Source organism: Mus musculus, chromosome 13 (assembly GCF_000001635.26).
Source record: "Mus musculus strain C57BL/6J chromosome 13, GRCm38.p6 C57BL/6J".
NCBI lineage: Eukaryota > Metazoa > Chordata > Mammalia > Rodentia > Muridae > Mus > Mus musculus.
The window spans coordinates 3,067,618-3,333,426 of NC_000079.6; the positions used below are offsets into that span (position 1 = coordinate 3,067,618).

At 42.2% G+C, this 265,809-nt stretch overlaps 4 long non-coding RNA genes and 6 pseudogenes across 5 annotated transcripts; 4 read left to right on the forward strand and 6 right to left on the reverse strand.

Annotated features, from left to right (window-relative positions):
- Positions 18,817–55,702, forward strand: Gm17177 (predicted gene 17177; annotated as a pseudogene).
- On the reverse strand, positions 49,329–52,686 carry Gm46400. The gene is made up of 3 exons (XR_001780854.1): positions 51,799–52,686; positions 50,959–51,292; positions 49,329–49,684 (listed from the first exon to the last, which is right to left on the reverse strand). It is a non-coding gene; the product is annotated as a predicted gene, 46400 (long non-coding RNA).
- On the reverse strand, positions 56,691–57,841 carry Gm18783 (predicted gene, 18783; annotated as a pseudogene).
- Positions 66,981–69,064, reverse strand: Gm48519 (annotated as a pseudogene).
- Positions 69,065–70,664: 1,600 nt separating this feature from the next.
- Gm4900 (predicted gene 4900) lies at positions 70,665–72,546 on the reverse strand (annotated as a pseudogene).
- Speer6-ps1 (spermatogenesis associated glutamate (E)-rich protein 6, pseudogene 1) lies at positions 81,858–122,061 on the forward strand (annotated as a pseudogene). The gene is made up of 5 exons (NR_001581.3): positions 81,858–82,005; positions 88,301–88,374; positions 102,511–102,586; positions 118,586–118,745; positions 121,541–122,061. The product of NR_001581.3 is annotated as a spermatogenesis associated glutamate (E)-rich protein 6, pseudogene 1 (transcript).
- Positions 81,983–102,092, reverse strand: Gm40644. The gene is made up of 3 exons (XR_873095.3): positions 102,011–102,092; positions 87,343–87,555; positions 81,983–82,445 (listed from the first exon to the last, which is right to left on the reverse strand). It is a non-coding gene; the product is annotated as a predicted gene, 40644 (long non-coding RNA).
- A 12,965-nt stretch (positions 122,062–135,026) lies between the features above and the next one.
- On the reverse strand, positions 135,027–149,071 carry Gm40648. The gene is made up of 3 exons (XR_873096.1): positions 147,813–149,071; positions 146,811–146,931; positions 135,027–135,055 (listed from the first exon to the last, which is right to left on the reverse strand). It is a non-coding gene; the product is annotated as a predicted gene, 40648 (long non-coding RNA).
- Positions 149,072–209,273: 60,202 nt separating this feature from the next.
- Positions 209,274–214,759, forward strand: Gm40653. Its single transcript, XR_873100.2, has 3 exons — positions 209,274–209,408; positions 213,159–213,218; positions 214,455–214,759. It is a non-coding gene; the product is annotated as a predicted gene, 40653 (long non-coding RNA).
- Gm9616 (predicted gene 9616) lies at positions 231,252–232,141 on the forward strand (annotated as a pseudogene).

Below are 265,809 nucleotides of genomic sequence, written 5' to 3' on the forward strand. Positions count from 1 at the left end.
AACAGCTTTCTAATAGCTTTATGCTTGCATCGATGCTCTGCACGCACCCCTGCGTGTGCATGTGTGCTTGCAAAGTCTAGGGGCAAACTTCCAATAGCTTTGTGCTTGCATCGATGCTCTGCACGCGCCCCTGCGTGTGCATGTGTGCTTGCGAAGTCACTTTTCTCCTTCCACTGTGGGTTCCAGAGGTTGAACTGAGGTCATCAGACTTGTACAGCAAGGGCTTCTACCCAGTAGCCTTTCTTCCAATCCAATAAATTGTAATTTAACACACAAAATAACATACATACAGTTCTTCTTTAAACTTACGGTTGTTTATAACTACTAGTTTTATATAATGCTCCATATTGAAACACAGAGGCAATGCATACTCTTTCACTCTACAGTTCAGGCATTTTATAGGTTCACGTGGGCTCTATTAATTAATAAGTTAGTCCAAGTTTTTAGCTTTTATACTGCGAATTGTCTCCTTACGTTTGAACAGTGTAGCGTGAAACAAGCAGATTTCTCTCCCTTTGCTTCTTTTTTATATATATTTTTTATTACATATTTTCCTAAATTACATTTCCAATGCTATCCCAAAAGTCCCCCATACCCTCCACCCCACTTCCCTACCCACCCATTCCCATTTTTTTGGCCCTGGCGTCCCTCTGTACTGGGGCATATACAGTTTGCAATTCCAATGGGCCTCTCTTTCCAGTGATGGCCGACTAGGCCATCTATTGATACATATGCAGCTAGAGTCAAGAGCTCCGGGATACTGGTTAGTTCATAATATTGTTCCACCTATAGGGTTGCAGATCCCTTTAGCTCCTTGGGTACTTTCTCTAGCTCCTCCATTGGGAGCCCTGTGATCCATCCAATAGTTGACTGTGAGAATCCACTTCTGTGTTTGCTAGGCCCCGGGATAGTCTCACAAGAGACAGCTATATCTGGTTCCTTTCGATAAAATCTTGCTAGTGTATGCAATGGTGTCAGCATTTGGAAGCTGATTATGGGGTGGATCCCTGGATATGGCAGTCTCTAGATGGTCCATACTTTCGTCTCAGCTCCAAACTTTGTCTCTGAAACTCCTTCCATGGGTGTTTTGTTCCCAATTCTAAGGAGGGGCATAGTGTCCACACGTCAGTCTTCATTCTTCTTGAGTTTCATGTGTTTAGCAAATTGTATCTTATATCTTGGGTATCCTAGGTTTTGGGCTAATATCCACTTATCAGTGAGTACATATTGTGTGAGGTCCTTTGAGAATGTGTTACCTCACTCAGGATGATGCCCTCCAGATCCATCCATTTGCCTAGGAATTTCATAAATTCATTCTTTTTAATAGCTGAGTAGTACTCCATTGTGTAAATGTACCACATTTTCTGTATCCATGCCTCTGTTGAGGGGCATCTGGGTTCTTTCCAGCTTCTGGCTATTATAAATAAGGCTTCTATGAACATAGTGGAGCATGTGTCCTTCTTACCGGTTGGGGCATCTTCTGGATATATGCCCAGGAGAGGTATTGCTGGATCTTCAGGTAGTACTATGTCCAATTTTCTGAGGAACTGCCAAACTGATTTCCAGAGTGGTTATACAAGCCTGCAATCCCACCAACAATGGAGGAGTGTTCCTCTTTCTCCACATCCTTGCCAGCATCTGCTGTCACCTGAATTTTTGATCTTAGCCATTCTGACTGGTGTGAGGTGGAATCTCAGGGTTGTTTTGATTTGCATTTCCCTGATGATTAAGGATGTTGAACATTTTTTCAGGTGCTTCTCTGCCATTCAGTATTCCTCAGGTGAGAATTCTTTGTTCAGTTCTGAGCCCCATTTTTAAATGGGGTTATTTGAATTTCTGAAGTCCACCTTCTTGAGTTCTTTATATATGTTGGATATTAGTCCCCTATCTGATTTAGGATAGGTAAAGATCCTTTCCCAATCTGTTGGTGGTCTTTTTGTCTTATTGACGGTGTCTTTTGCCTTGCAGAAGCTTTGGAGTTTCATGAGGTCCCATTTGTCAATTCTCGATCTTAAAGCACAAGCCATTGCTGTTCTATTCAGGAATTTTTCCCCTGTGCCCATATCTTCAAGGCTTTTCCCCATTCTCTCCTCTATAATTTTCAGTGTCTCTGGTTTTATGTTAAGTTCTTTGATCCACTTAGATTTGACCTTAGTACAAGGAGATAGGTATGGATCGATTCGCATTCTTCTACATGATAACAACCAGTTGTGCCAGCACCATTTGTTGAAAATGCTGTCTTTCTTCCACTGGATGGTTTTAGCTCCCTTTTCTAAGATCAAGTGACCATAGGTGTGTGGGTTCATTTCTGGGTCTTCAATTCTATTCCATTGGTCTACTTGTCTGTCAGTATACCAGTACCATGCAGTTTTTATCACAATTGCTCTGTAGTACAGCTTTAGGTCAGGCATGGTGATTCCACCAGAAGTTCTTTTATCCTTGAGAAGAGCTTTTGCTATCCTAGGTTTTTGTTATTCCAGATGAATTTGCAGATTGCTCTTTCTAATTCGTTGAAGAATTGAGTTAGTTTTGATGGGGATTGCATTGAATCTGTAGAGTGCTTTTGGCAAGATAGCCATTTTTACAATGTTGATCCTGCCAATCCATGAGCATGGGAGATCTTTCCATCTTCTTTAATTTCTTTCTTCAGAGACTTGAAGTTTATCAAACAGATCTTTCACTTCCTTAGTTAGAGTCACACCAAGATATTTTATATTATTTGTTACTATCGAGAAGGGTGTTGTTTCCCTAATTTCTTTCTCAGCCTTTTTATTCTTTGTATAGAGAAAGGCCATTGACTTGTTTGAGTTAATTTTATATCCAGCTACTTCACCGAAGCTGTTTATCAGGTTTAGGAGTTCTCTGGTGGAATTTTTAGGGTTACTTATATATACTATCATATCATCTGCAAAAAGAGATATTTTGACTTCCTCTTTTCCAAATTGTATCCCCTTGATCTCCTTTTGTTTTCGAATTGCTCTGGCTAATACTTCAAGTACTATGTTGAAGAGGTAGGGAGAAAGTGGGCATCCTTGTCTAGTCCCTGATTTTAGTGGGATTGCTTCCAGCTTCTCTCCATTTACTTTGATGTTGCCTACTGGTTTGCTGTAGATTGCTTTTATCATGTTTAGGTATGGGCCTTGAATTCCTGATCTTTCCAAGACTTTTATCATGTTGGATTTTGTCAAATGCTTTCTCAGCATCTAAGGAGATGATCATGTGGTTTTTGTCTTTGAGTTTGTTTATATAGTGGATTACATTGATGGATTTTCGTATATTAAACCATTCCTGCATCCCTGGAATAAAACCTACTTGGTCAGGATGGATGATTGCTTTAATATGTTCTTGGATTCGGTTAGCGAGAATTTTATTGAGTATTTTTGAATCGATATTCATAAGAGAAATTGGTCTGAAGTTCTCTATCTTTGTTGGATCTTTCTGTGGTTTAGGTATCAGAGTAATTGTGGCTTCATAAAATGAGTTGGGTAGAGTACCTTCTACTTCTGTTTTGTGAAATAGTTTGTGCAGAACGTGAATTAGATCTTCTTTGAAGGTCTGAGAGAACTCTGCAGTAAACCCTTCTGGTCCTGGGCTTTTTTTGGTGGGAGACTATTAATAACTGCTTCTATATATTTAGGGGATATGGGACTGTTTAGATGGTTAACTTGATCCTGATTTAACTTTGGTACCTGGTATCTGTCCAGAAATTTGTCCATTTCGTCCAGGTTTTCCAGTTTTGTTGAGTATAGTCTTTTGTAGAAGGATATGATGGTGTTTTGGATTTCTTCAGAATCTGTTGTTATGTCACCCTTTTCATTTCTGATTTTGTTAATTAGGATTTTGTCCCTGTGCCCTCTAGTGAGTCTAGCTAAGGGTTTATCCATCTTGTTGATTTTCTCAAAGAACCAACTGCTCGTTTGGTTAATTCTTTGAATAGTTCTTCTTGTTTCCACTTGGATGATTTCACCCCTGAGTTTGATTATTTCCTGCCGTCTACTCCTCTTGGGTGAATTTTCTTCCTTTTTTTCTAGAGCTTTTAGATGTGTTGTCAAGCTGCTAGTGTGTGCTCTCTCCAGTTTCGTCTTGGAGGCACTCAGAGCTATGAGTTTCCCTCTTAGAAATGCTTTCATTGTGTCCCATAGGTTTGGGTATGTTATGGCTTCATTTTCATTAAACTCTAAAAAGTCTTTAATTTCTTTCTTTATTCCATCCTTGACCAAGGTATCATTGAGAAGAGTGTTACTCAGTTTCCACGTGAAAGTTGGCTTTCCATTATTTATGTTGTTATTGAAGATCAGCCTTAGTCCATGGTGGTCTGATAGGATGCATGGGACAATTTCAATATTTTTGTATCTGTTGAGGCCTGTTTTATGACCAATTATATGGTCAATTTTGGAGAAGGTCCTGTGAGGTGCTGAGAAGAAGGTATATCCTTTTGTTTTAGGATAAAATGTTCTGTAGATATCTGTTAAGTCCATTTGTTTCATAACTTCTGTTAGTTTCACTGTGTCCCTGTTTAGTTTCTGTATCCACGATCTGTCTATTGATGAAAGTGGTGTTTTGAATTCTCCCACTATTATTGTGTGAGGTGCAATGTGTGCTTTGAGCTTTACTAAGGTGTCTTTAATGAATGTGGCTCCCCTTACATTTGGGGCATAGATATTCAGCATTGAGAGTTCCTCTTGGAGGATTTTACCTTTGATGAGTATGAAGTGTCCCTCCTTGTCTTTTTTGATAACTTTGGTTTGGAAGTCGATTTTATTCGATATCAGAATGGCTACTCCAGCTTGTTTCTTCAAACCATTTGCTTGGAAAATTGTTTTCCAGCCTTTCACTCTGAGGTAGTGTATGTCATTTTCCCTGAGATGGGTTTCCTGTAAGCAGCAGAATGTTGGGTCCTGTTTGTGTAGGCATTCTGTTAGTCTATGTCTTTTTATTGGGGAATTGAGTCCATTGATATTAAGAGATATTAAGGAAAAGTAATTGTTGCTTCCTTTTATTTTTGTTGTTAGAGCTGGCATTCTTTTCTTGTGGCAGTCTTCTTTTTGGTTCGTTGAGGGATTACTTTCTTGCTTTTTCTAGGGTGTGTTTTCTGTCCTTGTATTGTTTTTTTTTTTCTGTTATTATCCTTTGAAGGGCTGCATCCTTGGAAAGATAATGTGTGAATTTGGTTTTGTCATGGAATACTTTGGTTTCTCCATCTATGGTAATTGAGAGTCTGGCCGGGTATAGTAGCCTAGGCTGGCATTTGTGTTCTCTTAGTGTCTGTATAACATCTGTCCAGGCTCTTCTGGCTTTCATAGTCTCTGGTGAAAAGTCTTATGTAATTCTGATAGGCCTGCCTTTATATGTTACTTGACCTTTCTCCCTTACTGCTTTTAATATTCTATCTTTATTTAGTGCATTTGTTGTTCTGATTGTTATGTGTCTGGAGTAATTTCTTTTCTGGTCCAGTCTATTTGGAGTTCTGTAGGCTTCTTCTTTGATCATGGGCATCTCTTTCTTTATGTTTGGGAAGTTTTCTTCTATTATTTTGTTGAAGATATTTGCTGGCCCTTTAAGTTGAAAATCTTCATTCTCATCAACTCCTATTATCCGTAGGTTTGGTCTTCTCATTGTGTCCTGAATTTCCTGGATGTTTTGAGTTAGGATCCTTTTGCATTTTGTATTTTCTTTGATTGTTGTGCCGATGTTCTCTATGGAATCTTCTGCACCTGAGATTCTCTCTTCCATTTCTTGTATTCTGTTGCTGATGCTCGCATCTATAGTTCCAGATCTCTTTCCTAGGGTTTCTATCTCCAGCATTGCCTCGCTTTGGGTTTTCTTTATTGTGTCTACTTCCCTTTTTAGTTCTAGTATGGTTTTGTTCATTTCCATCACCTGTTTGGATGTGTTTTCCTGTTTTTCTTTAAGGACTTCTAACTGTTTGGTTGTGTTTTCTGTTTTTCTTTAAGGACCTGTAACTCTTTAGCAGTGCTCTCCTGTATTTCTTTAAGTGAGTTATGAAAGTCCTTCTTGATGTCCTCTACCATCATCATGAGAAATGTTTTTAAATCTGGGTCTAGATTTTCAGTTGTATTGGGGTGCCCAGGACTAGGTGGGGTGGGAGTGCTGCGTTCTGATGATGGTGAGTCATCTTGATTTCTGTTAGTAGGATTCTTACGTTTGCCTTTCGCCATCTGGTAATCTCTGAAGCTAGATGTTATAGTTGTCTCTGGTTAGAGCTTGTTCCTCGGGTGAGTCTGTTAGCCTCTATAAGCAGACCTGGGAGGCTAGCTCTCTCCTTAGTTTCAGTGGTCAGAGTATTCTCTGCAGGCAAGCTCTCTTCTTGCAGGGAAGGTGCTCAAATATCTGGTGTTCGAACCTGCCTCCTGGCAGAAGTTGTGTTCCACTCACCAGAGGTCTTAGGATCCCATGGGGAATCCTGTGTGGGCCCTTGCGGGAGTCGGGAGACTCCGCTGGCAAGGCACTCCGGTGCTTGAGTGGAGCAGAAGGGACTTGTGCCCCAGGTCTGGCCCGGATCATCTGCTTCCCTAGTTAATGCAGTCTCAGGTTCCTCGCGATTGGCTCTCCCTGTGCTTCTTTAAGAGAATGATGCTAAGTAGTACTCCATTGTGTAAATGTACCACATTTTCTGTATCCATTCCTCTGTTGAGGGGCATCTGGGTTTTTTCCAGCTTCTGGCTATTATAAATAAGGCTGCTATGAACATAGTGGAGCATGTATCCTTCTTACCGGTTGGGGCATCTTCTGGATATATGCCCAGGAGAGGTATTGCTGGATCCTCCGGTAGTACTATGTCCAATTTTCTGAGGAACCGCCAAACTGATTTCCAGAGTGGTTATACAAGCCTGCAATCCCACCAACAATGGAGGAGTGTTCCTGTTTCTCCACATCCTCGCCAGCATCTGCTGTCACCTGAATTTTTGATCTTAGCCATTCTGACTGGTGTGAGGTGGAATCTCAGGGTTGTTTTGATTTGCATTTCCCTGGTGATTAAGGATGTTGAACATTTTTTCAGGTGCTTCTCTGCCATTCAGTATTCCTCGGGTGAGAAATCTTTGTTCAGTTCTGAGCCCCATTTTTAATGGGGTTATTTGATTTTATGGAGTCTACCTTCTTGAATTCTTAATATATATTGGATATTAGTCCCCTATCTGATTTAGGATAGGTAAAGATCCTTTCCCAATCTGTTGGTGGTCTTTTTGTCTTATTGACGTTGTCTTTTGCCTTGCAGAAGCTTTGCAATTTTATGAGGTCCCATTTATCGATTCTCGATCTTACAGCACAAGCCATTGCTGTTCTATTCAGGAAATTTTCCCCTGTACCCATATCTTCGAGGCTTTTCCCTACTTACTCCTCTATAAGTTTCAGTGTCTCTGGTTTTATGTGGAGTTCCTTAATCCACTTAGATTTGACCTTAGTACAAGGAGATAGGAATGGATCAATTCGCAATCTTCTACATGATAACAGCCAAGAGAACAAAGACCAAAGTGTGGACACTTTGCCCCTTCTTAGAATAGGAAACAAAACACCCATGGAAGGAGTTACAGAGACAAAATTTGGAAGTGTGACGAAAGGATGGACCATCTAGTGATTGCCAAATCCAGAGATCCATCCCATGATCAGCTTCCAAACGCTGACACCATTGCATACACTAGCAAGATTTTGCTGAAAGGACCCAGATATAGCTGTCTCTTGTGAGACTATGCCAGGTCCTAGCAAACACAGAAGTGGATGCTCACAGTCAGCTATTGAATGGACCACAGGGCCCCCAATGGAGGAACTAGAGAAAGCACCCAAGGAACTAAAGGGAACTGCAACCCTATAGGTGGAACAACAATATGAACTAAGCAATACCCCGGAGCTCTTGTCTCTAGCTGCATATGTATCAAAAGATGGCCTAGTCGGCCATCACTGCAAAGAGAGGCCCATTGGACTTGCAAACTTTATATGCCCCAGTTCAGGGGAACGCCAGGGCCAAAAAGGGGGAGTGGGTGGGTAGGGGAGTGGGGGGGTGGGTATGGGGGACTTTTGGTATAGCATTGGAAATGTAAATGAGCTGAATACCTAATAAAAAATGGAAAAAAAAGAGAGAGAATGATGCTAGCCGGGCGTGGTGGCACAAACCTTTAATCCCAGCACTTGGGAGGCAGAGGCAGGTGGATTTCTGAGTTAGAGGCCAGACTGGTCTACAGAGTGAGTTCCAGGTCAGCCAGGACTATACAGAGAAACCCTGTCTCGAAAAATCAAAAAAAAAAAAAAAAAAAAAAAAAAAAGAGAGAGAGAGAGAATGATGCTTAGTGGACAGGAAGTTACCATGATGAGCCAGCATGACATTACTTGAAGTTAGTCATGCTTTTTAAAAATCTAGTGCTTACAAGCTGTGTGCATGTGTTTCCAATAAAGATGAATTTGCCTCCACAGGAGACAACTCGGTTTGGTACCCTGTGCTTTGCTTTTGCACAGTTGTTGACTAATATTAGACCCCAAGTATTGCAAGGCCACCCCTCACCAGAGCAGGTCCAACATACATTTGGAAGCTTAGGAGGTAGCTCCTGCCAGCTCAGAATGCCCATTAGGAGCCTCAGAATTCATGTCCACACTCCCGTATCATTGCCTGGCCCCTCTTTGCACCTGTGGACACTGACCTTACAGTGTTGGCTGCCTGCGTGTTCCTTTAGTTTGTGAATCTGGCGCTCTCAGGAAACAGGAGGCAAACAGCCATTCTCCCCTCCCCCTTAATAATTTCCATCTGCTAAATGCTTCCTGTGTGCCTGAAACTCTCCTCAAATGTTGCATTATGTTGGTTGATTTGAACCTCTTATTAGGAAAAGTAAATGCTGTTTTCTCCATGTGACAGGTGGAAGAGCAAAGTATTTGATTTTCAGAAGACAGAATTCTAAACTCTAGTAAGTGACCCCCAAACCAGATGTTGTTCTCAGTGAACTGATTTAGCAGTGCTCTTAGTTAGGTTTCTGCTGTCCTAATCAAATAGTGAACAAAAGCAACTCAGTTGGAGAGAGATTAGTTTGGGCTCACGGTTTAGAATAGCCTGTCATAGGCAGGCACAGTGGTGACAGCAGGTCACAGCTATAGCAGCTAAAGTATGAAACGGCCAAGAAACAGAGGAGTTGTGAGGAGTATTAGCACTCCATTCCTGGTCCTCATAGGCTCATGACCACTTCATAATTAATACAAACTTTATTCAGTCTAGCTTCAAGAATCTTCAGTGTTAATAAGTGGAACCATTAAAAAATTCAGGGCAAACTCTTAGCTGTGAGCCCCTGTAAAGATGGAAAACAAGCTACATTCTTACAATGTATATAGTAACATGGAATAAGCACTCCCATTGATTGCAAAAGGGAAGATCAGGAAGATAGCAATGAAAGCACGACTGAAACTCATTGCTATCATCTCCAATAGTGTGTAGTCTCCATTGAAATATAGGCTTCTTCCCTTCCACAGCTGTACACATCAGCTTCTTACATCTTCTTCCCAATTTCTCTCTCTCTACTACACAGTTTATTTTCTTCTGGAACCTTGAGGTGAGCATCTATTACCTTGTAACTGCTACATTCTGCTTGCCTGGCAACAGCACCATAAGTGATAAGTTCTGATGCCAGCTTGAGATGGCTGCAGTGGCGTCCAAGCACCTACAAGCAAACCAGGGGAAATGCCTCCCTGTGTAGCCCATTGAAATAGGTGATCTATGTGGTGCTATTCTTTGTTCGGGCTTATTGCTTTTAAATCTGGGATTCTCTTTTCAGATGTCAGATTTTAAAATGAGCTTCAAGTTTTATACTCTGACCTGTTCTATGAGTGGGACCACAGAGGCACCTTTTCTTCATGGAGAGTGTGGCTTCTCTTTCTTGTCACTCATTAATCTCCTTTACAGCTGAAATTGCTTTCGCCTCACATCCTCAGCCCTGTCCGTGGCTCTAGGGCACTCTGTGCTCTCAAATTGCAGATTTTTCTTTTTTCTCTTCACTATCTTGTTCCATTTTTGGTTTTGAAATCCTACCATAAACTTGTCTAATGCAACGAACAGTGACCACACCAGAGCCTGGACACTCTGTTATCTTAAAGTATCCTCTGCCTAACAATCCCATTAGGTTTAAATTTAGCCTCACTCAGCCATTCAGAGTACAGCAGAACTCAGTCACATTTACTTATCTTGTCAGTTATCTGCACTCCGATCACTGGTTGAGTCCTTGTTTTGTCTGAAAGTTTATGATGGCAGTCTGTTGTCCACATTTGGCACTCTGGCCTTGCACACTCTCAATGGAATGTTCCTGTAAGTTCGTTCTGCTTACAGCATCCTAGGACTCCTCCTGCATGCTTCCTGCAGACCACTTCTAACCATTTGTGAGCCATGTGGCCAGATTTATCATAGCAACAATCTGTCACCCCATACCAAGTTTGTATTAGTAACTGTTATGTTGCTGTTACGGGCTATCTGACTGGAAGCTACTTGAGAGAGAAGAGCTTTATTTTGGCTCACAGCTCAGGCATTTACCATCTATCAAGGGAAGCAGTCATCTCAAGTTCAGGGTAGAGATGGCAGGAGAAACAGCCATAGTGAAAACACCAAGTCGGGGACTTTAAATAGTTTGCCTTGCTTTCCTGTTTTACTAATAAAAAACTATGTTAAGAGATTTAAATTGTTTTGTATTTTTTGTTTTGGTTTTACATTCTTCACTAAATCAGTACGCTGGTGTTGTGACCTTGACCCAATATCTAGCTTACTTTGGTATGTTAGTTTCTTGACCTATGAAAGTAGGATGACTTATCTCAGAGTTGTGGTTTAGGCTAAATAAGTTGCTAAACAGAAAACTTTTTTTTTATTCTCATTTTTTTTAATTAGGTATTTTCCTCATTTACATTTCCAATGCTATCCCAAAAGTCCCCCATACTCTCCCACCCACCCACCCACCCACCCCCACTTTTTGGCCCTGGCGTTCCCCTGTACTGGGGCATATAAAGTTTGCAATTCCAATGGGCCTCTCTTTCCAGCAATGGCCGACTAGGCCATCTTTTGATATATATGCAGCTGGAGTCAAGAGCTCTGGGGTACTGGTTAGTTGATAATGTTGTTCCACCTATAGGGTTGCAGATCCCTTTAGCTCCTTGGGTACTTTCTCTAGCTTCTCCATCGGGGGCCCTGTGATCCATCCAATAGCTGACTGTGAGCATCCACTTCTGTGTTTGCTAGGCCCGACATAGTCTCACAAGAGACAGCTATATCTGGTTCCTTTCGATAAAATCTTGCTAGTGTATGCATTGGTGTCAGCGTTTGGAAGCTGATGATGGGATGGATCCCTGGATATGGCAGTCTTTAGATGTTCCATCCTTTTGTCTCAGCTCCAAACTTTGTCTCTGTAACGCCTTCCATGGGTGTTTTGTTCCCAATTCTAAGAAGGGGCACAGTGTCCACACGTCAGTCTTCATTCTTCTTGAGTTTCATGCGTTTAGCAAATTGTATCTTATATCTTGAGTATCCTAAGTTTTGGAGCTAATATCCACTTATCAGTGAGTACATATTGTGTGAGGTCTTTTGTGAATGTGTTACCTCACTCAGGATGATGCCCTCCAGGTCCATCCATTTGCCTAGGAATTTCATAAACTCATTCTTTTTAATAGCTGAGTAGTACTCCATTGTGTAAATGTACCACATTTTCTGTATCCATTCCTCTGTTGAGGGGCATCTGGGTTTTTTTCCAGCTTCTGGCTATTATAAATAAGGCTGCTATGAACATAGTGGAGCATGTGTCCTTCTTACCGGTTGGAACATCTTCTGGATATATGCCTAGGAGAGATATTGCTGGATCCTCCGGTAGTACTATGTCCGATTTTCTGAGGAACTGCCAAACTGATTTCCAGAGTGGTTGTACAAGCTTGCAATTCCACCAACAATGGAGGAGTGTTCCTCTTTCTCCACATCCTTGCCAGCATCTGCTGTCACCTGAATTTTTGATCTTAGCCATTCTGACTGGTGTGAGGTGGAATCTCAGGGTTGTTTTGATTTGCATTTCCCTGGTGATTAAGGATGTTGAACATTTTTTCAGGTGCTTCTCTGCCATTCAGTATTCCTCAGGTGAGAATTCTTTGTTCAGTTCTGAGCCCCATTTTTAATGGGGTTATTTGATTTTCAGGAGTCCACCTTCTTGAGTTCTTTATATATATTGGATATTAGTCCCCTATCTGATTTAGGATAGGTAAAGATCCTTTCCCAGTCTGTTGGTAGTCTTTTGTCTTGACGGTGCCATTTGCCTTGCAGAAGCTTTGCAATTTTATGAGGTCCCATTTATTGATTCTCAATCTTACAGCACAAGCCATTGCTGTTCTATTCAGGAATTTTTTCCCCTGTACCCATATCTTCAAGGCTTTTCCCTACTTTCTCCTCTATAAGTTTCAGTGTCTCTGGTTTTATGTGGAATTCCTTAATCCACTTAGATTTGACCTTAGTACAAGGAGATACGAATGGATCAATTCGCATTCTTCTACATGATACCCACCAGTTGTGGGAGCACCATTCGTTGAAAATGCTGTCTTTTTTCCACTGGATGTTTTTAGCTCCCTTGTCAAAGATCAAGTGACCATAGGTGTGTGGGTTCATCTCAGGTTCTTCAGTTCTGTTCCATAGATCTACCTGTCTGTCATTATACCAGTTCCATGCAGTTTTTATCACAGTTGCTCTGTAGTACAGCTTTAGGTCAGGCATGGTGATTCCACCAGAGGTTCTTTTATCCTTGAGAAGAGTTTTTGCTATCATAGGTTTTTTGTTATTCCAGATGAATTTTCAGATTGCCCTTTCTAATTTGTTGAAGAATGGAGTTGGAATTTTGATGGGGATTGCATTGAATCTGTAGATTGCTTTTGGCAAGATAGCCATTTTTACTATATTGATCCTGCCAATCCATGAGCATGGGAGGTCTTTCCATCTTCTGAGATCTTCTTTAATTTCTTTCTTCAGAGACTTGAAGTTCTTATCATACAGATCTTTTAGTTCCTTAGTTAGAGTCACACCAAGGTATTTTATATTATTTGTGACTATTGAGAAGGGTGTTAAGAGAAGTGACAGGTATAAGCACTATAAAAATAACCATTTTGAAAATACTTAAATTATATTATTTGCTACATACTGATAGTTGAAATTACTTAATAAATAAAGGTATGTGAAGTAAAATTCATCCCCCTAAGTTCGCTCAGTCCTTATCCTGTGTGTCCCCATCCCCACCCCCTCCCCCAACACTAACCACCAGTGATTGTTTGAAATTTAGCCTTCCCTACACCAGAGAAAACTATTCTTTTTTGGGGGGTGGGGGAGGAGTGTCTTTTATTTCTTTTTTAATTTTTATTAGATATTTTCTTCATTTACATTTCAAATGCTATCCCAAAAATCACCTATACCCTCCCCCACTCCCTGCTCCCCTACACACTCACTCCCACTCCTTGACCCTGACTTTCCCCTGTATTGGGGCATATAAAGTTTGCTAGACCAAGGGGCCTCTCTTCCCAATGATAGCCAACTAGGCCATCTTCTGCTACATATGCAGCTAGAGACACGAGTTCTGGGGGTGCTGATTAGTTCATATTGTTGTTCTACCTATAGGGTTTCAGACCCCTTCAGCTCTTGGGTACTTTTTCTAGCTTCTCCATTGGGGGCCCTGTGTTCCATCCTATAGATGACTGTGAGCACCCACTTCTGTATTTTCCAGGCACTGGCGTAGACTTACAAGAGACAGCTATATCAGGGTCCTTTCAGCAAAATCTTGCTGGCATATGCAATAGTGTCTGGGTTTGGTAGCTGATTATGGGATGGATCCCTGGATAGGACTGTTCCTGGATGGTCCATCCTTTCATCTTAGCTCTAAACTTTGTCTCTGCAACTCATTCCATGGATATTTTATTCCCTATTCTAGGGAGGAATGAAGTATCCACGAGTTGGTCTTCCTTCTTGATTTTCTTGTGTTTTGGAAGTTGTATCTTGGGTATTCTAGGTTTCTGGGCTAATATCCACTTACCAGTGAGTGTATATCAAGTGACTTCTTTTGTGATTGGGTTACCTCACTCAGGATGATATCCTCCAGATGCATCCATTTGTCTAAGAATTTCATAAATTCATTGTTTTTAACAGCTGAGTAGTACTCCATTGTGTAAATGTATCACATTTTCTGTATCCATTCCTCTGTTGAATGACATCTGAGTTCTTTCCAGCTTCTGGCTATTATAAATAGGGCTGCTATGAACATAGTGGAGCATGTGTCCTTATTACCGGTTGGAACATCTTCTGGGTATATGCCCAGGAGAGGTATTGCTGGATCTACCGGTAGTACTATGTCCAGTTTTCTGAGGAACTGCCAGACTGACTATTCTTAAGCTGTCCTTTCCTAATATAATACTGGCGGGGAGTTGTGTTTGATGGTGTCCTGTGGGAGCAAGATAACGGGGGACACTGGGTGACTGCTGGGAATTCTTTGGCTTGCACACACTGTTTTGAGCATCTGCTGACTGTTGTATGTTTGTTGTTTCCTACAGGATATGATGTTTCAGCTTCTCCAAGGTCTGGACATTTTTCATTCTCACAGAGTAGTGCATTGCGATCTGAAACTGCAGAACATTCTGGTAACCAGCAGTGGACAGATAAAGCTTGCCACATCTATAGTTTTCAGATGGCCCTTACCTCGGTGGTAAGTGATATCATTGTCTTGGCATTAAATGTAGTCTTCCTGTTTTAATTGACAAACTGCCCCCTTCATGATCCTCCTGCTGTTTCTGCCCACACTTAGTCTGTGAACGGAATGTCTGTGTGCTTTTTTCCGCTAGCTTTGGCTAAAAGGAAAGCAAGGGACTTGCTTACTATGACCTCAGATGCATCTGACTGGGTTTGTTATGGATGGGAACCAATCACAGAAATAGCCTGTTGGCACCTTAGCCACTAGGGAGGAGTCCATTAGACATTTCTAAATGAGTTTTGCTATAACCTGGGTTTTTAAGTTGCATACATAATGTGGAAGGGCAGGAGGAGTGCCACCTGTGTTCTGTGGTGTAACTTGAGAAACAGCCACACCACTCGCCCAGGCAGGCCAGATAGCACACTCTTCAGAAACTGTGATGATTCAGGGACTAGAGAAATGAACTTTAATGGCCTGAGTGACTATCACTTCCCAGCCCAATGGAAGCATCATGGGCCAGATTAGAGAGGATCTGAGGCCCTGTTTTGGGAGAGAACTTAAGTCCTCCTATTCTTTGTCTCATTCAGATCCATGGCCATAATAAGCCTTACCATTAATTAACTCCAGTTTCTCTTTATAGTCCATCTGGCATCTGGCGGCAGTCTACAGAATCTAAGAGGAGCACCCTGGTAGTCAGTATCAATAATTCTTTTCTTATAACCTGCTTTGTATGTAGTAAATGTGTGAGTAGCTAGAAGTGAAGGAAATCTGCCCACAGACATAGCGAGTTAAAACTTAGGAGAAAAAAAATCCATCTTCAGCCTCAAAGAGGCTCTGAAACCAGACACTGGCCTGGATGGGGGCCCTTGTTGGGAAATGTGAGGTGGTGCTGTTGGCCATTGTAGTGAGGGAATGAGATGGCTGCTTCCGTTCTTGGCACATGTGCTGCAAGAAGGCTGACATTCTACACACACACACACAAAAAAACAACAAAACCTGCTTCCCCAGGGTCCTGCAGTGTCGGCCTGGAAGGTGAAGTCCAGGAGAAGAGTCACTTGGTCAGGAAAAACGTTCAACTTACAAAACTTACTTGTGCCTCCTCCTCTTTCCTTCTGTATGCCAAGCTCAGAAATCCCATAGCCTCCAAACCCTCCATTCCTGTCACTGGATACTTCTGGAGCATTCTCTAAAATACAGTGTGCTCTTGAAAGATAAATCTTACTTTGTTCAGTATTTGTCAGTGCCTCAGAGAAGACACAGCCCAAGTTGATATTTAAAGAACAGGCCTCAGCTTCGGGTGGAGTGAGGCAAGCCCTCAGACTTTTACATAACTACACCAGAAAGGGCTTGAGTCTGTGTGCTGCCCCAATGGGAAGGATGAGGTAGGCTTTGCGCTTCCCTAGGAAGTTACTGTGCCTGTTTTGGGAGAGGGGGCCCTGGGAAGAAGCTTGAATAGGCTTTGTGATCATCTGGGAGCAGATGAAGGAACTAATCCCTGGGCATATTAATTGGGGGGAAGAAGATGAGTCATAGTCATCCCCCTAAGTTGAACACAATAACTATAAATAAAAACGGAAAACCCAGTTGAGTTTTGTTTAATTTTTTTTCCTCGTTAAATTTAGAGGATAACCCAGCTTGTGAGTTACATCAGTTGACACCCCATTCTTGCTGAAAGTTGGCATGTATAAGCAGGAAAACACAGACTAATGATTTCATATCCCAAGAAAAGGACAAGGGCAAACATATATCTATTACTAGATATATTGATGTCTAGTTTGCATTGTCTATTTTGTATTTACTATAGTGACATAATAAAAGGGAAAGACTTAATTCCAAAGAAAGATGTTTGGAATTTAATGGTAACATTAAGAGGTATGTTTTCTTTAGGGTACTGCATTTTAAACACTCCCCACTGTTACTATATTTTCCTGCTTACAGGAAAAAATCCACCTGATAAAATAATGCTTTGATTTTTACATACATGCATAAAAACAGAATCGCTGTCTTTCAGACTGAACTGATAAATTACTTTTAGTATTCTTTTAATAGGCTGCACTCCACTACCTAGAAATACCTATTTTACACTAGGTTATGTCACACAAGGAAATGGAAAGCCACGTAATTTGCAGAATGGCAAGAGATTTGCAAGTTAACTGACCTGAGACCACCATCTTAACTGCTGTGAAAAGCGTGTACATTGCTCATTGCCAAGGCTTAATCTATAGAGTCTTTCCTGAGACCCCTTCAGAAACTGACTGTTCTTTCCTTGGTGTTATTTTCTATCTTGTTGGTAGTTATTTGGGGCTTTTATTTATAAAGCAGCGGTGAGTCATTTGAAGTGAGATACTCAGTCTTGCTCCACCTGGATGTTCTCCTGGGCATTAAAGAAATACTTTTTAATGAATAAGTTAAGACATGCCAACATGTAGACACATGCGTTTGAGTCATTAGAAAAATCAGGAAAGAATTGCTTATACATTTAATGGTTTCAGTATTCCACATCGCTCCTCGCTGGTACTAAAGCCAAACCTTCAAATGCCCAAGCTCATTCTGTATCGTTGTGTTGACTGAGCCCTTGGCTGGAATATCTGCGCAAAAATCATGACAGTTATATGCCATAGCTTGGTCTTATGTGAGAACTGAAAGATGGCTTGAACTCAGGTCTTGCATTTACGGTAATCTTCTTTGCTGAACTAGTCACCTGGCTGAATCAAACGTTTTGTCCTGAACAGAGAACTGAAGGACATATAGGAATATTGTACCTCTCCTTACTAAAGGACATTATTTCTAAGTCATTGTATTTTGATATTAGCAAGCTTTAGAAGAGGTTTTATAATCTTCTAAGATAATTAACATCTTCCAAATAAAGGAATAGGAGAATTATTAGACAGCTTTTCCTATTTTCTTCACCTGTCTCTGTGTGACTGGTTTTGTTTGTTTGTTTTGTTTTGTTTTGTTTTGTTTTAACAATAGCTTGTACTCTTAGAGCTTTGTAAAAAGCTTTACACATTTTCACATGTGACTTTCCTCCAAAGCCCTTTCTCTGAGTGCATCCATATCTAATGGTCATATAATCCTGAAAACATTTTCCCATGTAAAAATCACCAAAGACAGTTGCAAACCTTGTAAGGCTGTTGTTAGAGACATAAAATAGTACAGGAAACAATGAAGGGGATTTTTAACGGCGCTAATAAGATTCTGAAGGTTTAGTACTGCCAGTCTGACAGTTCGAACTGCTTACACTGCCCTGAGCCAGCTGAGCCAGGGCAGTAGGGGTGGGTAGGGGGTGTGCGCACAGGTGCGTGCGTGCATGTATGTGCATATGTCCCTGTCTCTGTGTTGTTAGCACTTGGTAAACAGTGAAGAAACTCTTCAATTTCAGACAACAGCTTTTATATGCTTAGGGGAGGTAAGGAAATGGAGTTCTGGCTTTCAGTCAACAATTCCCAGTCACCTCCTCTGTGCTGGGCTCTGTCCACCACCTTAGAGGAGATGCTGAACTCAAGTGGACAGGGTGTCTGCTCTCAGAGCTTAAAGCAGAATTGGGAAGTAGATCTGAGCACAACAGTCTCAGGAAGCAATGTGCCTTTAGAAACAGCAAAATACAACCGAGGAAGAATTTCCCGTTCTGTCACATGACCCATGGATCTACTGGGGCTGGAGCTAGAGAAGCCCACACTGGTCACCTGTGCCAGGATGTGGGATGTCTGCAAAGGTCACAGCATCATCCTTCCAGAACCTGTCTGCATTCAGCTCCACTGGATGTGTGTGCATCAAGCCATCTGCACTTGTTTTCTCTGTGTGTGCCTGGAATGAAGTCCTTGCATGACACCCAGTTGGCACGCTCAAGTGACAAAGTGAAGTAGGACCAGAAGTTGAAAACAATGTCATCTTTTACATGAGAAAATAAATTCTTTATGTTTGTTTTCCTCTCTGTGCATGTTGTATTTACTATGGAGACCTGGCAGGGATTGAGCCTCAGCCCGGCAGCTGAGCAGCTCCCACAGAAGCCTACGGAGGCTGCCAGTGCATACTGGATGAATCAAATCCAGCATTACCTGAGTATCACAGGAAAACCCCAAAGTCCTGTCGTCTCAGCACCTCAGCAAAAGTTCAGGACACACCTCTGAAGCAGGAAAGGCTCCTGGAACGCCCTCCGGTCTCAACATCTCGCCATGACACAAACAGGACTATTTTGTTAATACTCGCAGTTGCCAGTACATATTTCATAGCTAACAATGGGGTGTTTGTGTGGGTTTCGTTTTCACTTTGACCTGTGAGGGAAGTGGAGTACAATGGGAGCAGTGCAGAGCTGGGAAGAGAGCACGTTTTCTTTAGGACTCCCAGGGCTGTGTACATGGAACATGCCAGGGCCAAAACAAACACGAGGCCTTGTCCAGATCCCTCTGTTGCTCATTCTCAGTGGTAATAAAACACGGTTGAGTCGCTGTCTGATAGGCTGACTCTGCTCACAGTCACAGCGGCCACCAATGGCCACTGTATGAGTTTCTCCTATGTACAAAAGAGAATGAGTTCTGCGCTGTACAGAAAACCGCTGTAGGCGGCTGTGCCTGTTACACCAGCCCTGCTGGCGAGGTGGGTCCATGACTGTCTCCTTGTCCATAGAAAATAGGCGTTCATTTGCCCACCTAAGGCCAGATCCTTCATGAGTGGTGACTGTTATGAATTCGTTCAGACAAAAATAGGTGAGCTGTTAAGCTTCTGCCTGGGGAATATTTTACTCACGGGGAAGGATTGGCTTCCTTTCAAGTCCTCTGTACAAGTTTGGCCAGCATACCCCATCTAGGGATGGTGTGCATAGAGACTTCTGTTCTCCTGGCTTTTTATGTCTTGTCATAAACATTGTATATGGTGTCACTAGATCTCAGAAGCCTGAGATCAGACTCAAATGTAAAGACAGCACGTGTGAAGGTTGTGGAGACCAGGTGCTTTAGTGAGGCCTTGCAAGCCGTGGTTCCCCGGGACTCCAGAAGATGACAGAATATCCCTGTCTCTTACCTTTAGCATTCCTAAGGGAATACATTTCAGTGCCATGTTAGGCACTGAGCAATCCGAAACTTTATGTCATAGAGCAACTTCCTCTTCGAAAGCTTGCCTCACCGGAAGGTGTTGTTTCCATACTCTGACTGTGAGACATGGTCCTTAGAATATAATGTAAAACAATGTTTCTGTAACTAGGATTTTTGTGCCCTCTTTAATTCTTCCGCTATATGAACTTCTTGCTTGCAGCTGTCACAACGACTGTGTGAGGCAGGGGGAGGTAGCCGAACCTTCATTTTGTCTGCGCTTTAGTAATCTCATAGTATAAGTCAAGATATGTTAATGAAATTTTGTAGCATTTGGCTTAACTGTTCTGAGTCATTCAGTTCACATTTTACACAGAATGAGTAAATCCGTGAGATCCTGATTCACCAATAGCTAAATAGCAAGTCCCAGCTCCCAGCTTGTTTGTACGTTTGTTTACAGGGCAGCCCCTACCTACTTCTCTTTCCTAATCGCCAGCCATAGACATCAGTTTATGCGACTAATTATCTAATACCACGAAATGTTTCATTGTCCTTTGAGCTTGCTTCCCAACTCCATATTTTCACAATAAGTGGATGGGTACATTTCCAGCCCCTCCCCCCTGCACAGCCTGCTGCATCATGGCCTCAGTTTTGAGCACCTAATCAAAAATTCCGTCAAATCATCTCACTCTCCTTTGTCCCTTCTGATCATAACTTGAGCCTCTTGAGCCCCAGCAGAGGAACGTTTCTATTAGGAATGTCTGTCTGGGTGTCCTTTAACCTTCAGATTTTGTTCATGAACACAACCCCCCTCCCCCTTTGCCCACCCCCCGCAACTTGGACACTTACACTTCCTGTATGATGCGACTTTATTTAAAGATTAAGATTTCTCGAGGCCTCTGGTGAAACCATGATATCTCAAAAAAAGTTTGATGATACCTCCTTTATCGTAGGTCACGTGACTTGACCCATGAGGGCACTGGAGAAGGTCAGAGGTATTGTTTTTATCTCTACAGGTCTCGCCAAAAATCCAGGCCCATTTTCTAAATGATGATGCTATGATACGGGGTTTCCAGCTGACCTCTGACCCGACCACTATTTTCTCAAGTCCATTTCTCAGTGATGTCCTTGGCTGAGCCCACCCTCTTATTTACCCCAGGTTCTAGCTCTCCTTTCTCTAGGGTTTAACATGGTGGGTGAGTGGTACTGTAGCTGGGCCTGGTGTCTGCCAGGGTGCTGATGGTTTTTAAATCTTACGTAACTATGAAGGTTAGTTAGACTTGACAGTTGGCTGTGAAGGATTAGCCTGCCTTCTCATCTTGGGAAAATGAAAGAAGAGGAAAGTGTAGGCGAATTTACTTTAGTACTGCTCATGTGTTTATTCTAAAGGCTTGGCAGAGTCTAAAACTGGGGCTGTAAATTTAACAGCTCAACCACAAAAAAATCCCAAAACAAGGAATAAGGAGCTCTACGGCTTCTAGGTTTGGATAGCAGCATAAAATTCCAGAATTATCTTCTGTGTTTGATTCTTTTTTTCATTTTTAAAACTCCTTGTTTTTCTTTTCTTCCCCACCTCTGTTTTTGATTACTTGTATCATAAAAGTTACCCGTGCTCTGCAGTGTGAGGCCATGTCTAAGGTTACCCGCGCTCTGCAGTGTGAGGCCGTGTCTAAGGTTACCCGTGCTCTGCAGTGTGAGGCCGTGTCTAAGGTTACCCGTGCTCTGCAGTGTGAGGCCATGTCTAAGGTTACTGTGCTCTGCAGTGTGAGGCCCTGTCTAATGTTACTGTGCTCTGCAGTGTGAGGCCGTGTCTAAGGTTACCCGTGCTCTGCAGGGTGAAGACGTGTCTAAGGTTACCGTGTGCTGCAGTGTAAGACCATGTCTAAGGTTACCCGTGCTCTGCAGTGTGAGGCCATATCTGTCTTTCTCAAGTATTTGGTGGATATACTTGAGTTGGTCCAACTCATGGTGCCATTAAATACTGTCTGTACCTTGTGAAGGCTGGGTGGTTTCAGGGAGGTAGGGACCGCACATGGGTGTCTGTTCTTGTGGGAAAACATGCTTCAGTGGCTTACTGGCACTGGGTCTGGAATGTGGCATTTAAAAGTACCTTTGTGCAGTGGGAAAGAATCCTGTCAAGAATAAACAGTCTGACCTTGTTAAATGGGCCAAAGTCTGTCTGTTCCAGAAAACTAGCTTTTACTAGTTTAGAGAAAGCAGATCAGTGGGGGAACGACACAACTGGAACCTTTGTAAAGGAAAGAAACATTGCTATCAAGAATGTAAAATGGAATTCTAAACTGACAGGCTTCACTTGCACTCCTGAAAATGTCTTTACCTGGCTATAAACTCCCCAACTACTGAAGAGTGGGTGGAAGATTGGACCTCGGTTGGCCAGAAAACCAGGTTTTCTTTTTCCTGGAAAGACAGGACTGGCTTACAGAAGGGAAACTGTGGGAGTGGACATGCAGTGTGGACCATTGTGTGAAAACAGCAAGCTCAAATTGTCAGTGCCTCCGAAGTACCCACAAGTCTGTGCCCTCTGAGTTCTCCCCAAACACATTCGCACACCTTGTGATCTGCCCATCCCAACACTGTGACATTTGTGTCCCCAAGCCGTTAGACACATAACCCATCTATCTCCAGCAGATTCCCCCGCCTCAGCCTAATGAACTCCTGAAGACTGTTCCTCACCTGTCTGAAGTGGGCCTGACTCAGGACCACTGAGTGTGGCCTCTCCTACCTGCTTTTGATTTTCCTGTATGTGTGGGTCCCATCTGTTTGGCCTTTGTCCCCTGATTCGCTAGCATTGTGAAATACGTTTCAGCACTCAGCACACTGCACAAGCCCGTGGCAGTTGCTCAGTGAACATTTGTAGAACACCTGTGATGAAATAAGAGGTTTGTGTGTAGAGCAGATGGAAGAGGCTGAGGTTTGGAAAGACCTTCCAGTACATCCTCGCTTCCCTGAAAGGCACTCCTACGCCTCTTACCTGTAGCATCGGGATCCCAGCATGTTGCCTTAATGCTTGTTGCTAAAATCTAGTATTTAGATTTAAGCTGTGTCACAGAAAATTAAAATTTTCTTGATTACCCAGATACATGTCTGTTTGGATTGTCACAGACCATACTTAGATCTTGGTGAACTACTTCTAGTCATAATCACTTCTGCCACAAAATGAAAAATTATTCAGTATTGTTTTAAGTTAGGAGACTTTTTAATGGAGTTAGAGTCAAGATCAAATCTTATCTGTGCTCTAATGTAAATATAAACTTTAAAAATTGTGAGGCCATGTAAATGTGCGCGCACCTGTGCGTGCGCGCACACACACACACACACACACACACACACACACACACACTCACACCAGTGCTAGAGGTAGAACTCAGATTTCACACTTGACAAGTATTCTACCTAGCACTCACCCCCTGAAACACTTAACTTTAAATTAAGTATTTTACCAGAAGACTTCTGGAGTTTTTTTTTTTTCAAAATATCTAAAATTTAAGGGCTGGACAAATGGTTCAGCAGTTTGAGGAGCAATGGCTCCTCTTCTGGAGGATCAGACATCTGTCTGCAACTCGGGTTCCAGGGAATCTAATACTCTCTTCAGGTCTCTATGGGCAATGGGATACATGCAAGCAAAACACCCATACACATAAAATGAAAAATTAAGGGGAAAATACATTTAAAATATAATTTAACAAACTGAAACACGTTTTCTTAAGCCTCTATGATTATAAATGACATGGCACTTGTGTTGAGTCAGGACAGTCTGCATGTTGAGGGCTCAGACAGGCCCTCAGGATGGGTGGCGAGTGCCTTAGATCACTGATCAGTGGTTGGCTCAGATCCTGCTTTAAAACTCTCATGTTCCTTTAATCAGTATTTTTAACCTGCGTTCTTTTTTAATTGGTAGAGTTCTTTTGAGGGTTCAGTGTTCCAGATGGGTCATTGTCAGTGTGATGAATAAACTTCCATTCCTTTTTCTGTTTGAACAAAGCTCAAATAGGTGGGCTTGGGGCTAGGAGAGAGTTTATGATATACATACAGGCCACTTGTTTGCTCCTTTAGCATTTCTTACTTAGCTTTTTGTATTAGACTTAGCCATTTTTCCACACCTCTAATCCAGTCTATGTGCTCTTTGTCTTACCTTCACTGTGCAAATGTTTGTAATGCTGCTACCTAGTCTCTTGGGATGAGCATTTGAAGGCGAATTCTCTCTCTCTCTCTCTCTCACCAAACTCCTTTGAACTTGTTCTCTTACCTCACTAGTTTGGTGAAGTCATAAAAATAGTATTACCAAGATTGGATGAAGCTGGGGCCCATTTGAGAATTCAGTGTTCTCCAAGGGGATCGAGCTTCGCGCCCCTCCTCTCCCTTAACCGAATGCCTGTGAGCTCTCTGCTTCATCTCTTCCAGGTATCTCTGTGCACCCCCTTTGTGTCTGCCCACTCATAAAGCATCCAAAATGTTCTGATGAAAGTCAGTCTGGCATCTCCGGCCGTGGCTGTCAATTGTCTGCAGAGGCATCTGCATCTTTTTTGCCCCAGGATCCCCTGTGAGCCTCCCTGAGCGTCAGCCCTCATTCCCACTTACTCCCTCAGAGCTCTGCCAGTTGATGCTTGGCATCAGAAGCATCACCTGCTCACTACCTCACCAGCTCACTGGGTGGCCACTCTTAGTGGCTAATCCCCACGCATTCTTCCTTCTTGGACACCGTCACTGGTGATCACCAAGCCTGAGATACTCAGATTTTTAAAGATATTGTTTGCATGAGCATATGTATGGCTACAGGTACAGAATAATAAATACAATGTTTCCTAATTAGTGGGCATTAATTTCTCAACATAGCAAAGAAGTCTGGAGATAGGTAATTCTACAGCTGGTGTAACTGGGTCAGTGGTGTCACCTTGGATATTATAATCAAATACTGAAGAAAACAAAGCCTTCTTAATTGCTCAGTGTATTGATTATGTCTTCCCTCATAGCCTCACGATGGCTGCTGTATTTCAGTTATGGCCTCTCTGCACTACAACACTCTAAGCAGGATCTGAAACAGTAGGGGGCGGGGGTGGGCGTGGGCCTAAGAGAATTTTGCTACCTTTGTTCAGTAAAGATAGTCTTCCAGAAACTCACTTCAAACTTTAATTTGGGTTTCATCACCCAGAACCAACATACCTCTGTCCAGCCCAATCACACTATAGAAACTCTTATGGCTACCTGAATAAAATCAGATTATCCTAGGCAGGAAATGGGGATGGCTGCTGGTACATGCCAATGAGGAGCCCTTCACTCCCAAAGCCACAGTGCCTCTGTGTGGGCAGAAACTTTTGTTATTGCTTCCTCTCCACAGCACATGGATCATTCAGTGATATATATATATATATATATATATATATATATATATATATATATATATATATATATATATATATAACTCATCATTTACTTTATTCTGTAACTGTTTCACAGATGTTGAAAGCTTAGGAGGAAGATCAAGGCACTCTATGCCAACCAGAGCTGATTTCCTTAGATTCTTCGATAGCCATAGTAATCAGCAAACGTCTGCTGAGCTTGAAATACCCTACTCGTGTTTTACAGGTGGTGCCATCACACGGAAATTCAGCCTCATGCATACAAATGAAGGCTGGGTTTTAAAAAGGCAGGAGGTTTTTTGAAATGTGAAATGGAAGCGATCTGATCATATATCATGGTATATGTGTGTGGTGTATGGAATTCTAAAAGAATAGGGGTTTTCTTTCATTGCTGGCAGGGAGATTTTCATTAACATTGGTTTTATTTGTTTGTTTTTTCTGCTATTGCTTTTGTTCTGAGACAAGGTTTCATCTATGACTGTAGCCTTGGCCTGCCTGAAACTCATGTTGCCCTGAAATTCCCAGAGATCTGCCTGTCCCTGCCTCCCAAGTGCTGGAGTTAAAGGCATGTGCTACTATACCCCGTGTGAAAGCTGTTATAAGACACATTTTTGTTAAAGGGTGGGGTGGAGAGACAGAGAAAGAGAGAGAGACATAGGGGGGAGAGACAGACAGAGAAAGAGAGAGAGAGAGAGAGTCAGACCAACAGAGAGAGAGAGAATATAAAGAGGGGCTCGGGAGGGAAAAATGTCCCTTTAACTCAGGTAAGAATCTTTGGTCCTAACTCTCGTTAAATCATGCTGTTTCTGGAAACCAAGTAGACAAATGTGATCTTTGCTGTTTTCACTAGCAGTGTGCTAACTACACGTCATAATTTCCCCTGATAAATGCTATTTTATGGTCAAGAATCTGTATAACGTCTCCCACTAGTTGCACACTTCAGAATTGTTCTACTGGTTTAGTATTAAAGGGACTACCAAAAAATTAGTTTTGTACTTGCAAACAAAATCTTAATATTGCTTTAATAATTATTTAGTGTTGGGGTGGGACTTCCAGAGGTCAGAGGACAACTTAATGAAGTGCCGTTTTTCTTTCCACCATGTGCATCCTAGAAGTTAAAGTGAGGTCTTCAGGCATAACAGCAGGTGCTCTACCTACTGTGCCACTTCAGGGAAAGGGGCTCAAAAATCTTTTTCACAATTTTGAAAGACTTAAATAACTGTTACTTTAATTTATTGGGCCTAAAGTAACATGATTATGTTGTGCTTAATTAGATACCTTGCTGTTTCTCTTTTTTTAATCCCCATAATCCAGTTTTTGCTAAAGTTGACAAATCATATACCTCAAATGTGGTCATTATAGGACTAACCCCTAATGAGTGAGTACAATATAAACAGCCACAAAAGAGCACAATTTACTCTTCAGGAGACAACAGGCTCCTTGAGGGAAGAGCTGGGACATCCCATGCTTTAGGCTCACCAAGTAGCAAGTGGTAGTGAGGTTGTACTTCTCAGGTATTTAGAGCCGTCGTATAGGTAGCGTGTACTCACTATGGGCATGTTTATGTGGTCTTGGTTTACCACAGTCCGTGTTTGTTGGTTCAGCTCATCCATTCAGTTTTTTTTTTCTGATATGTGTTTATTAAGATGTATATGTGAGTACACTATCACTGTCATTACACACATCAGAAGAGGACATCCAGTCCTATTACAGATGGTTGTCAGCCAGCATATGGTGGTTAGGAATTGAACTCAGTACCTCTGGTAGAGCAGTTAGTGCTCTTAACTACCATCTCTATAGCCCCTTCCATTCAGTTTTTTACTAGTAACCTAGATTTGCTTTTAATGCTCAAAGTCTGGAGTTCAAAGTAGTATCTGAAAGGCTGACCAGGTAAAGAAAGGGACTGGTTCTTTTTCAGCATTTTATAAGCAGTATCTTTGCTTGAAGTTATCTTCTGCTTTTGCCTTCTTCCCTCACTGAACCTTAAAGGAACAAGTTTAAAACTCCCCATCAGGGTTTGGGAACGTGGCTCCGGGACAGAGTGCCTGCCCATCATAGACTAGGCTTCGAGTTGGGCTGTGGTACAAGGGAGGGAAGTGGGCATTGTGTACACACTGCTTATGAAAGTATGTTTGTTTGAAGTTTTTAAGAACCAGAAGGTTCTGTGAGACACCCTGCCTCAGTAACAAAAATGGAAAGCCATCTAGGAAGACACCCAAAGTCAAAAATCAGGCCTAAACACACACACACACACACACACACACACACACACACACACACAACATACCAGCAAACACACTGCACATATGTACACACATGCAGGAAAAAGGGTTCCTTTCTGCAATCCAAATGAGCACTTTAGTCTTCTGTGTGCAATCAATCGTCTTGTGTTCTGGAGATCACATTCTCTTGGGAATAAGTGGTAGTTAATACTGAGAAAAGTGTGTTTCCCAAATAGATTAGAGTCTTCTCTGGTATGTAAATGACCCACTAAACCATGGATTAGGAGTTTAATGTCACAAATAGCATAGATTTCTTAAGATGTGTCGCATAAGAACTCTCCCAGCTACTAGACCTGTAAAGAATATCATTGAAAGAAATTCCTGAGGCTCTCAACCCAGCCTTTACATAACCTGCACTGTCTTGTTGAGCTTTACTAAGTTGCTCAGGAATGCCCCATCTACAAAGAAGTTGGTACCTAAACCAACACCTCCCATTTGGTCTGCCATTCTAAAGCGGTGTGTGTGGCATTTCATACAGTTACGTGCTAGTGCTCTCATTCAGTCTTTGACAGCATTATCTCAGTGTTACTCTTACCTACCTAGTATTAAGGTCTGTATTTCTGTTAAAGCACAGTACCATCTTTGGAAACAAAGCCATGCTCTCTCGCTTTTCTTAGAATCAGGATGGAGGTGTGGTTTGGCCACATGAGCTGTGCTGTATAGAAATGTAATTCAGGAGCTTATACAATGTAACCTGACTGGGGTCCCGCTTTCTTTGGACACTTCCTACTCTGAACTCCCACTTGCCTCTTAGGGACCCTCATTCAGCCTTAGTTCTCAAGTTAAATTTCATGTAACTTTCTTTTTAATGTTGCCCAAAGTTATTTGAGATTGGGAATGCTCTGGCCTGTGTTGCTAAGCCTGTTAAACTGCTAGTTACTTGTTGTTCACAGCATCCCTTACTCTTCTTCTCTTAGTGCTACGGGATATCATAGAAGAAACATCACTGCTAGTCAGAAGGTCTAATGATTGTGTTTGTTATATGTGAATATAACAGAATATACTCATGAAATAATGAAGTTTTCATATAAAAAGAAGCCAAGAGAATTTATAGCCAAGACTTTTTAATACTGGGAATATTTCAAAAAGAAAGAAAACAATTCTAAAAGGAACACCTGAGATACAAGAAAGAGTTATGGGTACATAATTGGATAAATGTCTAAATAGGTCTTTAATCACAATAAATAAAAATGGAAAATATCACCATTTAAAAAGCAAAGAATACGAGATTAGAATTGAAAAACCTTATTGAAAACCAGATCTGTACATTTTCTTGAAACTGATCCTCTGCTGATAGGAGGTATAAAATCATGCTGTTCTTTGGGATTTTGGCATTAACCCATGCTATTTAACATATACGTACTATGGAAACCCTGCCTTTCCATGTCTGGTTACATGCTTCAGAAAAGTTACTGCAGGTGTGCACTAGGATTCATGTTAGACCAGTAACAGCAGCACTATTTGCAACAGCCCAAAAAATTACAAATAGCCCAAAGGTTCACCTATCAAATGCTGAGGTGTACTTTGGTTAACATCGTACAGAGTTAAATAAAAGTGAGAATGGAAATGAATAAGCTCTAACAATAAGCAATAATATGCACAAATCTTAGAAACAATAGAGTGAAAATGATACAAATCATGTCCTTATACTTATGAAGTGATACAAACATTGTTTGTATTTATTATATGACAAATCTAATTTATTAAAGCAGATAAATGAAACGTAAGAGTTAGGACAGTGGTCACCCATGAACACTAAGAGGTAAGGGAATCATATTACAGGTAAAAAGAAGAAAATAGGGTGGATTTGTGTGACTAGGTAGCTACACCACCATTAATTCCTTACACTAATTCCTTCACAAAGAGTCTTTGGACTTTTTTTTGAGACTAATACTTATTTTTTCTACAATTTTTGAAGGTTTTTCTATATGGTATTTGCTAGAGAGGCAAAGATGAGAGTGAAGATGCTAGTGTGATAGATAAAAATCTCTTCTTGTTCTTAGGAAGAAAATACATGATAAGCCAGTAAACAGGTACCTGTATTGTGTTCTAAGATCCGTGGGGGCTGGCCAGCTAGTCTGTTCTATCGCCTAAGCAGGTAACTTAGGGAGGGGACATCTTGTCAAGAAGGGAAGGTTCAGGAAAGAGCAGCCTGGCAGAAGGAATGGGAAATGTAGGAGTCTCAAAGCAAGGCTGAGTTTGGCCAATCCAGGAAGAGCAGGAGACTTGGATTGTGGCTGGGGCAGAGCAAACAGGAGGGAATGGTTATGACCTAGGGCAGAGGTGTGGAATGTTCAGTCTGCCGCAGGAGATTGGGGATATGAAGGTAGTCCTTCCCGTGGTCTTCATGATACATTGTGGCCCGTAATCGAAGCAGAAACTAGGAAAGAAGCTGAAGAACACAGATAGCAAAGAAAAACTGAACTGAGAGCAGAATACAATAATCAAAAATTAGGTTATGTTATTGTCAGAGTTAGAAGAGGGAAACATAATGTTGGAAAGTCAGTTATATCCAAATCTTGATCTTATCAGATAAAAGGGATGTTAGATATTACCCAAGTCTCCCCTTTCTCCCTCTCCCTCAACATCCTTTCTATACACATACTTTTAATGATGTATCTCTTGTCAAGAAATGTGACGTCTTTATCCATAGATGAGAATATTTGCTCTGTGCATTCATTACTTGATAATGATGATGGTGGTGATGATGATTTGACAAGGTTTTCACCCATCCTGAATTGTGCAGTGTGTGTAAAATGAGTTGTAGCGTTGTTGTTATTATTCAGAATAAAAGGAATCTTTTCAGTGTTTCCAATGCTTATGACTAAATGAAATCCCCACCCCCCATTATCATGCTCAGAGTGGATTTACTGTGCTTGATGACTTTAGCTTTAGAGCCCCTTACTCATAGCACCGCAGTGTACACTGACGCTTTGGGAGAGGCATTAGCGAGATGATCATTAGAAGTAAGCTGTTGCAGGTGCAGCTGGTAAAAGTCTAGACCACCATAACTCATGCCTTCTCTGGGCTGCCACAGAGCTGACCAGTGGCGTTTATGATATCGGCCAGAGGAAGATTGACCAGCTATGGGTTCATATAAACCTCAGGAAGGGGTTCATTATTACTTTATGGTTTTACAGATTGAACTGGTCTGGAGTCATTTTGGTTGTCACAGTGGGTTTGGGGGGATTGGGATCTAGTGGGTGGCAGACTATGATACTGTTAAGTATCATACAGTGCACAGAACAGACCTTAGATTGACAGATGTCTAGCTGTAAATACCCAAAGTGCCCAGATTGAGAAAACCCTTAAAAACAAGTATGACTAGTCTCTGACCCCTTCATAGGAATGGCTTGCAGGAGTTTCCTCCCACTATCCTGTGCTAGATCACCTGGGGTCAGAGATCGTCTCTCACTGTGAGTGTGGCCCATGGTATCTGGCAGCAGAAGTCTGTGGGCAGTAGAGGAGGAACAAGGTTTGAAACATACCGGGTCTCCAGCCAGTCCAAGGGAAAATCTGTGAGGTGGTAACTGTGTATATGTGAGTACAGGCAAAGGATTCTCACCAGATCCAAGCCAGCATGGAAGCTCTTTCATAATTACTAGATCATAACATCATAACATACTTAGCCATTTTTAAAGCCTTGCTTTTTGTCTATTCGTGAGACACATCCTTGTGAAAATAATCGAAGAGGGTCAGTGAGTTGGTCCAACCTGTAAAGTGCTTCCTGCACTTTCCTGACCATCTGAGTTTGATCCTAGGCTCCTCAGAAGGAGAAGAAATGATTCCCAAAAGTTGCCCTCTGACCTCCACAGACATGCAGTGGAACACATGTGTCCATACCAGCATGCACACATACACATGTGTCCACACCAGCATGCACACATACACAATTTTAAAAAATAATCCAAGAACTGGAGTGTTATCTTAGTAGTACACTTAGCGTGTTTAAAGCCCTGGATTCAACCCTCAAGGACCACACACACACAGCAAACCTGAAGCACAAATGCAAATTCACATGTGAAATGGCATGTTTGTGCATCACATTTCTCAATGCAAATACTTGTGATCATATTACCTTTTTGCACACTCTATAAAAATACTTCAGAACTTGTTATATAGAAGGTTTATAAGACATAGCTCCCCCTACCACCGCCCAAAAACAACACATTATTTCTGCATTTTGTGGTGTTTGTAGAGTTAGATAATATGCTTAAAGTATGTAACTTTAAGCTTAAGAAACCAAGTACCTGCTCCTGGTCAAGGTAGTACCAGCTCATATTTATACCAAGTCCATAAACCTATAAAGCTACCTCAGCTTATATTTCCATGACACATACTTACAGTTTAGTCTTTTTATCTGTGCACAGGCTCATGCCCCTCTGTGTCCTCAGACACAGGGATCTTCTAATCTCCCTACCTAAGAGCATGAGCCTGACTGTTCTGATTTCCTCTAAATCTTGACTATATCATCTCTCTACTGCGTCTCCTGTCTTCCTCAGAGAGCAGGTAGGAAAGATGAGTTAACACTCACTGAGGAGGATTGCTCACTCAGGATGCCGTTGACCCAGGGATTCCAGCTTGTGGCCTTTATCTAGCTCTGGGTCTTCTGATTACTGTCTATTCTTCCTTTGATTTCTTACAAATGCCCAGCATGGCTTCTGTGGTGCTGTGGTGCCCTGCTTTTCCTCCCTATTGCCTGGTTCACTCCTGTTTCATGGATGTTCTTCCTGTCTGGCCAGTCGCTTTGCTTTGTCTATGTGTGCTCTCTCGGCTAGCAGCCTCCTCCAGGAGGTGACCCTGCAGCCCTAAAGCTCCACTTACTTGCAGCTCAACCCAATCTCAGCTATTCTTCCTCTTAAGCTACAGGCCTGCTAACCTGACGTTTCCTGCTAACCATCTCATTGCCCAGACCAGAAACATGGGATTCATCCTAGATATTTTTCCCCTTCTTCCTGATCGCTAAATCTATTCCTCCTGCCTCCCCCTCCTTCCTTTTACTCACTGCCCTCCAATAGTTTCTTTAGGTTGTCTCCATTTTTCTGGGTAAGTCCAACCTTTTGATTGAGCTCCCTGCCTTCAAGACCATCTTCAGTTCTAGCCTCTGTATTTGCTGGAATCAAATGCAGAATAAATATCCTATAAGATATCTGTAATGGCTTTCTGTTTTGCAGATGTGGACAGAAACAAAGGCATAGAGAAGTTAATTTTGTGGAGGTGATTGCAGCCCATTTAGAAAAGGGAGTTGGGTTTGAACCCAGGTTCCTAGATGCTGAACCTGTACATGGTACTGAGCCTGTTGTCAGTGGTTTGATGTCTGCCTCCATTGCCCAGCTGAGCTTTGGGGAGCAGATATGGCGTCTCTGGTCATCCTCACAACACAGATGCAATGCTTGTCCTAAATGACAAACCCTGGTATACAAATGAATGGTTGGAGTTACCATCGAAAATAGTTACATGAGCAGCCATTACATGTAGAACAGGTGTGTCTGTATCTTGTCCTTCTTGTGCATTGTGTGTGAAGACACAGAGGCTATAAACGTGTCACTGTGCCCTGAGAAAAACAGAGCTGTTTGAGAATCATATCTATTTGAGAGAATTTAAGTGCTGGGCTTAAGTGCCATTCTTATTCCTGATCTAAATGGACAGTACTAATTTTTATAAAAATCAATATATCATTTTAATCAGCTTATCTTTGAATTGCATGTTATAACAACTAATGACTTCTCGGTCCAGTCATTGACTTGATCGGTGCGTAGGGTCTGACACACTCTCTTGTGCTCTGAGAACTGCCACCTGCTTTTCATGTCAGCCTGCTTTGCTGACATGGGCTCTAAAGAACAGTGAAAGTTCTGTGTCTCTGAGTGTGAGCTAGTCCAGCGTTCAGAGAGAAGTAGGTTTCCCAGCCTTGCTGAACTTGGCATGACAGCCATTCATCTCTTGTCTGTATACAAAAGAAAGATTCCAGTTGCTATTTAAATGAAAAAATGGAATGCTTCAAAAATAGGTGTAGGCATCCTGTAGTCTCTGAAGCTCTTGCAGAGCATCCATGAGACACAGTCTCTGATGTCCTTTGCAATAGGAGCATGCTTAATTTCATAAGCCAAAACCCATCTAGGAAAGAAGAAAAAAAAATTTCTCCCGCCCCATGCAAAAGCTTAGAAATGAAGAAAAAATTAATGATGTGAATATTAAGAGGTTACTTCTTGCGTGTGCCCAACTGGCCAGGAAGAACGACGCTGCAACAGGATCCTTCTGCACACGTTTATTCAGTCCTGTTTCTTCTTGTTTATATCTCCCCTGTTTATATCTCCCCTGAACCCTGGGCCTCTCACTCTTTTATACTCTCAGTTCCCATCCATGCACAGCAGGCCACGCCACCTCACCAGGCACGCAGCTTCAGCTAATCAGGGCAGCAGGGACATATCTCCATCAAAATGGATTCACCGGTATCCTGGTACACCTGCGCAGCTCTCAAGATGTTTGTGGCTTATATGAGGAAGTCAGGTGCAAGTCATAAGACTTAGCTGCAGTCCCTGGCGCCTTTGGGACTGCTGCCACACCCGCTCCTCACATCTCCCCCTTTTTTCTTTTTTGGCACAGAGAATGTTTGTAGATAGCCCCCCTGCAACCATGCCCCTTACCCATCCTTGGGAGACAAACAGCATTGGTTTGATCCCTGTCTTAGGTTGGTGACATGCCCAGGGAGTCTTATCACTGACTACCTCTCTATCATGCCAAGCCACACCTGGGGAGATTGTGTTTTGCTTGCGGCATGTGCATCAAAAGGCCAGGATATTGATTAATCTATGGCCAGATCTTAATTGCTGCAAGCAAGCCTGAAGGTAGAGGTCTGATCCCCAGTGTGCAAGCATAGGGGCCCTACACAAAACCATCCCTTGGGTTCATCACCCAGAGAGGTCTTGGCCAGCTCCCGTGTCGTTTTTCCTGGGGGAAGGGAACTAGGACACTGAACCTTCATGCAATCAGACATGCCTTCCACAGGATGCCAACAGCAAGCTATCCTCTGTGCAGTGCTTAGCCTCGCACCCCAGGGCATAACACAGCATAATTTCTTTTAGAGCAGCAAACCGAATCTGAGGAGATTGCCCCGCCTCCACTGCAGCAAAAGCCTACGCTACCATGGCAAAAGTGCGGGCCTGCACACTCTGCACCTAACACATGTGCCCAACACACACACACACACTATAACAAGCATACATCCCAGGGCTCTCATCTTCCCTGAAGCAAGGGATAGATAGCCAGAGGGGCTATCTCTTTAAGGGGAATTCAGGGATCAAAAAGGCATGGAAAAATTTGAACTTCATGTCGAGCTGGTATCGGCTTCTGGAACACCGAAAGGATCTCCCATCTCGGCTCCATCATTTGTGCTTGTGGGATCATCCACCACATCCACAGGGGCAAATGGATCAGGAGCCTCATTCTTGCAGCGTCTCACCAACCTCTCCGGCACCCGAAGAGGTTCTGTCTGGTCCTGTGGAAACACACAAACAGACCCTCTCGCCCATGTCAACACCTGATCTGGTCGATCCCCAGGGGGAATGGACACGTGTCTCCTTTCTTTTTCCTTTTTCTTTTTAAGCCCTTCTCCTTTTCCGACATACTTTCTTGTTGCTCTATAAGGATTTTCTGACCTGTCTTGACTGCCTCTACACACAGTTTCAAACAGTAACAGAGTCCATATATCAGAACAAACAAGACCAAAACTATCAGACCTACCCACAAAGGGTCAATGGGAGAAAAAAGCATAACTACACAGCGAGGATCTCTTGATCACTACACTGAGCTTATCATAGTTCCTTTAATCTATCCTGAAAGCATGAACCTTAACTTGTCCCAAAGCCAGGAACTTTAACTTGTCCCAAAGCCGGGAACCTTTCGTTACCTTGTGCCTGCTTCCTGGCAACTTTATGCTTGCCTCTATTTTATCCAAGGTCCTTCCCAAACTCCTGGGGTCATAAGTTTCACTTACTGTGAACTTACCCTGCCTGCAACCACTGACTGCTGAAAGTTCTGAACTCGGTGGGGGAGTCGGTTCCCCGTACGGGCCACCAATTGTCGCGTCCGCTCTCAACCAGCAAGAACGACATGACCACTAGTCCTTCTAACAGCAGTTCATTCAGTCTTCATCTCTCTTCTTTCTCTTCATCAGTACCGTTCCCCAGCTGAAGAGTTCTGAATCCACGCCGGATCCTTCTCAACAGTCTGTTTTACAGGAACCTTTATTAACCACTCCTTCCCCGTGATGCAGTTCTGAATCCTCCCTGTAGCAGGGGGTCTTCGCTTGTGCCTGAAGATGTTTCTTGTCCTGGGTTTCGGCACCACTTCTTGCACACGCCCAACTGGCCAGGAAGAACGACGCTGCAACAGGATCCTTCTGCACACGTTTATTCAGTCCTGTTTCTTCTTGTTTATATCTCCCTTGTTCATATCTCCCCTGTTTATATCTCCCCTGTTTATATCTCCCCCGAACCCTGGGCCTCTCACTCTTTTATACTCTCAGTTCCCATCCATGCACAGCAGGCCACGCCACCTCACCAGGCACGCAGCTTCAGCTAATCAGGACAGCAGGGGCATATCTCCATCAAAATGGATTCACCGGTATCCTGGTACACCTGCGCAGCTCTCAAGATGTTTGTGGCTTTTATGAGGAAGTCAGGTGCAAGTCATACGACTTGGTGGCAGTCCCAAAGGTGCCAGGGACTGCAGCTAAGTCGTATGACTTGCACCTGACTTCCTCATAGTTACTTATCTATTATAACACTGGGCCACAAGTTGACTAATTAAAAGGAATGTAGGCTGGAAGGCTGCCACGAATCTTTCACTTAGAGGGCCATGGCTGAAGCCAGTGATTGTATGTGACAGACTTCAGGAACAATGGTACTGCGCAGACTGTCAGATGAAGCATGCTCTTCAGAATTACACCAACGACGATGGTGTGGCCCACTGGCAAACAAAATGGTTAAACAATACATAATCAAGTTTTTATTTGGTATTTCCTGCGAGGCTATACCATTTCCCAGGGAAAGTACTGTATTTGTATATTTGTATATTTGTATTGTAATTTGGCTGTATTAATTGTTGACCATGGCTGGCAGAGCCCCAAACACGGACAGATATGGGAGAAAATGGCATCTGGGCATTAAAGCTCTGAGTGTACTGGGGGGTAGGGGGCACAAAAATTACAGCATATATCAGCAATTTTCCAGCTAACGATGTGCAGATGTGGTAGTGTGAGGGAAACGGAGCCAGACTGAGCTTGCTTTGTTCACTGAGAGAGACCCTCTGTAACATTCATTTTAGCTGTGCATATTTGTCTTCATTTGTACAGTACTAACTTTCTTACTCTGTAGAGAAACTCAGTTCCAGCCGGTTGGGCCTAATAATTCTATGGCAATAATTAAAGCTCATGAACAACTGTGTTGTTAACTGCATAAAAGTGGCTTCACAAACTAACCATAAGCTGAACTGTTTTTTAAGTGGCACACCATTACTGTAAAGGGTGCCCATAATTATTTTCTTCAATTTCTCGACAGTTTCTTTTTTAAAGGCATCATAATCATTTATACAAGCAAGAGACAGTGTCTTAAAAGTTTCAGATATGACTGGAGAGTCCAGCCTGAGAGCGATTATAATGCACATTCTTAGCCTATAAATAAATGTCCTTAACTAGTTCGTACCCTGAACATCTGTGATAGAGACTGTCCCACGAACTAGCTACTTTGGGACTTGGTTTTAAAAGTACATAACTAGCCACTTGCAAAGATGTGGTGTTTGAGCCTGGGGATTGTGTTGTTTAAAACAAGATCTCATTTGTGCAGGTCAAGCTGGTATCAGAGTCATCACAGTCTTTCCACCTCAACCTCCCAAGTTCTGGGATTGTGAGCACAGGCAGCTTTGTGATTTTGTTTTGATTCAGTAGGTCAGGGGAAAGTCCCAGGGTAACACTGATCCTTTCTTCAAAGGTTGGTAAGCCTGAAGCCCTCTCTCTAACAGGAGTGATGTCATGTGTGTCAATGTGAAAGACAATGCCTGGCCTTCCCGGGAACTTTGGTGGCAGCGGTAGAGGTCCATCTGAGTGCCTGGTGGCCAGCTCGTGGGCTGTGAGTTCTGACTCTGATATGTAGCTAGCTTGGATTTGGCTCTGGTTACTAACATGTTTTGTGCATGCCAGGATATGGGAAAAGTATCCAGACCTGTCTCAGAAGGGCCGATGTTATATAAATGGCATGAAATAGGTCCAGAGCTCTTGTGAAGAAGCTCTGGGGAATTCGTGAGCTCCTCAGATCATTCCAGTCTGTCTGCATTAAAGTTGAATACGCTTAGTAATTCATCATTGAAATTCCAAAGCAGAAATCAAGAGAACGGTTATGTGGTCTGTAATGATAGCCTAGAATGTTGTTATTGCTGTAGCTGTTGTTGTTGTTACTGTTAAACATTCCTTTAAACTACAATTTTAAGATTGATTGATTGATGGATTGATTGAGGGGCCATGAACAAGCATATGCTGAGAGGACAACCTTTGGGAGTCTGCTCTCTCATTCCACCATGTGGATCTTGACGAGCTCGGGTCATCAGGCTTAGTGTCCAGCACTTTTACCCTCTCTGATCCATCTCTCCAGCCCTAACAACTCTCTCAGAAGAAGCTGTGGAGTGGTGCCTTTCAAGTAGCAGTGAACTGGAGTTCCAGCTATGGAGTATAGCTACTTTTAGGGGCAGATGCAACAGTGTCACCCCATCATGGTCTCATCTGTGATCGGGTAAGTTTCCAGGGGACTCCTATAAAAGCCTGTACATGCCAATAACATTTTCTACTGTGTTCCTTTTTGGTCCTCACTAAAGGCATGGCTGTATTGATGATAAGTGAGTAGGTTCCAAACATCTTTAAATTCACAAAATTCCTTATCCAAAACAAAGTACATGGATTAATGGGAATGAGACTCAGATACCAGATCAATTTTTTATTTTCCCAAAGTAAATCTTAACTCCTGGAAACATTTTAAGCCCTTAAATGATATCCATGTTATCTTGTCTTCATATCAATACCTTTATAACATCTTTAAAATAATGTATTAGAGACTAAGAAAATGTATGTTCTCATAGTATTTTTGCTTCTTAGCATTAGGAATAAAAATTAGTACCTTTCCATTGAAATAGTAACAACTATAATAAGCCAGATGTAGTTAGCTTTGCCTAACTGGAAAACTGCCTTTCCTTTTCGACAATTGACATTTTCTCTTGGGCTGCTTTTTAAGTAGAGGCTGTTAACGATTTAGCCTGTCTTCTAGTCATATCCCAATAGGAAGGCCCAGTGCCTTAGCCTGGCTTCCCATGGGCTAACTGGGGAAAGGGCATTTCTGCATAAGTTGGATGCTTCCTTCTCCCATGGAGACCAAATATGCTTCTGTTTCCCAATCCCCTGGTTCGTAAACTTGAATCCATTGCTCCATGCTGGAAACTGTCACTTTGTAGACAGCACACATGGAAATCCAGATCTAGGGGTCCCTGACATGCCCATGGGTTTGACAGCAGAGTGAATGAATACATGTATTATCCATTCTTCCTAGTCTGCTGTCTCTGTGACACTCCAGCTGAAATCAGAAACCAATGTTCCTGCGAGGTGTCCTTCAAAAGTATTTCCTTTGTGCAGCTCCAGTGCACACAGAACCCAAGGGGTTAACAGGAGAGCAGCTTTGGAAGCAACCAAAGGTCACTGCTGGCAAGAGCAAAGACTTTTCAAGCCTGCTTCCCCACCCAGGGGATTGTAAACATTGGCTCCTGGCCACCCGCTGTGTCCCACAGCACAGAACTTCTCTGTGCTCAGGGCTCATGGTTCTGCTCTTTCATGAAAGCCAGCAGGCATGCTGCTGCCATCCCACTCTCTTGTCTTGCAACCCAAGGCAAGGAGTTCTGCCCTGCAGAAGATGAAGGTGTACCCTGTTAATGGGTGCTTCCTATGCAAGCAAGGTCCTGCTCTTAGTCTGTCTTTCTCAGGTCTAAGGAATGTGTAGAGGGCCCATTATGTTCCACAATTCCTGTTACCAGCCATTTGCTAGTAGCTAACAATAATGCCCACATCTCTTTGTCCTTTGGCTCAATCCAGGGCTCTCAAATAAAAAAGCTGGCAACTCGAAGTGCCTACTGCCCTGAGCCTTGCTTCTTATGCTTCCTTTCTTTAAACAACAACAACAAACCAGCAGAGATCCTTAGTCACCAACAAAGGAATGAGGCTCCATATGCATATTTTAAATAAAGTTACCTTCATCTCAGGATCATAGTTACTTGGTGAAAAGGAACCAAGGATGCACTGACTTACGTGTGCATCAGAAGTCTGCCATCTGCAGTTTAATCATTAGTCTGACTGACTAGAAGAGACTGGAATTCCCAGAGAGATGTGTGGCTTGTATCCCCCACTTGATCTGTTTAGAATGTTGTAAAGAGTTTTAGTATTATTTGATCTCCCTGAAGATTTTATGGAATTACAGTTATTTCACGTGATGTTTCTCCCTTCCGTGAATTCTGAAGGCAGGAACACATGATCACTTTGATAGACCCACGTATCATAGCAAGTAAAGATATTATCCCTTATATAATCTCATTTTGATACTGTCTTTTGTGTGTGTCTGTCTGTCTGTCTATATTTTAGGGGCAAATATAGGTCTTATCTTTATGAAATGACCTGTGAGCATATTTTATAATAAATTTGGATGTTGAGCTATAAGAACTCTGTCACTTAACGCACATTCCTGAGTGGACAATGTTTCTATCAGTTGTGACAATAACTGTACGGCACAGTTGTACAGCTATGGCTACTCTCGACTGTATAGCTGTAATTGGTGCAATGTGTGAGTTTGCCTTTTCCCCTCAGTCTACATGACACTCAAAGGTTTTTCGCAGCCGTTTCTGGGACTACAGTTTTGTTTTATGGAATCACAGATTTTCTTGGGTAGTTAACTAATGTCCTGTTGGTCAATATTCTTTTGTTTCAATGTCAGGTTCCAGAGAACATTGCTAGGGTCATGTATTGGTGCATACTACAGTGTCCAGGCAATGCCAGTGAGCATGTAAAGAAAAATTAGAGACAGAGTCTTTCTATGTAGTTCTGGCTGTCCTGGAACTTGTCTGTAGAGCAATCAGGCCTCAGACTCATAGAGATTGCCCTGCCTCGGACTCCCAGGTGCTGGGATAGAAGGTGTTTATCATCCCCCTCCCTCCACTTGTAATGTTCTTCTTAACTATAGGATTCTGTTCTTTGAAAGCTCTATAGAAATAAAGGTTTGTGGTTTCATGATTGTGTAGTTTAGAAAACAGTGGCCCAGTGGTATGAAAGTAGTTGTTGATAACACACAGACACTGGTGTGTCTAGGGAAAAAAACAAACAAACAAACAAACAGTTCTCTGGCCAGAAAGGTGCCTCAGCAGGTGTCAGCACTGTTACACAGCCTGGTAACCTGGTTTAGTTCCCTGAAAGAGGGCCTCTTTGTGTACATACACATACATACACACACACATACACACTCACACACAACACACAATAATGATTTAAACAGAAGGGAAAGGGAAACTCTGTTCTCTAAGTCTCAGCCTAGAGCTTCCTCCTTGGTGAGCCTATTGCTGTCCTCTCACATGGCATGGTATTCTCTAGTGCCCAAAGGTAAGGTTACTAAGTGGCTGGTGGGCACACCTCAGCAGGTAGGCATCAGACAATGAGTGTGAACAGAGGCCTACTCCCCAAGCTGTGGTGACCAGCATTGCAAGCTGTCACTTCAGAGTCAGCTTGCAACTTCTCCTCTCATGCCCACTTAACATGTCACTTTGCATTGTAGTAGTGAAGTCTACTCAGAGCTGTAACAGTATGACCAAAGCTCTTCCCAGAGGCTAATTCATAGCACTAACTGCCTCTATGACCAAATGACAGAGACTGAGTATAAACATAAAAGCCCTTTTATTTAAATTATATTATTGAAATGTATGTTAAGTTCAATTTAAAATACTTTCATAAACTATTAGACATGAAAAGTTTTAAACAGATTTATCAAACAAGAAAAGAGGCCCGAGACATGTTCCCTCACAAAGACTAACTAAAACAATCCCTTGGCAAAACTGACCAGAGAAAAGCAGAGGCTGGGGGCACATCAAAGCACTTCACTGTTAGGTTGGAGAGCTTTTAGAACAATCTAGGGCTAATGAGACAGACTCAGGCAGGGTAGGAAGAAGTTCTAGCTACACTACCCCTGGGCTCAGCCTCCCTCCACCCTTGTTTCCACTAAGTGGGAGAATAAATAAATAAATAAATGGGTCTGCTTTGTATGTGTTGTAGTTTCACTTGTAAACAAAAGACCAGGGAAAATATTCCCGATAAAGACAGAAGATAGCGGGGAGGTGGCCTAAGCCACAGCAGCAGCGGTCGCCATCTTGGTCCGAGACCCGCCGAACTTAGGAAATTAGTCTGAACAGGTGAGAGGGTGCGCCAGAGAACCTGACAGCTTCTGGAACAGGCAGAAGCACAGAGGCGCTGAGGCAGCACCCTGTGTGGGCCGGGGACAGCCGGCCACCTTCCGGACCGGAGGACAGGTGCCCACCCGGCTGGGGAGGCGGCCTAAGCCACAGCAGCAGCGGTCGCCATCTTGGTCCGGGACCCGCCGAACTTAGGAAATTAGTCTGAACAGGTGAGAGGGTGCGCCAGAGAACCTGACAGCTTCTGGAACAGGCGGAAGCACAGAGGCGCTGAGGCAGCACCCTTTGTGGGCCGGGGACAGCCAGCCACCTTCCGGACCGGAGGACAGGTGCCCACCCGGCTGGGGAGGCGGCCTAAGCCACAGCAGCAGCGGTCGCCATCTTGGTCCGGGACCCGCCGAACTTAGGAAATTAGTCTGAACAGGTGAGAGGGTGCGCCAGAGAACCTGACAGCTTCTGGAACAGGCGGAAGCACAGAGGCGCTGAGGCAGCACCCTTTGTGGGCCGGGGACAGCCAGCCACCTTCCGGACCGGAGGACAGGTGCCCGCCCGGCTGGGGAGGCGGCCTAAGCCACAGCAGCAGCGGTCGCCATCTTGGTCCGGGACCCGCCGAACTTAGGAAATTAGTCTGAACAGGTGAGAGGGTGCGCCAGAGAACCTGACAGCTTCTGGAACAGGCAGAAGCACAGAGGCGCTGAGGCAGCACCCTGTGTGGGCCGGGGACAGCCGGCCACCTTCCGGACCAGAGGACAGGTGCCCGCCCAGCTGGGGAGGCGGCCTAAGCCACAGCAGCAGCGGTCGCCATCTTGGTCCGGGACCCGCCGAACTTAGGAAATTAGTCTGAACAGGTGAGAGGGTGCGCCAGAGAACCTGACAGCCTCTGGAACAGGCAGAAGCACAGAGGGGCTGAGGCAGCACCCTGTGTGGGCCGGGGACAGCCGGCCACCTTCCGGACCGGAGGACAGGTGCCCGCCCGGCTGGAGAGGCGACCTAAGCCACAGCAGCAGCGGTCGCCATCTTGGTCCGGGACCCGCCGAACTTAGGAAATTAGTCTGAACAGGTGAGAGGGTGCGCCAGAGAACCTGACAGCTTCTGGAACAGGCAGAAGCACAGAGGGGCTGAGGCAGCACCCTTTGTGGGCCGGGGACAGCCGGCCACCTTCCGGACCGGAGGACAGGTGCCCGCCCAGCTGGGGAGGCGGCCTAAGCCACAGCAGCAGCGGTCGCCATCTTGGTCCGGGACCCGCCGAACTTAGGAAATTAGTCTGAACAGGTGAGAGGGTGCGCCAGAGAACCTGACAGCTTCTGGAACAGGCAGAAGCACAGAGGCGCTGAGGCAGCACCCTGTGTGGGCCGGGGACAGCCGGCCACCTTCCGGACCGGAGGACAGGTGCCCACCCGGCTGGGGAGGCGGCCTAAGCCACAGCAGCAGCGGTCGCCATCTTGGTCCCGGGACTCCAAGGAACTTAGGAATTTAGTCTGCTTAGGTGAGAGTCTGTACCACCTGGGAACTGCCAAAGCAACACAGTGTCTGAGAAAGGTCCTGTTTTGGGCCTTCTTCTTCGGCCAGGAGGAGGTCCAAATACAAGATATCTGCGCACCTTCCCTGTAAGAGAGCTTGCCAGCAGAGAGTGCTCTGAGCACTGAAACTCAGAGGAGAGAATCTGTCTCCCAGGTCTGCTGATAGACGGTAACAGAATCACCAGAAGAACAATCTCTAAACAGAGTCAACTATAACTACTAACTCCAGAGATTACCAGATGGCGAAAGGTAAACGGAGGAATCTTACTAACAGGAACCAAGACCACTCACCATCACCAGAACCCAGCACACCCACTTCGCCCAGTCCAGGGAACCCCAACACACCTGAGAACCTAGACCTAGATTTAAAAGCATATCTCATGATGATGGTAGAGGACATCAAGAAGGACTTTAATAAATCACTTAAAGAAATACAGGAGAACACTGCTAAAGAGTTACAAGTCCTTAAAGAAAAACAGGAAAACACAATCAAACAGGTAGAAGTCCTTACAGAAAAAGAGGAAAAAACATACAAACAGGTGATGGAAATGAACAAAACCATACTAGACCTAAAAAGGGAAGTAGACACAATAAAGAAAACTCAAAGCGAGGCAACACTAGAGATAGAAACCCTAGGAAAGAAATCTGGAACCATAGATTTGAGCATCAGCAACAGAATACAAGAGATGGAAGAGAGAATCTCAGGTGCAGAAGATTCCATAGAGAACATCGGCACAACAATCAAAGAAAATGGAAAATGCAAAAAGATCCTAACTCAAAATATCCAGGAAATCCAGGACACAATAAGAAGACCAAACGTACGGATAATAGGAGTGGATGAGAATGAAGATTTTCAACTCAAAGGTCCAGCAAACATCTTCAACAAAATTATTGAAGAAAACTTCCCAAATCTAAAGAATGAGATGCATATGAACATACAAGAAGCCTACAGAACTCCAAATAGACTGGACCAGAAAAGAAATTCCTCCCGACACATAATAATCAGAACATCAAATGCACTAAATAAAGATAGAATACTAAAAGCAGTAAGGGAAAAAGGTCAAGTAACATATAAAGGCAAGCCTATCAGAATTACACCAGATTTTTCACCAGAGACTATGAAAGCCAGAAGAGCCTGGACAGATGTTATACAGACACTAAGAGAACACAAACTGCAGCCCAGGCTACTATACCCAGCCAAACTCTCAATTATCATAGAGGGAGAAACCAAAGTATTCCACGACAAAACCAAATTCACGCATTATCTCTCCACGAATCCAGCCCTTCAAAGGATAATAACAGAAAAAAACCAATACAAGAACGGGAACAACGCCCTAGAAAAAACAAGAAGGTAATCCCTCAACAAACCTAAAAGAAGACAGCCACAAGAACAGAATGCCACCTTTAACAACTAAAATAACAGGAAGCAACAATTACTTTTCCTTAATATCTCTTAACATCAATGGTCTCAACTCGCCAATAAAAAGACATAGACTAACAAACTGGCTACACAAACAAGACCCAACATTTTGCTGCTTACAGGAAACTCATCTCAGAGAAAAAGATAGACACTACCTCAGAATGAAAGGCTGGAAAACAATTTTCCAAGCAAATGGTATGAAGAAACAAGCAGGAGTAGCCATCCTAATATCTGATAAGATTGACTTCCAACCCAAAGTCATCAAAAAAGACAAGGAGGGACACTTCATTCTCATCAAAGGTAGAATCCTCCAAGAGGAACTCTCAATTCTGAATATCTATGCTCCAAATACAAGAGCAGCCACATTCACTAAAGAAACTTTAGTAAAGCTCAAAGCACACATTGCGCCTCACACAATAATAGTGGGAGACTTCAACACACCACTTTCACCAATGGACAGATCATGGAAACAGAAACTAAACAGGGACACACTGAAACTAACAGAAGTGATGAAACAAATGGATCTGACAGATATCTACAGAACATTTTATCCTAAAACAAAAGGATATACCTTCTTCTCAGCACCTCATGGTACCTTCTCCAAAATTGACCACATAATAGGTCACAAATCAGGCCTCAACAGATTCAAAAATATTGAAATTGTCCCATGTATCCTATCAGATCACCATGCACTAAGGCTGATCTTCAATAACAAAATAAATAACAGAAAGCCAACATTCACATGGAAACTGAACAACACTCTTCTCAATGATACCTTGGTCAAGGAAGGAATAAAGAAAGAAATTAAAGACTTTTTAGAGTTTAATGAAAATGAAGCCACAACGTACCCAAACCTTTGGGACACAATGAAAGCATTTCTAAGAGGGAAACTCATAGCTATGAGTGCCTTCAAGAAAAAACGGGAGAGAGCACATACTAGCAGCTTGACAACACATCTAAAAGCTCTAGAAAAAAAGGAAGCAAATTCACCCAAGAGGAGTAGACGGCAGGAAATAATCAAACTCAGGGGTGAAATCAAGCAAGTGGAAACAAGAAGAACTATTCAAAGAATTAACCAAACGAGGAGTTGGTTCTTTGAGAAAATCAACAAGATAGATAAACCCTTAGCTAGACTCACTAAAGGGCACAGGGACAAAATCCTAATTAACAAAATCAGAAATGAAAAGGGAGACATAACAACAGATCCTGAAGAAATCCAAAACACTATCAGATCCTTCTACAAAAGGCTATACTCAACAAAACTGGAAAACCTGGACGAAATGGACAAATTTCTGGACAGATACCAGGTACCAAAGTTGAATCAGGATCAAGTTGACCTTCTAAACAGTCCCATATCCCCTAAAGAAATAGAAGCAGTTATTAATAGTCTCCCAGCCAAAAAAAAGCCCAGGACCAGACGGGTTTAGTGCAGAGTTCTATCAGACCTTCAAAGAAGATCTAACTCCAGTTCTGCACAAACTTTTTCACAAGATAGAAGTAGAAGGTATTCTACCCAACTCATTTTATGAAGCCACTATTACTCTGATACCTAAACCACAGAAAGATCCAACAAAGATAGAGAACTTCAGACCAATTTCTCTTATGAACATCGATGCAAAAATTCTTAATAAAATTCTCGCTAACCGAATCCAAGAACACATTAAAGCAATCATCCATCCTGACCAAGTAGGTTTTATTCCAGGGATGCAGGGATGGTTTAATATACGAAAATCCATCAATGTAATCCATTATATAAACAAACTCAAAGACAAAAACCACATGATCATCTCGTTAGATGCAGAAAAAGCATTTGACAAGATCCAACACCCATTCATGATAAAAGTTCTGGAAAGATCAGGAATTCAAGGCCAATACCTAAACATGATAAAAGCAATCTACAGCAAACCAGTAGCCAACATCAAAGTAAATGGAGAGAAGCTGGAAGCAATCCCACTAAAATCAGGGACTAGACAAGGCTGCCCACTTTCTCCCTACCTTTTCAACATAGTACTTGAAGTATTAGCCAGAGCAATTCGACAACAAAAGGAGATCAAGGGGATACAAATTGGAAAAGAGGAAGTCAAAATATCACTTTTTGCAGATGATATGATAGTATATATAAGTGACCCTAAAAATTCCAACAGAGAACTCCTAAACCTGATAAACAGCTTCAGTGAAGTAGCTGGATATAAAATTAACTCAAACAAGTCAATGGCCTTTCTCTACACAAAGAATAAACAGACTGAGAAAGAAATTAGGGAAACAACGCCCTTCTCAATAGCCACAAATAATATAAAATATCTCGGCGTGACTCTAACGAAGGAAGTGAAAGATCTGTATGATAAAAACTTCAAGTCCCTGAAGAAAGAAATTAAAGAAGATCTCAGAAGATGGAAAGATCTCCCATGCTCATGGATTGGCAGGACCAACATTGTAAAAATGGCTATCTTGCCAAAAGCAATCTACAGATTCAATGCAATCCCCATTAAAATTCCAACTCAATTCTTCAACGAACTAGAAGGAGCAATTTGCAAATTCATCTGGAATAACAAAAAACCGAGGATAGCAAAAACTCTTCTCAAGGATAAAAGAACCTCTGGTGGAATCACCATGCCTGACCTAAAGCTTTACTACAGAGCAATTGTGATAAAAACTGCATGGTACTGGTATAGAGACAGACAAGTGGACCAATGGAATAGAATTGAAGACCCAGAAATGAACCCACACACCTATGGTCACTTGATCTTCGACAAGGGAGCCAAAACCATCCAGTGGAAGAAAGACAGCATTTTCAACAATTGGTGCTGGCACAACTGGTTGTTATCATGTAGAAGAATGCGAATCGATCCATACTTATCTCCTTGTACTAAGGTCAAATCTAAGTGGATCAAGGAACTTCACATAAAACCAGAGACACTGAAACTTATAGAGGAGAAAGTGGGGAAAAGCCTTGAAGATATGGGCACAGGGGAAAAATTCCTGAACAGAACAGCAATGGCTTGTGCTGTAAGATCGAGAATTGACAAATGGGACCTAATGAAACTCCAAAGTTTCTGCAAGGCAAAAGACACTGTCTATAAGACAAAAAGACCACCAACAGACTGGGAAAGGATCTTTACCTATCCTAAATCAGATAGGGGACTAATATCCAACATATATAAAGAACTCAAGAAGGTGGACCTCAGAAAATCAAATAACCCCCTTAAAAAATGGGGCTCAGAACTGAACAAAGAATTCTCACCTGAGGAATACCGAATGGCAGAGAAGCACCTGAAAAAATGTTCAACATCCTTAATCATCAGGGAAATGCAAATCAAAACAACCCTGAGATTCCACCTCACACCAGTCAGAATGGCTAAGATCAAAAATTCAGGTGACAGCAGATGCTGGCGAGGATGTGGAGAAAGAGGAACACTCCTCCATTGTTGGTGGGATTGCAGGCTTGTACAACCACTCTGGAAATCAGTCTGGCGGTTCCTCAGAAAATTGGACATAGTACTACCGGAGGATCCAGCAATACCTCTCCTGGGCATATATCCAGAAGAAGCCCCAACTGGTAAGAAGGACACATGCTCCACTATGTTCATAGCAGCCTTATTTATAATAGCCAGAAACTGGAAAGAACCCAGATGCCCCTCAACAGAGGAATGGATACAGAAAATGTGGTACATCTACACAATTACTCAGCTATTAAAAAGAATGAATTTATGAAATTCCTAGCCAAATGGATGGACCTGGAGAGCATCATCCTGAGTGAGGTAACACAATCACAAAGGAACTCACACAATATGTACTCACTGATAAGTGGATACTAGCCCAAAACCTAGGATACCCACGATATAAGATACAATTTCCTAAACACATGAAACTCAAGAAAAATGAAGACTGAAGTGTGGACACTATGCCCCTCCTTAGAAGTGGGAACAAAACACCCATGGAAGGAGTTACAGAAACAAAGTATGGAGCTGAGATGAAAGGATGGACCATGTAGAGACTGCCATATCCAGGGATCCACCCCATAATCAGCTTCCAAATGCTGACACCATTGCATACACTAGCAAGATTTTACTGAAAGGACCCAGATGTAGCTGTCTCTTGTGAGACTATGCCGGGGCCTAGCAAACACAGAAGTGGATGCTCACAGTCAGCTAATGGATGGATCACAGGGCTCCCAATGGAGGAGCTAGAGAAAGTACCCAAGGAGCTAAAGGGATCTTCAACCCTATAGGTGGAACAACATTATGAACTAACCAGTACCCCTGAGCTCTTGACTCTAGCTGCATATGTATCAAAAGATGGCCTAGTCGGCCATCACTGGAAAGAGAGGCCCATTGGACACGCAGACTTTGTGTGCCCCGGTACAGGGGAACGCCAGGGCCAAAGGGGGGGAGTGGGTGGGTAGGGGAGTGGGGGTGGGTGGGTAAGGGGGTCTTTTGGTATAGCATTGGAAATGTAAATGAGCTAAATACCTAATAAAAAATGGAAAAAAAAAAGACAGAAGATAGCTTGGAACTATACAAAATAAATATTTATTTATAATTTTCAATTCACTTTAAGTCACTGTTGCCTCATGAGCTTTGTCCTAGGTTTGAGAACTAAGTGCCGGAGTGTGTTTGAGGAGACATGCACTGCGCCTGATTGGTTAATGGCTTGGTAGGTGAATCAAATATGGCAAAAATAAAAAAGGAGGAGAAGGAAGAAAGAGAAGAGGAAGAGGAGGAGGAGGAAGAGGAGGAGAAGGCCAGCTGAGAAGGGCACAAGTCCAGTCAAAGGGTTGGCGAGGTAGCTCAGCAGATTTGAACGAAGTACTCTTTAAGAGGACTTCCATCCATATCAGGTGGCTCATAGCTGCTCCAGCTCCAGGGCACCTGGATCACCTCCAGCCTCCACAGCACCTGCATCTGTGTACAGTAAAGACCAGTGGTGACAGCATATTACTAACCTCCCAGATCAAAATACTTTTCTCTTGTGAGGCTTTTCTCTTGTGAGGGAAATCACAAAGCTCTATTTGAAAGTGATTTGTTGTTGTGGTGGTGGTGGTGGTGGTGGTGGTAATGGTGGAGGTGGTGGTGGTGGTAGTGATAATGGTGGTGATGGTGGTGGTGGTTGAGGTGGTGGTGATGGTGGAGGTGGTGGTGGTGGTAGTGGTAGTGATGATGGTGGTGATGGTGGTGGTGGTTGTGGTGGTGGTGATGGTGGAGGTGGTGGTGGTGGTAGTGGTAGTGATGATGGTGGTGGTTGAGGTGGTGGTGATGGTGGAGGTGGTGGTGGTGGTAGTGGTAGTGATGATGGTGGTGATGGTGGTGGTGGTGGTGGTTGTGGTGGTGGTGATGGTGGTGGTGGTGGTGGTGGTGGTGGTGGTGGTGGTATTTTAGATCAGTCATAAGATTTGGAATTCCAAGGTTGTGGCATCCACTCACCATCCTAGAAATATACTATGGTTGGTATGTATAGGCTTATCTCTGACAAGAAATAGGCTCTTGGTGGTAGCTCCGGCTAATTAGCACTACTGAAGTTCCTCCTATCAATGCCAGTTAGATTCCTCTCCAGGACAGAAGTTACTGAAGTATCCCTTAGTCTGATTGGTGATCACAACTTGCCGTCCTGTATCTATGTAATGAGTCTTTATAGCATGAACCGCACGTTCATATTTGAAGTATGTGTCTGTACACACACATGTTCTCCTTCCTCCACATAGGAAACCCTGCTTTCCTTTGTATCTACCTGAGGCTTGTCTTCGAAGCAGTTTACTCCCTCTGCTGGCTCTAACTTTACAATGAGAGCATATCAAACTGGAGCTCTGATGAGGAATACTGGGGACTGCTTGTTTATGTCCTTTGTGTTAGGGTTTCTCCAACTCCAACTCCAACTCCAACTCCATCTCCAACTCCAACTCCATCTCCAACTCCAACTCCAACTCCAACTCCAACTCCAACTCCATCTCCAACTCCAACTCCAACTCCATCTCCATCTCCAACTCCAACTCCAACTCCAAGCCCAAGGAATCAAGAGAGGCTCTAAAATTCTTTGAAAACAATAATATAATTCTCACACTAATGATGAGTTGCTAATTAAGAGAGCCTGGCATGTAGATTTAGAGTATGCATAGTAGGTGCTAAGTAAATGCGAGTTTCTCGGTTGCAAACCTACTTTGTTATGCATAGATTATAGGTACCTGGTTGTAGGAGCTTTAACTCAGCCAGTCGATTTAATGAGTCCTTTGTGTTTCCACTGCACTTCCTGGGTGCCTGCTTACAACTCCAGCCTCACTCCATTCGCATTATCCTCTGGGCTATGAAGTCTTCCTAGACAAGCCTGGTCTAGGATTTGTCTTTACAGTCTCAGTCCCTGTTGTGACAGGTTGGTTACTCAGAGAAGAATGTCCTTGATCTTCGACATTACAGGTATTTTCCAGAAGATGTGCAAGGGGCAAAAAGCTTCAGTCATTACAGTTTTCTCCATCCTACCTTTATCATGAAGACTTGAATAACACCTAAAAATGAGTGTCTCTGTAAGAACAGAAATAGTAGTTAATATCAAGCGATGTGTGGTTGCCATCTCTCTCTCTCTCTCTCACACACACACACACATGCCTTAATTTTTTTAAGGAAAAGTGTATTTGGTCTTATTTGCCTGGACTACATTAGTTTGACCGTCGAGTTGTATGAGTAGGAACATTCTCACAAGCCTAGCCATGCACATGGTCCTGGAGCAGGGCTTCCTTAAGCATTTTCCCAGGAACGATTAGCTCTGCACAGTGGAAATGAATGCTATGTGAGAGAGAAACACCATTCAGTTTGGCAAATGTCTGGTCCTATGCCTTCAGTTGTCAGTGTGGAGAAGAGAGATTCAGTAACCAGATTTGTCGATTTAGGACTTTTTTTTTCATAGACTTTCTAGGCTGGCAGTGGCTAAACTCTTAGGAAACAGGAGCCAGATTGTGGGGTGGGTGTGCTGTCTTAGGTCCCGGAGACTCAGGGGGCTGGGCATGAGGAGAGAAGCTTGAGCAACCTACCATTTGGAGATTAGCTGCCACAGTATGACGAGACTCACAAAAAGAGCGAGGCAGGAGAAGGGAAGTGGGAAAAGAGAGAGAGAGAGAACTTACATTGAAATTATAGTCTCATTTTTAGAGCTTTATATTCTTAACAGATTGTTAATACTAAAATTAACTTAACAGATTGTTAATAAATACAGGCAGTTGCAGTCCACACTAACATGAAGGGTGGAAATGGTTGGGTGGAGTAAAATGAAAGTCACACATTACTGGAGGAAGGGGGTTTACGAAGGTCTGAATACTAGCAAAATTGGTAATGTTTACTAATCATTTGTCTACTTTTTATGTGTACTTAAGTAAAACAAGGCTCATTTGTCTACTTTTTATGTGTACTTAAGTAAAACAAGGGCTCATGTCCAGCAGGGGACACACATAAAAAGACTCAAAGAATATTCATGTTCATAGTGACACAGTGGAACAATACTACTGATATGCATAACACGGGCAGGTTTTGCATGTCATGTTGAGCAAGCAGAACTACATAGTGTTGGTACATTGCATGATCCTTTAGATGACAGCCAAGCAAAATGTATTCCAAGAGGACAAGGGTACCCTGAGTAGTTCTGTGGTGATGTAAATTCCAGATACCTTGTTCTAAGAGTTGGTTTCATAGGTTAGAATTACATGTAAATATCTTGTCCATGTGAAGAGTTGTATATGCCTAAAAGTAACTCAGGAAGTTCAGATCTTGATTCTTCTCAGTGCTTGATTAGAAGGCCTGAGGTTCATGCCTGTTCCTCTTTGTCTGTGTGCCTTAAACACTGAAACACTAATGTTGTGTATATTTCTTCTACCTCTCATTGTGTTCTCTTTGTCTCTGTCTCTCTCTCTCTTATTCTCTCACTTTCTCTTTCTCTATCTTGTGTATAGGTCTAAGTCTGTGAGCCTGTGTGTGTGCACATGTACAAACGTGAATAGGTTTTTTTTTTTTTTTTTGGTTTTTCGAGACAGGGTTCTCTGTATAGCCCTGGCTGTCCTGGAGCTCACTTTGTAGACCAGGCTGGCCTCGAACTCAGAAATCCACCTGCCTTTGCCTTCCGAGTGCTGGGATTAAAGGCGTGCGCCACCACGCCTGGCTGTGAATAGGTTTTATATGTTTTTATTATTCTCCACAATTTGGAATCTAGCAGTCTGTGTTTTTCTCCTGAGGATTTACCTGCCTAACAGTTTCCAGGTGATGTGGGTCCCGAGGTCTGGTAATTCCCACTTTAAATAGCACTACACTTTGGCTATGTGCTCACAATTGTCCATTCATTTGTATCCCTTGGGCAGATTATAAAGCTGTGGTGATGTCTGGCCTCATCTCCAGAATTATGTGTAATATCTGTCTCTATAGTATTAGTTATCCAGAATTTAGAATCCCTTTTATGAAAACAGGGGAAATACAATCACAGGTGTCTGGTGGGCAAAGACTTGTAGCTTAGGCTCTTGAGAACATACCTGGTTAGTCTGCCCTTCCAGCCCTACTGAGTGAACACAGGGAGCCAGGGCACCCTCTATCTGGACGCCTAGCTTCTGGTGTTCTGGGGCCACGATAGCAAGTTTCCCAAGGTTAAGAAAATCCCAGCATTTAGAATGCAGAGTGTGACTTCCATGGTTGGAGTAGTCCAGGATCCATCCTCAGTTCATGTGTTACTAAAAGCCTATGTTCACGGAGTTCTCTCTTCTTGGGGCCAGGACCTACCACAGGCAAAAATCTGCTCTATGAAAAATTGAAGATGAAAGAAAAGGAGGTTATGTCATTTCTGCACAACTTAGAGATGGAGTACACTGAGGCCCGAGAGAACAACCAGGAGCTCAAGAAGGAGATAAATGTCTATCGGTAAGTTCTTGTCAGGGAGGCCACCACTTGTGAAATGGTCATTTCTACCTTCCTTTGTTTCTGGACTGGAGAGTCTGCAGGTCTGAGTCTATCCCTTCTGGTTTTTAGCCATCGCTGTGCCTCGGATGTTTTGGACTCAGTTTTCCTAAGTCTCTAAGACATCCCTCCCAGTGTTGTCCAGACATCCTCAAGAGCCTCTAGATAGGAAAGTGATTCAGACCATGAGAGGGCTATTATGCAGTATTGGGCCTCTGGGGCTCAGGCAGGGTTTTACAGAGCTGAGTGAGATGTAACACAAGGATAGAATGCCCCCTTAGGTTCTACCGACCTACCCTGATTGTACTTGCACCCTACTAATTGGTATTGCCCCAATGCATGGGCTGTCATGGATAGATGGAGATCCCTCTTTCTTTTGGAGAAACATGGACCCTTTTTGGTGTTTGAACTGCAGCAAAATTTTCTCCTTCCTTGAAATGGCTGTTTGCTGTTTGTACAGTTGTCATGCATGTATTGAGATGGATGTTATTAGGTCTTCATGGGAACCAGGATGCAGGTCGTGTTAATGGGACCTGTAAGTAGAAATGGGAGGAGGAGGCTGCAGGATCTTACTATACAGAGTGTGTTTCCAGTAACCTGCACAGCCGGCTCCTGATGGAGAAGAATCTTATAAAGAAGAAGTTGGTGATATTGAAGCAGGAGAGCAAGAAAGTACAGACTGATTGGGCCCTCATTCATCAATATTTGGTGGATTTGCACCTGAGTGGTAAAGATGAACAGGAGAAGACCAGCAACCTTGAGACTCAAGAACATCAGGTAGGGACAAACAATTCGGTCAGCCTATGACTGTCTGATACTATTTGCACATTAGATCCATCTTTGATTCCACCCACCACCTTTCTGATCCAAACTCCCAAGCAGCCACCCACCTCATGGAATGTAGCTGTTCATTGATCTGTCTTCATACAAGTATTCTGGGAAGTTAGCCTCTTGTGAGACACTGAATTAGCCTCTTATGAGATATTGTTGCCACTGGCAAGTGTATCTTTCAACTCTCCTTTAATCTGCAGTCCACTAAGGGTGACAGGTGAATAACATGTCACATTCTTGCATGTCCTCATGATAGGTGGAATGCTATGCAGAGCTTTGAGTAAGTTCTGGGTCCTTAGACAGGAGACATGCAGAGATCATGTGACATCCCAGGTACATGCACCTTGGAGGGATTAGAGCCAAGTATAAATATCAAATGAGTGCTTCTCATTATCATTGATCTGGGTGGCATGTGGCCGTCTCCTTTCCTTTTGTAATCCATTGAGGTCTCTTCCTTTGCCATGTTCTTGGTTGGAACTGATAGAAGCCTGAGTTGATCTTTGTCACTCCATGGTTTTGTGACTGTTGTTGAATACTTTGCCCTGTCTGCAGATTTAACATCCATAATTTCAGTGAAAATATTAATGTTGACTGTCAAGTACAGTTCAGGTGATGGGAGGCATCAGCCTGACAGCTGCCATGCCTGTCCCCACCAAGCCTGTGTCTTAGTAATTGCCTTCCTCTTGCAGGTCTCAGAAACTTCAAGAGAGCTGGGATTGCCCACAGCCCAAGAATAGAGCATCCTGCAGAATAAATTGCCACCCCAAGAGCCCCCTGCTGAGCACCATCCCCAGCATCCACAATCTTCCTTGGATGAATCTTCTTCCATAGAGTTCATTTCCTTAGGGTGAATAGGCCCTAACTAGGAAGCCATGGCTGACTCAGGGTGTTATTCCCTTTTCTCTTCAGACAACTCCCCTTGGCAGAGAACTGAGGTTATTGCACTGCCACCAAGTGTCCAGGAGGAGTAACAGGCTGTAGGTCTGTGCTGCTAAATGTGCAGAAAGAGAAAGCAGCTGAACAATAATTTCATGTTAGAGTTTTGGTTGAAGTTTTGCTTTTTGTTCTTTGAGTTGTTGCTATGTTATTTAGAAGTTATATGTGCTTGTTCTTGTTTTTCTTTTTTCTTTTTTTTTGCTTTTACCTCTATATTAATTGAACTTTTAAAACCTGTTTTTTGTTCTTTTTAAAAAATCTATTTCTTATGAATAAAAATTGATTTGCAAGTAGTGACTCTTGAAACCATCTTCCTTATTCAGGTGTTCTATCCCCTGCTGTAGACCTAGGATTTACAACCAGAGATGGATCTCTGTAAGTTCTAGGCAGCCAGGGCTACATAGTAAAGTCATAGCCACCTAGGTGTATAGATGGTGATGATCTTTTGTGTATGGATAATGTCACTTACCCCATGGACACACACTTTATGATGTAATCACTGCCATACTGTATCCCTGCTGTCATGAATTCTCTTACTCCTAACATATAGTATTCTATAACACACATTCATTTATGACCCTGTGGACCAGATACTGAGTAATATGCAGTAATTTCTCTAAAGCTGATGAGGAAATAAAAACATTCACAAAGGAATATAAAATAAATCAGGAGGGCCAGAGCCATATGCCTCAGTTTTGCTTGCAGTACAGCATCAGTGACAACCACACAGCAGATATAATGACCTTCCAAGTCATGCTGGGAAATAGCTTTTGATAGATGGGGTTGTCCTTGACTATAAACTTGCTATCTTTTTGTTATTGCTGATTAGACTTATGTTTATCATTTATGTGAATGGATGTTTTTCCTACTGTGTGTCCTGCAGTATGGGGCTCCTCCTGAGGGCAGTTCCCTCAGAGGCCAGAAGAAGGAATCACAACCATTCCTGGAGATGATTGTTAGGCACCATGCGGGTCTTCTAGAGAACAGCAGATGCTCTAATCTGTGAGGCATCTCCACAACTCCTGCAGCTGACTTTTGTCCTTCCAGTGCCTGTGCTGTATTAGGTGGACAGGATCAATCCAGTTGAGTAGAGAAATCTCAGGAGACATGCAGGTACAGTGCCTGATTGCGCATACTCATTGTCCTAGGATAACAGGCTTTCAATTATATATATAATGATATATATGAAATTTTCTCCTGGGAGATGGAATATTCCCAGGAGAAGAGCCTCCAGCTCTTCGTATGGTGCATAGTTAACCCAGAGGTAGATGTAGCGCTTCCAGTGCCTCTTCTCCTAGATGGGTGGCATATTGGCAATGGCTCTCTCATAGACTTCCTGCACAGTGTCAGCTTCTGCCTTACTTTCCACCAAGCATAAATAATGAAACCATGTGTCATAATTGTGTGGATTAGCCTTCACTTCTTCTTCCTACTGGAATCTGCATTTTTGCACCGTGCTATCTTCTACAACCCTCCGGTCACCAAACTTCTCAAAGATGATGTAGTTTTTCAAGAGTTCTTGGGCCTCCTGTTTGGAAATCCTATCCAGGGCATATCTGTAGATAACTTGTACCCTTTCAAATTCTTTCTGATTTTCCTCAAATTTAGCAAAGGTCACATAGAGGTGTTGGTCCATATGCTCGTCCCCCAAAACCTCCACCCCTCTCTCATAGACTTTCCACTCATGAGCAAACGAAGCATGCTTCTCTTCAAACCGAGAATACTTGAACCAGTTCTTCATAGCAGGGTCAACGAGCACAAAGCATTCATAAATAGTGCAGGCCCAATCCACCACTTTGTATCTTAGCTCCAAGTTGATGTAGGAGTTATAGGCCTGCTCCTCAGGCTGCCATTTATCCAGCGCTCAAACACCTGCCGAGCACCAGCAACGTTGCCCAACATCTTCTCCATGCATGTGTACTTGTATCAGAACTGGTTGACTCATGGCAGAGTTGTTATGGCACCATCCCTGATGTTTCAGGCATGCTTGACATGGCGGTTCTTCATCTCCATTTCTGGAGATTTCAGCCAGAGTGTAATAATTCGGTAGTCCACATCTAAAGCTCGCTCCTATGTGGATTGAGCCCTTTGAAGTTCCTTCAGGCTTTCCTCCCATTGTGCGTATTTTATCCAGTTGCAGTCCTCTTTGGTCTTAGGTTATCTTCAAAAGTCTTTCTTTTCCCGTGTTGTAATCATTGAATTCTTCTTCATCTGTGATCTTCTGGTGAGGTGGAGTGCAAAGAGATCGAGTTCTCTCTCTTTAGCTTCTCTTAAGAGCTGCTCTGCAGTTATCTGCACCTTGGCTGGAGCTTTGTTTTTGACCTGGGCTACTTTAGGAAGGTGCTGCTGTTTCCCGGCCAAGGTGGACGATGTCATGAATGCAGCAGGGGAGCACAAGCTTGCGAGCAACCCTGGCTCACAACTGAACTCCAGCAACACCGTTCAACAACTGGGCCCTACAACAAAGCCAGACCAAAACACACTAGATCCCCTAAGGAGGGGTTTTAACGTAGAGCTAAATGCAAGTCTAGAGATGATCAATGCACTTCAGAGAAGCTATTAATCTAGCTCTGGGAAAGTACTCCTATGACCATAGTCATCAGCTCAAGATTGCAAAGTTCCTTTGGATGCCTTCCAAGTACAGGCTTAAAGTACTTCTCACTGTGTTAGAAACTGCCTGTCTACAAATGTGTATACATCCAATCTTCTAGTATTGGTCAGTCTTCTCTATATTGAGGGAATTTATTGGGATGACTTTCAGTCTGTAGTCCCAACTCTCCAACAATAGTCAGCTGCAAATAGCAAGTCTAGTTGCTCAGCCACACCTGTTGGCCCCAACTAGGCTAGTTGTTTCAGCTGACTGTCTGTAGAAGTGCTTTACAGCAGTAGTGCTGGCAATGAAATGCAAGCAGGTGAAGGACAGTGAATCTTGCTTCTTCTGCTGGCCTTATATAGGTCTCCAGCAGAGGGCGTGGCCAGGATTAAGGGTGTGTCCCACCCACCAAGCCTGGATCTGGAACTTGTTTAATTGCAGGCTGACCTTGATCACCATGTCTTCATCTCCTGATCTTAAAGGTGTGTACAACCTGACTTGGACCTAATCTCCATACCTAGATCCAGGTCAGAAACATGTGTCTTTCAGCTAAAGATCTGGATCAAAGGTGAGCCCTCCAATTCTGGGCTGTAGTTCTTTCCAGATATAGTCAAGTTGATAACCAAGAATAGCCATTCCACTTCTGGATAAAGGGAGGAAGCCCCTCTGACCCTCTTTCACAGTCTGTGTTCATACTGAAAATCCTTAAGCCCTGCTCCACAGGAGATTTCTGTCATGCCTGAGCTTGCTTCAAAGAATATTCCTGCTCTTTTGCCCTCCCTCTCTCTCTATCTCTCTCCCTCTCCCTTACCTCTCTCTCTCTCTCTCTGCATGTGTGTGTGTGTGTGTGTGTGCAAGAAAAAGAAAAATAGCACTCACAAGCACACATAACACACATCAATCAAAATTTATTAAGGCTTAAATAGCATTTGTTTGATTTTCTTTACTTGTTTTAAATTGTTTAATATCAAGATGGGTATGGTTTAGAGTTTTGTGGTTTTCTTCTTCCTGTGGGATAGAGGTCAAGCTAAAAGTTTTCTTGGTTACAGGCTAAATGACATACTTATTTGGGAGAAAGGCTTTGTGTTTGTGGGTTTTTTGTTTTGGTTTGGTTTGGTTTGATTTGATTTGATTTGATTTGTTTTTGTTTTTGTTTTTGTTTTTGTTTTTGTTTTTTGTTTTTTGTTTTTTGTTTTTTGTTTTTTTGTTTTTTGTTTTTTGTTTTGTTTTTGTTTTCTGAGACAGGGTTTCTCTGTGTAGACCTGGCTGTCCTGGTACTCACTCTGTAGACCAGGCTGGCCTCGAACTCAGAAATCTGCCTGCCTCTGCCTCCCGGGTGCTGGGATTAAAGGCATGTGCCACCACTGTCTGGCTCCTTACTACTTTTTAAAAAACCAATCAAGAAATGCTAATATCCCAAATAACATGTGAGTGAAAATCTCAATAAAATATTTAAAGTCAAGCCCATCAGATGGTAAAAGTACAAACTTGAAGAACTTGAAGACTTACCCAAGTTTGATACTAGAATCCACTGTGGAAGGAGAAACTTGTCTCTTGAAAATGTTTTTCTGTTCTCCACCTGTGCATTGTGAAACATGAGCATACACACACACACACACACACACACACACACACACACAATTTTTGTGTTCGGAATAGCTACAGTCACAGTCCTGTGGAATACATACTCCCCTTGAAAACAAAACAACCTCAAAAAGCAAAAGAATTAACAAAAATTAACCAAACAAAACCCCAGCCCACACAGATCAAGTTTAGGAGGACAGATGTCATAGGATCTAGTTTCTTCTTTACGTGGAATTTTAACACCAGAAGGGAAGACTAGATAAAATGAATTACCATGCTGTGTGACCTACTGTTGGAGAAGTGACTCGGGCATTTCCAATAATGGTTATAAAGAAGGTATTCATAACAAAGCCACCTGTCACAGTAGGGATTTGCTGCACATCTCATAAAAGTCTCTTCTTGGTCAAATTACCCTAAGTTCATCCTGATTCAATCCTAAGAAAAGGCTTCATGTGCAGTGCAAGGGACAAGGATTCAACTAGACAGTCACTACCCTGCAAGTGACTGGCAGAGGCTAACCTACCTATGCACGCCTTGGACCCTAAGTAGCCAAAATCAGCTTACACTGTTTCTCAAGAGGGGCCAGCTAAGCAACTGTGAATCTGAACCACCTACAGCAGTCATCCTACAGGCTGGGTCCTCTGCACTTGGACAGGACTGAAACTAAAGGTGGGAAAAACCTACCAATGATTCTTCATTTACTATTTTTTATTACTACTAACACAATTGTCATTGTTGTTACATGAATACATACCATCATAGCCACAGGGCCCATTAAAGGCCCTTGGTCTATACTATAATAAGCAATAATATTGATCTCTTGTCATCTGCTAGGCAGCAGGCTCAGCATCTCACTTAAACAATATCAATGTGAGGTCTGGATTCTTAGCATCACTGTCAGATAAGGAAACAAAATCTCAGTATTATGGACCCACTTGTCCAAGGCTGTAGTTAGAACAAGGCGCTGAGAAGCTGTTAGTCATGATTATGCCCACCCACTCTTCTTTTCTGACACCATACCCAAAATGCAGGGTAACAAGCCATCTGCCCACATCACTGAGTTAGTCCTGACCTCTCAGCACTCCGCCACCTAGTGGTCACGGTGATCAATGCTCTACTCTATATGACCAAGAGCAAGTCCTCATCTTGTGAGGTGAGTAAGGACTGAGTGAGGCACAGGGAAGCCTGGGACTCTCAAGCCTCCAGTCAGCAGGCTCCACGGCCTACTTCCTCACCTTGTCCCAATTTGGTGATGTTCTGAACTCATGCTGGTATAATAGCTATCTTTGCTTTCGGCCTTCTAGCTCCTATTAATTCTGACTATCCAGAAAGGTGACGAACATACTCTGCTTAGAAAGAAAAGCAAGTCTGAAGCACATGAAAAATAACACTTTTATGCTTTTGTTTTATTTATGTTTTTTATTTTAAACTCCAAATTTTATTCCCTTCCTGGTCTTCTCTCTGGCTCTTCCACATCTTATACCTCCTCCCTTGCCCCTCCTGTGTCCACAAGAATCCCACACCCACCCCACCAGACCTCTAAACTCCCTGAGATCTCCAGTCACTTGAGGGTTAGGTGCATCTTCTCTGACTAAACCCAGACCCAGCTATCCTCTTCTTTATATGTGTGAAGTCATAGCCACCTAGGGATACACAAGGCGATGATCTCGTGTGTGGATAATGTGGCTTACCTATGGACACACACTTTATGATGTAATCACTGCCATACTGTATCCATGCTGTCATGAATTCTCCTACTCCTAACATGTAGTACTCTGCAACACACATTCATTCATGACTCTGTGGCCAAATATGGAGTAATATACAGTCTTTGCTCTATAGCTGCTGAGGAAATAAAAATATTTCCATGTTCTCAGTTTTGCTTGCAATACAGCATCAGTGATAACCACACAACAGATATAATAACCTTCCAAGTCAGGCTGGGAAATAGCTTTTGATAGATGCTGTTTCCTTGACCATCTTGCTGTGTTTTGTTGTTGCTAATGAGGAAGGACATTTGAAGCTCCCCTTTTTGCCATAGCAGATCTAAGAGTATATTGAGGACTTACTTCTTCCAGGTGACTGTGTGGTTATTACTGAAGGGAACTGACTCAGACTGGAGACGAGTCAGAGAGTTGATGTGCAGAAGAATTAGTCCCGTGCTTCCACAGAGAATTGCTGGCAGGTCAGGGCTTTTTAAGTCCCGTGCTTCCACAGAGAATTGCTGGCAGGTCAGGGCTTTCTAAAGGTCAGCACTAGAGACGCAGGGTAGAGGTTTTCATTATTCCCTGCCACAGTCCTATGGTTTTTATGAACAGATTCTGCCAGAGAAAGGGTCATCTGTAGCACATTGGAAAGTATGTGAAACTCGATTTAGCCCACACTGCCAAGATACTACTATAGTGGTTGGTTCTCCTTCTCCATCTTAGAACTGGAAGGGGCCTGGGTTTTGCTAAGCCTACCCACATATGGGTTCTCACAACATTGTGTTGTTTGTTTGGTAAATGCTACCAGATGTATATATACATTATCCTGGATTTTTCTACTGGCACTTCTGAAATAATAATTCATGTCAGCCCTTACCAGACTAATCTGTCCTTAATGTGCAGTGTGGACCACAGTGTCTTATTTTATCTCCCAGGCTGCAAAACATTCCCAGACTTGGAAGCATTTTGTCGGCCATTCTTGACAACCAGTCTTGAGATGGCCACATTGTCAGCAGTGTCTCAGCTGAATGTCTTGATTCCACCTGCCCTGTAATAATTGTAGATGAATGGGTTTCTAGACCTGGGATGTGATTAAGGTTTACAGTATTTGCCTAACATGCACAATGCCCTAGGTTCCATTCTAGTCTGCAGGGCTATAGGGAAAGAAAAATACAACAAAGGACCCAATTATGTCTGAGGTGTAACCTACAACAAAAGGAGAGTCACCTTAGGGGCTTTTACGTCACTCTAACCTCCAGCCTTCCCCGAAGGTGCCTCCTTGGGTTCCATTTCTTATGTATTTTCATTAATTCTTACGTGATTCTTGGTGTGGGAAAATGTACACAATGAGAATAAAACACACACACACAAAGAGAGAGATGAGAGAGACACAGAGAGAGAGACAGACAGACAGACAGAGAGAGAACATAAATACAGTTACAGAGCTTATGAAATTCTTTGCTTTAGATGATCAGCTGATGGCTTGGGTTAGCAGGTATTCATCCTTGCTTCCCAGCTTAAAAACCTGAATTTCTTCCTTGGAATGCACATGGTAGAGAACAATCCTCCCATGAAGTCCTCTGGTCTTCATGTTTGTGTGTGTATGTGCATCTGTGAACCCATAGTATTTCTGTAAAAAAAAAAAAAAAAAAAAAAAAGAAGACTTTGAAGACCATAGTGAAAACTGCTGTGTGAGGAATGCTCCAGATTTCTGTTCCTAATGTCGCCAGGCACCTTGCAGGTTACACTGACATGCTGGACTACTTCAACACACCCTGAAACCTTCCAGTGTGGCTGTTCTCAGTGAGGCAGTGGTGTGAATTTCACCCGTGCAGATCAGCAAGATTCTGATGTTTGTATTGGATTTTGCATTTCCTAAGGTGAGACAAAGCCTCATCTCATGGAGAGGTAGGTAGGATGTGATGTCAGGGAACAAACTCAGCGCTGAATTCAGTCAATTTGATGCAAAGAGAACAATACAAATGATCAGTATAACCAAGAGCCAGTTCTTGAGAAACTCAACAGGATAAACAAATGTTTTGCCAAACTAACTGAAAGGCAGAGACTCAATATCCAAATTTACAAAATCAGAAATGGAACAGGAGACATAACAGTGGACACTGAGGACATTCAAAGAATCATTAGGTCTTACTGCCAAAGCCTGTACTGTAGAAAGTTGAAAAATCTAAATGGAATGGGTTATTTCTAAACAGTTATCAACTATCAAAATTAAATCAAAATCTGGTCTAGTAAATAACAGTCTTATGACCCCTAAGGAAATAGAAACAGTCATCAAAAGTCTTCCACTTCAAAAAAGCCCAGGGCCAGATAGTTTTATTGCAGAATTCTATGTGACATTCAACAAAGAGCTAATGTCCATACTCCTCAAATTATTCACAAAATAGAAACAGAAGAAACATTGCTAACTCATTCTATGAGGTCATAGTCACCCTGATACTCAAACCACATATAGTCTCAACATGGGAAGGGAATTTCAGTCCAATTTCTCCTTTTTAACCTTTCCAAGCAAATTTTCTTATCTTCCTAATAAGGAAGAACATGTCTTTCTTGTATATTTAAAGTCATGAAATTAGGCACTGCTATAGGACAGAAGGTAATTGGGTTTGTAAGAAGTGATGTAAAGTGCCAGTACCTGGCAAATACAGAAGTGGATGCTCACAGTCATCCATTGGATGGAACACAGGGCCCCCAATGGTGGAGCTAGAGAAAGTTCCCAAGGAGCTGAAGGGGTTTGCAGCCCCATAGGAAGAACAACAATACGAACTAACCAGTACCCTTAGAGCTCCTTGTGACTAAATCACCAATCAAAGAATACCCATGGTGGAACTGGTGACTCTAGCTGCATATGTAGCAGAGGATGGCCTACTCATCAATGGGAGGAGAGACCCTGGGCCTGTGAAGTTTCTATGACCCAGTATAGGGGAATTCCAGGGACAGGAATAGGAGTGAGTGGTTTGGGGAGCAGGGACAAGAGGGGGGAATTGTGATTTGCAGAGGGGAAACTAAGAAAGGGGATAACATTTGAAATGTAAATAAAGAAATATATCTATTTTTTAAAAAAAGAAGTGATGTAGAATAGAGAGAAACATGCTCATAGGGAAGCCAAAAGTTAGACCAGAAAACTACTAGAACAATGAACAAATTCAGCAGTGTAGCAGGATGCAGAATTAACTGATGTTAATCTTTCTGATAGTGTTTGGGTAAGATATTGTACTCTTGAAATAGGGAAACTCCATTTACACTCCTCTTTTTAAATATGTAGATATGTATGCTTATACTTTGGGAAGGTTGTATAGTAGTAGGGTTCCATACTTTTGAATAGTCTTGTTTTGAAAAATAATTATAATTGTTTTCTAATCCAGTCATGTGTATGTGTGCAAGTGAATGAGAACATGCACATGTACACGCTTGCCACAGAATATGTGTAGAGATCAAAAGGCAACGTGTATGAGAGTCAGGGTCCTCTTTCCACTCTGTGTGATCAGGTTTTCAGGCATGGCAGCAAGGGATTTTATCCACTGAGTCATCTTGACAGCACTTTAAACTTCATGCAATTTCAATTATGTACTCTGGGATATCACCTAAATGACTTTCATGGGAGGCCACTAAGGGGGATTAGTGATTAGTAATTAGTAATTTTTGCAGGGTTTATATTGCCTTGGACTTTCATGCTCCTTACATTAGTGCATTAGACATTAGGGGCTATTTCATTTTTCAAGTTTTTAACAGGTGCATTCACTTAATTAATATCTTCACATTGTTCTGGTGTAGCTGAGTTGTAGTAGAGTTAAGTGAGTAGTTTACTAGTTAGTTATATCCTCACTTCAGGGTCTGAGAGGGCGCAATGTAGCCTCTATATTATGCCCAGAGGAGAATGCTCACTGGGGAGTAAACCCTCAGTGCTTAGTATACCCAGTACGCAAATGTCATACTACCCAATTAACAGGAATCATCCTTGACTTCTATCACTTTTGGAATCTTATTTAGCACACCTACACTAAGCAGATGTTTCTAACCAAGGTTTTCTCTTAGAATGGCTTGACTTGGGCCAGCTTGATACTGTGTGTAAGTTGGCACTCTTGGCTTCAGAAGTAGTCTCAGTGTTCTAAGATGCCATTTTCTGGGGGAGGGGAAGTTGTAAGTCACTGCCTGGTGGGTCCCACTGACCCTGCCCAGCACACCCTTTCAGCCTGCTCGCTGCCTCAGCTTCACTTCTTATATTGCTGTTATGTGTGAGAAGTATTTTATGCCAGTTTTCACTATACCTTGATGTGCCTGGGTCCACTTGCTTTCTTAAGAGATAACTTGCCAGGTTTAATCAGCTCGTTTACAGATCTTTCAGAGAAAGTACATATTATTTTGACCGTTTTCTTTTATAGGGTTTCCTTGGTGAAGTTTCTCATCTCTCATCTTACCCATGGTAATGTTTTTAAGTCTTTCTAAAATGAGTAACATAAATCAGACACACATAAACAATTTCTGTGGTCTATAAATGATATATAAATAGGTATGTGAATGTATTCATGTAGTCAAATTTGAGATTATTGGGTATAATATTTATAATATTGCTGTCTTTTTGGAACTAAAACATTTTGAAATAATTGTAGATTCACACATCAAAACAATCCACAGACAAGGAATATAACACATTCTTCCAGTGTCTTAGTTTCTTCAGATGGAATCCTCTAGAAAACTGCACTTTGAATCCTCCAACAGGGCATTGATGTTGACACGGTCAAGATGCTAAATCCTCTCTTCACTACAAGGATCACTTCTGCTATTTAGTAACCACACCCATGGTTTTAGCTATTGCTTCAGATCCTGGACTTTACTGGTGTCTTAGTTACTTTTCTATTGCTGTGCAGACACACCATGGCCAAATAACTTACAAAACAAAGTAATTAATTACTTGCTGACCATAAATCCACGGTAAAAAAAGAATGGCAGTAGTCTAGGAGATAGGCATGGTGCTGTAGAAGTAGCTGAGAGCTTATTTCTGATTCACAAGTTGGAGGTAGAGAGAAAGAGAGACAATGACTGGCAGGGTCTTTTGAAACCTTGAGGCCTACCAGCAGGGACATAATTCATCCAACAAGGTCACATTTCCTAATCCTTATCAAAACAGTTCCACCAACTGGAGACCAAGATTTCAAATATCTGAGTCGATATGGACCATTGTTATTCAAACCACTACATCAGGCATCCACTCCTTAACTTTTCAGGAATATTATATGAATGTAATCCTTCAGTGTGTTACCTTCTGGTCCATTTTTTATGTGTCCAGTTCTATAAAACTAGAATCAACTTGTTGTATGTCAATGAATTATCTCACTTTATTGCTATGTAACATTTCAAAGAACAAATGCTTATGGATGGCTTAACAGTCACATTTTTGGAAGACATCATTTGAGTTGTTTTGGAGTTAATAGTATTATAAATAAAATGGATTCAGTTTCTGAAGAACAACCTATAGTCTTGCCAGTAGAATAGATTGTATGGGCATCCCCATGAAATCCCTTTGGCCAACAACTCAATTAAATGTAACCTAATCCCAGCATGGGAAACTTCAATTGACTGACTATACTTAGGAGCCAGTGGCTTAAGCAAGAAGTTAATGAGACTCCAATAAGTACATACTAGGTGTTCTTTTCTCAAGTTCACAGAAGTAATCTCTAATCCCTGAAAACTGCATTCCCTCAGAGGACTCAATTTAGGCTAGCTAATATGATGCATGTATAGGTGTCAGCCCCATGGACTGACAGTTATAAACAGCCAGTGCTAATTAGTTTCCCAATAAGATAGACCAAACTCTGAAGAAATGTCTGACTCCAAATCTCAAGCACATTAAAAGTGGCTAACATGGCTGTGTTTAAGTGGGTCAGTAGGCCATCAAGCCTACCATCAAAGTCTAGAAGGTGGAGATAGTATTGATATTTGTCTACATAATGAAGAGTTTCATGGGAGTTAGTTTAAAGGGACACAAGGGACCCTAGCAGTGTTACTACAGAAGGATCCAATCTGTCTCTTGAATGCTGGTATCAGGCACTTGCTTGTCCAAGTAAGTCACCTTGCCACCTAGTCTCACCTCTTAGCAAATTCAGCTCAATGATCTACTTAAATTGTTGGCCTCTATTGGCCACGTAGACCCTTCACCTATCATGGCAGCAGAAGCATGCTACAACAGCAATGGATCTCTAAGAAATACATATTCCTCTTGCTAATTTTCATTATTTTATTTCATCTTATTCAGTTTTTCAAACTCTTTGTTTATTCAGAGTTACAGCTATTGTTTCTATAGTACTTGCATTTTGTAATTTTAGTGGAACTTCTGAGTTCTTTTCTACAGTGGATAAGCCCACCACAAAATTTTGTTAACTCTTCATTGTAGCCTACTACAGTTTGGTATGCCACTGTTTGTTATGTTTGCCCTTTGGAAGGATTGCAGTGATAACTCATTGAGGTCTTAGTCAGTGTTTCTCTATAAACTAATGATGTTGAACATCTTCATTTGTTGAGTATAATCCCTAATTAGTGAAATATCTCTTACTGACCTTGTCATATTTCCTATTGAATGTTTTATAATGAAATTTTAATTATGATTTGTATATTAGAGAAATTAGTCCTTGATGAAATTTGTGCCTTTCAAGTATTTACTTCTAGCTGGATCACATAACTTGTGCTGTCTTCCATCACATACTGAAACCTTTTAGTTTAAGGGAATAAAGTGCAGCTCAAAGTAGAATGCATGCCTTATATGTGCAAGGCCTTGTATTCAACATTGAGTTCAAAGCATTTGTTTTCACATTTTTGACAAAGCTCAATTTGTTATTTTTAAATGGATTTTGCTTTTGACATGGGCCCAAGAACTCTTTCTTTGGCCCTGGATATTAAATGTTCTCCTATGATTTTACCTAAAGGATTATACTTGGACAAAATTATAAAAGCTTTGAGACAGGTCCTGTCTAAAAGAAATGCAGGAAAAAAGATGGAGCAGAAATAAAAGAAGTGACCAGCCCACCTTGAGGCCCATTCCATGGGCAGGCACCAATCTCTGACACTATTACTGATGTTATGTTGTGTTTGCAGACAGAAGCCTAACATAGCTGCTCTCTGAGAGGCTCTACCCAGCAGCTGACTGAGACAGATACACATACCCTTACCCAAACATGGGACAGAGGTTGGAGACCTCTATGCTGCAGTTAGGAGAAGGATTGAAGTCCCTGAAGGAGGTGGCAAACCCACAGTAAGATTGGCAGTGTCAATTAACCTAGACCCCTGGAATGTCCAGAGACTGTGTCATTAACCAAAGAAGATACATGGGCTTCTCTGAGACCCCTGGCACATATGTAACATAGGACTGCCTTGTATGGCCTCAATGGGGGAGGATGCACATAATCATACAGAGACTTGATGCAACAGGGTAGGGGTCAACCTAGTGGGAGCTGCCCTCTCACAGGGGAAGGGAGTAGGGTATATGGGGAGGGTGACAGCATTTGGGATGTAAATAAATACAAAATTATAAAACCTTAAAACCCTATAGTATAATGGAAGTCAGTCTGGAGTTAATTTTTGAAGTTTGAAGTTTAGGTGGATTTCATCATTCTTGTCCAGGTGTGTCTGGTCACTCCAGTACCAATTGCTTAAAAGGATGTCCTCCTCCATCAAAGTACTTTAGATTTAGATTTAGGTTTTGTGCATGGGTTGGTGTTTATGTTTCTTTTTTGGAAGCCTGCCAAGTATCATTCTGTATGGAAGACATTAGAACATAAGGGTAAAGGCTTCATTTAGACACCAGACAAACTTCTCCATGTTAAATGAGTTGTGTGGGTGTTGTCTGTCCTCAGCAGTGGGGCCCTCTGTCTAATTGTAGAGAACAACCCATTGTCTTTGCCTGGTTTGTTTGGGGATTTCTATGAGATCCTCTTGGCCAACAGCTCAGTTGAATACAACCCAATCCCAGTACTGGAAGCCTCATTTCATAGCAAGAGATGGCCCGTTGGGATTTCGTATACCCTGTTATTAGGAGACTTCATCAGGATCAGCTGCATACATTTTAGGATATATGCACAGCAGCGTGTTTCCATATAATTCCTCAAATGCCTTTCAATTCTCTCCATCATTCTTTGCTTCTCTTCACCTTCTTTTCTCCTGTTTCTATCTTCTTTTGCCCACAATCCACCTATGAAATCTATTAAGTTTACCTCTCCCAGGGAGTTCAATGAGCCTTCCTCAAGTCCCTTCCTCTATGTCTAACCTTTGAGGTCTACAAATTGTAGGTTGATTTTCATTTATTTGATGGCTAATATCCATATATAAGGGAATGCATGCTATATTTATATTTCTGGATCTGGATTACTAACTCAGAATGAGTTATTTTTTGTAGTTGCATCTGTATTCATGCAAACTTAATGATGACAGTTTTTTTTTGAGGTTATAAAACTGCTTTAATGGAAAGTCCCCCCTCCCCCAATACACCATCTGGGATGGGGTAGATGTGGCCAAGACTGGCCCCAGGACAATACTGAGCCTGTAGTCGTTACCAAAATATACATCTGTCACCATAAAAAACTGCTGCACCGCCTCAACCCCACAGGTATAAAATCATAAATATTTACACTCTTCCATGCCTTTCACAGAACCAGGGTGCAGGGAACCCCTCCCACAGAAACAGGCTAGGATGGAGGTGGCTGTGCAGGAGGGACATTAAGGCCTAGAGGTCAGCCCCTCAACTGGGCACAGTAAGAGGCGGGCAGAAAGCTAAACTTTGGTCCAAAATTTTGAAGGTAGAAACCCACAAGTCTCAGAGCTTTTTATCCAGCCCTGGCCTGGGCCCACCTGCAAGTTGGTCACTGGAAGGAGCTCAGGGGACACAGAAGCTCAGAGTACACACATACAATTGTATCATTGCTATAAAATGTTACTTAAAACTATATCTCTTGCATATAAATGGAAAACAAGTGGAAATATTGCTAGGCACAGGTGTCTGTGACCACACGGAATAGAATACAAAGGTCACAATGAGGGTCGGCATCTGAGGATGGTCTAGACCCTCTGGGCTGGCCAGGGACATGGGAGAATCATGTCACTTGATTATAGGGGTGTAGGGGAGTGGCCCCAGCTCTTGCACAAGATTGGGGAGCCTATGTATAGGCCACCTGGCTCACCTGCAGGTCTAGAGACAACTGGTGGCCTTAGAGGGTAGGTGTACGGCCATGAGGCACGTTGGTTTGTAAGGCACAGAAAGAGGCTATGTTTGGGGCACCGCTGTGGCCTCATGCCTGAGCCCCTCAAGGCATGGTGCTGGGATTGACTGGGCCTCTGTGGTCCAAGCCATTTCCTGCCACTGCAGAGTGGGCTAGATTTAATTTTTTTAAAAACAGGTAAACTGATCTCTTTTTAAAAAAATAAAATCTCTGGTCTATAAGGTCACTTCAGCTGCTTTTTAAAGTGGCTTTTCTGGAATGGTGGAAGCTGACGCAGGCCCACAGACACCTAGATGGTGGACTTGGAAAAGGACACTCACAGGTGGTGGTTCTCGCCCAGGTCATGGTTGTGCAGTTCAATCAGCGCCTACACAGCCTCCTCCACAGAGCCCATCTGGATCAGTACCATCTTGCGGTCCTTCTGGAAGAACTTGAAGCCTTTGACCACACCACCATTGCTGGAGAAGAGGCTCTTGAGGTCGTCCTCTGACACAAAGGGCGGGATGTTGGAGAGGTGCAGGGTAGCTGAGGGTGGAAAGATGTTCTGGAAGTTCTTGGAGCCTGGTTTCTTGAAGCGGTGCAGCAGGGAGCAGCGGTCCTGGTCCTCCTGACCCTCCCGAGGCAGCTGCACACTCTGATGCTTGGACAGTGTGATGCGCACTGACTTCCCGTGCTTGTGCCCGTTCATGTGGCTCATGGCCAGCTGGGCCTGGCTGCCGTCTGCCATCTGCACAAGCGCTTCTCCTTATTGAACAGGATCTTCACCCGCTGCACATCACCGTAGACGCCGAAGAGAATAAAGAGGCTTTGGGGTGTGACTATCTCAGGGTTCAGGTTGCTGACCAAAAGGACGGAATTCCCAGCACCTGCCAACCCTGGGATGGCAATGCAGCTGGCCGCAGCAGCAGCAGCAGCAGACGAGATGGCCAGGGGAGCCAAGGCTCCATGGACATTAGGGACAGAGAGGCCTGCGGCCTGAGGTGGGATGAACCGGGCTCCTGCATATGGAGAGGCTGACATTATGCCGGGCGCACCAAAGGCTGCTGCCATGGTCTGGTCTAGTGAAGGCTGGCTGTCTCCAGATGGCAGGTCAGGTCGAGTGTAGTCTCTGCTCTTATCATTGTTGTATTTGATGTTGAGACTGGTGAGCTTGGAGAAGTCAATGCGTAGCGTGCAGCAGGCGTTGTAGATGTTCTAGCCATCCAGGGACAGCTTGGCATGCTGGGCACTCACAGGGTCAGCATACTGCAGCAGCGCCTGGAACTGGTTGTTCTTGGTGAATGTGATGATCTTCAGGACGGTGCCAAACTTAGAGAAGATCTGGTGCACCATGTCCAGGGTCACTGGGTAGAAAAGGTTTTCGACAATGATCCTGAGCGCTGGACTCTGCCCTGCCATTGCCATTCCTGCGTCTACGGCAGCAGCAGACGCTGCCAAGGCCAGGTTTCCAGAATGGACAGAGTTTACAGCCTGCAGGGCTGCCTGGGCACGTGCCTGGTTGGGCGAGCTGTCGGTCTCGAGCTCTTTGTGGTTGGAGAACTGGATGTAGATGGGCTGTCCACGAAGCACTGGCGCTACCGATGTATAGTAGTTAACCATAGTGTTGGCAGTCTCCTCTGTGTTCATTTCAGTGAAGGCCTGGTTCTTCCCCTTCAGCATAAGAAGGTTGGTAACCTTTCCAAAGGGCAGCCCTAGGGAGATGACCTCGCCCTCAGTGACATCGCTGGGCAGCTTTCTGACGTGGATGACTCTGGAAGGGACTCCTGCGCTCCTGTTGTCACCTTTGAACTTCTTGCTATCGTTTCCATTGGCTGCTGAGGCAGAGCTGCTCATGATGAAGGGGCCGTTGCTGACACACGTGGAGAAGAGCTCGTCGGATCCCTGCTTTGTACCGACTGCTATGTCTGGGACGATGCCGTCCATGGCACACGGAAGAGAACTGCGGGGAACGGAGCAGAGGCGCAGGAATAGCAGCCATGATGACAGTTTTTATGATCTAAAAAACTTTATTTTTAAAAAATGACTCTTTTTCCATTTTATTTCTAGGAAATTAAACCATTGTAATTATTATCTACCGTCTAAAAATGGTTATTGAATACTCCACAATATATTAAGTCTAGAAGTTTTGGTACATGCAAACACGTTCAGGCTCTTTATGCCCACTGTCACCAGTACACATAAATGGGTGGGTGGGGGTGCTATGAAGCTGAATAGAGCTGTATATGTACTGCTTAATGCAGGAAATTGCTGTAATTTCCAGCAGTTTTGTCTAAACTGTTTAAATAAAAAACTATGGATAGAGTTCAAATACAGGACTGTTTTGAAGAAACTTTCTAAATTATACTTTAAAACATAGTAGCTTTAACTTTCACAAAACTGAGATACAAGAATACTTTTGTTTCACCTTGCATCCCTTCCTAGGAAGTCTCATTAAAGCACTCACTTTTTCTAGGGGTGATTTTTGAATGCTGCACAGGAAAGGGAAGGAAATAATAGCCTTAATTTTTCTTAAAGGACACAAGGAAAATCACTAGATACAACCTAAGGCTAGTGTTTTTCTCTTTCCTAGAGGGAAGGTACATACTGTTACATGAGTGCAGTTACAGCAAGTCTAGGTGTGCTAACAAACCAGGGCACATTCAAGCACAGTAAGATGTGTTTGAAATTAAAAACAAACTCCATGAGGTTTAACCATTAAAATCACATTCTCAATCTGAATACATGTTATAAAATAAATGCAGAAGTGCTAGCTCACATTTTTACCATATTACCAAAAGCAATTGGTACCCATGTCCATAAAGGCAGCAACAAAGCAGCTTGTCTATTGAAGATTACTACTGCAAATCAGACTGCGTTCAATGCTCATTGTAAAAACACCAACGTTTTCAGAAATTGGTATCTGTACAAAAGTGTGGCTTATTTCTTCACTTCTGTCCCTTCAAAACTTTTTACGCAGTAATGCTAAAATCCCGATCTCTGAGATCCTGAGTCAATATATTGCCACTTCCTTTTGGTAGCTTGAGTTTCATAGTGACAACTGACCTTGTGTATCCATTTTTCTCAGTAGAGTCTCATTCTGTAGCACGGGCAAGTATTTTATCTTCCCAAAGATGTTTTAAGTTATGTTTGAATAGCAGGACTTTTTCTTTAGAGAAGGAATTCAATTGTTCTGCAACATATGAGATGTTCCAGGTGGAGCAGAGTCACATGACGTTATCTGTATCCTGTGTAGGCTCACCAGCTAATGTACAAGGATTGGACAGTGTTCCGGTACCACAGTCACAGAAAAACCTATCATGCCTAATGAATTCTACACATGACGTCATTTATTAACAGCCGAGCAATTGTGTAAATGTACCACAGTTTCTTTATTCATTCTTTTGAAGGACACATAGGCTATTTTCAGTTTCTGGTTAATATAACTAGAGCAAAAATAACATAGTTGAGCATGTCCTTATGGTAAAATTAAGCATCCTTAGGGTATACACCCAAGTTGGATCTTGAGGTAGATTGATTCTCAACTTTCTGAGGAACCACCATATTGATTCTAATAATGGCGGTGCAAGTTTGCACTCCCACCAGCAACGGAGGACTGTTCCTCCTGTTCCATAACTTCACTTGTGTTATTGATTTCTGATAGGCCTGTCTTTTTTCGTTCCTCCACCATTTTCCCTTGCAGTTTTGAATATTCTCTTTTAGTTTTGTGTACTTAGTGTTTTGATTGTTATATGTCAAGGAGACATATAATTTTAATGTTTTAATTAACTGGTTTTCAGCCTGATTCTTCTACTTTTGCAAGTATTACTTTCTCTAGAATAAGAAATTTTTCTTCTATGGTTTAGTTTAAAATATAGCTGAAATACACAACAAAGGGGAGAGAGAGCCTGTAGAGACCATATCCAGAGGTTAGGCATGGCTTTCTGTTGCGGGATAGGGCCACCCACCCATCTCAAAGATTTTAACCCAGAAATATTCCTGTCAAAAGGAAGAACAAGGACAACAAATGGAGCAGAGATTAAAGGAAGGGCCATCCAGGGACTGCCCTTCCTGGAAATCCACAATGTCTGCAAACACTAAACCAGACACTCTTGCTGTGGGCAAGGGGCACTTGCTGACTGGAACCTCCCATGATGGTTCTTTGGGAGATGTGGCCAGCAACTGACCTTCGGAGCCAACCATTAGACTGAGCTCAGGGAATCTGGTAGGGGAGCTTCCAGGAAACTGGAGGAGCAGAGAAAGATTGCAACTCCATTGGAAGAACAACATCTGCTGGCAGGACCACCCAAGTCTCCCAGAGACTTGTTTACAAACTAAGAAGTGTACTGGGAAGAAATTATACCTCCAGATATGTTATAGCAGAGAATGGCCTTGCTTGCCAGCAAAGGGAGGGGAGGCTCTTGGTCCTGTGGAGGTTTGATGCCCCAGTGTAGTAGGATGCTGAAACAGTAGGGCAGGAGAGGGTAGGAAGGTGGGGGAGCAACCTCATACAGGCAAAGTGGAAGGGAACAGGGCAGATGGGGTTTGAAGGGTTGGTGGAAGGGTAGGCAGAATGTGGTATACCATTTGAGATGTAATTGAGTGGAATGATTAATACATAAAATTTAAAAATGCACATATGCAAGCCATTTAATTTTAACAATACAGACTCAAACACAGATGCTGGGGTGAAAACACGCCAGCTCAGAGAATCAGGGAAAGCACCCAGCTGACCTTCCTACTCTGCAGATCTCTCAGAAGGAAAGCACTCTTCATCCCTCTCCACACTGTCTTAAATATCCTTCAACACAAGAACCTTCCTTTGGTTGAGAAGTGTTCATTCCCTTTGAACTGGTTAATTGCTCTGCCTCTTGACCTGGAGTTCACTTTCTTTTGCTCTGCAGTAAAGGTGTGTGCAAGGGCTGAGCCACAGACAAGAAAGTGCAATAAACAGAAAGTCCTTGGGTTGAAGTTCTGTGCAAGGGCTGACCTACACAATAAAAAGTTTTGGGTTTTTTTGGTTTTGTATTTTTTAGCAAGTAGCACAATCTTGAGTTTACAATGCGATCAAATAGCCTGCAACAAAAGTCAGCAATGTTCCCTCAATCATAGAAATCAAGCCCTCTGACAAGTGCTCTGGGAGTTTCCAGGTATGTCTGAGTGCATAACCATGGGAACACCAGGATCCCAAGCACATCAGAACTGGGCTCTTGAACCTGTTGCACATGGCCATTAGAGACCTAAAAAGCACCAAGGAGACAGACCCCTGATCCTTAGCATAAGGGATAAGCTTCTCATCCCTCTTGTCACAAAATTTATAGCAAGATGTCACCATTTACTGATCTTGGCTCATTGTCCTGTGTGCTTTTGAATGCAAGGGTTGGTGGCCAGGAGTCACCTGCCACTATAGCTACAACCACTTTTTTTTTTTAATGTCCAGACCCTATTTCAGATTGTTGATGTAACATGCCTGCCAATCACTTAATAAAATAAAAATAACGACTCAGAGCAAGGGCATGATGATCACATCCTGTTGAGTTCTGAATGACATTTGTTAATCTTACAATGTTCCACAAACATATACCATTTCCTGGGGACATTCCTGGGACACAGCCATTGAGCACATCCTCCTTCTAAAGCCAGGGTTTGTCCGGTCTTGATTGGCATTGCCTAAGTAATTCCTATGTATCTAACTGTTTCCTTTCCAAACCCTTCTCAGAAATGTCTCATCCTACCTTAAAATGTCACAATCAGCAAATGAGCCATTAAAAACTACTGAGAAATCACACCAGTTTGAATATGCTGAGGTATTGGGTGCTGAGCCATGGCCCCAGCATCTATTTTTGTTAACTTATAAAGAAAAACAAAAAAAGAAATCAAAACAAAACCATAGGGAGCGTATATGAAGTGGTCAGTCCTGATCAGGCCATTTTAGATATAACAGTGCATAGTGAGTCTGCATTGAATGGGTCCTATATAAAGCTTTATGGAACATTGTAAGATTAACTAATGTCATTCAGAACATAAGAGGATGTGATTACCATGACCTTGCTCTGAGTCAAGTCATTTTTCTATGTCAGTGATTGGCAGGCATATTATACTAACAATCTGAAATAGGGGCTGGACTGAGAACACAATGGCTGTAGCTATACTGGTGGGTACAGGCCTCAGCATTAGAAAACCCAAGTCGCTGTGACTAGGGCTGTCCTAGCAATCCTAGGAGGCCCCACTTGTAAGCCTAGCTATAGGAAAGTAGAAGTAGGATTGTCTGAGCTGAAGGTTAACCTGGCAAGCCAGGTAGAGGACAACATGGGATATGTGAGACCCTGTTTCAGAAAACAACACTGAAACACTGAAGGTCAACCTACCAATTCTTGTCTATTATAAAGAACTTACCACTCTCTCTCTACAAGTCTTTCTCGGAAAAATGAGGAGTGGAAAAGATCTTTCTATTCTATGGCCCTTGTTCTCTCTTTCCCTAGGTTCACATTAAGAACAAATTAAAGTGGGTATCCCCATCTGAACAAATGAGCAATATCCACTGCTGCTAGCATGATACTATGCCTATGACTAACTCTAGCTTCCCTGAGTGTTGATGCCCCTGCAGGAAGTAGCAGGTCCTGAGACCAAATCCCAGAGAACCTTTCAAGGGGCTAGACAGAAACCATGATAGATACTCCACTTCCTTGTCCTTGGATTAAATCTAGCAGACACAGTGTGAATCTGGTGGGCTACTTAACCATACATCTTACTCCTACCTCCACCTTTCTGAGTTCAGTACCAGAAAGTGTTCATGCACCTCCATCCCAGATTTATCTTGTTATACTTCCTAGGGCATAGATTTTCTTTTTATAGAATTGGGTGTAGTCAAGCATTTGCTGCCCTCAGTAAGATGTGATGAGTATCAATATCATGTGACCATACTCTATTTCTATACACAAGTACATTAGTTGAAAATTGAGCATAACTGAGGCCTTTTTGTGCCTAGACCTGGATCACAGTGAAGGTGGGGGAGCACCCTGGGTTTCTCTGCAGTGACAGAGTGAGGTAGAATGGGCACTGAGCAGTCTGAGCAACACTGCCGAGGCCCCTCATTACAGGTAACATACACATTGTCTGTTCTCCTTCCAAGAAGCTCCTGTTAAGGCCATGGATGTAGTCTAAACATGGTAAAGTCATGCAGACCTCTTGCCTAATGATACAAAGTTCTCTCTGACAATGCTTGCCCGCTTACCATAACTATAGCAAGTTTGTTTTAAGCCAACAGTCTATTTCATATTTTTGCTCTAATATGCCTGCCAGTCATGGATATAAAACAAAACAAAACAAAAATCTTGACTCAGAACAGGGTGATGCTGATCATGTACCATGTTAATTTCTGTATGTTACATTTATTAATCTTCTGAAATTCCAAAATCTATATGCTTCACCTAAGACCTGTCAATTTGAAGGTCAAAATCAACTATTTTGTCTAAAATGGATTGAGCCAGAGCCCTTGTAGGGCAGCACTTCCAAACCCTGTGCATGTGATGTTTGCATTGACCTGGCCTTGAGAAATGTCCAGTACAGAGTTTTGAGGTTTTGCCCTGGTTATTCATTGTTGTGGTGTACATTCACTAAACCATCCCTGTTTAACTGAGTTCAGTGTTTCTGTGGTTTGTTGGGTGAACCCTGGACAGGAACCGTTCCTTTCAGCAGCACAAAGGACAATGAGCCAAGGCCAGGAATGGTGACATCTTGCAGTAAATTATGTTACAAGAGGGATGAGGGATTTATCCCCTGTGATAAGGATCAGTTGTCCCCTTGGTGCTTTTTAGGTCCCTGTTGGCCATGTGCAACAGGTTCAAAAGCCCAGTTTTGATGTCCTTTGGATCCTTTTATTCCCATGATGTTGCACTCAGACATGCCTAGAAACAACCAGAGCACTGTCAGAGAGCTTGATAATATGAAGGAGGGAACATTGCTGAATCCTGATGCAGGATATTTGATTGCATTGTAAACCCCAAAATTGTGCTATTTTCTGAAAAACAAAACAAAACAAAAAACAAAAAACAAAAACCAGAAACAAAAACAAACAAAAACCCTTTTAATGGTGTAGCTCATCCCTAGCACAGACTTTTAACCCAAGAGCTTTCTGTTTACTGTACTATCTTGTCTGCTTCAGGTGTAGCACACACCTTTATTGCAAGACAAAATAAAGTCAACTCCAGTTTAAGAGGCAGAAGAATTAACCAGTGGAAAGGGAATGAAAATAACTAAACCAAAGGAAGGTCTTTAAGTTCAAGGATATTTAAGACAGTGTGGAGAGGGATAAAGAATGGGTTCCTTCTGGGAGATCAGCAGAGTAGGAAGGTCAGCTGGGTGCTTTTCCTGACTCTCTGAGCTGGCTCCTGAGTCTTCATTTGTAAAATGAAATGCCTGGCACATGTGTGTGTGTGGTTTTTAAAAATTTATTTATTAATTATTCCATTTGATTACATCTCACATGATATACCACTTCCTGGTTACCCCTCCACCAACCCCTCAAACCATATCTGCCCTCTCCTCCTCCCCTTTGCTGGATGAGGGTGCTCCTTCCCCCACCTACCCTTTCCTTCCATACTGCTTTAACAACCCTCTACAATAGGGCATCAAAACTCTCCACTACCAAGGGCCTCCCCTCCCATTTCTTTCAGCAAGGCCACCCTCTGTCACAATGTATCTGGAGCTATATATCCCTCCTTATACACTCCTGGGTTTGTAGTCTAGTCTCTCAGAGCACTGGGTGGTCCTGCCAGCAGATGTTATTCTTCCAATAGAGTTGCAAACCCCCTCTGTACGTCCAGCTTTTCCCCAGGCTCCCCCAAGCAGTTCCCTGAGCTCAGTCTAATGGTTGCTTCCACTTTCAGTTGCAGGCCGGACCTCAAAAAGAACCATCACTTGCGATTCCTGTCAGCAAGCACCTCTTGAACACAGGAAGAGTGTCTGGTTTGGTTTCCACAGACAGGATTTATCCCCAGGTAGGGCAGTCCCTGGATGGCCCTTCCTTCAGTCTCTGCTCCATTTCTTGTCCCTGTTCTTCCTTTGCTCATGAACATTTCTGGGTTAAAAACTTTGAGACGGGTAGGTGTAACCAATCCTTGACAGAGGGCAATGGCCCGGGTAGGGGTGGGGTGGGGGTGGGCAGAAGCACACCTATCCACTGGAGGTGGTCCCTAAAGGTTTTCTCTTCCCCTTCTCTGCACATTTCGGCTAAAGTCATCTCCTTTGGGTCTTGGGAGCCTCATGTTTCCCTGATGTCTGAGACCCTCAAGAGGCTATCCTCTGTTCCTCACCTCCTAACCCCTACATATTTTTGTTTGATTTCCTGACCGTCTGTACCTCTCTCCCAACCCTTCCAAGTACCTAATGCTGCTCCCCTTATTTCCTCCCCCTCCACTTTCCCTTCCAGTTTCCCACTCTACCTCCACCTCCCATGATATTCCTGCTCTCCCCTTAATGCAGGACTGAAGCATCCATACCTTGGTCTTCCTTCTAAGCACCATATGCTCTGTGGCTTGTATCATGGATATTGTGAGCTTTTTGGTTAACATCCACTTATCAGTGGATACATACATGTCTCTTCTTTTGTGTCTGGGTTACCTTACTCAGGATGATAGTTTCTAGTTTCCTTCCAATTGCCTGTGAATTATATGAAGTCATTGTTTTTAATCGCTGAGTAGTACTCTATTCTCTTAATATACCACATTTTCTGTATCCATTCTTCGTTTGAGAGTCATCTGTGTTGTTTGCAGCTTCTGGCTATTATAAATAAGTCTGCTATAAACATAGGGGAACATGTGTCCTTGTTATGTGTTGGAATATTTTTGGGGTATATGCCCAGGAGTGGTATAGCTGGGTCTTTAAGTAAAACTACTTCCAATTTTCTCAGGAACCAACAGATTGATTTCCAAAGTGGTTTTACCAGCTTGCTGTCCCACCGGCAATAGATGAGTGTTTCTCTTTCTCCACAGCCTGTCCAACATCTGCTGTCACCTTCAGTTTTGATCTTAGCCATTCTGATTGGTATGAGGTAGAATCTCAAGATTGTTTTGATTTGTATTTCCTTAATGACTAAGGATGTTGAACATTTCTTTAAGTGTTTCTCAGCCATTCGAAATTCCTCTATTGAAAAGTCTCTGTTTGGCTCTGTACTCCACTTTTTAATAGTGTTATTTAGTTCTATGGAGTCAAATTTCTTGAGTTTTTTGGTATATTTTAGATATAAGTCCTCTATCAGATGGAGAGTTGGTGAAGATCTTTTCGCAATCCGTGGGTTCCCATTTTTTCCTGTTGACAGTGTCCTTTGCCTTCCAGAAGTTTTTTAATTTTATGAGGTCCCATTTGTTGATAGTTGATCTTAAAACATAAGCCATTGTTTTTCCATTCAGGAAGTTTGCCCTGTGCTCAAGTATTCAAGGGTCTTCCACACTTTGTCTTCTATTCGATTCAGCATATCTGGCTTAATGTGGACATACTTGAGCAACTTTGACTTGACCTATATACAAGGAGATGAGAATGGACCAATTTGCATTCTTCTACATGCTGACTGCCGATTGAAACAGCACCATATGTTGAAAATGCCTTCTATTTTCCACTGGATGAATTTAGCTACTTTGTCAAAGATCAAGTGACCACGGGTGTATGGGTTCATCTATGGGTCGTCAATTTTTTTCCAATTCTGTACCTGCCTGTCTCTGTACTAATACCATGCAGTTTTGATTACTATTGTTCTGTAACACACCTTAAGGTCAGGTATGGTGTGATTTCCCCAGAAATTCATATATGGTTGAGATTATTTTTTGCTATCTTAGATTTTGTGTTATTCCAAATGAATTTGCAAATTGCTCTTTCTAACTCTATGAAGAAATGAGTTGGAATTTTGATGGGGATTGCATTGAATCTGTAGATGACTTTCAATGAGATGACCATTTTTACTATGTTAATCATGCTAACCCATGAACTTGGGAGATTTTTTTCAATCTTCTGAATTCTTCTTTGATTTCTTTCTTAGGGGATTTGAAGTTCTTGTCATACAGATCTTTCACTTACTTGGTTAGAATCACAACAAGAATTTTTATGTTATTTGTGACTATTGTGACTATTGCAGGTATACACCTCAGCTTCCAGTGAGTACAGGGAGAACATTAGCAGGGAGTCAAAGGCAATCCATGACATCAGCAACCCCTTCTTGGAAAAACTATTGTCTCCTGGAGAGTTCTTAGCATCTTCTGTGATGTCAGCAGTGTTGTAGCAACAAGCTCACTTAGGATTCACTCAAGTGTCTAGCCACTACATTGGTGGACATGTTTTCTCGACTCAGCAATCTTTTTAGGAGAGCCAGTGTGGATGGGAGAGAGGCCAGAGAGAGGAGGGAGGATGCTGGCCTTCCATCTGAGAGTAATGAAGGAACAAGAAAGTGGACTGGGAGAATGTGGAGTAAGTCCTGGGAAGTGGATGTTGAGCTCCATGGAAGGGGTGGCCTGAGATGGCCTTTCTAGTAATGAGGCACAGGAACTGGAGTCTCTGGGTAGCAAAATAATTTCCATAATTATCAAAATTCTTGAACATCAAGGATTTCAGAACATTACTTTCTCCATCTCCTAAGCATATCCTTAAAATTCAGAATTGAGTCTGGCCTCCTGTAGACTGTGTTGGGCTGATGAAACCCTTTTAGTAAGAACAAAAGTATCAACATGAGCAATGTGGTGAGGAAGCTCAAGAGCAGCCACAGTGAACGGAGCCTGCAGCTGTGGCCACTTGTTTCTGGTGGAGAGCATGTCCATGCAAGTGGGGAACCTAGGAGACACAGTTGCAGCTGACCTTTTCCCATATCAGATCTGGGAGTATATTGAGGAAGAGCTTCTTCCAGATGACTGCTGTCCAATTAATAAAATGGAAATAATTAATTGAGACTGGAGATTAGTCAGAGCATTATAGTGTGGACGAAGTAATGTACAAATAGTATTGACACACAGAACATTTAAAATCTCAGCAGAGTATCAGGATAGAGGCTTTGGTTACTCTCTACTTTAAGTCTTCTGATTTTTATGAACTGACTGAGAGAAGTTCATCAGCAGTGTGGCAACTAAAAGGGGCCCCTGGTGAAGAGAGAGAGGAAAGACCCAAAGCCCAACCAGAGTCCCACCTATACTCTGGTCAGGTGGACATGGGAGGGCTGCCAGACTCTTTCCAGTCAGCCCCAGGTGGGCAACCAAGCCTCTGACTCACTCTTCATTGGGTGGACAATGGGCAGCCCAACCTGGGAGCCCTGGGGATACTCTCAAAAGCCCTGGGGTTATGGGAGAGAGGGATGAGGAAAGAGAGGTTCCCACTCTGGTGAGAGTGAGAGCAGCCTTGATGAACAGAGACAATCTATGGTTTTGGAGCTTTATTATAGAAAGGCATGGAAAAATAGAAGGGAGAGAGAGAGAGAGAGAGAGAGAGAGAGAGAGAGAGAGAGAGACAGAGAGAGACAGAGAGAGACAGAGAGACAGAGAGACAGAGAGACAGAGAGACAGAGAAACAGATGGGGGAAGGCTAGAGAGAAAGAGAAAGTAAGAGGGAGAGAGGGAGATGAGAGGAGAGGAGAAGACAAAGAAAGGAGAGGGTGAGAGTAAGAAGCAAGAGAGAGACAAGTAAGAGCGAGGTGGAGCCAAGCAGCCACCCTTATACTCATTCTTTACTGTTGCTAGGTAACTGGGGAGGACTTTAGACTGAAGGTAAGAAGCTTGGGAAATTGCCTACTTTACTTCTAGCCATGCTTCCCATGTGGGTGCTGGGGGGGCAGTAACTTAGGCAGGAGCCAGAGTTCCAGGAGTATGAGGGAATGCCTACCATGTCATGTAGGTGAATTATCACCCTTCCGGGGTTCAAACCACAGCTCAGCTGGAGACCAGCCTGTCTGTGCATAGCCCAATACCTCACACAGAAGTACACTAGAAACAAGGTGAGACTATTGAGACAAAATTTAGACTACACTAGCGTGTTACTATTGTATTTGTGGGGACTTCTTGAATACCTTAGAACCTGGAGGGGCCTGGGTCTTTCTAAGTCTACTCATGTATGGTGGTGTATTTGGTAAATCCTACCAGATGCATACATTAATCTGGATTTTTTTTTTTTACTTTCACATATAACATGAGTCAATAGTCTATGTCAGCCTTTAACAGACTAAACAGTCCTTAATGTACAGTGTGGTCCAAGTCTCCTTATTTTCTCTCCCAGATAGCTAAAAATTCCCAATCTTCAAAGCATTTTGTAAGCCATTCTCATGAACCATTCATGAGATGGCCACATTGTTGGTTGAGTGTCTTCATCCAGCCTACACTGTAATTGTTGAAGAAGATGAATTGGATTCCAGCCCTGGGATGTAATTCAGTGGTAGAGTATTTGCCAGCCTTCACAATGTAGTAGGTTCATCCCTAGTCTGGGAGCTACAGCAGAAGAAAAATAACGAGCACTATTGTGTTTGAGGTGTAACCTACAATGAAAAGAAGTTCTCCAGAGGTCTTGTCAAGTCATTCTAAACTCCAGACTGCCTAGCCCTCAGCTTCCACCAGTAATTCCATTTGTACTGTCTTTTTGTTAATTTACACATCATTCTAAGGTTGCAAAGAATGTACACAATGTAAATAAATGACACACACATACACACATATACACACACAAGCACAAACATCACATAGAACATAAATACAGATAAAACTCATGAAATGTTTTGGTTGAGATGATCAGCTGATTATATGCATCAAGTGATACTCATCCTTGGTACCAAACCTAGAAACACGAGTTCCTTCTTAGGGAACAAAATAGTAGAAGGAACATATCTCCCACAAATTCTTTCTATCTGTCTGTCACTCTGTCTCTCTGTCTCTGTCTCTGTGTTTGTGTGTGTGTGTGTGTGTGTTTGTATATTCATGAACCCATTATAATTTTTTCCAATATGACTGGAAAGACCAAAATGAAAAATATAGTGGAGGTGTATACTGACTTTGGTTAATGTCTCATGGCACCTTGCAGGTAACACTGACAGAGTGGGCTAATTCAATACACCCTTAAACTTGGCTATGCAGGGTTTTTAGTGAGGCTGTCATGTGTATCACCCACCACACAGAACAACAAGAGCTTTGTTTATTACATGCTACAGTTTCCAAGGTGAGGCAAAGCCTCATCCCACTGAGAGTTTGGTAGGATTGGATGGCAGGAAATAAAACAGAAATTAAATCAATCAACGAGAAACAAAGAAGATAATTAAAAGACTCACGGAATCCCAGAGATGGCTCTATGAGAAAATCAACAAGATAGACAACCCCTTACCCAAATGAAAGAAAAGGCAGAGAGACAATGCCCAAATTACCAAAATCTGAAATGAAAAAGGAAAATATAACAATGAACACTGAGGAACTTAAAAGAATAATTAGGTCTGACTTCAAAAGCCTAAACTCCAAAATATTGAAATAAAAAAACAATATGACATGGGTGATATTCTAGACATATATCAATTACCATAGTTTATTCTAGATCTAATAAAGTAACTAAATAACCTTATATTCCCTAAGAGAAAAGAAAAAAGTCATCAAAAGTTATTCACTCACCACCCCTGCCCCCCCAAAAAAAACCCAGGACCACATGGTTTTAATACAGAATTCTCCCAGTCTTTTAATGAAGACCTAATACCAATAGTCCTCCAACTACTCCACTAAATAGAAACAGAATGAACATTGCCAAACTCCTTCTCTGAGGCCACAGTCAACCTGGTAACTAAATTACAAAAAGACACAACATGAAAAGGGAATCAGAGAAGAATTTCCGTTATATACATTGATGGAAAATGACTCATTCAAATATCACACACAGAATCCAAGAACACATCAAAGACAACATCTAGGATGTTCAAGTAGACTTCATTTTAGGGATTCAGGTATGGATAGGTATAGGAACATCCATCAACTCAATCCAAAAAACAAACAAACCACTGAAAAAAACAAAAACACTGAATAAAAACCCCATTATCATCTTATTGGATGCTGAAAAACCCTATACAATTTCTTGTTAAAAGTCCTCCAGAGTAGAAGGATACAAGATATATTCCTAAACATAATAAAAGCAATAAACACCAAGCCAATAGGCAGCATCAAATCAATAAGCAATAGGACACATAAAGGGGATCAAGGGGATGCAGATGAAAAAGAAGAAGTCAAAGGATAGTATATGTAAGTGATGCCAGAGGGTCTACCCAGATGGTCTCTTCATAACCACTGCTAATTTCTAAGCTCCTTCTAAGCAGTATCAATTGTTCCAGTAACCCCCCTCTAATCTTGACTATAAAAGCAGAGCCATGTGGCTGAAGCCACCAAATTCTGATTCTTTCTGGGGCTGGAAAATGCCCCCTTGTTCTATTACATCATCACCAAATCTCCATTTTTAATGATTTCACTCACTGCCTAAGCTTGGTTGTCCTGGAACTTGCTCTGTCGACTGACCTTGAACTCAGAGATCTTCAGGGCTCTGTCTTCTGAATGCTGGGATTAATGACATGGTCTACCATGCCTGGCTCTAAGCTTTTCTCTACCTGCAACTCTCTCTGTTCTAGACTGGTCTTGATTTGGAGATCTCCTTAAGCTTCTCATGGCCATGGTTCTTCAAGATATAAATCAAAAGCCTGTGCATTCAGCCTCAAGTTCTGAATCACAATAGGACCCTCCATTTCTGGATAGTAGTTCATTCCACATTAAAAGTACAAATAAAAGTACAAATAAAAACTATAACCAGGTAATACTGCTGAATATCAAATAACTATTGCTACTTTACATGCAATAACAATGAGGTTAGCTAGTTGGAATCTTGCCCTGAGATCATCACTCCCTTAAGCTTGTTATCTCATTGCACACAGGATCCAGCTCTATTTCACTTCTTAGTGCTCCTTTAAGTCTTGCCCCTCATATTTTGTATTTTTCCTTTATCAGCTTGGTAAACTTCATCAAAACACTTTCATGAGAGTGAACCAGAGGACGAAGTCTATGCTGGGCTCTTGTTAGACTTCAGTTGTCATGCAATTTTCTGACTCTCTTCATGCTAGACTGTGCCTCCTCAGTCTCTTCAGATAATGGCAAAAGCAGCCAGATTCTTCACCAAAATACCACTCAAACAGTTTCTAGGCCACATACTGATATCTTCCTCCTATAAAACCTTTTGCATCAGTTTAAGTCACCCTCAGTACCACTTTCTTCCATATTTCTTGTGGGATGGGCCAAAGGCACCCCTTAATGCATTGCACCACTTTCCAAATCAATGTCCTCAAATCCACATTCCTCTAAACAAACACATGGCCAGGCCTACTATGTAAATATCTTACTCCTGTTGGCAAAGTCTGACTTAGGGTTTCTATTTTTCTACAGAGACAGCATGACCAAAGCAACTTTAATAAAAAAAAAAAAAAAAAACTTTGAATTGGGGCTGGCTTATTGGTTCATAAGTCTAGATAGTCATAGCATTTGAAGAGGTAAGAATTTATATCCTCTTCTGAATTCAAATAGGAGAAGCTTTTGTCATTGGTAGCCAGGTGAAGGGTCTCAATTCCCACCCCCACAGTAACACATTTCTTCCAGCAAGGCCAAATCTACTTCAGCATGGCATCACCTCTTAATAGTGATACTCTCTGAGACTAGCATATTGAAACAACCACACTCAATGTCTCAGGCTTTTACTGCTGTGAACAGACACCATAACCAAGGCAAATCTTATAAATGACAATGTGTAATTGGGGCTACTTACAGCTCCAGAGATTCAGTCAAGTATCATCAAGGCTGCAACATGTCACCATCCAGGCAAGCATGGTATAGGAGGAGATGAGAGTTCTGCATCTTAATCTGAAGGCTGCTAGCAGAATCAGAGCATCCAGGGAGCTAGAGTTAGGTTATTAAAGCCTGCACCCACAGTGATACACCTATTCCAACAAGGCCACATGTCCAAATAGCACCACTCTCCCTAGGTTAAAAAGAGAAAATAGACATCAGTACACAGCACATTCATAATTCTGCACATATTAATATTACTTATACTCAATGTAATAATCTTTTGTGTAACATTCAAGTTGATATCACAATATTTTATTTTAGTTTGTTAAAAGTACAACAAAAATTATTTTTAAAGGGTAACTATTGAATCATTTAGATCAATGCTGTATTTTTTTTTTCTTGGTTTTTTCGAGACAGGGTTGCTCTGTATAGTCCTGGCTGTCCCAGAACTCACTTTGTAGACCTGGCTGGCCTCAAACTCAGAAATCCACCTGCCTCTGCGTCCCAAGCGCTGGGATTAAAGGCGTGCACCACCACTGCCCGGCCAATGCTGTATTTTTATTACTTGAAAATTCCATATATATAATTATGATTAAATCAACTACCTTTTCCTCTACTCCAGTTCCTCCCCTATTTTACTTCCATTTTTTTCCTCTCCCCTTCTTGTGCTCCATCAAAACAAATGAAAAATCAAGGAAACCACATTGTTAGTATGTGCACAGGTTCAAGGCCAGCTGCTTTGAGTATGGATAGTCTCTTAGGGGTTACACCCTTATTAAAGTTAATCACTGAGTCCTAGAAAATATCAGATGGCAATAGCTTCTCAGTCAATGGTGGAAATTCATGATCCCTCCATGCTGGGATTTTGACTAGTTTGCTTTTTTTTTTTAACATAAAAGTTGTTTTTGTTTTTGTTTTTGTTTTTGTTTTTCCAGAAAGCAGACAGGAAAGTAGACTCTTCCATAGATACTCCAAACAGACTACTTCAAGAAACAAAGAACTATGTTTGGTAAGGACCGAAAAAACTGTTCTTAGCAAAGTGAGGGAGCATCCAAAGTTCTTGCAATAAGAATATATTTGGCACTCTATACAATAGCAACATGTCAAATAAATGGATATGTGCCTGGCAAAGAAACTATGTGAATGAAGTCAGTGATAGAGCAAGGACTGTTCCTTACAAATGAGGGAAATGTTTAACTGTCAACAAGATTGAAAATTTGCAACAGGAATGCAATATTTGAAGTAGAGCAGGAAAAATAATTGGCTTAGCTTAAAATGATACTTTCATTGTCCAATGAATACTATAGGAGGGCATTAGAGTGCATTAAAATTATCCAGCTAATAACAGACAATATTTTCTATCAATAAGAGTTGCAGATCAGGAAAGAATCAGATTAATATGAACTGTGTTATTGAGTAAGATACTACTTCATCTTATTCAGAAGTATACCATACATGGGCAATAATGTAGCATGAATAAACTGTTTTGTCACATATTCAGAAGTAGACCATACATGGGCAATAATGTAGCATGAATAGACTGTTTTGTCACAAAGAAAGGCATTTTGGAACCTAGAACATTTGTTATAATATTTGAAGTCTTCAGTGGTATGAATAAATACATGAATGACTGAGATATTGAAAAAGTAAATGTCTCACAGTTAGCCTTTTCATAATTATTGATAAAATTGTCTTGTCCTTGCCTAACTGCACTTAAAATTATTAACATGTATTTATTTATCCTTCACACTCTGCATCTTTATATTTTTTGGGTTAATTTTGTTTTTCAGAGTGAAAGGCTACAACATAATTTCATAAGAATTAATCTTCATAGGTTTGAAAATTGCTGCACTTAAGTAAATTTTCTCTATCTCACTATATGTAGTGAGCACTTTTCTTCAAAATTATTCTGATAAACTCCATTGTAAGGAGTTCCCATACATATTATAATATGAATTTTATGTAAGGTTTCCTTTCTTTTCATGGGCTTGTAGATCACAATGGTATATTCCTTGAAATAATTTTTAAAAAACCAATCAAAGTTTAAGTCCACCCACAGAAACATAATAGACCTTCTTAGTTAAGCACAAGAACATAAGCAACAGAAAACAAATTGGACTTGGCAAAATCAGAACCCACTTCATCCACCAGAGCAATCCCTGGATACCCCAATACACCTATGAAGCAAGATTCAGATCTAAATTGTCTTTCCATGAAGATGATAGAGTATTTAAGAAGGACATAAATAACTCCCTTAAGAAATACAGGAGAACACAGGTAAACAAGTAGAAGCCACTAAAGAAGAAACATAAATCCATTAAAAAAATACAGCAAAATTCAGTCAAACAGGTGAAGGAATTGAACAACACCATCCAGAATCTGAAAATGTAAATGGAAACATTAATGAAATAAAAAAGTGTGACAGCCCTAGAGATGGAAAAAACCTTGGAAAAGAACAGGAGTTACAGATGCAAACATTACCAAGAGATTACAAGAGATAGAAGAGAGAATATCAGCTGTAAAAGATGACATAGAAGGTATTGACACAACAGTAAAGGAAAATACCAAGAACAAAAAGCTCTTAACTCAAAACATTCAAGAAATCCAGGATACAATGAAAAGACTAGACCTAGGAATAATAGATACTGAAGAAAGTGAAGATTTCAAACTCAAAGAGCCAGCAAACATCTTCAACAAAGTTACAGAAGAAAGCTTCCTTAAACTAAAGAAAGAGATGCCCATAAATACACAGGAAGCCTATATAACACCAAACAGATGGGATCAAAAATGAGATTCTCCCATCACATAATAATTAAAACACCAAATGTAGTCAGACACAAAGCCAACCTCCACAGATACAAGAACATTGAATTAATACTTTGTATTCTATTGGACCACCATGGACAAAGGCTAGTCTTCAATAACAAAACAAAAACAAAAACAAAAAACCATACACGTGGAAACTGAACACCTACCTACTCAGTAATAACTCAGATAAGAAATAAATAAATTAAATACTTTTTAGAATTTAATAAAAATGAAGGTACCACATATCCAAACTTATGGGGCACAATAAAAGCAGTGCTAAGAGCAAAACTCATAGCCCTGAGTGCCTCCATAAAGGAATTGGAGAAATGATACACTAGCAGCTCAATAGCTTATCTCAAAGTTCTAGAACAAAAAGAAGAAAATACACCCAAGAGGAGTAGATGGCAGGAAATTATCAAACTCAGGGCTGAAATCAACCAAATAGAAACAAAGTGAACTCTACAAAGAATCAACAAAGCTCGGAGTTGGTTCTTTGAGAAAATCAACAAGATCAATAAAACCTTAGCCAGACTAACCAGAGGGCACAGATACAATATCCAAATAAACAAAGTCAGGAATAAACAAGAAGAAATAACAACATAAACTGAGGAAATTCAAAAAGAAATAATCAGATCCCATACAAAAGAATATTTTCAACAAAACTGGAAAATCTGGATGAAATGGATGATTTTTCTAGACAGATACCAGGTACTAAAGTTAAATCAGGATGATATAAACCATCTAAACAACCCCATAACTGCCAAGGAAATAGAAACAGTCATTAGAAGTCTCCCAACCAAAAATGGCTAGGACCAGATGGTTTCAGACATTCAAAGAAGATCTAATACTAATACATCTCAAGCTCTTTCATAACACAGAAACAAAAGGAAAAACCACTCAATTCTTTCTATGAAGCTACAGTTATACTGATACCAAAACCATAAAAAGACCCAACAAAGAAAATTTCAGACCAATTTCCCTTATGAATATCAATGCAAATATACTCAATAAAATTCTTGAAAGCCAAATCCAAGAAAAAATCAAAACTATCAATCAGACATCTGGCCACATTCCCGGCCAGAGGACAGGTGTCCGCCGGGCCTGGGAGGCCTTTGCCTCAGGATCCACAGGAGCCATCTTGGTTTCGGGATTCCGCAGAAAGTAGTCTGCACAGGTGAAAGTGTGGACTACTGAAACTAACAACTTCTGGGACAGGCGAGAGCCACAGAGCTTCTGAGGCAGTGCGATTTTCGGGCTCCAGACATCTGGCCACCTTCCTGGCCAGAGGACAGGTGTCCACCGGGCCTGGGAGGCCTTTGCCTCAGGATTCGCGGGAGCCATCTTGGTTCTGGGACTCCAAAGAAAGTAGTCTGCACAGGTGAGAGTGTGGACTACTAAAACTAAAACTAACAGCTTCTGTGACAGGCCAAAGCAACACAGCTTCTGAGAAAGGTCCTGTTTTGGGCCTTCATCTTCGGCCAGGAGGAGGTCCAAACGACAGATAACTGTGCACCTTCCCTGTAAGAGGAGAGCTTGCCTGCAGAGACTGCTCTGACCACTGAAACTCAGAGGAGAGATCTAGTCTCCCAGGCCTGCTGATAGAGGCTAACAGAATCACCAGAGGAACAATCTCTAGAGACAACTATAACAACTAACTCCAGAGATTACCAGATTGCGAAATATAAACGTAAGAATCTTACTAACAGAAACCAAGACCACTCACCATCATCAGAACCCAGCAATCCCACTTTGCACAGTCCAGGGCACCCCAACACACCCGAAAAGCGAGACCCGGATTTAAAAGCATATCTCATGATGATGGTAGAGGACATCAAGAAGGAATTTAATAACTCACTTAAAGAAATACAGGAGAACACTGCTAAACAGGTAGAAGACATTAAACAGGAAGCACAAAAAACCCTTAAAGAATTGCAGGAAAACACAACCAAACAGGTGATGGAATTGAATAAAACTATCCAAGACCTAAAAAGGGAAGTAGACACAATAAAGAAAGCCAAAGTGAGGCAATGCTGGAGATAGAAAACCTAGGAAAGAAATCTGGAACCATAGATGCGAGCATCAGCAACAGAATACAAGGGATGGAAGAGAGAATCTCTGGTGCAGAAGATTCCATAGAGAACATCGGCACAACAATCAAAGAAAATGCAAAATACAAAAAAAAAAAATCCTAACTCAAAACATCCAGGAAATCCAGGACACAATGAGAAGACCAAACCTACGGATAATAGGAGTAGATGAGAATGAAGATTTTCAACTCAAAGGACCGGCAAATATCTTCAACAAAATAATAGAAGAAAACTTCCCAAGTCTAAAGAAAGAGATGCCCATGAACATACAAGACGTCTACAGAACTCCAAATAGACTGGACCAGAAAAGAAATTACTCCAGACACATAATATTCAGAACAACAAGTGCACTAAATAAAGATAGAATACTAAAAGCAGTAAGGGAAAAAGGTCAAATAACATATAAAGGCAAGCCTATCAGAATTACACCAGATTTTTCACCAGAGACTATGAAAGCCAGAAGAGCCTGGACAGATGTTATACAGACACTAAGAGAATACAAACTCCAGCCCAGGCTACTATGCCCAGCCAAACTCTCAATTATCATAGATGGAGAAGCCAAAGTATTCCATGACAAAACCGAATTCACACATTATCTTTCCACGAATCCAGCCCTTCAAAGGATAATAACAGAAAAAAACCAATACAAGGATGGAAACCACATCCTAGCAAAAGCAAAAAGGTAATTCCTCAACAAACCTAAAAGAAGACAGCCACAAGAACAGAATGCAAACTTTAACAACAAAAATAACAGGAAGCAACAATTACTTTTCCTTAATATCTCTTAATATCAATGGGCTCAACTCCCCCAATAAAAAGACATAGACTTACAGACTGGCTACATAAACAAGACCCAACATTTTGCTGCTTACAAGAAACTCATCTCAGAGAAAAAGATAGACACTACCTCAGAATGAAAGGCTGGAAAACAATATTCCAAGCAAATGGTCTGAAGAAACAAGCTGGAGTAGCCATTCTAGTATCTAATAAAATCGACTTCCAACCCAAAATAATCTAAAAAGACAAGGAGGGGCACTTCATACTCATCAAAGGTAAAATCCTCCAAGAGGAACTATCAATTCTGAATATCTATGCTCCAAATACAAGGGCAGCCACATTCATTAAAGAAACTTTAGTAAAGCTCAAAGCACAAATTGCACCTCACACAATAATAGTGGGAGACTTCAACACACCACTTTCACCAATGGACAGATCATGGAAACAGAAACTAAACAGGGACACAGTGAAACTAACAGAAGTTATGAAACAAATGGATGTGACAGATATCTACAGAACATTTTATCCTAAAACAAAAGGATATACCTTCTTCTCAGCACCTCACGGGACCTTCTCCAAAATTGACCATATAATTGGTCACAAAACAGGCCTCAACAGATACAAAAATATTGAAATTGTCCCATGTATCCTATCAGACCACCATGGCCTAAGACTGATCTTCAATAACAACATAAATAATGGAAAGCCAACATTCACGTGGAAACTGAACAACACTCTTCTCAATGATAACTTGGTCAAGGAAGGAATAAAGAAAGAAATTAAGGACTTTTTGGAGTTTAATGAAAATGAAGCCGCAACATACTCAAACTTATGGGACATAATGAAGGCATTTCCAAGAGGAAAACTCATAACTCTGAGTGCCTCCAAAATGAAACTAGAGAGAGCACACATTAGCAGCTTGACAAAACACCTGAAAGCTCTAGAACAAGAGGAAGCAAACTCACCCAAGAGGAGTAGACGGCAGTGTGAGGAGTGGGTGTGGCAGCAGTCCCAAGATGGCGCCCAGGACTGCAGCTAAGTCTTATGACTTGCACCTGACTTCCTCATACGCCTGAAAATAAGCCACAACCATCGTAAGAGCTGCGCAGGTGCACCATGTTACTGGTGAATCCATATTTGGTGGAGACATGCCCCTGCCACCCTGATTAGCTGAAGCTGCATGCCTGGTGAGGCGACATGGCCTGCCGTGAGTGTATGGGGGCTGAGAGTGTATAAGAATGAGAGGCCCAGGGTTAGAGAGAGAGAGAGAGAGAGAGAGAGGGAGAGAGGGAGAGAGAGAGAGAGAGATAAAGTTGAAGGGAGAGAGATGAAGACTGAAGTTTGCTGAATAAACTGCTGTTAGAAGGACTGGTGGTCGTGTCATTCTTGCTAGTCAAGAGCGGACACAACAAAAGGTTGCCCATACGGGGAACCGACTCCCCCACCAATGAGTTCAGAACTTTCAGCAGTCAGTGTTTGCCGGCAGGGTAAGTTCACGGTAAGTTAAACTTACGACCCCAGGAGTTTGGGAAGGACCTCGGATAAAATAGAGGTAAATATAAAGTTGCCAGGAAGCAGGCACAAAGTAACGATAAGGTTCCCGGTTTTGGGACAAGTTAAGGTTCCCAGTTTTGGGACAAGTTGCACCAAGCACCATTGGGACTTGAGGTTTGCAGAGGAACAGGGGGTTTTACCAAAAGGGGTTTTGCCGGTCTGGAAGTTAGTGAGAAATTGCATAGAAGATAGAGAAAGATGTGGCACAGAACTCCAGAGAGGTAATGAGGCGCTGAATCAGGTGAGAGAGGAGCGCTCTCAATTGGTTTGGGAGAGAGGGTCTGTTTGTGTGTTTCCCCAGGATCACTGACAACAGCTGTGGGTCCCAGAACGGCTGACCAGAGCAATTCAAAACAATCAGAGCTGTGAGGACGTGGATGTTCTGTGGCTGGGAATGCTCCCGCTAGTGAGAACTGAAGAGCTATGTTGGAGAATTATGTCTGTGTTCCGGAAACCCATGCCATTGACGCATTCAAGTGTTTCCTCAATTCTTTACATCTGGTGCTTCGCTACAATTGCCTTTTTTCTATGCTGCTTCAGCAAAAGGGGATTGTTGTGTTTTCAGAGGATTCAAAATATTTCACAGATGAGTGATTGTGTTCAGCTGTATCTACTAAAGCTAATGCTACCTGGATTTGAGGGGTGTGGCCTGCCAGTATATCCAAGGGCAATGGCACTATACCCTCCTAACCTAGATGGGCCCCCCTTCCTTTTTGTAGGAGTGTTCCTGATTCCCTTCCACCTTGGGCAGTGCCCCTTATATGTATGGTTGTTATGTGGGGTGAATGGTAGCTGCACTGATCTTTCCCCCTTAAGCCAGGTGGCGGGAGGGGCCTGGGGTAATGCAAATTTTATTGGAATGGTTCTAATGTGTTTGAAACTTCTGTATTTCAATTTGCTGGAGGAAGGAATGTTTCTTTTCAGGCTATGCCTGTTTGTATGTGACCTCCTTTTGTGTTTATTGTTTATAAGATCCCTTGCCTCAGGGCTGATGGGAGCCCTGGGATGTATGCTTGTAATAGTGTGTGTGTTATGTGTTTGGTGTATGTGTCAGGTACAGCGTGTGTAGGCCCGCACTTCCGCCATAGTGGCTCAGGCCTTTGCCACAGTGGAGGAGGGACAATCTCCTCAGATTCAGCTTGCCGCTCTAAAGAAATAATGCTGCGTTATGCCATGGGTTGTGAGGCTAAGCACTGCACAGAGGATAGCTTGCTGTTGGCATCCTGTGGAAGGCATGTCTGATTGCATGAAGGTTCAGTGTCCTAGTTCCCTTCCCCCATGAAAAACGACACGGGAGCTGGCCAAGACCTCTCTGGGTGATGAGACCAAGGGATGGTTTTGTGTAGGGCCCCTATGCTTGCACACTGGGGATCAGACCTCTACCTTCACCCATGAGGCTTGCTTGCAGGAATCAAGATCTGGCCATAGATTAATCAGCATCCTGGCCTTCTGATGCACCTGCTGCATGCAGACAGAACAATCTCCCCAAGTGTGGCTTGGCATGATAGAGAAGTAGTCAGTGACGGATAAGACTCCCTGGGCATATCACCAACCTAAGACAGGGAACAAACCAATGCTGTTTGTCTCCCAAGGACGGGTAAGGGGCATGGTTGCAGGGGGCTATCTACAGACATTCTTTCTGCCAAAAAAGAAAAAAGGGGGAGATGTGAGGAGCGGGTGTGGCAGCAGTCCCAAGATGGCGCCCAGGACTGCAGCTAAGTCTTATGACTTGCACCTGACTTCCTCATACGCCTGAAAATAAGCCACAACCATCGTAGAGCTGCGCAGGTGCACCATGTTACTGGTGAATCCATATTTGGTGGAGACATGCCCCTGCTGCCCTGATTACCTGAAGCTGCATGCCTGGTTAGGTAACGTGGCCTACCGTGAGTGGATGGGAGCTGAAAGTATATAAGAGAGAGAGGCCCAGGGTTAGAGAGAGAGAGAGAGAGAGAGAGAGAGAGAGAGAGAGATAAAGTTGAAGTTGAAGGGAGAGAGATGAAGACTGAAGTTTGCTGAATAAACTGCTGTTAGAAGGACTGGTGGTAGTGTCCTTCTTGCTGGTCTAGAGCAGACGCGACATGGCAGGAAATAATCAAACTCAGGGGCGAAATCAACCAAGTGGAAACAAGAAGAACTATTCAAAGACTCAAACAATCGAGGAGCTGGTCCTTTGAGAAAATCAACAAGATAGATAAACCCTTAGCCAGACTCACTAGAGGGCACAGGGAAAGTGTCCTAATTTACAAAATCAGAAATGAAAAGGGAGACATAACAACAGATCCTGAAGAAATCCAAAACACCATTAGATCCTTCTAAAAAAAGGCTATACTCAACAAAACTGGATAACTTGGATGAAATGGACAAGTTTCTAGACAGATACCAGATACTAAAGTTAAATCAATACCAGGTTAATGATCTAAATATTCCTATATTCCCTTAAGAAATAGAAGCAGTCATTAATAGTCTCCCAACCAAAAAAAGCCCAGGACCAGATGGGTTTAGTGCAGAGTTCTATCAGACCTTCAAAGAAGATCTAATCCCAGTTCTTCTCAAACTATTCAACAAAATAGAAACAGAAGATACTCTACCCAACTCATTCTAAGAAGCCACAATTACTCTCATACCTAAACCACAAAAAGACCCAACAAAGATAGAGAACTTCAGACCAAGTTCCCTTATGAATATTGATGCAAAAATCCTCAATAATGTTCTCACTAACCGAATCCAAGAACACATCAAAACAATCATCCATCCTGATCAAGTAAGTTTCATCCCAGGGATGCAGGGATGGTTTAATATACAGAAATCCACCAATGTAATCTAGTATATAAACAAACTCAAAGACAAAAACCACATGATCATCTCGTTAGATGCTGAGAAAGCATTTGACAAAATCTAACACCCATTCATGATAAAAGTCTTGGAAAGATCAGGAATTCAAAGCCCATACCTAAACATGATAAAAGCAATCTACAGCAAACCAGTAGCCAACATCAAAGTAAATGATGAGAAGCTGGAAGCAATCCCACTAAAATCAGGGACTAGACAAGGCTATCCACTCTCTCCCTACCTATTCAACATTTTACTTAAAGTCCTAGTCAGAGTAATTAGACAACAGAAGGAGATCATGGGGATACAAATTGGAAAGGAAGAAGTCAAAATATCACTTTTTGTAGATGAAATGATAGTATATATAAGTGACCCTAAAAATTCCACCAGAGAACTCCTAAACCTGATAAACAGCTTCAATGAAGTAGCTGGATATAAAATTAACTCAAACAAGTCAATGACCTTTCTGTACACAAAGGATAAACAGGCTGAGAAAGAAATTAGGGAAACAACACCCTTCTCAATAGTCACAAATAATATAAAATACCTTGGTGTGACTCTAAGGAAGTGAAAGAGCTGTATGATAAGAACTTCAAATCTCTGAAGAAAGAAATTAAAGAAGATCTCAGAAGATGGAAAGATCTCCCATGCTCATGGATTGGCAGGATCAATATAGTAAAAATGGCTATCTTGCCAAAAGCAATCTACAGATTCAATGCAATCCCCATCAAAATTCCAACTTAATTCTTCAAGGAATTAGAAAGGGCAATCGGCAGATTCATCTGGAATAACAAAAAACCTAGGATAGCAAAAACTCTTCTAAAGGATAAAAGAACCTCTGGTGGAATCACCATGCCTGACCTAAAGCTGTACTACAGAGCAATTGTGATTAAAAACTGCATGGTACTGCTATTGTGACAGACAAGTAGACCAATGAAACAGAATTGAAGACCCAGAGATGAACCCACACACCTATGGTCACTTGATCTTTGACAAGGGAGCTAAAACCATCCAGTGGAAAAAACACAGCATTTTCAACAAATGGTGCTGGCACAACTGGTGGTTATCATGTAGAAGAAAGCCAATTGATCCATTTCTATCTCCTTATACTAAGGTCAAATCTAAGTGGATTAAGGAACTCCACATAAAACCAGAGACACTGAAACTTATAGATGAAAAAGTTGGGAAAGGCCTCAAAGGTATGTGTACAGGGGAAATATTCCTGAATAGAACAGCAATGGCTTGTGCTGTAAGATCAAGAATCGACAAATGGAACCTCATAAAATTGCAAAGCTTCTGCAAGCCAAAAGACACCATCAATAAGACAAAAAGACCACCAACAGATTGGGAAAGGATCTTTACCTATCCCAAATCGGATAAGGGACTAATATCCAATATATATAAAGAACTCAAGAAGTTGGACTCCAGAAAATCAAATAACCCCATTAAAAATGGGGCTCAGAGCTAAAGAATTCTCACCTGAGGAATACCGAATGTCAGAGAAGCACCTGAAAAAATGTTCAACATCCTTAATCATCAGGGAAATGCAAATCAAAACATCCCTAAGATTCTACCTCACACCAGTCAGAATGGCTAAGATCAAAAATTCAGGTGACAGCAGATGCTGGCGAGGATGTGGAGATAGAGGAACACTCCTCCATTATTGGTGGGATTGCAAGCTTGTACAACCACCCTGGAAATCAATCTGGCGGTTTTCAGAAAATTGGACATAGTAGTACTGGAGGATCCTGCAATACCTCTCCTGGGCATATATCCAGAAGATGTTCCAAACGGTAAGAAGGACACATGCTCTACTATGTTCATAGCAGCCTTATTTATAATAGCCAGAAGCTGGAAAGAACTCAGATGCCCCTCAACAGAGGAATGGATACAGAAAATGTGGTACATTTACACAATGGAATACTACTCAGCTATTAAAAAAATGAATTTATGAAATTCCTAGGTAAATGGATGGACCTGGAGGGCATCATCCTGAGTGAGGTAACCCAATCACATAGGAACTCACACAATATGTACTCACTGATAAGTGGATATTAGCCCAGAAATTTAGGATACCCAAGATATAAGATACAATTTGCTAAACGCATGAAACTCAAGAAGAATGAAGACCAAAGTGTGGACACTTTGCCCCTTCTTAGAATTGGGAACAAAACACCCATGGAAGGAGTTACAGAGACAAAAGTTTGGAGCTGAGATGAAAGGATGGACCATCTAGAGACTGCCATATCCAGAGACCCATCCCATAATCAGCTTCCAAACACAGACACCATTGCATACACTAGCAAGATTTTGCTGAAAGGACCCAGATATAGCTGTCTCTTGTGAGACAATGCCGGGGCCTAGCAAACACAGAAGTGGATGCTCACAGTCAGCTATTGGATGGGTCACATGGCCCCCAATGGAGGAGCTATAGAAAGTACCCAAGGAGCTAAAGGAACTGTAACCCTATAGGTGGAACAACCTTATGATCTAACCAGTACCCTGGAGCTCTTGTCTCTAGCTGCATATGTATCAAATGATGGCCTTGTCTTCCATCACTGGAAAGAGAGGCCCTTTGGACTTGCAAACTTTATATGTCCCAGTACAGGGGAATGCCAGGGCCAGGGCCAAAAATGGGAGTGGGTGGATAGGGGTGTGGGGTGGTGGATATGGGGGACTTTTGGGATAGCATTGGAAATGTAAATGAGGAGAATACCTAATAAAAAATTTTAAAAATTAAAAAAAAAAAAACTATCAATCACCATGATCAAGTAGGCTTCATCCAGGAATGCAGGGAACGTTCAATATATGGAAATCTACCAATAATCCACTATATAAACAAACACGTAAACAAATTCAAAGAAAAAAAACCACATGACTATCTCATTACACTCTGAAAAAGCACTTGACAAAATACAACACCCATTCGTGTTAAAAGTATTATTGAGATCAGGAATTCAAGCTTCAATACTATATATAAGAAAAGCAACATACAACAAACTGATAGCCAACATCAAACTAAATAGAAAGAAACTCAAAGCATTCCCATTTAGAATCAGGGACAAGACAAGGCCCTACCTATTCAATATAGTACTCCAAGTTCTAGTTAGAGTAATGAGACAACAAAAGGAGATCAAAGGGGATACAATTCTAAGAATTCAAAATATTAAAATTTGCAGATGATAGATAGTTTACATAAGTGACCCCCAAAATTCGACCACAGAGATCCTACAACTGATAAACACATTCAGCAAAGTGCCTGGACATAAAATTAACTCTAACAAATCAGTAGCCTTTCTTGGCTCACAGTGTAAATAGGCTGAAAATGATAGTAGAGAATCAAAACCCTTCACAATAATCACAAATAATTTAAAAAATCTTGTGATTCTAACCAAGCAAGTGAAAGATCTGTATGACAAGAACTTTAAATCCCTGAAGAAAGAAATCAAAAAAGAACTCAGAAGATTGAAAAAAATCTACCAAGTTCATGGGTTAGCATGATTAACATAGTAAAAATGGTCATCTTACTGAAAGCAGTCTATAGATTCAATGCAATCCCCATCAAAATTCCAACTCATTTCTTCATAGAGCTAGAAAGAGCAATTCACAAATTCATTTGGAATAAATAAAAAAAAACAAGATAGCAAAAAATATTCTCAACAATATATGAACTTGTGGGGGAATCACACCATACCTGATCTTAAGCTGTATTACAGAGCAATAGTAATAAAAACTGCATGGTGTTGGTACAGAAACAGGCAGGTACAGAATTGGGAAAAAAATGACGACCCAGAGATGAACCCATACACCTGTGGTCACTTGATCTTTGACAAAGAGAAGGCATTTTCAACATATGGTGCTGGTTCAATCAGCAGTCAGCATGTAGAAGAATGCAAATTCATCCATTCTTATCTCCTTGTACACAGGTCAAGTCCAAGTGGATCAAGTATGTCCACATAAAGCCAGATATGCTGAATCGAATAGAAAACAAAAAGTGTGGAAGACCCTTGAATACACACACACAGGGGAAACTTCCTGAATGGAAAAACAATGGCTTATGTTTTAAGATCAACTATCAACAAATGGGACCTAATAAAATTAAAAAGCTTTTGAAAGGCAAAGAACACTGTCAATAGGACAAAATGGGAACCCACAGATTGAGAAAAGATCTTTACCAACTCTACATCTGATAGATCCCTTATATCTAAAATATACAAAAAACTCAAGAAGTTTGACTCCAGAGAACTAAATAACCCTATTAAAAACTGGAGTAAAGCAGGGCATGGTGGTGCACACCTTTAATCCCAGTACTCGGGAGGCAGAGGCAGGCAGATTTCTGAGTTCGAGGACAGCCTGGTCTACAAAGTGAGTTCCAGGACAGCCAGGGCTATACAGAGAAACCCTGTCTCAAAAAACAACAAACAAAACAAAAGAAAAGAAAACAAAACAAAAAAGTGGAGTAAAGAGCCAAACAGAGACTCTTCAATGGAGGAATCTCGAATGGCTGAGAAACACTTAAATGTTCAACATCCTTAGTCATTAGGGAAATACAAATCAAAACAACTTGAGGATCCACCTCATACTAACCAGATCACAAATGAAGATAACAGCAGATGTTGGACAGGCTGTGGAGAAAGAGAAACACTCCTCCATTGCTGGTGGGACAGCAAGCTGGTAAAACAACTTTGGAAATCAAACTGGTGGTTCCTGAGAAAATTGGAAATAGTTTTACCTTAAGACCCAGCTATAACTCTACTGGGCATATATCCAAAAACTATTCCAACACATAACAAGGACATATGCTCCACTATGTTTATAGCAGACTTATTTATAATAGCCAGAAGCTGACAACAACCCAAATGGCCCTCAACAGAAGAATGGATACAGGAAATGTGGTATATTTACAGAATAGAGTAATACTCAGTGATTAAAAACAATAACTTTATACAATTTGCAGGCAATTGGAAGGAAACTAAAAAATAGTATCCTGAGTATGGTAACCCAGACACAAAATAACAGTCATGTATGTTTTACTGATAAGTGTATATTAACCCAAAAGCTCACAATGCCCATGATACAACCCACAGAACCTATGGTGCTTAGAAGGAAGATCAAAGTATGGATGCTTCAGTCCTGCATTAAGGGGAGAACAGGATGATCATGGTAGGTGGAAGTAGAGTGGGACCTGGGAGGGAGAGAGGAGGGGGAGGAAATAAAGGAGGGCAGCATTAAGGTACTGGAATGAATGGGAGAGAGGTACAGAGGGTCAGGAAATCAAACAAAAATATGTAGGGGTTAGGGGGTGAGGAACAGAGGATAGCCTCTTGAGGGTCTCAGACATGAGGGAAACATGAGGCTCCCAAGACCCAAAGGAGATTACTTTAGCTGAAATGCTCAGAGAAGGGGAAGATTAAACCTGTAGGGACCACCTCCAGTGGAGAGGTGGACTTCTGCCCACCCCCACCCCCACCCCACCCCTACCCCTGCCATTGCCCTCTGTCAAGGGTTGGTTACAACTATCCCTCTCAAAGTTTTTAACCCAGAAATGTTCCTGAGCAAAGGAAGAACGGGAACAAGAAATGGAGCAGAGACTGAAGGAAGGGCCAACCAGGGACTGCCCTACCTGGGGATCCATCCTGTCTGCAGAAACCAAACCAGACACACTTCCTGTGTTCAAGAGGTGCTTCCTGACAGGAATCTCAAGTGATGGTTCTTTGGGAGGTCTGGTCTGAAACTGACAGTTGGAAGCAACCATTAGAATGACCTCACGGAACTCCTTGGCTGAGCTTGGGGCAAAGCTGGAATGGCAGAGAGAACACCATCTGCTGGCAGGACCACCAAGTGCTTCCAGAGACTAGATCACAATAGCTCCAGATACATTGTGACAGAGGATGGCCTTGCTGAAAGCAATGAGAGGGTCCTGGAGAGATTTGATGCCCTAGTGTACAGGGTTGTTAAAACAGTAGGGAAGGAAAGGGTGGGTGGGGGAAGGAGCACCCTCATCCAGGCAAAGGGGAGGAGGAGAGGGCAGATATGGTTTGAGGGGTTGGTGGAGGGGTAACCAGGAAGTGGCATATCATGTGAGATGTAATCGAATGGAATAATTAATAATTTTTTTAAAACCACACACACACACACACATGTGCCAGGCATTTCATTTTACAAATGAAGACTCAGGAGCCAGCTCAGAGAGTCAGGAAAAGCATCCAGCTGACCTTCCTACTCTGCTGACCTCCCAGAAGGAACCCATTCTTTATCCCTCTCCACACTGTCTTAAATATCCTTGAACTTAAAGACCTTCCTTTGGTTTAGTTATTTTCATTCCCTTTCCACTGGTTAATTCTTCTGCCTCTTAAACTGGAGTTGACTTTATTTTGTCTTGCAATAAAGGTGTGTGCTACACCTGAGCCAGACAAGATAGTACAGTAAACAGAAAGCTCTTGGGTTAAAAGTCTGTGCTAGGGATGAGCTACACCATTAAAAGGGTTTTTGTTTGTTTGTTTTTGTTTCTGGTTTTTGGTTTTTTTGTTTTTTTTATTTTTTTCAGAAAATAGCACAATTTTGGGGTTTACAATGCAATCAAATATCCTGCATCAGGATTCAGCAATGTTCCCTCCTTCATATTATCAAGCTCTCTGACAGTGCTCTGGTTGTTTCTAGGCATGTCTGAGTGCAACATCATGGGAATAAAAGGATCCCAAGGACATCAGAACTGGGCTTTTGAACCTGTTGCACATGGCCAACAGGGACCTAAAAAGCACCAAGGGGACAACTTATCCTTATCACAAGGGATAAATCCCTCATCCCTCTTGTAACATAATTTACTGCAAGATGTCACCATTCCTGGACTTGGCTCGTTGTCCTTTGTGCTGCTGAAAGGAACGGTTCCTGTCCAGGGTTCACCCAACAAACCACAGAAACACTGAACTCAGTTAAACAGGGATGGTTTAGTGAATGTACACCACAACAATGAATAACCAGGGCAAAACCTCAAAACTCTGTACTGGACATTTCTCAAGGCCAGGTCAATGCAAACATCACATGCACACGGTTTGGAAGTGCTGCCCTACAAGGGCTCTGACTCAACCCATTTTAGACATAATAGTTGACTTTGACCTTCAAATTGACAGGTCCTATGTGAAACATAAAGATTTTGGAATTTCAGAAGATTAACAAACGTAGCATACAGAACAAAATATGGTGCACGATCAGCATCACCCTGTTCTGAGTCAAGATTTTTGTTTTGTTTTGTTTTGTTTTGTTTTGTTTTGTTTTGTTTTGTTTTGTTTTATATCCATGGCTGGCAGGCATATTAGAGCAAAGGTATGAAATAGACTGCTGGCTTATAACAAAGTTGCTACAGTTATGGTAAGGGGCCAAGCATTGTCAGAGAGAACTTTGTATCTTTAGGAAAAAGGTCTGCATGACCTTGCCATGTTTAGACAATGTCCATGGCCTCAAAAAGAGCTCCTTGGACCGAGAATAGACAATGTATGTGCTACCTGAAATGAGTGGCCTCAGCAGTGTTGCTCAGATTGCTCAGTGCCCATTCTACCTCACTCTGTCACTGCAGAGAAACTCAGGGTGTTCCCCTGAAAGACCCCCGAAGGGAGACCCTCACTCAAGCACTCAAGCCCCGGGACAGCTGCGGACCCAAGAAGACACTGAGACCGTACTCAAAATGTAGAAGGCAAGATTTAATAGAACAACAGCAAGAAAGCACATGGAACATAGACCAGAGCTCTGGGGTCGAAACTCATGCACCTAGTGGTGTAGAGGAGAATCGACGACCAGCCAAATTTTTCACAGGCTTATATAGTAAAACTCAAGGGGGGAGAGCTGGGCAGGGAAAGTACAAGTTTACATCACTAGGGGGTTCTGCCAAGGGACAAGGGGTTCTGCCAAGGGAATCTACGTAACTAAGGGGTCATGTCCTATCATTTGGCAATGTACCCGGTTCATTTTGAGGTTGTTCCAGGAGGCCCTTATCTCAAAAATGTTCTTGGAACAGTTTTTAGTTGGGAGGGTTCGAACTCTAGGGTGAGGAGTTCAGGAATGCATTCTGGGGTGAAGAGTTCAGGAGTGTTCCGGGAACAATCTCCAGATGGGAGGGGTCGGGTTCTGGGGTGAAGAAGAGTTCAGTAAAAATTTTTATTCTTCATTCCCCACTTCTTTTAGGAGATAGCTCTAATCTTAGAGCGAGTTTTCAACCTCCTGAAGGACCCGATATTGTTGCCTTAGACTTGGACTGCATTTATCCTTTCTCTAATAAAAGCTACTAACTTATTAAGGATACATGGGCCAAAAGTAAGCAAAAGCATAAGTGTAATTAAAGGTCCTGCTATAGTGGAGAGGAGAGTGGTGAGCCAAGGGGACTTATTAAACCAGCTTTCAAACCATCCTTGTTGGCTTTCTCTTTCTCTTTTACGTATATCTAGGCGTTCTCTAAGTTTAGCCATAGAATCTTTGATTACTCCTGAATGGTCAACATAAAAACGACATTCCTCTTTTAAGGCAGCACAGAGTCCTCCTTCTTTAAGGAATAATAAGTCTAATCCCCTTCTATTTTGCAGCACCACTTTGGACAGGGAAGTTAAAGATTCTTCTAATTTGGTTATAGACTGTTCTATAGTTCTAAGATCAATATCCATAGCTGCACGTAGTTCTTCATAGTATTGGGGGGGTCTTAATTAAGGCAGCAGTTCCTGTACCTACTCCAGCTGCTACTCCCAATCCTAATAGAACTGCCAAAGTTAAGGTAACGGGTTCTCTTTTCCAGCGGACCCGATGTTCAAATTTATCTAAAAAAGAGCTATCATCATGATACAAGAGTCTGGGAATAAGCTGAACCAAAATGCAGAAATCTTTGGAACTATTAAAAACAGACATAGACACACAAGGAGTGAGACCGGTATTGCAAGCCCACACTGTGTCTAGGGGAGGCACCAGATACTGACCACTTTTGCTAGACTGGATATTCTGGGTCTGATTACAGAGGTGCCCTTTATCCTGAGGTACCTGGCCCAAGCAAAGCCCTCTTCCTGAAACTGCTGCTAGAGTCAACTTTCTGTTTTCTCCCCAAAGACATTGAGAATGATCTGAAGTGATATTATAAGTCCTGATCTGAGCTATTCCTTCATAATAAGGGGGGCTAGAGGCATAGCATAACCAGCATGATTGAGTCATATTAGGGTTAGTTCTATTTAGAACTAAAAAAGCTCCTTGGACTAGACTGACCAGATGGTCCTCTGTTCCTAGGGGCGGGGGGGAAGCCAAGGTAGGCTTTATGAGGAGAGTATTAGTTCCTAGGGAGGGTACCACTGTGTTGGGCTGTGGAGTTGGTGGAGCTGGTACAGTTGGGACCTTTGGGGGAGCCAGTACGACTGGGGGGCCCTGTTCTATAAGGACCTTGTTGGGCCCTACGAGTGTCACTGCCGGGTCTCTCACTGTCAGTCTGATCGTGAAAATGAACCCAGGATCTCTTAGTGGAATGTGTACTCGCCAACCCCACCTATTTCCTTTAAGCCAACTTAGACGGTGTTGTTTTCCGTTCTCAGTGAACCTTATACGTAGGGGGTTGCAGTATTTATCTTTGCATGGTCCTGAGGGTGCTCTGTTTTTAAAAGCGCACCCACTCTCTTGATATTTATAGGGATTTCTTTCTCCTTCGTTTGACTTATCATAGCCACTACCTCGTTTTACCGTGATTAGGTCCCATTTAGAGGAGGGCTTCCAGTAATCATCCCCTGTCGTTTCACATGTCCATTTACCACAAAAGTAATCTGATGCCCCCCCCCCCCCCGCATTCTTGTTGAAGCCTTTTGCTCTGACCCTGACCAGGGCAAACATAAAAATGTGCAGCTCTAAGATTAGCTCGGTAGAACTGCCCCGAACACCCATATGTGCTCCCTATCCCATTTGGGACACACCGCTCCTCAGGGGGTGGGTTGCTAAGATTAGTATGATCTGAGAGGTCCCAATTGGGGGATCCTGCCGCTAACTTACAGATGTCAGGCGTGAGATCAGGCCACCAAGTCCAGAGGGGATGGACTGCAGTGGTTGCCCATACAATGTTTCCCTTTTCATTAAGCACCTCCCAGGACTGTTGAATTGGAGCATGAGGGTTAAGGTTCCCTAGGTCTAGAGTGGCGCCTGCGGCGCAGATGAAGCTTAAGAGGATTGTCAGTGGCTGCCACTGTCCAATTGTCGTCGTGGTTTTCTTCATCTTGACTGGCGGCCCTCTTGACGTGGGAGGCGTGGATCCAGGAGGCAATTCCGTCAACTTTTACCGCAGTAGGGGTTGTCAGTAACACCAAATAGGGTCCCTTGCACCGTGGCTCGAGGTTGCCGGTTCGATGCCGTCTGACCAAGACTTTGTCTCCAACTCGGAACCCGTGGGGTACTGCGGTGGTCCCTGGGGTATAGGCTGCTTTCAGTTGGTCCCAAATCTGGGTCCTAATCATTTCTAGGGCCTTTAAATGAATAAGCAAAGAGGAGGGTAAGACAGGGTCAGAGTCGGAAACTAATGTTCCACCAGCTTCCATTAAGGGGGGAGGTCCTCCATACAGAACTTCAAAAGGAGTGAGCCCGAAACGACCAGGGGTGTTTTGGGCTCGGAAGAGCGCAAGAGGAAGGAGAGCCACCCAGTCTTTTCCGCTGGTCTCAATGGCTAATTTAGTCAAGGTCTCTTTTAAGGTCCTATTCATCCTCTCTACCTGTCCTGAGCTTTGAGGGCGGTAAGCACAGTGTAATTTCCAATCGATGCCCAACTGAGTGGCCAAGCCCTGACTTACCTGGGCAACAAAGGCTGGTCCATTGTCGGACCCGATTACCTTAGGGATTCCAAATCTTGGCAGGATTTCTTCAAGGATCTTCTTGGCCACAATCTGGGCAGTCTCTGTTTTAGTGGGAAATGCCTCAACCCATCCTGAAAAGGTGTCTACAAATACTAACAGATACTTGTTACCATACATTCCAGGTTTAACTTCAGTAAAGTCTACCTCCCAATACACTCCAGGATGGTCTCCCCGTTGCCTCTTTCCAGGTTCTCTGTAGGCTTTAGTTGCATTAGTGAATGCACATGGTTTGCAGGAGTCTATAATCTTTTGAGCCACTGACTTCAGGTTGGGGACTTGGTATTGGGAATTTTTAATTAGTCTTATCATTTTTTCAACTCCCAGGTGGGTGAATTGGTGTAGTCCTTTCACAAATTTTATTCCTTCTTCGGGAGTTAATTCTATTTTTCCTTCAAAAAAGTATGGGAGGGGATCACTGGTCCACCATAGCTCTTTTATGTTATACCTCCCATCCTCAGGGCTTTTGGGCGGATCACCTTTTTCAGTTAAGATCATGGCCCCTTGAGCAACTTGTTTTGCCACTAAGTCTGCCATTCGGTTGCCCTTGGCCACCAAGTCTTCTCCTTTTTGGTGGCCGGGGCAGTGGATGATGGCTACCTTTTTAGGTGCATGTATGGCTTCCAACAGGGCCAGAATTTCTTCTTTGTTTTTAATGTCTTTACCAGCCGAGGTCAATAGCCCTCGCTGCCTGTAGATGGCCCCATGGATGTGTGCGGTAGCAAAAGCATAGCGGCTGTCAGTGTAGATATTAACGATCTTACCTTTAGCCTCTCGGAGGGCTTGTACAAGTGCTATAAGTTCAGCCTTTTGTGCCGATGTTCCTTCAGGCAAAGCGCTTGCCCAAATTACCCTTTTCCCGTCTACCACTGCAGCTCCAGCCTTTCGCTTCCCCTCTATCAGGTAACTGCTGCCGTCCGTGTACCAACTGGGAGCTCCAGGCCAGGGTTGGTCAGTCAGGTCACTTCTGGTCCCAGTTTCTTCAGCGAGGATGTCCATACATTGATGTACTGGGACGGAATCATTTGTTAGAGGGAGAAGGGTAGCTGGGTTGAGGATGGCAGGGGGCGCAAAGGTTACACGCTCATTTAGCAGCAAGCTCTGATAGTGTGTCATTCGGGCATTTGTCATCCATCTGTCAGGTGGCTGCCGCACGATACTTTCTAAGGCATGAGGGGCCACAACAGTCACCTGTTGTCCCATTGTCAATTTGTCAGCATCTTTGATTAGCAGGGCCACTGCTGCAATAGCTTTCAGACATGTGGGCCATCCACTAGCAACAGGATCTAATTTTTTTGACAAATAGGCTACAGGTCTCTTCCAGGGTCCCAGTGCTTGTGTCAACACTCCCCTGGCTACACCCGCTCTCTCGTCCACATATAGGACGAAAGGCTTAGTCAAGTCTGGTAATGCTAGCGCGGGGGCAGTCATTAGAGACGACTTGATAGCCTCAAAAGCTCTTTGGTGTTCTTCTTTCCACTCGAAAGGAACCCCTTCCTTAGTCAAAGGATATAGAGGTGCTGCTAGGGTTGCAAAGCCTGGAATCCAGAGTCTACAAAAGCCAGCAGTCCCCAGAAACTCACGTACCTGCTGTGGGGTAGTTGGCAATGGGATCATCATAACAGTCTTCTTCCGGGCCTCTGTGAGCCATCTTTTGCCCCCTCGGAGGGTATACCCCAGGTAGGTTACCTCAGTTTGACAGATTTGTGCCTTTTTAGCCGAAACTCGATACCCCAAGTCACTCAGTTCTGTGAGGAGCCTCTCAGTTCCCTGGTGACACAGTTCCTTCGAGGCCGCCGCGACCAAGTGATCATCCACATACTGTAGTAGGGTAAGCTGAGGGTTTCGAGCGCGAAAAGGCGCGAGATCCCGATGGAGGGCGTCGTCAAACAGGGTGGGGGAATTTTTGAACCCCTGTGGTAGCCTAGTCCAAGTTAGTTGACCAGTCTGTCCGCCCTCTGGGTCCCTCCATTCAAAAGCAAACAGGAGCTGACTCTTAGGGTGCAAACGCAGGCAAAAGAAGGCATCTTTTAAGTCCAGGACTGTATACCATGTTCTCTCAGGTGGGAGAGAGCTTAATAAATTGTACGGGTTCGGGACTGTGGGGTGAATGTCCAGGACCCTTTTGTTAACCTCCCGGAGGTCTTGTACCGGGCGATAGTCATTGGTCCCTGGTTTTCGAACCGGCAGAAGTGGTGTATTCCAGGGGGACTGACAGGCCACTAAAACTCCTTGGCCTAGCAACCTCTGGATATGAGGCCGGATGCCTTCTCTAGCTTCCTTGCTCATGGGGTATTGTTTTACCGAAATGGGGGTGGCATCAGCTTTAAGTTCTACCACAACCGGAGGCACTTGTTTAGCCAACCCCATTCCTGCTTGTTCTGCCCAGACATTGGGGAACGCAATTAGCCAACCTGAAGAGACTGCATTTTTGGGTTGTTCTTCATGCAACCGGTACTCTTCCTCTGTGTTGAGGACAAGGCAGGCAACAGGGGCCTTTCCCCAGCTTACTTGTGGGCCTTCTGAAGTAAATTGGACTTGAGCCTTTAGTTTGGTTAGCAGATCGCGCCCCAAGAGGGGAGCAGGGCACTCAGGTATCACCAGAAAGGAGTGGGTCACTATATTCTTGTCTATCTGAAGAGCTCGTTTGGTCGTCCAGGGGTAAAATTTACTACCAGTGGCTCCAATTACCATGGTCTTTTTGGAGCCTAGCTTGCCTAGGGGGTTAGTGAGTACTGAATGCTCTGCTCCGGTGTCTATAAGGAAGTTGACGGGAGTCCCCTCCACGGACAAAGTTACCCTAGGCTCAGGGAGGGGGTCTGAGCCCCGACTTCCCTAATCATCTTCTAGGGTCAGGACCTTGGATCGCTCCCGTTTTTTAGGGCAATCTCTAGCCCAGTGTCCTTTCTCTTTGCAATAGGCGCATTGGTCTTTTTCCAGTGGTATCTTTCTGCCACCTGGCGGTTTCACTGCCCTGTTGCCCAGGAGCCCTATTTTACCTTTTCCTGTCTATCATTCACAACTGCGGCCAAAATTTTACTCAGATTTCTCTCCTGACGGCGATCCCGTCTATTTTCCCTCTCCTCCATTTCTTTCTTCTCTCTCTCCTGCCTCTCTTCTTCTGTTTCCCTCTTATGATAGACTTTTTCTGCTTCTTTTACTAAATCTTGGAGCATATGATCTTGGAGCCCCTCCAGCCTTTGCAGCTTTTTCTTAATGTCGGGAGCGGACTGACCAATGAAGGCCATGGCTACAGCGGCTCTCTGCCCCTCTGACAAGGGGTCAAAAGGGGTGTACCTCCTATATGCCTCCATGAGACGCTCAAGGAAGACTGAGGGTGGTTCAGTCTGCCCCTGCAAGACCTCTCTTACCTTAGCCAAATTGGTGGGCCGTCTAGCGGCTCCTCTGAGACCTGCCACTAGAGTCCAGCGATAGACAAGGAGGCGTCCCCTACCTTCCGCGGTGTTGTAGTCCCAGTTGGGGCGGTTCAAGGGGAAAGCTTCATCCACGAGGTTAGGGAGGGCAGTGGGTGTGCCGTCCTCTCCCAGAACATTTTTTCTCGCCTCCATCAGGATTCTTTCTCTTTCTTCTGTGGTGAAAAGAACCTGCAAAAGCTGCTGACAATCATCCCAAGTGGGTTGATGGGAGAACATAAGTGACTCAAGGAGCCCAGTAAGTCCAGAGGGGTTCTCTGAGAAGGGAGGGTGGTTAGTTTTCCAATTATATAAATCAGAAGAGGAAAAAGGCCAGTACTGTAAAGGAATGAGATCATTAGGTCCTGGTGCTGGCCCTCCCACATGTGCTCTGAGTGGCAAGGCAACTGTTGAGTCTGGCCCCCCTTCCTCCCCGGGGCTTCGGCCTCGGCGACTCCGAGTCCCCCCCGCCGGTCCCTGAGCCCCTCTCGCTATTGGTCCCTGTGGTGGGGCAGCTGCAGGTGGCTGTTGGGGCAGGGGGTAAGGGGGAGGTTGGGAGTCCATCCAGAGGAGGTCGTCAATCTCTGGATAGATCTTGGGGGGTGCTGATGGGCCGGACTTTCCGGCTGCATCAGACTGGGCAACCGCGACCGTCAGTTTCGAAGAGTTTGGGGTCCAAGGCTTGACCCACGGAGGTGGGAATTGGACGAGATTCTGCCAGGTCACAATGTAGGGGATCTGATCAGGGTGACCCCCTTCCTCCTGAAAAACAATTCACCTGACGGCGGCGATTAGTGACAAGTCAAAAGCACCCTCAGGTGGCCAGCCTACTCCAAACGTTGGCCACTCGGAGGCGCAAAAGGTCTGCCACGGACCCTTTCTGACCTCCACCGCCTGGTTGTGGGCTCTGACCCGCACCTCCTTCCAATGCTCCAGAGTCAGAGAAAGGGGAGTGGACACAGATTGTCCCATTTCTAGAAAAACAGTAGACACAACAAGAGCGGACATGAGACTAAGACAAAAAAGAAACCAGAAACGGCGGTGACTCTGTGTCGACCACAAGCAACTCAAAGAATCAGATGGCCTTTCTAAGGCCGGCCGATTGAGACCCTCTGCACGAGGTGGGACTCGAACCCACGATCCCGTGACCAAACGCGAGGTGGGACTCGAACCCACGGTCTCGCAACAAGGCGCGAGGTGGGACTCAAACCCACGATCTCGCAACAAAACGCGAGGTGGGACTCGAACCCACGATCTCGCAACTGGGCACGAGGTGGGACTCAAACCCACGATCTCGCAACCCCAAATGGTCTCTTGGCCTCCATAGGGGTCCACCAGGTGTCCCTGGTCCTGCCCTGTTCCTCCTGGGACATCTCCCAGGGTGAACGGACGGTGGACACCTGGACACGTCTATCCTTATCCACCCCGCGTTCCCTCTCGGAGCGCGGTCTCACTGAGCGTCCGCAAAACCGACACTGCGATCGCACCAAACTTAGAAACAGAACACAAACATCAGACCAAAACAGAACAAAGAACCTTACCTCTAAGTGGGTCTAGGACCTCTGGGTGGTCGCGCTGTTTCCCAGCCAATGCACCAAAATGAAAGACCCCTGAAGGGAGACCCTCACTCAAGCACTCAAGCCCCGGGACAGCTGCGGACCCAAGAAGACACTGAGACCGTACTCAAAATGTAGAAGGCAAGATTTAATAGAACAACAGCAAGAAAGCACATGGAACATAGACCAGAGCTCTGGGGTCGAAACTCATGCACCTAGTGGTGTAGAGGAGAATCGACGACCAGCCAAATTTTTCACAGGCTTATATAGTAAAACTCAAGGGGGGAGAGCTGGGCAGGGAAAGTACAAGTTTACATCACTAGGGGGTTCTGCCAAGGGACAAGGGGTTCTGCCAAGGGAATCTACGTAACTAAGGGGTCATGTCCTATCATTTGGCAATGTACCCGGTTCATTTTGAGGTTGTTCCAGGAGGCCCTTATCTCAAAAATGTTCTTGGAACAGTTTTTAGTTGGGAGGGTTCGAACTCTAGGGTGAGGAGTTCAGGAATGCATTCTGGGGTGAAGAGTTCAGGAGTGTTCCGGGAACAATCTCCAGATGGGAGGGGTCGGGTTCTGGGGTGAAGAAGAGTTCAGTAAAAATTTTTATTCTTCACCCCCACCTTCACTGTGAGCCAGGTCTAGGAGCAAAAAGAGCTCAGTTATGCTTAATTTTCAACTAATGTACTTGTGTATAGAAATACAGTATGTTCACATGCTATTGATACTCATCACATCTTACTGAGGGCAGCAAATGCTTGACTACACCCAATTCTATAAAAAGAAAATCTATGCCCTAGGAAGTATAACAAGATAAATCTGGGATGGAGGTGCATGAACACTTTCTGGTACTGAACGCAGAAAGGTGGAGGTAGGAAAAGGTGTATGGTTAAGTAGCCCACCAGGTTCACACTGTGTCTGCTAGATTTAATCCAAGGACAAGGAAGTTGTGTATCTACCATGGTTTCTGTCTAGCCCCTTGAAAGGTTCTCCGGGATTTGGCCTCAGCACCTGATACTTCCTACAGGGGCAGCAACACTCAGGGAAGCTACAGATAGTCATAGGCACAGTATCATGCAGCAGTGGATGTTGCTCATTTGTTCAGATGGGGATACCCACTTTAATTTGTTCTTAATGTGGACCTAGGGAAAGAGAGAACAAGGGCCATAGAATAGAAAGATCTTTTCCACTTCTCATTTTTCCAAGAAAGAAAGACTTGTAGAGAGAGAGAGAGTGGTAAGTTCTTTATAATAGACAAGAATTGGAAGGTTGACCTTCAGTGTTTCAATGTTGTTTTCTGAAACAGAGTCTCACATATCCCATGTTGTCCTCTAATTGGCTTGCCAGGTTAACCTTCAGCTCAGACAATCCTACTTCCATTTTCCAATAGCTAGGCTTACAAGTGAGGCCTCCTAGGACTGCTAGGACAGCCCTAGTCACAGAGACCTGGGTTTTCTAATGCTGAGGCCTATACCCACCAGTATAGCTACAGCCATTGTGTTCTCAGACCAGCCCCTATTTCAGATTGTTGGTGTAATATGCCTGCCAATCACTGACATAGAAAAATAACTTGACTCAGATCAAGGTCATGATGATCACATCCTATTATGTTCTGAATGACATTTGTTAATCTTACAATGTTTCACAAAACTTTATATAGGACCCATTCAATTCAGACTCACTATGCACTGTTATATCTAAAATGGCCTGATCAGAACTGATATGCGCTCCCTGTGGTTTTGTTTTGTTTTGATTTGTTTTTGTTTGTTTGTTTGTTTTTCTTTATAAGTTAACAAAGATAGATGCTGGGGCCATGGCTCGGCACCCAATACCTCAGCATATTCAAACTGGTGTGATTTCTCAGTAGTTTTTTATCGCTCATTTGCTGATTGTGACATTTTAAGGTAGGATGAGACATTTCTGAGAGGGGTTTGGAAAGGAAACACTCAGTTAGATACATAGGAATTACTTAGGCAATGCCAATCAAGACTGGACAAACCCTGGCTTTGGAAGGAGGATGTGCTCAATGGCTGTGTCCCGGGAAAGTCCCCAGGAAAGGGTATCTGTTGGTGGAACATTGTAAGATTAACAAATGTCATTCAGAGCACAACAGGATGTGATCATCATGACCTTGCTCTGAGTCAAGTTATTTTTCTATGTCAGTGATTGGCAGGCATATTACAGCAAAAATCTGAAATAGGGGCTGGACAGAGAACAAAATGGCTGTAGCTATACTGGCGGGTATATGCCTCACCTTCCTGTCAGTACAGGGAGAACAGTAGCAGGTAGTCAAAGGCTGTAGCCCATGACATCAGCAATCCCTTCTTGGAAAATCTATTGTCTCCTGGAGAGTACTTGGCATCTCCTGTCATGTCACCAGTGTTGTAGCAACAAGCTCACTTAGGATTCTCACTCAGGAGGTAACCCAATCACAAAAGAACCCACATGATATGTACTCACAGATAAGTGGATATTAGCCCAGAAACTTAGAATACCCAAGATACAAGATACAAAGCACATGAAACTCAAGAGGAATGAAGACCAAAGTGTGGACATTTTGCTCCTTCTTACAATTGGGAACAAAACACCCATGGAAGGAGTTGCAGAGGCAAAGTTTGGAGCTGAGATAAAAGGATGGACCATCTAGAGACTACCATATCCGGGGATGCATCCCATAATCAGCCGCCAAACGTAGACACCATTGCATACACTAGCAAGATTTTACTGAAAGGACCCTGATATAGCTGTCTCTTGTGAGACTATGCCAAGGCCTAGCAAACACAGAAGTGGATGCTCACAGTCAGCTATTGGATGGATCACAGGGCCCCCAATGAAGGAGCTAGAGAAACTATCCAAGGAGCTAAAGGGATCTGCAACCCTATACATGGAACAACAATATGAACTAACCAGTACCCCCTGGAGCTCGTGTCTCTAGCTGCATATGTATCAGAAGGTAGCCTAACTGGCCATCAGTGGAGAGGCCCATTGGTAATGCAAACTTTATATGCCTCAGTACAGGGGAACATCAGGGCCAAGAAATGGGAGAGGGTGGGTAGGGGAGTGGGGGGGGGGGTATGGGGGACTTTTGGGATAGCATTGGAAATGTAAATGAGGAAAATAACCTAATTAAAAAAAAAAGAAGTCTTCACTCACAGCACACTCTGAAGTCAGGAAAACAGAATCATCATCAAATAGACCAGAGAGACTTCATCCTGCACCTGAAGGGTACCACAGCAAACATTAGTCAGAGCAGGGGAGTCCTACAGTGTAGGGGGAGGAAAGATTGGAAAAACCAGAGGGCTCAGGGACACACCACTAAAAAAAAAAAAAAAAAAAAAAAAAAAGGATTCTCACTCAGTGTCTAGCTACTACATTGGTGGACATGTTTTCTCGACTCAGCAATCTTTTTGGGAGAGCCAGTGTGGATGGGAGAGAGGCCAGAGAGAGGAGGAAGGAGGCTGGCCTTCCATCTGAGAGTAATGAAGGACCTAGGAGGTGACCTTGGAGAATGTGGAGTAGGTCCTGGGAAGTGGATGTTGAGCTCCCTGGAAGGGGTAACCTGAGAAGGCCTTTCTAGTAATGAGGCACAAGAACTGGAGTCTCTGCGTAGCAAAATAATTTCCATAATTATCAAAATTCTTGACCATCAAGGATTTCAGGACATTACTTTCTCCATCCCCTAAGCAGGAGTTGGCAAGACCAAAACTCTTAGGCTAAGAACTCCAAGTATTTACATTCACTGAGTATTGTGGGTGTTACATGGGGACACAATGAGACCATCAGGAGTCACAGAGTGTCTAACCTATGCCCTTTTAGGGAAGGGCATGCTGTATTTCACTCTCAGGGTTTTTTAACTTCGGTGGCTATTTGGGAGTAGTATGATGGAGAGAATTGTGCTCCAGGCCATGACCTCATGTTCTCAGAACTACTCTGACTTCCTCTCCATGACAGTTCCCATTTTACCTTTCTTTATCACCACTTGTGAGTGGCAGGCATTTCGATACTGTAACCACAGACCTGTCAGAGTGGATGCACCCAAACAGAGATGGGATCCTATTGCTACTTCTTGGGTGTTTGGTGTTTCAGTAGGGGGAATTGGTACTATTTTGACCATGTTCTTCCACTGCATGACTTTTGAAGCCCAAGTCCTGGGCCTAGCATCACTGGGTAGGAGATCGGAGCATCTCCAAGCACTAAAGTACTTGAGAATAGTGATTTTACCATCTGACTTGTGAAACTACGGGACTGATGGCTCTGAAGCCAAATTGCACTCTGTTCAGTTGATAATCATCCTAAGTAAGCCATCTCTCTGTGCCGCAGGCCCTCTGGTCCCCTGTGCCTGCGTAGGAAAGAGTCTCTAGAGTAGATGAGCAAAGATTAGGATGTATTGACAAGCAGTCAAACACACAAGAGAGGTGTTGAATCTGAATGTAATGTTCTGGTTGAGCTTCAGACTTATATTACAACGAATTATCAGAGGATACAAATCACAAAATGACAAGATACACTGAAATTCACCAGTTACAGCAGAAAGGAATTTGCAGGGACTAATTAAATGTTTACATTAGGGATAACAAGCCCTGCCTAGGATCAGCCTAAAAGCATCAGGGGGTTGTCAACTCTTGATAGGCCTTAAGAGTAGTGTGTTATCAGGAGCTCTAAATTCTTAGGTTTAGTAAAACTTATCCTGTCTGGAGTAGCATATCAACTTATACTTGACATGGAATGTAGCCTGTAGTAAAAGATTTCTATCTCAATGAGACTTTTAGTCTCTATCTACAGACAGCTGAGTAAATGACAGATGTTTTATTGTTTTATGATAGAGCTTAATTAGTTACTGAATAGGTTAAGCTCCTTGCTGCTATCTGGAATCTAAGAACACTGGGAAAAGGCTTTAGCTATGTTAGAATACAATCTTAAAAGGCATTTACTATAAGGTAATACTATATAGAGTGCACGTGGATCCATACACTAGACTAATGTGGATTTGGAAAATTAATTTTATGGGTTAGGGGAATAGCCAAAGATCCGGGAGTAAGTTTCCTTGAAACTCTTTCCTCGTGAGAAAGCTTTCAGACTTTCATCTGACAAGCTGACTCCACCGGAGTCCCGTGACATCTCTGGTAATAAGCATGTTTAGGGAGACAGAGGAAACACCTGGATGTTTACATCTCCTGCTCTCGCTAGAGTACTGGTAGAACTGAGACCCACTGTGGAGGCAACTCAAGCCCAGACCAAACTCTTTCTGGTGTCACTAGTTTCCAGGCATGTTCTCTTTCTTGGTGGTCTGCCTACCCTCTTTGCATTCTCACATGAAAGTATTCTTGTGTTCTTCTACCTACAGGGACTCACAGACAGACATCATCCACTGCACCTGACCTAAGCAAGAATGAGTTCAAAAAGGAAAAGGAGAGGCTGACAACAGAGCTGCACTTCATTACCCAGAAGAGAAATGAGCAGAGAGATCACCTGATAGCTTTCAAAGAGGGATCCATGAACAAGAGGTATGCATTGCTCCAAAACCTGTGGTGTCAGTATGGGGTCTTCAATGTCAGCCTCATCTTATCCTTTGAAGGAGGTGGGTTATATGAAGCTGTACCACCAGATCATCTCTATGCCCAACCTCATATCTATGAATGCTTCATAGTGGAGAGGCAGAACCTGAAGCTTGGTCAGGAGGGAGATGAGAAATGGACTCTTCTGCTTCCTCCAGTAGAAAATAAGGAGTTGTATTCTGAGTGAATAATTCAGGGATAGAGGCAGTGGGAGAGTGAGTTCCCAGCATGCATTTGGAAAGTACTTGACAGGATGTGGCTTTGTGAGGTTCTAGGTGATGTGAGTTCATGGTGAGTGTTTATACTTGCCTGGCAGGTGACTGAGTGCTTGGAAGCTCCTCATAGTATCTACAGGGGCCTGGTCCCACATTTTACTTCTCAGTGGGTGTCTAGAAGGCCTGAGGCTCATTCCTGTTCCTCTTTGTCTGTGTGCCTTGTACTGCGAGACAGTAATGTTGCATACATTTCTTTTTCATCTCATTGTGCTCTCTGTTTCTGTCTCTGTCTCTCATTCTCTGACTGTTTCCTTTTCTCCTCCGTGTGTGTGTGTGTGTGTGTGTGTGTGTGTGTGTCTGTGTTCAAGTGAGTGAGTCTGAGTGTGTGCACATGAACCTACATGTGCACGAGTTTTGTATGTTTAATTTTCCCTCCAAACTTGGGAACCTATGGGGTCTGTGTTTTGGCTTGAGTATTTATCTTCATAACAATTTCAAGGTGATGTTAGTGCTGAAGCCTCAGAGCTCCCACTTTATTCGACACTCTTCTTTGCCTATGTGGTCACAATTGTCCATACACGTTTATCCCTTGAGCATATTATAAAGCTGTGCTGATGTCTGATCACATCTCCAGGGTTATGTGTAAGGTCTGTTTCTACGGTATAACTTATTCAGGATTTACCATCCCAGTTGTGAATACAAGAAAAATGTAATCACAGGTTTCTGTTGGGCAAAGACCTGTGGCCTAGGCTCTTGAGAACCTAGCTGGTTAGACTGCAACAACCAACCTTACTGAGTGAACACAGGGAGCCAGAGAACCCTCCATCTTGATGCTTAGCTTCTGCTGCCCTGGACCAGGATAACAAATTTTCAAAGCTGAAGATCATCCCAGTATATAGAATCCAGAATGTGCTTTCCATGGCTGGGGTAGTCCAGCACTCAGCCTGAGAAATGTGTTCCTAAAAGCCCATGTTCATGGAGTTCTGTCTTCCTAGGACCAGGCCCTTCTAGAAGATAAATCCATTCTATGAGCTCAAGAAGGAGATAATCTTCTACTTGTACCAGTCAGTGGTCCCATCAATTGTGGAATGGCAATTTCTGCCTTCCTTGGTTTCTAGACTGGAGAGTCTGCAGTTCTGGTTCTACCCCTTCTGCTTTTAGCCATCAGTGTGCCTTGGGATAATAAACTCAGGTTTCATAAATCTGTAAGAGACTGTTACCCCTCTCAGCATTGTCCAGGCATCCTTAGAAGCCTCTCAATAGAAGAGTGATTGTGCATGGTTATTATACAGTACCGAGAGCCTGGTTCTCAGGCAGTGTTTCAGAGAGCTGAGTGAGACATAACACAAGGATAGAATGCCCTCCCCTTGGTTCTACTGACTTACCCTGATGGTATTTGCACTCCACTAATTGATGTTACCCCAGTGCCTTGTTCTTTTGGAGAAACATGCACCCTTATTGGTGTTTCGGCTGCAGCTATAAATTCTTCTTCCCTGAAATGGTTGTTTGCTGTCATGTATTTATTGAGATGTATTGTATTAAGTCTTCACGGGAACCAGGGCCCTGATGGGCTTAATGGGCCTGTACATAGGAATGGGAGGTGGCTGCAGGATCTTACTATGCAGAGGGTGTTTCCAGAAACCGACATAGCCAGCTCATGATGGAGAAGAATCTAAGAAGATGCCTGTCCCACTGAAGTGGGAGAGCAAGAATGTACAGATTGATTGGGCCCTCATTCAGAAATATCTGGTTGGTATGAATCTGAATGGTAAAGAGGAACAGGAGAAGACTAGCAACCTCGAGACCCAACAACTTCAGGCAGGGACAAGCACCTCAGTCAGGCTAATACTGTCTGACACCATTTGCCCATTAGATCCATCTTTCCTTTCCCCCACCACCTTTCTAATCCATACTCCCAACCAGCCACCCACCTCATGGAATGTAGTTGTTCATTGCTCTTTTTATAAACACATATTCTGGGAAGTTAGTCTCTTGTGAGAACTAAATCATTGGCAAGTGTATCTTGTTGCTCTGCTTTAATCTGAAGTCTAGGAAGGGTGGCAGATGAATAACATGCCACATTCTTGCAAGTGTTCATGATACGTAGGATGCTATGCTTTGAGCAGCATCTAGGTCCTGGGACAGAGGTCATGCAAGGGTCATGTGACTTGAGGTGGGAAGAACCTTGCAGGGTTAAAATCAAAATGCAAATACCAATGAGTGCTTCTCATTGTCATTGTCATTAATCTGGGGGGCATAAGGGCTTCTCCTTTCTTTTTGTAATCCAATGAGGTCTCTTCCTATTGCCCAATTCTTGGTTTCCACAGATAGAAGTCTGAGTGGCATCTTGTCAGCCCATGTGTTTGTGAGTGTTGTTTGACATTTTGCCCTGCTTGTATATAACAGCAATGGTTTCAGTTAATAGATCAGTGTTAACTGTCCTGTTGAGGTGGTGGGAGACAGCAGTCTGACAGCTGACATTTAGGTCTCCACCAAGCCTGTGTCTTAAGAACTGCCTTCCTCTCCTAGGAGTCAGAGACTCCAGCAAGAGCTGAAATTTCCACATCCCAGGAAGAGAGCCTCCTGCAGAATGAGTTTCCACCTCAGGAGCCCCCTGCTGAACTCCATCCCCAACATCCACAGTCTACCTTGGATGAATCTTATTACATTCAGTACATTTTCGCGGTGTGAATAGGAGGAAGCTAGTGAGCCAGCTGATTCATGGTGTTATTCCCTTTCCTGTTCTGGCAACATCCCTTGAGTGAGGACTGAGGTGACTGCCCTGCCAACAGCAGTCCAAGAGGAGATACAGGCTGTAGGTCTGTACTTCTTAATATGCAGTGAAAGGGTGCTGATGTAGAATCATTTCCTGTTAGAGTTTTGGTTAAAGTTTTGCTCTTTATAGTTTTATTCTTTTTTTAGGTTTTGGGAAGTTATGTGTTCTTATGATTGGTATTCATGTTTAGTTTTTGATTTTATCTATTTATATTAACTGTACTTTTAAAGCCTGTTTTTTAAACTTTATATTTCTTATAAATAAAAATTGATTTACAACTCTTGACTCTTAAGACCATCTTCCTTATTCAGGTTTCCTCTCCCCTCCTGTAAACCTAGAACCCACAGCCAGAGAAGGATCTCTGTTAGTACCAGGCAGCCTGGGCTACAGAGTAAAGTCAATGTCACCAAGGGGTATACAAGACAGTGGTCTCTTGTGAATAATGTGACTTGCCCCATATAAACACACTTTATCATGTAATCACTATGATACTGTATCCATGCTAAGATATATTCTCCTATACCTAAAATATAGCACTCTATAATACACATTCTTGACTGACACTGTGGACCAGATATTGAGTAATATACAGTCATTGCTCTACTGCTGCTGAGTAAATAAAAACATTCACAAAGGATTATGAAATAAATCAAGAAGGCCAGAGCCATATGCCTCAGTTTTGCTTGAAATACAGCATCAGTGACAACCACACTAGAGATATGGCCTTCCAAGTCAGGCTCTGAAATAGCACTTGATAGATGCTGTTGTCCATGAACATACATTTGCCGTGGTTTTTGTTTGTTTGTTTGGTTGGTTGGTTGGTTGATTTGGTTTTTGTGCTGTTTAGAGTCATTTTCACTTATGTGAATGGTTGTTTTTCCTACAATATGTCTGCAGCTCTTCCTGAGTATAGTAAGCTCAGAGGCCAAAAGAAGGAATAACAGGTCCTGTTTTGGATGACTGTTAGGCCCCATGTGGGTCTTTTGAGAGAGCAGCAGATTTTCTAAGCTGTGTGACATCCCCACACCTTTTGCTGGTGCCGTTTGTCCTTCTAGTTCATGTGTTGTATTAGGTGGACTGGATTATCTGCAATTAAGGGGAGAAATCTCAGGAGATGCTTGAGCTGTGCATGCTCAATCTTCTAGGCTTGCCAGGCATGTATGCAGGACTCTGATGTTACACTGCTTATTGTGTGTTCAGGATCATGGCCCAGCATCAGTTATTTTCAATTTCAGAGCAGATATTTCACTTCTAATCTAGGATGACCATGCAGATTAGGCCGATCCTTAAATTTCAGAATTGAGACTGGACTCCTGTAAGGTTGTGTTGGGATGATGAAACCCTCTTAGTAACAACAAACGTATCTTAACATGAGCAATGTGGAGAGGAAGCTCAAGAGCAGCCACACTGAATGGAGCCTGCAGTTGTGTCCACATGTTTCTGGTGGAGAGCATGCCCATGCATGTGGAGAAAATTGGAAGGTCATATGCAGCTGCCTTTTTGTCACACCAGATCTGGGAGTATCTTGAGGAAGTGCTTCTTCCAGGTGACTGTTGTCCAATTCATGGAATGGAAGTAATTTATTGAGACTGGAGATTAGTCAGAGAGTTATAGTGTGGTGGAAGTAATTCACTAATACTTATTGACACACAGAACATTTAAAATCTCAGCAGTCAGAGTATCAGGATAGAAGCTTTGATTACTCTCTACTTTAGGTCTTCTGGTTTTTATTAACTTGATCCTGACAGAGAAAAGTTCATCAGCAGTGCACGAGGAACTAGGTGAGACTAGATTGAGACCACACAACCATGTTACTATTGTATATGTAGGGACTCCTTGAATCTCTTAGAACCTGGAGGGAACTGGGTCTTGAAAAGTCTACTCAGGTATGGTGGTGTGTTTAGTAAATGTTACCAGATGTATACGTTAACCTGGATTTCTCTACTTGCACATGTGACATGAGTCAATAATTCATGTCAGCCTTTAACAGACTAAGCGGTCCTTAATGTACAGTGTGGACAGCGGTTCCTTATTTTCTCTCCCAGACAGCTAAACATTCCCAGTCTTAAAAGCATTTTGTAAGCCATTCTCATGAACCAGTCTTGAGATGGCCACATTGTCAGCTGAGTGTCTTCACCCAGGCTGCACTGTAATTGTTGTAGAAGATGAATTGGGTTCCAGCCCTGGGATGTAATTCAGTGGTAGAGTATTTCCCAGCATTAACAATGTAGTAGGTTCATCACTACTCTAAGGGTTACAGCAGAAGAAAAGTAAAATAAAGAACACAATTGCATTTGAGCTGTAACCTGCAACAAAATGAGAGTAACCACAGGAGCTGTCAAGTCACTCTATGACTAACTGCCCTCCACTCCCACCCACCCCCACCCCCCGCCCTGCCAAGCTTCCTCCAGTGATTGCATTTGTGATGTCTTTTTGTTAATGGGTGCATTATTCTAAGGGTGCAAATAATTTGCACACAATATCAATAAAGCACACACACACACACACATAATCACATAGAACATAAATACAGATAAAGAGCTCATGAAATGATTTGGGAGCCAAGTGTAGTGGCGCATGCCTTTAATCCCAGCACTGGGGAGGCAGAGGCAGGCGGATTTCTGAGTTCGAGGCCAGCCTGGTCTACAAAGTGGGTTCCAGGACAGCCAGGGTTACACAGAGAAACCCTGTCTCAAAAAACAAAACAAAAGAAAACAAACAAACAAACAAAAAGAACAAAAGAAAGAAATGATTTGGTTGAGATTATCAGCTAATGAGATGGATCAACTGGTATTCATCCTTGGTGCCAAACCTAGAAACATGAGTTTCTTCCTTGGGAACGACATGGTAGAAGGAACATATCTCCCACAAATGATTTTTGTCTGTGGTGTGTGTGTGTGTGTGTGTGTGTGTGTGTGTGTGTGTGTGTGTGCATTCATGATCCCATTATAATTTTTTTCCAATAGGACTCGAAAGACCATGGTGGAAAATATTGTGGAAGTATGTACAGACCTCTGTTAATGTCTCCTTGCAGGTAACATTGACATAGTAGACTGCTTCAATACACCCTTAAACCTGACTATGCAGGGTTTTTAGTGCGGCTGTCATATGCATCACACACCACAGAGAACAGCAAGAGCTTTGTTTATTACATGCTGCAGTTCCCAAGGTGAGGCAAAGCCTCATCCCATTGAAAGGCTGGTTGGATTTGAAGGCAGGAAATCAACAGGAATCAATCAATTAGAAACAAAGAGAATAATAAAAAGACTCAAGGAATCCAAGAGCTAGTTCTTTAAGAAAATCAAGAACACAGACAACCCCTTACCCAAATGAACTAAAAGGCAGAGATACTATCAAAATCAAAAAAAGAAAAGGGGGACATATGCAACTAGAGACACAGTTCTGCTGGGTACTGGTTAGTTCATATTGTTAATCCCAATAAAGGGGAATGCCAGAACCAGGAATCGGGAGTGGATGGGTAGGGGAGCAGGAGGGGGGGGCAGTGAGGGTATAGGGGACTTTTGGAATGACATTTGAAATGTAGATGAGGGGTCACCGAGGGCAAGGAGTCAATGGACACACCACAGTCCCTAAAAGACTCTCCACGCAATCTTAGGATCACAAGTGAGTGGAACACATCTGTTCCAATCCAATCACACAGGACCTGAGACAGCAGAAGGGAAGCAGAAAACCGGCTTGACCAAGGGCACAAATCCCTTCTGGTTGGCACCAGCACCGGGTCACCTTGGGCACGGAATCAGCGGACACCCCCACAGTCCCCAGAGGACTCTCCATGCAATCTTAGGATCACTGACCAGACAGCTTTACAGTCCTCAAAGGAGACACCAATTCCAGGCATTGTAACACGCCCAGAATTTTAGGACAACAGGATCCCAGGATAACAGAAGCTGAGTCACACCAGTATTTCAGGGTCTCAGAGGAAGCATGACTGCCAAAAACTCTGACACACCCAGAATCTCAGGTTCACAGGAGCCCACAAGCAAAGGATCACAGAGAAAGCTGGACTCTGACGAGTCCTGAAACAGTTGGGATTATAGGGAGGACAGGCTCCAATCAGATATATTGAGGGCAGCAAGCACTTGAGATAATCAGATGGCAGGAGGCAAGCGTAAGAACAGAAGCAACAGAAACCAAGGTTACTTGGCATCTTCAGAACCAAAGTCTCCCACCTTAGCAAGTCCTGGATGCACGATCACACCAGAAAAACAAGACATGGATCTAAATTCACTTCTCATGATGATGATGAAGGACTTTAAGAAGGAAATACAGGAAAACAAAGGAAAATAGCTAGAAGCCTTTAAAGAGGAAACACAAAAATCCCTTAGAGAGATACAGGCAAACACTACCAAACAGGTGATAGAATTGAAGAAAACCATCCAGGATCTAAAAATGGAAATAGAAACAATAACAAAAACCCAAAGGGAGACAACTCTGGAGATACAAACCCTAAGAAATAAATCAGGAACCATCGAAACGAGCATCAGCAACAGAATACAAGAGATGGAAGAGAGAATCCCAGGTGCAGAAGATTCCATAGAAAACATGGACACAACAATCAAAGAAAATGCAAAATGCAGAGATCCTAACTCAAAACATCCAGAAAATCCAGGACACAATGAGAAAACCAGACCTACGGATAATAGGAGTAGATGAGAATGAAGATTTTCAACTTAAAGGGCCAGTAAATATCTTCAACAAAGTTATAGAAGAAAACTTCCCAAACCTAAAGAAAGAGATGCCCATGAACATACAAGAAGCCTACAGAACTCCAAATAGACTGGACCAGAAAAGAAATTCCTCCGGACACATAATAATCAGAACAACAATTGCACTAAAGACAGACTATTAAAAGCAGTAAGGGGTAAAGGTCAAGTAACATATAAAGGAAGGCCTATTAGAATTACTCCAGACTTCTCACCAGAGACTATGAAAGCCAGAAGATCCTGGAGAGATATTATACAGACACTAAGAGAATACAAATGCCAGCCCAGGCTACTATACCCAGCAACACTCTCAATTACCATAGATGGAAAAAACAAAGTATTCCATGACAAAAACCAAAATCACACAATATCTTTCCATGAATCCAGCCCTTCAAAGGATAATAACAGGAAAACACCAATACAAGGACGGAAACTATGCCCTAGAAAAAGCAAGAAAGTAATCTTTCAACAAACTTAAAAGAAGACAGCAACAAGAACAGAACCCTAACTCTAACAACAAAAATAACAGGAAGCAACAATTACTTTTACTTAATATCTCTTAATATCAATGGAATCAATTCCCCAATAAAAATACATAACCTAAAAGACTGGCCACACAAACAGGACCCAACATTTTTCTGCTTACAGGAAACCCACCTCAGGGAAAAAGACAGACACTACCTCAGAGTAAAAGGCTGGAAAACAATTTTCCAAGCAAATGGTCTGAAGAAACAAGCTGGAGTAGCCATTCTAATGTCAAATAAAATAGACTTCCAACCCAAAGTTATCAAAAAAGACAAGAAGGGGCACTTCATACTCATCAAAGGTAAAATCTTCCAAGAGGAACTCTCAATTCTGAATATCTATGCTTCAAATGCAAGGGCAGCCATATTCATTAAAGAAACTTTAGTAAAGTTCAAAGCACACATTGCACCTCACACAATAATAGTGGGAGACTTCAACACACCACTCTCATCAATGTACAGATACTGGAAACAGAAACTAAACAGAGACACAGTGAAACTAACAGAAGTTATGAAACAAATGGATTTAACAGATATCTACAGAACATTTTATTCTAAAACAAAAGGATATACCTTCTTCTCAGCACCTCATCATACCGTCTCCAAAATTGACCATATAATTGGTCACAAAACAGGCCTTAACAGATACAAAAATATTGAAATTGTCCCATGCATCCTACCAGATCACCACGGACTAAGGCTGATCTTCAATAAAAACATAAATAATACAAAGCCAACATTCATGTGGACACTGAACAACACTCTCCACAAGGATGCCTTGATCAATGAAGAATTAAAGAAAGAAATTAAAGACTTTTTAGAGTTTAATGAAAATGAAGCCACAACATACCCAAACTTATGGGACACAATGAAGGCATTCCTGAGAGGAAAACTCATAGCTCTGAGTGTCTCCAAAAAGAAACTAGAGAGAGCATACACTAGCAGCTTGACAGCACACCTAAAAGCCCTAGAACAAAAGGAAGCAAATTCACTCAAGAGGAGTAGATGGCAGGAAATAATCAAACTCAGGGGTGAAATCAACCAAGCTAAAAGAAAAAGAACTGATCAAAGAATCAACCAATCGAGGAGCTGGTTCTTTGAGAAAATCAACAAGATAGATAAAACCTTAGCCAGACTCATTAGAGGGCACAGCAACAGTATTCTAATTAACAAAATCAGAAATGAAAAGGGAAACATATCAACAGATCCTGAGGAAATTCAAAACACCATCAGATCCTTCTACAAAAGGCTATACTCAACAAAACTGAAAAACCTGAATGGAATGGACAAATTTCTAGACAGAGACCAGGTACCAAAGTTAAATCAGGATCAGATTAATGACCTAAACAGTCCTATATCCCCTAGAGAAATAGAAGCAGTCATTAATAGTCTCCAAATCAAAAAAAGCCCAGGACCAGATGGGATTAGTGCAGAGTTCTATCAGACCTTCAAAGAAGACCTAATTCCAGTTCTCAAACTATTCAACAAAATAGAAACAGGTTCTCTACCCGATTCATTCTATGAAGCCACAATTACTCTGATACCTGTACCAAATAAAGACCCAACAAAGGTAGAGAACTTAAGACCCATTTCCCTTATGTATGTCGATCAAAAATACTCAATAAAATCCTCGCAAACTGGTTCCAATAACACGTCAAAACTATCATCCATCATGACCAAGTAAGATTCATCTCAGGGATGCAGGGATGGTTTAATATATGGAAATCCTTCAACGTAATCCAGTATATAAACAAACTCAAAGACAAAAAACCACATGATCATCTCATTACATGCAGAGAAAACATTTAACAAAATTCTACACCCATTCATGATAAAAAGTCTTGGAAAGATCAGGAATTCAAGGCCCATAACTAAACATAATAAAAGCAATCTATAGCAAACCAGTAGCCAACATCAAAGTAAATGGTGAGAAGCTGGAAGCAATCCCACTAAAATCAGGGACTAGACAAGGCTGCTCACTTTCTCCCTACCTATTCAATATAGTACTTGAAGTCCTAGCCAGAGCAATTCGACAACAAAAGGAGGTAAAGGGGATACAAATTGGAAAGGAAGAAGTCAAAATATCACAATTTGCAGATGATAAGATAGTACATACATCATAGTATGTACTATAGTAAGTGACCCTAAAAATTCCACCATAGATTTCCTAAAGCTGATAAACAGCTTCAGTGCAGTAGCTGGATATAAAATTAACTCAAACAAATCAGTGGCCTTTCTCTACACAAACCATAAATAGGCTGAGAAAGAAATTAGGAGAGCAACACCTTTCACAATAGTCTCAAACAATATAAAATACCTTGGTGTGACTCAACTAAGGAAGTGAAAGATTTGTATGATAAAAACTTCAAGTCTCTGAAGAAAGAATTCAAAGATCTCAGAAGATGGAAAGAACTCCCATGCTCATGGATTGGCAGGATCAATTAAGTGTGAAAATTGCTATCTTGCCAAATGCAATCTACAGATTCAATGCGATCCCCAACAAAATTCCAACTCAATTCTAAACTGAGTTAGAAAGGGCAATTTGCAAATTCATCTGGAATAAAAAAAAATGTTGTGTCCGGCCAGCAGACCACAACCTGGGTTCTAGCCTGGAAAGGCATTTTGGAAACCTGGAAGAGAAGAGGGGCTAGGTGGCGAGAGAAAGGAATGTAGCCAAGACAGTTACTCTGATCAAGGCTCAAATTTTATTGTTGCGACACTAGTTATGAAGAAAGGGGGAGGGGACCCGATTCCCGCCGAATAATCTCGGGTCCAGTAGAAAGGTGCACGTGTGTGGCTCCTCAGGTTCCAGCAGTGGGCGTGGCAGAACAAATGAGCAGGAACATCCACCCCTGAGCAAGCAGGTTTCAGGCTGGGGGAGGAGAGACTACATTTCCTCCCTTTTATTAACAAAACTTAAAAAAAAAGAAAAGGCTGGCCTGAGGGGGAAAAAATTATCTATGCTCAATAGTTCTGCCTGGAATCTAGGGCTAAAGAAAAAAAACTTGCTTTCGTGGGATTCCTTAACTTTTCTTATGGTAAACTGTATCTGGCTAAGACTGTCTGTCCTTTCTCATCTTAGTAAACAACTAACTGAAAAGCCTGGAGCTGTAGGCTCTGACTTTATAATACTAATTAGTACTTGGTAGGTAACTTTCTAGTTGAATTTTAAGTAGGGCATTGGAACTCTGGCTAAGTTTGACTGAACAAATGTGAAATACACTATAATAAGAATAACACTAAGTTGATATTCCTCCGCATTTTTGGATGATAGGTGGGAAACAGGGAGAAGGGGTTCGGCCGGCTCTGTAGTAAAAAGCCAATTGGCTTTTTTATTTTGGGGTGGGAGGCAGTGAAGGGCTTGCCCTTTCAATAGTACGTCTCCAATCTCTCTCCCCCCTATTAATTAAGTTAAATAAGGCAATGCTTAACTGAGGTGATCAAATGATTTTCTCATCCGTAGATGAGTGGGCCTTTAACCTTGGCTTGGGTGGACATTGACCCGATTCCTCCCGTGGGTACTGTTAAGACCCACACCTGTGACTCTGGGTATCTTTTGGGGAGGTGAGGCAGAGCCGAAAAATATTTTTGATTTTTAGCCAAAATATGATACCAACCTCTTTCAAACCGGGTTTATTCACAGGAAACTCAGAAATGGTCAAGCTGGACCTTTCCCTGCAGTGCTCTCTGCACCAAGCGATGCCCATACTGAATTTGTACGATCACAAACCAGTATGCACAGTTCTGAGTGCTGTGCAGCTCCTAAAGGAGAATTATCAACCTCAGAATTAGCAAGACCTAGGCAAGAATTATGTCATTAGTAACACCACGATTTGTGGCTAAAATAGGAGCTGGAAGTCATTCCTCCTCATCCCTGTTTTTTCCACAGCCTAAGGACACCTTGCAGTAACAGCAAGGGTGAAAAGCCAGAGGTCAGCTAAGGGACTAAGCCTGTCTATCAAAATAAAAACCAATCTTTATTAATATAGAAATATCTACTTTTCTAGCCCTCTTGGTAAACCTAATTTTTAACTCAGACTGAAAGCCACATGCTGGAAATGTCCTTGGAAAGGAGATAACAGCTGCCACCTGTGTGCTCTAGGGGGGCGGGGATGCACATCTGCTGGTCCGCCTCGAGAAAGTTGATTTACCTGCTTGAAAGACAAAATCTCGACAGTGAGAAAGTAGGAAAGCAGAACTTCTTTTGGGGAAGTCCAGGTACTTTATTCAAATGCAAATTGTAAATCTGAGGCTAGTCTCCGGCCTCCTGTCGGGAGCTGGCTCAGAGAGTAGCTTTTTTCGGAGCCTGAGTCCTCAAGCTGACTTTTAAGCAAAAGAGGAATTTTAGTCCTCAAGGTGATACTTTAGAAGATTTAGAATCTGTGTTCATCTGACGAATTAATTTCTCTGGCAGCCACTGCGCTCTATCTTCATCTCGTGAAAAAACACAGACTGAGCCCCTACCCCAAATTAGAACTGGATCTGGACCCTTCCATTTGTTAGTCAGGGGGTCCTTCTATTTTACCAATGTATTAAGTGACCAATTGCTCTTTAATAGTTTTTTCCACTAGCTGTAAGGCCAGCAATCCTTCTGAGGTTAGGGATCTATGGGGAGTGGGGGATGTGCTCTGAATTAACTTTGTTAGGTAATTTAGAATATAGGAATCTCTAACATTGGACTGAATATTAGACCAGTCTAAGATTGAGTTAGAATGGCTGGTCACACTGAAGAAAGGAGAAAAATCATTATGACTCTATTAAATGACTAATTTTACTAAGTCTGAATATACAGTCTCTGATGTACTATTGCCATAAAGTTAAAAGGCTAGAAGCTAGTCTAAACTGGAAAACTGGCAAGTAAGGATGGATCTAAAACATGAATTTAATTTAGTTTTTTAGTCAATTCAATCAGGACATGAGTCAACTTACCTACCAGCTCGTCACACGAATTAATATGTTTCTGCAGCGTTCTGTGGAGAAAACCTGTTTTTCCCTTTTCTAATAAGGTAGCTGTTTTAGGATCAATCTATAAGCCAATAAGTAGATCCCTTTTATTTGAAAATAAAGGTAAGACTTAAATAGTGTGCATGGGTATGCATGGGGATACAATTTCTCTCTTTTTTGTCTTTTAAGAAGTTAAAGTTTTAAAATTTTACAATACCTAAACTTTTGAATTAATAACTAGTTGACAAAACATTTTAAATACTTGGCTGTAAAGGGGCAGTGACTAATTGCACTTTCAATCAATTTTCTTAAGGAGCAGTTGTAACTAGAAGGCTTGTAAAGTTATTAGGAGTCACATGTGCATAATTTATTTATTTATCAACTAGAAATATGCATAAGCAATTGTAAATTTGAGAATTAATAGTATCTGAGGGATGAACAATTTAAGCAATTGCGAGCTCAGAGATATGGCATTGACTATTAATATACAAATTAAGGTTTGATTATTCAGCATTTTAAAACACCATCTACAGCACACAACTAGATCATCTGTGCTGAAATAGGGGAAACTGTGTCTTAAGACTCCGCCCCACAGAAGCTAGTTGGGCCCACGTGGGCCAACGATCAGCTGGGAGGATGAGAAAAATGACTTTACAATAATGTTTTTCTTTTTGGCCAAAGAATTGTTTTGGGCACAACCAATTTTTAATTACCAATTAATAACAATTATAAAAGCTTTCTTTATTTTTTGTAGAAACTTTTGTAGTAAACTAAAACCCTAAGCAATAAAAGGATATTGTCTCTGAATCTTTTGGGTGAGAGCAAGGATTTAAGGTAAACTTCAAGAAGCATTAGTTAATAAAATACTTTTCACTTAGGAAACAATATACACTGAAAGATTAAAACTCTTGGCTTCTTGTATAGAAGCAGAAACAATAAAAATTTTTCTTACATAATGTAAAGCTATATTAGCCATACCTAGTGGCAGAATTTTCTAGTGATTACAGTTCACTAGAAGCAAAATTCTTTGAATTTAAGCATTATTTTAAACATCTGAATAGATCTGCAACACTGTTAAAAAGAAATTCTCTTGAACACAGGGAAAAAACTTTCTCAGGCACTGTTTGCAAAACAAAAGAAAAGCCACAAGCCGCTCTGGGGCTGCCCAGAGCCCTGCATTGACTCAAATGTAAAATACTTTTTAATCTGAGCATCCTGGCCCTCCTGTAATAAGGACCGATTTTAGAGGAACAATATAACTGTCTACGCCTCTAAATTTTGATACTCTTTCTTAAGATGACTTACAGTTAAAACTTTCTTCACAACTTTAGTGTTGTGAAAAATTGCCCGTACTGCAGTTTCCTGCCAGGCAGCAACTATAACCAAACTGTTTGTCTAATCTATTCACAAAGACAAACATAACTAGATAACTCTGTCACAGTTTGTATGAAGTGAGCTGTATGAGCGCTCTCATAAGATGATTACTCTTGTAATTATCTTAATTACAGTATACAGGTGAATTAAAGATCTTAAATTTGAAATCAAGCTGCAAGCTGCAGTCAATGGAACAATGGCAGTTTTAACCATAATTTTTAAGTTTTTTGTGCAAGGTTAGGATAATACCTATAACCTTGGGAAAGCAAAACCCAAGTTTAAAACAATTTATTATCTTTAAAATCAATATTAGAAGCATTACTATCATATTACAAAGTTTGGATGTCAATTAATACCTATGAATACCTATTAAAGCAAGCTTTAATGCTTTAATAAAAAGACATTGCTTTAAATCTTATCTTAAATTTTACTATTAGGATACCAACTATATTAATTATTACCTAAACTAGAAATATCTTTAGAGACCCAGCCTCTTGGCCTGCTTTATGCCACGTGTCGGAAGGACTCTAAACTTGAGTTATCAAATTTAACACTAACCATCTGTAGCAATGTAACAATTATTAATCTTAACCAACAACTTATGAGCTGATTCTGAAAACACTCAGAGCACATTATCAATAAAAAAGAACCAAATGAAGCAGTTACATTTAGACCAATCAGAGAATAATAATTTTTGTAGCTACAATCATAGAATAAAAAACACTTTACCATTGTCAAACACATTAATCATGAACCATTTATTAGCTTTTTTACTCTGAAACTTAGAGGCTGTGCACTCGCCCTTATTTCCTAAAACGAACAGTTTTTCCAGCAGGGGCCCTACCGCCATGTGTCTGATTCCTGGCTGAAACACGTGGCAGCTCTCGGCTTTGCAGATAAAGTTTTTTATACCATCTTTATTATCCAACACAAAACATAGAACATTCATTCATACAGACTGGACACGAACATACATGAATTGAACACGAGAACAGATTGGTGCACCGGACATTAGACAAGACGCAAAAGGGAACAGAGTACTCCTGCTATAAGGCCCAGAGAGAAATTTCTCTCTGCTTTTTGGGACATTTTCCTCCCTTATGATGCATTTTTTATTAACTGGGGCAATCCACCTATTCCTTTTAATAAACCCTTTCTTTTCTCACGCCTCATGTAGCTTCAGAGAGCTACGGCCTACCGCCTATTACCCAGCTCCTCACTGCTGAACCTAAGTGAACCAGCCCTCGGGTTTAACGCTGTCTCAGCTTAGCCCATACCTTCTCCGGTATGAATTTCCTTTATCCTTTATTTTATGGAGCTCCGAACCAGCAGCATCTCTTCCAAAAATCCTTTGCCGTTTCTCAGTCCCGCGTTGGTTCGCCAATTGTTGTGTCCGGCCAGCAGACCACAACCTGGGTTCTAGCCTGGAAAGGCATTTTGGAAACCTGGAAGAGAAGAGGGGCTAGGTGGTGAGAGAAAGGAATGTAGCCAAGACAGTTACTCTGATCAAGGCTCAAATTTTATTGTTGCGACACTAGTTATGAAGAAAGGGGGAGGGGACCCGATTCCCGCCGAATAATCTCGGGTCCAGTAGAAAGGTGCACGTGTGTGGCTCCTCAGGTTCCAGCAGTGGGCGTGGCAGAACAAATGAGCAGGAACATCCACCCCTGAGCAAGCAGGTTTCAGGCTGAGGGAGGAGAGACTACAAAAAACAAAAAACAAAAACAAAAACAAAAAAAAAAAAAACCTAGGATAGCAAAAACTCTTCTCAAGGATAAAAGAACCTTTGGTGGAATCACCATGCCTGACCTAAAGCTTTACTACAGAGCAATTGTGATAAAAACTGCGTGGAACTGGTATAGCGACAGACAAATAGACCAATGGAATACAATTGAAGACCCAGAAATGAACCCACACAACTATAGTCACTTGATCTTTGACAAGGGAGCTAAAACCATCCAGTGGAAAGAAACCAGCACTTTCAACAAATGGTGCTGGCACGACTGGTGGTTATCATGTAGAAGAATGTGAATTGATCCATTCTTACCTCCTTGTACTAAGGTCAAGTCTAAGTGGATCAAGGAACTCCATATAAAACCAGAAACACTGAAACTTATAGAGGAGAAAGTGGGGAAAAGTCTCAAAGATATGGGCACAGTGTAAAAATTCCTGAATAGAACAGCAATGGCTTGTGCTGTAAGATTTAGAATTGACAAATGGGACCTCATAAAATTGCAAAGCTTCTATAAGGCAAAAGACACCGTCAATAAGACAAAAAGGCCACCAACAGATTGGGAAAGGATCTATACCTATCCTAAATCAGATAGGGGATTAATATCCAATATATATGAACTCAAGAAGATGGACTCCAGAAAACCAAATAACCCCATTTAAAAATGGGGCACAGAGCTAAACAAAGAATTCTCAACTGAGGAATATTGAATGGCTGAGAAACACCTGAAAAAAATGTTCAACATCCTTAATCATCAGGGAAATGCAAATCAAAACAACCCTGAGATTCCACCTCACAACTCAGAATGGCTAAGATAAAAAATTCAGGGGACAACAGATGCTGGCGAGGATGGTGAGGAAGAGGAACACTCCCATTGTTGGTGGGATTGTGAGCTTGTGAAACCACTCTGGAAGTCAGTCTGGAGGTTCCTCAGAAAATTGGACATAATACTACTGGAGGATCCCACAATACCTCTCCTGGGCATACATCCAGAAGATGTTCCAACCGATAAGAAGGACACATGCTCCACTATGTTCATAGCAGCCTTATTTATAATAGCCAGAAGCTGGAAAGAACCCAGATGTCCCTCAACAGAAGAATGGATATAGAAAATGTGGTACATTTACACAATGGAGTACAATTCAGCTATTAAAAACAATGGATTTATGAAATTCTTAGACAAATGGATATATCTGGAGGATATCATCCTTAGTGAGGTAAACCAATCACAAAAGAAGTCATTAGATATGCACTCACTGATAAGTGGATATTAGCCCAGAAACATAGAACATCCAAGATACAATTTGCAAAACACAAGAAAATCAAGAAGAGGGAAGACCAATCGGTGGATACTTCATTCCTCCTTAGAATAGGGGACAAAATACCCATGAAAGGAGTTACAGAGACAAAGTTTGGAATTAAAGTGATAATCCCATAATCCACCCCATAATCAGTCACCAAACCCAGACATTATTGCATATGCCAGCAAGATTTTGCTGAAGGGGCCCTGGTATAGCTGTCTCATATGACGCTATGACAGTGCCTGGCAAATACAAAAGTAGATGCTAACAGTCAGCTATAGAATGGAACTGAAAGATCCTGACAGAATGTAAAATGACACGGAAGTCCTGAAATTGGCAAGACAGATGTCAGTGTTAGCAGAACTAGCTTCACTGATTTAGAAAAATAGAGGTGCACAATGCTCTGGCCACTCCTTGAACCTGTGTGTCTGCCAATGTTTTGACCATTCCTTGACCCATGTGTGTGCCCACTGATGAAGCCCATTGCCAAGTGTTTGTGATATTGGTTGCTGAGAAAGAGTCAGAAAATCTCCCCAGCAACCACAGCCCAGCCAATCCTGAGTTGCTACACCTGCATCAGACTCTTTCCTTGTACCCCTCCCATACCCATTTCTTGAGAATAGACATTGTTTATATCTGGAAATCCCTTACTCTCCCCCTTCTCCTTTCCCCCCTGAGCGCCTATAAAAATAGGGACCTCTTTCCCCTTGAGGTCGACTCCTCTACCCCTGTGTGGGATATGAGTCGCCCCAGAGCTCTGGCTTTCCCCAAATAAAGCCTCATGTGGTTTGCAACAAGCTCGGTCTATCGTGAGTTCTTGGGTGTCCACTATTGTCCTGAGGTCTGAGCGAGGGGCTCCTCTTGGAGTCTTTCAGAACACAGGGCCCCCAATGGAGGAGTTAGAGAAAGTACCCAAGGAGCTGAAGGTGTCTGCAACCCTATAGGTGGAACAACAATATGAATTAACCAGTACCTCCCGAGCTCGTATCTCTAGCTGCATATGTAGCAGAAGATGGCCATCACTTTGAAGAGAGGCCCCTTGGTATTGCAAACTTTATATGCCCCAGTACAGGGGAATGCCACGGCCAAGAAGCAGGAGTGGGTGGGTAGGGGAGCAGAGCGAGGGGAGGGTATAGAAAACTTTCAGGATAGCATTTGAAATGTATATAAAGAAAATATCTAATAAAAAATTTTAAAAAAGAAATTTAAATTTAAAAAAGTCCTCCAAGATAGAAAAATACAAGATATATATCTAAACATAATAAAGGCAATAAGCACCAAAGCAATAGACAACATCAAATCAATGAAGATGAACTTAAATTAATTTCACTAAATTCAGGGCCGAGATAAGGCTACTCACTCTCTTCCTATCCATTCAACAAAGTACTTGAATTCTTTTATATATATTTTTATTAGATATTTTCCTCGTTTACATTTCCAATGCTATCCCAAAAGTCCCCCATACCCTCCCCCCACTCCCCTACACACCCACTCCCACGTTTTGGTCCTGGCATTCCCCTGTACTGGGGCATATAAAGTTTGCAAGTCCAAAGGGCCTCTTATTCCAGTGATGGCTAACTAGACCATCTTTTGATACATATGAAGCTACAGACAAGAGCTCCGGGGTACTGGTTAGTTCATATTGTTGTTCCACCTATAGGGTTGCAGTTCCCTTTAGCTCCTTGGGTATTTTCTCTAGCTCCTCCATTGGGGGCCATGTGACCCATCCAATAGCTGACTGTGAGCATCTACTTCTGTGTTTGCTAGGCCCCGGCATTGTCTCACAAGAGACAGCTATAACAGGGTCCTTTCAGCAAAATCTTGCTAGTGTATGCAATGGTGTCAGTGTTTGGAAGGTGATTATGGGATGGATCCCTGGATATGGCAATCACTAGATGGTCCATCCTTTTCTCCCAGCTCCAAATTTTGTTTCTGTAACTCCTTCCATGGGTGTTTTGTTCCCATTTCTAAGAAGGGGCAAAGTGTCCACACTTTGGTCTTCGTTCTCCTTGAGTTTCACGAGTTTAGCAAATTGTATCTTATATCTTGGGTATCTTAAGTTTCTGGGCTAATATCCACTTATCAGTGAGTACATATTGTGCGAGTTCCTTTGTGATTGTGTTACCTCACTCAGGATGATGCCCTCCAGGTCCATCCATTTGCTTAGGAATTTCATAAATTCATTCCTTTTAATAGCTGAGTAGTACTCCATTGTGTAAATGTACCACATTTTCTGTATACATACTTCTGTTGAGGTGCATCTGAGTTCTTTCCAGCTTCTGGCGATTATAAATAAGGCTGCTATGAACATAGTGGAGCATGTGTCGTTCTTACCGGTTGGAACATCTTCTGGATATATGCCCAGGAGAGGTATTGTGGGATCCTCTGGTAGTACTATGTCTAATTTTCTGAAGAACCGCCAGACTGATTTCCAGAGTTGTTGTACAAGCTTACAATCCCACCAAAAATGGAGGAGTGTTCCTCTTTCTCCACATCCTTGCCACCATCTGCTGTCACCTGAATTTTTGATCTTAGCCATTCTGACTGGTGTGAGGTGGAATCTCAGGGTTGTTTTGATTTGCATTTCCCTGATGATTAAGGATGTTGAACATTTTTTCAAGTGTTTCTCTGCCATTCGGTATTTCTCAGGTGAGAAATCTTTGTTCAGCTCTGAGCCCCATTTTTAAATGGGGTTATTTGATTTTTCTGGAGTCCACCTTCTTGACTTCTTTATATATATTGGATATTAGTCCCCTATATGATTTAGCATAGGTAAAGATACTTTCTCAATCTGTTGGTGGCCTTTTTGTCTTATTGATGGTGTCTTTTACCTTGCAGAAGCTTTGCAATTTTATGAGGTCCCATTTGTCAATTCTTGATCTTACAGCACAAGCCATTGCTGTTCTATTCAGGAATTTTTAATCTGTACCCATATCTTCGAGGCTTTTCCCTACTTTCTGCTCTATAAGTTTCATTGTCTCTGGTTTTATGTGGAGTTCCTTAATCCACTTATATTTGACCTTAGTACAAGGATATAGGAAAGGATCAATTCACATTCTTCTACATGATAACCACCAGTCGTGCCAAAACCATTTATTGAACATGCTGGTTTCTTTCCCCAGGATGGTTTTAGCTCCCTTGTCAAAAATCAAGTGACCATAATTGTGTGTGGCTTCATCTCTTGGTCTTCAATTCTATTCCATTGGTCTACTTGTCTGTCGGTATAGCAGTACCATGCAGTTTTTAATCACAATTGCTCTGTAGTATAGCTTTAGGTCAGGCATGGTGATTCCACCAGAGGTTCTTTTATACTTGAGAAGAGTTTTTGCTCTCCTAGGTCTTTTGTTGTTCCCGAAGAATTTGCAGATTGCCCTTTCTAATTCCCTGAAGAATTGAGTTGGAATTTTGATGGGGATTGCATTGAATCTGTAGATTGCTTTTGGCAAGATAGCCATTTTTACAATGTTGATCCTTCCAATCCATGAGCATGGGAGATCTTTCCATCTTCTGAGATCTTCTTTAATTTATTTCTTCAGAGACTTGAAGTTCTTATCATACAGATCTTTTACTTCCTTAGTTAGAGTCACGCCAAGGTATTCTATATTATTTGTGATTATTGAGAAGGGTGTTGTTTCCCTAATTTCTTTCTCAGCCTGTTTATCCTTTGTGTACAGAAAGGCCATTGACTTATTTGAGTTAATTTTATATCCAGCTACTTCATTGAAGCTGTTTATCAGGTTTAGGAGTTCTCTGGTGGAATTTTAGGGTCACTTATATATACTATCATATCATCTGCAAAGAGTGATATTTTGACTTCATATTTTCCAATTTGTATCCCCATGATCTCCTTCTGTTGTCTAATTACTCTGACTAGGACTTTAAGTAAAATGTTGAATAGGTAGGGAGAGAGTGGATAGCCTTGTCTAGTCCCTGATTTTAGTGGGATTGCTTCCAGCTTCTCACCATTTACTTTGCTGTTGGCTACTGGTTTGTTGTAGATTGCTTTTATCATGTTTAGGTATGGGCCTTGAATTCCTGATCTTTCCAAGACTTTTATCATGAATGGGTGTTGGATGTTGTCAAATGCTTTCTCAGCATCTAAGGAGATGATCATGTGGTTTTTGTCTTTGAGTTTGTTTATATACTGGATTACATTGATGGATTTCCATATATTGAACTATCCCTGCATCCCTGGGATGAAACCTACTTGGACAGAATGGATGACTGTTTTGATGTGTTCTTGGATTCGGTTAGCGAGAACTTTATTCAGGATTTTTGCATCAATATTCACAAAGGAAATTGGTCTGAAGTTTTTGTGGTTTAGGTATCAGAGTAATTGTAGCTTCATAGAATGAGTCGGGTAGAGTGCCTTCTGCTTCTATTTTGAGAAATTGTTTATGAAGAACTGGGATTAGATCTTCTTTGAAGGTCTGATAGAACTCTGCACTAAACCCATCTGGTCCTGGGCTTTTTTTGATTTGGAGACTATTAATGACTACTTCTATTTCTTTAGGGGATATAGGACTGTTTAGATCATTAACCTGATCTTGATTTAACTTTGGTACATGATATCTGTCTAGAAACTTGTCCATTTCATCCAGGTTTTCCAGTTTTGTTGAGTATAGCCTTTTGTAGAAGGATCTGATGGTGTTTTTGATTTCTTCAGGATCTGTTGTTAGGTCTCCATTTTCATTTCCGATTTTGTTAATTAGGATGCTTTCCCTGTGCCCTCTAGTGAGTCTGGCTAAGGGTTTATCTATCTTGTTGATTTTCTCAAAGAACCAGCTGCTCATTTGGTTGATTCTTTGAATAGTTCTTCTTGTTTCCATTTGGTTGATTTCGCCCCTGAGTTTGATTATTTCCTGCCATCTACTCCTCTTGGGTGAGTTGGCTTCCTTTTGTTCTAGAGCTTTTAGGTGTTTTGTCAAGCTGCTAATGTGTGCTCTCTCTAGTTTCTTTTTGGAGGCACTCAGAGCTATGAGTTTTCCTCTTAGAAATGCCTTCATTGTGTCCCATAAGTTTGGGTAAGTTGTGGCTTCATTTTCATTAAACTCCAAAAAGTCCTTAATTTCTTTCTTTATTCCTTCTTTGACCAAGTTATCATTGAGAAGAGTGTTGTTCAGTTTCCACGTGAATGTTGGCTTTCTGTTATTTATTTTGTTATTGAAGATCAGCCTTAGTCCATGGTGATCTGATAGGATGCATGGGACAATTTCAATATTTTTGTATATGTTGAGGGTTGTTTTGTGACCAATTATGTGGTCAATTTTGGAGAAGTTCCCGTGAGGTGCTGAGAAGAAGGTATATCCTTTTGTTTTAGGATAAAATGTTCTGTAGATATCTGTCACATCCATTTGTTTCATGACCTCTGTTAGTTTCACTGTGTCCCTGTTTAGTTTCTGTTTCCATGATCTGTCCATTGGTGAAAGTGGTGTGTTGAAGTCTCCCACTATTATTGTGTGAGGTGCAATTTGTGTTTTGAGCTTTACTAAAGTTTCTTTAGTGAATGTGGCTGCCCTTGTATTTGGAGCATAGATATTCAGAATTGATAGTTCCTCTTGGAGGATTTTATCTTTGATGAGTATGAAGTACCCCTCATTGTCTTTCTTGATGACTTTGGGTTGGAAGTCTATTTTATTAGATATTAGAATGGCTACTCCAGCTTGTTTCTTCAGACCATTTGCTTGGAAAATTGTTTTCCAGCCTTTCATTCTGCTGAGGTAGTGTCTATCTTTTTCTCTAGATGGATTTCCTGTAGCAGCAAAATGTTGGGTCCTGTTTTTGTACTCAGTCTGTAAGTCTATGTCTTTTTATTGGGGGAGTTGAGTCCATTGATATTAAGAGATATTAAGTAAAAGTAATTGTTGCTTTTTATTATTTTTGTTGTTAAAGTTGGAATTCTGTTCTTGTGGTTGTCTTCTTTTAGGTTTGTTGAGTGATTACCTTCTTGCTTTTTCTAGGACATTGTTTCTGTCCCTATATTGGTTTTTTTTCTGTTATTATCCTTTGAAGGGCTGGATTCCTGGAAAGATAATGTGTGAATTTGGTTTTGTCGTGGAATACTTTGGTTTCTCCATCTATGGTAATTGAGAGTTTGGCTGGGTATAGTAGCCTGGGCTGGAATTTGTGTTCTCTTAGTGTCTGTACAACATCTGTCCAGGCTCTTCTGGCTTTCATAGTCTCTGGTGAAAAATCTGGTGTAATTCTGATAGGCTTGTCTTTACATATTTCTTGACCTTTTTCCCTTACTGCTTTTAGTATTCTATCTTTATTTAGTGCATTTGTTGTTTTGAATATTATGTGTTGGGAGGAATTTCTTTTCTGGTCCAGTCTATTTGGAGTTCTGTAGACTTCTTGTATGTTCATGGGCATCTCTTTCCTTAGGTTTGGGAAGTTTTCTTCTATTATTTTGTTGAAGATATTTACCAGTCCTTTGAGTTGAAAATCTTCATTCTCATCTATTCCTATTATCCGTAGTTTTGGTCTTCTCATTGTGTCCTGGATTTCCTGGATGTTTTGAGTTAGGATCTTTTTGTATTTTGCATTTTCTTTGATTGTTGTGCCGATGTTCTCTATGGAATCTTCTGCACCTGAGATTCTCTCTTCCATCTCTTGTTTTCTGTTGCTGATGCTCACATCTATGGTTCCAGATTTCTTTCCTAGGGTTTCTATCTCCAGCATTGCCTCACTTTGGGTTTTTTTTATTGTGTCTACTTTCCTTTTTAGGTCTTGGACGGTTTTATTCAGTTCCATCACCTGTTTCGTCATGTTTTCCTGCAATTCTTTAAGGGATTTTTGTGCTTCCTCTTTAATGTCTTCTACCTGTTTAGCAGTGTTCTCCTGTATTTCTTTAAGTGAGTTATTAAAGTCCTTCTTGATGTACTCTACCATCATCATGAAATATGCTTTTAAATCCGGATCTAGCTTTTCGGGTGTGATGGGGTGCCCTGGACTGGGCAAAGTGGGAGTGCTAGGTTCTGATGATGGTGAGTGGTCTTGGTTTCTGTTAGTGAGATTCTTACGTTTACCTTTCGCCATCTGGTAATCTCTGGAGTTAGTTGTTATAATTGTCTCTGTTTAGAGATTGTTCCTCTCGGGATTCTGTTAGCCTCTATCAGCAGGCCTGGGAGACTAGCTCTCTCCTCTGAGTTTCAGTGGTCAGAGCACTCTCTGCAGGCAAGCTCTCCTCTTACAGGGAAGGTACACAGATATCTGGTGTTCAGACCTCCCTTCTGGCCGAAGATGAAGGCCCAAAACAGGACCTTTCCCAGAAGCTGTGTTGCTTTGGCCTGTCACAGAAGCTGTTAGCTTCTGTAGTCCACACTCTCACCTGTGCAGACTACTTTCGGCGAAGTCTCGGAACCAAGATGTTTTCCGCCGATGCTGAGGCAAAGCCCTCCATGGCTGGGCAGACACCTATCCTCTGGCCTGGAAGGGGGCCAGATGTCTGGATACTGAAAAGGGGGCTCTCTCAGAAGCTCTGTGGCTCCTGCCTGTCCCAGAAGCTGTTATCTTCTGTAGTGCACACTCTCACCTGTTCAGACTACTTTCGGCGGAGTTCTGGATCCACGATGGCTCCTGCCGATGCTGAGGCAAAGCCCTCCCAGGCCGGGCAGACACCTATCCTCTGGCCGGGAAGGGGGCCAGATGTCTGGAGCCTGAAAAGGGGGCTGCCTCAGGAGCTCTGTGGCTCCTGCCTGTCACAGAAGCTATTAGCTTCTGTGGTGCACACTCTCACCTGTGCAGACTACTTTCGTCGGAGTCCTGGAACCAAGATGGCTCCCGCCAATCAGTATTTGAGTTCTTTTATTTATTTATTTATTTAATTTTTTTATTACCTATTTTCCTCAATTACATTTCCAATGCTATCCCAAAAGTCCCCCATACCCTCCCCCCCCCCACTCCCCTACCCACCTATTCCCACTTTTTGGCCCTGGCATTCCCCTGTACTGGGGCATATAAAGTTTGCGTGTCCAATGGGCCTCTCTTTCCAGTGATGGCCGACTAGGTCATCTTTTGATACATATGCAGCTAGAGTCAAGAGCTCCAGGGTACTGGTTAGTTCATAATGTTGTTGCACCTACAGGGTTGCAGATCTCTTTAGCTCTTTGGATATTTTCTCTAGCTTCTCCATTTGGGGCCCTGTGATGGATCCAATAGCTGACTGTGAGCATCCACTTCTGTGTTTGCTAGGCCCCGGCCTAGTCTCACAAGAGACAGCTATACGAGGGTCCTTTCAGCAAACTCTTGCTAGTGTATACAATGGTGTCATCGTTTGGAAGCTGATTATGGGATGGATCCCTGGATATGGCAGTCTCTAGATGGTCCATCCTTTTGTCTCAGCTCCAAACTTTGTCTCTGTAACTCCTTCCATGGGTGATTGTTCCGAATTCTAAGAAGGGGCAAAGTGTCCACACTTTGGTCTTCATTCTTCTTGAGTTTCATGTGTTTTGCAAATTTTATCTTATACCTTGGGTATACTAAGTTTCTGGGCTAATATCCACTTATCAGTGAGTACATATCATTTGAGTCCTTTTGTGATTGGGTTACCTCACTCAGGATGATGCCCTCCAGGTCCAACCATTTGCCTAGGAATTTAATAAATTCATTCTTTTTGATAGCTGAGTAGTACTCCATTGTGTAAATGTAACACTTTTGTATCCATTCCTCTGTTGAGGGGCATCTGAGTTCTTTCCAGCTTCTGGCTATTATAAATAAGGCTGCTATGAACATAGTGGAGAATGTGTCCTTCTTACCAGTTGGAACATCTTCTGGATATATGCCCAGAAGAGGTATTGCGGGATTCTTTGGTAGTACTATGTTCTTATTGTGTAATAAGACACCTAAAGGGGATCAAGTGGATGGAAATGAAGATGAAGAAGTCAAAGGACTGCTTTTTGCCCATGATATCATAGTATATGTAAGTCATGCCAGAGGGCCTACCAGAGATCACCTACAACTGATCTAGAAACAAAATGAACTAAAAAAATCACTAGCACTCTTTATTAAAATGATAAACAGATGGAGAAAGAAATGAGGAAAGCAACACACTTTGATATGGTCATAAAAATATAGAGTGTAACTCCAAGTAAGCAAATGGAAAATGCATATGACAAAAGCTTCAAATTTGAAGAAAGAAACATTAGAAGGAAAGATCTGCCATGCTCAGTCTATAATAAGGCAACTGATTTTTAAGACATACAGTCTGTAGTAGTTCAACTAACCCAACAATGGGCAGTAGTGAATGGGAAGTCCAAAAACCTAGTAGTTGTTCAGTACCACAAGGCTAGTCTTTTATCCAAACCTCTATATAAGCTAGAACCCTGAAGAAGTAGGTTCCAAGACATATGCTGGCAAACTAATACAAGGAGGTGAAGAAGAGTGAGTCTTCCTTCTTTCAATGTCCATATGTGGGCCTCCAGTAGAAGTTGTATCCAAGATTACAGATGTGTGCCAAAACACCTGAAAATGTAACTTGCTTTGTTCCAGGCTGGCCATGAACTCAGATATGCTTTCCTCAGACTCCTGTGATTAAAAGCATGTATACCTTGCCTGAACCTAAGCTTTTCATGGCCAATCTGCTTCAGTATCTCCACACCAAGATCCGAATAAGAGGTCTGTGTTCTCCCCATCCTCTTGCTCTAGTTCACAGGTGTCCCCTCTCTTTCTGGCTTTTAATTCATTCCCAAAATCGTCAAGTTGACAACCAGGAAAGCCATCATACCAAGGCAACTTCAACCTTATAACTCCTTGTTCCAATGTCTGGAATCCACATGTGATGGTTTGGGCTGCTCCACGAGCATAGGTCACTTCCTCACCTTTGCATGGTTGTCTCCACTCCACTGGGACTGTTCATGATAGCCATTATGGGTCATCCCATAATAAGCTGGGTCATCCCATAATAAGCTGACATCACTAATAAGCTTGAATATTCTGTTGCAATATAGCTTCACTAATATCTTCTCAAAGGCTCTCTTCATTGTGTCAAGCTTAAACATATTAGCATGACCCCTTTAGTGCTGGGACATCTGCTGCAACTGAGGCTTTACCTTCACCAATGGCCTTCCCATACCTCTCACACTGCCAAGCCTCAGCTGCCCTCCATGTCCCCTTCATATTTTCAAAACCTGTACCACTGGGTGATTCTTGCACATTACTTAGTCCAGTTGCACTAGATGTATATCCTTCACTTTCTGGAACAGTTTTTCTATGCTCTCAGAACACACGCCACAGATTTCATCTCAGTGGTTCTGGTCTCTTCATAACCACTGCTAATTTCTAAGCTCCTGCTAAGCAGTATCAATTTTTCCAGGAACCCCCTCTACTCTTGACTTTGTTATAGAACTATAACGAGACTGAGGAACTATTTTCAAGTGTTAAAATATAATTCATTAAGAAGGTGTGAGGGATGTTCAGCAAGTTACCGTGCTTGTCAGCATGTCTGGTACCAGAGCTGGACACCTAGGATCCACATGCTAGAAAGTGAGAAGCGGCTCCTGAAGGTTCTCTGACCTCCTCGCAGTGTTGTGGCATGCCCATGGCCTCCTGCCACACAAATAAACACACATACAATTATTGCTTAAAAGAATTAGGATCAAAGTGCAGAAACGTGAGTCTAAGGGGAAAAGGGAAGAATGTAATATTTCAGACTCCCCTGAAGGTGTGTCTTCATGTTTCTTCCAGTTAGTGGGAGCCCTCATCACCCTGCCTTGATATTTGAGTGATTGCATCTTAAAATGATAATATTTATAAGAGAAAAGGGACATAACTTGCCACTTCAAATTCAAACTGAAACTTTGAGATATTATAATTGTCAGTGTTTGTGTATGTCCTATCTTCCAAGATGATGTTAGGGAAGATCAATGAAATTTTCTTGGGAAGTTCTCACTTGAGAGTACACCAAGGAACGGATGAGTAGTGTCCAACCTCGCTTGAAGTAAGAAGTAAGTATCTCTTGACAAGAGAATGAGTAGACTTCACATACTCAAAAGTCATAATATGTGGACCTGCCTGAAGAAATGGCTTATCAGTTAAGAATGTTTGCTGTTCTTCCAGAGGACCTGAGTTCAGTTCCCAGCACCCACATGGCTGGCTCACAACTAAGTCCAGCTCTGAGGAGCCTGACACCCTCCTCTGAACTCCATGTTACAGGTGCTCACATGCGGCAAATGCACACAGGGACAAATAAGAAAAAATAAGTTCTTTAAAATACAAACACACACACACACACACACACGAGTGGAATACTATGTGGAACTAAGAACGATCCACCTGAGGTGCATATGACAACAGGAACGTCAAACCCAACGGTAACACAACGCTAAATATTCTGTTTGCTAAATACCAAAGAGGAAGCAACAAAACTATTGAGATATAGTTTCTGACAAGAGAATGCAGGATAGTTTTTAAAGCAGGCATGGGCTTACCATTGCATCCGTGATGATGACTGATTCCCAGTTCCCAGGGGGAAGAGACACAGTGGATGCCAAGGGCTCCCTGGCCAGCCAGTCTAGTCAAAATGGCAAGCTTCAGCTCCTACAGAGAGATCCCGTGTCAAAAGCAAAAATGGGAGTAATGGAGGGAGCCCAACATGGACTCTGCCTTCACTTGTGTGTGCACCCACATGCAAGTTAGATAGAAACAGAGAGACAGAGGCCAGACAAATTCCTTCCTGAAACAATCGATAGTAGGGAAATTAGTAGTGGATAAACAAGGCCTGAGGGCAGGGCCGATCACTTTAAATACAGGGGCAAAAAATGTCGGTGCAATAAGAAGAGATGAATCAAAATTAGAGAGGACAAGTCTATATCATCTGGGTCAGAAGAAAATGATGTCAGGAATAAACGTAGCTTATGAAAAAGTGGAGCAACCCAATTAATACTTAAACTTGCTGTGTAAGATGGAAATTTAAACAAGCACACAAGTAGAAAAAAGAAAGATAGTATGTTCATCAAGTGCTCACAGAACTGTGACAAAAACATACCACACGTTTACTTCCCAAAGGAAGTCTCAATAAGCTCTCAAGAGATTTACCACTCCAATCACATTCTGTCACCAAGATGAAATTCAATTAGGAAACGAAAAGTGAAAGGTCTTAAACACCAGCATCTGTTTGATAGTCTCTCATTGGCTCTCGTTGGTAACCTCTGATTGGCTTTTAAAACAGGAAGAGTGAACTGATTCTCAACCCTTCCTGGGCAACTTAACCGTTCACAGAGCTTGGAGGTGAGAGCTGAGTGAGGTTCAGTGCTGCCTCAAATGGTGGCAGTGACCCAAAGTGGTCACTAGATGGCAGTAATACTTGATATTTCTCTTCATTTGTCAGCATCATAGAGTGTCAATCTTCAGTAAGCACTGTAAAGACTTGCTTTTCAAATTCAGTTTGGGGTCCTTCAGGGTTTCTCTCAAATAGCTGCTAATGAGAAAATAATATTACTTATTGACAATAATCTATTGTTCCATAAACATATTTCTTGTTATTTCTTTAGTTTGCTAAAGCACTTTTGGGTCCTTTAAGAGATAAGAACAAGACATTTGCTGTCTGCTAAATTGTTACGGAAAATAATTGAAGTATTCTAAGTTGTCTCTAATTTGAAATTTAAATGTGTAATAAGCTGCCTCCTCTTAACAACACGAGCATATACATTCATGGGGAGAAAGCGTCTTGAAAAAAATCTATCCTGTGTATTTTTATTCCAAGAAAGAAAGAAAGAAAGAAAGAAAGAAAGAAAGAAAGAAAGAAAGAAAGAAAGAAAGAAAGAAAGAAAGAGGGAGGGGGAGAGGGAGGGAGGGAGGGGGAGAGATGGAGGGAAGGAAGAAAGAAAGAAAGAAAGAAAGAAAGAAGGAAGGAAGGAAGGAAGGAAGGAAGGAAGGAAGGAAGAAAGAAAGAAAGAAAGAAAGAAAGAAAGAAAGAAAGAAAGAAAGAAAGAAAGAAAGGAAGAAAGATTGAAAAATGGGAAGCGACTCTAATTTTAAAGATTCTATGGGAGGAAACCATCAGTCAGGAAGTTGCTCCTATTCCAAATCCCGCTGGTGAAGCATAATCCCATTTCCTTTAGGACAGGCTTGCAGTGAGGATGAAGGCCATCTGCAGATTTGGACTGTACCACGCTGGCATCCTGGGGTGTGCATCTGAGACTCCCAGTCAGAGAGGAGCAAGCAATCTCAAGTAAACCAATAATTCCAGAGCTGTCAGAGAAAGAAGCTCTCATTAAAGGCCTGATGCACAGAGATGTGAGAATGTGCACGTGCCTGGGCTTATGTGCATGTGTGCACGTGCCTGTGAGTGTCCAACTAAGGAAAACAATCCATTAATTCTAAAAAGAACAAGGGGCATACATAGCAGGGTTTGGAGTAAGGAAAGGGAAAATGGAATAATTCTAATCTCAAAAACTGATACATATATTTTTTCAAGATATCCATCCAAATTATGTTTTATTATAATATAAGTAAAAACTGATTTACCAGTCTTCACATGGAACTGCAGAGGAAGCTGAAAAACAAAGCCTACTTTTTTTTTTACTAGATATTTTCTTTATTTATATTTCAAATATTGTCCCCTTTCCTAGTTTCCCCTCTGAAAATCCCCTATCCCCTCCTCCCTACCCCTGCTCTCCAACCCACCCACTCCTGCCTCCTGGCCCTGGCATCCCCCTATACTGGGGTATAGAACCTTCCCAAGACCAAGGGCCTCTCCTCCCATTGATGGCCGACTAGGCCATCCTCTGCTACTACGTATGCAGCTAGAGACACAAGTCCCACCATGTGTTTTCTTTGATTGGTGGCTTAGTCCCAGAGAGTCCTGGGGGTACTGGTTAGTTCATATTGTTGTTCCTCCTATCGGGCTGCAAACCCCTTCAGCTCCTTGGGTACTTTCTCTAGCTCCTTCATTGAGGACCCTGTGCTGTATCCAATGGATGACTGTGTGCATGCAGTTCTGTATTTGTCAGGCACTGTCAGAGCCTCTCAGGAGACAGCTATATCAGACTCCTGTCAGCAAAAACTTGTTGGTATCTACAATAGTGTCTGGGTTTTGTGGTTGTTTATGGGATGAATCGCCAGGTGGAACAGTCTCTGGATGGTCATTTTGCATCAAATTCACGAGTTTTGGGGGTCCGTTGCCTAGTGACCTATGGTTGCCATTTATCTTTCCATACTCACAGGGCAAAGACCGGAAGGCCAGGCTCTGACCTTATTAACACTCATCCATAATAATCCTGTTCATTTAAAGCATAACTACTTGTGAACATTTACAATGGTACAATCTACATTATTTCCTTTTTTTATATATTTTAGCACTTTCCTTAGCCCCATTCCAAGCACTGTAAATTTATAATTCTTTTAAAATGCATACTGTTATTTTTTTATTTCATTTAGTTATATACATTCCTGATCATATGATTATTTATTTTCTTTACAAAAATATATCATCAAAATAAAGAGATGTTTGAGGTTGCTTCAGTGTTCAAGTCTGTTTGTTTTCTTTCTTTTTTCCAGTTTTAATTCAGTTGTCCTAAAGATGGCTATGCTTTATATACATATACACATACATATATATATATATATATACATATATATGAATAGATCCAACCTTGAAGTTCAAAGATAGAATCTTGAAGAAAAGAGAGTACTGAAAAGAGTTAACAGGGGACATTCTGGAATCTACTACTCTGTCTTTAAAAATGAATATTAACAAACATTAAGGGAGGCAGGGTGCTGAAGTAAGGGCCTGGACCAGGCAGTTCCTTGTACCCAGGACTACAGTGTACTTTCAAGATTAGGATTGCGATTGTGCCAGCCTTGCCTGCTGGCCCCTCTCTCCTCTCTCTTCTCTACCATCAAGTCCAGAATCATCTGATTAGTCTTTGTATACTGATATCGGGTGAGGTAGGAACCAAGTCTCATACGTATTTTCCTTTGTAAGGATGCCTATGTGTACATGGGTATATCGATGGAGGCAAGAGGTCTGCCTCAAGTGTTCTTCCTCAGGTGCCAGCCACGTTGCTTTGTTTGTTTGTTTCTTTTGTTACTTCAGAGGGCATCTTTTACTGTTCTTTGATAGCTGATTAGCCTAGGCTGGCTGGCAAGTAAACCACAGGGATGTGCTTGTCTCTGCCTCCCAACACTGGGATTACAGGCTCATTGTTCCATCCCTCACATTCTTAGATGGGTTCTGGGACTCAAACTCAAGTTCTCATGCTGGCCCAACAAGTACTTTACAAACTAAGCCAGCTGGGATGGTGTGGTTTGCTGTCTACATGATAAATAATCCCCCAAACCCTCCCATGTCATTTATGAAAATGAGAGAAAAACATTTTCTTTCATTTTGGTAAGGACTGAACTAATCAAATGAAGAATTCAGTGGTATGGGGAGCTAGAGGTGTTGACGCTGTAGGCTGTGGTTAGAAGACGCCTGGCTGGAGTGGTCCATACCTTAGAGTTCTGGGTAAATGCCATACCACACAGGAAACAACTGTAGCCTGCCCTGGGAGTGAAGTAGAGAGTTAACATATTCAGTGTGCATTGTAACGCTTCATCAGCACGCCTTCTGCAGGGCCTGACCTCTCTGCTGGGCCACTGACCTTTATAACTGCACAGTCATGGCCACCACCTTACAGGCATGAAAAGAAGACAGACAATGGCCGAGAAGGAGACACCCGCAGGGGGAGAAAATGCACTCATTCAAAAGATTTCCTGCTCAGGGATGTTATGTCTCATGTCCAACTTCAGGATGCATTTGGTGGTATTTAAGCCATGCATGTGCAACTGAATAAATAAAGTTTTAAATCAACTTTTAAAAGCTTTACATCAGTAAAATAGATTAGAATGTCATGAGACCGACTGCCAAGGCAGTACAGACTCTGGAGATAACAGCATCATACAGTGGTCTGCAGTCAGGGGGGAAATGAACCTGGGTCCTGGGTTCCTCCCAAAGTGGTTGGGTATCCTTTGGCCTCTCAAAAGGGACACCTACCTCAAAGTGCCTAACAACTTGCTTTTTGGGTTGGTTGGTTGGTTGGTTTGTTTGTTTGTTTGTTTGTTTGTTTGTTTTGGGGGAAGGGAGGGACGTCTCCAGATGAACAGTGGCTGAAGGAAGGTAATAGCGTTTTAATGGTTACCACCCACTACGGTTATGGACGTTAAGTCAGCAGAAGAATAATCATAGGTTGTGTTTTAAGGCCAACAAAAACTTATTTCTAGTATTGATTACTGGAAAGTCATCTTTCCCACTAGGGCCTTCAGAGCAGCATGCACGTGCTTCTTAAATCACAAGTATGTTTCCAACGTTGACAGTAGCTTCTGCTTCCGAATGTAGTAGTGATAATTAGGCAATTTCATAACAGCCAAGACCTTTAATCCTCCACAGGATGCCATCCGTGTTCAATTTAATGAGAATGTAATTGACCTTCCCTGCTACAAACTAAGCATCCCCCCTGGGCCGGGCTTGTTCGTAGATTAAGATGGCAGTGCAGGCCATCATCTGGAACATCAGACAATACTTTCTTTTTTTTTTTTTTCCATTTTTTTATTAGGTATTTAGATCAAAGGTCAGGTGATTATCCTAGGAGATTTTAGTTTGTCACATAAAACAAAACAAAAGAAACAAACAAACAAAAAAACACCATTCATGTAGCCTAGGATATCACAGAGTCATGTGTTGAGCCTTCTTAGCACATAGCTAAGCTCTTTGCATATATTTTTAGTTTGTTCACAGTGTCCCCATTTCTTTTTAAATCACTTTCTTGTGGAGAGAGGGGAAGAGGGAGCCACATTTAAATTTAATGGAGACAGCATTGGCCAGAACTTTGAGGAACATGAATCGTTCATCCCACCCACTTCCTTAGAAGCAGCCTCCCGTGTGAGGTGGGATTTGAGTCATATTAATTTGTCCCAGACCACACCAAAATTTAGCTGTTCACATCTGAAACATCCCACGATTTCTGTTGCAAGGAGGAATTTGTTCAGCCATGTTACAGCTTCCTATTTCTCTCCTCTCCCAAGAAAGGCTGGTGTCCTTATAAGGGAGACAGCCTCCATTTCCCACAGTGTGGAGAGCTAAATAAATACTCTCTCACAGTCGATGCAGAGGTAACTTTTTTTTTTATGGATTAAAAAAAAAAAAAAAAAAAAAGAAGCTGTTCTGAGAGTCCATCACTGTTCCAGCATCCCCATTCAGTGAGGGGCTTTTGTCTCTCTCTCAGTGGGAGCTGCCATTTTAATGGGACCTCCAGCGGGACCTGATTTGATGATGTGATGTAGGCCTGGAAGAATCTAGGAATTTTTTTTTTTTTTTAGATTTTGGTTAATTTAACCATAGTAGCTTTCAAAAGGACTGAAATGTTAAAGTGAATCCACAGAAAATGTCGCTGAGAAGCGGCTGGCTACCAGATAATTTCTTGGACTCCTTTCTGAAGCGCTGTCCTGTGAAAACCAATCTCTTGAAGTTCTAATAGGCATTACGAGCTCCCTGCCCCCAACCCCCAATCTATTTACAAAGAAGAAAACCGGGAGAAGAATTCATTCTCAGAAATACGCATACGTATACACAGACACAAACACCCACCCTGAAACCAGAATGAAACAGAATCGCTCTTAGCTGACTGGTGAGGCCAAGCCTGGACTTGGATGGCTTTGTGGTAATTCTGGGGTTTCCCTTCTCCCTGAGTCATAGTCACCGCTGTATGTGAAGTACTCTTCCCACCGCGCCACCCCCTCTCCCGAGATCCCGAGTGCCAAAGCTGCACACCACGCACTTGCCCCACAAAAGGATGCCAACCCCCTGGACACACTTCCCAAACTTTTGAGACTGATGCTCCGGGCGGGGTGGCAGGGTGTGGGGAGACCAGATGGAGCCTGCAGAGCCAAGCCTGCATGCAACCAGCTCTCCGAGGGCGGTGCTGGTGTGGGCTCTGCTCCTTGGTCCCCGGGACCACACGCTGACTGTGCTAGGCAGCTGCTCGCCCAGATGCCAATCGCTGGAATGTGTTTTACGTTCCGCACCTCTGTTTGGCCTGCCTGGGGACAAACTCTTGCTGGGCCTCTCAAGTGAGATGGTGGGTGGCAGCAGCTGGGGAACAAAAGTAGATGCCCTCAACACTTGAGAGCTGATCACTCTTCTGGGAACTATCTCGTTTCCCGGATGCCGTCTTTGTAAGGCTAACAGACCAAAGTCTCCACCTAGAATGATTGTTTTAGTATGTGGCTGACTGTGTGGACCTCGGAAGCCCGGGAAATTAATTCAGTGTTTCTTGCAAAGAGTCAATCAAGTGCTATCACGTAGAAATGAAAACACACACACACACACATGCACACGCGCGCGCAAGACGAGAATCTTTCTGGATGTGTGCAATTTTATTGTATCTATCCTTGCTGTATTCTGGTATTTGGATGTCTAGACAAATTAATTTGAAATTCAACTTTGTTTTTTCCTATAACCAGGTTGTCTGCAGTAAGACTGGGCCTGGGAAGGCCCAGTATAGGCACTTAGACCTACACACAACAGATACAGGAAAAGCCTTTCAGGTTTCATGGTTTGAGAATCTTTGAGACAGTTTTAAATCATTCAGTTGATAAGATATGATATCATGACGTTGGTGGCTAATCAATTTTATTACTCTGTTTTATTTGGCCAATGTAGATACTCTCCGGGTTTTGTTTTGTTCTTCTCCTTGTTGAAATGGTTGGTCCAAAGGTTTCCCAGCCCATCAGTGCATCTCTCTTGGTTATGAAACTATCTCTTCAAATTAAAACATTACCTCTTACATGGAGGAAGTAAGTGAAATTCATAAAATGCAATAAAAGAAATATACAAGGCCCAGATAATATAAGAAACGTACAAGGCTCAGGAAAGTCATAATTTTTTTTTTAAAAAGGCTATGCCCCACCAGTCCCAAAGTTATATAAGCAGTAAAATCTGCTTTGGAGGGGTCAAGGGGAGTTGGACATACACAGATGGACAGTGGGCTGGACGTCAACAAAGGCAGGGAGATGTATCCAGGGATGCATTGAAAAGCAAGCTTGCAGCTAAAAGAGTCAGATGCAGATATTTGACCAAACCAATGGACAGAAGCAGCTGACCCCTGTTGTTGAATTAGGGAAGACTGAAAGAAGCTGAGAAGGGCAATCCTGTAGGAGGACCAGCAGTCTTAATTAATCTGGACCCTGGAGATCTCTCAAACACTGGATCTCCAAACAGACAGCATACACCAGCTGATATGGGGTACCCAGCAGACATACAGCAGAGGACTGTCAGGTCTGTGTTCATTCAGAGATGATGCACCTAACCCTCAAGAGACTAGAGGCCTCAGGGAGTCTAGAAGTCAGGTGGGGTGGGGGTGGGAAAGTCCACGTGGAGACAGGGGGTGGGGAGGAAGTGTGAGATGTGAAGCCATAAGAGGGTGGATGGGGGGGATAAAATATAGAGTGTAAAAAAATAAATTAATTAATTTAATAAAAGAAAAAATGAAAGAAAAGAAAAGAAAACTTTTCAATGAAGCAATGGCCATTGAGTCACCTTGCTTCTGTAACCAACCCCAGTAAAATCCATTGGTTTATGATGCTGCCCTTGAGTGAAACTGGGTTTTGGTGTATCTTCAGGGTTCTATCTAGTGTGGGTAGAAATTTGTTCTTTTTTTCCCAGAAAAGAGTACACAGTGTGAGACCATCACTACCAAAAACTTAGATCATAATAAAAAAAATTAATTTTTTTATCTTGCTGCGCTTTAAACAGAAAATGATAATTGCATGCCAAGAGTCTAGAAACACATTTGGCCCTAAAATAAAATTTTATGTATTGCAAACTCAGTATAACATGCATGGCAGTTCTGGAGACATGAAAGGTAGACACCAGCTTATAAAATAAAACCCGGAGCAGATATGCTCTACCTACAAAAATGGTTTAAATACAGGTGTGTTGCCTGGCGTGGTGGTGCACGCCTTTAATCCCAGCACTTGGGAGGCAGAGGCAGGTAGATTTCTGAGTTCAAGGCCAGCCTGGTCTACAAAGTGAGTTCCAGGACAGCCAGGGCTATACAGAGAAACCTTGTCTAAAAAAACAAAAACAAAAACAAAAACAAAAACAAAACAAAACAAACAAACAAACAAAATTACAGGTATGTTTATTACCTTCTTGTAAAAACACATAAAGAGATATGAAATGTTGGAAATTTTAAAAAATCAGCATCGCTGCCATCCCTGCTCCCTAGGAATAATCACAGATCTCAGAAGAATCCTTCTAGTCTTACACTATGTATGCGCGCGCACACACACACACACACACACACACACACACACACACATACACTCACACATGCACACACACATGTACATACACACGCATGCATATACATGCACATATGCACACATGAACATACACATACAAGCATACATGCACAGACACATGCATTCACATGAACACACACTCCTGACTTTTTACATGTTTACACTTTTTCAGCTTTATGATGGTGCACAAGAAATACATAATCAGAAGAAAACACATTTTGAAATTTGAGTCTCGATCTTTTCCCAGGCTATCCGTATGTAACACAGTACAGCTCACCTTCTGGTTACTGGGAAGAAAGATGCACACCTGAGGTCTCCATATCCCTATCAAGGGCACAGCTCCAAGGATCACTAGTAGAGAAATGCCTCACTACACTCACAACCGCTTTGGTTCACTAGGAGCCAGTCCATCAACACATACCTTGGGGGATCAAGCCACAAAGCTTAAAAGTAGCAGTTTTTAAAATGTAAGACTATGGGAAGGAGAGATGGCTCACTAGGAAAGGCACTTCCTGTGAAGCCTGAGAGTAGTTCTCTCCTCAGAGCATCTTGCGCATGCGCGACTCGCCAGCAAGAACGACACTGCAACAGGATCCTTCTGCACACGTTTATTGGGAGAGCTTGATTGCAGAGACGAAGAGACCCCAAGCCCAGAACTGGTGCTACTTATATAGGTCTAGGAGGGGCGTGTCTCACACCCGGATTGGTTATGCATGGGTTATACTTACCACCTCATTTGCATGCCTACATCTGATTGGTTAACTTGTCTCTCATCTGATTGGTTAACTTGTCTCTCATCTGATTGGTTAACTTGTCTCTCATCTGATTGGTTAATTCTCAAAACCTCATCTTGACAAGAAAAACTTTACTGCCTATGTATGCATGGTGGCCAGCGGTAGCCAGCGCCACCCTGCAACGGCACATGTGGCTTCCCACAAGAGCACATGTGGTAGAAAAATATGTGATTCCACAACTGGGCCTCGGACCTTCAAATGTGCACCATGGCATGCAGTTATGAACACATGTACACACACTAAACAAACAAACATAAATATATAAATAAATTTTATTAATTTTTAATTATTTATTTTATTATTTACATCCTAAATGTTGCCCCCAGGATTTAGATTCACCCTCTCCCACTGAAGCCCAACAAGGCAGTCTTCTGCTACATCTGTGCTGGGGCCTCAGAACAGAGCTTTAGTTGGTGGCTTGGGCTCTGGGAGCTCCCGGGCGTCCTGGTTAGTTGAGAACATTGGTCTTCCTATAGGGTTGCAATCCCATTCATCTCCTTCAATCTTTCCCCTATCTCTTCCATAGGGGTCCCAGACCTCAGTCCAATGGTTGGCTGTAAGTATCTGCATCTGTCTCAGTCAGCTGCTGGTAGAGCCTCTCAGAGGGCAGCCATGCTAGGCTCCTGTCTACAAGCACACCATAGCATCAGTAATTGTATCAGGGTTTGGTGCCCATCCATAAGATGGATTCCAAGTTGGACCGGTCATTGGATGGCCTTTCCTTCAGTCTCTGCTCCATTTTGGTTCCTGCAGTTCTTTAAGACAGGAACAATTCTGGATCAAATATTTTAAAAGTTGGTAGGTAGCCCCTTCCTGCACTGGGGGCCCTGTCTATCTACTGGAAGTGGTCTCTTTCGGTTCCATCTCCCCACTGTTTGGCATTTCAGTTGAGGTCACCCCCACTGAGTTCTGGGAGCCTCTTATATCCCCCGTGTCTAGGACTTTCTAGAGGTTTCCCCTAGCCCCCATCTCCTACAGGATCTATTTCTGTCCATTATTCTGACCCTCTGGGCTTCTCCTCTGTCTCCCCCCAACCTCAGTCTGCCCCCCCCCTTTCCTCTTTCCTCACCTCTCCTACCCAGGTCTCTCCCTCCCTCTGCCTCCTGTAAAAATTTTGTTATTCCTTCAAGGTGAGATTGAAGCATCCTCACTTGGGCCTTCCTTCTTGTTAAACTTCTTATGGTCTGTGGGGTATATCATGGGTATTGTATCATGTACTTCTGGGCTAATACCCACTGATCAGGGAGTACATTCCATGCATGTCCTTTTGGATCTGAGATACCTCACTCAGGATGATATTTTCTAGTTCTGTCCATTTGCCTGTAAAATTCATGATGTCCTTATTTTTTAATAGCTGAATAGTATTCCACTGTGTAAATTAACTGCATTTTCTGTATCCATTCATCAGTTGAGAGACATCTAGGTTGCTTCCAGTTTCTAGCTATCATAAATAAGGCTGCTATGCACAAGTCCTTGTGGTATGGCAGAGTATCGTTTGAGAATATGCCCAGGAGAGATATAGCTGGGTCTTTAGGTAGAACTATTTCCAATTTTCCGGGGAACCTGATTGATTTCCAAAGTGGTTATACTAGTTTGTAGTCCCATCAGCAAGTGGGGAGTGTTCCTCTTTCTCCATATCCTTGCTAGCATCTGCTGTCACTTGAGTTTTTGATCTTAGCCATTCTGATTGGTGTGGTCCTCTGACCCTCAAATGTTAAGTACATAAAGAGCTTCCAATTGTTTTTATTTCCATGCTGCTTATCTTTCTATTTCCTGTGTAAACACACTTGTCTTCAACATTTATTTTCTCTAAAAACTACCGAATAAAATTTAAGGCAATGGACAATGTACTCAACATCCTTTGGGCAAGAACAGGAAGATTTAGGATCACATCAAAAATGTTACTTGGTGATGCCTTTTCTATTGAATGGCTGCTAATCAAGTGGTGAGGCACATGTTCTTTTCATTCTTAGGTGTGAAGGGCCTCTTTGTGGGACTGGTTTCATCCACAATACCTTTTTTAAGGAGTCACGCCTGAGGTTGAGCGTCTCTTACCAACCATGTCAGCATCACTGGTGCCTCCAGAGCTGCTGTGCCCTCTTGCACTGCTCCTACAAGACTGTTTTCCTCCAGCAGTGGCCTTTTCTTTGCTACAATGCACACAAAATGGCAAACTTTAAATCCCTATGCTAAACAAAAGCTTTAAAAAGACAATGTCTCCGAACTTCTTTTGTTCCCTGTTTTCATTTATTTTTACAGCTGTTGCTGTATTTTATGTGTAGGGGCTTTTGTCTGAACAGATGACTGTGTACCACATGTCTGACTGAAGCCTAGGGAGGTCAGAGGAAAGGGTGTCATATAACATATACATATGATTACCTAGAGTTAAACTCTAGGGGGTTGTGATCTGTCATGTGGATGCAGGGAACTGAACCTGGGTCTTCTGGAAGAGCAGCCATCTCTCCAGCACTTCATTTCCTGTTTTTAGTTAATGAAATACTTTGGGAAATATGGAAACAAAACCAAAGGTGACGCAACAGAAGCAACAGAATGCTTTCTTAGTTTTCTTCTTCCAGATGAGTCTATCATGATTATATTGCCTTATTTTCATCTTTTTTTTTTAGCATTGTTGGAAATGAATAATAAAAAAGTCTTTTTTTTTTCAATTTTTTATTCGATGTTTTCTTCATTTACATTTCAAATGCTATCCCGAAAGTCCCCTATACCCTCCCCCTGCCATGCTCCCTTACCCACTCACTCCCACTTCTTAGCCCTGGTGTTCCCCTGTACTGTGGCGCATAAAGTTTGCAAGACCTAGGGGCCTCTCTTCCCAATGATGGTCGACTAGGCCATCTTCTGCTACATATGCAGCTAGAGTCACAAGCTCTGGGGGTACTGGTTATTTCATATAGTTGTTCTACCTATAGGGTTGCAGACCCCTTCAGCTCCTTGGGTACTTTCTCTAACTCCTCCATTGGGGGCCCTGTGTTCCATCCTATAGATGACTGTGAGCATCCACTTCTGTATTTGCCAGGCACTGTCATAGCCTCACAAGAGACAGCTATATCAGGGTCCTTTCAGCAAAATCTTGCTGGCATATGCAATAGTGTCTGCATTTAGTGGCTGATTATGGGATGGATCCCCGGGTGAGGTAGTCTCTCCATAATCCATCCTTTCATCTTAGCTCCAAACTAAAAAAGTCAATCTTAGCATACTGAAATTGCAAGTTGGAAAAAAATAAGAGTACTAAAATTTTATAATGCAATGTAGACTGAAAAGGAACCCAAGAGAGGTATAAGGTGATTATAATATTCACTAGATTTTTGATCTATTAAAAAAATTGAACATATATTCTCTTGGCCCCTGGAAGGAAAAGGGCCTGAAATATCTTTATGAATAGTAATAAATGTGACCAAAATAAAATTGAGTGCAATGGATCTTGATGATGTATTGAGGGTTAAGGAATGGTTATTGTGTGAGGCCAGCCCCTTTACAGTCACACAGTTTTAGGGTGTGACATCTAGCTAATGGAGCAGGTGCTGAATTAATATTTCTTTTTGGACCCTGAAGAATCAACACTAGTTAAAATGAAAGAGTTTTTTTTTTTTAGAATAATTCTCAGTGGCAAATAATATAATCTTAGAAGTAATTTCAAAATGGCAAGTTGAATTTTTCCACAATATATATATATATCAGTCAGTATCTGGTAAACACAGCAAAATTAATGTTGAAGTTAAGTAATTTATAGAACTAAAGTTAGTTAAATGAAATATACTAATCCTTAAAACTGCCGCCTACACTCAAAAATATTTACTGCATGGCATGTCCAACTAACTATGCAAAGGGCTGTTTTCAGGCAATAAGTGCAGATGTGTGACACCATGTCTGAAATAAGGCTTGGGGTATGGCTTACCAAGTAAAAGCACTTATTGCACAGAATTAACAATCCACATTCAATCCAATCCCATCCCTTGTTCCAGAACCCAAGTAAAAAGCCAGCTGAAATGGCATGTTTTTGCGACTCCATAATTCCCATGGAAAGACAGGAGGCAGAGATAGAACTATCTGTAAGCTTGTTGGCCAGTTAGTCTGGAATTTGCCTCACAAACAATGCATCAGACACAAGAAGACAGACCTTACCTCAGTAAGGTGAGATGGAAAGTGACAATGACTCCTAAAGTTGTCATCTGACTTGTAGATATTGGTTTTATTTCCTCAGAGGAAGGGATGAGATGAGAGCTGTACTCAAGCTTTATGAACACATAGTTTGGGCTGAATACAGAGCATTTCTGTCTAACTATCCCTAGGCTTAGGTCTGGAAGTTTCTACCTTCCATACAACCTAATCCTCTGCAAACCTGGACCTTGAAGGCTTCAGCTTCCAGCCTCTATCTGCAAAACTAGGCCTAAAATATTCTAGCTTCCGAGACATACTGCTGAATAAACTCACCCTTTCTAGTTCTTTCTGAACTCTGGCTGGATGGTTCAACTCAGCTGTTCTGGCTCAAACTCCTCTCCAAGCTGACTGATTCAATCCAGTTTCTCTTGATTTCTGACTGAATTGCTCTGCTTGGAAAAAAACTCTTCTGACAGAAAAACTGAAATGCTCTGACTGAACTGGGCTCAGCTGCATTCAGCTGAACTGCACCAAGCTGAACTACCTCTTTCTCCTGGCCCTGCTCCTAATTAGCCTCTCTTTCCTGTCTGTTCTTATGACAGTTGGATATATCCTATCTTGGATAAAGATTCTGTCAAATGTTTCTCTGAATCAACACTTTTCCCCTCAATTAGATATTTTTGTTTAAGATTAAAGGTATGTACTAAGGGGGTGTTTGTGGTATGTCTTAGTCAGGGTTTCTATTCCTGCACAAACATCATGCCCAAGAAGCAAGTTGGGGAGGAAAGGGTTTATTCAGCTTACACTTCCATACTGCTGTTCATCACCAAGGAAGTCAGAACTGGAACTCAAGCAGGTCAGGAAGCAGGAGCTGATGCAGAGGCCATGGAGGGATGTTACTTACTGGCTTGCTTCCCCTGGCTTGCTCAGCTTTATAGAACCAAGACTACCAGCCCAGAGATGGCACCACCCACAAGGAGACCTCCCCCATTGATCATTAATTGAGAAAATGCCTTACAGCTGGATTTCATGGAGGCATTTCCCCAACTGAAGCTCCTTTCTTTGTGATAACTCCAGCCTGTGTCAAGTTGACACACAAAACTAGCCAGTATAATTGACTCCTTGTCAACTTGACACACAAACACATCACTGGTAAGCCTCAACCCTTGGTTTCTTATTAATCCCCAAGATCTAAATAACTTTAAAAGTCCCACAGTTTTGCAAATTCTTAAAATTTCAATCTCTCTTAAAATCCAAAGTCTTTACAATTAAAAATCTCTTAACTGTGGGTTCCACTAAAATACTTTCTTCAAGAGGGAAAAGCATCAGGACACAGTCACAATGAAAAGCAAAATCAAACTCTAACTGTCCAATGTTTGGGATCCAACTCACAGCCTAGCCCTTTGTAGCACACATATTATCTTCTAGGCTCCAGCTGCCTGTACTCCACTGCTGCTGCTGTTCTTGGTGGTCATCTCATGATACTGGCATCTCCAAAACACTGCTGTCTTCCGCTGTAACTAGGCTTCACCAACAGCCTCTCATAGGCTCTCTTTATGGTGCCAAGCCTCAACTCCTTTGCATGACCCCTTCTGTCCTGGGCCATCAATTGCAACTGAGGCTGCACCTTCACCAGTGGCCTTCAATGGCGTATCACAGTGCCGAGCCTCAGCTGCTCTGCATGACCCCTTCATGTCTTCAAAACCAGTACCACCTGGGTGACTCTTACACATTACCAAGTCCTGCTGCTGCACGAGGTACAACTTTGGCTATCTCTGGAACACAGCCTCTTTGTGCTCTCAGAAAGCACTTCCCAGTAGATGTCACCTCTGGTCTCTTCGTAATGACCGCTAATTTCTTAGCTCCAGCTAACCAGCATCAATAGTCCCAGTAATGCAAAAGTTTCACTTTAGTAGTTCTGGTATCTTGTTAATCACAGCTGATTCTTCAGCCCCAGCTAACCAGAACTACAGAATCTTCACAATCAAAACAGCAATGGCCCTGAAAAGAGTCTTTAATTTTCCCTCTGAAATTTCACAAGCCAGACCTTCTTCTTCTGCACTGTTCTCAACATTATCTTCCAAGCTCCTACACTGTAGTCTCCCCTCCCCCAGCCTGAAACCTGCTTGCTCAGGGGTGGAGCTTCCTGCTCATTCGTTCTGCCATGCCCACTGCTGGAACCTGAGGAGCCACACACGTGCACCTTTCTACTGGACCAGAGATTATTCGGCGGGAATCGGGTCCCCTCCCCCTTCCTTCATAACTAGTGTTGCAACAATAAAATTTGAGCCTTGATCAGAGTAACTGTCTTGGCTACATTCTTTTCTCTCGCCACCTAGCCCCTCTTCTCTTCCAGGTTTCCAAAATGCCTTTCCAGGCTAGAACCCAGGTTGTGGTCTGCTGGCCGGACACAACAATTGGCACCCAACGTGGGGCTGAGAAACGGCAAAGGATTTTTGGAAGAGACGCTGCTGGTTCGGAGCTCCATAAAATAAAGGATAAGGGAAATTCATACCGGAGAAGGTATGGGCTAAGCTGAGACAGCGTTAAACCCAAGCGCTGGTTCACTTAGGTTCAGCAATGAGGAGCTGGGTATCAGGCGGTAGGCCGTAGCTCTCTGAAGCTACATGAGGTGTGAGAAAAGAAAGGGTTTATTAAAAGGAATAGACGGATTGCTCCAGTTAATAAAAAATGCATCATAAGAGAGGAAAATGTCCCAAAAAGCAGAGAGAAATTTCTCTCTGGGCCTTATAGCAGGAGTACTCTGTTCCCTTTTGTGTCTTGTCTAATGTCCGGTGCACCAATCTGTTCTCGTGTTCAATTCATGTATGTTCGTGTCCAGTCTGTATGAATGAATGTTCTATGTTTTGTGTTAAATAATAAAGATGGTATAAAAAACTTTATCTGCAAAGCCGAGAGCTGCCACGTGTTTCAGCCAGGAATCAGACACATGGCGGTAGGGCCCCTGCTGGAAAAACTGTTCGTTTTAGGAAATAAGGGCGAGTGCACAGCCTCTAAGTTTCAGAGTAAAAAAGCTAATAAATGGTTCATGATTAATTTGTTTGACAATGGTAAAGTGTTTTTTATTCTATGATTGTAGCTACAAAAATTATTATTCTCTGATTGGTCTAAATGTAACTGCTTCATTTGGTTCTTTTTTATTGATAATGTGCTCTGAGTGTTTTCAGAATCAGCTCATAAGTTGTTGGTTAAGATTAATAATTGTTACATTGCTACAGATGGTTAGTGTTAAATTTGATAACTCAAGTTTAGAGTCCTTCCGACACATGGCATAAGGCAGCCCAAGAGGCTGGGTCTCTAAAGATATTTCTAGTTTAGGTAATAATTAATGTGGTTCGTATCCTAAATAGTAAAATTTAAAATAAGATTTAAAGCAATGTCTCTTTATTAAAGCATTAAAGCTTGCTTTAATAGGTATTCATAGGTATTAATTGACATCCAAACTTTGTAATATGATAGTAATGCTTCTAATATTGATTTTAAAGATAATAAATTGTTTTAAACTTGGGTTTTGCTTTCCCAAGGTTATAGGTATTATCCTAATCTTGCACAAAAAACTTAAAAATTATGGTTAAAACTGCCATTGTTCCATTGACTGCAGCTTGCAGTTTGATTTCAAATTTAAGATCTTTAATTCACCTGTATACTGTAATTAAGATAATTACAAGAGTAATCATCTTATGAGAGCGCTCATACAGCTCACTTCATACAAAACTGTGACAGAGTTATCTAGTTATGTTTGTCCTTGTAAATAGATTAGACAAACAGTTTGGTTATAGTTGCTGCCTGGCAGAAAACTGCAGTACGGGCAATTTTTTCACAACACTAAAGTTGTGAAGAACGTTTTAACTGTAAGTCATCTTAAGAAAGAGTATCATAATTTAGAGGCGTAGACAGTTATATTGTTTCTCTAGAATCGGTCCTTATTACAGGAGGGCCAAGATGCTCAGATTAAAAGGTATTTTACGTTTGAGTCAATGCAGGGCTCTGGGCAGCCTCAGAGCAGCTTGTGGCCTTTCTTTTGTTTTGCAAACAGTGCCTGAGAAAGATTTTTCCCTGTGTTCAAGAAAAATTCTTTTTAACAGTGTTACAGATCTATTCAGATGTTTAAAATAATGCTTAAATTCAAAGAGTTTTGCTTCTAGTGAACTGTAATCACTAGAAAATTTTGCCTCTAGGTATGGCTAATGTAATGTAATGTAAGAAAAATTTTTATTGTTTCTGCTTCTATACAAGAAGCCAAGAGTTTTAATCTTTCAGTGTATATTGTTTCTTAAGTAAAAAGTATTTTATTAACTAATGCTTCTTAAAGTTTACCTTAAATCCTTGCTCTCACCCAAAAGATTCAGAGACAATATCCTTTTATTACTTAGGGTTTTAGTTTACTACAAAAGTTTCTACAAAAAATAAAGCTTTTATAATTGTTATTAATTGGTAATTAAAAATTGGTTGTGCCCAAAACAATTCTTTGGCCAAAAAGAAAACATTATTGTAAAGTCATTTTTCTCATCCTCCCAGCCAATCGTTGGCCCATGTGGGCCCAACTAGCTTCTGTGGGGCGGAGTCTTAAGACACAGTTTCCCCTATTTCAGCACAGATGATCTAGTTGTGTGCTGTAGATGGTGTTTTAAAATGCTAAACAATCAAACCTTAATTTGTATATTAATAGTCAATGCCATATCTCTGAGCTCGCAATTGCTTAAATTGTTCATCCCTCAGATACTATTAATTCTCAAATTTACAATTGCTTATACATATTTCTAGTTAATAAATAAATTATGCACATGTGACTCTTAATAACTTTACAAGCCTTCTAGTTACAACTGCTCCTTAAAAAAATTGATTAAAAGTACAATTAGTCACTGCCCCTTTACAGCCATGTATTTAAAATATTTTGTCAACTAGTTATTAATTCAAAAGTTTAAGTATTATAAAATTTTAAAACTTTAACTTCTTAAAAGACAAAAAAGAGAGAAATTGTATCCCCGTGCATACTATTTAGTGCATTCCCATGCACACTATCTAAGTCTTACCTTTATTTTCAAAATCTAATATTTTAATGTCAAAGAGTTTAATAAATGCTTCATAGTATCTTAAAGGGATCTACTTATTGGCTTATAGATTAATCCTAAAACAGCTACCTTATTTAAAAAGGGAAAAACAGGTTTTCTCCACAAAACGCTGCAGAAGCATATTAGTAAATTCGTGTGACGAGCTGGTAGGTAAGTTGACTCATGTCCTGATTAAATTGACTAAAAAACTAAATTCATGTTTTAGATCCATCCTTACTTGTCATTTTTCCAGTTTAGACTAGCTTCTAGCCTTTTAACTTTATGACAATAGTACATCAGAGACTGTATATTCAGACTTAGTAAAATTAGTCATTTAATAGAGTCATAATGATTTTTCTCCTTTCTTCAGTGTGACCAGCCATTCTAACTCAATCTTAGACTGGTCCTAATATTCAGTCCAATGTTAGAGATTCCTATATTCTAAATTACCTAGCAAGTTAATTCAGAGCACATCCCCCACTTCCCCTAGATCCCTAACCTCAGAAGGATTGCTGGCCTTACAGCTAGTAGAAAAAGCTATTAAAGAGCAATTGGTCACTTAATACATTGGTAAAATAGAAGGACCCCCTGACTAACGAATAGAAGGGTCCAGATCCAGTTCTAATTTGGGATAGGGACTCAGTTTGTGTTTTTTCACGAGATGAAGATAGAGCGCAATGGCTGCCAGATAAATTAATTTGTCAGATAAACACAGATTCTAAATCTTCTAAGGTATCACCTTGAGGACTAAAATTCCTCTTTTGCTTAAAAGTCAGCTTGAGGACTCAGGCTCCAAAAAAGCTACTCTCTGAGCCAGCTCCCCGACAGGAGGCCGGAGACTAGCCTCAGCTTTACAATTTGCATTTAAATAAAGTACCTGGACTTCCCCAAAATAAGTTCTGCTTTCCTACTTTCTCACTGTCGAGATTTTGTCTTTCAAGCAGGTAAATCAACATTCTCGAGGCGGACCAGCGGATGTGCATCCCCGCCCCCCTAGAGCACACAGGTGGCTGCTGTTATCTCCTTTCCAAGGACATTTCCAACATGTGGCTTTCAGTCTGAGTTAAAAATTAAGTTTACCAAGAGGGCTAGAAAAGTAGATATTTCTATATTAATAAAAATTGGTTTTTATTTTGATAGACAGGCTTAGTCCCTTAGCTGACCTCTGGCTTTTCACCCTTGCTGTTACTGCAAGGTGTCCTTAGACTGTGAAAAAAACAGAGATGAGAAAAAACGACTTCCAGCTCCTATTTTAGCCACAAATCGTGGTGTTACTAACGACATAATTCTTGCTTAGGCTTTACTAATTCTGAGGTTGATAATTCTCCTTTAAGAGCTACACAACACTCAGAACTGTGCATACTGGTTTGTGATTGTACAAATTCAATATGGGCATCGCTTGGTGCAGAGGCACTACAGGGGAAGGTCCAGCTTGACCATTTCTGAGTTTCCTGTGAGATAAACCCGGTTTAAAAGAGGTTGGTACCAAATTTTGGCTAAAAATAAAAAATATTTTTCGGCTCTGCCTCACCTCCCCAAAAGGTACCAAGAGCCACAGGTGTGGGTCTTATCAGTACCCACAAAAAAAATCGAGTCCATGTCCACCCAAGCCAAGGTTAAAAGCCCACTCATCTACGGATGAGAAAATCATTTGATCACCTCAGTTAAGCGTTGCCTTATTTAACTTAATTAATAGGGGGGAGAGAGATTGGAGACGTACTATTGAAAGGGCAAGCCCTTCACTGCCTCCCACCCAAATAAAAAAGCCAATTGGCCTTGTACTACAAGAGCCGGTCGAACTCCTTCTCCCTGTTTCCCACCTATCATCCAAAAATGCGGAGGAATATCAACTTAGTGTTATTCTTATTATAGTGTATTTCACATTTGTTCAGTCAAACTTAGCCAGAGTTCCAACACCCTACTTAAAATTCAACTAGAAAGTTACCTACCAAGTACTAATTAGCATTATAAAGTCAGAGCCTACAGCTTCAGGCTTTTCAGTTAGTTGTTTACTAAGATAAGAAAGGTCACTCTTAGCCAGATACAGTTTACCATAAGAAAAGTTAAGGAATCCCACGAAAGCAAGTTTTTTCTTTAGCCCTAGATTCCAGGCAGAACTATTGAACATAGATAATTTTTCCCCTCAGGCCAGCTTTTTCTAAATTTTGTTAATAAAAGGGAGGAGATGTAGTCTCCCCTCCCCCAGCCTGAAACCTGCTTGCTCAGGGGTGGAGCTTCCTGCTCATTCGTTCTGCCACGCCCACTGCTGGAACCTTCGGAGCCACACACGTGCACCTTTCTACTGGACCAGAGATTATTCGGCGGGAATCGGGTCCCCTCCCCCTTCCTTCATAACTAGTGTCGCAACAATAAAATTTGAGCCTTGATCAGAGTAACTGTCTTGGCTACATTCTTTTCTCTTGCCACCTAGCCCCTCTTCTCTTCCAGGTTTCCAAAATGCCTTTCCAGGCTAGAACCCAGGTTGTGGTCTGCTGGCCAGACACAACACTACACAACATCTGACAGAGCTCTTAGCAACAAATGGATCTTCAAGCCCAAAGTTCCAAAGTCCTTCCACAGTTCTCCCCAAAACATGGTCAAGTTATCACAGGAATACCCCACTATCCTGGTACCAATTTCTGTATTAGTTAGGGTTTTACTGCTGTCAATTATCATCAAGGTGGGAGCATGGCAGTATCCAGGCAGGCATGACACAGGCAGAGCTGAGAGTTCTACATCTTCATCCAAAGGCTGCTAGTGGAAGACTAACTTCCAGGCAACTTCCCACACTCACAGTGACACACCTATTCCAACCAGGTCACACCTATTCCAACAAGGCCACACTTCCAGATGGTGCCACTCCCTAGTCCAAGAATATACAAACCATCACAGTGGCATGTGGTATGTTTGCATTCTAGCCAGATCACACAGACCTTAGAAATTCTTTAGATGTGATCTCTTGCCAGAGCACACAAGTTGCTATGTTAAAATTATTCTATATAACATCTATATCTATGCCATGGCATGCATGCTTGTATGTGGGCACACACACAGATACTAATAATGACAAATAAATTTTAAGTGATAAGTGACTAAAGTGAGCATTATAGGAATATGCTATTTAAGAACAATGTATATTTTTCCAAATCTTAGGTCTCTAACTTTGAGAACGGCTTGACTACCACACTACTTATGAAAATCGTGACTTGGAGACAGAGTGCACCTTCTTTTGACCATGGAATTGGCTTTGCCCCAGAAGAATACTACTGAGAATTAATGGAACCTTTGGTAGGTATGACCAAGCATGAGGCTTTAGGTTACAGAGGGATGCTCTCAAGTGGATTACTGCAAAGGAGGGACCCTTCCTCTTTTTCTGTTTGTTCCATGGCTCCAGACTAAGCAGTTTTTATTCTCTGTCACATAATCCCTGCCAGGTATGCTAAATTGCCACCCGGAACAAAAACAGTAGGGGCAATCAGTAAACACAAAACCTATAATTCTATGAGCCCAAAGAAACTTATTCTCTGTATGAATTAGTTATCTGCATTTTGTTCTTGCTGCCGTCATAGCCATTGTCATTATAGAGACAGGAAGTGAACTACTTCAATTTTTAAAGGATTTTTTTTTTTAAATAAGCACACCACACTTTTCAAAAGGCAGATTCTTTCGGGCATGGTGGCGCACACCTTTAATCCCAGCGCTCTGGAGGCAGAGGCAGGCAGATTTCTGAGTTCAAGGCCAGCCTGATCTACAAAGTGAGCTCCAGGACAGCCAGGGCTATGCAGAGAAACGCTGTCCCCCCCCCTCCCCCCAAAATCAGATTCAGGCCACCCTCTGCAACATCTGGGACCAGGGAACTAAATCTATATGTAGTCTCTGTTTTACTATGCTTGTCAATTTCATTCTTCTTCATAAAGACTTAAAGACTGCTTTTCTCCATATGAAAAAAATATGACCTCACAGTACCTATAATTTTATATGCTGTAGCTTTCACCAATGAAGAATAACTGACAACTCTCTGAATATCTGCTCTCCTATTCCCTATTCAGAAGACTATATAGCCCATCTTGAGTTAGGCCTTATTCAAGGTTAGGAGACTATTTACCCATCAAAGTTGTATCTGCTGAGAAAAAGGATGGTGGTTTTTGTCTTGATGGTTGAGGGACCTTTAAGAAGTGGGACCTAGAAAAAGGGAGTTAGATCATAGGAAAATCACCTTCAAGAATGGAGTCCACCATCTTACACACATGGAATGGCTAAGTATGACTGGATACGTTATGATGAGAGTATATTGTCATAAATCAAGGCCACCCCATGCTTTGGCCTTTCTGTGCACAGTCCTCTCTCTTTCTGATTCTCCACCATTTGCTGCTGTAGCAGACAGAAGGAGGGAGTTCACCAGACACAAACACCATACTATCTTGTTTGAACTTTCCACACCTTCCCTTTATTCTTCTTCCAGCATTAAATATAGTGTGTTCTTATAACAATACAAAGCAGACTAAAACAGGCACCAATCGCCGATGCAAAATCAATGGCTAACTAGCATCACATCACAGGAAAAGCCTGATCTGTTCAACTTAGATGTGTCAGCACTCTATAGTTTGTATCTGGAATGTGTCCCAAAAGGTCATATAGAAAGAGCTTGGTCATTAGTTTAGCAATATTGGAAGGTGATATAAATTTCAAGAGAGTGTATTAGGTAAATATAAAATAATACGATTCCCAAAAGCATTATCAAGCAACCTTATGTTGCTTGTCCCTTGACATTCTTCTCCATCTATACTGACCACCTTCCCTCCATCTTCCCATTTTAACTGTATTTTTTAATGGAAACATCTTTTAAACTCTTTGCCCTTAGTCATATTACAGAAATAGTTTTAAACTGAAAGGGAAATGATCCTTGATTGAATGAGGGAATACTTCATAAATATACTTTGCTCTGTGCATTGAAGTATGGGTGAATACCTGGGGAAGCCTGAACTCTTAGAAATGATTCCTACCAGTGATAAACAGAGAAAAAAAGCCCCTTGTCGATAGAGGTTTCCCACTCTGTCTTTCACTCCAGACCTACAACAGCACAGAGTCTCTCACTGAGCCTGCTCTCAGGAAGAGCTTTCAGAAGTGCCAGATTCTCCCACACATGTCACGCTGTGCTGCACTCCAAGGGCCAGAGATGTCTTCAGCAGATCAAGATGAAAAAAAGGCTGGAGCAACTCATAGAGAAATGCACCAAGCAAACCTCAAACAGGAGCCTGGGTTTTGTGCACTACCCACTCAACCACAGGGAACATTTTGTAGTTCTTACAAACCACCTTACCTCAACTTCATTTTTAATTCCAGTTTACCCATCCCCCTACACACACACACAGAGAGAGAGAGAGAGAGAGAGAGAGAGAGAGAGGGAGAGGGAGAGGGAGAGGGAGAGGGAGAGGGAGAGGGAGAGGGAGAGGGAGAGGGAGAGGGAGAGAGAGAGAGAGAAATGCTCATTCACAGAACCACAAGTGTTCTGGATTGCAATTTGTTCTGTGGTGCCTCACTCTAGCCTTATGAATAGAACTTACAGCTAAATCTCCTAAATCCTTTAACTGAGTGACATATCTCTTCCTAGAGGCTTGATCTCTGAAGTCTATTTCAAATGGTGATTCTCACCAGCTCCAACTTTCCTTGCTCCCACAGAAAGAACACCGTCTCTTACCATGAGGTCATTATTAGGAAACATTCAAACTATGCATGCCCTTATACTTCTGGCCTACACTGCAGAAGAAATGGTTTCTCCTAAAGCTCATGAACAAGAAATCTATTACATTAGTAAGTTCACTGATAGTCATTGAAGGACTATTTATGCTCTAAAAGCAAACATGTGTCATAGACTATATGCTGGATGGTTTACAAGGGATATCATATTTCACCCATACTACAGGCCCAGATTCTACTGCTACCTTAACTTAGTGCATTCTTTTTTAACAACCAGGGAATCTAGTGGCTAAGTAACTTGCTCACGGTCACATAGTGTTGACACTGGAAAAGCTGGAACCCAATCCCAGATACTCTGACTAGTGTCCATAATCAAAATCACACATTCAGCTACTCTCTTGTTTCCCTGTATCACAGTTATTTCTTCCACTCTCAAAAATCAGCTCAACAAAGCAGAGAAAAAGTAGACACTTGGTGAAAAAGCAGACACCTACACATCTGTCATCCCACATCTGAAACATATATCAAGGTGAGAAGGATAGTCCCCTTTGGTTTCTGAGTGAGATGGAAATAAAAAATGAACAGAGTATTGTCCATGTACATGCACTAAGCAAATGCCCATATCCATTTATCATCCAAAATATGGGAGCATGTAAGCACTACAAGCACTCGGAGGAGATTTCTGAATTTTTTGCTCACAAGCTTAAGATTTTTAACTCACCCATATATTGTTAATTAAGATTATTACAAGAGTAATCATCTTATGAGAGCACTAATACAGCTCACTTCATACAAAACTAAGACAGAGGTATCTAGATATGTTTGTCTTTGTACATAATTTAGACCCTCAGACAGTCAGTTTGGCTATGGTTGCTGCCTGGCAGGAGACTAAAGTACAAGCAATTTTTTCACAGCACTAAAGTTATAAAGAATGTTTTAACTATAAGTCATCTTAAGAAAGACTATCCAAAATTAGAGGCATAGACAATTGAATTGTTCCCCTAGAATCTGTCCTCATTGCAGGAGGGCCAAGATGCTCAGATTAAAAAATATTTACATTTGAGTTAATGCAAAGTTCAGACCAGCCTCAAGGAAGCTTGTTCGATGTTTCTTTTGTTTTGCAAACCATGACTAAGGAAGTTCTTGGGACCTCACCCCTCCCTGCCTTCAGGGGAATTTCTTTTTAGCTAAACAATATTTTTTTTTTCAGATCTACCCAGGTGTTGTTCATAATAAAGTTTAAACTTAAGATTTATAAAAGGTCAATCAGGCTGTAGAACTTATAAAAGCATTACAATCAGGCTTTCCTGTTTCATATAGAGTTATTATAGATTTAAAAGTTTGGTTTTTTTTCTTTTGCATCCTGATAATTGTAAAGGGTTTGCTTCTAGTGAACTGGTGATCACTGGAAAATTGTGCCTCTAGGTATGGCTAATATAGCTTTACATTATGTAAGAAAAATTTTTATTGTCTCTGCTTCAATGCAAGAAGCTGAGAATTTGAATCTTTCAGTGTATATTGTTTCCTAAGAGGAAAGTATTTTATTAGCTAATGCTTCTAAAGGGAAGTTTACTTCAAGTCTTTGCTTTCACACAATGAGATTTAAAGTTCTGGAGAGTAGTTCTTGCTCCATAAGATTCAGAGGCAATATCTTTTTTAATATTTAGGGTTTTAGTTATACTAGAAAATTGTGGTACAGAAAATGTAAGAAAGAAAAATTGATTTGCTTCAAAATTTTATTTTCAAAAGCTTCCAGATGTTAATTGGCTAAGACCTCACCTTAAACTCACCACAGGGGGACTTAAGCCTTTGTTAGGTGCTATCAAGTGAGATTCAAATTAACTGGTGAGAAACAGAAAGGCTTTACAGAAAGCAGAAGAAACTTCTGTGGTCAATTGTTATCAATTATAATCAATGGTAATTAAATACTAGCTGCTTATTTTAGTTATGGTTATTAAATGTGCCCACAACAAATGTTTGGCAAGAGAAAACATTAATGTAAAATCATCTTTCTTCACCTCAAAGTAAAGTTTTAACATCCTATTATAAAGCTGCTGTGGTGCTAATTAAGAATTCCTTGTTCCAAACAGCAATTGGTTATTGCAGAATATTGATGTTTGGCCTATTGCATATCATCATTTTAAATAAAATTAATACTCATTATCCTAAAGATAAGTTACAAACTGCTTTTATGCATGCTTTTGTATCTTCTATAAATTCATGCATGCATGCATCCCATTTACTGTTATTTTAAAACAACCTTTCTATGGGAGAAAAGTATATGTGAATTGGATCACATGTTTATACTTTTGAGTTTCCTCCTGCTTCAGCACAGATAATTAAATTGTGTGCTGTAGACAGAGTTTTAAAATGTTGAATAATCAAACTTTAATTTGTATATTAATAGTAGAAAGAGAGAGAGAGCTCAGACCTTACAAATGCTTAAAATTGTTTGACCCTCAGATACTATGAATTCTCAAATTTGCAATTGTTTATGCATATACAGCTCATTAAGAAAATGCTGTTCAATTAAGAAGACTGTTTTTGGACATTTAAGAATTTGTTCTAGATTGCCTGGACAAGACCTCTAAAGGCAATGCCATGCTAGATTTATATCCCAGGAAGATTATAGACCTTATATAAAAATAATTGGCCATGTAATCTAATTTCTTTACATCATTAAAATAGTAATGGCTTAAGATAATATTTTGGTATTTTTAGAAAATGTGCATGCCAAATTGTAAAAATTTGTTCTCAGTGTCCTCAGTGTCCTCAGTTTCTACCTGTTTCCACATAATGGCATTAATTCTTGAGGACTTACACTTAATCAATTGCTACTTTTATTTCTGATTAACAAATAAATAAAATATGTACATGTGACTATTTAATACCTTTTCAGGCTTTCTAGTTATGAAAAGGATCCACTTATTGGCACATGGCATGATCCTGAACAGAAAGTTAATATGGGGAAGAGAGGGAGTGTCTCTGTTTTTTCCACAGAATGCTGCAGGAGCATGCTAGCTTCCAAAATGATTCGTGTGACAGGCTGACCTGTGAGTTCCTGAATGCCCTGACAGTGGTGACAAGAAAGCTGTATTGAGTGCACAGAGAAAGAGGAATCAGGGAGAGCAGCCACTTGCAAACAAGATGAAGAAACTTCCTTTCTCCGCTATGGGCTACAGCAATGAGAGCCGACATGGTGTCAACTTGGGGACAACTAAAAATGATAACTCGTGAGGTAGAGGGACTGCTACAGACTATTGGACAAGATTTCATCAGAGACAGTTTTTGGCCATTCAGGCCAACTCCTTTATAGCTGTAAAAGCTTGTGTACCTTACCTGTAGGCTATATTGTTAGATAATTTTAAGAGTTAAGATCACCAATCTTTGGCAACGCTTTTCATTTTCACTGTAATTCTTGTCAATTAACTAATTGTGTAAATCCTAATTTAGATAAGGAATCTGCTGTTATGATTTTGTTAAAGAAACCTGGTTATGTTTTGCTGCCTATTAGAGTTAAGAAATGATCCTTGGTTTAAAAATCTGGGAATGCAAACTTTGAAAAGGAATCTACCTCAGGCTTAGTTCAGCAGCTGCATACTGCTCATTTTGTTAATGATAAGCATAGGAATATTTCCATAGCTTTGTCAGAGCAACATATTATAGATAAAAAAAATTGGAGGCAAAGGTTAATGTCTTAGAAGTAGTAGTCTTAGCAATAGGACAGAATATAGCAAATATTAAAGCTAGAAAGGCAGAAATTTCAGATATTAGCAAAAGTCACTTGGACACTTGGAACATTGATAAATTGGCCAGAGATTTTAAAAAATAACCTAAGTGCATTGAATCCCCTAGATTGGGTTCAATATATATTTCTACTTGCTATTATTATTGGCATTATTTCATTAGTAATCATTGTGTTTACACTCATCTTTAGAGTACTTCTGAGATCTGTAACTACAATGAAGCAGGACATTCTGGAACTTTAGCTGAAAAATCAAAACAAAAGGGAGAGAATGCTACGCACACTCCAGTGAAGTCTGCTTGGCAGGCCAAGAAGCCTGGAAGCACTCAAGAGGCAAAGAGTTTCAAGGAAACTCAACCTCCTGGAACCTTGGCATTCTCATAACCCGTATACTCATACCCTATCCCCGTGTTAGTCTGGTGTATGGATGCACTTGCTCTCTTTTAGTATTATTTTATTATAAGTACCTTTAAAGTTTTAATTCTGACATAGCTAAGCCTTTGCCAGTGTTCTAAAGTCCCAGTAAATCTTTGAAGCCAACAAACTAGGAATTCAGTAAGAATGTTACCTATTCAGTAACATTCAATTTTACTTCTAGGAGAGACAGTGAAACTAATTAGGCATTACAAAGAATGGAGCTAGAATAGCTCAGGGCTAGTCTGCAGAGTGATTACTTCGGACAGTAGCCAGTCTTACCCAAACAAGGGAATACACAATGGCTTAGCTAATAGGTGGGTTTTCCATGTAATAGTTAGGGAATCCCAGTGAGACAGGAATCTTCACTACAGCCAGGTATAGCAGGCTATATTGCATATTAGAAGCAAGTTCGTGAATTCTTCTGACAAATGGAAATTCCCCACAGATACTTTAAAGAACAGCCAAGTTACATTCATACAAGAATTTATCAAGGCCTAGGAAATAGGAGGTTTGTTGTATTGCATTATTCATGAGAAGGTGTGCTAGAGCAGAACCCCCTGGTGCTAGCTTTCACAAGGCTCAAAGGAGTAGCACAAATTGTGACAGTGTGAAATCCTTACCTGTCATTAACTGACCCTAGGCAGGGCTATTTTATCTTTACTGTAAATATTACCTGGTTCCTGTAAGTCCTTTTGAAGTCATTCCTTTGTTTTGTGTCAGGTAACTTCAATGTACTTTGCCTGCCATGAAATCCTACCCCTTTGTTTTCTGTATTATATAAGACTGGTGTATACTTTGTGCAAATACACTCAAATTCTGCACAATCTCTTGTGTCACTTCTGTTTGTCATTCGCTGACTCCTGTCCACCTGCAACTAGAGACCCATTCTACACAGACAGGGACCAAAAAGGGTCTGCGACAAAGCCACATTCATTGAAGAGGGAAATCTGAACCTCCAGCATCATCCTTCATAGAGACCTGTGTGCCACCACTTGGTCTACTCCAGAAAGCTCAGAACTGGAAGTTCAAGTTCTGGCTATTCCCAACTGGCAGATGACATTGAGCCCTCCTCTTAACTTCTCTAAGCCTTAGTATCCTATTACTAAAATGAGTAGGGACTCAATGGGGTTGAGACATTCTTACAAGTGTACCTTCCACAGTTCCTCCTTGTCACCACAGGAATGGGGGCTGTTAGCATTTATGACTTCTGACATCTAAACCACCATTAGATTTGGAGAATAACCTACAAATTGCACAAGACTTAGTAGCCATTTCAAAGTTTTAAATATTTTTTTCAACATATTTTATTTCAGGTGAGATGGTAGTTTCAAGCAAAGCAACTATTAAAGGATAATTCTGCAACTTTTTAGTAATTTAGTAATTATATTGTTTGGTGTATTTTAGCTTATTAGTAGAATAAATGTGAAGCATCTTGTTTTAGTTACTGAGGAAGAGAAGCTGTTAAAAGAAAATTCTTAAATATTGCCAGTTTCCATCTATCCAAGATATCCATTTTTATGGACTAACTGAGTCAGCCCATGGAATTTTGCTGAATTTGAGCCCTGACTCCTTCAGGGAGCTTGTGAGTAGTCATGGACTTACCAAAAGGTCACCTGAAATTAGGACTGCTTGACCACCACATTAGCCTCTCCCCTCCATCCCTATCTCTAGTGGATCACACAGACCTTGCCCTCTACACTTTCTAACCCCCACTCACTGATGTATCCCAGCCTCCAACTCCAGCAGGCAGGCATTCCCTGGGAATTCCAGCCCCCTCTGACCAGAGAAGCATGAAGCTTCTCTTCACTTGTCAGACTACTTCTACTCCAAATCCAGTCACAAATTCTTATCCCTATCTCTGTAGGAGACAACCTGCCTCCCCCTTCTCTGCCCCCATCTCTAGCAAAAAACTCAGATCTTCTCCAACTGTCCTCTCCACTCCCATCATGTCACCCTCCAACTCTTGCAGACATTCTCCATGAACTTAACAGCCAAAGCTGCCAGAGAAACAAGTAGAGCAGAGAAGAAGATAAAAGACCTTTAGATCTCCATAATCCCTCCTTCCCTCTCTATCAAGTGCCCCAGTCTATTCCTAGATCTGTAGTGGACTACCTCTTGGGGCCTCTCCTCATTCTCTTTCCCCATCCCCAGGAAACTAAGCAGGCCCAAGTGGAATTCTATGTATTCCTCTTACTGTAGACCTCTGCAGAAATCCCAGACCATCCCAATACCTGGAAACACATTTTACCCAGAACCCCCAGTAACCATACTTACCCAGATCCTAGGAGAAATTGTTATCAGGCAACTTATAGCTACCACACTCTCCTAAGAACAGAAAGGGCAACAGAAACCAATGAACAAAGCACCCACCCAACAAAGACAACACCAGATATCAGGATCTAGATCAGTGGTTCTCAACCTTCCTAATGCTGCACCTTTGTTATAGTTCCTCAGGATGTGGTAACCTTTCCAACCATGAAATTATTTCATTGCTACTTCACAGCCATAATTTAGAAACTTATGAATTATAATGTAAGCATTTGACATGCAGGATATCTGATATATGATCCTTGTGAAAAGAGACCCGAAATGAGTCATGATGACAGGTTGAGAACCACTGGTCTAGAATTACAGCCTTCCCAAACCGAGATACCTAGATGTCAGCATTAAAACACAGTCAGTAGCAACCAGGACAATACATCTTCGCTACAGACAATCAACCCTAACAAAGTAAGTACTGGAACATGGCTGAAGCACAAAACAAATACTTTAAAATAACTTTTATGAATATCATAGAGGTCCTAAAACAGAAAATGCATAAATAAATCCTTTAAAGAGATCTATGAAAACACAAATAGTAGAAGGAAATGAACGCACAGTTCAAGACTGTTTTTTATTTATTAATCATTTTATTTGTTTACATTTCAAATATTATTCCCCTTCCCAGTTTCTCCTCCACTAACCTTGCAACCCCTACCTCTACCCCTCTCCTTTGCCTCTAAGAGGGTGCTCACCCACTCACCTACCCGCTCCCACCTCACCCCCTCTAGCATCCCCCTTCTCTGGGGCATCAAGCTTCCACAGGACCAAGCACCTCTCCTCCCACTGATGCCAGGTGAGGTTATCCTCTGCTATATATATAGTGGGAGCCATGGACCAGCCCAGGTATACACTTTTGTTGTGGTATGGGGTCACATACCCACCCATCTAAATTTTTTTTAACCCAGAATTGTCCCTGTCTAAAGGAAATGCAGGGACAAAAATGGAGCAGAGGCTACAAGAAAGTCCTGCCGCACCTTTGGATCCATCCCATCCTCAGACAACAAACCCCAACACCTATTGCTGATGCCAAGATGTGTTTGCAGACAGGAGCCTGGCATGGATGTCCTCTGAAAGGCTCTGCCAGCACCTCATCAATACAGATGTGGATGCTCACAGCCAACCATTGGACTGAGCCTAAGAATCCCAATGGAAAAGTTAGGGAAAGGACTGAAGGAGCTGAAGGGGATTGCAACCCCATATGAAAACCAACAGTATCAATTAACTGGACCCCTCAGAGCTCTCCACAAACTGGTGGCAAAGCCCCACTGCTGAAGACAGCATTTATATAAGTCATGAACATGGAGAAGGAGAGCTGGTGCCCACATGGAACTTTCACCCTTACATTCTAGCATCTTTGATACTAGAAGAGACTCTGCACACTACAAAATAAGAAATGTAAACACCAACCCAGCTACAACCCTTTGATCTATAGTGGTGTCCTGACTGCAAGATATTCCAGGGCAATGGTGGCACAGAGCTTATGGGAATAACCGACCAACATCCGATCTGACTTCTGGCCCATTTCATGAGATGGAACTCATAACTGACACTGCTTGCCACACAAGAGAGCCCATACCTGACACTATTTGAGTGAACAAGAACCTGAGACTAGTTAGCCCAGGGACCTAGGAGGAAAGCAAGTAATACTGTTTTAAACAAACAAAAGGCATTGCAGTAAAAATCTTCCTAATGACATTCTGCTATATCAGGGTCTTGTTCGGCTATCACCAGAGAAGCTTCCTCCTGCAGGAAATAGGAACAAACACAGAGACCCACAAACAGACATTATTTATGCAGAGAGTGAGAGACCTTGGAACACTCAACCATAAACAGGATGTCTCCCATCAAATAACTCAGGGAACCCTGTAGAAGAGGAGGCAGAAGCAATGTAAGAGCCAGAGAGGAAGGAGGACACCAAGAAAACAAGGCTTTCTAAATCATCATGGTCAAAGCACATGTGAACTCACAGAGACTGAGGCAGCATATGCAGGGTCTGCATAGGGCTGCACCAGATAGGGTCCTAGAGCTGAAAGGAGAACTGAACACAAGTCTCTGTTCTTAACCCAGAAGCAATCCCCAACAGACAACCACTTGCAAATGAACATTTAGATTCCCCCATTGGCATAACACTGGGGAAACAAACTACTCTTAAGGGCAAGCTGCATGCCCAGCTATAAATGGCCACAGGAATGCTCTCAATGGCATCTTTGGAGGTTCCTTGTTTCATAATGTCATGTCAGGGCTTTTCCTTTTTCCTTGTTAATTTTTTTTAAATTTTTTTATCTTATTATTTTTATTTTATTTTATTTACATTTTTCTTTTTTTCTTTTTACCATATCAGTCCTTTACACATTTATTACAGTTTCTAGTTTAGTGTTTTTATTGGATTCCTGAGTGTGACTCTCTTTCTAGTACCTTCTCTTGGACTCCTCTCTTTCTGTTGTTTTTGTACTATTATGATGTGTTAGTTTTTGTTTTATCTTATATTAATTTGTTATTATCTCTTGGAAGTCTCTTTCTTTCCTAATGAAACCTGAAAAGGGTGGATCTGGATAGGAAGGGGGATGTGGAGATACTGGGAGGAGTAGAGGGAGGGGAATCCATAATCAGGATATATTTTATAGAAAAAAATCTATTTCCAGTAACTAAAATAAGAAAGAAAAAAAGAAATTATTGATGCTTGAATGTGCTGGTTTTCTGCAGGTTGGGGTGACCTTTGGTTTGGAAATTAAACTTATTATTTTCTCTTGGAATATGCTAGTCATTGTTATCCTTCCTGCTCTCTTCATCCCCCTAAAATTCTCTTCTTTGTGAGTCTATATGCTAATACAATAGAAGTTAGTCAAGATGCCTGATGCTTACTGTGTGTCCTCTACACCAGCATTTCAAAGCCTACCTCTTCTAGTATGGATTGGTTAGAGGCAGAGTTGTGTGAAAACAGAGACAATGTCAGCATCTAACTCTACTGAGCTTACAGTGAATGGTAACCACATGCCTGATATAGCTGATAAGAAACAAAAGTCTGTCGAATAAATTAGAACCCTTTAAGTGTCTTACCATGGTTTAATAAGATAAATGCCTTCAGTAGCTGTTCCTACCATCAATTCTTCAACTGACTCCAAGTATTTAAAAGAGTTTATTCAGCTCATAAGACCCCTCTCCACAACACCAGTAGCAGCCATACTGGAATCTCTCTTTCTTTTGCTTTTCTGATAGGAAGAGAACACGCATGTATGTGCACACTCAGGTGACTTTGAAGGACTTTTAAAAATGGCTGAGGTCTAACTAGACATCTCATATATTATGGCCTTCATGTCAGTGCTATATGTTTATTTCCATTGACAGATCCAGGAACTGAGGCTTATAGACTTAGAGGAATTTCCCTCAAGGTTGTATAGCTAATATATGAAGATGCTAAGTGTTTTTGACAGCAGAGCCCTATTGATTGACGTGATACTTTTGGCATTTTCTTCTCCCAAGAAAGAGAGAAGAGTGTTTACTAGAAAAAACAAGTTAATACTGGGATCTCATTTACTAACTGTTTAAAGAAGGCCCAGTTCAGGTCAAAGGTAATTCATTATTTATTATTTACTCTTTCTAACTGAAAGTAACTTTGGAATCAATTCAGGAGATTTGATTACATATTTATTTTTGGAGGCTGATAATCAAATCCTGAACTTGGTGAAGGAAATACTATAGTTCTAAGAACTCTATTATACTTATAAATATAAGATATATAATAAATAACTGTCTATTATTATATATTATATGACTTATATTGTATATTATATATGCACACTATATGTATGTATATATCCACTAATTTTGAAGTTACTCAGCTGCTCACATTGGCTGCTCCCCAGTATATTGAGAAAGCCATTGGAAAGCACATGGACTCTTCTTGTGTGTTAAATGTGTCAAGCTTTCTATGTAGGTGATAAATCTTCAAACCAAACCCATTAAGGCTTATACAAAAACACGGACACCAAAAACAAGGTGTTTGTCCCTCTTTGAGACAGAGACATTCTACGCCTGTCTAACCAGCAGTAGAACTGGTCTCCCAGAGGTTTGGCATGAGGTTTGAGTCTGAAGACTCAAAAAGAGGGAGGAATAATGTAGGGATTAATATATGTGTGAGAGGTTCTAGCAGTGCAATAGAGCTACATGGAGAAAGGCAGACAAAACAAAACAAAACAAAACAAAACAAAACAAAACAAAACAAAACAAAACAAACCTCACCTTTCCAGAGGAGATTTATCAGACAGGAGATAAGACACTGCTCGACACTTCAAGACTAAGGCTGACACCGGCTAGGAAAAAGAATTTCTCAATGACAGTGAAAAGGACACAGCAGCATTGTCACCTTCAGAGCTTTGGGTGATGCTCTCTACCCTGGCACCTTGAGTATAAGCAGGTGAATGAGGATAGCACATCCTGGCCAAAGTGGTCCTTTAAGTGCTTTCAAGGCATATGAAGTCTACAGAGAAGCTGCAGCAAGATTGCTCAAAGATATTGACGTGAGTGGCCATTAGGCACCCCAGGACTTTTTAGAATATTAAGATAAAATCCACATGCTGCAATAGATCTTGATTAGATAGTTAAAAGAACTAGATGCCCTGAATGTCCAAACGTGACCCACAAAGGCTTGTATTATCTAGGGTTTGGGCTTTGTGTTAGCAAAATGAAGCTGAAGAATCCCAGATAGAGTCATGGAAATGACTTAGACTCTCTCATGCATCTCACTCATTTCCTTCCTCATCAGCCTACTGCTTCCTGACACTCCAGCCTTCCTCTCTTTCCCCAACACCTGACTCTCCACACCCTGATGATAGCTGTGCTGTGTTTCTCTGGCTTGGCTTTCTAGTGGTGAAACATTGATAACTAGAAACTAGTTCACTCACTCCTCCACCCAGCTTTGTCCTGCTGCTCACAAGTGGACTCAAAGATGGAACAAAATAGCACATAGGCTTGATGAAAGCAGAGGGTTAAAAAAAGAATCTGTAGTTTATAGTATACAAGTTTCTAGGTAAAAAGTACAGTATATTACAAACATGGACGTCACTTCTCGAACATAATATCATTCCTAACATTGTCTCCAATGTTAGAAAGTCCCTAAGGAAGGAACACACCACCTGTGGGCTATGATGTAAAATAGCTGGTATAGCACGGGGAAAGAATGGAAAGGCTTCTTGCCCCCAACACAGTCATCATAACCAGTCATCAGCTGAATATCCATCCCAGCAGGAAAGCGCATATGCTTAGGTGACATGGTCAGGCACCATAGACATGGTGGCCTCCATCAGAATGGCTGAATAGCAATGAGGCTCTCAAAGGCACAAAGCACAGTGGTTGTGAGCCCTGCTGCCCCCTCCTACTTATATGATGATATTCTCATGATTCCAATGTAGGATTTTTAAAATGTTACATTTCAGAATTCTATTTTGAAAACAAACAAACAAAAACAAGGGTGGCTGAGCTGGCATTGTAGCACATGCTTTCATCCCAGCACTCAGAGGGCTGAGGCAGGTGGATCTCTGTAAGTTCGAGGACAGCTTGGTCTACAAAGCAAGTTCTAGGACAGCTAGGGCTACACAGAGAAACCCTGTTTTGAAAAGCCAAGAGATAAGAAACAAGAAAAAGAAAAGGAAAATAGGAAAGACTGAAAGAAAATATCTGAGAAACATGCCCACTCGTTTTCCTCAGGAATACCCTGTCTATGGTAAACATAGAGACCTTCATAATATAAGCAGGAAAACTGTGGCCAGAACTTTTTGATTCTTTTGTCTGAATCCTTGTGTATGAACTCGAAAGTTTTCTTCCTTTCAAAAACTAGATCTCTCCAGTTTCTGCCGTGTTCTTTGCTATATGTGAAGTAAGTGTTTTGCCTTGTTGGGAATTATAATATTAGTGGCAAAAAGAATATTAACAAAGACTCCCCACCCCTTATGGATGAGGATGTGGGACTCAGGGGTTCCTCTAATCCAAGCTTCTTAAGCTAGAGATGGCAACTCCAACAGGACCATAACTGAAATGTAGTACCGCCAAAAATTTGGCAACAGTGAAAGTTGTCTAAATGCAAGACAACCAAAAATTAATTCAAAATCAAATATATAATTTCTCCAACATATTCCTGGCAGTGCTTGACTGTGCTGTGTATACACTCTAACTGCAGCTTTGGTTCTGAGCCCTCAGCATGCACACTGTGTAGCACATGTCACACGACGCACGTCAACTGACTTGGCCTGAACAGCATGACTTGAATGCGGCACTATTTCATATTATGAAATTCCCCTAAGCATACAAGGTTCACTGCTCTCCTAAAAAAACACAAGCAACAAAACAAACAAAAGCTTCAATGATTTAACTACAGGAAACAAAGATCATTAATATTTTTCTGCTAGCATTTCTCAGCATGAAAATATCAAATGAGTATATCTTCAGATTATATTAGCTTAGAATGTTTGATTTTTAAAACTTGATATTTGAGTTGAATACTTGAGTTTCATTTTAAAATGTAAAGTTAATTTTGGTTTGAATTAGGACATAATTTCCAGAAATTTGTGACATGGCCACTTCTTCCATATTCTAGTACATACTTAGACATGACAACATTCTTAGCTTTGACATCAAAAAATGAAAATCTCAGCCACTTCTGAAGCATGTTGAAAATATGCTAAGTCTTGGAGTACAAAATACTCAGTCAAGATTTCACTCTTTATCTGAAATAAACAAATGCATCCATTTTGATTCTATAAAATGGCAGTAAAAGCATATGTATACCAAAGAATTGTTTTCAAATAAATGTGTGATCTATTATACATAAGACTTAATCTGTGTACCTGTTTTATATTTATTTATTTTATACCTGTATATCTGTATATCTCTAATGCCATGGAAGTGTCCCTGTTGACACTTCTCATTGCCCACAGCAACACTGGCTAAGGGTCTGCAACACCTGCTTGTTAATGTCTTCGTTTTGAGAAATGAGAAATGGAAAATTTAACACTACAGACGTAGGAGTACAGAAGTACGTGGTCTGACCTGGAAGCCAGGCTCATCTTTTTAATAATCACCATCCTAGCTTGAAAGGAACCATCGCCAGGGAATTAATACACATGAGAGAATTCCAGTTCAGTCTTCTCTGCTGAGGCTGAAAATTCACACATTTTCTGGTCTAAGTTCTCATCCTAAGCTAACCCTCACATACACTAAACCCTGAAGTCTGACATTTTTTATCTCACATGTTCTTTGGGGGCTTTCCACAAGAATTTCCAAATATATACTTCTTAATTGAGTTAACATATCCACCCATCTATGAGGTTTCTTCTTTTACCAAGTGGAAAATAAAAGCATTTCAGCAAGGCCTGAATTCCTGACTTCTCTCCTCTCTCTCTCTCTCTCTCTCTCTCTCTCTCTCTCTCTCTCTCTCTCTCTGTGTGTGTGTGTGTGTGTGTGTGTGTGTGTGTGTGTGTGTGTGTGTGTGTTTGTCCCACTGGTTTCTTTTGGAACCTCCTAACTCTTTAACCATAAACACATAATCCCCCCAAAAAATATGAGCTCCACAAAAAAGAAACTGAGAAAGCAGCAGGGTGCTTGCTGTGGCACTATTCTAGATGCTCTGGTAGAATCTCTGTAGTCCCTCAAAGGATCACTCTTATATCACCATACCAGGGCAGACTGTAACGGACAGTCATCATTAGATTTCAAAGCAGATAGCCTTTTTAAATATATAACTCTTGTTGTTTCACTGGGTATCCATGGAAACTGAGAAATTGGTTTGTTGCCTAGACAAGTAGAAATAAAACTGAATCATTTGATGTCTATGTGGTTCCTATGAAGCTAGAAAAAGGTTTTGGCAAGTGATAAAAATATGGATAGCTAAAACTGCCAGTTCCTTTGGTTAACTCTAGACCTTATCAAAAAATAAAGCCTATGTATGCTACTTTGAAAATATGAAAATATTCTAAGGAGCATTGAACTCTAAAGCTATTTGGATTTTGGTTAGATTGGAAACCATTCTTTTAAATAGTAACAATATATGCAACAGAATCTAATAGGCTAAAGACTTTGGATACATTACATATGGAAAATGATCCTCATCCACAGATTCAGGAGAGTTCCAAGTATGAAAGAAAAAGCTAGTATTTAATAAGGGCGGAGGAGGTTGGAACACCTAGACATTAATCCTATGGAAATATTTGTCATGTATATCTGGTTTAAGGAGTTGGGCAAAAATAGACCCTTCCTAAGAGTCTGTTCAACTGGGCGTGGATCTTTACCTACCTGAACAAGTAAATATGATGTCACAGTATACAGGGAACTTGTACAAAGAGCCCCCTGATGAACATGATTTCACAGCATCTGTTGGCCTACCATCGGGTCCTCAACAACTCCTAGCTGTTCTCTTTCACAGTTAATACACAAAATTATCCACACCAAGAAAGGTGTCACACATGAGTTACAACCAAGAAAGGGTTGGTCTGATCTCAGCTCTTCAGCATGTAGGATAACTAATGCTATTTGTTTTAGGATACTTAGAAGAAATGCCTATAAAAACCCAACTTCAGATGGGAAAATTTGAAATTGGTTATATGTGTGAGTCAGAAATGAAAATACCCACAGAGGCCAAGTAAGTAATGAAAATGAATGGATGGCCCTAAGTGAAACATGAGCCTAGTGTGAGGCTGAGTGCCACTGGAACTTGGGCCAGACAGAGGAAAGCAGAGAGCTGGCTGGAGCTTCATGGGCATTTCTTGAAAAGCAGTGTTCTCTGCTCCAGTCTCCCATTTGATGCTGTGTGCCCCAACAGTTCAAAGAGGCTAGATTTCATTAGTCTACAACTTTGTAGAGTCCCAACAATGATTTATTTCTTCAAGGACATGGATAGTAAAAATTACGTAAATACAAATTGACTATAACAAATACACAAAGCATTAAAGTGGCTCTGTAATTTTGTATAAAATACAACTGTGTTTAAAAACATGATTTTGTACCAATTTATACACTGCTGAATACATGAATGTTTGGAAGTGGGTGCACAGAGAGAGAGAGAGAGAGAGAGAGAGAGATAAGGAAAAGGAAAGTTGAAATACAGGATGTGAGTAGTGGAGGAGCAAGGAAAGTGTTGCTTCCTATGTTCTGTGTGTGCATATGCATGTCTGTGGGCACATGTACATGTATGCACATACATTCAAGTAGAGGCCAGAGGTCATCATTCTTAGGAGTCATCTTTCTTTATTTTTATATAGGGTCTTATACTATGACCTCAAGCTCACCAATGAGGCTAGAATAGATGGCGAGAGTGTCCCACAGATCACTTAGTACTGATATTTCAAACATATGCCACCTGGCATTTCAAATACCTGGCATTTTATATAGGTTCTTGGGAATTGAAGTCAGGCCTTCTTGCTTGTGTGGCAAGCACTTTACTGACTTAGCCATCTAACCAGCTCCTGTTTCGCTTTTTCCTTCATTCTCCTAGAACACCCCAGTGATGGCTATTCTTGGTCATAAACTTCACTACATATGGAATTACTAAAACCCAATCCATTTGGGGTTCTAGATTCCATACCCATGAGGAGTCGTTCTTGATTGGATCATTCAAGATGGAAAGACCCACCTTAAATCTGGATCATTTGACCTGGATCAGAAGATCCACTCTAAATATGGGCCACACCTTCTGGAGACAATGTATATAGAAGAACAGAGAAGAAGAAAGCCCTTCTTTTTGCCTGATTGCCTTTACTCTCACTGACAAGTTCACCCATCCTTCTGCTGAGGCATTCCTTCACTGGTATTAGAAGCCACTTCTTCAGGATTCCAACGTAGACTGAAGACAAGCTGAGACATCCAGCCTCATGGATCAAACAACTACTGGATTCTTGGACTTTCTATCGTATCAGACCAGACAGACTACAGACTTTAAGCCTCTCTAATAAATCGTACATACAGAGATAGAGATATATAGATGACAGATAGATAGATAGATAGATAGATAGATAGATAGATAGAGTGTGCGTGTGCATGCGTGATGCACGTGTGTGTGTGTGTGTGTGTGTGTGTGTGTGTGTGTGTGTGTGTATGTGTCTGTGTTGCCATTGCTCTTATTACTCTCCAGGACTTGATGGTAAAATGGTAAGACACTATTGCAGAAGACAGCACATACACAGACATGGAGAAACAAGTTGGTTCTTGCCTAAAATTTCCATCCCTATTGGCTAGCTCTCATGGTACTAAAGAATAAAAGAAACCAGTCTTACCCAGTTGTGGATGTTGTGAGTTTCATTAGCAACCAGTCTGGCAATACATACCCACCAATATAATGATGGCATGAATGTCATGGCAGTGACCAACAAGTTTGTGTTTAGACTTAAAGCCTGCTCCAAAAGAGGGAACCCATATCTGATACTATTACTGAGGCCACTATAAGGAAATATCACTATAAGGAAATAGTATTTTCTAGACTCAACAAGACAGTCACAAATATAAACTCACAGATTTATTATAACATGCCAAAAACCTATACAATCCCAAGCTAGATAAATTCCCAGAATGGAGAGGGGAGGTGGGCAAAAAATTCCATCCCTACCTGAGGTGCTTCTGGTAGTTGATGGTGCCTGTTAGATTGAGTTTGTTTCATTTAAGGATATGGCCCCTGGTAGGTCAATCATTGTCTTAGTTAGGGTTCCTTTTTCCTTTTTTTTTTTTTTTTTTTTTTTTTTTGGTTTTTCAAGACAGAGTTTCTCTGTATAGCCCTGGCTGTCCTGGAACTCCCTTTGTAAACCAGGCTGGCTTCAAACTCAGAAATCTGCCTCCCGAGTGCTGGGATTAAAGGCATGTGCCACCACGCCCAGCTAGTTAGGGTTCCTATTGTGATAAAACACCAGGAGCAAAAGCAGCTAGTAGAGGGAAGGGTTTGTTTCAGGTTATATGTCTCAATCACAATCCATTATGAAAGGAAGTAAGGGCAGGAGCTCAAGGCAGGAACTCAGGCAGAGGCTATGAAAGAACACTGCTTACTGGCTTGTTCCCCATGACTTAACCAGCATGCTTTCCTATACCGTTCAGGATCACCTGCCCAGGGTGGGAACTAGCTCTCTGTGGGCTGGCCACATCACTCAATAAAATGCCTCACAGGCCTGCCCACAGACTGTTGTGTGGCGATGGGTTGGGGATTCTCAATTGAGATTACCTCTTCAAAATGACTCTAGCATGTGCCAAGTTGACATAAAATAACCATGGAAGGAGTTACAGAGACAAAGTTTGGAGCTGAGATGGAAGAAAGGACCATCCAGAGACTGCCCCACTTGGGAATCCATCCCATAAACAACCACCAAACCCAGACACTATTGCATATGCCAGCAAGATTTTGCTGACATGACCCTGATATAGCTGTCTCTTCTGAGTCTATGCCAGTGCCTGGTAAATACAGAAGTGGATGCTCACAGTCATCTATAGATTGGAAAACAGGGCCCCCAATGGAGGAGTTAGAGAAAGTACCAAAGGAGCTAAAGGGATCTGCAACCCTATAGGTGGAACCAGTATATGAAATAACCAGTACCCCCAGAGATTGTGACTCTAGTTGCATATGTAGCAGAGGATGGCCTAGTCAGCCATCAATGGGAGGAGAGGCCCTTGGTCTTGTGAAGATTATATGCCCCAGTACAGGGAAGGCCAGGGCTAGGATGCGGGAGTAGGTGGGTTGAGAAGCAGGGCAGGTGGGGGGAGGGTATAAGGGGCTTTGGGGATAGCATTTGAAATGTAAATGAAGAAAATACCTAATTTTTAAGAAGTAGCTACCTGAACCCCAGGACCACTCAATAAAGTTGAAAGAGTTTTTTGTTTTATGTTTTTAGTTTTTTCCAACAGTTAAAAGTACCCTACATGCTTTCAAAGTAAGTCATTATATTTTGACATTTTTTTAATGCCAGTATTTGCTACTAAGTTATGGCCAAGGTTGTTGTTCTTTTTTTTATCAGAAATCAAACTATATTTCTATGTTTTAAAGTTATGAGATAGAAGACTGATAAACCTTGGTGTGGTCAGGTTAGCAGAAAGAAAATGCTGGGTTCCAGAGTCAATCTTCTCCTCTGGTGAGCTATCAGCTCAGTTTGGAATGGGAAGTAGAAATGCTCTTGTTTGCCAAAAATCAGGATGATGGCCATATGTTAGAGCAGCGTGCAGTATTTCTCATGGTGGCAAACATTACATGTTTACCCTGACATGTTGTTCCTTCAGAACCTCCAAAACCCTATGTTTATTTTAAAGGCAACTTTTGTTTCTTTACCTCATTTTTTGATGAGATTAAAATGTCCCAAGTGTCTTGAGAGTGGGAAGACATGCTCCAAACTCAAATGCTGGAGAGGAAAACGAAAGTCCCTTTGGGAGGGTGCTAGGGGTCCTCCCATATGGTGACCACAGCTGCTTCTTGACATTGGGGATTGTTGCCTGCCAACCCGAACAGCCGACATCCTCCAGAAGAACCACAAGTGGCTTTTAAGATGATAAGATAAAGCCTAGCTGCTGTATTTTACGACATAATTTGGCCGTTATCTCTTTGTAGAGGCTGGCTTAGCTTAAATAGTCATAAACATCTGATCATGGAGTCATTTGATTTAATGATTTATTTAGTCTTCAAATCACAAGAGGCTGTTTTCCAAAACACTTTGTTGCCATGTTAAGCCTCCTTTAACCCATAGGGTTAATTATTGACAATGAAGTACAGTTGATTAAAAAAAAATGGCAATGATCCTGTTTCTGAAGGGAAAAGCACCTGGAAGGAGTATCAGATTCAACAGAGGCTTTTAAGTGGCCAACCCTTTAAATAACAAGCATTGTGTAGTATGTGCCTTCTTGCCATAACTGAGCACACTTCGGTACCTTTTAATGAGTTGCAAACACTCTTTATGATTCTACAGAACAGCCAATGGAATTTACAGAGAGAACTGTTGAGACCCAGTGAACCATTTGCTTTTAGACTGCCATCAACTTTCCACGTGAGCTCTCTCATGGGGATTTTACAACATTATACCTTTTCTTTTTCACCTAGTTGTACCTACCACTATCAATTTTTCCTTCCTTTAACTTGTTGTTAAATGTACTGTGTGCCAGAAGTCTGGGTCATTAATCTTACTAAAACTATATATGTGAATGAAAGGGGATCAGCTTATGCAGAGGGTGAGAGACCTTGAAGCATTCATCACTAAGTGGGATGTCTCCATCAAATCTCTCCCCTCAGAGTTCAGAGAACACTGCAGAAGGAAGCAGAGAGTGTAATCTAGACGGGATGGACAACACCCTCTAAATCAACAAGAGCAAACTTACATGAGCTCATAGTGGTGGACAGAGCAGCAGGTCCTGCAGGGGTCTGCACGGGCTCCTCTATATGTGTTTTATGGTTTCCAGTGTTGTTATGGGATTCCTGAGTGTGTAAAAGAGTGGTTCTCTGACTCTTGGCTCTCTTCTTGGGCTCTTTTCTATCCACTTATTTTGTCTAATTACAGTGTGTTAATTGTTTCATCTTAACATATTTTATTTTGGTGTATTTTATCATTATCCCTGAGAATCATGTTTGTTTTCTAAGGAGAGACAGAAAGAGATGGATCTGGATGAGAGGGAGGTAATGAGGAACTGGGAGCAATAGAGAGAAAGGAAACCTAAATAAGGATATATTAGATGAGGGGAGAGAATCTGTTTTCAATTAAAAAGAAAGAAGGAAAAAGGGGGGAAAATTTTTCTGCAGCTTGTTTATAGGTCTCTTGTATGTGCACAGTCTATGCAGTGGCTTCTGCATTTAGATTTGGGGGGCATTGTGTGATATGAAAACAAAACCAAGATGATTTAGTGGGAAAGAAAGGACTAATAATAGTTGGGAAGAGGATAATGGGGGCATCTAGGAAGCAAACATGAGCAAGGATATTAATATACAGCAGATATTAATATACAAATGAAAATGTTAGCTGGGGATGGTGGTCCCCACCTACAATCCTAGCATCATGAAGGTGGAAGGAGGAAGAGCAGGCATTCACAGCCATCCTCTGCTACATACTGATATGGGGGCCACCCTGGGCTACATGAGACCTTGTCAGAGGGAGGGGTAGTGAAAAGGGAGTAAAATAATGAAACTCGTTATTTGGTATGTCAGCTTTAAGAAATTATTAACAAATCAATCAATCCATGCGCTGTTCCACATGCCAGGTTGCCAGGGGTATGACCTCTGGTTAAAAGCTCAGCTGGGGTGTGGGTATAAGATTCTCACCCTAGTTGACTGGAAATCAGTTTTCCACTAGCAGCCTTTGGATGAAGACATAGAACTCTCAGCTCATCCTGGTCCATGCCTGCCGGGATACTGCCATGCTCCCACCTTGATGATAATGGACTGAACCTCTAAACCTCCACCAACTTCCACAGGCACTATCTGGAAACTGGTGACCACACTGGGAAGCAAAGCGGCTCATGACTTCCCTAGGACCTCCCTGAAAACCCTCTGGCCATGCTGAACAAAGAAGCAGATAGACCATTAAAGCAGGTCACACTATTTCTACCTGCAACTTTTCCAACTGCTCAGACATTTTAACTTTTTCGGAAACAGAATGTAGGAAAAAAAGGAAAGGAAAGGAAAGGAGAGGAGAGGAGGAGGAGGAGGAGGAGGAGGAGGAGGAGGAGGAGGAGGAGGAGGAGGAGGAGAAGGAGAAGGAGAAGGAGAAGGAGAAGGAGAAGGAGAAGGAGAAGGAGAAGGAGAAGGAGAAGGAGACGGAGACGGAGACGGAGACGGAGACGGAGACGGAGACGGAGACGGAGACGGAGACGGAGACGGAGACGGAGACGGAGAAGAAGAAGAAGAAGAAGAAGAAGAAGAAGAAGAAGAAGAAGAAGAAGAAGAAGAAGAAGAAGAAGAAGAAAAGAAAAGCAAAGCAAAGCTGAATCTTGGTTCTGGGACTCCGCTGAAAAGTAGTCTGCACAGGTGAGAGTGTGCACACAGAAGCTGACAGCTTCTGGGACAGGTGGGAGCCACCGAGCTTCTGAGGCAGCGCCCTTTGTCGGCTCCAGACATCCGACCACCTCCCCCGCCAGAGGACGGTGTCCACCCGGCCCGAGAGGCTTTTGCCTCAAGAACAGCGGGAGCCATCTTGGTTCCTGGACTCTGCTGAAAAGTAGTCTGCACAGGTAAGAGTGTGCACACAGAAGCTGACAGCTTCTGGGACAGGCGGGAGGCACAGAGCTTCTGAGGCAGTGCCCTTTTCGGGCCCCAGACATCCAACCACCTCCCCAGCCAGAGGACAGGTGTCCACCCGGCCCAGGAGGCTTTTGCCTCATCAACAGCGGGAGCCATCTTGGTTCCAGGACTCCGCTGAAAAGTAGTCTGTACACGTGAGAGTGTGGACTACAGAAGCTAACAGCTTCTGTGACAGGCAAAAGCAACACAGCTTCTAAGAAACGTCCTGTTTTGGACCTTCATCTTCGGCCAGAAGGGAGGTCCAAACGCCAGATATCTGTGCACCTTCCCTGTAAGAGGAGAGCTTGCCTGCAGAGAGTGCACTGACCACTGAGAGAGTGCACTCAGAGGAGAGAGCTAGTCTCTCAGGTCTGCTGATAGAGATAGCAAAATGACCAGAGGAACAATCTCTAAACAGAGACAACTATAACAACTAACTCCAGAGATTACCAGATGGCAAAAGGTAAACGAAAGAATCTTACTAACAGAAACCAAGACCACTCACCATCATCAGAACCCAGCACTCCCACTTCGTCCAGTCCAGGGGACCCCAACACACCCGAAGAACTAGACAGGGATTTAAAAGCATATCTCATGATGATGGTAGAGGACATCAAGAAGAACCTTAATAACTCACTTAAAGAAATACAGGAGAACACTGCTAAACAGGTAGAAGACATTAAAGAGGAAGCACAAAAATCCCTTAAAGAATTGCAGGAAAACACAACCAAACCGGTGATGAAATTGAATAAAACCATCCAAGACCTAAAAGGAGAAGTAGACACAATAAAGAAAACCCATAGTGAGGCAACGTTGGAGATAGAAACCCTAGGAAAGAAATCTGGAACCATAGATGTGAGCATCAGCAACAGAATAAAAGAGATGGAAGAGAGAATCTCAGGTGCAGAAGATTCAATAGAGAACATTGGAACAACAATCAAAGAATATGCAAAATGCAAAAAGATCCTAACTCAAAACATCCAAGAAATCCAGGACACAATGAGAAGAACAAACCTACGGATAATAGGAGTAGATGAGAATGAAGATTTTCAACTAAAAGGACCAGCAAATATCTTCAACAAAATTATAGAAGAAAACTTCCCAAACCTAAGGAAAGAGATGCCCATGAACATACAAAAAGCCTAAAGAATTCCAAATAGACTGGACCAGAAAAGAAATTCGTAAAGACACATAATATTCAGAACAACAAATGCACTAAATGAGGATAGAATATTAAAAGCAGTAAGGGAAAAACGTCAAGTAACATATAAAGGCAAGCCTATCAGAATTACACCAGATTTTTCATCAGAGACTATGAAAGCAAGAAGAGCCTGGACAGATGTTATACAGACACTAAGAGAACACAAATTCCAACCCAGGTTACTATACTCTGCCAAACTCTCAATTACCATAGATGAAGAAACCGAAGTATTCCACAACAAAACCAAATTCACACATTATCTTTCCAGGAATCCAGCCCTTCAAAGGATAATAACAGAAAAAACCAATACAAGGATAGAAACCACATCCTAGAAAAAACAAGAAAGTAATCCCTCAACAAACCTAAAAGAAGATAGCCACAAGAACAAAACACCAACTTTAACAACGAAAATAACAAGAAGCAACAATTACCTTTCCTTAATATCTCTTAATATCAATGGGCTCAACTCCCCAATAAAAAGACATAGACTAACAGACTGGCTACACAAAGAGGACCCAACATTTAGCTGCTTACAGGAAACTCATCTCAGAGAAAAAGATAGACATTACCTCAGAATGAAAGGCTGGAAAACAATTTTCCAAGCGAATGGTAGGAAGAAACAAGCTAGAGTAGCCATTCTAATATCTAATAAAATCGACTTCCAACACAAAGACATCAAAAAAGACAATGAGGGGCACTTCATACTCATCAAAGGTAAAATTCTCCAAGAGGAATTATCAATTCTGAATATCTATGCTCCAAATACAAGGGCAGCCACATTCATTAAAGACACTTTAGTAAAGCTCAAAGCACACATTGCACCTCACACAATAATAGTGGGAGACTTCAACACACCACTTTCACCAATGTACAGATCATGGAAACAGAAACTAAACAGGAACACAGTGAAACTAATAGAAGTTATGAAACAAATGGATCTGACAGATATCTACAGAACATTTTATCGTAAAACAAAAGGATATACCTTCTTCTCAGCACCTCACGGGACCTTCTCCAAAATTGACCACATAATTGGTCACAAAACAGGTCTCAACATATACAAAAATATTGAAATTGTCCCATGCATCCTATCAGACCACCATGGATTAAGGCTGATCTTCAATAACAACATAAATAATGGAAAGCCAACATTCATATTGAAACTGAACAACACTCATCTCATTGATACCTTGGTCAAGGAAGGAATAAAGAAAGAAATTAAGGACTTTTTGGAGTTTAATGAAAATGAAGCCACAACATACCCAAACTTATGGGACACAATGAAAGCATTTCTAAGAGGAAAACTCATAGCTCTGAGTGCCTCCAAAATGAAACTAGAGAGAGCACACATTAGCAGCTTGACAACACACCTAAAAGCTCTAGAACAAAAGGAAGCAAATTCACCCAAGAGGGGTAGATGGCAGGAAATAATCAAACTCAGGGGCGAAATCAACCAAGTGGAAACAAGAAGAACTATTCAAAGAATCAACCAATTGAGGAGCTGGTTCTTTGAGAAAATCAACAAGATAGATAAACCGATAGCCAGAGTCACTAAGGGGCACAGGGAAAGCATTCTAATTAACAAACTCAGAAATGAAAAGGGAGACATAGCAACAGATCCTGAAGAAATCCAAAACACCATCAGATCCTTCTACAAAAGGCTATACTCAACAAAACTGGAAAACCTGGATGAAATGAACAAGTTTCTAGACAGATACCAGGTACCAAAGTTAAATCAAGATCAGCTTAATGACCTAAACAGTCCTATATCCCCTAGAGAAATAGAAGCAGTCATTAATAGTTCTCCCAACACAAAAAAGCCCAGGACCAGATGGGTTTAGTGCAGAATTCTATCAGACATTCAAAGAAGATGTAATCCCAGTTCTTCACAAACTATTCCACAAAATAGAAACAGAAGGTACTCTATCCAATTCATTCTATGAAACCACAATTACTCTGATACCTAAACCACACAAAGATCCAACAAAGATAGAGAAATTCAGACCAATTTCCCTTATGAATATCAATGCAAAAATCCTCAATAAAGTTCTCGCTAACTGAATCCAAGAACACATCAAAACAATCATCCATCCTGACCAAGTAGGTTTCATCCCAGGGATACAGGGATGGTTCAAAATACGGAAATCTATCAACATAATCCAGTATATAAACAAACTCAAAGACAAAAACCACATGATCATCTCGTTAGATGCAGAGAAAGCATTTGACAAAATCCAACACCCATTCATGATAAAAGTCTTGGAAAGATCAGGAATTCAAGGCCCATACCTAACCATGATAAAAGCAATCTACAGCAAACCAGCAGCCAACATCAAAGTAAATGGTGAGAAGCTAGAAGCAATCCCACTAAAATCAGGGACTAAACAAGGCTGTCCACTCTCTCCCTACCTATTCAACATTGTACTTGAAGTCCTAGCCAGAGCAATTAGACAACAAAATGAGATCAAGGGGATACAAATTGGAAAGGAAGAAGTCAAAATATCACTTTTTGGAGATGATATGATAGTATATATAAGTGACCCTAAAAATTCCACCAGAGAACTCCTAAGCCTGATAAACAGCTTCAATGAAGTAGCTGGATATAAAATTAACTCAAACAAGTCAATGGCCTTTCTATACACAAAAGATAAACAGGCTGAGAAAGAAATTAGGGAAACACACCCTTTTCAATAGTCACAAATAATATAAAATACCTTGGCGTGACTCTGACTAAGGACGTGAAAGATCTGTATGATAAGAACTTCAAGTCTCTGAAGAAAAAAATTAAAGAAGATCTCAGAAGATGGAAAGATCTCCCATGCTCATGGATTGGCAGGATCAATATAGTAAAAATGGCTATCTTGCCAAAAGCAATCTACAGATTCAGTGAAATCCCCATCAAAATTCCAACTCAATTCTTCAACGAATTAGAAACGACAATAGGCAGATTCATCTGGAATAACAAAAAACCTAGGATAGCAAAAGCTCTTCTCAAGGATAAAAGAACCTCTGGTGGAATCACCATGCCTGACCTAAAGCTGTACTACAGAACAATTGTGATAAAAACTGCATGGTACTGGTATAGCGACAAACAAGTAGACCAATGGAATAGAATTGAGGACCCAGAGATGAACCCACACACCTATGGTCGCTTTATCTTTGACAAAGGAGCTAAATCCATCCAGTGGGAAAAAAGACAGCATTTTCAACAAATGGTGCTGGCAGAACTTGTGGTTATCATGTAGAAGAATGCGAATTGATCCATTCCTATCTCCTTGTATTAAGGTCAAATCTAAGTGGATTGAGGAACTCCACATAAAACCAGAGACACTGAAACTTACAGAGGAGAAAGTAGGGAAAAGCCTTGGAGATATGGGTACAGGGGAAAAATTCCTGAATAGAACAGCAATGGCTTGTGCAGAGAAGCACCTGAAAAACTGTTCAACATCCTTAATCATCAGGGAAATGCAAATCAAAACAACCCTGAGATTCCACCTCACACCAGTAAGAATGGCTAAGATCAAAAATTCAGGTGACAGCACATGCTGGCGAGGATGTGGAGAAAGAGGAACACTCTTCCATTTTTGGTGGGATTGCAAGTTTGTACAACCACTCTGGAAATCAGTCTGGTGGTTCCTCAGAAAATTGGACATAGTAATACCAGAGGATCCCGCAGTACCTCTCCTGGGCATATATCCAGAAGATGCCCCAACCGGTAAGAAGGAAACATGCTCCACTATGTTCATAGCAGCCTTATTTATAATAGCCAGAAGCTGGAAAGAACCCAGATGCCCCTCAACAGAGGAATGTATACAGAAAATGTGGTACATCTACAGAATGGAGTACTACTCAGCTATTAAAAGGAATGAATTTATGAAATTCCTAGGCAAATGGATGGACCTGGAGGGCATCATCCTGAGTGAGGTAACCCAATCACAAAAGGACTCAAATGATATGTACTCACTGATAAGTGGATATTAGCCCAGAAACTTAGGATACCCAAGATATAAGATACAATTTGCTAAAAGCATGAAACTCAAGAAGAACGAAGACCAAATGTGGACACTTTGCCCCTTCCTAGAAGTGTGAACAAAATACCCATGTAAGGAGTTACAGAGACAATGTTTGGAGCTGTGATGAAAGGATGGACCATGTAGAGACTGCCATGTCTGGGGATCCATCCCATAATCAGCTTCCAAACCCTGACACCATTGCCCACACTAGAAAGATTTTGCTGAAAGGACCCAGATAAACCTCTCTCTTGTGAGGCTATGCCGGGGCCTAGCAAACACAGAAGTGGATGCTCACAGTCAGCTATTGTTGGATCACAGGGCCCCCAATGGAGGAGCTAGAGAAAGTACCCAAGGAGCTAAAGGGATCTGTAACCCTATAGGTGGAACAACATTATGAACTAACCAGTACCCCTGAGCTCTTGACTCTAACTGCATATGTATCAAAAGATGGCCTAGTCGGCCATCACTGGAAAGAGAGGCCCATTGGACACACAAACTTTATATGCCCCAGTACAGGGGAATGCCAGGGCCAAAAAGTGGGAATGGGTGGGTAGGGGATTGGGGGGGAGGGTATTGGAGACTTTTGGGATAGCATTGGAAATACAATTGAGGAAAATACGTAATTATATATATATATATATATATATATATATATATATATAGAAAAGCTCAGCTGTTGTTATGTGGTGACAATCCTTGATGATCACAGTAGCCCCACACTGGTCTAGCCTCATCAAGTCTGTGCATCCAAATCTTAGAGTAGATCGCCAACAGCTCAAATGGAATCCAGGCAATTTTCCCCAGACAAGGCATCTCCAGATCCTTTATCCTGTAGACCACACAAATGAAAACAGGTTCAGAGACAACAAACAGGACTGTGAACTAGACAGTTCAGCCCCTAATCCTTTGTAAGTCAAAGTACAATGCTAAACTGACAAAGGTCTTCATTTTCCTCAATCTAACTAAAGCTGGAACAGAAATAGAAAAGCAAGAAAATGGCATACCATTTACCCTCCTGAACACCCTAATTCTTTGCAATTCTTTTTCAGTTGTGGGCACAGACACTGCTTACTGCCTTGAGAAAAGACTGCCCTAGAGTGAACTCATGCAGACTGGCCTTTAGCATTCTCTTGGATGTGCCTCAAGCCACACACCATCCTGGTCCATCTTCCATTGTTTTCTCTATGCCAAGTTGAATCTTCCCTGTGTGGACATTTCTTCCATTTAACCAACTTTGAGTCTCTTAGCTTCTGATAAGTGCCCCTTGAGGTGAGCATTTCATGGTCAAAGAAACTGGCAAATGTCGAGTTTGGCAGAATAAAACATGTTCCCTTCCTTTACAACCTTAATGTTCATTTAAAGTTCTAAAAACGAAATATAGTTGTCTTAGTCAGGGTTTCTATTCCTGCACAAACATCATGACCAAGAAGCAAGTTGGGGAGGAAAGGGTTTATTCAGCTTACACTTCCATGTTGCTGTTCATCATCAAAGGAAGTCAGGACTGGAACTCAGGCGGTCAGAAAGCAGGAGCTGATTCAGAGGCCATGAAGGGATGTTCCTTACTGGCCTGCTTGCTCTGGCTTGCTCAGCCTGCTCTCTTATAGAACCCAAGACTACCAGCCCAAGGATGGTACCACCCACAAGGGTTTTTTCCCCCTGGATCACTAATTGGGAAAATGCCTTACAGCTGGATCTCATGTAGGCATATCCTCACCTGAAGCTATTTTCTCTGTGATAACTCCAGCTGTGTCAAGTTGACACAAAAACCAACCAGTACAATAGTCTAGAATTAGGGTAACTATCCACTCTTATTCTGCCTGGAACAGTCTCAACTTGCACTTGTCATGACATAAAAAAGTTTCTTCGTGAGCATTTAAAAATGCCAGGAATTGAAATACAATGTGCCTTCCATGTACACAGTGTGTTCTAAATTCTCTTGATGGCCATTCACATTTCTCACAGAATCCCTAAGTACTGTATAATACAGTTTGGAAACATGATCTTCACCACATTTCTAGACATTGCTGTCTATGAAGCTCTCAAATCCCACCTTATAGTGTCTACTCAACAATGAAGGGCTTCATCATCATCATCATTATTGTTGTTCCACCTCCAAGGCTAGAATTTTCTTCTTCCACCACTGAAGGTCTCAATACCTGCTCCACACCCTCCTCTTACGACATAACGCCTTCACTGTTACTAGTATGTAGTTCAAGGTTTCATTCCTCCACTGAGATAAAGTACAAATAAGCATGTTCCCCTTTAATTTCCTACATGGTACTGAGTTCAGAAAATATTTGCCTGAGGGTGCTGAGTTAAGCTTGAGGCTGTTCTCTCTGAGTATACAAAGGTAGATCCCTAAACCACACCACAGCAATCCCGGTCCCTGGCCTCTCAAACCTTCTTCAAGACCACACTCTGACATTGTTCCTCTCCCTGTCTACCTCCCACCAGCACTTAACCATGTCCAAAATCGTTCCTAACTGAAATACACCTTCCCTTCATCTGTCATGTCCCCCTCGGTCTCGATTTGGAGACAACAAATGCTACATTGTGTTCTCATCTCCCTTTCACTTGTCAGTCTACTCCAATGTGACCACTGTCCCCTGTCCTTCACCTAAATGTTCAAGTGGATAGCCAGCCAGGCTGGCACTCCTCCTTTGGGTTTAGAAATAATTTATACTTTGTAAAAGTATCGAAGCTTTCAGAACTCTAAAGATGGATCAAAGGATAAAGCTTTTGCCATGCAAGTGTTAGAAGAGGGATTCAGATTCCCGGAACCATACCAATGTCAGACACATTAGCACACTTGCAATCCTAGCACTCCAGATGTGCACAGAGACAGGTGCTTGGCTCCCAGGGAAGAGCTTACCATCTCACTCACCTCCTGCCTTCCAACTACACAGACCTCCAGTCGGCACCAAAGCTGTTGATTCCATGTGGTTGTGAGAAAATTCAGACTTTTTTCTCCCACCAGAAATTCTGGTTATGTAAGCAAAGGGGTTTTATCTAATGTAAAATTTCTCTTTTGGTGGCATGTGTCAAACCTTCTCCCTTCTTGTTTCTACAATATGTCCACATATCTCCACAATATCTATCTTTACCAAGAGTATGGTGGGTTCTAAACAAACAGGTCAGAAGAGGAGAGCCATTGCAAATAAAGCAGAAAAAAGCAGTCTGAGGTGTAGGACTCAGGTATAGGAAGGGATGCAGCCTCCCTTCCATTCCAGCACACATTTACTCTCATATTGAGCCTAAAGCAGCCAGCACTCCAGTATCCTTCCTGCTGATGGTTTTTTTTTTCCCTTGGGTAACAGTTTCTATGAGAGGTGATGGTCTTCTCAATATGCCTGGGCCCTCTGTAACAGCAGAGAGCCAAACCAGTAAAGGACATTTCTCTGCCTTTTAAAAAATGACTCGTACCATGTTAGCATTTGTTGGCAATACAGACATTGCCTGATAAACAAGCCCTTACAATTCCCAAGGCATGATTCAAATCTAAATAAAGTCTCCAGCTCCCTGCAAGTGCTGTAGATTTACAGCAGGAGAAAGCCCCTAGAGTATCAAACTTGCAGCTTTTATATGGTTTGGCAGCTCCTTGTAAAGTTCTCACTCAAAGGATTAGATGTTCAAAAATAACCACCTGGGCTGTTTTTGCTATGGTGAATTTGGAAGGTTTGAGAGAGGATAGATCAGCCATGAGGTTTTCAGTACAACAAGCTATTAAGGTCTGAACATGGGCTGTGGCGGTGTGAAAGGAATGATTTCAAAACCATCAACAGCCATGAGATGTTCATCGTAACTTTGCCTTGGCTTCCCTGAGTCGCCTGATAATCCAGGAGAAAGTCTGACATCAGAATAAAGTACCAGAAAGCCTCTTCCTCACTCTGGGTTTTTTTTTCCTTTAAAAATATCTTTGCCATGAGAGCTTTTCACTCCTGAGAAGATCCAGACCGATCCCATAAAAATGCTTAAGCTGGGCTTCTCCGAAGACGCTCCCTCATGCACACGACGTTGGCCCTGGATTTGGACTGTGTCTATGACTGATTTATGGAACTTCTACTTGGCAGGTCCCACTGTTACTGTTAACTAGTTACTATGGATCTTTCAACATACCACTCTGGCATGCTGCATTAAAAATAACTTCCCAAGACTGTACAGAACACATAGAGCATTGGGAGTACAGTCAGCCTCGGAGTCCAGGGTCTGCCCTGGAGCCTGTCATTCACAGGGGCTAGGCAATGAGGAGGAAGAAAGTCGATGCCTTAGAAAACATCCAGATTCAGTGAGTGTCTTCAAAGTTTTCTCAAAGAAGAAGTTTCCAGAGAGCAACGAATTTCTTAAAATAAAGAAAATTGAGGGGATGGAATGCTTGCGCGTGTTTGTGTTTGTGTGTGTGTGTGCCCACATGTGTGTGCACATGTAATACTTTCTCCTTTTCTGATAGTGTCAATGCCTTTGGTCTAAGGCCACTAAGATTGGAGCTGGTTGTATTACCCACTACAGTGCTAAATAGCATTCACTCTGGGGCAACTATGGGGTGCATCAATACGAAGATGCTAGGAGAAGGCTGATAATGGGCTCGGATATTGGCTGTTTAATTTGAGGATACTCAAAATCCATTGAGTAATGTCTAAAAGGATAAATCTATGATTAGGTTTCTTAATAAACCCAGTATATGGGAAGATCAGACTAGAGTGCAGATAACGCTCAAACTGTGAGGAAACCATAGTCCATTACAGTGGCAACAAGACACGGTATGTCTGTTCATTAATGCTTACAGGGTCTTCCTCCAACATATAATAGGCTTGTCAAGGGGGGATGTTCTGTGTGATAGTTCATATCACAAGCTGTGCATGCCAGGCCAGCTGGCAGCAAGGATGCCAAGCTGATTATGAGGACATGAAGGAGATGCCAGGCTCTGCTATTCTTCCCAGCTATCCCTAAGGTGATGCAGAAGTGGTAGGCCAAATGGAGACAGTTCAGCAACTCTTCTGATAAAACCTCTAGGGCAGCAGTTCTCAAGGTTCTCAACCTGTGGGCTGTGACCCCAAAAGTGGTCACATATCATCATCATTCATGGCAGTAGTAAAATTATAGCTATGAAGTAGCCGTGAACTAATCTTATGGTTGGGGTCAGCACAACATGAGGAAATCTATTAAATGGTTTCAGCATCAGGAAGGTTGAGGACCAATGATGCAGGGACTTAGTAGAACAGCACAGAATTTTAACAGACTCATCACAGTTCCCCATGGTCGAATACCTAGTTGAAATCAATCCACTCTATCTGAAAGTAAGCCACAGGGTACCGTCCTCATTTCTATCTGGTCAGTTTGCTTACTATTGAAAGCATTAGACTTGTGAAAGGAAATCAGTTATCATTTTCATAAGTAGCATAGACCCTGATAAGCAGTACATGCACAGTAAATAATTTCCACTCCATGCTCATGCAAGAAATCCTTATTAAAGTCAATGGGAACCAGAGAGAGGCAGGGAGAGAGATAAAAACAGAGAGTTGGTATCAGAGAGGATAATGGGGGTAAAATGATCAAAACTTAGTATATACAGGTATAAACTTGTCAAAGAATCAAGAATTCTAAACAGATCATAAATACATTAGGTGGCGAATTCTGACCTTTAAAACCTAAGGCATTAATGACGACCTGATTCAAATGGGATGATTTTTAATAGAAACTAAAAGGAAGGCCTAAATCTGGACTTGAAAAACATCAGTCCACAAGGACAGGATGGGAAAAACCTGTTTGAAAAGCAACAGGAAGGACATATTTAGCCGATGGTCTCATTACACCTAGTAGTGGCCATGGAAAAGGTGACATACATTTGGAGTATAATAATGGAAATGAGCGCCAGGCGATGGTGGCACACGCCTTTAATAAAGCCCAGCACTTGGGAGGCAGAGGCAGGCGGGTTTCTGAGTTCGAGGCTAGCCTGGTCTACAAACTGAGTTCCAGGAAAGCCAGAGCTATACAGAGAAACCCTGTCTCGAAAAACTATAATAATAATAATAATAATAATAATAATAATAATAATAATGGAAATAAGGAATTTTCAATAAGAAGATAAACATTCCTAATCTTTTTGCACTAGTCTAACAATACATGGCACCCTGCATTCAGATCTAGATAAGTAACAAGCACACTTTAAACAAATGTTTATTGGCATATAAACATACATATCTCTGGGGTACAGGATGGTAATTCAATATGTGTAGGTAACGTACAATGATCAAAGCAAAACTGTCAGTCCCAGGTCCTGAAGCGTGTGATGTTTCTTGTGTCAGGAAGCTGCAGCTCCTCTCCTCTGGATCTTTATGACCACACCAGGAAGCATTGTGATCTGCAGTCACTGCCAACCTGCAGGATAACACAGCTTGTTCCTCTGGGAACTGCCCTGCAGTGTCTGCATACAGCCACCCTTGACCTGTCTGCCTGGTCTTTGCAACCTCTAGTGACTGTTGTTCCACAATGTGTAGTGAAGGTAAGGTTTTGTGTCCTTGTATGAGTGAGAATATCGTGTCTGTCTTCTTGTGTCTTATTCATTGATCTGATGTGCCTTGATCAGAGAAAGTGGCTGAGAGTCTCCTTTCTCCCTTTAGAGACCTGAATGGTTTGCACCAAAACACAAACACAAACCATTGGGAGAGTGATTGGTGAAGTGGTGGACATTTACTCAGGCAAAGGTGAGGCTGAGCAAATATAAAATCTGCCTTCAAGTATTTTTGCATCAGCGAACAGAAGTATTTTTAAGCCAGCTTTTGTGTGTGTGTGATTAAAAAGTCAATGATGAAAATGGCACGTAATGCTTTTATTTACTATTGATTTTTGTTTTCAGTTGTTGTTGTTGTTGTTATTGTTATGGTGGCAGGGGTGAGGGTGGGAGTGGTAGTGGTCTTTCTAAGACAGGGTTTCCCTGTGTAGCCCTGGTTGTCCTGGAACTCACTTTTTAGACCAGGCTAGCCTGAACTCAGAGATCTGCCTGCCTCTGTCTCCTGAGTGCCAGGATTAAAGGCAGCTGGCACCAGCACTGGCCAGCTGACTTACTTACTTAAGACCCCAGACACAGAGAGATTCGTGTATCCCAGGCAGGCCTCTTCTCACTTGCTATGTAACAGTAAAAGACCTTACATTTAGGTTCCTCCTGCCTCTCTCTCCCACGTTCTGGGATTACAGGCATATATCACCTAACCCAGAATATGTGGTACTGAGGATGGAACCCCGGGTGTTGTGCATGCTAGGCAAGTACTCTACCAACTGAAGTATGACCCTAACTCCAACTCCAGAGACTGCTTTTCACACACACACACACACACACACACACACACACACATGTCGGGCAGGGAAAGTGTGTCACACAGTTACACGGTCACACTCAATTTTCAAGTGAGAGAGCAAATACACGGTAGCTGAAATTCTTCAGGAAGAAGATGAGAGGCCACAGATAAAATCACTGCAGGAGAGATTCAGATAACGAGGCTGGATAAGTAACCCCTTCATTGTGGCTTGCAGGTAGTAAAGGTCTATATTATGACATTCTTCTGATATCGTCCCAGATTCTGAATCTGCCCGATGTTTCCAGTTGAATGTTTTCTCTAGATTTTATAGAACAGCGTCAAGACCCATGAACCTTAACTTTGTTCTCAGACAATTCAATTATTTTAGACTTGGCAAATTGATTTAACTGTATGTCTACTACCTATTTATACCTACTTGTATCTTAAATTATTTGCTTGGACATACATATTAAATATTCAACATTATAAACTCGTTTCAATGGCTAGATGAGTTTGTGCCAACCTCTAATTTTGTGTCAAGACTAGATGTACCTTTACAATATACCTCTTGTTTGATAGAGAGTTACAAGTGTGTGTGTGTGACAGAGAGAGAGACAGAGAGAGAGAGAGAGAGAGAGAGAGAGAGAGAGAGAGAGAGAGAGAGAATGTGTGGTATTGTGGTATATGTCTGTAATTTATGCACCTATGTGTGTGCAGGTGCATGCCCCTGTGTAGGAGGCCAGAGGAGGGTATTAGACATCTTGCCTCCTTGTCCTCTACCTCATTCATTTGAGAAAGGTTGACTTATTGAACCAAGCCCAAATGATCCTCTTTTCTCTGCCCCCAAAGCTCCATAGCACTAGGGTTCATGGCTATACCCAACTTCCTTATGTGCTCTGAGGGCTTATAGAACAATCTCTTCTACCTGCTGAGCCCTCTTTCCAATGTCAGCTTCTGCATTTTTACTTTGCTTTCAAAGTTCCCGAAATTCTTCATCCTCCCCTAACTTGTCGATGGGAAGCTGACCAAGCATCCTTTCTGACAGCACATGATTATCTCTTCATTCTAAGCACTTTAACCTCTGTTCTTCCATTCCACTAATGTAAATCTTGAAGGCAACTGGCACTTTTATACCTCATGTAAACATGTATAATATTTAATAGAAAGCTTTCCTTTCCTCTGGGTTCCCTGAGAAGCAGACCCTGGAACATGTGTTAAGTGTCAATGTTTTTATTTGCAAACACAATCCTAGGTCAGCAAGAAAGAAGGAGGAAGAAAAAGAAATGGTAAAAATGGGATTATTCTTAAGGTGGAATACTGCACACAGGCCATGGATGACAGAGCCTTGAGGAGGTATCAGGGGGAAGATGCAGGAGAGGGAGTGTGTCTGCTCAGTCCCATCCTCGGCCCACATTTCCATTAGTCAGGGCTTAGCAGCTGTTTGTTTCCTCATCCTTCTAGGTAGCTGTGCTCAATCCCTTTGGCACCCATTCTGGAAGCTGAATTCCACACCACACTCTGCAGTGTTTATTTAATCTCATCAGTGGTAGAAGAAGCTACATACCCACACCTTCCTGCTCTCTAAGGTAGCACCAAGACTGGACCACCTCTGTCTCTGTCTCTGGAGCACTAGGAACACAGCACTAAAGCTGCCTCTGACACAACTGCTTCTCTCCTTACCCCTCCTCTTTCTTTCTCCTTCTCATCCTCTCCCTCTTCTTTTGGTTAATTCAAAACCTCACTGTTGTACTTCGGCTGGTTTTGAACATCTAGCCTCAACTCACCTTTCCATTTGAGCTTCCAGAGTCACTGGAACCTCGCATGCTCTATGCTGGCTGCTCTGACCATGTCTCTCCTAGGCTCTGTGACTGGCTCCAGACAGTCTTTGAAGTTATGAATGTGCTCCTAGATTAAGCACTAAAGAAAGGGTGTGAGTTGTCACATTTTCCCCTTGTGGCAAACCCTAGACACCAGTCTGTAGGAGTAGAAGCCCAAAATGAAGGCAGGCGAAGTTCCTGAGACAGGAGGAAAGAGGAGCTGTGTTTACATTTCCTCAGACTGGCTCCACAGCTGCAAAGCAGCAGAGAAAAGGTATCAAGTGGAGGCTGGAGAATCATCTCAAAAGAGGAAGTGGAAGGGACTCAACAATAAGAAGTGAGAGCCCAGAGTAAGCACTGGAACTGTGTTCTGCTGGCTATACTGTCTAGATCCATGTAAATCTTACTGCCATAAAGGATTCTTAAACATGGCTTTGGTTACTGTTGTCAGGATAACATTTCTCTCTCTGATGGCAGCCATGACCTCTGCCCACCTCATTAGTGCATTCTGTACCTAAAAGAAAGGCAAGAAAAAAAATGCCTCTCCACTCTACTGTGGTCTCATCAGAACCATGTACTGGGGGACCTGTTCTCAAATACATCAGAGTCTGAATGCTAAACACAGAATAAACCCAACTATCCCTGCCGCTGTAACTCAGCTTATACGAGAACTTAGCCCTGCTCCTTTTCTTTCCTATAGTTAGTCAGAGGACAAATATTCGTGACTGATGAAGACCTGAGTACTTCATGTCTCACTTTGCAGCACATAAATGGGAATTACAGAAGTCTCGATGGGTTTTTCCTGACAAACACAAGTCAGGATAGATAAAAGCAGGAAGCTGTGAGTTAACAGAGCCTGTGGCCAGCCATTCTTGCTCATAGACTTCACCATCTGTTTTATTTGCAGGCAGGAACCTCCTTGCTTCCCTCTGAAGCTCCCTTTCTAGAAAGGTCAGAGCCGTTCCTTCCCATTCATGTGTTGAAATAAGCACATGATTCAGTTATCACCCTTCCTCAAACCCCTCCAGCTTACATGCTTTGGGTAAGTGATTTTTATCTCTGTGAAGAGTTTGAGATTAAACTGGGGGGGGGCTATCATTTTGACACAGTGTATCCTTATCTATTTCAAGAAACAAAGAAAGAAAAGAAACAAAGAAATGAAGAACTTCTAGGTGTGTAAGTGGAAGGTCATCAAGGAGGGTTGCTGGAGGGAAGGCTATTATTTTCTTTTTCAAAAGTTCTTTGCCATAGAAACAAAATACTCCTAAGGATGGGCCCAAACTCTGATTACATTGGCATATCTATATTTTATGTTCTCAAAATTTGGAATTCAGAATTTGAAGAAGATGGCAGTAGCCATTTATAAGGAAGGAGCTGAGGCAAAGTGATAAAGACACACATGCAGCTGTAAGGCAGAAATTCCAGCTCCCCTGTTGAAGAAAGTGACAGTGTACTCATATACATAAACTAAATATTGTTTTTAATGAAGAAAACTACCATTGTAGGTTCTATATGTCAGCCACCAGGTATTTAACGGACACTGCCTAGTTCACGTGTTTGTAGAATCTTTACAGGTGAGATGATAAAGCTCAGGGGCTGCTCTATAATTTTTCCAAGATCGTACAGCAGAAGATTAGTAGATCTAGAAACAATCTCATTATGCCTGGTTTCAAAATGCATCCTCTACCTACTGGAGGACAGTTTCTCTAAATAAATAGGCTGCTATCCATAATGCTAAGATCTGAAATCAACCTAGCATCCACCAATGGAAGAAGAGATACTGAAATAGAAAACATGGTGTGAACATACAAGGGAACTCTCTCTGATTTCATGTCATGTATATACAATGGAACACCCTCTGATCTTTGAAAGGAGGAAATTCTATTAATTGTAGCAATATGGAAGAACATGGAGGACAATATTGAGTGAAATACACCAGACACAGAAAGATAAATGCCATTTTCACTTATGTATGAAATCTTAAAAGGACTCAGTTTTCTTTAAGAGGCTGGGCACTGTAGTATGATCATGTAACAGTGAGCAGGTGGGCGACATACATTGGACGCGGACTTAATTGGGGGGGCAGTATTTTCTTCTTTATCTTCCTCTTCTCCTCTTCTCCTTCCTCCTCCTCTTCTCCTTCCTCCTCCTCCTCTTTCTCCTCTTCCTTCCTCATCCTCTTCTCCTTCCTCCTCTTTTTTTTCTCTTCTGCCCCTTCTCCTTCCCCCTTCCCCCTTCCCCCTCCTTCTCCTCCTTCTCCTTCTCCTTTTTCTTATTCGTATTCTTAGGGGGAGGTCTCAAAATTAGGGGCTGGACCCAGAAGGACTGGGAAATGAGTGTGAAGGAGAACATAACGTGTAATTCACAAATAATCAATACAAATATTGTGTTGAAAGAGCACAATGCCCAGAAGTAGAAAATCAGGTGCTGGTTATCAAAGGCTGGAGAGAGAAGGGTATCGACAAGGGAAAGTCCATGATGTCCAGTCAAGAAAAAAGTATGTTCAAGACTTACTGCTCCATGAGCTGACTCAAGTGTGTTAGAGTGCAACATTAGGTTGTACATTTCAAAACTGCTGGGGTTTTAAGTATTCTTACCACAGAATCAATGAGTATGTGAGCAATGGGTATCCTGACTACCTTGATATAACCATTCAATGGGATACATTACTAAAAAATATAATATTGTAAACTATAGATATGCAGAATTATTTGTTAATTAAAAGGACAAACTTGGCTGAGCTCAAAGCACAGGTCTGTAAGCCTAGCTCTCCGGAGGCTTCGGTCGGAGCATCAGGAGTTCAAGGTCATGCTCGGTCACATCGTGATTTGAAGTCAGACTGGACTCCCTAAGACTCTGCTTAAGCAATCACCAAAAGGCAAAAATTAAAACTGAAGATTTAAGCTAAAAAATAAACATGCTGAGAGGTTATTTATCATGCCACTTTTAAAATACAACAAAACATCACGTGCACAGACTGATGTTTCCGCTGGTGGACAGCTAATGTATCAACAATAATGCAAAAAGTGTTGTCTTAGGGTTTCTATTGCTACAACAAAGCACCAGGACCAAAAGGCAAGTTGGAGAGGAAAGGGTTTATTCCATTTTCACTTCCACATTGCTGTTATCACCAAAGGAAGTCAGGACAGGAACTCAAGCAGGGCAGGAACCAGGAGGCAGGAGTTGATGCAGAGGCCATGGAGGAATGCTGCTTGCTATCTTGGTCCTCATGGATTTCTCAGCCTGCTTTCTTATAGAACCCAGGACCAGCAGCCCAGGGATGGTACTGAAGAATAAAAAATTACTGAACTCTTCCTCACCCCAGAGCCCAACCCCTCCCATCTAGAGAGTGTCCCCAGAACACTCCTGAACTCTTCACCCCAGAATGCATTCCTGAACTCCTCACCCTAGAGTTCGAACCCTCCCAACTGAAGACTGTTCCAAGAACATTTTTGAGATAAGGGCCTCCTGGAACAACCTCAGAATGAACCGGGTACATTGCCAAATAATAGGACATGACCCCTTAGTTACGTAGAATCCCTTGGCAGAACCCCTTGTCCCTTGGCAGAACCCCTTAGTTATGTAAACTTGTACTTTCCCTACCCCACTCTCCCCCCTTGAGTTTTCCTATATAAGCCTGTGAAAAATTTGGCTGGTCGTTGATTCTCCTCTACACCACTAGGTGTATGAGTTTCGACCCCAGAGCTCTGGTCTATGTGCTGCTTTCATGCTGCTGCTTTATTAAATCTTGCCTTCAACATTTTGAGTTCGGTCTCAGTGTCTTCTTGGGTCTGCGGCTGTCCCGAGGCTTGAGTGAGGGTCTCCCTTCGGGGGTCTTTCAGTACCACCTACCATGGGCTGGGCCCTCTCTCATTGATCACTAATTGAGAAAAATGCCTCTATGAGATCCAACTGTACGTCATTTTTCTCAACTGAGGCTCTCTCCTGTCTGATGACTCTAACTTGTGACAATTTGATACACAAAGTCAGCCAATACAAACATGTTCATGGTAGTATTATAAACTTTTTATAAGACAAATACAAGGATGTTTTGTCAAGGGTACTAGGAGAGTCTGATTATAGTTCTGGGACAACCAGGATATCAATCCTAACCTCACGTTGGTTCCTCGTTCTTTAGCATTATCTTTACCACGTTGATGCTCATCTATTCAATGGCTCTGCCCCCTTGGACAAGGAAGCTAACTTATCTGAATCTGTTTCCGTGTATGACATGACGCTGCTGAAATCTGACTCTGGGAGCTATAAGGAATGTAGCACAGACCCCCTCATTGTACTACTGCCTGGCGGGCATGTGGTAGCTTCCACACTTCAGTGGCTGCTGAAGGACTAATGCACCTACCTGCCTTTACTGTTTTTCTTAATCTCTTCTTCCTTTCAAGGGTGTTACACCAAGGAAACAGCCCATTTACTACAGAGGGTTTCCATCCATGTTCTGAGAGTTGACAGCTTCCCTCCCTCCAGCCTCACCAGCCCCTCCCTCCCTGCCAGCTCTTCCCCAGCTAAGCTCCTTCCCACTCTGCTGTTTGTCTTCATGGGAAGCTAAGCTCCCCGGGCGGTAAACCTGTCCTTCTACATATTTGTCAATTACTGGGTGCATTTAGAGAGCTAAATAAAAAGCAAACAACCACACAGTTGGAGTGAGCTTGTTCAATAAAATGCCTCAGATATTATCTCAAGGCCCCTAATTATTCCAGATCTACAGGCAGGACAAACATAAACAGAAGACTGCCTCCAAAATAATCGAAGGACATCTCTGGCTTCTCTGTTTCAGAAACAGGCAGCCAAGGTGGATGGAGAGCAGAGATGTTTCCTGTCTTCAGCTTCTTGAGAGGTGAGTCCCCTGCTCATGGCCACTGATCAGAGTTAAAGGGCCAGCTCTGTGCTGATGACTAGTGTAACTTTGCTTTTCCCAAGAACCACAACCACAGTCAACCCACTGAGCCTCTCAGGAAATTCCTCTGGAATGTGCAGATGGAGTGTCACAACTCCTTATCCACGTTATGTAGCTATGTGGGAGCCTAAACTCTAGGCTCTTAGAGTGTACCAGGAGGAAGAAAAGGAAGAGCAGGAGGAGGAAGGATCTTGTTAGACCCAGTGACCAAAAAGAATGAAAGAATTAGTGAGAGATTTTGAAACTTCCAGGAAGTGGAACATTTTTCTTCTCCTAGCTTTTCAGGAAAGTTGACTTGATTGACAACTGACCTGTCATACACATTAGGATATGCAATGTGATGTTTTAAAATACATGTGCATTGTGAAGTGTCTGCCACGGTGAAGCTCACTGGAACGTACTGGTGCAGGGTTACCATTTCTGTGCAGGGTTGAGAGGTAATAACGCTTGAAATCATCTCCTTAGCGAATTTCAAGTGTTCAGTGTGTCTTTAAATGTGTACTTCTATTTTTATGTGCCTGGGTGTTTGCTTCAATGTATGTCTGTGTAGTGAGCATGTTGTGCCCTCAGAGGCCAGAAGAGGGAGTCAGAGCCCTGAAACTAAAGTTACCCAATTGTTAACTGTCACGTGGGAGATGGGAAACAGCTGGGTCCTCTGGAAGAGCAGCCAGTGCTCTGTGTCATCTCTCCAGCCCTTCAATGTATTTTTAACAGTAGTGACCCTTAGAAGTCCTGGAGGTAATTGTCTTATACCTTATAACATCCCTCGATTTTGTCCAAGTATGCCTTGAGAACTGGCTGGCTCTCTGCTTTTTCAATTTCACCTTTGTTACATCCCATATGTAATGTCATTTGATGCTTTTTCTTCTTCTTCTTCTTCTTCTTCTTCTTCTTCTTCTTCTTCTTCTTCTTCTTCTTCTTCTTCTTCTTCTTCTTCTTCTGAAACTGTTCTAACTCACATAGCATAAGTTCTGCAAGGTCCATCCATGCATTTGCAAATGTGATTTCCTCCTTTCCTTTCCTTTCCTTTCCTTTCCTTTCTTTTTTCCTTCTCCTTTCTTTATTTTCTTAATTTGCATATGTGGGTTGGGAAGGGGGTAGTGTACAAGAGTATTTGTTTGTGTGCATACATTTAGAAGCTACACATCAATATAAGGCATCTTTCTGATTCTCCAGCTCATTGATTGAGGCAGCATCTCTCACAGCCTGAAGCCCAGCAATTCAGCTTCTCTGGCTTGTCAGCAAGACTCCAGGACTCTCCTTTCTCGATGTCCCCTGTGTTGGGATTACAGGCCTACACAGCTATACTTGGCTTCTCATATGGGCACCAGGAAACCCAGACCTTGGTGTTTGTTCAGTAAGCATTCACTGACTTAGTCATCTCCCTGGCCCCAGACTTTCTCCTTTCTCAAGGCTGAATAGTATTCTACTGTGTACAGCTGTAGACTTTACCCTTTCTCAATCCACTATTAGACAACAGACAACTGGTTTCTACTTCTGTATTACGTTTCTATTGCTGTGATAAAACTCCCGAGACCAATGCAACTTATAGGGTTTGTTTGGGGCTTGTGTTGCCAGAAGGATAAGAGCCCATCACCATCAAGACAGTAAAATGGCAACAGGCAGGCATAGTACTGGAGCAGTCACTGAGAGCTCATGAATTCATCTACAAACAGAAAGAGGAGATAACTGGAAAGGAAGCAATGCTTTTGAAACCTCAAAGCCTGCTGCAATGACATACTTCCTCCAGCAAGGTCACACCTCCTAACCCTCCCTAAACAGCTACCAACTGTGAATCAAGTACCTGCAACTTACAGAGAACATCTCTTTGAAACCACCCAGCATCCTTCTTGGCTATTGTGAATAATGTTACAACGAACACAGTTCAGCTGCCTATTCAATAAATGGATTTAATTTCTTTGGGATATATAGATGTAGCTTCATTTCTTTTGCATATAGATACTCTATCCATACATTGTACTAATTCTGGATAATATGCTAGTTTCAGTTTTTCACTTCTGTAGGACTCTCCATGGGCTTTCCATTATACATAGACCAATTTGCATTCCCACCCACAGTGAATAAAGATTCCTTTAATTTTACACCCTTTCCAATATGTTTTCTTTTAACTTGATGTTAGCTACTCGAAGAGATGTGAGGTATATCTTGTCATGGTTTTAATTTACATTTCTATGAATATAAATAATACTGAGACTCTTTTCAAATACCTATTGAACAGTGAACTTTTTTGTTGACGAATTGTAATTCTGCAGCTGAGTTGTATGAGCTCAGTACATATTTTGCATGTAACACCCCCCCCCCACAACCCAGGAACGGTCTGTAAATACTGCCTCCTGCCCTTGTCTCCTCATCCTGAAGAGCAGAAGCCAGTTCAGCTTGCACGTTCCTCGTGCCCCCTTTTTATTTTACTCTGTCTGGATTTTGTATCCAAAAACGTACTTCCAAGATCAATGTGGAGAAGTTCTTCTGTTTTCTTCTTTAGAGTTTTAGGGTGTAAGATGGAATACATAGGTGCTGTACGTAGTCTGTGTTATTATGGAGATTTGAGGGATTCCACTGTTGTGCCTCCGCCTCTCTCTCACATTCTCAACGCCATGAACTGTGTCCTTTCCGGTTGGCTATTGTCTTATTCTTTCTTTTTGCTTATGTCAAAGATCTCTTGAGTATACATGTAAGTTCATCTTTAGGATCGCTGTTATGCACTGCAAGTCTAACTACTTGTTCTTATACCAGTTCTGTATTACCTTAATTGCTATGGTTTTGCAATGTAGGTTGAAATGAGAAAATATGACACCACCAGCTTCTATCTTTTGCTCAAGTTTTTTATAATTATCCCAGGGTTCTTGTAATTTTGTACAGCTATTAGGATTTTTTTTCTATTTTTTTTTAATGTGCATTACAACAAATCCATGGGTCACAGGTTAACACTAAAACTTCTGTGGACCTATGAAAATGGTATATTTTTCCATTTTTGTTTCTTTGGTTTTCTGACCTCTCATCTGTATCTAAATTCTTCCAGTTTAAAGATCTTTAGTGTGAGCTGGGCGTGGTGGCCACGCCTTTAATCCCAACACTTGGGAGGCAGAGGCAGGCGGATTTCTGAGTTCGAGGCCAGCCTGGTCTACAAAGTGAGTTCCGGGACAGCCAGGGCTACATAGGGAAACCCTGTCTCCATAAATCAAAAAAAGGAAGAAAAAAAAAAAAGATCTTTAGTGTGCTTAGTTAAACTTATTTTGAAGCATTTTCTTCCTTTTGATACTATTATCAACTGGGTCATTTGATTGTTTTTAAGTGGGGGTGGGGTGCACACAAGCCATGTGTGTGGAGCTGACAGGAAACTTTCTGAATTCTTCTTCCACAGTGCTGATCAGGGTCTCTGCTGTTGTTTCTGTGGTTCTACATAACCTAGGACAGCTGGCCTCCAGACAATTCTATTTTTACATGAGTTTTGGGACTGAAGCTAGCTTGTTACAGTGAGTGCTAGCACTCACTGAGTCACCTCACTGGCCCAAAGGGGCATTTTAAATTTCTTCGTTGACTAGTTTGAGCCATTAGTGTATAAAAATGCTTTTTGTATGCTGATTTTCTGTGTTTGTGGGGTGGGGGGGTAAGGGTTCATGTGGCTGTGCATGCTAGTGCAGGTGTAGGGGGCTGTATATATGAGGGGTGTGTGTGTGTGTATTTGTGTTAGCTTTTTGTTATTATAACAAAATACGGGGAGGGGCGGTAGTTAAAGGGATAAAGATTTACTTTGGCTCCCATTTTCAAGTCAATCCCATTTCAAGGCATGTCCATGGGCCTTTGATGACACAGGACATCACAGCAAGGAGACAATGACAAGGAAAGCCATTCTACTCCTGGTATTTAGAAGGCAGAAGAAGCTCTTCTGGGGAAGAGCTGTGGCCTCCAGGACACATTCCCAAGTACTCACTTCCTGCAGCTAGAGCCTCCTCACAAGCTCCTATCATCTCCTAGGGGGTCCACCAAGTTCCCCTGATAAGGTCAGAAGCCCAACCCCGCCCCACTCCCCACCCCCAAATCTGCACACTGCTCCAAGGAGGGATCAACACCTTCAGAACACAGTCTTTGCAGACAATCCAGATCCGAACCATAAGAATATTGCTGTCATCGAAAGCAACATTTTCTATTAATTTGTTTAATTATAATCCTGTGTGAGTACAACCCACAGGTATGGATGAGGAGGTTTGGAGCTTGAGGTAGCAGTATTTGTGAGCTTCCTGATGTGGGTAAGTGAGAATCAAACTCTGGTCTTCCAGAAGACAGTATGCATGCTTAACCACTGAGATCTCTCTCCAGCTCCCTGGAAACAAAGTGTTTCTTTTTTCCTAATTGACATACCTTTTATTTCTTTTTCATGTATGGTTATTTTGGCTAGAACTGACAGCCAACCTCATACTAAATGTTAAAAACAAAACAAAAGCAAAAGCCTCAAACATAAGCATCACTTTGTGGCTATAAAACTCTCAAGAATTCTTCTGAGTGGGAAACAAAACTCTTCACATTCAAGCCAGCAGAGGGTCTGGATCTGCTTCTGCAGAACACAAGGACACACACCACTATGAAGTGTTGTCAACAGAAGAGTGCATAAGAGGGGAGTCGGTAAGGGGAGAGTGCAACAGACAGCAAGGGCTTCTAGGGTTATGTAAGGACAAACTCTGTTCTTTTCCAAAAGCAAGCATGGTAAGAGAGAAAGCAACAATAAGTGGTGTTGTACAGTAAAGCAGAGATAAGGAGATGCAGCCTCAGAGAAAGAAATTGGCATTTTTCAAACCCCACAAACCAGTCACTGATAGGTTAGACTCTGTGCATCTCTGTTGTTCATTTCTTCCAGTCATTTTCAGGAGCCTTCACCCCCCACCCCACCCCCACTCAACACACTCCACCTAAGCCCCACTTAACACACACTCCTTTCCCCAGACCAGTACACCAGTAGGAAATTAATGGTGTGCAAGGTCTGGAATGTCGGCTACCCTCATATAATAAATGTGAGAATCAGGGCTCTAAAAGACTCACTAACCAGCTCAAGTTCACGCGTCTTGAACACATGAAACTCAAGAAGGAAGACCCAAGTGTGGACACTTTGCCCCTTCTTAGAATTGGGAACAAAACACCCATGGAAGGAGTTACAGAGACAAAGTTTGGAGCTGAGACAAAAGGATGTACCATCTAGTGACTGCAATATCCAGAGATCCATCCCATAATCAGCCTCCAAACGCTGACACCATTGCATACACTAGCAAGATTTTGCTGATAGGACCCTGATATAGCTGTCTCTAACGAGACTACGCCAGGGCCTAGCAAACAAAGAAGTGGATGCTCACAGTCATTGGATGGATCACAGGGCCCCCAATGGAGGAGCTAGAGGAAAAAACCTAAAGAGCTAAAGGGAACTGCAAACCTATAGGTGGAACAACATTATGAACTAACCAGTACCCCAGAGCTCTTGACTCTAGCTGCATATATATCAAAAGATGGCCTAGTCGGCCATCACTGGAAAGAGAGGCCCATTGGACTGGCAAACTTTATATGCCCCAGTACAGAGTAACGCCAGGGCCAAAAAGTGGGAATGGGTGGGTAGGGGAGTGGGGGGAGGGTATGGGGGACTTTTGGGATAGCATGGGAAATGTAAATGAGGAAAATACCTAATAAAAAAGAAAAAATGGGAAAAATAAATAAATAAATTCAAAATACAAAAAGAAAAAGGAAAAAGGAAAAAAAAGAAGAAGAAAGAAAATGGTACAGAGAAGACTGGAGCCCTGGTTTTCCCTGGTTTCAGATCCTGGGCTCAAAAGTGATAATTATCTTACAATGTTTCCATCTTGGACTTATGAATAGGGTGTTTGTTTGTTTGTTTGTTTTTGGTTTGGTTTTGCCAGGATTCAGTTCATTTTTGGCTTTTTGGACTTCTCATTAGTTGGGCACTGGTTCATCTTCTGCCCTACTTCTTCCCACTAAATCTCACACACACACACGCACACACACACACACACACACACACACACACACATACACACACACTACCACTTCTGTACATACAGAATCTGGAGGAGTGCCCATTTCATCCTCACCTCTGTGTCTTTATTCAGACCGTTGTCCTCCCTTAGAGAACCTCTCCTGCCCCCACCCAGGTGTACAGTCTGTGACTGCTTTGAGGCAGACCCTGAATTGATATACTGAGTGCTTCATTATAAAAGAATACTCTATTATGATTCTCTTCAGTTGCCCTCAGATCATTAACCCACACAACAAAATACAAAGTAAACCTCTGCTATAGTTGTTCGTTTTGTGTTTTCTTGCCAACTACTTCTTGATATAAAGAGAATTTCCTGTTAACCTTGGATGGCATTAAGTGTATCCCCAGGCCCTACATGAAATCTTGATTACCATCGAAATACCGAAGAACCAGAATATGAAGTACAAAATGTGAAGACTTGGAGGTTAAGTTAAAATTAGTAGTCAAAATAAAAGTCTATCCGATGTGATAGAAATTTAAGCAGCAAAGCTGCCAGGCAAACTGGATCGAAAAGGCAGAAACAGACCAGAAGCAGATTAGCCCCCCAACTTGGAGTGCACTTCCTTCTACCGAGGCTCTGGCTCTCTCCAAAATGGAGAAATCACTTCTTACAACTTCCACACAGGCTCCTCAAGAAATGTTTGGTAGTGTCTGCGAATGGAACCTTACTTGGAGTTTTTGTGGAAGAATATGGTTCAGGATTCTGTTCATATTCTGTTGTCTAGACTTAATGAGCATCTCGTCAGAACAGAAGGTTGTAGTAACTGTGGCTGGGAAATAACAGAGGTCGGAAGCTCTGCTCTGGGAGAGTTCAGGTGTGTGCAGTTGGGGGAAAGTGTGCTTCGATGGGTCACTCCCAGAGCGAAAGTTAAAGACAGCAAGTCCGCAAACTCTGTGTCCATGCAGAGGTGATGCAGATCTCAGAGAATTAAAAGAATGAAGTAAAAGGTTTCCGAACTGAGTTAGCAGAAGAGCTGAACTTAATGTAATGGGGAGAAAGGCACAAATGACTCAGTGTGTGCAAGATAGTAGGAACAAAAGAAAGAGACATCTCCCTACATAAGGAGGCCGTGTCACTATGACAAGTGGTCTGAACAGTCCTAGGTGAATGAGTAGACACAGAAAGTCATTGCCCTGAGCCCAAGAATGGGTTTGTGGTTGGACAAAACAAATAATGTTTTGAGAATTGTTTATTCCATAAAACAAGAAAGCTTTCAGTGTGTCCAGTTGCTCTTGAACAATTAGTAGAAATAAAAAAAAAATACTTGTAAAATGTTTTACAAACATTGTCAAAAAGAAAAATCCAAGGTAGTGTCTTAATCCCCTACTGAAGGACATCAGAGAAACCATTTTTCAAAAGGAAGGAAGAAAAATCCTAAGTATTCATGAGGAAAACTGTAGGCTTCCAGATCACAGCTCAGTTTCACATCACTACCTAAATTCAGAGATTAAGGGGGTTTATTTCTTGTGCTACATTTTGGGGTACACAGAACTTGCCATTATGTATGGTCTACTTAAGAAGACCCTGAGGCTTTTCAGGGGTGAGCCCTGGGTCTAATCATACATATGCATTGTGTATGTAGATGTACAAGATGATTGAATACATGAATTATACCTTATCTAGTGGAGTATCAACCCACACAGTATTGATTTCTACAACCTTCAGTTATTGAGATCAGTAGCATTTACCCAAGACAAAAATAAAACAAAACAAAAAATAAAAACAAAACTCCTGGATTCATCAGAATACTTGTTCCCAAAACCTACAGAGCCTTAAAACGAAAAGACCCAGAACAGTGGAGTAAGTATTTTCTAATAGTATTTAATTTCCCTCAGACTGCTGCAAGGGGCCTAGCATGCTGCTCTATAGTACGGGCCTTTATTAGGGTTGTATTTGCCACCTGTGTTTCTTTGTTTTTTTTTTTTTTTCCTAGCCACAATCGACCTCTGTGCCAACTTCTAAATAACCATAAATTTTGTTCTAATAAACCTTAATGAATGCTTGGCTAAGATGCTATAACTATTGGCTTCTACATGGAAGCATAAATGGAAAGAGGAGAGAGAAAAAAGTCCACACTGTGAAAAACTGGGTAAAATGGAACAGAGAGAGAGAGAGAGAGAGAGAGAGAGAGATCACAGCAAACCCAGAGTCGTGATTTGCCTTTAATGTGAAGGAGGCCTTGCTTTCACTGTGCAGCAGCTTTCAGGGGTTTTAATCTCAAAGTGGCTGATCAATTTAAGGTAAGTGGCAGGCCTGGTTTCCAGGCTTGGCTTTGCTGCACTTAAAAAAGAAAGGATTCCTGGAGACACACAGACAACAGACATCACCAGCGGCTCCCACATTCCAAACATTTTAACACAGATTAAGTTGGCATGATTCTACTGTTTGCTGAAATCTCCTAGGTCTTGAGCGCACCGGACTGGCCAGCAGTAACGATGCTGCAACAGGATCCTTCTGCACACGTTTATTGGGAGAGCTTGATTGGAGAGGCAAAGAGACGCCGAGCCCAGAACTGGTGCTCCTTATATAGGCCTAGGAGATGCGTGTCTCACACCCGGATTGGTTATGCACTAAGCCTCATTTGCATGTTCCTCATCTGATTGGCTACTCTCTCTCTCTGTACCTCACAGAGCCTCATTATAATACCTCATTTGCATGTCTCACATCTGATTGGTTATACTCCCAAAGCCTCATTATCATGCCCGGGGCCAGGCAGTGTCTTTGTAAAAAACTTTACTGCATATGTACACATTGGTTGTTTGTCCAAACTTATGTGTGGTGGCCAGCAGTAGTCAGTGCCACTCTGCAACGGCACATGTGGCTTCCCACACCTAGGTGTTGCATATTCCCCTTCCTTGCCCTGGTTACCCAAGATGGTTTCCTCAGGTCAAGACCTCCCTATGCCAAACAGCTTTTAGGGTGGAGAGGAGAAGAGAGGAGCAGGGGTCAGAAGAAAATAGGCCACTTCAGTCAGCAGGTAATTGACCAGTGAACTTCCTGCCACAGGCACATGTCCATCCAGACAGGGACTGTTTTACATGCATGCCTGAGGGAAGGAAAGAGATAATTTCTTTAGCAAGGACAAACTTAATTCAGCTAGGAATGCCCAGAGGATTAACGGAATTGGGAGTTATTTCACCCTCAGTTTTTATGAGCACGAGCCTCACATATGTTAATTGTTTTTATCCAGTGACCTCATTTTCTGAACATTTTCACACAGCATCCTCGAAGGGGCCGATATTAAGTCTATTAGAATAGACCCCCTTACTACTGTCTTGTGTTCTTTGAAAAGTGAATTTTCTTAACCTATATAAAATATGACTTAAGTTAAGTAAATATATTTTGCTACACACACACACACACACACACACACACTCGTTTCTGTATACTTGGTCTGTATCATACCTTTATGGGACGTTGTAATTTAAGGTTCATTTTCTCAAGTTTTTCAGGTACTTTGCTCTTGGTGTGTTCTAGAATGCCTCTTTTTAAGTCATATACACAAAACATTTTCCTCTTAAAAAATTTATCAAAATTATAAAAAATATTAATACAGGTTGTAAGTAACATTTTTGCCAATTAAACTTTTCAAAAGCAGTTTACAAACCGCTAAGCTAGGTGCCTCCAGAAATGCCATTTTTAACATTCCATAGATTGAAACCCACTTGAGAACAGCACAGCGTTAAAATTAAGTGATTTATATTTATATTAACAATATGTATCTGTTTTTGTCAGGATTGGTTTCTGAGCTTGCAGAACCAATTGGCTTAGGTAACTGACCAAGGCTTTTATGCACACGTATTGCCATGTAGGTGTGGCCTTTAAAAATAACATGTCACTCTTCACCGACTGAACAAATGAATGCATAACATGACGTAGATAGCAGTCTTCGCTGCTGCTGCCTCCGTCTTGTCAAGATGCGCCCTCTACGGCTTCAGGAGCTCATTCCCTGCCCCTTAAGATTGCTTTACAATATCAAGTGTATAGTGGTGAGCCTTGTATGAGTTCATACATGTCACATACATGCATGCAGGAGTCCACTGGGGCCCTTCCGGTCCGAGCAGCACCTGGGTAGCTAGGGCCCAGAGTCGGCTGACAACCACCAGCTACCCACAACACCCACCACGGGATCTTAAGACTTCTGGTGAGTGGAACACAGCATCTGCTCCAATCCAATCGCACGGGACCTGAGACTACATTAGTTAGGGAAGCAGAAAACCTGGCCTGAGTAGGGGCACAAGCCCCTTCCAGTCCGAGCAGCACCGGGGTAGCTAGGGTGCAGAGTCGGCTGACACCCGCCAGCTACTTGCAAAACCAGCCACGAGATCTTAAGACTTCAGGTGATCTGGCCACCCTCCCGGCCAGAGGACAGGTCTCCGCCCGGCCCGGGAGCCCTTTGCCTCAGGATTAGCAGGAGCCATCTTGGTTCTGGGACTTCCCTGAACTTAGTCTGCACAGGTGAGAGTGTGTACCACGGAAGCTGACAGCTTCTGGGATAGGTGGGAGAAACAGAGCCTCTGAGGCAGCGCCCTTTTTGGGCTCAAGACATCTGGCCACCCTCCCGGCCAGAGGACAGGTGGCTGCCCGGCCCTGAAGCCCTTGGCCTCAGAATCTGCCGGAGCCATCTTGGTTCCGGGACTCCGCCAAACTTAGTAACTTAGTCTGCACAGGTGAGAGTGTGCACCACAGAAGCTGACAGCTTGTAGGACAGGCGGGAGCCACAGAGCCTTTGAGGCAGTGCCCTTTTTGGGCCCTAGACATCTGGCCACCCCCCAGGCCAGAGGACAGGTGTCCACCCGGCCCGGGAGCCCTTTGCCTCAGGATCAACGGGAGACATCTTGGTTCCGGGATTCCACTAAACTTAGTCTGCACAGGTGAGAGTGTGCACCACAGAAGCTGACAGATTCTGGGACAGGCGGGAGCCACAGACTACTGAGGCAGCACATTTTCGGGACCCAGACATCTGGCCACCTTCCTGGCCAGAGGACAGGTGTCCACATGGCCCGAGAGGCTTTTGCCTCTAGATTGGCAGTAGCCATCTTGGTTCCAGGACTGCACCAAACATAGTCTGCACAGGTGAGAGTGTGCACCACACAAGCTGACAGCTTCTGTGACCCGCCAAAGCAACACAGCTTCTGGGAAAGGTCCTGTTTTGGGCCTTCATCTTCGGCCAGGAGGAGGTACAAACACCTGTGCACCTTCCCTGTAAGAGGAGAGCTTGCCTTCAGAGAGGGCTCTGAACACTGAAACTCAGAGGAGAGATCCTGTCTCCCAGGTCTGCTGATAGAGGCTAACAGAATCACCAGAAGAAAAATCTCTAAACAGAGAAAACTATAACAACTAACTCCAGAGATTACCAGATGGCGAAAGGTAAACGTAAGAATCTTACGAACAGAAACCAAGACCACTCACCATCATCAGAACCCAGAACTCCCACTTCACCCAGTCCAGGGCACCTCAACACACCAGAAAACCTATACCCGTATCTAAAAGCATATCTCATGGTGATGGTAGAGGACATCAAGAAGGACTTTAATTACACACTTAAAGAAATACAGGAGAGCACTGCTAAACAGGTAGAAGACATTAAAGAGGAAGCACAAAAATCCCTTAAAGAATTGCAGGAAAACCAGACCAAACAGGTGATGGAACTGAATAAAACCATCCAAGACCTAAAAAGGGAAGTACACACAATAAAGAAAACCCAAATTGAGGCAACGCTGGAGGTAGGAACCCTAGGAAAGAAATCTGGAACCATAAATGTGAGCATCAGCAAACAGAATACAAGACATGGAAGAGAGAATCTCAGGTGCAGAAGACTCCATAGAGAACATCGGGACAACAATCAAAGAAAATGGAAAATGCAAAAAGATCCTAACTCAAAACATCCAGGAAATCCAGGACACAATGAGAAGACCAAAACTACGGATAATAGGAGTAGATGAGAATGAAGATTTTCAACTCAAAGGACCGGCAAATATCCTCAACAAAATTATAGAAGAAAACTTCCCAAACCTAAAGAATGACATGCCCATGAACATACAAGAAGCCTACAGAACTCCAAATAGACTGGAACAGAAAAGAAATTCCTCCCAACACATAATAATCAGAAAAACAAATGCACTAAATAAAGATAGAATACTAAAAGCAGTAAGGGAAAAAGGTCAAGTAACATATAAAGGCAAGCCTATCAGAATTACACCAGATTTTTCACCAGAGACTATGAAAGCCAGAAGGGCCTGGACAGATGTTATACAGAAACTAAGAGAACACAAGTTCCAGCCCAGGCTACTATACCCAGCCAAACTCTTAATTACCATAGATGGAGAAATGAAAATATTCCACGACAAAACCAAATTCACACATTACCTTTCCACTAATCCAGCCCTTCAAAGGATAATAACAGAAAAAAAAAAAATACAAGGACGGGAACCACGTCCTAGAAAGAGCAAGAAGGTAATCCCTCAACAAACCTAAAAGAAGACAGCCACAAGAACAGAATGCCAACTCTAACAACAAAAATGAAAGGAAGCAACAATTACTTTTCCTTAATATCTCTTAATATCAATGGACTCAACTCCCCAATAAAAAGACATAGACTAACAGACTGGCTACACAAACAGGATCCAACATTTTGCTGCTTACAGGAAAATCATCTCAGAGAAAAAGATAGACACTACCTCAGAATGAAAGGCTGGAAAACAATTTTCCAAGCAAATGGTAGGAAGAAACAAGCTGGAGTAGCCATCCTAATATCTAATAAAATCGACTTCCAGCCCAAAGTCATCAAAAAAGACAAGGAAGGGCACTTCATACTCATCAAAGATAAAATCCTCCAAGAAGAACTATCAATTCTGAATATCTATGCTCCAAATACAAGGGCAGCCACAATCATTAAAGGTACTTTAGTAAAGCTCAAAGCATAAATTGCACTTCACACAATAATAGTGGGAGACTTCAACACACCACTTTCACCAATGGACAGATCATGGAAACAGAAACTAAAGAGGGACACAGTGAAACTAACAGAGGTCATGAAACAAATGGATGTGACAGATATCTACAGAACATTTTATCCTAAAACAAAAGGATATACCTTCTTCTCAGCACCTCATGGTACCTTCTCCAAAATTGACCACATAATTGGTCACAAAACAAGCCTCAATATATACAAAAATATTGAAATTGTCCCATGCATCCTATCAGATCACCGTGGACTAAGGATGATCTTCAATAACAAAATAAATAATAGAAAGCCAACATTCACGTGGAAACTGGACAACACTCTTCTCAATGATACCTCGGTCAAGGAAGGAATAAAGAAAGAAATTAAGGACTTTTTGGAGTTTAATGAAAATGAAGCCACAACATACCCAAACTTATGGGATACAATGAAAGTATTTCTAAGAGGAAAACTCATAGCTCTGAGTGCCTCCAAAAAGAAACTAGAGAGAGCACACATTAGCAGCCTGACAACACACCTAAAAGCTCTAGAACAAAAGAAAGCAAATTCACCCAAGAGGAGTAGAAGGCAGGAAATAATCAAACTAAAGGGTGAAATCAACCAAGTGGAAACAAGAACTATTCAAAGAATCAACCAATTGAGGAGCCGGTTCTTTGAGAAAATCAACAAGATAGATAAACCCTTAGCTAGACTCACTAGAGGGCACAGGGAAAGTATTCTAATTAACAAACTCAGAAATGAAAAGGGAGACATAGCAACAGATCCTGAAGAAATCCAAAACACCATCAGATCCTTCTACAAAAGGCGATACTCAACAAAACTGGAGAACCTGGATGAAATGGACCAGTTTCTAGACAGGTAACAGGCACCAAAGTTAAATCAAGATCAGCTTAATGATCTAAACAGTCCCATATCCCCTAAAGAAATAGAAGTAGTCATTAATAGTCTCCAAATCAAAAAAAGCCCAGGACCAGATGGGTTTAGTGCAGAGTTCTATCAGACCTTCAAAGAAGATCTAATCCCACTTCTTCACAAACTATTCCACAAAATAGAAACAGAAGGTACTCTACCCAACTTATTCTATGAAGCCACAATTACTCTGATGCCTAAACCACAAAAACACCCAACAAAGATAGAGAACTTCAGACCAGTTTCCCTTATGAATATCAATGCAAAAATCCTCAATAAAGTTCTCGCTAACAGAATCCAGGAACACATCAAAACAATCATCTATCCTGACCAATAGGTTTCATCCCAGGGATGCAAGGATGGTTCAATATACGGAAATCCATCAGCATAATCCAGTATATAAACAAACTCAAAGACAAAAACCACATGATCATCTCATTAGATTCGGAGAAAGCATTTGATAAATCCAACACCCATTCATGGTAAAAGTCTTGGAAATATCAGGAATTCAAGGCCCATACCTAAACATGATAAACGCAATCTACAGCAAACCAGTAGCCAACATCAAAGTAAATGGTGAGAAGCTGGAAGAAATCCCAATAAAATCAGGGACTAGACAAGGCTGTCCACTCTCTCCCTACCTATTCAACATTGTACTTGAAGTCCTAGCCAGAGCAATTAGACAACAAAAGGATATCAAAGGGATACAAATTGGAAAAGGAGAAGTCAAAATATCACTCTTTGCAGATGAAATGATAGTATATATAAGTGACCCTAAAAATTCCACCAGAGAACTCCTAAGCCTGATAAACACCTTCAGTGAAGTAGCTGGATATAAAATTAACTCAAGCAAGTCAATGGCCTTTCTGTACACAAAGGATAAACAGGCTGAGAAAGAAATTAGGGAAACAACACCCTTCTCAATAGTCACAAATAATATAGAATACCTTGGCATGACTCTAACTAAGGAAGGTCCCATTTAAGGAAGTGAAAGATCTGTATGACAAGAACTTCAAGTCTCTGAAGAAAGAAATTAAAGAAGATCTCAGAAGATGGAAAGATCTCCCATGCTCATGGGTTGGCAGGATCAACACTGTAAAAATGGCTATCTTGCCAAAAGCAATCTACAGATTCAATGCAATCCCCATCAAAATTCCAACTCAATTCTTCAAGGAATTAGAAAGGGCAATTTGCAAATTCATCTGGAACAACAAAAAACCTAGGATAGCAAAAATTCTTCTCAAGGATAAAAGATCCTCTGGTGGAATCACCATGCCTGACCTAAAGCTGTACTACAGAGCAATTGTGATAAAAACTGCATAGTACTGGTGTAACGACAGACAAGTAGACCAATGGAACAGAATTGAAGACCCTGAGATGAACCCACACACCTATGGTCACTTGATCTTTGACAAGGGAGCAAAAACCATTCAGTGGAAAAAGGACAGCATTTTCAACAAATGGTGCTGGCACAACTGGCAATTAAGATGTAGAAGAATGCAAATTGATCCATTCCTATCTCCTTGTACTAAGGTCAAATATAAGTGGATTAAGGAACTCCACATAAAACCAGTAACACTGAAACTTACAGAGGAGAAAGTAGGGAAAAGCCTCGAAGATATGGGTACAGGGGAAAAATTCCTGAATAGAACAGCAATGGCTTGTGCTGTAAGATCGAGAATCGTTAAATGGGACCTCATAAAGTTGCAAAGCTTCTGCAAGGCAAAAGACACCGTCAATAAGACAAAAAGACCACCAGCAGATTGGAAAAGGATCTTTACCTATCCTAAATCAGATAGGGGACTAATATCCAATATATATAAAGAACTCAAGAAGGTGGACTCCAGAAAATCAAATAACCCCATTAAAAAATGGGGCTCAGAACTGAACAAAGAATTCTCACCTGAGGAATACTGAATGGCAGAGAAGCACTTGAAAAAAATGTTTAACATCCTTAATCATCAGGGAAATGCAACTCAAAACAACCCTGAGATTCCACCTCACACCAGTCAGAATGACTAAGATCAAAAATTCAGGTGACAGCACATGCTGACGAGGATGTGGAGAAAGAGGTACACTCCTTCATTGTTGGTGGGATTGCAAGCTTGTACAACCACTCTGGAAATCAGTCTGGCGGTTCCTCAGAAAATTGGACATAATACTACCAGAGGATCCAGCAATACCTCTCCTGGGCATATATCCAGAAGATGTTCCAACCGGTAAGAAGGGCACATGCTCCCCTATGTTCATAGCAGCCTTATTTATAATAGCCAGAAGCTGGAAAGAACCCAAATGCCCCTCAACAGAGGAATGGATACAGAAAATGTGGCACATATACACAATGGAGTACTACTCAGCTATTAAAAGGAATGAATTTATGAAATTCCTAGGGAAATGGATGGACCTGGAGGGCATCATCCTGAGTGAGGTAACACAATCACAAAGGAACTCACACAATATGTACTCACTGATAAGTGGATATTAGCCCAGAAACTTAGGATACCCAAGATATAAGATACAATTTGCTAAACGCATGAAACTCAAGAGGAACAAAGACCAAAGTGTGGACACTGTGCCCCTTCTTAGAATTGGGAACAAAACACCCATGGAAAGAGTTACAGAGATAAAGTTTGGAGCTGTGACGAAAGGATGGACCATCTAAAGACTGCCATATCCAGGGATCCATCCCATAATCAGCTTCCAAACGCTGACACCATTGCTTACACTAGCAAGATTTTGCTGAAAGGACCCAGATATAGCTGTCTCTTGTGAGACAATGCTTGGGCCTAGCAAACATAGAAGTGGATGCTCACAGTCAGCTATTGGATGGATCACAGGGCCCCCAATGGAGGAGCTAGAGAAAGTACCCAAGCAGCTAAAGGGATCTGCAACCCTATAGGTGGAACAACATTGTGAACTAACCAGTACCCCGAGCTCTTGACTCTAGCTGCATATGTATCAAAAGATGGCCTAGTCGGCCATCACCTGAAAGAGAGGCCCATTGGACTTGTAAACTTTATATGCCCAGTACAGGGGAACGACGGGGCCAAAAAGTGGGAGTGGGTGGGTAGGGGAGGGGGGGAGGGTATTAGGGACTTTTTGGATAGTATTGGAAATGTAAATGAGGAAAATACCTAATAAAAAATTTAAAAAACAAAAATGTCAGACAGTCGATATTTTAGGATTTGCAGATGGCATGCAGTCTATAGTATTCACTTTCTCAACCCATTGTACATAATATATTGTGCTATTTTCATATAATTATATGGATACAGGTTGTTATTTATTATTTGTAATTAATATATACTTAAATTTAACAAATAGATTCCTATAAATATGTAAAGACAAGAAAAAAAAAAGAGTCCACTGGGTACCAGATCCCCTGGTGATGGAGTTACAGGCAGTTTTTGTGAGCATTCTGACTAATCTCCACCCCACAGTTACCTGACAGTGGCCAGATAGGCCTGACCCCTAAAAGGGGATGCTTGCCACCCCCCACCCCCCCACCCGCTCTGTTCTTGCTCTTCTCTTGCTCCCTTGCTCTTCCCTTTCCCCCTCTCACCCCATTCCCTTCCCCTACCCCCCACGTGCTCATGGCTGGCCTCTCCCTCTCCCTCTCCCTCTCCCTCTCCCTCTCCCTCTCCCTCTGCCTCTCCCTCTCTCTCTGCCTCTCCCTCTCTCTACCTTTCTCTGCCTCTGCTACCCTCTTAACTTCCCCTCTTCATGCTCTGAATATACTCTATTCTGTACTATACTGTCATGTGGCTGGTCCCTCAGCGGGAAGCGATACCTTGGCATACGCCCTCTGAGGCACCCCCTTCCCCCATATCTCACCATACCTCCATAGAACATACCCCCCTTTTCTTGATCTTTTTATAAACACTTCAGTTGTGAGCTGCTGTGTGAGTGCTGGGACCTAAATCTGGATCCTCTGCAAGCACTCAAGTTCTTTTAACTAGTCAGTCATCTCTCTGCCCTCATTACCAGTTATCTTGAAACCATGAAGAAAAACAACCATGAAAACAGGATGAGAAAATAAAAGACCCGTTCCTAGCGCAGCCATGGCTCGTGGTCCCAAGAAACACCTGAAGCGTGTAGCTGCTCCAAAACATTGGATGCTGGATAAGTTGACTGGCGTGTTTGCTCCTCGTCCATCCACTGGTCCTCACAAGCTGAGGGAATGCCTGCCTCTCATCATTTTCCTAAGGAACAGACTTAAGTATGCCCTGACTGGAGATGAAGTAAAAGAGATTTGCATGCAGCGATTCATTAAGATTGATGGGAAAATCAGGACCGGTATAATCTACCCTGCTGGGTTTATGGATGTCATCAGCATTGACAAGACCGGAGAGAACTTCCGTCTGATCTATGACACCAAGGGTCGCTTTGCTGTTCATCGTATTACACCGGAGGAGGCCAAGTACAAGTTGTGCAAAGTGAGAAAGATCTTTGTGGGCACAAAAGGAATCCCGCACCTGGTGACCCATGATGCTCTTACTATTCGGTACCCTGATCCCCTCATCAAGGTGAACGACACCATTCAGATTGATTTGGAGACAGGCAAAATAACTGACTTCATCAAGTTTGACACTGGGAACCTGTGACTGGAGGTGCTAACTTGGGAAGAATTGGTGTAATCACCAACAGAGAGAGACATCCCGGCTCTTTTGATGTGGTTCATGTGAAAGATGCCAATGGCAACAGCATTGCCACGCGGCTGTCCAACATTTTTGTTATTGGCAAGGGTAACAAACCATGGATCTCTCTTCCCAGAGGAAAAGGAATCCGCCTCACCATTGCTGAAGAGAGAGACAAGAGGCTTGCGGCCAAACAGAGCAGTGGGTGAAATGGTCTCTAGGGGACATGCTGGAAAAGTGTTTGTACAAGCCTTTCTAGGCAACATACATGCTAGATTAAACAGCATGGTGAAAGTAAAAAAAAAAAAAAAAGAAAAAGAAAAGAAAAGAAAAGAAAAGAAAAGAAAAGAAAAGAAAAGAAAAGACAAAGCTTTGAATAATATCCCTGAGCTGCAGAACCAATGATCCAGTTTCTTGGGGGTTCTTTTTCCTTGAGAAATTCTCGCTCGTTCACTGAGTCAGAGTTGCCAAGCATCTGTTAAGCCCTAGATCCTGTTCTAGGCTGTTGAACAAAATACAATGTCCTCATAGATCCTCGTGGAGTCAGAGTCTAACCTGGAATGGCAATTCATTAAAGATGAGCAAGGCAAGGCTACTCTATGTAAGGAAGCGTGTGGAGCGGGCACGGAGACTAAGGAGACAGGCTTTTGTATCCAATTGAAGACAGGGTGGGTTGGCCTTGCTAAGGAAGAAAGATTACACTAATACTATAAGAAACAGAAAGTTCTTTCTCAGGCTGTCAGAATTCTGTCTTGTCAGCCATGCTCAGAAACCGTTTCTTCCTGCATTGCAGTTTGCTCATGGTTCTGGGTGAAAGAGACTGCCATTTTCCTCTACATCCTCCGCATGCCTCTGGGAGCACATGCTGTCATCATTGCTGCCAAAGCCTGAAGACCTTGTTTGCTTTTATCTCTGTGCTTGTATTTAGTTGGTTGGTTGTTTTTGAGACAGTCTTGTCTTAGATACTGCTCTATTGATTTGAGACACCATGATCAAAGCAAAGTGGTAGTTGGGAGCTTGCTTAGAGTTGCAGAGGGTTAGTCTGTGATCAACACAGTGGGGAGCATGGAGGCAGACAAGCAGGCAGGCATGGAGCTATAGCAGTAACTGAGGACTCACGTGTGATCCAAGAGATCCAGGCAGAGAAAAACTGTGACTGGGCATGATATGGGCTTTTGAAACCTCAAAGCCGACCCCCACCCCAACCTGTTCCCATCATCCCCCACCCCCAAACTCTCACCCTCACCTCTCATAGCACACGTCCAACAAGGCCACACCTCCTCAGTCAAAGCCACACTCCTCCACCAAGGCCACACCTCCTCCAACAAGGCCACACCTCCTCCAACAAGGCCACACCTCCTAATCCCTCCCAAAAAGTTTTACTACCTCGGGAACAAATATTCAATATATGAGCCTATGGTGGCCATTCTCAGTCAAACCATAAGCCTCATGTATCTTAAATTTGCTTCAAACTTGAACTCATCATGATGTAGACGAGGTGATGTTGAATGTCTCATCCTCCTGGGACCACAGGTGTGTACCACCACACGCAGACATCTAACATGCTTCTAATTTGTGTGTGTGTGTGTGTGTGTGTGTGTGTGTGTCTGCAAGAGCTTATGTGCAGCCTGTGCCTGTAGGCCCCCTCAGAAGCAATGGAGTGTCAGCTCTCCTGGAACTTGACTGGCAGATAGTTGCCAGCCACCTGGCTTGAGTTCTGGGAACTGAATCTGGGTAATCTGCAAGAGCAGAGTGTGCAGGCTTTCTGGGATTTCTGCTGTTGTTGAACAGACTTGTGACAGACCATATGGTCAATTTTGGAGAAGGATCCATGAGGTGCTGAGAAGAAAGTATATTCTTTCATGTGTAGGTGAAATGTTCTACAGATGTCTGTTAGGTCTGTTTGATTCATAATGCCTGTTAGTTTCATGATCTCTCTGTTTAGTTTTTGTCTGAATGACCTGCCCATTGGGATATTGAAGATTCCCAATATTAATGTGTGAGGTTCAGTGTGTGATTTAAGCTTTGGGAATGTTTCTTTTACCAATGTGGTTGCTTTTGCATTTGAAACATAGATACTAAGAATTGAAACGTTATATTGGTGGATTTTTTTCCTTTGGTGAGTTTGAAGTGTCCTTCCCCATCACTTTTGATTACCTTTAGTTTAAAGTCTATTTTGTTGGGTATTAGAATGGCTATTCCAGCTTGCTTCTTGGGTCTGTTTACTTGGAATATCTTTTCCAAACCTTTAGGTTGAGTTATGTTTATTGCATGCAGCAGAAGGATGGATCCTATTTTAATATCCATTCTGTTAGCCTGTGATTTTCTTTTTGGGGAATTGAGTCCATTGATACTGAAAGACATTAATGATGAATGGTTATTAATTTCCATTATTGTTTGATTGGTGGTGATGGTGGTAGGTAGTGTGTGTGTGTGTGTGTGTGTGTGTGTGTGTGTGTGTTTTCTTTCTTTGGGTTTTGTTGGTGTGAGATTACTTATTTCCTTTGTTTCCTTGGGTACAGATAACCTCTTTGAGTTGGAGTTCTCCTAGTAATTTCTGAAAGGTAGCATTTGTGTCTAGATACTGTTTAAATTTGACTATGTTACAGAAGATTTTATTTTTCTCCATCTATGGTGATTGAAAGTTTTGTTGGCTATCATACTCTAGGTCTATGCTCTCAGAATCTGAAAGACATCTGTCCAGGCCTTTCTGGCTTTTTGAGTCTCTGTTGAGTAGTAAAATGTAATTTCAGTAAGTTTGCCTTTAAATGTTTTTTTGACCGTTTTCCCTTGCATCCTTTAATTTTCTTTTGTTGCTGTTGTTGTGTATGTTTAGTATTTTGATCATTATGTGATTCGTTCCTTTTTTGTCCAATCTATTTGTTGTTCCTTAAGCTTCTTTTACCTTTATAGGCACCTCAACAGAAACTCAACTCTAACCTAAAACTGTCTAGCAAGTAAAATGTATTAATTAAAATAAGAGGTATTAATCATAATACAAATGACTAGTCATCTGACCTTATTACAGTTTAAAACTTCTGCCCAGAAGCCTGCCTGGACCAGGGACACCAGACAGGTGCTACCATAACTGTCATCTGAGAGGCTTCACTGAGCCAATAATGAAAACAGATGCAGAGACCCAGAGCCAGACATTAAGTGGAGCTTGGGGAAATCTGTGGAAGAGGAAGAGGAAGGATTGAAGGAGCAAGAGAAGTCAAGGACACTAAAAGAAAATCTACAGAATCAACTAACCCTGGACCCTTGGAGGCTCACAGAGACTGAACTGGCCAGCCAGAGCGCATGCATGGGAAGGACCTAGGACCCCTGCACATAGGTAACAGCTGTGCAGCCGGGCCTTCATATGGGGCTCCTAAAGTGGGGGCAGGAGTTGTCTCTGACTTGCTCCTACTGGGCTGACTTGTCTAGACACAGTAGAAGAAGATGCACCTAGACTTACTGCAACTTGATGTGCCAAGGCTGGTTGTTATTCATGGTAGGCCTCCCCTTTTCTGAGGAGAAAGGATGGGGGCAGAGGGGGGGGGATGGGAGAAGGAGAGGGTGGAAGGAGAAGACAGAGGGGAAGATGTGATAGAGATCTTAAGAAACCATGGTACTACACTATCACTTTGAATAAAAGCTAAGTCACTCCCTTACACAGGAATTTACCATCACTAAGGAAGAAGGAAGTTTTAGACCAAAGGAGAAACCAGAATAGATACTTAGAACTATAGCGGAGTTACACCCATACACACGTATTTACAATGACCTAAGGGGAAGGTGAACTATACAATAGACTAAAATAAGAACTATGGCAAGGGCACGAAGCCTTTGACCCTGGCTTCTAAGATTAAGTGAATCTTAGGTAGAGCCCTTGTTGATCCCAGTTGTTAACAATAAATTCTATCCCAGGTGGTTCCCGTTAGACCTTCTGTGTTTGCATTCCTGTTTTATGTAAGAGTCCAGTAACCTCTTTGTACCTTGCGAGTGTGTCACCCAACTTCCTTATTGTCTTCTGTATAAAAAGTTAGATGCTCGATTTGACATTACATTCAGATCCAACACAACCTCTCCTGTGTGCATCTGTCTGTCAATTCATCCGACGCTTTGTCCACTCGAGACTAGAGACCCATTCCATGCAGACAAAGGGGCCCAGAGGGTCTGCGGCAATTTCCCTTTCAATGTCTTCTTTGACTCATGTTCACAACCGTATTGCTTAATCTCCATGTATTATGAATTTCCTGACAGCCTTCCTGTTGCTTTCTATCTTAATACCATTGTGACAGGGAATGATACTCAACATGATTAGGAGGAAAAGACACTTCAGCTCTTTTGAATGTTTCAGGCCTTGTTTTAAAACTTAGTCTATTATACAAAGAACAAAGAAGTGGGCATCTGCTGACATGGGGGCGGAAGTCGGCGCCAGGCAGTGGGCACTTTGCATCTTATCTCTGGAACATCAATCCTCCTTGACAGCCTTGGGTGTCAAGCTGGGCTCAGGCATAACTCATGTCCTTGGATGTCATTTGAACTCAGGAAGAGATAGGGAAGAGGGGATTGTAATTCAGCTTTTACAGCCTTAGGTGCCAGGAAAGGAATAAGGAGGAAGGGGGTGATAACCAGCTCTTAGCACAAGGCCATTTGGCCTGTTAGGGAGATTGTGAAGGGCTCACTTTCTCATGGGATGGTCTCTGACATATAATGACCTTCCTTATCTATTTGCACAGTTTTTTAGTATGTTTATGTGTGCATCTGTCTAAGTGTATGCCATGTGTGCAGCTTCTTGCAGAGACCAGAGAGTATCAGAATCCATCAAATGACCATCATCTTATTTGGGTCCTGGGAGCTGAACTCCATCCTCTGGAAGAGCAGCAAGTGCTTCTAACAGCCACCTACCTCTCCAGCCCTGCTTTTACAGCCTTTTGCTTAGAGCTCACTTAACCAACATAAGCACAGCTACAGTTCTCTCCTTCTGCCTCTCCCCATGACACTTTAATGTTTGAAATACCTTTTCCTCCCTTCACTTCCCTTGAGGTGAGGCAGAAATGTGCTTCCTGGTAGCATCTCAGAATGCTAAGGAAGCCAACTAGTTGGCTGGGCTCTTTTCTTAATGTGGAAACTGTTGGTTCCCAGCTCTCTGTGTGAGAGAGGTGGGAGGTCAGAGATCAGAGGTCAGAGAGGTGGCCATGTGTTCCAAGACATTAGTCTTATCCTTCTATGCAACTTGGCCATGTAGTTTTCTCAGTTTCATTCTCAAGATGGAAGTTTTCACAAAGGTGTTCTCATCCCTGGGAATGTGATGGCTACTTTCTACAGTGGGGAGGTGGGGCCCCTACTCTGCCATCTTGCTGATGTTACTCCCTCCAAGTATCTCTGTGTGTAGTGGCTATTCCTGGTTGTCAACTTGACTATATTTGGAATGAACTACAATCCAGAATTGGAAGGCTCACCACTGACCCTAATCTGGAGGCTGGGAGATAGAAGTTTCTGATCTGGATCTTGGTATGGAGATCTTGAGGCATAGTGGCTATGGATTCCAGAAGATTAAGACAGGGAGATCTCCGAGTTCAAGGTCATCTGGGATTAAAGGCCTTTAATCTGGGCTACACCTTCTGCTGGAGACCATATAAGGACATTGGAAGAAGGGAGTCTCGTTCTCACTCCATCACCTGCTTGCCGTGTCTGACTGAGTAACTCCTAGATCCTTGGACTTCCATTCACAGCTACTACTGAACCATTGTTGGGAATTGGACTGCAGACTGTAAGTCATCAATAAATTCCTTTACTATATAACTTCTGTGACTCTAGAGAACCCTGACTAATACACTGTGTAAACTTATACTTTCCCCCTGTAGCCTGCTAACATCCAATTAAACTGAACATAACACAAGTTCACATAGCCAAAACTTTGAACTATTTCCAGGTATTTTGAAGGAGGCTCTGTCTCTATTACAGCTGAGGCCTGCTGTCTGTAGTTCTAAAGTCCTGCAGCCTGAGTATTGTCACCTATAAAGAGATGGTGATGATGCCATGCTGAGCTTGTTAGGAAGTCTGCTGTAGGATACAAGGGAAAGCCAGCGCTGGCCATAGCCATATCCCATGCTGTTCTGGGCACTTCCTCAGGAAGTAGGAGGATTGCCACAAGTTTGCACTGGTGTTTAAGGCAGTGATCTTATCTCAGTCAGGAGAAGAGAGAAATAATGGAAAGGACCAGGCTTGCTCTTTCTATGACAACTCAAGAATTGTCAAAAAAAGGGTCAGTGAGCAATTCCTCAGACTCTCAATGACCTAAGGACCTTATCCCCACAAAGATGCCATCATTTCTGAACAAGAACACTTTGAGAACCAAGTTTTTGTTTTGTTTTGTTTTGTTTTGTTTTGTTTTGTTTTGTTTTGTTTTAAATAGATGTGTCTTGGACACAAACCATAGAAGAGAATTGGATACAGAAGTAAGTTAGCTCCATGTTGTGTTTGTCTCTTTGTGTACTTTTCCTTTCAGCAAAGGGAAGAAACTCCTGTAGGTCTAAATGTTATACTTTAAGCCAAAAATCTCCATAACCATACCTAAGCTTCCTGATGATATGGACTTGTCTCAGCCAGCTGTCTGCTATGTTGAGAAGATTAAGGAAGGATCAGGCATGAGTAAATCCTCTTTCCTGTGGCTATCCACAAGGAAGCTGTAGCTTTGTGTGTTAGGGCCAACCAAGAATGGAGAGAGAAACTGCCTTCAGGTAAGTGGCTAAGGGCCTGTAAGATAAACTTACCACCACCTGCCATCCGTGCAAGATGATAAAGTGACATGGGAAACAGACGGACTGTCTCCAGGCTAATGGTTACTGCTTACAGTATAACTAATAACTACTTCATACAATGAAAAGGTCAGACTTTATAAATAGACTACTAAGTTCAAATCTATTTCAACATTTGCTGGTTGGATAATGTTAGACAAGTTGCTTCATCTATAAAAACAAAATTAAGTATTAGTGAACTAATCAGGAATTTAGATTGGTACCTGGCACATTATGTCCCCAGTTGATGCTGTTATTGTCATCAGAACTAAATGGAGACTTGTGAGATAGCTCAGTGGGTAAAGGCACTTGGCATGAAGCTTGGCAACATGAATTTAATTCTCAGGATCAACAAGGTGGTAATAAAGGGCCAACTTCTGCGAGCTGTCCTTATTTCTCCACTTTCACGCTAGGCATATTTGCACATGTTCATACACACAGGGGTTACATGCACACATAGAGACATAACTTAATGCTGTAATTATTTTTTAATATTATCCGAAAAATCCTTTCTCTTAGAGTGTGAACAAATTTGATCACAATCTGTCCACAGCAAATTAGTTCACATAGGTTAAAGAAAGAAGCTACTAGAACCAGCCTCAAGACTTTGAGCCCTAACTGGCCTTGTTCTGTACAATGACCTTGACTATAAATTGATAATTAATTCTAGTCAGCTACTTCATCAAGACTTGAAGGGGGCTGGTGAGATGGCTCAGTGGTTAAGAGCATTGACTGCTCTTCCAAAGGTCCTGAGTTCAAATCCCAGCAACCACATGGTGGCTCACAACCATCTGTAAAAAGATCTGACGCCCTCTTCTGGGATGTCTGAAGACAACTACAGTGTACTTACATATAATAAATAAACAAGTTAAAAAAAAAGACTTGAAGGTATTCAAAAGAGGGATTTTGGGTCCTTCAAAATTCACCATCACTCTTAGGATAATTATTCAAGAAACATGCCTAAATGGTGGTTTGGAAGCAACCTCAGTTTTCTTATCTAGGGGAACTATTTGTCCACATGGAAGGGAAACATATGACTTGATCAAACAGGATCCAGCCAACCTGTAGGGAGCATCCAGAGACAGCAAACAGTCTGTCCGTCTGACCTTCACACAGTGATTCCCTACTTTGCTAATTGCTATAGGTCCTTGATCTTGAAGTAGAACTTTTGCTTTGTTTTTTTAAGTACTAGCTTAAATATGGAAATCTGCTTCTAATCCCCATCTTTCTCAAACTCTCCCTCTCTGTTTAAACTCCAATCTGGTAACTTGACCCTGACTCTCTACTACTAGATTTAGGAGGCAGACACAGTGCATGAAAATGGCCTGTAGTGTGAAAAAGATCATATTGGAGTCAGTATTGTATCAATGGTCAATCTACAACTAAAAGTTTCATGTGAATCTCCTTTATGAAAAGCAGGCATTCGGGAAAACATCTTACTTCAAATATACAATGCTCTGTCTCTTAGCCAAGCTCACATATTTTAAAGAGCTGCTATGCAATTAATGTGTTTGGAACATGTGACTGATTCAAAATAGCAACAGTGTGAAGTTCTAGCTTTGTTCTTTGTGGGAAGCCGTTGCAGAGTGGCAGTTGCAAAGTGGCAGTTGGCTACTGCTGGCCACCACACATACATAGGCAGTGAAGGTTCTTTTGCCAAGACAAGTTAACCAATCAGATGTGAGACACGCCTCTCCTAGGCCTATGTAAGCAGCACCAGTTCTGGGCTCAGGGTCTTTTCGCCTCTACAATCGAGCTCTCCCAATAAACGTGTGCAGAAGGATCCTGTTGCAGCGTCGTTCTTCCTGGCCAGTCGAGCGCGCGCAAGAGTTCTTTTGAAAGTTTTGGAGGTCTATGAAAGGAAAGGGTGTAATGATCATAGTGACTAGATAAAACCAATGCTTTTGTGTGTTTGTCTGCTTTGTCTCACTGAGTATGTCTAGATCTGTACATAGAATCCAAATCATATAACTGAACTTGTTAGCAGTAACACAGAATGCAAGCAGTTGCTTAAGAAAGTAAATCTTTTAGTTTACCATAATCTAAACTTTGTTTTCCCAAAGTTTGTTTTTGTTGTTTTATTTTGTCTGCTTGTTTGTTTGTTTGTTTGTTTGTTGGGTTGGTTAGTTGATTGGTTTTTAGAGATGTAGCTTTTCTGTATAGCCCTGACTGCCTTGGAACTCGCTCTGTAGAACAGGCTGGCCTTGAACTCAGAGATCCGCTTGCCTCTGCCTCTTTAGTGCTGTGGTTAAAGATGTACACTGCCACCACTAAACTCCAAAATGAGTTTTTTAATTGTATTGTATTCTGTGTAGATAGGTGGCTTTGCCTGCATTCGTATCTTTACATCATGTTCTGTGTGCCTGCTGTCCTCCCAGGCCAGAAGAGGGTACCAAATCCCTTGAAATTGTAGTTAGTGAGGTTGTGAGCCACCAATGGGTGCTATTTTTTTTAAACTGAAACTTCATCTGTTATATTTTATTTGTATTTACCCAATATTTAAAACTTATCATCAAAACCCCAAGGCCAGATAAATTAAGTGCTGAATATTTTAAAAACATACAAAATTCGGAAGGTAACATTGGAAAATATGGAATCTTAATATTAAATGAAAAAGACAAATGACTTAACTTCAGAAGACAATTAACACTATTCAATAAAAGACACCAGTCAAAGGACAGTGGTTGATTTAGCCTTCCACAATCTAATTACCTTCCCTAGTTAGGGCTTGTGGGGCCTGTGGCTCTGTGGCAGAGCCTGTGTTTGGTATACACAGGCCTTAGGTTTCACAAACCCCAAAACAAAACAAAATAAAACTAATGACTTTGCTTTTAGCAGAGCTGATTTCTATAAGGTTGTTTCGTCTCGGCTACTCTCTTTCCAGGGGAGTTGATCCCAACCAGAGGGGTGGAAGATGCACATCTGCCTTTTGGCACAGGTCTGAACTGCTCACAAGGTCTAAGTTTGAGACAATTCTAAAGAGTGAAATTCGGTTGCTGGCTTCTGTTGAACCCATTGGGGGATGGGTTGTCCTTTCTCTACTGGACTTGGTGCTGAAATAATATAAGACAGGGCCACTAAAACCCACGAGTGAAGCTATTATTCAAGGACAACATGTGAACACCAGGGACAAGAATTGTGTCTGCTTGGTCTACTGATAGATTTCAGTTCCTAGAGACTGGTTCTATGGTGGGCACAGCTTGTAGACACTTGTTAAATGAGTCACTGGTAGGGGAGGAAAGAGAGAGAGAGAGAGAGGAGAAAGACTAAGGGGAGGGTCAAGAGTCTTGATCACATGATTTGAATTGTGACCTGACACCTCTGTATCCCTTGGGTTTTTAGGTCCACAAACAGATACTTTCTCCCCAGTACCTGGAGATTGAAACCAAGGCCTTGGAAGTAACTGCAAGTGCTCTACCACAAAACTGCATCACCAGCCTTCCCCACACCCCACCCCCACAGCCACTCATCCCTTTGTTAGTTTGTTGGTTTGGATCATTTGGTTTTAGTTCCTTACTGTTTTGCTGTTTGTTGTCTTGCTTCAGTTTCTTTTGTTTCTTTGAGTCAGGGTTGTCCTAATTTTCCCAGGGTTGTCCTAATTTTCTCCCGTCTTGGCTTCCTGAATCTGGAGCTCATAGTACTCCACCTGACAGTGGTTGTTCTATCTCCATCTCCTCCATGATGGAGGAAGCCTCTCAGATGACAACTGGACTAGGTTCCAATCTATGAGCATAGCAGAATATAGTTAAAATCATTTCATCATTGACTTTTACTCTATTGTTTTATTGCCAGTCATGTTTGGTTCTACTCTAGGTCTCTGGGCTACCCAGCTTCTGGTTCCTGGACATCCAGGCTGTATCAGGCCATGTCCTACTTTTTATGTGGGTGCTGGAGAAAGACCTCAGTGATCACATTTGTGAAGCAAGTAACTGACCAATGGAGCCATCTTCCCAGCCCCTTAGAGTATTTATGTATATACTGATAGAGTTTGTTGTGATTCATTTTGTTCCGAAATACTAAGTGAGACCTTGGGTGGCATCTTAGAATAAAAGAATGTGGTAGTAATGATCAAGCTCACTCATAGATGGACAGGCAGAATAGCTCATGACACAGAAGTGAGACTTGAGGATAACCACTTTTGAGCTGGCCAGGGCAAGTTCTGTAATCTCTCTGAAACCTAGGGCTGACATAAAAATAAATAAGTTAGTGCAGATAAAGACTTTATTTATGTGGGTTGAGGAGATGGCAGACACAAAGCTTCAGGGTCTGAGTTTGGATTCACTACCTCTAAATATAAGATGGGCATGGCGGTGGACAGAGCCAGGGAGATCCCCAGTACTCACTGGCCAGGCCATCTAGCCAATAAGTCAGCTCCAGGTTGAGTAAGAAATCCTTCCAGGCACTGGTGGCACACGCCTTTAATCCCAGCACTTGGGAGGCAGAGGCAGGTGAATTTCTGAGTTTGAGGACAGCCTAGTCTACAGAGTGAGTTCCATAACAGCCAAAGCTACACAGAGAAACCCTGTCTCAAAAAACTAAAAAAAGAAATCCTGTCTCAGGCTGGAGAGATGGCTCAGCAGTTAAGACACTGACTGCTCTTCCGAAGGTCCTGAGTTCAAATACCAGCAACCACATGGTGGCTCACAACCATCTGTAATAAGACCTGATGAGCTCTTCTAAGGAGTCTGTCTGAAAACAGCTACAGAGTACTTACATATAATAAATAAATCTTAAAAAAAAAAAGGAATCCTGCCTCACAAAACAAGGAGGAGGGAGCTGTGAGTTGGCACAGTGGGTAAAGGCATCTTACCCCAGCCCGATGGATGAATTCAATCCCTGAAGTCACAGACTAGACAGAAAGAACAAACCCTTGCAAGTGGCCCTCTGACCTCCCCACATGTACCATGGTACATGCATACACATATACATACATATACACACACTAATAATAGTGATGATGGTGATGATGATGATAGTGATAATGCTGTGAGAATCAATAGAGGGAGATATTTGCAATGAAACTTTGGCCTGCACATGCACAAAACATTAAAATTTTTCACTTGTGCACCCACCTTCTACTAAACAGAAAATAAATTTCAGCTGTTCTCACTTGTACTTTAATACATACTACTTGTTTTTCTGTTCCATGTGTCTGAATGTCCCTTATAAATCTGGACGTAACTATTATACAAGTGACTAAGAAACCCTAGATTTTACGGTTGTCTTTTCATTTGCATAGACACACACACATGCACATATACACACATACCTCTATAGAACAAGGAAAACAGTAACAATGAATTTTCACCTCCACCCTTTAGAATAATGTAAAAATACACTTAATTTGAATGGCCACCGATAATTGAGGCTAAGTCACTGAAAACACCTAGCAAGAAGAGAAGAGAGAACTGCAAAAGACACTTCTCACATACAACATTGCAAACACTTGCAGGGGACCAAAGATAAATAATTCGATTGGGCCATTATTATAACAGAAAAATAAAGTGGAAAAAGACTAAAATATTTATCAAGAAATGATGAAGGCCAGCTGTGGAAAAGGCTTCTGCAAGGGAGGGTTTCTTTGTGACAAAGGAAATCATTGTGCAATGTCAAATAGAAAGTTCAAGAGGGAGAAAGCAAGGAAACCCATCAGCAAGATGTCACCCTCCCAAAACGGAACTCAAGAGAGACATCCCACTGTGCTGGGGTATGGAAATCTTGTCTTGTGACAAGTAGGAATTCACTACAGTACTTTTATGTCTTGCTCACATTTCTATTGGTCCCTAAAAGTACCCACTGGAGGGTTAGAGAGATGGCTCAGTGGCTAAGAGCACTGACTGATCCTTTAGAGGTCCTGAGTTCAATTCCCAGCAACCACATTGTGGCTCACAATCATCTGTAACAAGATCATATGCCTTCTTCTGGTGTGTCTGAGGAGAGTGACATTGTGCTCATATGAATAAAGTAAACAAATAAATAAAAGAAATACTCCTGGAATTCTGCAAGTTGTAATGTGCTATTATGTGAGTCTGGGTGCAATGTTTACTCTCATTGGCATGGACAAGGGAGAACTTTGAGGACACTATTGCTCCACAAGCAAGAATAGTGACTCACACTTGTAGTCCTAGGCTGAGGCAGGAGGATTGCTGTGAGTTTAAGGTCAGCCTGGGCTACATGAGTTCTGGGCCAGCTTCACAAGAGTAAGACCTGGTTTAAAAACAGAACCAAACAAAGAGGTAATGCTTCCATGTTACCTCCTTCCAGCCTAGCTAGCCTGGCCTCAGACCATCCACCACTGAGGCAGAGCCACCTGCTGTGCTGTTTCTCATCCCTCTCCTTTGATATGCCACTACCTGCCACCTGCCTGAGGCCGAACCAGCTCGCCAAGATCTTCAGGAGCCTACGTGGTCACCTGCAGCTGGACTCCAAGGATGATTTGGCAGGAATGGGCCCCCCTTCTTTATAAGAAGAATATTAAATTTTAAATATTAAAATTGAGCTTTGATCAGAATGTCTTGACTTAACTCCATCTTTTCTCTCATTGCCTAGATTCCCTCTTTTCTTCCAGATTCCAAGATGCCTTCCAGTCTCGAACCTGGACATGTGAGCCGCTGGCCGGCCTCAACACTTCCACACTAAAAGGTGAATGCCTACAATCTCACACACGTGACAGTAATAAGTGAATAATTCTAAATTACTCTCAACATATAAATTCTGAACAACATTTATATCTTTGTAGATGAGATATTTCTGCAACCAGAACTCTCAGGCAAAGGTGTTGTTTGGACAATGAGAACCGCCTACGGACACCTACATTTTTCTCCTCTTTAAAAAAAATGTGTATTTTGAGGTTTGAACTAATAGTCCAATAAAATGTTTTGTTATAAAGCTGATTATACACATCACCAGGGCTCAGATTTCTGTTCCTTGAAACACCAAACTTTTTAAAGCAACAAAATGGACTAGAATGGCAGAGTCATACAAAACCAAAGTAGCTGAACTCTGCTCTTCATTAACCCACTATGCCTTGTCTAACGAGGCTGGACATCTTAAAGGAACCGACAGTCTTGCAAGGTTTCCAGGACTTCCTGTGTCCACGGAGCCACTGTTGGTGATTTCTGTACTTCCACTTCCTCTCCAGTTCTGTTAAGCATCAGCTTTGGAGTTCACAAATACTTCAATAAACTAAAGGGGCGCACAGTTACTTATTTAGTTTTCCAGCAGATTCAATTTGAAATTGTTATTTTACCTCTACTTTCTGTGTATCCATGGTTTGCCTGAATGTATGTCTATGTACCCGCTTTGCACAGAGTCTGAGGGGCCCAGAAGAGGGTGTTGGCTCCTGCAGGACTGGAGTTGCAGATGGTTGTGAGTGACCATGTGGGTGCTGGGAATTGAGTCCAGGTCCTCTGTAAAAGCAGCCAGTGCTCTTAGGCACTGACCCATGTCCCCAGCCCAGGTTAAATTTCCTTAGAGATCCTTGGGCTCTCTCTTGGGTACAGGATTTCTACCCTATCTCAAAGGTGATCATCATCAACCTTTAATCTCTGTAATAGAATATGGAAAAGCAAGACTCTTTTCTGTAGAATAAGTATAATAACAATTAGAGAGATAGCTTTCTGTATGTATGTGGCATACACATGCGTTTGCATGTGCCAGAGCATGCATACGTGGAGGCCAGAGGGTGTCTTTTCTCTATCATCTCCACCTTGGATTTTGAAGCAGCGTCTCTCACTGAGCCCAGAGCTCACCAAATGCCTAGACTGCCCGGCCAATGGGCTCCCAGGATCATGGTGTCTTCATGCCCTGGTATTAAGATCACACCACATGAGCCATGGCTGACTTTTTATGAGCCCTAGGGATCAGAAGGCAGATCCTCATGCCTGAACAGCAAGCATTCTACTCGCCAAGCCTTTCCCCAACACAGACAAAAGTAACTGCAGCAGTGGCTGCCTCCAAGTTCTGCTCCTGAAACCAGCTGATGGGCTTTTACCTGACATGCAAATTCTCAAACTTCAATCCGAAATTCTGGAGGCTGGGCCGGTAGCCTATATATGACTAGCTCTCAGAGGACTCCAGTGACCATAAAATTTAAGAACCTTCTTCAAAATACAAAAGTGGTGCTCTGGGGTTTTGTTTTCTTTTGCTTCATTGACAGGCTTTCAGTGTGTAACCTGGAAAGCCTGGAACTCACTACGTAGACCAGGCTTGCCTTAAACTCACAGAGACCCACCTGTTTCTGCTGCCTCAGTTCTGAGATTAAAAGCTTCTGCTACTACACTTGGCTGGTTATACCCTTTCTATAGAGAAAGAAAACAAGACTCCGAGAAACTAAAATGGCTTCCAATGATTGGGCCGGTAAGGGTAGAATGACATCTTGAGCCAGTTTCTTGTAACTCTTTCTTTCCACATCATTGAACTTGTCATTTTAAATAACTCAAGGTTGTCGTCCCAGGTGCCCATTTCCCTATAAAACTTGGGATGCTTTGCACAATGGTCCCATGCAACAGGGATGTGCCTAAGGTAGCAACAGTATGCAGTACCCTCGTGGATTCCCTGCAAGCTTACTTTTTGTTTATTCATGACACTGCATCACAGAGTAAAACAAAGCACAGAAAATCAACTTGGCTTCCCACCCTCTTCATCCAAACTTGTACATGATGTTCCATCTGCTTCTTCACAATGCGCTCAAACTCCCATAGCAGAAACTGGGAACAACTTCAATGTCTATCAGAAGGGTGTGGTTAATCAAAATTCACAACCAAAATATGTCTTCACCGTACCCATATTTATGTTTATGCTTATTATGTATTACCTAATTATAAATATATCATCCTCTATAATCAATTATGGATTAATTTCACAGAAACTTCTTGTAATTTTAGCCTAAACTACCTCTACAAAAATTGCCTGAATTCCTCTCATTAGATGGGGCTGAATTTTCCTTCCTAACTTGAAGCACTGTTTCTGGATTTTCATACATGAGGACTGCACAGGAAGTGACTCTCGGGTCTATATTTCAGGATTTTACAGAACACTTAATGAAGCTTCCAGGTCACCCAACAAACTTAGTTTTGCCCAGGATTGCTTCACCTCCTTTTGTTCCTCAAACCAGAAGAAATGTCTAGAAGGAGCCTGTAGAGTAGGAATTCTCAACCTGTGGGTCTCAACCCCTTGGGCATTGAATGACCCATTCACCTGAGTCGCCTAAGAGCATCGTAAAACAGATATTTACATTAAGATTTGTAACAGTAGCAAAATTATAGCTATGAAGTAGCAACGAAAATAATTTTATGGTTGAGGGTCACCACACCATTAGGAACTGTATCAAAGTGTCACAGTGTTAGGACAGTTCAGAACCCGTGGTGTAGAGCAAAGACAGCTCTGCTAAATAAGGCAGGGGTTCTGTCTCACACTAACCCTCTCCATGGCTCTACCAGTTTCTCTCTCATTCTTTCACTCAAAAGCTGTTAAAACCCCAAATATTCTAGGAAGCTGGTCATCAGAGCCTGAGGCTCACCACCTAAGAGGGAGACAAATTGCTCTCTACACTTGTTCCTCCAGCCCTGGACCCCCATCTGCTTAACACTCCAAATGAGCAAATGCCCAATAGGTAATTAATGAGCTGTGAAATGCCTTCACAGTCAGGTGTCTTCTCTCTGTCATAGAGGCCCTCCCAACGCACTCCTTTCTGGAAGGAATAAAAAGTTGAGCTGGAGGGAGGGGTGGGAGGGAGGGAAGACTTTAATTATGTGTATTGAGGTGAGCAATGGTGAGTTCACTTATCAGAATCATTAAAAATACTTAAAATTGGAGAGTAAGAGTGGCTTCTAAATACTGAAAATGAGATGTTTGATTTCTGAAATAGGTAAAATGGTGAGTGAATCACATATGAAGCTTTAAGAGGTGTTGGAAGCAAGATATAGACTAAGGGGAGGTATACATGGGTTGGTAACAGGGTAATACCCATAGCACAGCCTGTACTTTGATCAGAGATGAAGAGAGAATAGAGGGACAGAAGGATCACAAATTAAGGAACAGTAAGGACAACAGTCATAGCTGTATTTGCTTGCCTGAAGCAACCCAGTTTTGGCAGCTTGCCACCTTTTTTAAAGTAGGAGTATTTCTTAGACTTACTGTGATGATTAATCTCCACTGTCAACTTGATTGGATTAAGAAACACCTAGAACAGTAATGAGGTGTTTGTGGTGGAGAAAGTGCTGCCCTAAATGTGAGAGACATCACTCCCAAGGAGTGGGGGCCAAGAACAGATGTATATGCAAGCAAAATGCCCATACACATAAAAAAAGAAAGTGGGGAAAGCTGATGAGACAGCGTTCACCTCGGCTTCTGAATTCACCACGATGTGAGCAGATTCCCACCATCTCATCTTGGAACCTATCTCTAGGCTTGAGTAACAGTAGACTGGTCATTATTGTCCACATTAAATCCTTCCTCCCCTAAGTTGCGTTTGTCAGGTATTTGGTCACAGCAACAAGAAAACAACAAATGCAATCACTAATGGAGAACTCACAAAATAATTCAGCTCTCTGGAGTTGGAGAGCTATCCCAGCATAGATGAGTACTGGCTGCTCTTCCAGAAGATACAGGTTCGATTCCCTGCATCTATATGGCAGCTCTCAACCATCTGTAATGCCAGTTCCAGTGAATCTGATATCGTTTCTGGCCTCTGTGGGACATGCACACACATGGTGAACAGACATATATGCAAGCAAAGTGCCCATACACATAAATTTTTTTAATTAAATTTTTTTTAAATTATGAAACAATGTGGAGGTTCTGAGACAAGTTCACTCAGACCAGCACTTCACTTTAGATCCCAGGGGCATGCCTATATGGATGACTTCTGTACAGTGAAGGTACATTACTGTACAAACCAACGAGGATAAAGGAAGAAAGAGAAACGTGGTTCTTCTTTGGGGACTTGTTTTGTTGGAGGTGGGGGTCTCTCTGTGAAATAAAGCCTGGCCAAACTCAATATGGAGAACATCACTAGATGGCCTCCAACTCCAGGTCTTCCTGCCTCAGCTTCTTGAGAGCTATGATTACAGACATGCCTCAACACACCAGCTAAGAGCTGGCTCTGATCTTCCCCCACAATTCCCCACCCCACCCTCCAGTCTGCTCAGCTAATGGAAACTCTTATGTTTTCCACTGTCCCATAACTTCATGGTAATGAAGAAACCATCAACAGAAGACCATGTGGTTCTTGGAACTGGCAAGCTTTTTATACTGTTTTCTCCTTCTTCTTCTTCTTCTTCTTCTTCTTCTTCTTCTTCTTCTTCTTCTTCTTCTTCTTCTTCTTCTTCTTCTTCTTCTTCTTCTTCTAAGTGTATTTGCTAAGAAACTTAACTTGCCTTTTTTCTGATTCTCTCTGTTCTAATAAATGGAGTTACTGCAGTGAGTGAGTAAGCACTGTCATCACTGTGGTCTGTCTTTTCCTTGTAATTTCTTGCTCACTCAGATTCACTTTCCCACAAAGTGAGATGTTTTATTGCTGACTTAATATAAACTTCTCTGGCAATTGCAGTTTCCCGGCCGTCTTTGCAGGTGGTAGCTACAGTTAGTGAAATGTTCACAGGGAAGTTATGAGGGCTTTGTAAATATTGTAACTTAGCTTTTCAAAACTAAGGCACAATTTGGCATCTAAAAATAAGCCAACTGCTGAAAATAACTAAAAATATAAACTAAAGAGGCTTTAAAAAAAGAGACCACTTATTTAATATTTATTTAGCACCCTCTGTTTAGAGTGGCCTTGAATTGATGTCAATGGTGAATAAGAAGAGCCATGCTTTTGATTTATACAGCACTCTGGCTGCATGTATGTCTGGAGGCCAGAAGATTATTGTAGATGTTATCACATATCTCATTATAGAGTAGCAAAGAGGATGCTTTTCAGGTGGACAAATGAGTAGAATCACTAGCAAAAGTGGAGAAAGGAGGGGAATAGAACTGACTGGTGATCACTGTTTGTACCAAAAGAATATTCTAAGCTTCCTGTGGAGAGAGCAGGGAGAGGTGGTGGACCTTGGGTGGGGGTGGATTAAAGAGCAGACAGAAAACAGCAAGTGAACTAAATCATCTAGCATTCTACCAAAGAACACGACAGAAACCAGATGTGGTGGCACATGCCTTTAGCCCTAGCACTTGAGAGGCAGAGGTAGGCAGATCTCTGAGCTCAATGCCAGCCTGGTCTACAGAGCAAGTTCCAAGGCAGGCAGAAACCCTGTTTCAAAACAAAGTAAAACAAAACAAACAAAAAAAGTCATTAAATATTTCTATTACTTATTAAATAGCCCAGTAATAGAGAATACTGAGCTAAGGAGAAATGTGAGAAGCGGGTGTGGCAGCAGTCCCAAGATGGCACCCTGGACTGCAGCTAAGTCTTATGACTTGCACTTGACTTCCTCATACACCTGAAAATAAGCCACGACCATCGTGAGAGCTGCACAGGTGCACCATGATGCTGGCGGTTTAAACAAGTCCATATTTGGTGAAGAGATGCCCCTGCTGCCCTGATTGGCTGAAGCTGTGTGCCTGGTGAGGTGACGTGGCCTACCGTGAATGGATGAGGACTGAGAGTATATAAGAGTGAGAGGCCCAGGGTTCAAGAGAGAGAAAGATGAGAGAGAAAGTTGAATCGAGAGAGATGAAGACTGAAGTTTGCTGAATAAATTGCTGTTAGAAGGACTGGTGGTCATGTCATTCTTGCTGGTCGAAAGCAGACTCGACAAAAAAAATGGCTATTTTAGTTGTTACCGTTCATAATTTCTTGTTGTTATTGTTTCCCATTCATGGAATGCCAGAAACAAACAGGTAAATCAAAACCATTATTCAGATTAAGGAAAAGCATATAAATATATATTCTGCATCCTAATGCAAAAGGAAATTCATGAATTATGACCATTATAGCTTACACACTTAATGTAATGATGGTTTCAAAGAGCAGCCCAAGACTATTATTATGAGTAGTATTAAATTTAGCAAACTACAGTCTTTGGGAAGAAACTATTAGAACATTACTATTTGCAATACAGATGATTCCTTTAAAAAATAACATACTCTCCAGTGCTTCTGGCAACTAGACCTCATTCTTGATGTATGTTTAAGAAATTTTAAGCTATAAGCTATTAGGAGCCAGGGGTGGTGGTGCATGCCTTTAATCCCAGCACTCAGGAGACAGAGGCAGAAGAATTTCTGAGTTTGAGGCCAGCCTGGTCTACAGAGTGAGTTCCAAGAGAGCCAGGGCTACACAGCGAAACCCTGTCTCAAAAATAAAAAAAAAAGATATTAGGAAAATACATCATTCTTCTGTGTGACATTTTTTAAAAGTTTAGTGTGCGTGTGTGTTCACATGTGTGCATGCATGTGTATCTGTGTGTATGTGCTTACATGTATGTGCATGTGTAGATGTTTGACTGATGGGTCTGTGCATGGATGTATATGTATAAATGTCAGTACATGCATGTCAAAACTTGTGTATGTATTTGTCCTCACCTCCCACCTTGTTTGACACAGGGTTTCTTTGTTGTGCACCACTGTTTAGAGGAGGCTGGCTGTCCCGAGAGCTTCTGAGGATCCTCCTGCCTCTGCCTCATTGCCTCACTGAGGAGCACTCACTAGAGCATCTGGCTTTACGTGGGTGCTGGGTTTCTGAAATGAGCCTTAAGCACTTCCTGAGCAGAATCATCTGTCCAACCTCCATTGACATTTTAAAGGTTGGAGAAGGAAGAGGGGATAATTGAAACAGTGTCGGAAAGAAATTGAGTCAGAATACAAAATGACATCTTTTTTCTCGTCAGAGGCAGTATTAGGGTGGAAAATAAACAAATAATGACAAATGAACATTCCTGTGAATAAATCTGGGAAAACATGGTTGTCAGATGACACACGTTACAGGGACATCTTATAAGTAAATTGTAGTCCTTTGGGGATCTTTCTTTCCATAATTTAAAAGTCCAAACTTGTACCAGCAAGAGAATTCAGAGTAGTAGGGAACCAACGATAGTTAAGTGTATGTTACTTTAATACATTGTGAGCGCACATTACACACTGATGAAATGAGAAGGGGGAGAACATGGCGACCTCCAGCCACTCTGATCACAAGCTTCCCATTCCCATTCTTAGAGCCTGATAATGGCTAGTGTGCACTTGTTCCTCAGCTGGATAGGCTCTCTATGATGGAAAGAAAAAAGCCACCTACTACAATGATCTATATGCTTTCTCCCATGTGTTTTCTATTATGTATACGGTTTTAAATTTTCTTATGATCTTATTTAAAATCTGTTTACAAATTGTAAATTCTAGGGTTTTTTTTTCTTTGTTTCTTCATCTGTGATTTCTCCCTCTGTAAGTTGAATGGATTCCAGAAGACCCAGAAACTACCTAACAAGCTCTGAGCAGAGGAAAGAGCAGAATGGCACACAAATATGTTCCAGTATTGGTTTAGGGAGAGACTCAATCTTGCAATGTGTTCAACAAATGCATTTAACAGTGCACACTGCAGTATAAAACGATGCACAACAGAAACATTTGCTACTCTGCTCGTTTATCCCAGGAATTATACAACAGGGCCATTTTCAGTAACTTTTCCTATTAATGACTCCCCCCTGATCAAACAGCAGAGAAGTGCGTGCTGCTCCTATCAAATGAAGCACACTGCAACACAAATACAGTGAAGGAAAATCATCTCGTCACGTTACATGGACATTACAGTGTCTTCCTCAAGGCACTGCACCTGTCAGAAAACTTCCCTACCCAAATAGAGGGCTGCCTTTTATTCAGAATCTGTACAAAATTGAACTTGAAAATACATCTATTTTAAAAGCATGGCAATGTATAGGTAAACAAAAACAAAAGACACAAGTTTACTCTTTAGAGACCAGTCTGTTTCTTTTAATTTTATTATTTAAAGAAGTTAAAGTGTCTTTTTATGCAAAAAATAACCCTGTGCTTAGTATAACTTTCCATTTGGTTTTATTACTTTTTTTTTTTCAAGACAAGGTTTCTCTGTGTAGCGCTGGTTGTCCTGGAACTCATTTTGTAGACCAGGCTGGCCTCGAACTCAGAAATCTGCCTGCCTCTGCCTCTCAAGTGCTCGGATTAAAGGCGTACACCACCACTGCCCGGCTTATTATATTTTCTAATGTGTCAATTTGTATAGCTTACACAGATAGTAACTTTTACTTAATAAGACCTAATAAGTAACTTTTACTTAATAAAACATCTCCAAACATTCTGAATGAATTATATATGTATGTCATCAGTTTAATTAATGGGTCTTCATTTTATATTCAGTAAATAGATTGTATTAAAAATATAGAATATGTGTAGTACAGAGGTAAGGGTTAGTTCCCCCAGGAAAGAGTTGACAAGTTTTTCTATGATTATAATATAGTGAAAGGTACCACAAAGAGATGTCATGGATGCACACAATATAGACTTGTGATAATTATTCTGTTTATATTAAGACTTAAGAACTTAGTGCCTGGAACAGCGTTTTACGAAGTTCCTGAGTAAGGAAAAGTTTCAGTGTGCTTGTTTGCAAGCTCAAAGACCTCAGTTCGATCCCGAGCAATCACATTTTAAAACCCTGGGCACAGGGGCACACATCCGCAATCCCAGCACTCAGATGTTGGAGGAAGGAGGACTGTGAGGCTTGTTTCCCCAGCCAAATAAGTGATCTCCAGAGTCGATGAGACACTATCCTAACACAAAGCAGAGAGAACAGCCTCTAACCTCACACATGTATACAGATATGTACACTGTTCACACACGTCACATGTAGTCTCCCCTCCCCCAGCCTGAAACCTGCTTGCTCAGGGGTGGAGCTTCCTGCTCATTCGTTCTGCCACACCCACTGCTGGACCGTGCCATTTTGCTCTTTGGAGCCACACATGTGCTCACCCTGCTACTGGACTCTGAGATTATTTGGCAGGAATCGGGTCCCCTTCCCCTTCCTTCATAACTGAGTGTTGGAACAGTAAAAATTGAGCTTTGATCAGAATACCTGTCTTAGCTGCATTTCTTTAACTCGCCGCCTAGCCCCTCTTCTCTTCCAGGTTTCCAAAATGCCTTTCCAGGCTAGAACCCATGTTGTGATCTGCTGGCCGGACACAACAGTCACACACACACACACACACACACACACACACACACACACAACCACTCGAAGACAATCACACTAAGACACTACCTTTAAACTATTGTTTAAGACTTTGTGTTTTCAGTGCTCATTAACTGTGTCTGATTCCTAGGAAGCAAACAATCCAGGGAGTATTGACTTCCTGAGCATGTGTTACAAGGATGAGGCATGGTTCCTTCAGTCAAAAAAGGACAAAATAGTTAAAAAATGGGGAAACCATTTCCACTAAGCATGTCTTTGATTCCCTCCCTCATTCTCATTATCACTGAAGTTCTATATCAATAGCGTTATTTCATGGATGCCCCTAAGGAGCTCCAAACCTGACAATTGGTTATGGCGGATTTTGCAGTTAGCCCATGATTGTTGATAAGACAAGACAGGTCCCTAAAGCAGCACCTGATGATGATGATATATCCCACTTATGGGCCCAAAGTGCTGAGGTGGCATTTCTGATTACCCTGATAAGCAGATTTTGATGAAGGGCCTCTGAGCTCTAACAAGTGGGGCTACTTGAAAGACCAAAATGTTATCCAGAAAGTGAGAGTTGCTAAGGACTTGCTTCTGACAGTTACGGTGGCAAAACAGGTCATTTCCCTGTGGAAGTTTGTCAGGGAGAGCAGAAGCAGTAAGGGAAGGAAAGTGTAGAAAGCCAGTGGACCAGAGGCTGCAGCATGGAGAGAGGGCATAGAGGAAGAGGAGGAAAGACAGAATCCACAGAAGGGAGAAGGAGGGAGGGAAAGAGAGAGGTGGGGAGGGAAGGAACAAACAGAGCAAGCATGCAGAAGGCAGGCGTGGTGGCTGCACCCGCTGGACACAGAGTACCATAGAGTAAATTCTAGGCCAGGTGCCTGGAACAAAGACAGTAAATTGCTAACTTTGGCAGCTAGTGGTAGGGGCGGGAGGTGCAGTGGGTAAATAGCGATCATACTTCCCATGTGCACTGTCCTGTAAATGCTTTACACGATCAGCTCATTAAATCCTCAGGGCAACAGCACAAGGCAGGAGCCTCAGGAATTACCAACCCCGACAAAGAAACAGAGAAGCTAAAGGAACTTACCCAAGCACACAAAGCTAACTAGTGACAGAGCCTGGGTTTGAACCACCAAAGTCTTGCTCTCTTGAAGCTTACGAGGACCTGGAATGATAAGATGGCGATGGTGAACTGAGTGTAGCCACTTCTAGCTTCTAAACTTGTGCCTTTTTTGTTTGTTTGTTTTGTTTTTCGAGACAGGGTTTCTCTGGGTAACCCTAGCTGTCCTGGAACTCACTCTGTAGACCAGGCTGGCCTCGAAGTCAGAAATCTGCCTGCCTCTGCCTCCCAAGTGCTGGGATCAAAGGCGTGCACCACCACTGCCCCGCTCTGCGAAGTGGTTATATAAGGAGAGGTAAAGATTTAAACAAAATTTACATTTCTTATGCATACATTCTAGTATACCACTAATTTCAATTAACAGTCACCTACCTACTTCATAGCCTTAGTCACTTAGATCTAATTTCATCCCCCAAACATGAAACTAACTATCCTTAAAGCAGCACATTTAACTATCCAAGCAGAAGGCACTGTAAGGAAATTTGTTGGACATAAAATATTTTTCGTGTCCGCTCTCGACCAGCAAGAACAACACGACCACCAGTCCTTCTAACAGCAGTTTATTCAGCAAACTTCCATCTTCATCTCTCTCAATTCAACTTTATCTCTCTCAACTTTATCTCTTTCCTCATCTATCTCCCCCAAACCCCAGGCCTCTCACTCTTATATACTCTCAGTCCCCATCCACTCACAGCAGGCCACATCACCTCACCAGGCACGCAGCTTCAACCAATCAGGGCAGCAGGGGCATCTCTCCACCAAATATGGACTTGTTTAAACCGCCAGCATCATGGTGCACCTGTGCAGCTCTCACGATGGTCGTGGCTTATTTTCAGGTGTATGAGGAAGTCAAGTGCAAGTCATAAGACTTAGCTGCAGTCCCGGGTGCCATCTTGGGACTGCTGCCACACCTGCTCCTCACATCTCCCCCTTTTTCCTTTTTTGGCAGAGAGAATGTCTGTAGATTGCCCCCTGCAGCAATGCCCCTTACCCGTCCTTGGGAGACAAACAGCATTGGTTTGATCCCTGTCTTAGGTTGGTGACATGCCCAGGGGGTCTTATCACTGACTACTTCTCTATCATGCCAAGCCACACCTGGGGAGATTGTCCTGTTTGCATGCGGCAGGTGCATCAGAAGGCCAGGATGCTGAATAATCTATGGCCAGATCTTGATTGCTGCAAGCAAACCTCATGGGTGAAGGTAGAGGTCTGATCCCCAGTGTGCAAGCATAGGAGCCCTACAAAAAACCATCCCTTGGGCTCATCACCCAGAGAGGTCTTGGCCAGCTCCCATGTCATTTTTCCTGGGGGAAGGGAACTAGGACACTGAACCTTCATTCAATCAGACGTGCCTTCCACGGGATGCCAACAGCAAGCTATCCTCTGTGCAGTGCTTAGCCTCGCAACCCACGGCATAACACAGCATTATTTCTTTAGAGCAGCAAGCCAAATCTGAGGAGATTGTCCTGCCTCCACTGTGGCAAAAGCCTGTGCCACCATGGTGGAAGTGTGGGCCTGCACACACTGCAGACACATGCACGAAACACACAACACACACACTATTACAAGCATACATCCCAGGGCTCCCATCCCCACTCATCAGCCCTGAAGCAAGGGATAGATAGCCAGAAAGCCATGATTAAAGCCAGGCTTATCAAACCAAGTTGCAGACTGATTATAAAGCTGAACATAGTCACTACTTTTCTTATTCTGATTAACTATAAAAAAAAACAAAAACAAAAAACCCTTTAACTTAATACTAACATTGCCTTCTATAGGGGCTATCTCTTTAAGGGGTATTCAGGAATCTAACAAAAGAGTGTGGGAAAACTTGAACATCATGTCGAACTGGCATCGGCTTCTGGAAAACTGAAAGGATTTCCCATCTCGGCTCCATTGTTTGTGCTTGTGGGATCATCCACCACATCCACAGGGGCAACTGGATCAGGAGCCTCATTCTTGCAGCGTCTCACCAACCTCTCCGGCACCCAAAGAGGTTCTGTCTGGTCCTGTGGAAACACACAAACAGACCCTCTCACCGACATCAAGACAGGATCTGGTCCTTTCCATATGCCTGTAAGCACATCTTTCCACCTGGCATATCCTTGTAGGCCAGGAACTATTTGAACATGTCTATCTACTGCTGCGTGGCCATCTTTATTCAAATTTTTAAAACTTAAAGTATAAAGAACTAAAGAAAGTCTCATCTTAGGGGTGCGGCTATAGCCTATTCCCCCCTTTTGTTTGTGTAACATCTCTTTGATGGCTCTATGGGTTCTTTCAATAATCCCCTGCCCTTGAGGATTATAGGTCAAGCCATGCTTCACTTGCACTTCCATTTGTTGGCAAAAGGACATAAAGGTCTTTGCAGTATAGGCAGGTCCATTATCTGTTTTAAGCTGTTGGGGTTTACCCCAGGCAGCCCTTGCATCGAGACAATGCTGGATAGCATAAATTGCTTTTTCCCCCAACATAGGGGTGGCATGTATGATACCTGAGCAGGTATCCACTGAGACATGAACATATTTAAGCTATCCAAATTCAGGAACATGAGTAACATCCATTTGCCACACCTGAAGGGGCAATAAGCCTCAAGGATTCACTCAAAAGGAGGAAGATGTTGGAACACGGTGCAATGCCCACAGGAGACAACTATGTCTCATGCTTCAGCCCTAGAGATATGGAACCTTTTCTGCAAGGTACTGGCATTAACATGAAACTTATCATGAAAGGCTTTGGCCAATTCTAAGGTGGTAGATAAAAACACAAGTTGCATTCACGTGCAGGCATCCACAACATCATTCCCTCTGCTCAAAGGTCCTGGGAGCCCTGTATGGGCGCGAATATGATTAACATGCACTGGAACAGAGTGCTGCCAAATGAGCTGCTGCAATGTAGCGGCCAATTCAAATATGGGACTATGCGATCGAATTTGTCCTGCAACTTCTGATCCTTTAACCAGATTAACCACATACTGAGAGTCAGAAATTAAACTGAAGGAAAAAGGACAATTTTTAAATACTTCTAACACAATTTGTAACTCCACCAGTTGGGGTGTTCCAGGTTGATATTGCCTAAGAACCGGTTGTTGAGATTCAATAAGATAGGCTCCACATCCAGTTTTGGACCCATCTGTAAACACATTCACCGCTCCTGAAATGGGCCTTTCCTGCACTATCTTAGGAAACACAACAGCATGAGCTTTATAAAAGGTAACCAATGGATGTTTAGGACAATGATTATCTATTATGCCATTAAAGCTGCAAAACAGAATGGCCCATTCATCCACTGTGGCTACCAAAACCTTTTGCTGATGACTATCATAGGGAATAATCAACATACCCGGTTGACATCCAAAATGCTGCAAACATTGTTGAATTCCCATCAACGCCAAATTTGCTACTGTAGTAGGATAATGTTCCACGGTCTTACCCATGGATATTCTTGGATGAATCCAGAGCAAAGGTCCTTCCTGCCAAACTAAACCAGTGGGCTGCATTTCTATTTGCAGTATCAAAAGGTTGATGGGCACTCCCTCCTTATACCTCATTAATTGTGCTTTACTCAGCTCCTTTTCTACAATGGACAAGGCTTGTCTAGCCTCAGGGGTCAGACTTCGCACTGAATTTAAATCTGGATCTCCTTCCAATATCTTAAACAAGGGCTTTAATACAACATTAGGTATCCTTAAATATGGCCTAATCCAATTGATATCTCCCAATAATCTCTGAAAATCATTAAGGGTATGTAAAAAATCTAATCTTAACTGAACCTTTTGTGGCTGCACCCCAGTAAGAGAAATCCTGGCACCCAAATAGGAAACTACTTGATCTTGTTGAACCTTTTCAGGTGCTATATACAGCTTCCACCTTTGTAACTCTTTCACCAAGGCAATATAGGCTGAATGAAGATATTTCTCTGTCTTTGCTGTCAAGAGGATATCATCCATATAATGTGCACAACACAATTTGGGAAAGGCTTTTCTAATTGGCTCTATGGCTTGACTAACATATAACTGACACATGATGGGACTATTAGCCATGCCTTGGGGCAACACAATCCACTCATATCTTCCATCAGGCTCCTCATGGTTACATGATGGAAGAGTAAAGGCAAAATGTTCACTATCCTGGGCACAAAGTGGAATAGAAAAGAAACGATCTTTAATATCTATTACTATAAGGGGCCAATCCTGGGGCAAAGCAGACAACAATGGCAAGCCTCTTTGTATGGACCCCATAACCTGGATCTGTGCATTGATGGCTCGAAGATCATGCAACAATCTCCATTTGCCTGACTTCTTTTTTTAATACAAAAATAGTTGTGTTCCATATTCATTCCATATTGTGTTTCATATTCGTCCCTCTGTGAGGGACGAATATGGACTAATTGAAGTTGCTCCTCAACCAAACTTTTAGCTGCCTGTATTTTTTTCTTAGACAAGGGCCACTGAGGTAACCACACTGGGTCCCTCTTATTCCAGGTTATGGGAATGCCCTCCTCAGTGGCCCCTAGGAAAAACCCAGGTCTTCAGTATTCATTTTCTTCTTTTGTATCATGGGGGACTTTCTTCCTTGCAAATATTTCCCTAACCCATAGGAAGAGTGCCACCCCATATCCTGCATCAGATGTCGAGAAGTAGGTGAAGATTCATTGGTAAGTCTCAAGCCTAAATCTTTTAATAGATCTCTTCCCCATAAAGAAATGGGGAGCTCCAGCACGTAAGGCTGAATTTCCCCTGAATGGCCCTCAGCATTTTTCCATTTCAGACTCTGTGCACTCATATCCGGAGCTTTTGCATACCCTAGGCCTCGCAGCAGCTGATTAGAACTTTGCACTGGCCATCCCTGGGGCCAATCCTTCTGTGCTATGATGCTGCGATCAGCTCCAGTATCTAGGAGCCCTAGGATGGCCTTGCCATCCACCTTCAACTCCAGAACTGGACGTTGGTCCATCTGGAGAGAGAGAGAGACGTGTCAGGTTTACGCCCGAGGCACCAAACCCTCCTTTTCCTCTTTGTTTACCAGCGGAGGGGAAGCGCCCATGAAGGCTAGGTAAAAGGACAATTTGAGCTACTCGATCCCCAGGGGAGATGGACACAATACCTCGTGGTGATGAGACCATAACCTTAACTACCCCTTGATAATCAGGGTCAATAACTCCTGGATGGACAATGAGCCCGCGTAAAGCAGATGAGGAGCGGCCAAATAACAGTCCTACCGTGTCCTTTTGTAGAGTACCTTTAAAATCTGTCTCAATCACCTGTGTGCCCACCTGGGGAGTCAATACGAGTCTGGTGGTAGAATAGAGGTCCAATCCTGCTGAACCTTCAGTGGCTCTCCACGGTTGTGGGGATGTCTCAATTTTGGCCAGGTCTCCTCTTCCCCCTGGAAATTGTCCACTGCCCCATATATTTGCAGACCCTGGAAGCGAGGGCCCTGCTGTCCGTTTTTTGACCACGCACCTCCATTTCCAGGAGTAAGAGGCTGGTCATGGATGTCTCTGACTGATCTGCATTCACTAGCCCAGTGATTCCCTTTCCTACACTTTGGACACAACCCAGGGGGGCGAGTTCCGCTTCCCCCGAAGCCATTTCCTTTTTCAGGGCAATTCTTCTTCAAGTGTCCATGCTTGCCACACCTAAAGCAAGCTCCAGGAGGCAAATCCCTCTTTCTCTTTTGCAACTGCATGACAGCTACGGCAAGACCAGCATTGGTCAATGACCCACCAAGCTCTCGGCAAACCTTCATCCATGCCTCGATACCCTTGCTTTTTTTTTCTTTTCTTTTTTTTTTAATTAGGTATTTTCCTCATTTACATCTCCAATACTATCCCAAAAGTCCCCCATACCCTGCCCCCACTCCCCTACCCACCCACTCCCACTTTTTGGCCCTGGCATTCCCCTGTACTGGGGCATATAAAGTTTGCAAGTCCAATGGGCCTCTCTCTCCAGTGATGGCCGGCTAGGCCATCTTTTGATACATATGCAACTAGAGTCAAGAGCTCCAGGGTACTGGTTAGTTCATAATGTTGTTGCACCTATAGGGTTGCAGATCTCTTTAGCTCCTTGGGTACTTTCTCTAGCTCCTCCATTGGGGGCCCTGTGATCTATCCAATAGCTGACTGTGAGCATCCACTTCTGTGTTTGCTAGGCCCCGGCAATACTCTTGCTTTTAAAGGGCATAATGCAGCCTTACACTCTCCGGTACATTGTTCGTAAACCAACTGCCTTATCAGGGGCATAGCAGTATCAAGGTCACCAAAGATTCTTCCTGCTGCCTCAACCATCCTAGCTACAAAGTCTGAGAATGGCTCAGTGGGACCTTGCATAATCTTAGTTAAGTTTCCACTAACTTCCCCTCTATTGGGCAATGATTTCCACACCATTATAGCAATCTGATTCACCTGCTCAAACACCTGCAGTGGATATCCTGTCTGTTGTTGTGCAAATTGACCTTGACCAAGCAGCATATCCCTATCCCATGCTTGATTTCCTACAACAGCGTTAGCAGCTTCCTGTTTATTTGCAAATTCAATAAGGAAGGCTTTCCAATCTAAATACCGCCCAGGTGAAAGGCATGCCTTCACCAAGCCTGCCCAATCGGACGTGTCATGCAGTGTCTATTCAAGGTCTCTACTTGAGCCACAGTATAGGAGGCACTTAGGCCATATGTCCACACGGACTCAGCCAAATTCCTGATTACTTTGAAATCTAGAAGCTCATGATATCTCTGCCCTGCTTGGTCGGTGAAAATAGGACATCCCAGCAAGGAGAGTCTAACCTCTCTCCAAACCTCCGGACAGAAGGTCTGCCCATAGGCGGCTGTCGAGGAGGCATAGGGAGTGGGAGCAGAAGTTATTTCACCTTCCTCCTCTGCCTCGACTCTTTTGTTTTGTCCTTTCTGTCCACCTGATGACACTGTGTCTCCTTTCTCATTCTTATTTCCCTCTTCCTTCGACTTCTCCCCTTTTTGCCTAGCCAAATCAGGGTACAATTTGGTTTTTTCCACTCTCTTTGCCAATCGCTCTAATTCCTCTTCTGTTTCACTTTCTGAGCTGCTCGACGATGTCTCAGCCTTCTCAGATTGTAACAACCTCTCCTCTTTTAACTGCTCCAGAATTTGCTGGCTAGCTTCTAGTGCCCTGCAACAGTGTTCATCATCCAAACAGCTTCTTACTATCCTCCACACTGCCTTCATGCCTCCCTTCAAGATCACCTGCTCCCAGGCAACATCTAAATCCCTACCTAGTTTCTCCCAGCAAGCGACCATGAGGTTGCCTGAGATGGCGAACCAAGGCGTGATGGTATCACACTCATCAAGAAACTTTTCTATGGTTTTTCTTTGAATTTTTAAACCTTTAAACTTAAGGAGCTCCTGAAGAGCTGAAGAAATCAGATGCGATGAGGACGCTCCCATGTTTTCACTTTTACTTTGTGCCTGCTTCCTGGCAACTTTATATTCACCTCTATTTTATCCGAGGTCCTTCCCAAAACTCCTGGGTTACTTTGTGCCTGCTTCCTGGCAACTTTATATTTGCCTCTATTTTATCCGAGGTCCTTCCCAAAACTCCTAGGGTCATAAGTTTCACTTACCATGTGTGTCTGTGATATGGAGTCTCACTGGTGAGGACACACACACACAGGACACACTCAGATCCTTCTGCAGCATAGTTTTAATCCATCTCGAGAGAAAGATGATCAGCTTTTGGGGGAGGAGGCCCAGAATACAGGAAACTCAGTCCTTAAATAGGCCACAAGAGGGGTTGGAGACATATTTCACCCTGACTGGCTGCTCACTATCAGCCCAGATGATGCCATGGGACAGGCAGGGCACAAGGAATAAAAAAATACCCCAGCACATACGCAGACTATTTGTTTACCAGTTAGAACACTGGATATCAGCGTCATCTTGTAATGGCGATTGCAAGGGTGGCTCCTCACATCTCCCCCTTTTCTTTTATTTAAAAGGCAATAGGCCACCCAGTACTGAGAGTGGAGATAGAGGTCAAATCCCCATTGTGCAAAAATAGGGGCATTACACAAAACCTTCTCCCAGGCTCGTCACCCAGAGGGGTCTTGGTCCACTCCCATGTCGTTTTTCCAGGGGGAAGGACACTTGGACACTCAACCTTCATACAAGATGACATGTCTCCCTAGAATAGGCTCATTTTATGCCGCAGAGCCTTTCTACTGCAGTGCTTAGCCATGTAACTCTCTCGGGCTGCTAAAGCACACTCACTCTATCCCGTGAAATGAGACTAGCCTCATGGGGTGCAAGAGCTGAGCGGCCAGCGACCTATTGCTTAAGTATAGATAACTAAATATCAGGGGAGGCACCGTGTTCTAATGCTGCAAGTTCTTGGGCTATCACCATCTTGTCCCTTTTCGTTTGGGCTTTAAGTTTACAGACCATCCAGAGCAAAAGCAACGCTCCACCGCATAGGATCAGGGCAAACAACCCTACCCCCACCCACTCCTTAAAGTAGGAAAATGCAGAGGAAATCCAGGTGGAGAAGCCCTTCATCAGCAAAGGGTCAAAATGCGTAGAATTTACTTGTAGAATAGCAACTCTCAATTCTCGAAGCATTTGCTCAAATTCCATGGTCCAATTCTGTAACATATAACGAGACAAAGTTTTTGACAAATTTGCTGCTCTAGTAGAATTTTCAAACTGAACAGAAGTAACACAAAGGCCAGGCATCTTGTATTTACAGCCCAATTTAGCCAACTCTCAAAGAATATCCACTTGCTCTTGGACTAGGTCGATGTGTTGATTTATCAACATCAACCCTCCTTGTATCTGTGAGTTGACTGTGGCCTGTTTATCTAAGACCATTGTGACTGTCCTAGAAAGCTTGTTAATAGTTTGTATTGTTTGAACAGTAGTATATAGAACGAGTGCAGAGGCCGTGATAGAGGCTGTAACCGCCGCTGTGGCCACCAGTCCAAATATGATAGCAGAAATACCAAAATCTCTTTTTCCTCGAAACAAAGTCAAGTTATTAGGGGCATCTACAGGAACAGGAACAAATCTAGGCATGCGGGTAATCACAGCAAAGGGATATTTCTTAGCATCTCAGCATAAGGCATAAAAACATTTTTCTTGTGAGCAATCTATCTTATCTGATTTTGATTTAAGCTTGTGTTACTTAGCACCCACAAAAACCGGGGCCATACACATACCGGGGTGGCGTTAAAATTTACCTTTTTCTGTTTTTTATATCTAACATTGGAGGTGGTCCATTTAAAAGAATTTGGACTCTGCTTATCAGACCGACCGGTCTTCAAGGTACATTTCCAATCAAAGGTCAATTCTCCTTTCTCACTAGAACCTCCTCCAATCATTGCCATGGGGGCGAGATCAGTACAGCGTCCATTAACCCCACAAAGCAACCATTGATCAAAAGGGTTAGTATTAGTTCAGAGGGGCTCCATAGTACTAAAATTATATCCAGCAAAAGTATCATTATACTCTCTATTAATATATGGGGAAAAGGAAAAATATTTCTCTACTGCCCAAGTATATTTTTTAGCTTGGCAACCTGTCTAAGGTAACATTATATCTTCCATGGACCCTTCCTTGCAAAAGGGTGCCATTCTTGGTTGTGAAGGCGGCTTATTTCCAGGTCTTTGGCTAGGCCACCATCCTCCACCATCCTCTAATAACTATGGTTTCAGTCTTTATATCAGTCGTTAAGCCCAAAGAGCTCTTTCTTAACCAGGCTGCTGATTGATAATGCAAGGATATACATTGGCTCTTATCTTGTAACGAGGAAATTAACATAAAGCACAGGCTTCCCTGTAGGAAGAAGGTTCTATTTTCTAGTAAAGCCTGAATCTGTTCATCTAAGGGTAAATAAGCAAGTCCCAGTTCTTTATCTGTAGTGAAAAAGCATGGAAATATTTGTGCATTATGCATAACTG